Raw genomic sequence first — 275921 nt, 5'->3', positions numbered from 1 at the left:
TACCAAAATTAAAATCTTCAAATATATTTAATTCACAACCATATACAACTTCATCTCTAAATCTTTATGTACATGTCATATTTCTAAAATCAACTTTATATAAAATTTATAAAATATATCCTAAGATAATTAATGATATAACTCTGGTTGGGTTGATAAAGATCTTGATCTACTACTCTTTGGATCTACAACCTGCGCGAGGAAAAATAAATTCCTACACGCTAAATAAATTGCTTAGTGGTACTCAACTTTTTTTTTCTAAATAAAACATTTAAATCAAAATTCATTTATTAACAATAAATCAAACAAATCACAATTGTAAATAATTTAAAATAATTCTAAATCATATTATTATTTCATATATATAGAGAGAGAGTTGAATTTCATAGTCTTTTTTTTATGTAGAAAATTTTGTTTTCTCTTAGAACATTTATTTATTTATTATTTATTATTTTCCTTTTTGCCTCTATAAATTTAAATGGGACTATTAAGTCAGATAAGAAAGTTATATCTGTAGGGTACAAAATGTCAAATAACTGTATGACTCAAAATAGTCTATAACTGTAGCGGTAGAGTATATCAGCCGTACCTATAGGGTAGAATATATCAGCCGTACCTGTAGGGTACCAATTAGTGTAACTGTATTGCAGTACTGCAAGATCTGTATATGGCATGCCACACTCTTAAACTAACTCACAATTTCCACCAAACTTATTAGAGTCGAATTTTAAATAATTTCTACATTTAAACATGGGGACAAAAATTTCAATATAGTGTAACTTTCAATTATTCAAACGGTGATATTTTATCATATTATAATTCTGCTTTTAAATATTATCATATCACGTAAATCTATTAATTTAACTCAACTACATAAATTAAAATTTTATAATTTAATTTTTAATTAATTAACTATTATTATTATTATTATTATTATTATTATTATTATTATTATTATTATTATTATTATTATTATTATTATTATTATTATCCCTTTTTAATATCTTTTTCTATTCATCACGTTACACCATATCCCATTCCTTATTTAGACTAACAATTTTTTTTTCTTGTTACTATATCTGAGTCAAATTACATCCCTATCAAAGAAAATAGAGACATTTCACTTGGTGCATAACTTGAATTTTTGTCAAATTACATATTAATTCCAAAATTTTCTATTTATCAAGTTTATCTTTTCTTCAAACTTTAATCATGCAATATAACTCAAATATTATTCACTTAATCTAGTTCTATTAAGCTAGTAAAATTTTCAAATAAAATATAATTAACAAATTCTTGAATTTATTCAATAAAATTAAATACAAACTTTAAATCTTTCAAAATCTTCCGTAAACTTAAAATTTTCTAATATTCTTTTCATTTTTCTTTGGAGTTTCAACTCTTCTCTTCCACTTCTTCTTCATTAAAAATAAACAAATAAATCATATTAATACAATATTCCTCATAAATATTCACATAAAAATGATAATAAATATTCCTACATCAAAATTCCTAGCATACTTTTAAATTTTCCAACACTTGATTACTATTCACTCTCCCTCAACCTATCTTGATTTTTCTCTTTAATTTCTCTTATTTTCTTCAAATTCTACTCTGGAGAGGTGTTGGGAGAAAGTGGGTAATTGATTGGAGGTGGAAATTTAAAGAAAATTTGGTGTAAAAAAAAAACGATGAAAAAATTGGGTAGTCTTCTTAGCTCACGGCAATGAGAGAAAATGGGGAAGATGGTTTTCTCTTCTCTTATGGTCTTTTCTTCTTCTTCTTTTCTTTTTTTTTTTTTTTAAATTTATTTAGTTAAGTGGCTAGCAAAATGCCACTTGTCTTTAAATTAAAATTAAAATTTTTTTTATTTCTCTTTTTTTTTATTTTCTTTTATTATTATTATTTTATGATGTTACACATTCGATTTTTGCTATACTCAAAAAGTTATCAGTGTCGAATCAGAATGGAGTGAAAGTTTTATGAAATAGAAAATGGTCTAAATCACCTGATAGGATTATTAAAATCAGTACTGATACCACTATTTCTCAAATGAATAATATTATTTATAGAGAAGGCATTTTTCGAGATTCTACGACTATGAGTAAGTGGCTATACGACTTTAATATTAGATTTGATAGAGTGTTTATTTAAGTCCTGATATAAAAACTATCCTATACGGGATTAAGATTGCAAAATAGGGTGGATTTAGAAAGGTAATAGTTGAAGGTGACAATTTAGAAACTATTGATACGCTACATGTAATATAATTGTAATAGTATTATTTATATTATATGGAATTCGCTTGAGCCGATGATAATTTTTGATTTATTTATGATATTTAAAAATCTAACTACTGTATTGATAAACTAATTAAGATAGCCGTTGTCTTGAGAGGTCCATTTTAAATGTTAGAAAAACTATCAGGTCATAGATAAATACGGTTTCAGTCTTTCTAATGATTTTTGGGTGCTGTTTATAAAAAAAATATAATAAGTATTTATATAGAATTTGAAAGTAAAATAAAAAAATTGAAATACTCCAGCAAATCCTGTTGATGAGTGGAACGCAAATAAAAATATAGGAAGGCGTGACACGGGAGTCACGGGTTCAGAGCTAGACACGTCATCTCAGGTATGGTGGTAGGTTTTGAACACCTAATCTGGAAGGGGTGGGGTGGGGCCCCACAAGGATCACGTCTCACGTAATCACTACAAGTACTCAGTATCCGATCTGCCCCTTTTCCACCCGACACGCAATTTGCACCAAAATTAATAAATCAACCATTCACAATTTTAATGTGCTTTATTTTTTTATTATTCAATAAAATTAAATACCGATTTATAATTTACACAATGGAAAATTAGTAACCTTTAACAAGATAATTATAGTTTATATAAACGATATATTAATTGAACTATATAAAATTTATTTTTATTTAAGTAATATAAAAATTTATTTCACCATAGATTTTTGAATTAATTTACTGACAGTAAAACTTATTAAATTAAATTAGTATTGAGAATCGAAATTTAAGGCATAACAATAAACTTTGTATTTATCCAATCCATTGTTGAGAGAAATAAGAGAAAGCTACAGCGAGAGAATAAGTCTAACAGAGACGAAGAGGCTAAATCCAAGGGAATTGAGTGCTAATAAATAGATATAATAAAGTTTTTGATTTTTTAGTTGATTTTAAAACAATAGATTGAATTGAGATTTGACAAAAAAGATTATATAGTTAATGGATGTAAATGTTAGACATTTTTTATGTCTTATTTGATAGGAGTAATTTAATAATAAAAAAATTTAAATGAATTATTATAAATTTATTCATGATTTTATTTTTATATGAAAAAAAATTAAATTAAAAAAATTAAATTTTTTTATTTAAAATAAAAATTAAAAAAAGTAACTAAATTGATCTTACAAAATTCTTAATCTTAAAGAGAGGGTTAATGAATTTATCAAAATGCATTAGTAAATTATTGCAATACTTAATAATGAAATCATAAATCTCCTTTATAAATATATTTTAAATGAATTTTGTTGTTTTTAATAATTACAAATGGAGCTTATCATTAATTTGGATATTGGATATTGAGATTTTCGCTTAAATCTAATATATTATTTTTATATTTGATTATATATAAAATTAATATAATATAATAATAGTATAAAATAAATCATAAACATATAAAAATAAAGGCACATGCTAAAAATTTAATTAGATAAGAAATTTTTTGTAAGGAAAAACCCAACTCCTATTACAAATGAATTTAATAAAAAAAAAATAAAAATACATGGTAAGAATTGATTAGATGATTCTCAATTACATAAAAAAAAATTAAATACTTCAAATCTCAATTTTTTGTTAAAATTTATCCTCCCAACCAATAAGATGAGATTTCATAAAAATTTATTATTAAAAAAATATTATATATTAAATTTTTATTACGTATATTCTTTTATTTATTAATTTAAATGTCAGGTTACCGTAAATATAATTACTCGCGAATAATTTCATTTCAGTCATATTAATAATATAATATTTTATTAAAATTTGAAAATATAAAAAAGAGTTTGGAAAACCTTAGCTAAAAATTTAATTATTGGATATCAAGAAATGGGTAGATAATCATGCTTCATAAGGATAGTGATTGCTTTCAATACGGTGCGAGATTGATGCATTCAATTGCTCCGATTGAGTGTCACAAAAAATCAATAAGGAAATCATCCTTGGCTTTTTCTTTTTCACTTCCACGTGTAAATTTATATTTTCCATTTTTAATTTCATTTTTTTTTAAAAGAAAAGGGAAATGGAAATGGAAAGAGATTAATGTTGCAAAAAGATATTTATCCATTGAAAACAAGCCACAGTACCTGGCAGAGGTTTAAATTATTGTATCCGTTAAGAGGTGAATTAGGTATAAATTAATCGGAATTAAAATATACATCCACAATTACGTAAATTATAAGAAAACACTCTCATATATGTTATTTACTGAATTCAGAGAAGTGGAAAGAATTAGATGTTTGTCTTCATGTGGTAAATGGCAATGCTACCACACATTGCATGTTCTAATTCCTTTTTGAACATCCTGTCGTTTTCTCAATGTCTCTTCTTCACTTGCAATTTCTTTTTTTATTTTTATTTTTTAAATCGTGGAAAACGTGAAGCTGCTCGGAGAATGAAAGAATAAAAAAAGAAAAAAGAAAAAAATGGTTGCTTTAATTTACAACTGCAGAATTCCGTCTTCAGTCTGCAACACAATTGGAGTAGTCAAGATCAACCTTATTCATCTAAATTACACTCAAAAGATTTTCACAACCCCTTGAGTTTCTACAACTTCAACTACTCAATTATCATGGATGAAGGGCACTTTCATTTTACCTTACTATTAATTTTACTAGTTAACAGCAACCATTAATATCAGTTATCCGATTACAATCCGCTATTACTTATATCTACCAATTAAACTAAACAGATTTTTAACAGCTATCGGTGTTAATTGACTAAGTTAGCTGATGCAATAGCAAATTGCAAATGACTTTAATTTTGTAACATTTAAATTGTGGCAGATATTTGGTAATTTTTTTTATCGAATGGGTGTGAAAATGCTGTTAGGCATGAAAATTTCATCAGCTGCCTCAAATCACTAACCTGAACATCCCCGACCTATAAAGGGCTTAAGTGGATGTCCGAGTATAGTTGAGTTCATCCGATGGATTTTTCTTTATACTATAATATCTAAAGCTCAAATCAATTCCAGTAGAATAAGGGTGGGAATATTAAACAACTGCTAAGAGAACAAGGCAACATATCACATTACACAAGCTTACAGTGTGGAGATGGTTCATTTCGTTTTAAAAATTAATTATATATAAAAAAAAAGCAGCAGCCTTACAAATACTAATGCCATTTTCCATAACGTTGAGAGTTTTATACAACTGATAAAAGATTTAATTAAAGATGAGGAATTACTTGTTGCTAGTCTTGTTTCTTACAAGTTCTCTCAACTTATGTGTGATTAGTATCAATGGGCATTGATTTCCAGCAGCAACCACTCTGTTCTGCTGGTTGCTCTTCCACTTGTCAACCAAAACGACGAATGTTTCAATGTTTTTTGCCATCGTGTTTCTCCCCAATATTTAAGCAAAATCAAGACTGCGAACTCTCCCCCAATACGTTTTCTAAGTACAGCAGTGCAATCTGAATTACACAATTAACTTTTTTTTTTTTTTGAGAAACAAGAATTCATCAAAAGACAGAAAGGCGTCAGCATACAGAATGGAGTTGAATTATTCAGTGGCAGAGGGTATCCGAAAGGGAGATAGTTTTCCAGACAAAAAATTGTTTGCTAGGAAGTCGACAACTCTTTTGGCACTCTTATTGACTAAAGAAAACTGGATCCTCCGAAAGGAAAGTATTAAAAATCGAATAATTATACAATAGCTCTTAAAAAAATTTACCTTCGGAGTTCTGCCTCTAAACCCCTCCTTCCTATGGAGGGCTTCTGACTCTATATTTTTCAGCCAATTCAGTGTGTAATTAGATCTGCAACAGTGACAGAAGGGTTTAGAGGTGCAAAGTTGCACTGATTTCCCAAATTTGGAGCCTTGAAAGTTGGGAACTGCCGAGAAGAGATTTGCAGAGTCCATTCAAAAATGACAGAATAAGCAAAATAATACAATTTGCTTGGAGCTTCTTGCTTATAGCTCAACATATCTAAAAATGCAACACGGCAAACATATGCATTTTCTAAACATTTTTTCTAAAATACTTGATAAACTAATTCAATTTAAGGATCATTGTTAAAACAATATTCCAACTGACCCATAGCATTAGAAGATGCATTACTCGGTAAGTACATAGTTCAGGCGTTTTCAGTGGCTTCCCATGCATGATTTACTCTTCATTTAAAATAATTTTTTTTTATAAAATTTCAATTCAATTTAACTTTTTTATACAATTTTTATTTAAAATAAAAAAATTTAAAATTTTTTAACTTTAAGAGAACAAGGCACCAAAACCTCATAGCAGAGGCTTACAGAAAATGAAGAAAGAGTCCATTTCATTTGGGGAAAAAAAAGAACAAACCAGCCTTTACAATACTGTTGCTTATATAACTAGCTCTCATTCAAGAGAAAAAGAAAGGGAATATGATCAATCCAGTACAGAAAGCTTTTGATATTCTTCCCCGGAGATGGCAGCTTCCATAATGGAAACAGGGTCTACAATACCATCTCCATCCAAGAACAGCTTCATCAAATTCTTTGAATAGCCACTCACCAGCGCCACCCCTTTTTCTCTTGCAGGTACTGGTGTAGCCTTCGAGTATCTCAAATTCCAAAACACAACTTCTGGGATCACTTTTTCATACCCTTTCTCTTTGAATTTCCTCTCTATCGCTTTATAGTCTGTTTCCCAAGGATTTGTTGATGCTTGATCAAACTCCATATCACTGAACACAAATACCCTCTTTATCATCTCATCCTCCTTCAATTTCCCATCAACAGCCACTTGCAGGATGAGATCAAACACCTTTTGGAAATCAGTGTTCATGCCCCATTCCATCCTTCTCACAAACTCTGTCTTCTCCATAAGACTATCTCCTTGGATTATTTGAAGAGTAGGACTTTCACTGAAAGTAATAACCTTCCCCTTCCACGGCTCCTCACTCAGTTCAGAAACTAACAAACCCAATGCTACAGATACCTCCATTGGTGTCCCATCCATGCTACCAGACACATCACAAATAGCCATACAGTTTTTCAACTTCCCTTTCTGGAGAAGATCATCCACCATTCTTTTCCATTGCAACTCTGCTACTTGCCCACCATCACCATCATTCAAAGCCATAATTATCTCATGAGGGAGCAAAGCGCCCGCTGCGATCTTGGCCTTCCCTGATTTGACATCCTCCAAATACTGGGAGAAACGCTCAGCATCATGTTTCAAAAACTTGTCCTTGTAAAATTTCATAGCCACAGAAGCAACCCGATTGTATGGAATATCACCCCATCTATTATGCCCAATATACACCTCTGGTAACTCCAAGGCCTTTCGAAGTGGCACCAGAACCTCCTTCCTCAACCGATCACGAATCCTGTATGCGTAATGTGCCTCTTCCACTCCTTCATATTCAGGGTAGGATTCTCTAGGGAATACCTTCCTCGCAATACTCTCACATAGCAAAGTTGATCGATCAAAGGAAGAGTCGATGGATGGGCACCATTTAGCAGCAAGGCTCACCTTTCTCACCCGCCCAGAATTGAGGTGCTCCATGTCGGTTTTCAGGCGCTCGGCGAAGAAACCTGAGACGCGCTCATATAGAAATCGGAAATCAGGGTCTCGGCTATATCTCTCAAAAACCTTTTTCGCCATGGCTACTTTCTTCTCTTTCCTGGCCACGCTTGCTTTCTCTTTCTCAATCTTATTCCTCTGCATAGCATTCGCGATCCTCATCTCTCTGGTCACGCTGGGCTGGGGTTGCCTTGATTGCTTAGAACGTTGACTTTTGATACGGCGTTGAAACGGACCTCGAAAGGTCGAACGCCTAAGGTTAAAACTTGTTCTTTTCCTTTTGCCTCCCATTTTTCTCTTCTTCCACTCTGTTTTCTGGATCTTCCTCACATCATATCCCTCCAGAAGACGGTAAAGAATCTCAGGCAAGTCCTTGAAGTAGCCAAAATCCGATAAAGATGAAACGTTACAAGCCAGAGTTTTGGGGTGGAATTGATGGAGCCAAATTGCGGCCGCATAATAGCCTTCTTTGTCAGATTTTCCGGTGCCACGAACACCCCTAAGGTTGCATATAAGCTTGAGGGTGGTCAAAGGGTTGTACTGCCAGGCATCGTGGAGCCTCTGCCTAATGAAATCAGGATGAGTATCGGGTACGACATGGAAGAAGAAATCAAGGCAAGGATTGCCCGATGAGAGAAATGTGGCGGAAGCATTCTCGGTGTAGCCCATCGGTGGAGATTGCGTAGGATCAATGGTGGTTTTGTTGAAATCGGCCACCATGAGATCCATGAAGGGATCAGTGACGCCATCTGTGGGTTGGGACAGGGGCGTTTTTGGTAGGAGAGTTGGATTATGGAGCTCTGGAGGACCGAGCAGAGATGTGGGTGCCATTCTTTTGACTAGGGTTTTGGCGATGGGACTTGCTAGTTTCATTTTGGTCTTATTTCAGTTTACAGTTACGTGGAAGCTTCATGTGCTTGGTGGCCAAGTTTTGTGATATTGGTTGGTTGACTATATAAACCGTCGGATATGGGTGGCGTAGACCTCACTGCCCCAACAGATCGAATTGTCCACAAGATGTCGGTTTAAAATTTGTTTTGATTTTAATTTATTCCCAAAGTAATTTTAATCAATTTTTTTTATTAATTGTTTAAAACTATCTTTGAGTATCTTAAAGATTTTAATAATATTAAATATTGTAGTAATATATTACTGTATCTTATTGCATATTTTAATTTTTATATACTTGGTATTTGATGAAATGGGATCAACCTTTTAGAGATAATCAGCAAATTATTCACATATTAATTCTTTATTAACTGAATCCATCAATTGCATATGTTCCTTACTTTTTTTAATAATTGAATATACTGCTTATTTTGAGACCCAATTGTCGTTTTCCTCTTTACTGGTGAAGGCTTTGCCAAGAATTCCCATTTCCAGGATTCTTTTCTTTTGTGCCAACAGCTTGAAATTAATATTAGCTATGCTCTTACAAGTACATTAACTTAGAGCCAGAGCCAGAGCCAGAGCCAGAGCCAGAGACAAAAGTTTTTAAAGGAAATTGTTTCTCAGCAGAATCATGGGCTATGGTGCTAGAATTGAAATGCACTCTTTCAACCGTTTAATTCTTTTACCCTCATTTTTTATATTGAATAAGGAAAATGAGGAAGCAACCAACAAGATTATGATCTTAAAAGGTTGTGATCAGTCCAGCACAGCTAGCTTTTGATACTCCTTCCTTGAGATGGCAGCTTCCATGATTGACAGAGGGTCTATAGCACCTTCTCCATCCAAGAACAGCTTCAGCAAATTCTTAGAATAACCACTCACCATGGCTACCCCTTTTTGAGTTGCATCTACTGGTGTAGCCCTTGACTCTCTCAAGTTCCAAAACACAACCTCTGGGACTACGTTTCCATACCCCTTCTCTCTAAACTTCCTCTCTATAACTTTATAATCTGTTTCGTAAGGTGCCGATGATGCTTTATCAAATTCCATGTCGCTGAAAACAAACACCCTCTTTATCATCTCTTCCTCTTTCAATTTCCCACTGACAGCCACTTGCAGGATTAGATCAAACACCTTTTGGAAATCAGCATTCGAGCTCTGTTTCATTCTTCTCACAAACTCTATTTTCTCCATAAGACTATCTCCTCTGACCATTTGAAGGGTAGGATTTTCACTGAAAGTGATCAACTTTCCCTTCCAGGGCTTCTCGCTAAGTTTAGAAACTAACATGCCCAATGCTATGGATGCCTCCACTGGTGTCCCATTCATGCTATTAGACACATCACAAATAGCCATACAGTTTTTTAATTTCTTTTTCTGTAAGTGATGGTCGCCTTTTATATTCTTCCATTGCAGCTCTGCCACTTGCCCACCATCATCATCATTCAAAGAGATAATTATCTCATGAGGAAGCAAAGCACCCGCAGCAATCTTCGCCCTCCCGGATTTCACATCCTTTAAATAACTGGAGAAGCGCTCTGCGTCATGTTTCAAGAACTTCTCCTTGTAAGATTTCATAGCAACAGAAGCAACTCGATTGTATGGAATCTCACCCCATTTGTTATGTCCAATGTACACCTCCGGTAACTCCAAAACCTTTCGAAGCGGCACCAAAACCTCCTTCCTGAACCGATCACGAATCCTATAAGCGTAATACGCCTCTTCGAGGCCTTTATATTCTGGGTAGGATTCTCTAGGGAATATCTTCCTTGCAATACTCTCACAGAGCAAAGTTGAACGATCAAAGGACGAGTCAATAGATGGGCACCACTTAGCAGCAAGGCTGATCTTAGTTATCTTCCCGGACTTCAGGTGCTCCATATCGGCTTTCAGGCACTCAGCGAAGAATTCCGAGATGCGTTCATACAAGAACCGGAAATCAGGGTCTCGGTTATATCTCTCATAAACTTTCTTGGCCATGGCTACTCTCTTCTCTTTCCTGGCCATTCTCGCTTTCTCTTTCTCAATCTTGTTCCTCTGCATAGCGTTCATGACCCTGATCTCTCTAGTCGCACTAGGCTTGGCTCGCCTTGAAGTCTTTCGATGTTGAAATGGTCCTCGAAATGTTGAATTCCTATTTTTACCTTTGTTTTTGCCTCCTCTCTTTCTCTGCTCCCACTCTGCTTTTTGATTCTTCCTCACATTCAAACCCTCTAAAAGACGGTAAAGAATCTCGGGCAAGTCTTTGAAGTAACCAAAATTGGCAATGGATGAAACATTGCAGGCCAGCGTTTTGGGGTGGAGCTGATGGAGCCAAATCGCCGCCGCATAGAACCCTTCTTTATCAGATTTGCCGGTGCCACGAACACCCCTTAAATTACATATGAGCTTGAGGGTGATCAAGGGGTTTGCCTGCCAGGCATTTTGGAGCCTCCTCCTAATGGAATCAGGTGGGGTATTGGGTACGACACGAACACCCCTTAAATTACATGTGAGCTTGGTTGAAATGGGCCACCATGAGATCCATGAAGGGATCACTAACGCCGTGTGTGGCATCGGTTCGTGGTGGTTTTGCATGTAGAGTTGGGTTGTGGAGCTCTGGAGGTCCGAGGAGAGATGGCGGTGCCATGTTTTCACTAGTGTTTTTTGATTTTACGTAATTGGCTTTGGCGGGTTGGACGTGGCGTTTGTGGCATGAAAACTACTTGTATAGAAGGAAAATATGCTTGGTCCCCAACTCTTTTTAATTCTTTTTAATTTTCAATTGTATTTCGTTTCTTAATTTCGCTCACCACTTTGTTTGTTTTTTTTTTTTTTTTAACGTTCCCCATTAGCAAAATTATAATACATAAAGTAACAGTAAAAAAATTAGTCTCGAAAAAATTATAATTCTTACAAGATTTAAGGAGGATTAGTAAAATTATATAACATATAGGCTGATAATATATTCAGAATTTTACTAACAGTTATCGAGATTTCTTGATAATATCAAAATAACATCACCATGGAAATGTTGGACCCATGATTAAAAAAAAAAAAAGAAAAATTATACAAAAATATAGAAAATTATAAACGCTTTGAATAATCAACTCTAGATCTGAGTTGTGAAGTATTGAAATTTAAAACTGAACAGTGAATGGTTTGGCCTTTCTCTTCGACTGTTGCCTCATGACGAATTTTCAATCACAATTCAAAGATGATAGGCAGGTTCCGAGCAACAAAAGAATCAAAGCTAATTTTTCATATCAATGTAATAGGGGACAATTACAGTAATGTTGATGTGTTCTTATGAAATTGATTAATTCATTCCTATAATTTTTTATATTCAAATGAAGTGTATCTTATTAACTTAGAGATTTTTTAAGTAAAAAAAAAAAAACAAATGGTGGGACCAACAAGACCATACTTTGTGCATTAAAAAATTAACTTTTTTGTTTTTTAATTGAGTATAAAATTTATAAAAAATAAACTAATTAATCTTTTTAAAATTATATGAAATATGAATAAAAATATCACCTTAATTTATGTTTATAACTCTAAGGTCTTACCTTCTGTCATTTAGTTAGATTTAATAATGAGTTCTATTATTTTAGCTCTCGAGCTGAATTATCAATATTTATCGGATATAAAAATTTTATAAAGGATTGGACAGAATAGTTTGTTGTTATCGAATCAAAGAAAGCTCGAAAATCAATTGTAACATCGACCTCTCCTAGATTAATTCTAATAGACCAAATCTGCCTTATTCGACTAACTTTTGTAAGGAAAAAATATAACGTTGAAAGGTGCATATTCATATTTAACCTATAGGATTGTCAGGAAGTTAGTACCTTTTGATTTTTTTTTCCTTTATGTTCTTCTTTTGTTATTTTAAGCTCTAATTAAAGTGATTTTTTCTTTTTAGCTTCCGGCGTGCCAATGGGTATCATCAAGCTCCCCAAGAACTTTACTTTGTCCAGGGAGAGTATGAATAAGAGTTTGCTCGCTTTCAAACCCAACAAGTATGTCGCTGATGTGACTCAGGAGGTTTCTAGGCCGCAGCTCCTGCATCATTAGCTCGCCCCTCTACTCATAACTCCACACCTTCTCTAGCTTTTATTCTGGTGTCGAGGGGTTCTCGTTCTGCAGCCTTCAGGACGTCAGTCCCACCTAAGGCACCAGCCTCTTCTAAGGCTCCACCCTCTCCAAAGGAAGTTCTCAAGGAGCCCATCATGGTTAGCTAGTTGGCGAATAGCAGCTCAGAGGAGGGCACCAGGTCTACTCCTTTGGACGCCCCTCCCATCAGAGCTGTGGGTGCCATTACCGTTGAGGGCAAGGTTGCTAAACACACTAGGACTTTAGAACCCTAAGGAATTCAATGACCAGAGTATCGTCGTGGAGCATTTGTACCCTCTGTGCATCTTCTGGGGATAAAGAGATGGTCATTGGAGTATGCTCAGTAACTTGCATCACCTCTACGATAGTTTCATTTTCATTTCTACCTCTCTTCTTCCCCCTCTAGCTCATACGACCTTCAGTCCCTCCTACAAACATATTAATCATTCCATTAGAGTCGTCATTTATTGGTGCTCCAATCTGCCTCCTCGACCTTTCCCCGGCTGCTCCTTGTTGTTGCCTCTACCCCTTTGGCTTCTTCACAAAATTCCGGAGATGGTCTTCCTTAATCATCCTTTTTATCTCATTTATTAGTTGATAGCAGTCGTTTATGTCATGGCCATGTGTTTTGTGGTATTGATAATATTTATCTGGATCCCTTTCCTCCGCTCTCATGGGATTAGGCCATTGTACAAAATCTTTATCCTGAACTGCTACAAGCACCTCGACTTTGGACACGTTCAAGGGAGTGACTTCGGCAGGGAGCCGGGGTTGGTAAGGTCTTTGTTCCTTTCTTTCCCATCTGTGTTTATTCAATACCTCCAGCCCTGATCCTGTCTCCTTTATGGCCTCTCTTGCCTCTAGTCCTATCCAACCCTTTTTCTTTCTCTTTCATCCCTGGCAAACCGGCTAGTTGTCAGAGCATCATCCTGCCTTATTTATTTCTCGACTCTCTTCATTAGCTCTGATAGGGTGGTAGGGGGCTTCTTGCACAACGACCCAATGAATTTCGAGGAGGTCGTGCCCTTTTGTATGGCCTCTACTGCTCTTCCCTCATCTAACTCGGGTTTCTACAAAGTTTCAGAGTTGAACCTGATAACATACTCTCTCAAAGATTCATTCCTCCTTTATCGGACGGTCTCTAAGTAGCTCATTTTTCTCTTCACAGGAACTCCGATAATGAATCTACCGATAAATGCATTGGCTAGGTCTATGAAATTCCTGATGCTCCCCGATTCCAGACTGTTAAATCATGCCCGGGCTGGTCCTGTTAAGGTGGTTTAAAAGACCTTACACATCAAGGCATCCAAATGAGTCTGCAACTCTATGAACGTTTTATAGTTCAAAACATACTTTCAGGGGTTTCCTGTCTCATCATAGGTTGCCAAGGTTGGCATTATGAACTTCTTCGATATTATTTTCTGCTGAATCTATTTAACAAATGGTGATGAGGTTGGCAACAGGAGACTATTGTTGTCTCGTGCCCCCAGCTTTGTCAATAGTTGCTCTTTCAATCTCTCTAACTTCTAATCTACATCAGGGTCTTCCCTTTTGGGCCTCTTCTCCAAGCGTTAGTTTCTTTCTAACTCTTCATTGTCCGACCTTTCTGCGGGCTCGGAAGAGTAGCTCTTGACCCTATCATTTTCAATGAGTTCCCTCACTATCGTACCTCTTATTTGGGTTGCTGGCTCATTTCTTCGACTCACTTCCCCTTCTCCATCTTTTGTCCTCCTACTTCTTTTTTGGGGGACTTCATAGTTCAATGTAGGTTGGGGCTCATTGAGATTGAGCGCTTTGGCTACGGGTGGTCTACTCAATGGGGTATTGAGCTCTTTCTGTTGTAATATCTAGCCTAGCCAGTAGGCAATATTTTGTAATTGGATAGCCATGTTGTGCAGTTATTGGTTAGATAGAGAAATTCGGGGTATGATCCCAGTTGAACTTGGTGAAGGGTTAAGCAATATGGGTGGCTGATTTACTAGGGCTGTTGGACTAGAGAATGAGAACTGCAGACCTTCCTGAGTCGAGCTCGGGTCGTTTGGGGTGATTCCTATATGATTTTCGCTATTATTGATCATGTGGATCTTAATGGGTGAATGAAAATGAAAAGATCTTTTTTGCTCCCACAAACATCGTCAATTGATGTCTGAGATCTAAGAATGGGTCTACGCTCATAGTATATTTTGGTAAGTTTGGCCTCTATTTTCCTTTACCTATCCTTTTATTCCCTTTCTCTTTTGTTGTTTAGTGATGTGTAACCGCCTTCATGTACCCGTACCCTCTGCCACAGTACGTACAGACGTACAATGTCCTTTTCTCTTTCGTCAGATGACTATTTAATTTTCTTTACGCCACTGAACATGATCCTGGGTGTTATGGGTCTATTTAATCACGAGGAGTAATGGGTATTCGGGGCAAGGATCCTTAAAACGAATCTAAGTCCCACTCAGTTTATTCAGATTGGCCTTAATCCCATACAAGATTTAAGGCTGCGCATTGTGCCCTCTTAAAACTTAGGCCCAATTTTTCTAGTTTGGACTTCGTCAGGACCTGAGTGTTTGGGGCCCGGCCGTCATCAAGATCAATCTTTATTTCTTTTAATTAATTATTAAAGAAAATAGTTTTGATCCTTGTCTTCTCTAATACATATATCAGTCTTGTTGATAAACTGATTCCTAGAACCTCAAAAATTATGTTTAGGGGTGAGTATTCGGTCGGTTAAATTTAAAATCGAACCGAACTGAATAAATCAAAAATCAAAATTTTAGTATTTATAAAAATCAAATCGAACTGATTTTGGTCAGAAATCGAATCAAACCAATCTGATTCGGTTCGATTTGGTTTGATTTGATCGGTTTCGATTTTTAATAAATTTTTTATTTTTTATACTTTATTTTTAGTATTTTAAAATTTAATTAAAATATTTTAATTTTAATATAATTTAATTTCTCTATATTATTAAAAATAACATATTATTATCACTAGTTCGATTCGGTTCGGTTTTTTTTTTTCTGATCAAAATCGAATTAAACCAAAATTTCTGAAATTAAAAACTAAACAAAACTGAATTGAATTAAAAAACATCTTTGTAAACAGATTGCACCAAATTCGTATTTCTATTTATCAAGAAAGGGCCGGTAAAGATACAATTGGGCCAAGAAAATCAAGTATACAAGCTGGACCTTATATTACTGGGAAAATCCAGATGGCTATTGGGCTGGACATTATGACAAACACTTTGTACAAGTGAAAATAAAGCAAGGAAAAGATGACCCACCAACAGCAGGAAATGAGATGAAATGAAGAATCCAATTTCAATGGACCATAAAACACTGCACATCCACTTGTTTTACTTGGTTCAGAAATTTAGTACTGAACAAAAAGGAAGTGTTAAAACCATGTGAAATCACATTGCACTTCTTTTAAAGCAATAATTTAGGGAGATGGGGCCATAAATAATGGAATAGGATTCGGCGTTTGCTGTTTGAATGAAGAATCTGGAGGACATTTAAAAAATAGTTGTGTTTGCGTGATGGGCCGAAGCTGCAGAACACGGCAGGCTGCCGTGGCCCTCCAATTATAGTTGCTACCTTAAATCTCCCCACTTTAAAGCTATTCCTCCCCCAGAAGATATATGGGAGGATGCAGCCAGCTGGGGCAACATTTCTGCTACTGCTCTTCTTCATTCTTTGCTTTCTTTTTCTTTAAATTTCACTTAATAGAAAGGGTCATGATTTGTTACAATTACATGTCTAATCCTTGTGAGTAAGCTCTATTCATTACTAAATTATAAATTTATTATTTATAATGGAAATCATGTTTGAGATACATATATATAGTTGAATGCTCATTTGAATCTCCAACAAAATAAAAAGGAAAAGAGTTAATAGGAAAAAGAAAAATGCTTTTATAATCATAGTAATAGGTGAATGATATGGATTATTGAACAGTAAACTGAGCTTCCTCAGTTCTTATTAGCAGAAGCATTTCATTACTAAGTTGTATATTGTGGTTTACCACAAAAGGAAAATCCTTATTTTAGACTTCTAGTTCAGCAACTGTTGACCCCCACTTCCACTTTCTGTAATAAAATGGAAAAAACAATCCATGGATGAACAAACCCTATTTGAGGTAAAAATAAATATGCCATAGTTTAACAAGAACAAAGGATTAAATGTATTGATAAATTAACCACTTAAATTTTTGAAGTTCGGTAGTGAGAGTGCAGCTGAGAAATACTGTAGAAAAAGAAAAGATGCAAAGTGGAAGAAAGACACAACAACACAAGGATACTGAAACAGACAAACAAATTCAGATTCCCTACGCACAACCCTTTTGTATATATATATATATATATATATATATAACCCTTTGACCAATTGATTAAACAGAAAAGAAAAGTTTTCTTTATATCGGTGACTGACTTGTAGTAGAGGTAGAGCTCCAATCTCCATGTGTGTTGTATATAGTGCACTCTTTAAGCCTTCACTGCTTAGATTCCTTTCTGTGAATGCAAAAGCAAAGTAAAAAAGAAAGAAAGAAAGAAAGGTTTGTTTGTTTTGTCCACAGTCCCTAGCTATGAGCTATGTATCCATGGCGTGGACCATCTTCCTCTTTTGTACTAACCCAGACTCAGAGCATCTCTGAAACTCGAATCTTTTAGGACGAATGCTCTCACCTTTCTCACACCCAACAACTGTACCATTGTCTTGCCTTTTTGCATGCAACCACCTCCCTTTTTCTTACTTTGTATTTCGAGCTTCATATTCTCTCTTTTTTGGATTTATTTTTTTTACTCTTTCATTTCATTTGATTGACTTCATGAAATGATAGGAAATTAAATATAAATAAAAACCTGAATTTGATCACCAGAAACATCATTTTGTACGTTTCTCATGATTTTTTTTAAAAAACTTTTCATAAGATTAAAAAAAAAATGAATCTCATAAATATTTAAACTAATTAAGACTATAATTACATTAAACTACTTAGCTAAGAACGTGGCAATAATTGATTTACTTCTGACTTCTCATCAGCATGCCAAAGCCAAAATACTATTATTTTAACGAAATTGAAAATGCAATCATGATGTCTCTTTTATAAGTTAGAGTAATAATTATATAGTTGTTGACCAAAACAAAAGCATGTATATATAGGTGATCCTTCAAGATTTCACCCATTAATTCGGTCTAATCAAAACCCATTTTATACGGCGGAATGAATTTCAATCTATCAAAATAATAATTTCTTAATGTAAAGTAATTAAAATGCTATTAATTGTATGCTTTTATTCAATAAAAATTACCATATATATCCCTTTATTTGTATTTCTTAAATGATAGCACAAAATGATATTTGCATCTTCATAAAAATCATTTACCAATAAATTCTGGAGGCAGTCATAAAATACAGTCCTTTTTTTCATTTAAATGAAGTAGATACAGATAAAATAATAAATTTTATTTAGTTTTTTAAATATTTATCCATTATTAATTGTGGTTTAGTTTGGTTTTAATTATTTATGTTCATGAATTCATTCAGATTTACTTTTTTTAAATTCTTTAAAATAATATTTTAAAAATAAAAAGAATTAAATTTTCATTCTGATGAATTCATGAATTAATATGTCAATAAACATGAATTTAAAAAACTATTAATGAAAGAAGAAAAAGGCAACAAAACTCATTGCTGATTTGATTCCAGGAATTGAAGAACCTAGCTATAAACACCTGTGATACACAAAAATAAATAAAGAAAGCGCAATTTGCGAGCAAATAATGGAGTTTGTTTAATTAATCAATTCTTAGCAGCCACTCTAAGAGCATGAATTGTGTTATCTTAAAAAATGTAAGGGAAAAAAAAAAAAAAAAGAGAAGAAATGCTACACGTCCCAATCATTACCAAATATTATTCTCTCTTGTGCATTGACCTTACCATTGGCACTCTCGCCCCTTGGCTCGGCGGCTTCAATGGCGCCCTTAAGAAACCAGAAGACAAAGGTAACAGCTAGAAGAAGAAATAGAATAGGCTAAATGAAAAAAAAAAAAAAAAAGTGGTGGAGAACCAAAGATGAAGAAATAATACTAAACTAAAACTAGCTAGCTAATATACCCATTTGTCACGCATTTCATGATCATTCCACACGCTCGATCAGAAAATAAATAATTCAAAATTAAGCACAAAGTAGTTTGTTTGAATTGAAAACTAGAACCATAGAAATTAATTTAAGGGCAAACCGATTCATGGAGAGCCATTTTCAGATCTATCAAAATGGAGAAGTTGGCCATTACATTTGGGGCAATCTTCAACCTGTTTTGGGACCATGAAGTACATGAGACAGCTTTTGCAACCGGCGACAACCAGGACATGGTCTTCTTTCTGCACCCTATAATGCTCTCTTGAGGAAGATGGAGGAGATGATTCTGAAGATGACTCCTCACTGTCATATGAACTGTCATCTTCTGAGTAGAAATCACCACTGTATTCTTGTGTTAGCCTTGGATCTTCTTTGGCTTTCATTCCATTCCTCCAGTTTATGTAGTAAATCTCCCCTGTCTGCAAATGCAAGCAAACCCTTGATAAAACAATACATATCTTCCACATTGTCCATTGCTTTCAGTATGAAATAAACAACAGGAGAATGCTACAAAATAATGGCCATAATCAAGAAAACGAAGTTGTTTTTGGGTTGTGCATCAATTCAAAGGTTATAATATAATCAACAGCCCCAGAAAGAAAAATAAAGGGGGAATTGCTTTGATGATCCCCATCAAAGGGGAGTAAACCATAAATGATAAAACTAATCAAACACTGGAAATGGTTTCTTTCCCTTTTTTTCCTTTGGTATTTTAACACGAGCAATCAAAAAGAAACAAAATTTATAATTCAGTGGTCAAAGCTGGAAATTTCAACTTCATCCCTTTTTCTTCCTATAGAAATGCAGACCAAAAAGGATAAGTAAAAGAGGAGAAAAAATGTTATTCCATATTTAGGGTTTTTTTAACCCTATTTTAATCTGGTTAGTAATAGTTATTATTATTATGTGCGGGAGAAAGAGAAACCAGAAAGCAAAAGCATTAAAAACAAAGGGCATTGAAGAAGAAAAGACATAGATTTCCTCAGAAAGTAACAAAAGGAAACAAGAGATCTGCATTTATTGAAGCTATAAGAGAAGAAAGAGAGTTAAAAATCAGTTTGAAAAGAAAAGCTACCTTTAAATCGAGGCATTGTTCCCAATGGTAAGGGAGAGAGAGATGAGAGTTGAGCTCCAAGGTGGTGTCAGAGTTAGGAAGAAGATGATTTTGCTCAGGCAGTTGTGGTGCTTCTGCATCTGCTTCTGCTTCTACATCATCTGAGCTCGACGACCTCTCTCCTCTTTCCCCTAAAACTCCCCTACTCTGCCGCTGCCGCTGCCGCTGCTGTTGATGATGACGATGATGATGATGATTTAGAGAACAGTTTTGAAGAGACCTCTCTAAAGATGCAGTGATCGTAGCCATGTTTGGAGCTTTCATTACTTCACCTGCTAAAATCCTTCAATTTTCAACTACCATATATATACATGTAGTTTCACAAACACGAACAGAAAATATTGAGATGGAGATGGAGATGGAGAGACGGAGAGGGAGAGACTTAAGGGTTTGAGATTTTGAAGGAACAATTAAGAGAGAGAGACAGAGAGAGGCTGTAGATTACTAGTGGGTAGGAAAAGAAAATAAAAAAAGAATTATGCAAAGACAAAGTTGTGTGTGTCGCACTCACACCATGTAAATGCGGTGCGCGTGGAAATCTGATTCAACAGGACCCTGTGTGGGCCCAAACTCTGTAAGCGCCAGGGAGCCACTGGGGGTTGGCCGGTTGGGTGGGTGAAATACATTTTGTCTCGCACCGCAGTATTTAACACGCGCAGTCGAGGGAGCGTGATGAATTAGCAGAATAATATTAATTAGGTTTTAATTGTTACGTGGTAAACGGAGAGGGAGATCCGGTCGAAACGCGGTTGCCAAAGAGAATGCCGGAACTTTCTTTTGACAGATTATTATTATTATTTATTTTTAGGAATGAACATTTCTGTTGTACCGGTGTACTCTTCTACTACTCCCCTCTACTACTACTTTAGGACGGGTTTGGTTGAGATTTAAAAAAAAAAGTTTTGTATATATATTATATATAATTGTCTATCATTTCCATTATCAAAATTACGTTTTATATTAGTAACTCTCAAACGTTAGTTGAGAAGATCTGAATTAAAGAACTCACTTATTTTTTTATATCTTCGAGATACATAAAAATAAATTAAATCATTCTCTAATTAGTAATAACTTCATAATTAAAACATTATCATAAAATTTTTTTTATATCTATATGAGTATATATATATATACTCTAATGCAATAAAATATATTAATTATGTTTTTTATTAGTGTAATTGAAGGACTGATATTCCAATTTCTTAAAACTATTTAGAATTTCTAGAAAAAAACAAAGAGAAATCAGACGATCAAAAGATGACTTGCCAGAAGGAAGGGCCGACCTGTCTGATAGAAGCAGGGCTGAGTAAGGCAGACCTAATAAAAGAAGGGTTGGAGTGCCCAGAAGTTCAGAATGCACAGATTCTTTAAAGTGCTCGAAACATTTAAGAGTATTTAGAGAATATGAACGATGATGTTTTGTTTATCCGACTTCATTAAACAAATGGAAGGCATTTTGGTCCTTTGATTACCAAGGTCTATTATTTAAGGAATAGACATTCCTTTGTTTCAGGGGTGAAAACTGCGCAAAGTGAAAAAACACCAAGATTATTATTTTCTGCCACTTTTATTGATTTGTAATTGAGATCATGCTCGTGTGTTTATTTCTTTTCTCTATAACTCATCATGAATAAAGAGTTCCTTCTTCTGAGATGTAAGACGATCCTCAAAGATCAACCCCCTTCAAGATATAATGAGACTAAGACTGTGGCTTTTGCCTTCACATCTGCAGAAAAAGATCGAAATTGAAGAACCAAAGTCAAATGAGGAAGTCATAGCCAAATTTATAGGTGGGGCAAGGTTTTGGAATCTAGCGGACAAACTGGTCTGCTACTGGCTAGGACGACCTACCAATCCAAGAAGGATGAGTTGTGGAGTAGGCGAGAGCTGTTGGCGGAATAAGCAATTAGAGGGAGGACCTGCCGAGAGGTGGAGCATCGTGTGGATGCGAGGCTAAAGTAAGAGTACCCAGGAGCTTTGAGAGGCCAGGAAGTGCCCTGGAGCTCGGAGAGCCAGAGAAGTGCCAGAAGCTCGGAGGGGCCAGAGTTGCCTAAGAAGCTCAGAAAGGGGCTGGTGTGCTTGGGATGCTCGTAGGGCTGAAGTGCCAAGAATGCTCGCAGGGCTGGTGGAGCCCGGATCCTCGTCAAGGTAGACTAGTTGTCCAAAAGCTCATAATGCTGGATGCTAGCAAGGCAAGAAGGAAAGCCTGGATGTTTGAAGACTCGCTAAGGCTTGAGAGCTCGGAAGCTCGAAAGGCTGGAGGGAAAAAGTAGCCTAGAAGCCTAAAGACTCGCATAAGGCTGGTGAAGCTTGAAAGCCAGAAGACTCGTAGAGGGCTAGTGAAACCCAAAAGCCTGAAAAATCGCACAAGGCTAGTGAAGCCTGGAAGCTCTACCAAGCAGAAATAGAAAGGAGCACGGGGTGAAGCGCGCCCAGCCTAAGGATCGCTCTACAACACGGGGCAGATCCGTGTAGTCTGTTTCTCTGTAAAGATTTTAATTTTATTTTTTTCTGGAGTCTTCCTGAAGCATCACTCACAGAGGTGGTAATCCAAGATATTTTTAAGTGATTGGAACAAGGCCTGATTTGGCTTATCCAATTGGTGTTAGTGTATTTGCCCTAGGCCATTATCTTGGACATTTTTTGTATGTCGTTTTGATTATTAATAAAAGAGGTTTTTCCTATCATTATTATTTGTTTGCATATTACATAATAATGATTAACATCCATGGTTACTTATTATTATGTTGATAATAATAAAATATAACTAGTATGGTTATTGATTGATAATCATGAGATGATTATGTATATGTTGATATAATTCAATAATCATAGATACTTGTTAGAGAACAAAGTATTGGATGGACCCGCACTGAGATCACTACATGGGTTATTGTCATAAGTGAATCTCAAAGTAGTTAAGTCTTAATCCTTTGACTTGAGATTGTCATAGTTTCCAATATAAGGACTGTTATGTTTTGACATAACCAAACATTGTCTTTAATCGGACAATTGTAAAGGTTATGATTGAGCATAATAGAAATTATGTAGAGGATATTGAACAATTAAAATAGAATTTGTCATTCTCTTTTAGAGGGATATCTTCTGGACCCCTCGATAAGTGAGACTGAGAAATGCATGGCCGTGCTCAAAATGAATTAATAGTGAGATCAATATCATTTGAATTTATCAGTCTATGATAGAGCATATTTTAGTCCATTTTATCATTATGTTCTTGATGTTTATTTACATCTTTTCTACTTAATTTTGTGGTTTTAATTATGTTTTGCAGATATTAGGTATAAAGAGACAATCTGGAGAAAATGCTCTTAAAACTGCTAAAAAGTGCCAAATATGGAAAGTGCCAAAAAAGGAAAGTTTCCAAATAAGGAAAGTTTTCAGAAAAGGAAAGTTTTCAAATGAGAAAAGTGCAGAAGCAAAAGCAAACAAGGAAAGCTCAGTCAGAAGATTATTTGAAATTCAAATCGCAGATCTTTCTTTCCTTGTTCAAAGATGTGCACACACTGCAGCAGTCATATCTTCCTATTTAGGCAGCAAGATCTCAAAGAGATGCTCTTCCTCTTCTGTATTCAATATTCAAATTTCAAAAGAGGCTCCACCTAAAAAGGAATGTATGGAAAAGCATATCTTCCCCTTTGAAGATCAAAATTCGTGCATCCTTCCTATTCAGAAACAATCTGCACGCTTTCCTCTTCTGAGAGCCATCTGCGCGCCACCTTCCTTTTCTGCAACAACTTGGGCAGCAAGTTGCACATGGGCAGCATCTTGGGCAGCCTCTACACTAATTAGGAAGTAAGGTCAGCATCTAAACTTATTTAGGAAGCACAATCTGCGCCTCCTTCCCTTTCTGAGACCAAACCACGCGCACCAACTTCCTTCCGCAGTGCATTTTCGCGCAGCCTTCCTTCTGAAGCCGAAAAGCGCGATTCTTTCCTTTTCAGACACATCTTGGGCAGAAAATACCTCTTGGGCAGTAAGTATGACCTAGGGCAACACTTCTCAACTATAAAAAGCCACATAAGGAGCCTCTACATGACCCTTAAGCCCCCCTTGGGAGACACCTACGAAATTCACATCTCTTCTTCTACCTTTCTCCTTTTATTTTATTTTTAGTTTTGTTTCAGCCATGAGAGGCTGAAATCTTTTATTCTAGTTGAGGATTGGTTGAAACTAAGGTTGTTTAATGGGTTGTGAGATCTGAACATAAATTATTGTCTTTGGTTTTGTTCAATATTTATGCAATTGATGCTTTAATTATATGATTACTTTGTTGTTTTGATCAAATTGGCCACTTGATTTTAATTGCAAAGTTAATTGATTGTTAGTTGGGATTATTTTTAGTCCGTAATTGCTGAAAATATTCTGACCTTAGAACACTTGGCGTAAAAACCAAGAAATTGCATGATCTAGCGTTATCTCCATACGTTTGGGTAGCTAGGATTTGATCTCTCTATTTCTTTATGCAATTGACAATTGTTTTGATGCCTATGGCCCAAGACGCCTTGGCAATTTGTTAATTAGTAATTAATTAGATGACGTTCCCTAATTAATTTAATCATAAGGAGAGACATGGTGGTGAGAAGCGTCTTCCACCCCCATAACTAATCTATTGAACCAATCGAGATAATTTAAGTTTCAATGATCAACCCAAACAACCAAAGTGGATCCATATCTTCAACTAGGCTTTTCTCATATTGATTTACTCTTTTATTTTAATTATTTGCTTTCTATTATTACTCTCATTATTAGTTACTACAATCAATCTCAAACCCCCCCATTTTTACTTTTATTGCAATTTATTTTTATTCTGCTTCCAGTTTATCTCATTTGATCCCACTTTCAGTCTTTTACCTCATCTTTAATTTATTATTGTTTCAGTTCATTTTATTGGTCTTGTTGAGAAAAATAAATAGGTAATCAATTCTCTGTGGATTCGATCCTTTCACCACTATTTGCAGTTGTAAAATTGTTGATAATCAGGAAGGTTATTTTTGACCGGCTTCGACAACCGCGAGTCAGTCTACTTAGAGATCGAGAAATCATAAGTTTGAACATTATAAGTTTGATATTGACCATGACTTATGTTCAAACTAGATATCGTGTGATAAAAGGATTAATACATGTTCTATTTAATAGGCTTTATAGGACTATCGATCCTCATATTAATTGGGTAGTCATAATATCTTGCTAGAGGCCGCTTATGATTTATGGGCCTTATGAGACTGGGCCTATTGCCAATTAATATGAGCCTATTGGGTCACACACAAAAGAACGTTGTTGATGTGTTATATTAATGGGCTAAAAGCCCATTAGTATAATTAATAATAATAAAGATATTATTAATATTAAATATTATTATGAGATAATAATATTTAAAAGATCTGCAGTTTATTGTAACTGTTATAGATAAAAGATTCTTCGGTTTTTCTTATTAAAATAAACTATCACGTAAGATATTAGAGTATCTGTGAGATTGTGATAGTGGGTTATGCACACAACTCTTTTGCCAAAAGAAGTGTGGAAAAGAAGTGTGGGAAAAATGAAAGAGTTAAAACGTATATAACTCCTGCTGCGAATTGTGGGGGAGAGGTTTTTGAGAATTCGTTTTGAAGCTGCAAATTGAAACACATAGCATATCCATCAGAGAGAGCTAGCACTCTAGAAGGATAAGAGACGTTCGTGTGGATACCGTAGCGGGTGTTCGTTGAAAAAGCAGCACCTTGAGTCTGGGATTGTATCTTCTCGTCGTGTCTAACAGGTTAGTAGCTTATTCTTCCTTTCGAATTAAACGAAGCACACGGATCCCAGGAAGGAAATCAGAGATTTTAATTTTTTCGTTGTGTGTTTGAGTTGCAGTAAATCTCCGAAATTTCCTAATAGTTGGAGTCATCAGTAGATCCATGAGCAAACCAGAAAGAGATCACTGGAATACTGTGAAATGGGTACTCAGGTATATTAGAGAAATATAGAAGCTGAAACTCAAGTATATTAGAGAATCAAGTCTGAAAGTCAGAGGTTTTGATTATGATTATGTAGCTGATTTGGACAAAAGGAGGTTGGTGTCAAAGTATGTATTCACTGTTGGTAGAAATGTTGTAAGCTGGAAGTTCGGTCTGCAGCATGTCGTGGCTCTTTCGACCACAGAGGCCGAGTATATGGCATCGACAGAAGCCATTAAAGAGGGAATCTGGTTAAAGGGTTTGATGGAGGAGCTTGAATTCAAACATGAGACAGTGAAGGTGTTTTGTGACTCTCAAGTCATTGTCAAGATTTTGAAAATCCATACAAAAGATAACCCTGGCAAGACTTTACTTGTCAAGAAGTTCAAAAGGACATTGACCTTGTTGAGGCTGATCGAAAAATGATGAGGATCAGGTTAAAGAAGGAGCGAGGATTCACATGTGTTGAAAAAGTTCAAGTAAGGTGAAGAATTAAAGGATTGATGTTCCAATTCTTTAAAAGTACTTGAAACTTCTAGATAAAAACAGAGAGAGATCAGACGACCTGCCAAAAGGAAATGTCAACCTGCCTAAAGGAAGGGTCAACCTGCCTAATGGAAGTAAAGCTGAGTAAGGCAGGCCTGATAAAAGAAGGGCTGGAATGCCCGAAAGCTCAAAATGCACGAATTCTTTAAAATGCATGGAACGTTTGAGAGTATTTGGAGAAGAGGAACGACGACGTTTTGTTTACCCGATTTCATTAAATAAACGGAGTGCATTTTGGTTTTTTAATTACTAAGGTCTATTATTTAAGAAATATATGTTCCTTTATTTTAAGAGTGAAAAGTGCGCGAAGCGAAAAAACGCTAAAATTGTTGTTTCTTGACATTTTTGTTGATCTATAATTGAGCTCATACTCGTGTGGTTTTTTCTCTTTTCTGTAACTCATCATGAATAAAGGGTTATTTCTTTCAAAATATAGGATGATACTCAAAAGTCGATCCGAACTCATAAATCTCCCCGTGTCTTCTTTTTCTCAGTTTTTTCTTTCGATTTTTATTTTTTTTATTTTTTTTATTTCTGTTACTTCACTCACCAGAAAATAAAATTTAAATATAGAATAACTACAAGTGATATTAGAGTAACTATAAGTGGTATAAGAGAAACTATAGTAATATATTTATTGGTTAATGTATATAGTGGAATACATATAAAATCACGTATAATATAATTTATAAAATTATATTTTAGTTTATTATAATTTAAATTATATTATAAATGTTATTGTTCTTTTAACTAAAAAATAAATTTAGTTTTTGAGAAGTTAATATTTTTGTATATACTTGTTATAGCATATATATTTTAGAAAATACACTTTCTATTATTTTTAAATCAAATGAAGCCTTAACCATAAATTACCATTTTAATCCTAAACGTGAAGAGGGCTTACGGGTTTTAAGTATTAACTTCATTGTTGTATATATAGAAGACAAATAAGTTGCCATTTAGTAAAATTATAATATTTTTTTAAAATTTTTTTTGATATTTTGAATATGAATTTAAGTTTTTATAATTCCATTCTAATCTCATGAATCTTAAATTAAAAATGTCAATTTCGTTAAAGGACACCATTTACATTGTTGGATTGTGTAAAATACACACTTTTGAAGTAAGACATAAAAGAAGTTTTCCTTATTCAGAAGTTGGCTAGAATAATAATAATTTTTTCCAAAGTCAAAATACGTGTTTCATAATATACATACTTATTTTGTAAAACTTTTAAATTTAAATGCCTTTTTTTAAAACTCGTTATGATTAAGAATTAATTTCTAGCACAACACAAAATTTCTAAATGTGAAAAAATTTTAGTAACTCGTGGAACAATTAATTTCTCCCCTTTGTGTATATTCAATTTTTTTGGTAAGTATTCTCACAAAATATAATTCTCTCTATTTTCTCTTTACGTCGCAAAATAAAAACTGAATTTTGACATAAGAATAATGAATGTATTAATTTGCATAATGTAAGCAGGTGCAGTTGGAAGATTAATTAATGAAAGTAAAGAATAATTAAACATGGAAGAAGTTAATCTTCCAATTGACAATGACTTTGAAAATGATCTAAGCTTGTTTTGTTTTTGTATTGATGATCACCAAGACCAACAGCACTCAGCAGTTGATAAAGTAGACAATGAGAAGCAAACAAGCATGCAAATAACATTGGGAGAGCCGCCTCCACTGCTACGCAAAAACATTCTCCTAATATATTTTATTAAATAATATTTTAAATCAAAATACCATTGATTTTAAATATAATAATAATAATGTGAGGGATATGAATTGAAACCCTAGCAGAGCTAATTGATGGTGGTGGTTGTGGGAATCTATTCTGAAGAGTTGTCAGTGGCTGACAAAATTCCATCTGTGTTAGTGGGGGGGGAGAGTGTCACTCTGACTCTGCAGTAATATTCCTTTACCAGCTGTCACAATTCTTTCCACCGCCTTTTTTATTTTTACTTTACCTTTTTTATTTATTACAAATTCATTTAAAAAGTAAGTAATAATATTTTAGTTGCATAAAATTTTCATTTAAATATATTTATCTATCACTTTCAAATACATTGCATGCTTTGTGTATTAATGTACTGTTTCTCGGTAGAATTTCTTGTACGCCACCTAATGCTCTATGCTGAAATGGGGTTAGGTGGAATAACCTAACCTTTTATGCTAAACACTCTCAATTTCTTTTAATCTTTATTATTTTAACATAATCTCTATATTGTAATTATTTCTTCTTTCTAACAAAATGAATAGAACTTGAGAGTGTGAAAAAAATATATATAAAAATCAAATGGTTTTTATAATTATTTTTAATAGCTCACTGGCCCTATATGTCATGAAGAATTTTCGTCTACCCAATGGGCTAGACCCAATTTTATAAATCTGCCTATTGTGGAATGTTGAAACCAGTTACGAGCCCAATCTGATCCTGCATTTTTCAGGAATATGCTTCAGCCCAAGTTGGCAACCCCAATGGCTTAGCGCTCAGCGTATAGTATCTACAACTTCTTCAACTTTACCACGTCGGATGGGTTGAATTGAACGTTTCGGACTAATTTTCGTTATCCAAATTTCAATCATTCTCATCTTGCATTTTGACTTACCATTGATGAAGCTTTTGGTCTCGGAGGTGGGTCAGTAAAGCAGAACTCAACAGCTTCCTGGTTGGTGCCTACAAGTCGATTCTCTAGAAAGAAAATGACATCTCCTTCATTTCAAAAACAAATAGGATTAATTTTCAATGCACAGAAACCAATCATATTTACAGCTTGCTTCAACGTTAATGACTTGGCTTTATTATAAAACGCGTCCTTTTCTTTTCTATTCCCACAATTCGTCATCATCCTCTTTCATTAATTCATTTCAAGAGTCAATCTTTCCTCCTCCATCGATCTCCAATCCAAGAAAAGCTTCGCAAAAACTGACGCAATGGGCCAAAAAGACGAGCCTGCAATAGGGGTTCCTTACTACGTCGGCCAGAACCCGCACCAAGCAGGAGCAATCCCACCAAACGCCGTCTTCGGCGATCCCAAAGGAATTCCTATTCAGCAAACGATGTATCGGGACACTCCTGCTCCTTTTAACTGCACTTTCTGTGGCAATTCTGGACTTACTGTCGTCAGGTGAAACTTATGCTCCATTCTAATCCCTCTTGTCACTCTTCTTGTTCCATCATAATGTTTCATCAATTTTCAAGAATTTTCCCATTTTCTGTGGGATTAAATGTCATATTAATCTATTAGTCTTCTGTGGGCATTCATTTATACAGAGAAAGTAAGGTTTTACTTTAGAGGCAATCAAGGTTTTATTATAATTGTCATGTGGGTCTGATATTTCATCCTTTATTGTAAAATATAGATCAAAGCCAAGTCTGGCAGCTGTTGTTGGTTGTATGACTCCATTTATGCTTGGAGTGTGCTTTCTTTGCCCCTCAATGGACTGTCTCTGGCATAAATATCACTATTGCCCAAGCTGCAAAGAAAAAGTAAGAGCAAGATCACCTATCATTTTCTCCTCTCCCCTTCACTTGAATCCTTGATATATTTGATTGAAGCTTCAACATAATAACTTATGATTCTTGTTTTGTTGTAGGTTGCGGACTTCGAGAAATCAGATCCTTGTTTAGTGGTGGATCTTCCCCAGTGGACGCAGCAGAGCTTTGCATTGCCTGCATGACCTGATAAAAGCTCGTTGTTTTTATACTGCTCCTGGCTGAACATATATACGCTCTCATCCTTTTGTCTTGCCATTTGTTTACTGGACTTTCCGAGTATGAGCAAGGAATTGAAATGTAAAGAACGACTGTTGGTGGCGCTAATACATATATAATTTCTAGAATGGTGTGAAATTTAGTGTGTTTCATATATATAATCTGCAGTCTGTACTTTCTGAATAAAGAATTTTGTCAGGTGTTCATGTTTCTTTTTCTTGAAAGCTAAATGTTTGTTCTTGTTGCTGTAGTCTTTAGATTTCTGAATTATTTTACATCCTCATCGTCTATGTTAGTCAATGATATAATTAACAGCATTCAAAAAGCTGTGTTAGTAATAATATGCATTACAACATCAGCAGCTAAGAATCTGAGATCCAAAGAACAGTTAAAGGCCATGGTTTGAAGAAAGAAAGCCCCATCATCTAACCTTAATACACGCGTCAAGCTTATATCTCATTTTGCATCTAACTTAAAAGGGGATTATCTCACAAGTGTCGTGTCCTCTCCCCATCTCCATACATATTTAGAAAACGTTTTTAAAAAAGTTATAATTAAGGAACGGGATGTGCTGCTGCTGCTGCAAACTGCGAGGGTAGTAATGGATGATTAAGCAAAGTGGTTCGGACTTTTGGGGTACAGAAATATTTAATTTGTCTTGGAGGGACATAACTGCAAAAAGTGCATTTATATACTCTAAAATCTCTTATGAGATAGAGAGACGTCATGGATGACGACGTATGAGTCAGACCTCGTAAGCCGCAAAATATTTTCTCGGTTATACCATGATGTAATGTTAAACTTGCTTTTACATGTTTGCATTACACGTGTGCACTAACCATTATTTAAAATTAACAATTACCCACAAAGATTAAAAATAAGAGCGTGCACAGTCAAATGCATAAACACGAGTTTTAAAAAATTCTTAAATTATATATTTATATGTAATTTTTTTATTCATTTGAAATAATTAAAAAATAGTGCTAATGAGGATTTGCTAATTGTCCCACTAATCCTATTTCTAAAAATAAAATTAACAAGAAAAGCGTCATGTGCGTTTTCACGTTTTCTATTTCTGATCCAATTATTACCGATTCAATACCGCTGAAGTACCTGCATCTGCGATCTCGCTGACCATTTAATCTCCGTTGATTTCCATGACCATCCCACAGAGTCAAAGCATCTGACGGCCAACAGAAATCAACAACTGTAATCGATGCATTACAATGATAGTATAAATGCCAGCTCAGCAAAAGAGGGAGGGAATGGAAAAGAGATATTTTTAATCATTTGCAGAAAAGGGCTCCATTTATTGCAAATTTATCAGTAATAGTCCTTCCTTGATTCCATCCCAATTCCATTCCACGCTTCTCATGTGTCCTATTACAGTCGCTGTCTACTCCCCGAAGACAAATATCAAAAGGTGAAAAATGTTTCTCATAGCTTTTCTCTTCTAGGGTTTTTCAAGCTACACAGAACATGGGGAGCCCCAAATCGGATACTAAAAGGAGCGTTCCCTGCGATTTCTGCAGCGACCAGGTAGCGGTTCTCTACTGCCGAGCGGATTCCGCCAAGCTCTGCCTCTTTTGTGACCAGCATGTGCACTCCGCTAATCTTCTCTCTCGGAAGCATCTCCGTTCCCAGATCTGTGATAACTGCAGTTCCGAGCCCGTTTCTGTTCGTTGCGAGACTGATAATTTGGTGCTCTGCCGGGAGTGCGATTGGGATGCTCATGGTAGTTGCTCTGTTTCCGCTTCGCACTATCGAATTCCAATTGAAGGATTCTCTGGATGTCCATCTGCGCTTGAGCTCGCTTCAATCTGGGGATTCGATCTCGAGGAGAAGAACTTGGATAAGGAGCCTTCCGCGCCGTTGATTCAGAGCTGGAATGATGGTGGAGTCCAGGATATGGTGATGCAAATCGAGCCATGGTTGTCTAGATCTACTGGTGGTGTGAGTTATCTGGATTTGATGGTGCCTAATGGTAAAGCCATTGTTTATGGGAATGTGAGCGGTGAAGAGATGGTAACGACGTCGAAGAGGCAGCGGAGTCCGAGTTGTGGGAGGTACAAGCAAGTGGTACATAAGCAGTTGATGGGCTTGTTCAAAAGAAATCTGATGGCCGGTGACGGTGGTGGTGGAGAGAATTTGATGCCGGAAACGCCGAGTAGGAGCGGTTGGCAGGGGGATGTGGAGGCAGCTGATTTTGGGAATGGAAATGATGAAGTTACTGCCACAACCGTTGCGGGTTCAACAGTTCCTCAGCAACCGTTGCAGGAACAGGCGCCTTTCACATCCTTGCTCATGTTGGCATCACCGATGGATCTGAAACCGAGTGGTCGTATAGTTGGCGAGAATTTAATGTGGGGTGGCAGTGCCAGTGCTCAGGGTACCCAGGTAACTTGGGATCACCGAAATTGTCCGACTTATAAACCGTGCTTTGCATAAGCAGTGCATTTCTGTCTCGCTTCCTATAGAGGCATTGCTGAAAAAAAGTGTTTTCCCCCTTTTTAATGCCAGTAGTTTCTCTTGCTCTTTCCTTTTTTTGGTTGCTTTTGCTTTTGTAAAATTGAGAGTTCAGCTATTGCCCAATAAATTAAATGTTAGTGTTTTTTGAGGATCTGTCTCTCTGTGAAATTGTTGTGATTTGGTCTGGTGGGCAAAATATTTTTCTCAAGTTAATTAGAAAGTCGGTGATAAAGCTGTTATGTATCTGTTAACCCGGTGTTGCATGTCATTTGAGTGTGTTCATGTGTTTTGGATTTGAAATTTTATAAACTATTGGAGGATCTGAACTTTCCATTTTTGGAAATGTTTGTCCCAAACGCAAAAGTCATTTCTTTTTTTACCTTGCTGTTGTTACTGACTCCTGAGTGGTTTTGTTATGCTGAAATGAATAACGTTGGAAAAGCAAGGTGTTAGGCACCAGCAATAATACCGTTGGAGCTAATTATGCTTTTGGCTTGCAGATATGGGATTTTAATTTAGGACAATTGAGGACCCATGAAGAATCTGACCAACTGGAAGTTGAATACGGGTCAAGTGATGCAGTGTTCATGATCAAGAATATTGGTGAACTTATGAAAGAAACTTCATTAAGTAACACAAAAATGTTGGGAGGCCTGTACCAGCTGGATTGCCCTATGGCACATGATGACATATCATTGTTTAATGTAAGTTTTTTTTCCCCCCCTAATACAGAGTTATGTGGAATCTAATTTGGGACGTTATTGTCATTTTTACTTGGTATGTTTTAATATGTGGCATAAGTTAATAGGTCGTCACAACGTGATAGTGCACTGGTTTTCATTGTGGATCGCAAAAATCTAGGAAGTTAGAGAATGCTAAATCTGCAACAGTTTTCTTTTCTTTTTCTCCCATATATGTTAGTTGAGAACAATGTTACCGACTTTAATCTGACGAATAATTCTTTCTTTCTTTCTTTCTTTCTTTCTTTCTTTTAATGGATAATTTTGCTTTGTGCATGCTGATGTAATTTGTTAGTTTACACACACACACACATATATTTCTAAATGTAGTCATTCCTACTCAACCTTCTTGTTCCTGAATCTTGTACCGTGTGATTTATTGCCTATTTATGCCAATCTATCTCATGCAATATGGGTCTCATTTTGCTCAATTCTTGTGGTGCTTTGAAACTGTAGAACAAATCAAATAACCCAACAGCCAGCCAGGGTCCAGCAACATCTGAGAGCAACAACCTACCTACAGCAAGGACATCGTCAGGCTCAACTCATGGTAAGCTGAAAAACTCCAGTGGTGGCGAAGATATCCAGTTCATGGAACAGAAAATTCTTGTTAGAGGTGACAGTGTGAGAACAATGCCACCAACGAAAGTTGATATTGAGCTGCTGGCAAAGAACAGAGGCACTGCCATGCAGCGCTACAAAGAGAAGAAAAAAACCCGAAGGTCTGTCCTCATTTTTGTATCTCACTTCTAGTTTGTCACTTATATCTTTTAAGGAGAAAAGCACAAACCCCACTAAAAGTTTATTAATGCACTAGTTTATCAAATTTTATATTCTGAACTGCAAAAAGTTTGTTGTGTAGATATGATAAGCACATACGATATGAATCAAGAAAGGCCAGAGCTGATACTAGGAAGCGAGTGAAGGGTCGATTTGTGAAGGCTATTACTGCATCTCCTGATGGGCGAACTGTGCTTTAGATAGAGCTCCCTGCTCTGGTTGTAAATAGTATCAACAATCCTTCCCCAGCAAATGTATAATTCAGTAGTCCTTGTTTCTTATTGTTGTGATCTATATGTTGAAGCATGAATGTGTTCATGTTCATGCTCATCCTCTCCCTAAATGAAGTTCCACTTGATGTTTTGGCCTATTACTTTTACTAACAGAAATGGCAGTGCTGAGAAAAAGAGCTGGTGGCTTAGCAGGCTGGATATGATGATGGTAGTACTAAAGTGATAGTTTATCTTTTTCCACAGCCTGATTAACAGCTTAACATGGTTTGACATATAAAAGTCATTCTTTTATTGTCCAGGAGGAAACGGATGAGTAAGTTGTATTTCGTACAAGTAAATTAAGGATAACCAGACGGCTTTTGTTATAAATTCCACTGGGCTCCCTCCCTCCGTCCCAGAGCTTTTGAGTGGTAGGAACTTAATGTAGCGTAGACCCAGTTCAAAAATTGATTGCTGGATTTCGGAGAAAAAGAAGCAGCTTTGTAGTTTAAGCTGCACAAACCCAATGGTAATAGCAAGCGTGTGTGCGTGTACGAAGTGTCCATTACTCTATGCTATTAAATTTTTTTTTTGGCCTTCAGACTGGCCTATTAAAATGAATCGACACAATGCAATACCCTAGAGAGCTGGAATTCAAATCTTGGCTGCCCCGAGTATTGGGCTTCATGTAGCCATGCGTGTATTAGGGGACAGTGGTGTATGGCAAGTTATATCTGGTAATGAAACCATTCACCAGAAATTGGCAATTTAACAAATTTATTCACCTTGGGGGTTGGGCCTTAATCAGCTCACTGTCAACATTCCATCTTCTCATCTCTTGCCAACTTCAAATCTCCGAGGATTTTGTAAGTATTCGCCTTGGAATTGTCTACAAATATCTTTTCTTTTATTTACAAAATGGCAACAGTAATTTCAAGGAAGCAAAATTAAAATAAGAAAAACAAATATTATTTAGTTTTTTAATTTTAAAAAATATATTAAAATACTATTAAAATTTTATAAAATGTATTAATTAATTTTTATTTTTAAATATTATAAAAAATTTAAAACATTCTTAATATAAAAAAAATTAGTAAATATTTTAAAAAATTAACTAATAATTTTATTATATTATAAAAATTAAATAATAAAATATTTAATAAGTAAAGATTTTTTAATAAGAGAGTTTCTCTAATATAAAAATTAAATAGGAAATTTTTTTTTAAATTATAATTGTGTAGAAAATTGTAATTCAATTAAAGAATTTGAAGTTTTGAAAATTATTTTTATTTGGTTGGTATTTTTTTCTTAATTTAGTACTTCCTACTTTTTAAGAAATAATACATTTGAACTAAATAAATTCAAAGCATATTAAAGATAATTATGAAGCTCATTTATTTTATATGTAAATTTCACTTTATTGATGGTGGATTATCTCAGAAATACTTTAGAGTTTTGGAGAATTAGAAAGAGTGAATATGAAAAAGGAGGGAAAAAGTATGTTGGAGATTCAAACTAAAATGATGTTTGACCTCTAATCCTTCCTTTCCAAAAAGCTCATCATGGTTCCACCTCTATTCTTGGATCACTTCTATCAAATCTTTAATCTCCTTTTACTTTTACGTTAGAATCTTTTTTTATTATAAAAATAAGTAAATAAATCTATATTAAAGAAAAATAATAAAAAGAAGAAAAGAGAGAGTATGGTTGATATTATTATTGTTCCAATTATAATTAAAAACAATATTTTATTTAAAATTTGTAAGTTTTAATTAGATATAATTTGTAAAATAGAAAAAGAAGGGAAATCCGTGATTATATACTCGATGGTCCGTATAGAAACCTTTTTCTTGTTTTCTTTTGTGTTTGAAGAAGCACAAGAAAACAACTTTTCCCCAATTCTAATAAAAAATTAAAATAAAAAGAAGCAAATTTTCATTTTTGAAGATAGTGGTGGGCTAAGTGAAGTCACTTCTTTTAAGGAGACAAAAAAGCTTCTTCCATCTTTAAATCAATATCATACATTACTCCATGGTCTCCCTTTAGTTATTGTTTTTTTTTTAATATATATTATCTATTAATTTAAATTTACGATTTATTTAAAAATTTAAACATTTTATTTTAAATTTAAAAAATATTATATATCTAAATTTAAATTTAAGATCTCTAATTAAATAAAAAAAAATTACCATTTTCTTCTATAGATCTTTCAGTGATAATTAATTAATTCACTAATGCACATCTTAATTGCAAATTAAATGAGTCAAAAACAAGCAATGATGGACATTCTTCACTACTCAATTATTAATTAACACACATCTTTAAAAGAAGAGTCTCACATGGCATTGCCCCCAATCCAACCATCACCTTTCCTTTTGATACCATCACCACCTTACCAATCTTCTTCCACAAATGTTATAGTATTAATCTACAATTTAGAATTAAAATACAAAAAGGATCGATTAACGAAATTAACTAATTTAAATTTTATCTTATTATTTAAAAAAACCCACCAAAAATTTCAAACTTTAAATATGAAAAAAAGTTAAAGAAAAATATATATTAATAAAAGGACAATAAGCATCCAACAAAGAATAAAGAAGAATTAATTAAGTTGCATGGGAAGGAAGGAATAATTTCCTTTGGTTGACTTATGCTTTCCTCCAATAATACTTATTTTTTAATTTGGCATCTCATCTCAGTGCCGAATCTATAAATATTTATTAATGCATTAAAAAAAATAAATTAGTGGTGCTTGGAATGGATAATATGTAAACCGTTTCTATCTCAAATATTCTCCATTATCCGCCTCACCCTCACCCAAAGTTTTCATAAATATTTTATTTTTTAATGTCCTTTCATCCAAAATAGCTTCAAGGTCTATTTTAATAAGTTTGATTTGGTTGGCATATATTTTTCTTTTTTTTTTTTCTTTATAGATGTGTAACCATTGTCCTACGTCTGTACGTCTTGTTATTATCACGCTAGGTTATGTACGGATATACTGTGTCATTTTCCATCGTTAGGCAACCATTATTTACGGATATACTGTATCATTTTCCATCGTTAGGCAGCCATTATCAGCTTGGCTCCAAGGAGAATGTTTAGCTTGTGGGTCATTATCTCAGGATCAATGCTTAGTATATCTGAGGATTTCCAGGCAAAGCTCGAAGTGTGCCCTCTGATTAAAGCTATCGCAACTTCCTTCTGGCTATTCTCTAGGCTCGAGTTAATACTGAATACCTTGTTGCTTTCTTTCTCCGGTAATGGAAATGTCTCCAACTTGTCTACAGGTTCAATTCTGACCTCTTTCTTTTCATCCCGGACCTCCATAACTTTGGAGTTTATTTCTTACGGCTGGGTGCTTGGTTCCTCCACTATGGCTAGGTACACAGCTCTAGCCTCTTCCTGTCTTCCCGGAACTACACCTACCCCTGCCTTCATAGGAAATTTCATAGTTAGATACTGAATGCTAGTCGCTACTTCAAAGTCATATAGCATCGGTCTTCCTAATATGGTATTTTAGTTCAAGGGTAGCTTTACCACTATAAACACTGCATAGTGAGTTCGGGATAGGAGTGACTCCCCTAAGGTGAGGGCCACCTTTACTTTCCCTTCCATCGCTATTGGAGTTCCACCTATCTCCTTGACCGGAGCTTAGTCCCTAACCAACTGCTCTTCGAGTATTTTTATCTGCTGGAAGACCCGGTAAGGCGGTAAGTTCACCTTGCTGCCATCATCTATTAGAACTTTTCAGACCAGGAAGTTATGGATGACAACCCTTAGTGACCAAGGTATCATCATGAGGCATCTACACTCCTTGAGCATCCTCTAGGGAGAAAGAGATGGTCACTAGGGAGTGTTCCACGATCTGCATTACTTAAGCGTTGCTCCCCTCCCCATTTCAGCTTCTCTTTTTCCCTCTCCGACTCATACGGCCTCTAGTCTCTCCTACAATCATATTGATCGTCCCACTGGAGCTGTCATTCACCGGCGCTTTAATCTGTCTCCTGGGCTTTACCCAGCTGTGTTCTGTTGCGATCTTTGGCACTCTGGCTTTTTTATAAAGTTCTTAAGGCGTCCTCTCTTGATGAGCCTCTCTATTTTATTCATCAACTAGTAACAATCGTTCGTATCATGGCCATGAGTCCAGTGGTACTAGCGGTACTTATTCAGGTCCCTTTTGTTCGCTTTCGCCTTTATCGGCTTGGGCCACCGTATGAAGTCTTTGTCTTGGACCGCCACGAGCACTTCAGCTCTGGACACATTCAAAGGAGTGATCTCCGTGGGGATCTGGGGTTGTCCTTCATCTCCCATCGATGTCTGTTCAGTACTTCAAGCCCCCGGTCCTGTCTCCTCTCCGGCCTATCTTGCCTCTTGTCCTCCCCAGCCCTTCCTCTATCTCCTGCCTCCTTGGCGAACCTGCTTGTGGTTAAGACGTCGTCCTATCTTATATACTTTTCTGCCCTTTTCATAAGCTCTGCCAAGGTGGTAGGTGCTTTCTGCATAGTGATCCGAAGAAGTCTGGGGAGGTGGTGCCCTTCTACATAGTTTTTACAACTCTTGCTTCATCAAACTTGGGTATTTGTAAAGCCTCCGAGTTGAACCTGGCCACATACTCCCTTAAAGATTCATTCTTCCTTTGCCGAACCATTTTCAAATAGCTTGTCTTTCTTTCAGCTAGGGCCCCAACAATAAATCTGCTGATGAACACGTTGGCTAAATCTATGAAGTTCTTAATACTACTGGCCTCCAAGCTATTGAACCACGCTTGGGCTGGTCCGATTAAGGTATTTGGAAAAACCTTGCACATGAAGGCATCTGAGTGAATTTATAGCTCCATGAATATCTTATAGTTCAAGACGTGCTCCTGGGGGTTTCTTGTCCCATCATAGGTGGCCATCATCGATGTCATGAACTTTTTGGGGATGGTTTCCTGCTGTACCCATCTCACAAATGAGGATGAGGTGGGCAACAAGGGACTATTGTTGTTTCGTGCCCCCAACTCCATCAGCAGTTGCTCTCTCAGTCTTTCTAACTTTTTGATCTACATCTACCTTCCCTCTCCTAGACCTTTTTTCCAAGCTGTAGTTTCTTTCTAGCTCCTACTCTCCGACCTTCCTGCTAGCTCAGAGGAAAAGCTTTCAGCCCTCGCATTCTCAATGAGCTCCCTCACTACCCAACCTCTTGCCTTGGCTATGGGCTCATTCCTTCGTCTGGCTTCTCCCTCTCCGTCATCCGTTCTCTTGTTGTTATATTGAGGGGCTTGATAGTTTAGTGTGGATTAGGGCTCATTGGCGTTGAACCCTTCGGCTACAGGTGGTACACTCAATGGGGTGTTGAGCCCCTCTACTATCACTACAAAAAAACTGTGAAATTGCGACCAAAATTAGCGACCATATTTTTTGGTCGCTATTTAGCTACCAATCAGCGACCATTCTGCGACTAAATGAACAAAATAATACATTTATTTAACAAAAATCTTAGCGACCAATTTTTGGTCGTTAATTGGTCGCTATTTAGCGACCAAATATAAAATGGTCGCTAAATTTAGCGGGAATTAATGGCGCGAATGTTTAGCGACCATATTTAGCGACTAATTGATTTAGTCGCTAAATAGCGACCAATCAGCAACCATTTCAATTTTAAAATTTTAATTTAATTTTTAATTAAATTTTATTTAATTTAAAATTTTAAATTTTATATTAAGTGATTTTAATTCGGTATACAAAATGACGTCGTTTTGACAATTTAAGGACACTCTAACCTAATTCCTAATTTTAATCCCTAATTCCTAATTAATTCCTAATCCCTAATAAAATTAACCCTAATTTCTAATTTCTAATCCCTAATTAATTTTTAACCCTAATTCCTAATTAATCTCTAATTCCTAACAAAACTAACTCTAATCTCTAATCCCTAACCTTAATCCCTAATCCTAATCTCTAATCTCTAATTCCTAATCTTTAATCTCTAATTCCTAATAAAATTAACTCTAATCCCTAGAGGTGAGCAGAAATCGATTCAAACCGAAAAAATTGATCCTATCGAACCGTTTTGAAAATTTGGTTCAGTTTTTTATATATTTCGGTTCGGTTCAGTTTTTAATTTTAAAATTTTTAATTATTTCGATTCGGTTCGGTTTTGATCAGAAAAAATGAAAAAATCAAACCGAACCGATTAATGATAATAATATATTTTTTCAATAATATAGAGAAATTAAATTATATTAAGATTAAAATATTTTAATTAAATTTTAAAATACTAAAAATAAAGTTTAAAAAATTAAAAAATTATTTAAAATCGAAACCGATCGAACCGAATCAGACCGGTACGGTTCGATTCGATTTCTAACCCAAATCGGTTCGATTTGATTTTCATAAACACTAAAATTTTAATTTGCGATTTATTTGATTCGGTTTGATTTTAAACCGAACCGACCGAATGTTCACCCCTACTAGGGATGGCAACGGATCGGGTATTTTCGGGTATTCGATCCGACCGAACCCTAATAGGACGGATTTGGGTAGTTATAATCGAGTTTGGGATGGGTTCGGGTTTTAAAAATAATACCCGTTGCGGGTTCGGATCAGATTCAGGTTTTATGTACAGGGTATCCACTATCCGAACCCGTTTATATAAATAATTAATTTAATATAAAAAATATATTTTATAATAATATTTATAAATTTTTTTTTTATATATTTTTATTTAAAAATTTAAATTTAAATATTCTTTAGAAATATTAGATTTTTTTAAATGAAAATTATTAATGAAAAATATTTTTTATACAAATTATTAATTAAAATATATAAGATTAAACGGGTTCGGATTTTATTCGGATAATAATAATCAGATTTGGGACGGATTCGGATAGTTTAAATTAATTTTTAATCGGGTTCGGAACGTGTTCGAATATTACTAATATAAATTGAGTTCGGGTTCGGATTCGGGTAGTTTAATTTTCGCGGATACCCTACCCGTTTACATCCCTAACCCCTACTAATCCCTAATTCCTAATCTCTAATCCCTAATCCCTCTAATTAGCTATACTAACGAAACTAACCCTAAATCCCTAATTTATTTTTCCATTTTACTCAGTCACTGAGACTGAGAGTAGAGACGCTAATCTGTAATCTCAATTCAACGCCGCCTCACCCTCCCATCACACATCCCTGTGCCTCTTCTCCTCTGAGCACTGAGCTCCACCACTGTCCACCGTCCAACCTCCAACCTCCACTCTCCTCCCGACATCATCGACCGATTAACCATTGCGGCTAACTCGGGTCATCGATCTTCGCTTGCAACACTGAGTCGCCGACTGTACCTCTCTGTAGCTCTCTAGTCTCTCTCTCCAGTCTCCACACAATCGTCGGTCATCGCTCTTCACGTACTCTTGGGCCGTCGCTCTCCAGTCCATATGCTCTCAACGCTGTGAGTCTATGTCCCACTTCGCTTACTGGTTTTTCCAAGTTAATTATGAGTTGAGATTTTCTTTTATTGGTTAACGGAAACTTCTATTGAGCGTCTTCTTCACTTGAGCACTGTATTTGTACATGCTACAGATTGAAAGAAACTATTAATCATGGTGTCCTTTTCTTTATATGAATTCCGTCGATGGGGTTTGTTTTTCCTTCTCTTTTAGGCAAAAGATCCAAACTTTTTTAGGTCCTTTTCTTAAATTGCAATTTAGAGAAAACGTGAGATTAAGATGTTTGTGGCTGTACAAGGCTGGGGAAAGGGAAAGCTGAAGCCCCATTGCTTTTTTATTTTTTTTTTTATTTTTGTTTTTTACGATGTACTTTAGGACACCACCAAAATACCTAGATGTATCATTGAAAGTAGAAGACTTGGGAAAAGCTAGATGATGAGGTCTTCAATTTTCCCTCTATCTTTCCATATCTCTTCATGATCTCTAATTTGATTTTTCTTTGATCCCCCAGTATAGTGGATATCTTTATGATTTAATAACTTTAATTCCTTCATTATTATCATAGTGGATATCAGAAAGAAAAGGTACAAGAGTGTTGTTGTTGTCTGCTTAGATATGATACTTTTGTGTCCTTGCTTAGATTTGATTCCCCTTGAGAAAAATTCCACTTGGGAAAGATCCCATTTAAAAGAAGGAAATAGGGGATAATACTAGAATTGAAATTAATTGCTGAGAAGCTAAAAAACTTAAAACTTGACTCTTGGTGAAACCCTAGAATAAATAGTGAATGGCTAGGTTAATTAATCAAAGGAAAAGAAAGAAACATTTTTACTGCAAAGTGGGTTCTTTTTCATTTATATATTACCACAAAAATTGAGTTCTTCGCCTGCTGCTTGGCTACCTGAAGGCTGAATTCAGCTAAAGGCAATGAATGACAAGTTGCCACTCTGCTTTCTGTGGTTCTCCTTTCCCCGAGCGAGAATCTGTGCAAGAAGAAAACAGTTCCCACCACAAATTAATATATGCTTCCTTTTAAGCTCTTAGAAAATACTCTTTTCTTTAATAAAGCAACTGTGTGTCTATGTCCCACTTCCCTCATTTCCTTTATAATATTCTCTTCCAGTTAGAAAGAATCCAGGTAAGCACAAAGAAGTGACTGTAAAATGTGAGAGCCACCAGAAACTTCAAGATAAATATGTCTTCTACAAATATCTTATTTACATTTTTTTCTTTTAAATGGTTGCAAAGTGAATTGTAAATATGTCTTCTACAGATACTTGCAGGGTAACTACTTAAGTGGCCTAATTCCAGGGGAACTAGGAAACTTGTCAGAGCTTCAATATTTGTGAGTTCTTTCCTTATGACAAATTTTATTATTTAGCAATGCTGATAATTCAACTTAAATATGTTATGCTTTTTATTTTGCAAGTTTTCATGGAGTTCTTTTTTTTATTTCCAGAGATGATATTATCATGTTTATTTTTCAATTAATGATGCAATTTGTTGAGTTCTTTCTTTCATCTACAAGTACATTATAGCAACATAGAATATCCCGCAATTGCAAAATCTTGATTGATAAAAAACACTATACAAGACTGCATAATTTGTGAAATTAGCCTAATTTAATTTGATTTGATTAAAATATATAAATAATTAATTTAATAAATTTAAATTTAAATCATAAAAATCTCAAATTAAAAATAATATTAAAATAAATTGAACCAATCTAATTTACGGATAAAAGTTTAACAGGTAGTACAAAAATCCAAAAGCTAAGACAAGAAACAGTACTTTCAACTACGTACATTAGATTTCTTAAATCATAAAAAGTAGTAAAAGTCTCCAACCCTTATTTCTAAAGCAGCAACCTAATTAAGAGGATAGTACACCAACAACATTCAACCTAATTAACATTTGATTAATTAATCTTCATAATTATTATGATAAATATATATATATTTTTTATAAAGAATGCATAATTACATATAGTTTTAATGTAGATTCCGTCAAAAATAAAAATATAAATACAAAAATTTAGTTGGATATTACAGAAAAGTCAATGAGTATTTTACCTCCGCCTGAAGTTGTGTTTTTGTTGTTGTGAATTTGGAGTGCATGAGATTGGTATGGGCTGCTTTAGGGTCTCTAGTTTGTCTTCTTCTCTTTTTGAAGGCGTTCTGCCAAATTTTTAAGACAAACTCACTATCTCCAAACACTTGAATGTGAGGCAACGGATTGACTTCACCCGGTAAACGATTTTCTCGCTGGGAAAAGGTAATTCCCAGCAATGCACTTGCAGGCAGTGCACTATGCACAGCAGCACTTACTGCAAATGCAGTCTGAGCTACTGTTGTGCACAACAACACTTCACTGATTGACTGTAATTAAAATCATAATCAAAATTATCTCAATTTACTTTAATTCCTCCTCCCATTTTTATGAAATTAATTTATATATTTTTACTATACATATCTTATGTAGGAAAATGAATGCCAATCGACAGTGGATGTATAATAGGCTCAAGGACGGGTTGTTGAATACTGAATTTTTAAATGGTTTAGAGGAGTTCATACAATTTGCTTCAACCCATCCTGAATGTATGGATGGTATGAATATAAGATGTCCTTGTAGTATGAAAAGGTGTTCGAATCGGAGGTTCCTCTGTGTGGACGATGTACGATATCATCTGATGAAAAATGGTTTCGTCCCTAATTACTACAGGTGGACAGCACATGGTGAATGTTGGGATGATCAAGGAACCTCTAGTGTGCTAATGTCTGAAACTATCATGGAAAACGATTTTCAAACTGGGACTAGTGGCCGATACCATGAAATGGTACTTGAAGGGTTTGGTTTACCGCCTCAAATTGAATTCATGGAGGAGGCACCTAATGCCGAGGCACAAAGGTTGTATGAAATGTTACAAGCAGCAAGTGAAGAGTTATGGCCAGGATGCAATAAGCACACAAAACTATCTGCTGTGGCACGTTTGATGAACATGAAATCGGAGCATCATTTCTCTGTAAAATGTTTTGATCAGATTGTCGAGTTTTTGAAAGAAGTTCTACCTGAAGATAATGTGCTTCCTGATAATTTTTACAAAACGAAAAAGTTAATTGAGGGTTTGGGTCTACCAGTGGAAAAGATTGATTGTTGCAGAAATAATTGCATGATATATTGGTCTGGTGACGCTGAGTTACAAGAATGCAAGTTTTGCCAGCTTCCTAGATATAAACGCACGGTAAACAGCTTGACAAAGCAAGTTGTTCAGAAGCCATATAAGAAGATGTATTACTTTCCTCTCACTCCAAGGTTACAACGGCTTTATGCATCAGACGCAACATCACCTCATATGAGATGGCATGCTGAACATGAATATGAGGAAGGGGTCATGCATCATCCATCTGATTCTCCTGCATGGAAACACTTCAATGCATGTTATCCATCATTTGGATCAGAGATAAGGAATGTGATGCTTGGATTGTCTACTGACGGATTCCAACCATTTGGACAATCTGGCCAACAGTACTCATCTTGGCCCATCATTCTGACACCGTATAATCTTCCGCCATGGCTGTGTATGAAGTCAGAATATATGTTTCTCACTGTTATAGTTCCGGGCCCAAATAATCCTAAATTTAAAATTGATATATTCTTACAACCCTTAATCGAAGAACTAAAACAATTATGGAACATGGGGGTTGAGACATATGATGTGGATAAGAAGCAAAATTTTCTCATGCGGGTTGCTTTGCTATGGACCATTAGTGACTTTCCTGCATATGCCATGCTTTCTGGTTGGAGCACTGCAGGAAGGCTTGCATGCCCATATTGTATGGATAACACTGATGCATTTACTTTGCCAAGAGGTGGCAAACAATGTTGGTTTGACAATCATCGCAAATTTTTGAACCATAACCATCCATGGCGGAAGAATAAATCATGGTTTAGAAAAAACAAAGTTGTAACTGAACATGCACCTCTAGTAAGGACTGGAGAGGAAATTTTGCATGAGATAGAGAGTCTTGGATTAATGAGAGTGACAGATCCAGTTGTGTGATTGATTATGAGTTGTTGATTGATTTTCAGTTGCAAGTATGATTCTGATATCTAGGTGATTCTCACAAGGAAATTGTTTATGATTCTCAGTTGTGTGATTGATTTTTCTATTATGATATCTTGCAAGTATTGTAAATGTGATATCTTGCAGGTATTATAATTGTCATATCTTGTAGGTATTACCATTATTCCTTACTTTAGTATTCAAATTGAACTGTTATTCTGTGATTTTCTAGGAAAATTATTTGAAGCTAAAAGAACAACATTCAAGCCAGAATGTGGGATCAGATCATGTGGAAGGAGATGGAGGAAATATTAATGAGGATCAATTGTTCATTGCTGCAGCAGGAGGATGGCAAGGAAGTCGAGTTTATGGTTTAGGTAGTGCTGCATCTTCTGCCTTCTCTCAAACAGGAACTGTGGAAAAAACAACAGATGTTCCATCATCACAATCACCAGAATGGAAGAAGGAAATTGAAGCAAAGTTTGATGAGAAGTATAATAGTTTGCAGAAACTTGTAGAAGACCAAAATCAGATAATAGCTCAAATGCGTGATGAACTACAGGCAACGAGGATGGGACAGCAGTCTTCCTCATTGATGCCATCAACATCTGATATGCCTCCAGCTCAAAGATCCCCTGGTGATTCACATATAGATTAGCATGATATCATTTCTCACTGACTTTAATAATATATTTTATGATATGAATTTGATACTATTTGGATTAATTATGTATTTTGAGATATTTTAAGTTTTTTAGTCTTGAACTATAGTAATGTTTTGGATTTTTAGATTGCACAATTATGAAATGAAGTTGATGTTTATATATTATCTTTGATGTTTTATGTATTGGAATGTGTGTACATATTGATATTTCAGCAGGTTTATGAATTTATTGGAAAAATGATATGAATCAGATTTAAAAGTATTTATTAGTGATTAATCAGCCACATAAGCAAATTAAAATTTAAATATATATTTGATTTTACTATTAATTTGCGACGAAATAGCGATCAAAACAGCGACCATTTTGCGATTAAAGATTAATGACTAAATTCTCAAGAAATAGCGACCAAAATAGCGACCACTTCGCGACCAAAAATTAACGACCAATTTACTTCCACACAACGACTAAATGTTCTTCCTTGAGGTGATCAAATAACAACGAAATAGCGACCAAATTAGCGACCAAAATGGCGACCATTTCGCGACCAAAAATTAACGACCAATTTACTTCCATACAGCGACTAAATACTCTTCCTTGAGGCGATCAAATAACAACGAAATAGCGACCAAATTAGCGACCGAAACAGCGACCATTTAGCGACCACATTATAGCGACCACATCAGCGACCATTTAGCGACCAACGTATAGCGACCAAATCAGCGACTATTTAGCGACCAAATTATAGCGACCAAATCAGCGACCATGTAGCGACCAAATTTTGACGACTGATTTTCAACCATGGACACCAAATTAGCGACCAAAAAATGGTCGCTGAATGGTCGCTATTTTAGCGACCAATTTTCAAATGGTCGCAAATCAATTAGCGACTGGCCAAACACCGACCAATTTTTTTGGTCGCTAAATGGTCGCTATTTCGTAATAGCGACCAAATCTGTCTTTTTAGCGACCAAAATTTTGGTCGCTAAATCACTGTTTTTTTGTAGTGTATAATATTTGGCCTAGCCAGTAAGCAGTGTTTTGCAGTTGGAGAGCCATGCTCTGTAGCTCCTGGTCATATAAGGTGGTTCGGAGTATGGTCTTTGTTGAGCTTGGTGAAGGGTTAAACAACATAGGTGATTGATTTAATAGGGCAGTCAGGCTAGAAAATGAAAATTGTGCTCCTTCTTGAGTAGAACTCAGGTCGTTGGGGGTGTGTCCAGTATGATTTTCGCCATGGTTGACCATGTGGATTTCAGTGGGTAGAAATGAGGATGAGAACTCCGGTGATGAAAAGATCTCCTTCATTCTCACAGACAGTGCCAATTGATATCCTGAGATCCAGTAAAGTGTACGCTCAAGGTGTATTTTGATAAGTTTGGTCTGGTTAGTGTATGCCTTCTTTCTTTTATTCTTTTTCTTTTTATCTTCTAGTGACGTGTAACCGCCGTCCTGCGTTTGTATGTCCTGTCATTGTCACGTTGGGCCGTATGTACGGACGTACTGTGTCCTTTCCCATCGTCAGGCGGCCATTTAATTCCCTCGGCGTCATATGAACACGATTCCGAATGTCCAAGGATTTGTTGTCTCGTGAATTCATCAAGTCGATTAGGCTGGACTTCCTATACATGGACCTAAACCTACCTTGTCCGATCCGTCCGAACAAGTCCTGGACTGCATACTGGAGGACAAGCCTACCTCTTGGTTTTTGACCTGACATTTCCAACGTAGACTCAGTCACAATTTGAGTATCCAAAGTCCAGTAGTCATCATTTTTAAATATCTTTCATTGTAGTTTTTCGATTTTCTTTTGATATCTAAGTTGAAAAACGATTTTTTTTTTCATATGTTTAAGTTTTCCATATTTTCGGGTGATCTTACATACAACAAGATCTTTTTTTTTTTTTAAGAAATAATTTCATATCATTATTTTTAATAATTAAAATTAACGATTATATTGCCTATAAACTATATTCAAATTCAAATGAATGCAAGAAGGATTTCAAACTTAATTACAGAAAATGTATACATACACATATATATTGAAATTGCAGGTGTATATTGTTGAAAGGAAATAACATCCTCAATTGTAATAATCACAGGAGTGGACCATGGTGGTCCTATCCCAACACAACTCCTTTAATCTGTCCCATGCTGCTTGCTGCACTTGCTCACTTTCTGCTTTTGCCCAGCACCAACCACTGAACCCCCGAGGAATAATGTAGAATACAATATATATATATATATATAGCTATTAGGTAGGCAAAGAGGATAAAATCGTCCAACCAATCAATCAGTGAGGGGTAATCTTGGACGTGCGTTGGGCTTGCATGAAAACAACTAAACAATTTTTACTACAGACCCACTTTCATTCACATTTTGTAATTACTCTTTTGCTCTTTTCTTTTTGTTTTTCTTTTTGTCCCCCCCAAACAATTCTTACATAACCAGCAAACTAATCCTTTTTATGGGCTCTATAAATTCCCCCCTACAGATGTTTGTTTTATTGCTTCCCTTCTTTAAACCAACTCCAACATATAAAAAGCTCATAACCATCTTCACCTGTTCGATCTAGGCTTTCAAAGACATCTTTTCAAGTTTTCTAATGGCGACTTGTACTTCCTTTCAACTTCTTCTTCATCTTGTGCTCCTGTCAATCATTATAGCTCCTACAAATGCAAACCTTGAAGGTAACACAGATTTGCTTCTTTTCTTTTTTCTTCTTTTAATGTTGTTCCTGGGTTATGTTTGAACTTTATATTTTTTTTTTTATATATGTAGTATATTGAATATTAACTTCATCTGTTTTTTAAATGAACAGGGGATGCTCTGTACGCGTTGAGAAGAGCAGTGAAAGACCCAGGACTTGTTCTGCAAAGCTGGGATCCAACCCTGGTAGATCCATGTACTTGGTTTCATGTCACCTGTGACAACGATAATAGGGTTACCCGTCTGTAAGCATCATTTTCTTTCTTCCACTTCTTATTATCTCTTCACTTTTGCAGCTACTCTTTTCTCTATTTCGAGAGTTTGTATTCCAAACGAGTTAATGGAAGCAATAATAATAATAATAGTAATAATAATCTGAATAATAATCTGAAGTAATTAGTTAGTGTTATCATTTGATGCACGCAGAGACCTTGGGAACGCAAAGCTGTCGGGCAATCTAGTACCTGAGCTGGGGAAACTCGAGCGACTTCAGTATCTGTAAGCACATGACTCAGCTTGTAAATAATAAGTGAAGATTCATAAACAAAAGAGTCTGTTTAACCTGCTAGTTAGTAATTTCACATTACAGAACTTATTAAAGTTACAACTACCCACACTCACACCTGCCACATCCATACCACTGTCTCAGCTTGTGGTCCTCTGATAAATATGGGTGTTAAATTGCACATGAGTACAGTAAAGGTTTATAGGATTTGTATACTGAAGTTATTGTTCTTTGTTTCTCTTTTTTCTGGTCTAAAAAAGCAATGAGTAACATTTAATAACAACAAGAGTTGGTTGGTTTGTGAATACGTATTGTTAAGGGAACTGTACATGAATGAGCTGGTGGGTTCTGTACCAAAGGAGCTTGGAAACCTGAAAAGCCTGGTGAGCTTGGACCTCTACCACAATAATTTAACTGGGTCTATCCCTGCTACTCTCTCAAAACTTTCCAGTCTCAAATTCCTGTAAGTATTTAGTTGAATATACATATTTCATTTGGCTTGATTGGTTCATTTGTTGGCCACTAACGTCAGTTCAGTTCAGTTCCTTCACGTCTTTAAATGTAAACTTAGGTTCTGGTTTTGCTTGATGGGTCACGTAATGTCCATGCAGGAGACTGAACGGTAACAGACTGACTGGAAGGATACCAAGGGAACTAACCAAACTGGGAAACCTCAAGATTCTGTAAGTCATCTTTTAAATCCTCAAAATTAACTTGTTTCTACAGAACTCTTTAATCTTAATTAATTATTTGTGATTGATTTGCTTTTGCAGTAACGTGTCAGACAATGATTTGTGTGGCACAATCCCTACTTCTGGCTCCTTCTCTAAGTTCTCAGAGGAAAGGTTGGCATCTAAACATCGATCCCCTTGAACTAAAAAAAGCTTCAATATAATTTTTCTTTCTCGACACCATATTTTAACTGGCTTTTATTCTCTGTTTGGATGCAGTTTTGTAAATAACCCTAGACTGGAAGGCCCAGAACTGATGGGATTTGTGAGATACGATGTAGAAGGAGGAAGCTGTTAATAAAAGCATCAAGGGTTATGATACTAAGAAAGCCACTTTATGCCGAGAGAAGAATCTATGAAGCTTGGTTGTGACTTTCAGCCATCTGTATTTCACTTTGCCGTTTTAAGTTGTAGATCAGAACAGAAAGCTAATAGCTATGGCTGCTCCTATTGCATTAATTAAAGAAGATCAGTGGTAGCATGCAAAAGTATAAGCATAATTACTGTGTCTCCAATGTGTTAAATGTTAATGTGTCAGCTTCAATCCAACATCATCTTTGTAAATGATGACTTAACTATTACTTAAAATAACATATTCCCTCCATCACGTAAAAATAAAATTATAATTTTTTTTTTATATAAAACTTAATACAATTTAATAAAAGATGCACTGTGTGACATGGAGGAAAATGCATTTGTATAAATTTTAATAAATGCAAATAATTCATTAAATGAACCTTAGCAAGTAGCAATTATAAAAATTGTTTGTACTATATTACTACATAATTAAATTATTCTTAGAATTAATAAGTTAATACTAAATAAATTGTCATATAAAAAAATAGACTAGCTATAATTTAAAACTGATGAAAATGGATAGTAAATATGCTTCTGAGAATGGAGAGATTTCTGACAATAAGTTTTGGTTAATGCGATTAATCATAACACGTCCTTATCCAATTTCATAGAAAATGAATACCCTATAGGTAGACCGTAGGATCAAGAACCCAAACTAGTTTAAATCGGATAATTAAATTCTTTTTAAAAAATTAATTAAAACCAAAATCAGGGGAGGGGACACTGCCCAGAACCGCCGGATATAGGCTTACCTGGAATATGGTTGCAATGGAAACAAATCTGAACCATACATTTCAATTCTCAGTGAAGACACGCAATGATGCCAAATATTTCATATGGCTCCTTTGGAAAGAAAAATAATAATAATAATAATTATTGTTAAATTTATCTCCACCTTTTTAAAAATTAGTTAACATATCCTTTAATTTTAATTCCATTAAACACTTTACCCTTTTGTCCATTTAGGGTTTATACTCAAAGAAGAGACCAAAACAAATACAATCGGGGAGAAGTTGTTGCATTATTTCCTGCTCATTTGATGGAAGAATAACACACCAATCCAATAGCATCACAGGTTGTTTATTTTTATTCTAAAGCTTTCATTGTATATACTGTAATTCTTTGATTCAAATTCAAAAAGCTACAACATCATTCATCTGTCTGGCTATTAGAACTGGCAGAGGCAAAAATTTTCCAACCACTGAACATGCAGAGTGACTCTGTCCTTCCCCTAGTAATGTAGGTGCTCAAAACATTAAAAGCTGAGCTCATACATTGCTCTAATATGTAAGCTGAGAAGAAAGAAGATGATAAATAGGCAATAAAATACAAGGTGTACACAGTAACAACCACCTATCACCGTGCTTCTCGGTTGATCCGCATCATTTTCTCTCTCATGAATGAGATCTTATCAGATAGATGCTTTATGGTAGATCAAAACTCATATGGAGGAGTGATGTTTATTACAGAACAGGTCTACTTGTGAATCTTTGTTAATGTTATTGGGAGAGGATTGTGAGGATAGATCCCACAATCCTCAAAACAGAGTATCTTCACCTCAATTAAATTCCTAGGCTTTGACTTAGATCAAAGAATGATAACTTGATATCTGTCAATCCACGATCAGAAAAATGATTGAAGGCTAGATTAATCTTAGAGAGAAGAGGAAGGAGGGAGAGAAATGAATGGTGATGAGTCACTTAGGAGAATACAAAATTTTTCCACTGATGAAACATCAAGGCAATTATTCGATCATTAAAAATAAGAAATGGACTAAAAATTGATACACAAAATGATAGACGTGATTATATTTACAGATCCGCACCTGCATGAAATCAACAGAGAATCTTACATACTCGGCTTTCCGTTGATGAACTAGAAACAAAATTGCTGCAAAGAATAAAATCAATCTGCACAAGAAGTCAGGAATCCATCAAATACGTTATTAGTAACAGAAAAATGCTACATTAATCCAAGACACAAACAGAGCTAGAAAGTGGTGGATGGAATTGATGAAAAACTTCACAGATATTGAATTCTGACTTAAAACAAGAGGACTAAGTCTGAGTTTTCATTGGACTACTGGGCTATCTTGCGGAAGCATTGGAGATGAAAGCACTGAAACAAAAAAGTTACTATAGTTCATCCTATCAACATAAACAGGGGGGAGAAAAACTGTCTTGTCATGAACAACCATTTCAGCAGTTTTCACCATCAATCATAAAAGACCTTTGGTTGGAAATCTGTACAATTCATTTCATAACCATCTTCAAGTTCATATATGCATATTAGCATTGTGATTGGTACAAGAATGTTCACAACATCAACATAGAGAAGGTAATTTTTGTCTAGGATGACTGGCTGATTACAGTTTTCAGCTTAGGACAGAATTTTCAAAGCCCTACCTAGGGAATATGGTCCATTGATATTTAACAACATTATTGGCGTCAGTAATCAGTATGCCTGAAAGGTATAGGTTAGATTTTGGACATGTCAGCGCCCATATATTCACCACAATAGAAACCCTCTCTGCCAGTCATATCTTAGGAGAATTTATCTAAAACTAAATAAACATATAAAGCACCAGATTCTGAATTACCTCTGATTTGAATAGTCTGATTGACATTCTTGGAACCAGTTAACGATGGCCGGATGTTTGTGAAAGATATTGGTGTCAAAGGAGGTGAGACCATATCTTGAGGCATCTCTGAATTCTGAGTAGCTTCAATTGGCTTTGAAATATTGAATGCCATTGCTCTAAGGTTGCCAGAGGGTATGGAGAAACTGCGGGTGACAGCCTGAGAAGGTACTGGAAGTGGAGATGCTGAATTTGACGTCAATGATTTACCAGTAGGATGAATGTGACCTTTGGGCACCAAAGGAGCTGAATGACCAACAGAACTCAATGGCCCTGAAGACTTGAAAGCTGAACTGGCTGGAGGCCTAGGAAGCTCATGAAGCTCACTTATTTTAGGGGAGGACACAAAAGTAGGAGAAGCTGTTGGTGACACTTTTGGGGACACCTTCGGAGATACCTTTGGGGACACCTTCGGAGATACTTTTGGAGATACCTTCGGAGATGATGTTGATGGTAGTTGCACAGTTGGATTCTTCAATAGGGGCCCTGAGAACAATCCAGGAGGTCCTATTGAAACTGGTTTGGTAGGCCATGCCTGCCTTGTGATGGGACCTGAAAAGGCGTATCTTTTAATCTTCTTAGAATCCGAACGTGGAACAAAGAGCCTATCGGCCAGAGCAGGAGGTATCTGAGTGGAAACAGTACTTTTGTTGCTTTCCTTGAGCACTGACCATGATTTTTTTACAGTAGATCCACTATATTTATCATCTGTTAAGTTTTCATACTTCTTAGGCTCTAGAGGGGATGAATGCCACATATTGTGCCCATTCAAACTTGCACTTAATGTTTGATGAACTAGACTGCCTGTTCCTGAAGAATTTGAACTCTTAGTCTCAAGTGGGGTGGGCAATACATATGTGTTGAGCCTTCTTGAAGATGATGGTCGCATCTGTTTCACCCTTTCAGCTGGATCAGATTTCTTTTCAGCAAAAAGTGGGGCTGATTGGATTCCTTTCCTAAAATCTCCTCTAAAAGAACAAGGTTTCCAATAGCTGCTATCAATATTTTCCTGCGCACATGTCCAACAGACATATAAATCTCACAGTTACAGCAAACCTCAGTAATGCTGCTTTCATGAAAGATATAGGTGTTTTAAGAAAGTAAATATAATTCTGTGCGCTAATCCCACTCAGAAACTCGTAACTTATGGAGTTTCTGAGATCATATACACATGGATATCTGAAAGGAAGATAACAAAATTATCTGATAACAGAATTTTGAGGGAAGACATAATGATTATATGAGTTCAGATATGCCATACAGTGCATTTAGATTCTTGATCATTGGATTAACTATTAAATTTTCCAGGCAATTCATATAAAATGCATTAAGTGCGTGAGACAAACTTAGAATTCAGTGATACAGAAAAGATATCCATATTCTTAACTGGGTTACACCATGCACAAGTGCAATTGCGTTGTTCATACTGAACATATGAAATAATAAAGCTTTTTTTTTTTCACCTTTCTGACTTCTAATGTTGCAACTTGGGGAAATGTAACATCCACCATATCCAACTGCACAAATTGTTAAACAGTGAGATGAAGTTCAAAAATCATGAAGTGTGTGAAAAAGCTGTGTATCAAGAGATCACAAAGAAAAGCATGACAAAAAATATGGTAGTCATGTGCAAACAGCCATATAAAATGTGCGCCAGGAGCTAAAATTTTCTAAGTGATGAAGATTGACTAAACAACCAAAAAAAACTGTGTTCAGTACATTGCTCTAGCTCCACATATATTCAGCTAGACTTTGTTCGTTCCAAAACAACCATAAAATAGCCTCATGCCTTAGGCACGACATGTAATACAAGATATAGAATATGATTATATTTGCCATCATACTTGCTAGTTCAATCCCTGCAATTTCATAATCAACAGGTAACATAGACCAAATCTAGGATTCTGAATCATACACCACTAACTCCAAGTTTACAAATTCTAACATCAACTAAATTTCCTGTGAAGGCAATGATATTGATTATATATAATCACAGACTATAACACATTATGCATATCATTACTCACTTTGGAAGGGGACAAGTTGGTAGCTCCTGCTGAGCAAAGACAAAGTGAACTATTACCTCCATTGAATTTCTTGATGTAGAAACGACATCTTGCTCCTCGTCATTATGTCCGTAGTCAAAACTCAATTCCCCATCATCAGGTGCATCATAGGTATCATCGTCATCATCATCACTGCCATCATCATCAACATTGTCTGCATCATCATCTTCAAGTCCACTGAAGTGATAATCAATATGTTGCTTTTCAGTGACCAATTTCACATGTGGCTCAAGTGCTTCAAGAGATTTAAGAGCCTTCTTGAAGAAGCACAACTGCTTTCATGATTTAAGAGGGAAGAAGGAAAATAAATAATTGTCCAAATGGACCCCAAAAAAAAATATATAAGTTCAAAGAAGAGGAAGAAAAAACCTGAGCAGCATGGTGTCGCGCTGCCTGTGTAAGAAGACTCCGAGATTGTCCTTGCTTTAGGGATTTCAGACGGAAAACAAATAAGGTTGCTTCTTCATCATATTCATCATAAGCTGCTTGTAACTGCTGCATAGAAAAAGACTCTCCCTTTCCATTTCTTCCCCTTCTTTTTTCTCTTTGCCTCGTTATCATGTATTCATAGACATTTCTGTAGATCAAACAACAGAATGAGAAGGCATATATGTCAAAGTTATGCAAGCATGTTGTGTTTGGACCATGTGGGTATGTGTATATAAGCATGCTCAGGTGTTATAAAGATTAACCTTTTCTCATCACATTGCCGCTTCATCTCCTGCAAAAGTAGAAAAAAAAAACATAGGTGACCGTTTCTTTAGTAAAGATGTTTGAATGAACATAAAGAGGATGTTTAAGCAAGAGAACTTGAAATGAGGAAAAATCTAGAGTATTTTGCAAGGATAGAAATTCTAACAAAAGAAACTAAGCATTGGTAAGCTAAAGCTTTTGAAGCACAAAAGAGCAGTGATTCAAAGTTTTCAAACTCCAACAAGCCTTGACAAAATTTTCACCAATATGCTCCTATGATGTTGGGAACTACCAAAAATTTTCCAGAAGTTTTCCCAAGGATCTTGAAAGTCAAGGCTCTTTGGATGTTCACCAAGATTCAACAAAAAATATATTAGCAAACTTAGGCCAGAGAACAAGACAAAATCTTTTAGAATTTCCAAGAATATGTGACAAAAAAAGGGAATAAACAAATTTTTGAAGCACTGTGCGAATTATCTTCTCTCAAAAATTAACCAAAGTGAAGGTCAATGACTAGTTGAGCTACTCACAACCCACTCTGCCCCTCAATGTCTTTCCTCATACCAAAAGAAACAATCCAATCAGATATTGCAAGATCGTACCAGGCATTTGGAACCTTATACCAAAAGAAACAATTTAATCAGATATTGCAAACTTAACCAGGCATTTGGAACTCGCTCAGAAAAATATGTAGATCTCTCTGGAGTTCACAGTTTTTCATATTAAGATATTTCTAATAAAGCTTTCCATTTAGCTGCACTTCCCTATGATATAAAATCCAGACTAGTGATATTTTCCACCTTAAGCTCTCCCAGCTTTCTGACATTTAACCTCAAATTCTAATGTTTCAATCAACCCAGATATATGTCAAGAACCCTAATCCAAATTTGCAAAAAAGATCATCACAAAATACAGAATGGCTGTAGCTAAATCACCCCGTCTCCACTGGATCTGTTCCCGGGAGTACCTCAATTATTTAATGAAAAATGAAGAAATATCAAACTATAAAGACAATGAAACAGAAGAAAACTAAATAAAACAAAGCAACATTAAAAATATGAGGGCAACTGCTGCACAATTGAAAAATTATGCATAAGGCAAACACCACTTTTTCCTCTGTCACCAGCTGACTGGAATAATATCAAAGAATCCAGAAACAAACCTCAACAGTTCGAAGTTCATTGAGAAGAGACTCTGATGGGACTGTAATTGTCTGGGATATGTGAGAGCGCTGAAAGTAAAAAACCCGCATTTCATTACAAAGCCAGATGATTTTATGCAAAATAATGACAGCTTATTCATAACAAGGACTCACATAGCTATCAACAAGCTTCTGGAGTTCAAACTGCATTTTCCCCAGCATCAGTAATACTTTACCTGCATAGGAAGAGAAAGACTTCAACTCTCTCTTACAATTTCCCCGTCCTTTTGGAATACAACAACTCAACTCCTGAGCATCAGATACAATGAATTTAAGGACCAATAAATATCTAGCCATGACATAAAATTCATGGCAAAGGAATTAGCGACAGCATTTATAAAGAGCAAGTTAACTTGCTTATTATAATATCCAGCTAAATTCCAGTATCGGAATTCCAACTTTCTGACAGAATCTCCGTTGTAATCCGGAATCTTGGAACCAGAAACTTTGAAAGGGTAAAATAAATTTTTATAAAAATGAATTTAAAGTATTTTACAATGTGCTTAAAAAAAATAATTTTTAAATTATCAAGATTTGGCCGCCGAATACAAGCTGACAGACTTGGTTATAAAAGGCCTTCAACTCAACTTTGAGATAAATTCTTCTCTCTTTTTCCGGGCAGAGGTAAGCCTAAGATTTCTTGAGGATTTCTGCTCTGAGTTTTCTTTAAATTCTCTAGAAATTCATGAGTTTTACTTTTATTTTGAAGAATCGAGTTTGATTTTCAAGTTTTAGCTTTTGGAATATTCAGAGCTCATCTCTTTTTCCCCTTTGAACTTCTCCTGGTTGCTGTGATTGTGTTTTCTTCAAGAGGTAAGCCTGGTTTTTTCCAAACTCTTTGTCTTTGGGCTCAATATGGTTGTGTGTAGCTTGAATTTTGATTTTAGAAATGTATGCATGGTTAATGTCTCCTCTTAAGTTGAATTTTGAAGTAGCAAATGCACTGAGTTGATTGCATGTTGATTGTTTTGGTGTTTCTAGAGTTGTTTTGAACCTTTTTAGTCAATGCTGGATTTTTTATTTGCTTTTGAGCGGTTGTATGTGGGTTTGATCGCTTTTTGAGGGTTGTAGGCTGAGGCAGAATCAAGTTCTACATTGCAGAAGAACTTGGATTTGGCCACCGAAGCTAGGTTCAACTACTGAACCTGCCTGTGAAGGCTACTTTTTGGCCTTCTGATCTGTAAGGGGACTTTAGGCCACCGAACCTGTCGCCAGAGGTCCCTTGTCCAGCCATTTTCAACTCGTTTTCTATATGTTCTCTTATATGTTCTTAGGAATTTCTTGGGATAGTGTAAGTGTTGTAAAAGTTATGTTTGATCTTTCATTTAAGTCCATCTGTATAGGATCAAACTTGGAAAACCGTAGAATTTGCAGTGAGAAAACTGCTTCAGAGCTAGGCTTTCGTCAGCTAAAGGTGAGTAGAACTAAATCAAACTATTATTTTAAAGAAATCAAACGTTTTAAGTATACTCATGCATTACGAATGCCATGTGTATATGATTAGGTTGTTTTGCATTAGAATTTATGAATATAATGCATTGCATAATTAATTATTGTTGTGGCTCACTAGCCCTCGAGCATGTTATGATATATTATGACGGATACAGAAAAATCAGGGTTACCCATTCTACGCCATAATGTAAGAGAAAGATCTGCCCATTCTATGCCCCTGACTCTATGAATACGTTATATTATGTTTAAGAGAAAGTCCTGAGGAGCACTAGTTGTGAGTCGGGCACTATTAAAATTATGGAGAGTTACTGGTGATAAGTCCATCTTGATGTGAATTGTTTGTGTTGTGACCCATTCATACAATCATATATTTTATTAAACTGTTTTTATTTATATTTCTACTCACTAGGCTCTTATAACGTATCTCTTTCCTCCAATCTCAGGTTTGCAAGACCAGAGTTAGCTCATAAGGTCAACAGAGTTGTTTGGTATAGTTCTAATGAAATAATATTGTTGTGGACATATAATTCATATTGTGGATTAGAATTGTGCTTGTACGAGTTTTCTTTTATAATCCCTTATTCATGATCTTTTTATGTAAAAGTTTTAAAGTTTAACCTTTGTTGAATCAAACTGAGGCATGTAAATGATGAGTATGGATTTTGTGTTTTCAGTTATGTTGCATGCTCATGTCAGAGTTTTGATTCATGAGATGAAAATGTTTTTATATGTTTTTATGATCATGTTTAGGATTATATCAGGATGTATGGTAGGCTTGCTACGGGATCCGACAACCTTAAATCGATTTGAACCCTAACGCCGATAGAGGTTCGAACTCTAAATTTCCAGGTCATTTACACTGATTGTCGCACAAGATGCATAAATAGATTTTCTGGAACACGAAAAAGACAAATCCAAATTTTTGACCTGTATTCCAGAAAAATCTTAGTATTATTGCATTATGGTTTCTGAAGTACACTTTGAGAGAAAAAAGAGAAAATATCATAACGAGACACAATATGATCAATTTGGTTTTCATATTGCTTAATCGAATATGCAATTTGGAAAAATATCCAATAAAAAGATGGCTAATAATAACATCTTTTCCCAAATGCACCATGCTCTATGAATATGCAACACAAGTATTCTTGTAATGACCATGAACAAGAAGCCTCCAGTAACATTGTTGTTAAGCATATAAAACTGACATTATGGCAAAAAAATCTGTCCACAGTTGAGATGCAAAAAATCTTGAGAAAAAAAAATCCAGTGAAGAACTAGAGAATCATGATAATATATTTCACTTACCACTTTCTTCATCATCATTTAATGCAGTTTTCTCGAGAAGACAAGCACCCAATTCACGCAATGATTCAGAGAATTCTGAGAACACATAAAATTACATAAGAACATACTATAAATGGAGACCAATAAAGATGTGGAGCTTGACATTAGATCAGTATGCAACAGCTCCCAATCAGCACATAAAATACTGTAATAACAAGCATCTTATTTTGCAACAATCCAACTTATTAAATAACAATCTTCCCGAAACAAATTGTTGTAAAGGCAACAAGATGGAAAATGTTGGGCATGATTATATATTGGGGTAAATATCTCAAAATAAACAATGTAATAGATATAAAGAACAACCTTCCGCGACTATTTCAAAATGCAAGGAAAAATGTTACTAACATACAGAGACATACACATCTATCAGTATTGTATGTATCACCAATACTGTGCAGCTCTTTGGCTTTCTTTTTGATAGATCACTTATTCTTTGTTAATACCCGAAAAACTATTTTCATGAACTATAAAGTTCCATGTGCTACACCACATGATATTTAAAATATCAACTGGCCTCTACTTCGGATGAAGAGTACTTCCTCTGTCTCTCTCATCCTCTCTTTCATATTGGTGCTTTACAATGTAATAATTGACTTTGCTATATAGCCTTTAGTTATGGCTTGATGATTTAGAAACCAATATCTCATGTATTTTCCTTTTTTAGTACGGTTGGCTCCTATTGGTACTTGAACTTGAGCTACAACTCATAGGTAAATCATCTATTTCCTTTGTTTCTTGAGGATGCGCAAATAAATAGCGAGAGATTAGAAGAAGAAAAGAGAGGAAAAAGCATATGAAAATATACCGAAGGCGCTATTAGCAGTTGCTGCAGCTGCAGAAAGTAAGCTATCATAGCAATCTCTTATGTCCTCCATGTCCTGAGGAAAAAAAAAAAAAGCCTACATAATGCGATCGATCAAAAGCAGATATAAAGTTACTAACTTTGAATTATCATTGCGTACAGCAAATAGCTCGGAATAATGGCTACTGAAAGCAATCATGTCTAACCCAGTTAACTTTTCAGACCATGCTTTTTATCAATATAATAGTCTCTTCGAGAAACAAAACTCTACTTCAGTAACCATACAAAAAAGCTCAGTGTCTCAACAAATTGCAAAAACCAGATTCGGCCATTTTAAAAAAGAAAATCTTACCAAAAACTCCAAAAAAATTTTGGTCCCTTCCCTTGCTTGACAAAGAGTGAGAGCCGAAACTTTAAGTTTGGTTGCTAAGCAATTGGTGGAAAACAGTAAAGAATGGGTTGTTGGGAAAAGCTCAAACTCTGTTTTCATAAAATTGGTGAGGAAGCAAAGATAAGAGAGAGGGTGTACCTGAGAAGCCTGAGCAAGCTCATCGATGGGAGCCAAAGGGCGAAGATCTCTTCGGTCCTTGTGGTCAGCATGACGAAGTGCGAAACCTCGCAATTTCCTGAGAGAAGTCTTCATTTGGTATGCACCTGCTACGCCTACCTTTGCTTTGTTTCCTTTTCTCTCCGAAAGGAAGTAATGAACGGAAAGAAACCGATTGAATAGTTGAAAGAAACCACAATAAAGCACAAGAAGAAGAAGAAGAAGAAGAAGAAGAAATGATGGAGAAGCTGAAACTGTTAAAGGAATTATTATAAATCAAATGCCAAAATCTCTCTCTGTCTATGGCTACGTCACCTCCAAAATATATACTTGCATTCCAAATATTAAAATCTAACAATTTTATTTTCTAAATTAAAAAATAATAATAATAAAAGGAATTGTTCTTTCTTGACTCACTCTCCTCGCTTCTTCCTCTGCCTTCTGTTTCTCTCTCTCTTCTCCAATTTCTATTGTTTTATATTAAGATAAATAATATTATAAATTAAAGTTTTATTAAGACATTTAAATATTTTATAGGAAAAATATTTTTAATTCATAAATTTTTTAGAGTTTTAAAACCTTTATTTTAAGAAATTCTCATGCTTTTCGAAAATAAATTCAAATATAAAAATTTGAAATTTATGGATTTAGTTTTAGTTATAGTTTTAGCTTATAGTATCATATTAGTTGACAAGAATCTTATAAATCATTTCATATCCACAGTAAAATAAAATTATTCTCACTATTATGACCCTAAAATATATCCACAGATCAAAAGATTACTGTTAAAAATCTTAAATTGGATGGTAAATAATTATAATATAAATTAAAAAATACCAATTAAATTTAGTTTTAATGTTTAATAAATATAATCTCAAATTACGATTTCACCCATTCTCTATATTTTAAAAATATGAAAAAATCAATCAGAGTATTATTTAATCGGCATAATTATAATTAATATTTATTCAATAGACAAAAAGTCAAATAAAGGAAAATAAAATTTTAAGTTGAATGATTGTGGCAAGTGATATAATAATGAGTATTAGGAAAAGATTAGGTCTAACGGCTTATTAAATTTATTTAATGTATAATAAAAAGGAAACAAAAAAAATAATAATGTGGGTTTAAGAGAAGAATTGACTGCTCGTTTTCTCTTAATCTCTAATCTGTCCTTTAATCACAACCTTGACCATGGAATTTTCTTGCTTCTGCCCAAGCCCATATATTTGGTTTCTCTCTTTTGTTTTCTTCTTCCCCACTCCTCAAGTATTGGTTAGTTAATTGAGCTATTGTCATTTATCATTTAAAACTGGAGAATTGAAAAAGAGAGATTAAGAAAGAAAATGAACTAATAGTTATTGTGTTTAGTAGAGATAAAAAAAAATAAAATTAAAAACAAAAATTAACATTCTCAATCTCAAAATAATAAATAAATTTGTAGGAAACAACTGGTAAAATGTGACAGAGTGGGTAATTTATTAGTAATGATTATACTTGTTTTAATAATCACATTAATAGATTATTATTATTATTATTATTTGAGCTAATAAATTTATTACGCACGGATATAAATTAATTGCTTTTTTGATAGTAATAGTTGGTGTTGAAAATAAAGCCTCGGAAGGAGACCACATCGAAACAAAAGATTCTATGACGATGAATGAATGAGAAGGAAGATAGAATTTGTTTGGTCAAGAAAACGTGTTTTCTTGGCATATAATCAAGCCATATTATGCGAAATTATTGAGTCCACCATCCAAAACGTCCATCACTTTTCTCTGAATTTTCTTCTTCTTTTCCATCTACAATTTGGTTAACAACTCAAGAAGCCATTTATTTATCAATAGGATTTGGTTTCATTAATGATTATCTCATAATTATTATTTATCATAAATGGACCATATCGATGAAATTGATTGAGAATAAACTTAATTTCGGTGACCGATGACTACTGTAAACACACCATTCACAGTAGATTGAAAAGAAGAAGAAAATTGTAAAAGTGGTAGGGCAGGCATCGTTCAAGAAAAACATACAGAAAAAGAAGTTTGAAACTTTAGACGTATGGGTTGATCAACTGGGGCAACTTTCAATTTGGAAGTTTGATGCAGAAAGTCATTGCGGACAACTAATCAAGAATCAAAGAATGGACCATGACCCCTTCAACTAATCAAATACAAGTCTTTCAAAACCTAAATTTATCTCTTTACACACAAAACATGTCTTTTGTCAACGCGGCATTGTAAGTGGAGACAATCAAGGTTCGTTCTTCTACCATGCACACGATGGCAAGTGAACATTTCCTCCTACATGCCCTCCTTGCACTTGATGTCATTTTGAACTCAAAGAAGCATAGGTTTACAGGCAAGTTTCAGTTATATATGGGGATGGAATTTTTCCTTTAGGTTGTCTACAAGGACACCTAGAAATCAAGTTGGGTAATAAAAACATTTTCTGCAATCCTTAAGTAGAGCGTAGGCTGCTTCGTCATTCAACAGGAAAGGCTCTGCTTTAATATTTCAAACAAATGCTGAAAGATGATTTATCCTTTGTTTCAAGACATTAAAATGCTTTGACCATCCTCATATTCTGTTTAATGAATAATCAGGCAATCTTCTGAAAGCATCAATTTTGACCAAATATCAAGTGAATTGGACAATATTAGTTTGAAGATGATCTTCAAAACACCAATAGACCTCTCCAAAAAGGAATGCACATACAGAAATCACAAGTAAATTCACATTTTGGCTTTGGCATAAAATAGGTCCAAATCAGGTGGCTGAATTTGACAAAGAAAGAATGCCACGATTTCCGCCATCATCAATCTCCATGTTATTCAATGATCATCAATATCTCCAAGTTATTCAATGAGTTGATCCTCAGATGTGTAAAGGGGGGCAAAAAATTACAATCTCCAGAATTCCTAGGAAAGAAAAAGTTCGTTAGTACTATATATGAAAGAAAATCCAAACCACATATAAGGGTAGAAAGGTATTTTTGTGTGTGTGTCTGTGTGTGTATATATATATATATATGTATCAGTTGGCACTCGGCACAACAAACAACCCAATAAACTCACCTGGATTTAATAAGGTTTCTAGACTGAAATATTATTGAGCTGCAGCCATTGGTGCAGATCTGTAGCAAGCTCTCTTTGCAGCACGCACTATATCCTCAACCTGCACAGGTCATGAGCCAAAGATAAATAATTAGCCAAATCTATTACATTCAAAAATATCTAAAATTGAAATGATTCAGCTTCAGCATTTCAAGTCCTAGTTTCTTTTTAAAAATAATAATTATATATATATATAAAAAAAACAATCTAGTCAATAGATGAGCTTATGAAATGTATAAACACCACCCCCAAAATGGTTTCTGCACCAGTAGATTTGAAAAGCGACAAGCATGAATATGAACATCCACGGCAAGTAGCATGCCAGTGCAGTAGATGATCAAACCAAAACTGAGATAAAAATTGAACCTGAGGTACAGCCATTCTCTCAAGATTGGCTGCATAAGGCATGGGAACATCAGCTCCAGCAATTCTCTCAACTGGTGCATCAAGATAACTGAAGCTCTCCTCAATAATAGATGCACTATTTTGAAGGAAGAGAACACATATCATAACTATATATGGGACAGACTAGTTCAACATCAGAGGTTAAAGAGATTGGTGGAAAGATGCAAACCAGATTTCAGCCCCAATACCATGCTGAGGGAATCCTTCTTCAACTGTCACCAGTCTGTTGGTTTTCCGGACTGAAGCGTTGATTGTGTGTTTATCTAGTGGCCTAATGGAACGCAAATTTATAACCTGTATCAACAAGAGTAGCATTACTTTCCAGAACTTGAAATACAACTGTTAGCTAGGGCTCCATTCACTTTTAAGATTGGCTTACCTCAGCAATGATTCCTTCCTTTGCAAGTATCTCAGCTGCCTGTAACAAAGAAATGAATAATTTCCATATGGAAAAGGGAGGGAAAAAAAAACACCCAATAGCACAAACAGTTCCTCAAACAAATAGTTCTCTATGCTGTGCAAAATGCATCCAACGAGAGCTACAGAGTGAAGTACCAATAGGTCATTCGGCATAGATAGTCCCAGAATAGGAGGCTCAAGAACAATAATGCATAAATATTACAAAAGCCAGCAGGCCTATCAATACATGCAACTTAAGGAACAGCCATAAACCCATCACATATTCTTTCTTTTTTTTTAATTTCTGATGATAACATCTGGTTGAGCGCCTATCTGCTAAATCTTATTTTAATGAAATATAACACATCGTACCATATGCAGATCAGATATATTTTTATATGAAGAGTTTAAAGCACGGAAACAAACCTTGAGAGCATAGCCCACCATTTTCGAGAAGGCTGTGATAGTCACATCCTTCCCTTCTCTCTCGATCTGTTGAAAGAAAGTAGATGATCAGATACATGTTGAAAGAAAAATAAGCATAGTAAGAGAATAACCAACTGCATAAACATTGAGAGGTATACTTTTGTAGACTTCAGAGTGGATACCTTAGCTTTTCCTATTGGAAGGCAAAAACTGGAGTCAAGAACTTCAGCTGACACAGGAAATGACTCACCATATCTGAAGAAGAGTACATTCATCAATACTCCTGACAATAACATAATACATTCAAACAAACATTATGGTCACCATTTCATAAAAGCTGCTTACAATAACTCATTTTCAAGAAAAACAACAGGATCAGGGTCCCTTATGGCAGCTTTTAGCAGTCCACGAGCATCTTCAGATGAGTATGGGGCCAGCACTTTCAACCCAGGGCAGGAAGCATACCATGATGCGTAACACTGCGAAGTGCAAGGCAATCCAAACAACTCATCATCAAATGTCCCTCTATAAAATGAGTCCCAACTATGCCTCTAGAAGCAGGGCAGAATTGGAAATAAGTTAAGACATAGCACAAGCACCTCATCTGAGGAACATCTCAACCCCAAAACTAAGAAGAATGTGTACCATAAAAATCATATACATACGTAGAGAGTAAAAAAAACAACATTTAGAGAAGAAAACATGAGGAACCATACTTGAGAGTGTTGGGCACCAACTCCTGCAGCAGCACCATTTGGTCCCCTGAAAACTATGGGCACAGAAATCCGACCAGCAGACATGTAATTGGATTTTGCAGCAGAATTAATTATATGATCAATTGCCTGCATAAAACATGCACAATTGTGAAAGAATATTTAGCTAAAACATCAAAACCAGAATATCTCCTAGAGTATTAACAAACTATATACAGCATATTAAAACCACCGAGGCACTAACCTGCAAAGAGAAGTTAATTGTCATAAACTCCACAACTGGCTTCAGACCATAGTAAGCAGCACCAACTCCAATGCCAGTAAATCCAGCCTATTAAATACAAAATAATATAGATGATGGTAAGTCAACAACTATCACTGAGAAACAATAGCTCCTCAGAGAATACTAGTAAGGTACACTAAAAAAGGTAACCTCAGTAATTGGAGTATCAAGAACCCTTTCTGGACCATACTTCTCCAGGAGCCCTTTAGTTATCTATAAAATGCAGAAAGTTAAAAGCTGAGCATCAGACATTTCGAAAAATAATAACAATAATAATAATAAATGGCAGGGGTGAATTGGACAAAATAGAAATGAGAAAAACCATAAATATAACTATGTGGCTACTTGAGAGGAAGTATGACCTTATATGCACCCTGATATTCCCCAACCTGCACTTAACATTTCAATAAAAAAAATTTTAAGAAAAAAACGTAAGAACAAAAATTATGAAAATACATAACGAGTACTACGAAGCCATTACAATCGTTCTAATTATCACCTCTTCTCCCATCAAAAAAACTTTAGGATCCGCAGACATTTCCTCGTCGAGAGCAGAGTTCAGTGCATCTCGAACAGTCATCTGCATGTAATTGATTATTCATAAAATGCTAAGTTTCAGCGTTTGTGGGAAATTAATTCATGCCTCGAAAGGAAAAAGCCACATACCAATATCTAAGAAATTAAATGAAATAAATGTCTAAAAGCCAAAGGGCACCCCCCCACCTCTTTAGCGGCGGATGAGTAACCTCTCCATACTGAAGCTGCGGGCCGAATCGTCTGCAGGGACATCCCAAAAGCCTGCAAAAAATAAATTGAAAAATAAGTAGATACACCTCGAAATTTCATAAATAACACAAACCATAACACCAGAAGAGCAGAGCTTCGAACACTCACTTTTTGCCTTATAATTCCCAACATATTTTCTTCTTTTTCTTCTTCTTCTTTTCGCTCAAGTACTGCGTCAACCAACAAACAACAACCATCAAAACCAACAACTAATCCATAAATGAGGCCAAAAAAAAAAAATCAGAGTCTTACAAGTAGATATGAAATGCAACTAATCGAGCTAGAAACCTAGATTTCAATAAAATCTCATAACAGGTATAAGAAGTCAGATGGAAACACACCTTTGGCGGAGACGATCGAATGAATTCGACGAAAGAAGAAGGATCCGATCCAGAACCAGATGTCAAAATGGCGATCTAACAAACAAACCCTTCCCTTCCACTGATCTTTATTATTATTATTATTATTTAATTTATTGTGTTTTTTCTTTTCACTTAAGAGTATTTAAATTTTCCATAAATATCTTTAGGTTGTTTTATTTTCAAGCAATTATTCCTTGGTGTAGGTACAATGGGGAAAAGTTAATCTGAAAGCAACACCAGAGTTATACTCGCAGAATCAGCTTCCGTTTTGTTGTTAACTTGTATTCTGATATTGTGCGGCGGACATCGGATGGTGTATATTTGATATTCCATACTATAATTGAAAAATGTGAAGCACTGGATTATTGATTTTGTAATTATGGTCTTTTACTAAGGGCTATTTGGTATGGTTGCAGAGAAAAGTATAAATTAGGCGGCTTAATATGAAATTAAAACGGAATTGATTCTGATAAAAAAAAATTAGCTTAATTATTAATCGGACGTTCCATAATCATTCGGTTTAATAGCTTAACCTATTTTTCTTTAATTTTTTCAATCTAACTTTTTTCATTGAACTTTGTTTTATTTGAGTTAAATAAGATTTCAAACCGTAGATAAAATCATTTTTATCAAAGTAAAATCAATTGGTTGTATTATTCTAGTGCAGCCTAAAATAAATTATTTATTAATAATTTTTAAAATTAAAATTAAATTAAATCAAAATAAATAATATTGATAATTTTTATTTATAATATTTTAATTTTGATCGTATTTTTAATTTTAATTTTAATTTTAATTTTTTTAATTTTTTTTAAAATAGAAATGAAAGATAACATAATAAAATCTGAATTTTTTTATATTTACTTAAATATATGTATCATCATACTAAATTTATGAGTGCTTAAATTTTTTTATTTTTAACTTAAATTTTTTTAAATTCTTTTAATTATAACTTTATCATTATAAAACTTCCTCTTATTTATGTTGGTTTCCATATTAAAAATAATAAAGTATTTTTTCCCAATAATTTTAGTCTAAATTTTTTTTTCATTTTCCTCTTTTAATAAAACAATTATTAATAGCTTTAACACCAAAATTTTTTAAATTTTAAAATTTAAACAAAATATTATTTATTAAATATATTATTAATTTTAAGAAATTATTATTATTATTTTAAATATCAATATTAAATAAATATTTTAACTAGATGAAATGTTTAATTGTTAATAACGGTAACTTATAATAATTACAATAATAAAATAATAATAATAATAATTAACAAATTAAATTAATAATATTTATTGTAATTTTTTTAAATTATGAATTACTATAATTTAGTTAATACTTATTTATTATTTAGTTTCATAAATAAATAAATAGAGTAAAAAAAATTTTAATTTCATTTAAAATAATTAAAAATTTTAGATTTAATAATTTGAAATAATAAAAATTAATTTTATATATAATGTTATTAGTATAAATATATTATTGTTAGTTAAAATATCTAAAATTTATTAATTTTTTATTAAAAAAATGAATTTATGTAAGAAGTAATAAAAGAAAAATAATATTTTTATTGAATTGACTTGAAAATTTGCGATAAAAAGGTAGAAGAGAGTTTAATTATGTTTAAATTAAAGTTAAAAATATTTTAAAAAAAATTGAAATCGAGTGTTGAAATTAAGGATAAAATTAAAAATATTAAAAAATTATTATTTATTTTTATGATACAGAAAAATTTATTAGTTAATTTTTAATTTTAAAAAATATATTAAAATATTTTTAATATTTTAAAAAAAATATTAATTAATTTATATTAATTTTAACTATTAAATATTTTATTATTTAATTTTTATAATTGAAAAAAATTATTTATTAATTTCTTAAAATTTTAAAAAACCTACAAGCATTTTAGATTTTTTTATAATATTAATTATTAAAATTAATGGATAAATTAATTAATAAATTTTATTAAAAATATTTTTAATAAAAAAATTAATTAATAAATTTCTTTATAAAAATTAAGTAATAATTTTATCAAGGGATGCAAATGAAAATTATCCTACATAAAATACTGTACAATTTTATTTCTTTTTTGACCTACAGTATATTTCTACTTGTAAAATAAATTTAAAAGAAGGCCCATTTCACATTTTTAAATATTTTTTATTTTTAATTGACTAATGCGAATTAAACATGCGTTTGAATGGTAGCAGTGCGTGGCCAACAACCACCACTGGCACCGGGTCCACCACTAGTTTGGTGCTGCAGTGCTTCTCTAGTTCTTCAAACATAACAAAATTTTCAGAATTTGTTCTTTGGTTCCTCATGCAAACACAGATAGGAATGGTTCGAGCATCGCATCACGTGTATTTGTTAATTAACCACATTGTATTACACACTATACTTCTTTTTCTCTTGACTCTCTCTCTCTTCTTTGCGATTTATTTCTGTTGCTCCATCCTCCGAATACGATCATTTGTCTGTCCCTTTTAGATAAAAGGACTACCGGTCTTTTCCTCGCTTAAAGTGTGAATGTTTTTCTCTCCACCTCTGGCAATATTCGCGGATAAATAACTTTTTTCTTTTAGTATAAATTTATACTTATTTATGAGAGATCTGTTGTATTTATATCTTTTTTTTTCCATAGTCATTGGTTCTTCTTTATTTATATTTTGGTAGAGTTATATATAGTTTTTTTTTTAAAAAATAAATAAATAAATAGCTTATTGGCTGGTAAATTTATGTAAAATATGTATATCGAATTTTTATTTTATTATTAAATTACAACCTAACATATTTCATTACATCAAAAACAATCTACAAGGATATCAACTCACATGTTGAACTTTTTTTTATTTTTTGGTATTTATTACACATTAAACCAATAAAATCAATTAATTTTTTTTATTTTGGGTATCAATTCATATGTTGAACCAAAAACAATATACTATTTAAACATTCATATCTAAGAAGGAAGGGCCTAACTTAACTTGATTTATTGGTTATAAGCATAATAGTCACTTGATAAACTCAAATTGAGAAGGAAGAAAATCCATTCATATGCAAGGTACAGAAGGAATAAGATGATAATAAAGGTGGAAAGACAGAGTGCTCTCACCAATTTACATTGAAATCGGCCATTGATGAATTCCTTCTGGGTTTTTTTGGCATTAAAATGCAAAGAGCAAGCATTTTAGACGCACACAGAGTGGCACTATCACCTCATTATACAAGTTCTGAAGATTGTACCACTCAAGTGTGCGTCCAAAATCTTCCCCTTTATCTCTTCTCTGCCTCACACTTTCAAAAACCTCAGTTATTCCTGCACAATGGTATATAGGAACGGGACGCAGGAATTGCTCTATTTATAATAGCAAAGGCCTAGAAGAAAAGCAATATTTTTAAAAAAATATATGTGCCCATAATGATGACGATATTATTAATGCTGCGAACGTGCAGTGAAGTGTTACATGAGAACCGACATGACAAAGCTGATGGATGCTGCAAATGGACAACTAATATATAGCAGGTACGTGGTGGCTCTAAGGCGGTGAAAAGTGTGGAGCTCGCCGGTCAAGGAACACAAAAGCTATTCAATCAGGCGACAAGTGGCGGCTGGTGGGCGGTGCCTATTATTTTGACGACTTTTCTTTCATTTCCCCCCCCCCCCCCCCCTATACAGTTTCTTCTTTCTTGTGTTGGGAAGTAGAGCCAAGTGGCTACGAGTCTGATATTGGTAGGAGTAGTAGACCCCCACGTCAACAGTTCACTCTTTTCGTCTTTTCTACTATGAGGCCCTTGAAAATCATAGAGGCTAATGAGTGTAGAGAGGAACCAGCATTCTGCGTCATCTGCTGCATTATCCTTTCAAGCAAGAAGAAGACATGAAACCCATGTGATAGCTTCAGATGATGAAGCCTCTGGAAAATATTATTTATTCATTGCAGCAAAGCAATCATAAAAAAGATTGTGCTAAAAGCTTTTCAACCTCTCTTGGTAAGTAAGAATGCTACACAAGATTTAAAAGCAGAGCTTTCTTGATCCTTGTGCATATATTCATTGTCACCAAGAGGAATCCTTGCTAATTTAACAGGGCAGTGACAATGAATGTTTACTTTCATTGCACAATTGTTTGAATTGAAAATTCAATACCTATTGTCAAGTTCCCTCTTAAGTTGGAAAGCTTTTCTAGGGGAATCTTTTACTAATCTAATTAGAAAGGGGTTGAATAATCCTAAATCTTGTCTTGATACATCGTGGTCCATATGGGTAAGAGGAATTTTGGGTTTTTGATAAAAATGTGGACTCCAAAACCACATAGCAATAGTTGGAATCTCCCCCTCCCCCCAAGCAATAATAAAATTAATGGTTTTGATATTGGAAATATTGCAATAGCTTTATCAAGTCTCTCCTATATGCATGTCTCAGAAATTAAGGAGATCCTTTCCACCAGCCTGCCTAAAGTTGGCACTTCTACACGCAATTCTCACAAGTCTCATACGTCTTCTCTTTATCTCATCTACAATTCCTGATTGGAAAAAAGAATCTCCAATTCGGACATGATTATACAGTTCTACATGCTTATGTGCATTTACTATAGAATAATCTGCAGAACCACCGTATCATAAAGAAGGTTATAGCTTAAAGCTGGTCTCCAAATTATCTTCTTCTTTCCCTAGTCAGCTAGAGAGAGAATATTCTCTGTTTTGGCCGTAGTCAGTCCTGTAGAATCCATGCACAGATGGCTTGCAAGCTGTTCATGGTTGTAAGCTTGTTTAAAAGATCCTCGTCTGTTGTGTTTCTTTGAGCTTTGGCGCTAGCCGTTCCGACGCATTCTACCTAACAGTGTTCATGATGGCTAATGTCTCTATCTAGCCACGCTGCTAGTGACAATGGTGCGGGTAGGTTCGGTTTTGGGCTGTTTTATTTCCATTTATTTTGGAGCTCGAGGCCATCTAGGAGTCGTTTGCTGGGCCTGATTGTTTATCTTTTTAAAAGAAAGAAAAAAAAACAAAAAAAGAATAGTTGTTGCCTTCCCCTGCTCTTATCTGTGAATGAGCTCAGCAATTTAATGCATAGAGCAAACCCTTCCAATGAGGCCACAACAGCCTGAAATACCATTGTCTCAAACAACTATATATCTAGATAATTCATTCCCTCAGGAATAATTAAAATTGATATCTGCCAGCTTCCGTGTTGCAGTGCAACTCACCTACATGGAAAATTTTTAAAACAATTTCTCTCTTCAGGCAAACTTCACTAATGAATGTTCATTATCTTATTACCTGTTGATATTGTCAAGCTTTTGGGTCCCTAAATAAATACAAATATTAAAATGATAAGTATAATCTAAAGATGACATTAATAGCCACGTCTTGCAGAACAGAGGTCCTTCATATATAACAAGGGACCCATATCACATGTATAGCCAGATTATTGCATATATTCTACATATTACTTCTTCAATGTGTCTAAAATAAAATATATGCAAAGGTCATTGTTGCAGAGATACTAAGCAACCTCTTCAAACAAAACAGCTTTTTTAATGTGGTTTGGTTCTGGGGAAAGGTCAACTTACAGAATTCAGAACACTTCCCCTGTCTACAACGTATTTGGTTTCTTTATTAAATGTCCAAATTGCCTATATATGATTATATTTCGACTAATCAGCATTCGCACTAGGCAGACTCAATAAAAACTAAAGTATTCCCTCCTAAATTTACTTTATACCAAGATTCAAACTCGAGACTTTAGAAGAAAGAAGCAGTAGTCATCCCATCTTGATGTCTCGAACCCCTTTTATATATTTTTATATACAAGTAAAGTGACGTGAAGAACTAAAACAGACCAAGATGATTTTCATGGTAAACCATTGTCGCAAGAAACTCTGGTCGGCTTATTTAATGTTTTTCTTTTTGCTAATCTTCCTTTAATTAATAAGTTATTATTAATTCAAAACTTCTAATTTCCAGTTATGGCAAGCCATTTGCTCAATTATATACTAAGTACTACATAATCACAAGCTTTATTATATGCCGTCCTTTTTCTTTCTTGCATCCACTTGTTACTCTCTAATTGTCTCTTTGGCCCACCATTTAACCTCTCTCATTTTCATTTATGTTTGAATATAATGGCAAACTTACTACCTTACAAGTTTTGTTTTATTATAATATAATTCACAATTTGCTTCAAGGCAATCATCCTGTAATGGATGATTATTTATCATCATTTAATAATATTAGTATTTTACATTAATTTATGGAGTCAACTATGAACTGGTTTGTGGCCCTTGCATGTATGACATGTATAGCAGGCAACCTTATTTGATTAAGCATTACTAATATAATATTATTACAAGAACAATACACAAGATTAGCAAGTGTTCAACACTTAATTAAACTCAAATATGCATAGCAGTTGGAAAGTAGTGGGGAGAATCTACTTGTTAACAACTGCAATTATTTATCTTACAGACTTACTAAATGACTTGCAGGAACCTGCAAGAAATCACATTCTGCAGTATTCTTAAGCTTCATTAAAGAGCCTATAAGGTTGTAGGATTTAGTCCCTCTACTTTCACCAACCAGTCTTGTAATTTCAAGTTTTAGTTAACCATGTTTCCCCACCATGACATACCTACTCTCCTTGTTTCTTGTGTAGAGTTTGAACAAGTATGACAATTGCAGCAGATTTCTTAGAAAAAATTTCAAGAATGTCTGTTTCTTTTGTCAAGATTCCATCCCATTTTTTCAATGGCAATGTACTTGGAGGAGCTTAATTATAAAGACTGACTTTGAACAACAAAAAAAAAATCCTTCGCTTGGAGATTCTGTCCATTTTGTTATAGCAGCAAAGGAATTAGGTTCTTCTGCTAAGTAAATTGTTTTCCTTTCCAGAAAGGAACCTGATGCGAAGGTGTGTGATCTTGAAAAATCTTGCAAAAATCTTTTTCTTTTTCTTGTAGAGGTTCTCTTGTAAAATGATTTTTTCCTCTTTTTACTAATAATGCATTCATTAAGATGAATACGCTTTTGCTTTCTTTCTCTTCTCATCTTTCCATCACTTTCTCCTTTTTCACCTTTCAAGATTTCCTTCAAAATAATTTTGCCTTTTAGTTAAAGGAATCAGCTCTGCCTCGTTAATGGAATAACAACAGGGAGTGAAAATGTTCCAAAAAAGAAAGTTATTTACTAACTTTGAAATTCTTAGATTGATCACAAGATAACCATAACTGGACATCCTCTCCACATTACTGATAACAGTTATAAGCCGTTTCTTGGATAGCTTAGATGGGTCATTCTGATTTGGAAACCAGAAACCAGAAACCATATTTACTGATACAGTAGTAACTTCCTAACTTGAAGAGGGGGAATCACTAAACACTAAAGAAGATTTTAGAGTTGTATTTATGGTTTTCTTCTGAAATAAGGGAAACTGTTGCAACTACTACTTTCTTCGTGATCATCTGATTCATTTGATGAAACTTCTGTCACTCCACTTGACCCTGAAGATGCGCAGGAAGGACCCAGATTCAAATCAGTCCTGTCTTTTGTAAGGAAATCATAGAATACAGGCTTTGTGTTCCTCAGCTTGCACACTCTATTTTTATTGCCAATTTGAAAGTTTTCCTCCTCATTTTTTGTGCTTCTCCTCTTCAAAAATATACGGCAAAGAACCCAATTTTCTATAGGCACTAATGGGATCTGTAAAGAAAAAAAAAAATTCAACAACAAAAGTATATCAGAATCAACTCTTTTGCAATGTTGCTGAAATGAGCTCAGCTCCTTGAATTGAAATGGAACTGAATAAATAAATTGACCTGGATTGAGTTCTTCTTTTGAGGGGAATTGCAGACAGTGGCTTCAGTGGTTACTAGGCGATATTCATGCATAATCCAATCAGTCCTGGTTCCATGGGGGGGCTTTCCTCTGTAAAAAACTAGGGTTTTCTTCATCCCCACAAGCTGGTTTCCCTTAGAAGTTACAATTTCCTTGTCGATACCAGTTGCCTTCCAATACCCAGAAATTGTGGCTCTGTTGGATCGGTTACCATTGGGATATTTAGCTTCCCTGGTGCTGAAAAAGTACCTTTCTTGCTCCAACTCACCTAAAACCCAGAAATTTCCATGTAAGAAAACAAGCTAAACAGATAGGCAGATGACATTGCAGATTGGTTTTTATGTAATATGTATAATAATTAAACTAGTCATTTGAAATTATGTAGTTGTCTGTGTATGTCACTGACCTGGCAAATCCCAAGGATCAGACTTGCAGACATCGACTTCAGGAATTATAGAGGCAGGCAGGGGACAAGCAAACACCTTTCTTTTCAAGTACTGAACAACAAGTTCCTCATCTGTTGGGTGGAATCTGAATCCAGGAGGCAGTCTGAGCACACCATTCTTGACAAAATTGAGCTTCTCCATGTAATGAAAAGCACCTCAAAAGTGAAGAAGAAAACTTTGATGTATGCGCCTTGTAGCTCCAAAAAACTGGGCTTGAAAGTCTAAACCCAAAAATGAAGCCCCAGTTGTAGGTCTTGAAGTCCCAAACTCATGCAGAAGGTGAATTCTGATAAATAGCTCACAACAGTTGATGAAAGAAGCAAGAAAAGAAGAGAAAAAAAGGGTGTGGGTATTTGAGAGGGAAAGTGTGGTTTCTTTATAGTAATGGGTGTTGAAGGAAGAGAGGGGTCTTCTTCAGAATAAGGACGACCCATTTAGCGTAAACAAGACTCAAACTCTTCTCTCTTTTTCCTTGACGGCTATTTGTTTATCTTGTTTTTCTTTTTCTTGTTTTTTTTTTTTAAAGGAAATAAAAAGTTTAGGGCAGCTAACAAGAGTGTCTGACAGAAAAAGGTTAAAAGTTATAAAATTAAAACGAAAGCTAATGCATCTAAAACTTTAACTTGGTTCTGTTCTTGCGAGTTTAAAGCTTGTTCTTGACCTTTTCGCTTTTCCCTTCCTCAAATCTCAATCTCTTTTAGGAATTATTATCAAATTTTTTAAAAAATTCACTATTTCATCCTTAGTTAATTTTAAGGATTTAATTATTATTTAATTTAAAAAAAAAAAAAAAAGTGTTGAAGGTGAAGTCAGTTTGTGTCAGGCTTACAGCTGGAGCTCACCAAACCGATTAATGGGTACAAAAAAGTACCCCCCACGGAGTCTCTCTCAACTCTGCAAGTCTAATCCCTCAAAAATAATGAACATATAATAAGAAAAAGGAGAAATTTTGATTTTGAGCGAAGCTGTCGTGAGGGAACAATTTATGGTTGGTCCTTCCTTTCTCAAATTGTCTGCTCTTCTGTTCACCACTTTCCCATTTCTCTAATCACTCCTTTCTTTCTTTAATTCAATTCTGATTTATTTATTTATTTATTTTTTCATTGGTGATTCCAATTAAATTATTTTTATTTAAATGTAGGTAGATGTTGGATTTTTGGGTTATTAACTAAAAAAATGGATATAAGTAAAGTGTTAATAGAATAGGGTGCACGCATTGGATGCGTGTAAAACTAACATGAATATATTTGGTAGTAATGGATTTTGGTAATGAGAAAGGAGAGAAGGGCAAGGAAGGAAGGGAGGAGGGTCCATTTTTATACATGAAAATGGGAATTTTTTTATTTTATTTTATTTTATTGGGTGGAAAAGAAAAGAAAATATTTGGTTGAATTAAGGAAAGGGTAGATTTGTCATTTTGTAACGATTGTTGTGACCTTTAAGTTAATGAGATAGGGAAGGTGGGTGAAGGGGAATAAAGAGAAGGGACCTACTTGCCTCCAAAACGACGGGCACCAACGTCGGATTCAAGCCAACTGACAAAAATGCCACCTTCATGGTGATACCCCATTTCAAGATTTCCTCAATCTTCTTGTCTCACTATCTTCTATCAGATGCAAAATTTTTGACAAATCGTCTTTAAGAGTCTATCTTTTATCAAAAGACAAATATGCCCTTGCTTTGTTAATGTCTTTTTTGTTTTATATCTAAAGATTAAATCTCCTTTGGAATAAATTATATTTCTTTAAATAATTTACTAATTAAAAAATGAAACTGATTAAACTAGTATGAAGAAAACCTAATTACTGTTCCACTAGACTGGAAGCCTCAACATTGACAAAGTGGGGAAGTCTAATTCGATAGGTAGAAGGGGAAACTCAGTTTGCAAAATTGGATTACGAAAGAAGAAATGAAGAAAACAAAAAATAAAAAGAGAAAAGATTGAGAATTCCCACAAGCAAATGCTGAAAGCTCACTTGCATATTATAAGCCTAAGTGCGGCTGTGGAATTTCTTTCTTGGTTTCTTTATTTTATTAATTTGTTTGAGGAGTCAAAGGAGTTTGCGTGTGAGTGTTGAAGAGGGTTTCAAGGAGAAAAAAAGAAAAGAGAAACGTCAAACACTGCAATTATTGTCTTTTGAGTAAAATATATTGTTCACTGAAAAATGTCTTTGGTGCTTCTTCTTTAATCTATATAATAATAATAATCATCCATTGTTTTATTTTCTATTTGGATTACCATCCAATTTGTAGGATTTATCCAATCCAAAAGCATTTAAATTCTTGCAATTCACAAACAATACTCATAAGCAATTACGTATAAGAAAATTCTGGAATTCTTTTGCTGCCTAAACCTTACCCTTTGATTGGTTTGTGAAGGCTTCATGAAAATGTTTGAAAGGAGCATACGGAGAAATTAACAAACAACTTTTTCAGAGACTTTGTGTATTGGGCGGCTTCCTTTGCAATTGTTTGCTTGTTGGAGTAGCGATCTTCACGTTGTTGAAGAGAAAAATATGAGTTTCAAAAAACCATATATGACAATGTTGTACCCACTAAAACTTCAACTTTATTTTCCATCTATTGCTCCATTATTTAAGTGATTTTTTATTTGAAGAAAATGACTTACCTTAGTTTTTTTAAAGGAAAATTATTCATATACTTCAAAAATTTTATTAATACTACTAAACCTTTTATATAAATCTTATTAAACTACTCTTTCTAGGAAGTATGACCAAATAGCAATTGGATTTTTAAAAACAAACTTCTTGAATATTTTTTGCAAAGAAGATATTTTTTACAAAATATGACACATAAAAAAATTAAGATCAGAGCCTAAGATTTTACAATACTAAAATTACTCATGTATAAATAAAAAAATTATGTTAAAGGTAAATTATAAAAAATAACAATTGAAATTGAGAATACTCTACTATAAAAATAGAGTTATTATTTGTTTACTTTGACTATAACTATAAATAATAATAACAATTTACAAATTATTATATCTGACTCTGCTATTGAATATAAAATAATTATTTATCTATTTTTTGTAACGAATAAAAAGTGCATTTAAAATTAAAATTTTATTAAATATAAAATAATTTTTTTATAATAATTTTAAATTATTGTTATCGTAATCGTATTAAGAAAATAATTTTAAAAAATAGTTCTAAAACATTAAAGTGACATTAGCGACCTAATCTTACCATTTAATTAAACGCATAAATGGGATGTAGGGGGGTGTGGAAGAAGTAGTGGTAAAGTCGTTTATGCCAATCATTTCTATATCATGCCCTTGTATTAATCTTTCTCTTCAGGCATCATATTTAAAGTGGAGCATCAATTCATAGTCTAATAATTCTCAGAAATTATTATCATGAAATTGCATCCAATCCCATACAATTAAAATTTCAATAAATAATTAAAGGGTGTGGAAAATTTTAAAAGTGGAAATGGATTTCAAAGTTGGCCCCAGGCATGCATCCCTTCAATACTTCAATTATTATGTGCAGATGATGCCTTTAAAAGGCCATCACTTGTTTATTGGAGATTGGCTCATACGAATGAACTTTATTATAGAATTGAGAGATGATTAAGGTTTTAATTGGACAATAGTAATTGAAACAACATATGATGTATTTTGGTTGTAATTTTTTCAGACAAGTATATACGTAGTTTTCAAAACGAGACACGAAAGTAAACCATCACTTCAAAAAAAAAAACAACTCTTTTATTCATATTGTGCATTTGAATGTGTTTAATTGGGCTTTGAATCGGATGGGCCGAGTTGGTATCTCGTGAAGAACACTTGAGCCCATAAACAAGTGTACTCTGCAGTGGGCCTCAAATCCTAATTAATCAACACCAATTTTCTCTCTACAAGAGAAGCAGTGTGGCTGCTTTGGTCATCATTTGTAGTCAAATAAAGCTACGCATATGAGCGTGGAAAAGGGTAAAAAAAAGAAAAAAATGGAAGTGAAAGCAAAAGCCAATTATGAGACAAGTATAAAAGCAACAAGTACTAATATAGCACAAAGCAGAAGTGGAATCTCATCTCCTAAAACATTGTATGACAAACAAAAAGGAAAGAGACAAGAACAACAACATCAACATCATCATCATCATCATGTGATAAGCTAAGAATCAATCTTGGGAACATTGTGGTTGTAATTGATGAATTAAATAATATCGTAATCATATAAAATTGATTCTTTTTGGTTGAAATTAAATGTAATTTGACTAGTTACTTGTGTGATACAAAGTCTAAAGATGACTGAATTTTGAAATCCTTGGAAACTTTTGGTAGTTGCAAAATTGTTGGATTATGGTTAGCAATTTCAGTCGTATAGTTGAGTTATTTATTAGTTATGGTTCTATTCTATATACTTTTATTTACGCATTATTTTCTAGCTCTGAATTCAATTAAGGATATTTTTAATATGAAATTAAAAGATACTATATATTATTAATTAGCTTCATTATTTACTAATAAATTTTGAATTAAAATTTCTTATCATCACTAATGAGTAGACATTTGCAACATTCATAATAGTATTATATCAAATTAAATGAGTTAATGTTTAATATTTCAATTTATTTTTATTTCTCATTCAGTTGTACCAAACATGAGAAATTTTAATAGATTAATAATTAATTTTATTTTTAATATTATAAAAAAATTATTATTTTTTATATATATTTATTGTGAATTTAATTGTGACTGGGTTGATATGGAATACTTTGTGAGGTTGTAGGGCATCATAACGCAATTAAATATACTTTATAGACTAACATAAACATTGCATTTTTTTTCTTATTTGTGCAGTATTATAAGAAATTTGAGAAACACATGAAAGTTAAGATTTGAGAGTTTTAGTAAATGTACATCTTATGATCCAACTATATATATATATTTTCTTTTTATATCATATTTTAACATGTATATTCTTTAGATATATGTGATTCTTAATATATATAATATTTATTTTCTTATAAAATACTATTTTTCCACCATATATCTAATTAAATACATACATTTTCCATTCAATCCTTGAAGAATAGTTATTGTATATACATTTTCATTTTTTATAATCTAGAAAATAATAATAAACTATAACTCATTAGTAACAAATTTAGAACCTTTAATTCTTTAAACAAGTTACAATATTGATTTAGAGTCTAAATTAATTGTTAAATTCCTATAATTCTTTTGTATAATTCAAATGTGTTTAAACATTTTTTAATAAAAAAGAGTAGTCGCAGAGCAGAGTACGTGATGAAAAAACGTGGAAATAGGAAAAGCAGCTCTACAGTCCGAAGAGAACAGGTCCGATTTTACGGTATCAAGTGTGAAACCACCAACACTCTCATCCCAATAAAACTCGCACACTCGCTTTCACAGACGACCACGTGTTATATTATCATTATATCAGCATTGGCGTCAAGTGTAAAAGCTAAAGTATCAACAAAAGCAAGACGCAAAATAAAAGATACCGGTACGTGGAGAAATATGAAGGAAGAGAGTACCAGAAATTTAGTAGGCGAGGAGCGTGAGGGACCGTTTTAGTGTAAAAAACGCGGGTTGGAAAGCAATGAACAAGAGATGGCTGTCTGGTTTGGAATTTGGATGGTTGGTTTTTATTCTCTTCACTTCTTCTTCTTCTTCGTCTTCGCATTCCTCTTCTTCGTAGCTATCAAATTCCGTGGAGAGGAGTGGACAACGTCCGCTTGCCTTTTCTCTCTCAGCTATAAGGATTGGAAATTAAGCTCTCCCTCACCTTTTTTTCTCTCTTTAATACGCTTGCTATCTATCTTAAACTCAGCTCTGGGGAGGGTTTTCTCTGGGACTCGGGGGATTTTGGTTAGGGAATGAGGGTTCCCGCGGGGATCGCTAGAGTCACTGCTTGGTGATGGAGGGAAATCGTAACACGTCTTATAACTTTCAATGGATTTTGATGCTGGAATTCCGATCTCCCGCACTGGTCCTCCACCTGTGACTGAGGAACCCTCTCTGTCACCGTCGTTGAACCAAGGTCTCTCTCTCTTCTAAGTTTTTTTTTTTCCTGTTTTTGTGCTGGTCACTTCATATTCAAATAAAAACTTCTGCGAACGCAAATTTTACGTGATACGAATTGTCTGTTTTACCCTTATGCGAGGTTAATTTGGCTCGATCACAGGTGCAGTTGTGTTGGTTTTGTTAATTCACCATTTTTTTTCAAATTTCATTTTGAAGATGCACATGCAGTGCTTATGATTCATTAGAAAGTAGGAAATGCAACTAAGTTTTGTTTTGTGATGGTTGAATTGTCAGTTTCGCTCTTCTCTGTTTCTGAATTTTCGGATTGATCGGTTTTATTACAATCATGGGGTTGGTCTGTGTATGTGTTCTTGCTTTTCTTTTATCTCGTTGCGTTGATTCATTGAAAAGCTGTCTGAATTGATGTCCTTTTTTTGGCTGTCTGTAATGAAATAGCATTGATCATTGCAGAATCATGACTCTGTCAATCTTTAACTAGTCATATTGTGGAAGGTAGGTAATTGTGATTAGCTAAATTGATTGATTGATTATTTATTCATTTTAAAACATTATTTTCTTTCTTTCTCCACAACCTCCCCACCCTCTTTCAATTTTTTTTGTCAAAAATATTTGTGGAACTGGTGTTTAGGAGCTTGCAAAATTTATTTTTATGTTTGGTTTCTAGAAAACGATAAAGAGAATAAAGTACCTTCAGCGATAATTTTTTTTAGCAGCTTTCGGCCTTGATGTGATCAGAGAAATGAATTAATTATCAGTAAAGATGTCACACTATGCAGCTTTGCGGATGAAATGAAAGCTTTCTTTAATTTTGTTGGACAATGTTTTGCGATGAATTTTCAAACCTGGTTAACTATTGTCACCTCAGATGCAATGTGGCATATGGACCTGAGATCAAATGAAGTGACGGAATCTGGGCTCTATCCGGAGCGTTCCGGAGAGCCTGATTGTTCTTATTACATCAGGACAGGTCTTTGTAGATTTGGAGCTACATGTCGATTTAATCATCCTCCTAACAGAAAGCTGGTACGACCGGAAGCATGTTTTGACAAATTCTTGGAACTTCAAGTATATGGACTTTCGTTTGTTGCCACGTTTCATTTGCATGCTTTTCTTGATTGCACATTCACACACCCTATTTCATGTTTACTGTAGACTAGAGAAGCAATTGTGATTCATATTTTCTACTAAATTATGTCGAATTCTAGGCTATAGCTGCTGCAAGGATGAAAGGGGAATTTCCAGAAAGGATGGGACAACCTGAATGCCAGGTGCTGTATTGTGCTTCTATCTGATATGCTTACTGTATTGAACGTGAATTAACCCTCATTTGACCAATCTCCTACCTTCTTTCCCCACCCTGACAGAATTGGAAGAAAATGAAACTAAAAGGTAGGGGACATAGAGAAGCAATTATCTACTAGCATTACAACTTTCACTTTTTATCTCCTCTTTGACATTAGATTTTAGCTGCCATAATCAGAGTGGGAATAACTATGAGAAACTTAAGGCTTTCGCTTCTTCAAAAATCATATCTTCAAAAATCATATCTTCAGTGGAGCTCATGAAGTGCAGGGTATGACATACTGATGATTATTTTAATTGTGCTCCAGTACTATCTAAAGACAGGAACTTGCAAGTTTGGAGCCACATGCAAGTTTCATCATCCAAAAGACAAGGCTGGGATTGCTGGAAGAGTATCCTTAAATATTTTGGGGTATCCACTTCGATCGGTATGTATCTTTTCTTTCTTTTTTGTTTTCCTCATTCAATTAAGTGCGCACGTGTGTGTATTATTCATTTGATATTTTGCTCGCTCAAATATCTGGAATCTTCTATATTTTAGTCTGTTAAATTTTCCTTGGTGCTTGCTTTCTAGCTTGTGCATCATATAGACAGGAAAAGCTACTACTAACATTTTGACACATTATATCATGAAAAAGTTTGCATCAATGATATTAATAATTACCATATGATGTAACTGATGGGAAGCAAAAAAATTGTAACTGGCGATGCACATTTAAAGGAGCTAACTATCTATCTAAACAAAAAGCATAGTGGTTAAATCTAAAAGAGTGAAAAAGAAAACTTGAAAGACGAGTGAATATAAGTATAATGTGGATAATTATAGGATAAAGGAAAAATGTGTGGAACATTTTGATTTTGTTTTGAACTCTTTTGTGGATGTCAAAATCATTGACCTCATCACATGGTTTTATCCTTGGTTCACTCGGTATCTATGTTTATAGACTTGAATATATGTTTGAAAGAGGATAAAGTGGAAGAAAAGATTAGAGAGTAGAATATGAGAGAGGAGAGAAAATAGAGTTAATTTCTCCTTTTTATTTGGATGGAAAGAAAATATAAAGGGGAAACTAGGAACTAAATGATTAAAATTACAATAACTTTTCTAGGATTAGTTCTAAATGAATTACAATAATTTTTCCTACAATGAGTTTTAAATGAAGGATAAAATTAAAATTTTCAAATTTTCTTTACACTCTGTACAATTTGAGAAATTAGATTTTGCGGGCCCAAGGGTACTTTCTACTCACTTTTTTATCCTCCTTATTTTCCTAACAAGATAAATCAATTTCTCCCCATTTTCCACTCTTCTATTTTCTTTCTTCCCGAACAGTTGTATGGAATGAATGGGACAATTATTTCTATTGACAGGTGTTTGAGGGTTCCTTTTATTTTTAATAGAGATGTTTAGTTTCACATTTAAACCTGCTATGTTTATATTGAAATTTAATATGATCAGTCTTTATTCATATATCAGGCCTGGCTGTTCTCTGGAGTTTCTTGGCTATTGTTATTTGTACATGTGCTTCTATGGGAAACTTGATCACTATTATCCCTTTTCTTTTGTTTTCTGCAGAATGAGATTGACTGTGCTTACTACTTAAGAACTGGGCAATGCAAGTTTGGAAGCACTTGTAAATTCCACCATCCTCAACCAACTAATGTGATAGTACCATTACGCAGTTCCCCTATTTATCCTACTGTCCAGTCTCCAACAACTCCAGGTCAGCAATCCTACCCAGGAGGACTTACAAACTGGTCAAGAGCATCTTTCATTACCAGCCCACGTTGGCAGGCTCCTTCAAGTTATACACCTCTTATTTTATCTCAAGGAGTAGTATCTGTTTCAGGCTGGAACTCATACAGTGTAAACTTCTCTATAACTTTGGTTTGAGTATGCAATGACAATGGTGACAGCAGGCTAGTTTTTCACTAAACCATCTTAAAATGTGTTTGAAGTACTGCTGTAGGTGTAGTGCTTTCTAATTTCAATAATCTTGTCTGACCACATTTTTTTTTTCCTTATCATCGATCTAGCAATAAATTTTACATGTATCACATTGTTATGCTTATTAGTTGGAAAAGAAATCCTATGATGTCAATACCCCACTTCAACTAGTAGTTCCTTCCTCCAAGCCGGTCTTTTTAGAGGACCAACTGTGTGACTACCCTATGGTTTATAGCTAATACCTTGAGGGCAGATCAAGATCAGGTCATATATGGAAAATGGAATTACACATTAAGAAATGGCACCAAGCATGGCCCGATGAAACTTTTGTCCAGTCCCACACTGCATCAATAACAAACCTTGAGAGTGTTCCGAGGACATCATCAATATTCTTTAATCATGATAGTTGTTGAAGTTGCACTGAATCATACAATTTTCTTTCCCCATACTCTGTTAAACTTTTCATTTTATCCATGAATTTCATTCAACTGTTTGTGCAAGTGGATAGTTGCATAGCATTAATGCGTGAAAGTTACCTACACTACCTAATTGAATTGATCTTTTTTTTTCAGCCTTGGTATTGAAAATTTCATTGTTTTCCTGAAAATTTTGATAATCTCATATGCTTATGTTTTGGTCTAGTACTTAGAATTCAGCTCAACCTTTGATATGCAAGGCTTGGGTGGCCCTTTGTTGCTAAAGCTGTGAATCAGAGTTGAAGCTTAGTTAAAATTTGGAGTTGGGTGGTGATGGCAGCTGCAGCGCTAGTGTTGGTGGTGGATTGAGCTGCTTCCTTGGGTGAGATGCTGATGGTAGTTTTTGGTAACAGTGATTGTGGATGTGGTGGCATTAGTTGGTTGTTGTGGCAGTGTTCCTAGAGACTCTTGGAGAGCCATTGAGCTATTACAATTATTTATTCCCAGTTAAACTTTTAAGTATTTGTGTTGCTTTCTTAATTGAATGTAGGTACCAATTTTTGGTTCCAAGGGGATTAACAATGAAAGAAGGTTTCAGAATCCTTTACATCTGGACGGTGCCACAAAAGTGGTTACTTTATAAAACAGAGTCTTTGCAATTGCTTAAAGTTTCATATTCTCAAGAGCAAAGGGAAAACAATGAATTAGCATTTTCCACTTAAATATGATGAGTCCTTAAGCTACTTTTGGACTATACCCATTATCTGCTTATTTTATATTACGGAATTGTTAGCATATATTTATTATCATTTAAGAACATATGTAAATACACTAGCTCCATTTGGGATTTTGGTTGGAAAAGCACCCTTTTAGATGTTGGAAAAAGCTGTCTAGCTGTTTTTAGTTCTTATGACATATAAAAATTTTAAATACACCTAATTTATTTCAGGAGCTGCATTTTTCAAAAGTAGCTCCAATAAAATGCCAAACGTACACATTACTGTCTCAATCACAAAGTTTTTTTTTTACTGCATCTTCAGAGGATTTTAATTCTTCCTTAGGGTGTGATTTAATCTGTTGATAGTGATAGGTTCTATTACTTGTTTCCTTGGATCCCTCAAGAGACATAATATCCTTTTTTTGGGGGGTTAACTCCCCACTTATTTGAGGTTGATATATGGTTCCTAAGCTTTTTGCTTTCATTAGCTGCTTTGGCACTCGAGTTGATTCTGTTTGTGCTCTATGGATCTTGTGATAAAAGGGGTGATATGATTGTGGGATGTCAATATTTCAGGGTCAGCTGGGATCAGTTTCTTCTCCAGAGGGTCAGCAACAAACAGGAAACAGTCAGATGTATGGAACCTCCCGCCAGAATGAATGGATGAATACAGGATCTCAAGGGGCACTTTCTCCATTCCGCTCTGGCTCTGTCCCAGTAGGATTTTATGCATTGCAAAGAGAGAATGACTTTCCTGAGAGACCTGGGCAGCCTGAATGCCAGTTTTACATGAAGACTGGGGACTGTAAGTTTGGTGCAGTTTGTAGATTCCATCATCCAAGAGAAAGGTTAATTCCTGCTCCAGACTGTGTCTTGAGCCCCATAGGCCTTCCTTTACGCCCAGTAAGTTCCATTCTTATGGTTATGGTCTTTGTTTCCATCCATCTATCTTTATCAATTATGCTACTTGTAATGAAATTTCCTTGTTATTGGTGGTTAAATTGAAATTAGTAATGGATTGTTTTGACATGTTTCCCATAATTGTTATTATTATTATTATTATTTGTAGTTTGCTGAAAAATGTTGCAAGTTGTTAAGACTGTTGTTTTTTCCCCCTTCAAATTGCAACTCAAAAAACGTGTATTTGTTTTTAAATAATTGGACCCTATTTCAGTCATATTGACTAGATGATTGCAGTTCATTTCATGGGTTTGATTTAAAAAATTGATTCAGAACTTTCTTCTTATCCTAGTCTACCCAATGACCAAACTAATCGTCCTCTTTACTGCCAAGTCATAAAAATTTTTGAAGGTTGAAGTTAGCCACTTTTTTATTCAAGTTTTTGCTGGTTATTCTTTCAATATCTCATAGTCATTCACATGTTAATTCAACATCCTCTTGTCAATTGATAGAAATAAAAAAAAAAATTAAAAGAGATTTGGTAAATGTAAGTAATTCTAATAAACGTTGTGCAAATAGACATGAGATGTTCCATAAAAATGAAACTTCATGCAAATAAAAATGAGATGTTCCATAAAAAGAATCTTCTCTGTTTATGTGCACACACGCTTAAATTATATAATATTTTAGCTGTACTTGGTTGTTACTACCTAATTTGTTATATTCTTGAAAGGATTCATGGACTTGTTATCTAATTTATAACAGGGAGAACCTTTGTGCATCTTCTATTCTCGTTATGGTGTCTGCAAATTTGGTCCAAGTTGCAAGTTTGACCACCCTATGGGAATTTTCACATACAATCTATCATCATCATCTTCAGCTGATGCCCCAGTACAATATCTGGGGCCATCATCAGGATCTGCTGCATTAACTTTATCACCAGAAGGGCTTGTTGAAGCAGGCTCAACAAAGCCCAGGCGACTTTCCCTTTCAGAGCCTAGACGGATGCCTTCTGGTGATGATAATATTGACACAGAAGGATAGATGCTGTCTTAGTATTTATTAGTCACAATGTTTTGGTCAATAAACAAGTATTGCCTGTAAATTCATTTCCCATTGCTGGAGATGTACAGAGTCCATGCCAAGTTGAAAATGCAATTCATTTCAGACTTTGCCCTCTGAATTTCTTGCCGCATTGTATAATCTGCAAATATTGTCACATTTGGTAATCTTGTGCAAATATTTGACCCGTCTCAAGATCCTTTTTCTGATTTTGTGTTTAAATTTTCTTCCATTTGTTGTAATCTTGTGCAAATATTTGACCCGTCTCAAGATCCTTTTTCTGATTTTGTGTTTAAATTTTCTTCCATTTGTTGTATAAAGCTATTCTTTGCAAGTGTGAAGCCTCAGTATGGATTTCGGAATCTTCATGGAGGTTTCCTATTTTGAAGTGTCCAGTTTACGCCTTGCATCTCATAAGCATTGAAAAGATGATGTTTGCTTTGCAAATATGTGGAATTGAGCATCATCATAATTTACATCAGAGTCTTCATCATCTTCATTGTGGTCATTTTCTTCATCTTTTTCATTGTTCATTGGTACTAATTTTCTACTGCTTTGGAAGACTGAAAAACTCATTTCAAATCTTCTGAAATGTTTAGCAGTTCTGGTCCCTTAATATACTACAGACAATGATTATTGTCGAACAAAATAATTTTTGATTGCTAGTCACCATTAATTTTTTCGTGAGATAGGTTCATTTTGCAGAAATTTGTGGGTGAATTTGGTTTCAACATAAAAGAATTTGGTGGTAGCAGGATGAAGAGGAACATTATTGCTTATTGTCTCGTTGGATGGATTATTTGATGGTTACGACATCAAGGTGAACTTCTTTCTTGTGAGATAGGCACTCCTTGATTTATTTTACACAGCTGCAGCAACAGATCTGGAGGTAGTTCCTTTTTTTTTTTTTTATCAAAGAGGTAGTTTCTTTCTGCCGTGTAATTTGGATTTGTTTGCAATTTGTTGCAAGATTAACAAGTTTAAATCTCATTTCCCATTAGGCTTTTTGAAATGGCAGGCAATCAATAACAGCATTCATGGACTGCCGCTGCATACACCAGTTTTCTGCAATAAATCCCTGAAGTTTATCAGGTACCCAGGAGAACGTTCTTCATGATTCCATTGGTAATTCACTGATAATGATCTGAAACCATAGGGAACCTGGTGATATTCTTTTGAGGCTTTTGACGCTTGTCCAATATATTGCAAGTGGTTTGAAATATTTGTGCAATGTAATGGCATTTTACAATTCGTGTAAATACCAATTTGCACTACCTTCATGCACTAAAATATGTTAATTTCCTTCTATGCTTCGTGTATATAACGACGAAAGTTTGGATAGACTACATTAGTATCCTTTTGAATAGATAAGATATGAAATGAAAGGGTATTTGAGTTTCATTTTATGTTAAGACTGTTAGTACTATGATTTTTTCATTTGAAACGCATATTGACATCCAATTTCATTTAGATACATGCTATCCCATTGTTCTTTAAGATGACTTGCATATTCCTTTAAATCCTGAAGCACATGATCACTGGCCAGTAACATTACTAATTTTGAATTTAATACCTCATTCATGGAGAGGCTTCCGTTACCACTGAACTAAAGTAACCATTTATAGTATGTTGGGTACAAAGTGTTATATTACGATTTCATTTTAGAACGGTCCTAAATGTGTGTGTGGAGGTCTGAAATTGTCATTGGTCTAACGTAAGATTTTGGTTGCGTCAAGCCGCTGCTTTGCCCTTCGCTCTAGTTGCTTTCCGCCAAATGCTCAACCCTCTGTTCCCACATCTTCACTCTGGTACGATATCTTGGATGAAAACGGAAAATTGATTATGACATATATGCTGGGATTAAGAACTCGAATTCCTCGAGGAAATCTACTTGCTCTGTTTTTTACTATTGTTTTTGGTAAGAAACAGCAGATTGTAGCATGGGATATATGCTTCTACATTTTTTCATGGTATAACTACATTAGGATATATATATATTAATGAATGAATGAATGAGAAGCTCTAACATACAGCTTTAGCTATGGGCTCGTACATAAGATGTCGAGTTGTCGGATTGGAGTCAATAGGCTTAAATCTTCACATTCTGTCATTGTCATACTATTTATAACTAATAAAGTATAAACTAATTTGAACTTAGTGAATTTGATTGTTCTGTATCTAATGGATGATAGAGCTTCTCCTTGAAAATGACATTCAAGATGCTCAAGTTCGTTTGTCTCGTCGAAGGAGTAAAAAAGTATTTAGATGGAAAGGATTAAAAATTGAAGCTTTGACATATTTCTTCTTTCAGTCAAATACCAATCAAATGACACATGTAACCAAATAGACAAGCAGTAAAACTTCAAAGCAAAAGACTTGTAAAATTGAAATCCACATACAATTGTATCTTAACCAAAGAGAGAAAAGATTATTTGCTTGTTTCAGGTTGACTCTTGTTGGCTGTATCAACGCTATTCTCTGGAGGCAATCTCTGCAGAAAACCAGAAACCAACAATTAGACATTTTATCAAACAGGTTATGAGCATGCGAAGTAATGGTAACAATGAACACCGATAAATTTGTTACTAGATCAGGTTTATAGATGTTGTGAACAGCGGAGGCGCCTGTGAGAAGTGAAATGATGACAACAACGCATGACCAGCCCAGTGAAGGAGTGCCGGTGGGCTGCTTCGCTGCTCCAAATTTCTTATTCATACTTGGTACTTTAGCAAGAATCGACTGAGACTGCGAGGCCCCAATTGGAGTATACCGCCTGTACCTACAGTCAGCTTGGTATTGGTGTTGGTGGCGAGACGAAAAATGGACGCTTAAACGCAACGCTTTCGATGCCAATATTAAAAATACACATTTTTTAAATAATTTCTTTTAGTTTATTTTTATTTTTTTTCACTTTATTTATATTTATATAAATATAAATTACTACTAGGTTAAATATTAAAAATTTATATATATTGCCAAAATAATATCATTTTTGTAAAAAAAAAATAACTCACCGTGAAAATTTCCTATTTAAAATATATTAATTTAGTTATCTCGTTTCTCGTAGATGAATATAATCTAATAAAAATCTCTAAATGTCAAAATTAAGTTTAATTAATTAAATAACTATAAATAAGAAGGTCTCGTGTTGAATTTTTTTATTTATTTATTTCTTTTTGAAATTAATGATTTCTATTATTAAAAAGAAAATAACTAATTTTTTATATGATTCACCGACTATTAAATTTTTATTATTTTAAAAATTAAATAATTTTTTAATTTTAATAAATTAATATATAACTGAATAAAAAGAGTAATGGTTAATACTCGTTCCCGACTTTAATAATTGAAATTTAAATAATCCCACCAGTAAAAAATAAAATTAACTATTTTTATATTTGTAACTTTGTTTAACTTAGATTAATAGTATGTTTTAATTCTAATTCTTAAAAAAATTGTAATAAAAATCGATATCATATAAAAGGGAATTGAGTAACTTATATGCAGATAAATATAAAAAAAATATTTGTCTAAAGCAGCATTAGATGTGTTGGTTTAAGACATTAGTACTCATAGGATTGAGTCTTCCCCTACTTTATGTTTTATTTTATTTACATATATGTATATTTTTTTTTAAAAAAATATATACATATAAAAATAAAATAAAACATAAAGTATATTGTTATATAATAGTTTTATGTTAACATATTAAAATTCACATTAGTAATAAAAATATAAACAATATGTAAATAAACGGGGCAAAAGAAGAGTACAATTTACTCAAGATCTCACTCTCTTCTGTGCTTTGTGGACCAAAAACCAAAACCCTCTCCTCCTCCAAGAACCCATTTCTCCCAACCACAAGCCTCTCCAAAACCCACTTCCATGGTTCCATCCCCCAGAATACTCAAAAGAGAAAGGACCCTCCCTCTTTCCCCCTCTCTCCCTCTCTCTCTCTCTCTTTAATACCACCTAAACCTAAAGCATTTGAAAACCCATCAACCAAAACTAAAAATGCATTTATATTTATGATCCATCAAATCAATTACCCTTCGCAAAGGATCATAACCCAAAACCCAATTACCAGTTGCCACCAATTTAACTTGAACAAATCCAGAACCCATCTCAAAAGAAAGAAAATCTTACATCCATAATGTCTGCTGCTTATGGGGTCACCTTTCCCCTCATTCTCCTCTTCCTGCTTTTGGCTAATGTCATCAGCTACAGTGAAGCAAGTACAAGTGTAGCCCAAGTGAGTGTTCCTTTATATCTTTAACCATTCAGTTATCATGCAACTTTTTTTTTTTGAAAAATATTTTCTTAGATCTCTTTTCATTTCTTGTAAAATTGGTTAGTATTTCTTGTGGTTGTTTAGTGGATTGAATGTTTGTTTTGTTTTTCTCTTGATTTGGAGGCAAATGGGTCTGCAACAATCAATGAGATGGTGCCATTGATGGAGCCAGAGAAGGTGGTGGAGATGAGAATGATGATGAATGAGAGCAGGAGGAGGCTGGGCAGCTTCCAGATATGTGCGCTTTGCACTTGCTGTGGAGGCGCTAAGGGGGTTTGCTTGCCTTCTCCATGTTGCTATGCCATCAATTGCAACATCCCAAACAGGCCCTTCGGTTTCTGTTCTTTCACTCCCAAGACCTGTAATTGCTTTGGATGCCATATCTAAATCTTCATATTTTGCATTAATTAATTTCTAGGGGTCATCTCCCTGATTCTGCTGAGAGTGTGAATGGGAAGAGGAATATCTGTCCTTCATTTGTTTGTTTATAATTATATTATTATTTATAAGAATACTAGTAGTGTTGAGAGTTGCTATTTCCAAGCTACCTGTTGCTATTTCCAGAGGGAATTGTGTATAAATTTTTATGGAAATAGCAGTGCCTTAAGATAGTGGCAGACCTAGATTAGCTTTATATGGTATTTGGGGAAACATTGTTCTTTGTTTATTAAGCTACTGTTGCTTGTGATAATTTAATTAGTTGTTTGAAGAATATATTAATGCTAGTGCTCAATAGGGCTGGCTTGTCTACTCAAAGACTAAGATTCATCTTATTTTAATCTGGTCTTCTCACTTGCTTATTATTTTTTATTCTACCACTGTATGTAATGCAGAAATCAATTGGTATCTTTATTTCCAATTTTTTTTGTTGCAACATGTTGGTACTTCTTTTGTCGATATGGTTGTCTTTATTTCCGCTTCTGCCATTTCCTTGATCTTGATTCTTGCACATAGTGTTTAGCAGAAATCATTTTTTTGGTTTTTCTGTTTGGTTCAACCCTGGGTTACAACAGCTAGCTCTTCCCTTATCATAAACTGGCTAATCCCACAGATTCAAACCTTCATTGTTTCATTAGCATAATTGCCATGGCTAATAATATAAACCTTTTACTTTTGACTCACGTTCCTTGTGAACTAGCACAAAGTAAATTGGCACAGCTCCAAGACATTTTATTGAACCATAATAAAGAGCACAACTGTTCTGGCAATGGTGCTTCAGTTTTAGTGGGGCTGAGAAATCCAAAGACGACCCTGCATATTCTATGCATGCAATGTCCTGCCAAGTTCCAACAGATAGTGTTTTGATCTAGGTGGTCCCATTTTTTAGATCAATGACACCCTCCAGCACACACATACCAAAACCAAGAGAAAGAGAGAGAGGCAGGCTGGTTTTATATCTAGTTTAAGTTGGTGAGTGCTAATTGCTGGTGTAATAGCCATTTGATAGATGAGTTTTTATTGCTGGTGGATAAGATGGAGGTGATGCTATTAATGCATGCAGGTGTAGCCAACTCAAATGTTTAGGTGGGTGGAAGTTGGGTAGGGGCAATTAAGCCTAGCTACTACTTGCTAAAGTTGTAAGGTGAGGGCTTTACATATATTCAAACTCCATTATTGTATACTTCAATTGCTATATGTCTCTGTTCAATGCAAGTTGTGTTACTGCTGGTCATTATACCATGGACACATTCCACTGTAGATCCTATAGATTCAGTCTTACATATGATTCATCTCGTGTTATGCCTTTCTACTTGTCTTGTACAAGGACATCTTTTTGTGTCTAAGAATCTGTGAGCATTGTGGCCTTTTTGATGATTTTTCTTTTCTATATTATGTATACATATATTAATAGATACTCAAACAATGAACATGTGTTTTTTGGCAAGGAAATATACAGTGTGTTTTAACTTGTAGGGCTCATGAACATGACAATGGGGCTTAAAGCCACATCTGCATTTGTTGTTTTGATTTTTGGGAGTCTCATTGGCCTTATTTCTACAGAAAATGTGCAACAACCCATGTGCTATTTTAAGGGCAAGTAGCAATCAAATGGTGGGTATTTTCATTATCTTCAAATAAATTAAGGAGAAAAAAAATATTTTGATGTGCATTTTTCTCGCTGGGACGGATCGTGTGTTATCTATATCATGTATTTTATTCTAAGCTGCTACTGCCAAGAAAAACTTCCTTGCCTTCTCTCATTTTCTCTCGTTAGAAGGAGACGTGTGATCTGAATTCATTACCATTAAATCATGACCTCAATAATACAGAATTTTGACATGTTCTAAAGTGAAATGGACTAGTAGTGAAGATAATGAAATTCTTGAATTAAACAATAATATTACATCTTCCTCTTCTTTTTAAATTCTTGAATTACCTCCATTAACAAATATTAAATACATGTAGCAATTAGTAATTTTCAACAGCAAGAGCCAACAGCGATGAACCCCCACAATTTAATACAACATATAAATTGAATATTCACGTAATCATCTTGCTTTTTGTTCTTTCTCTCTCCCTCTGCCTCTGCCAAAGCATTTCCGATGAAAGCCAAAATGGTAATGATTAGTATAATCGCCAACCTTCTTGCCCCTAATCTTCCCATTTTTGCAACTTCTGAGGCCTACTCAAAACCAAAATATGAACAATTTGGACAAAGAATACAATGGGAGGAGATCTTTTTGTGTTTTCATTGAAATGGGTTTTATAGACCACATTACTTGTTGCCAATCTGGCAATTTCGTTTCATTTGTTCAGTTCTCTGTCTTGGTTCCACATTAGTTTAGTTGTTGCCCTGGTTTTAGGAGGGTAACAGCTAATTTCTTCCTTTTAGGAAAATTATTAACAGATCTGTATTTTTTTAAAAAAATAATTTTCAATAATAAATAAACAACCTGAGCTGGTGTCCATCTCTATAGGAATTAGGGAAGTTGCGTTGGTTTCCGTTGACGGTTTTTTTTCTCCTACCTCTCTGCGGCTCTGCTTATCTTTCTCTGCAATTACAAGGGTTCCTCACGTCATATATACTATTAATAATAAGAAGAAGAAACGACAATAATTTATTTATTTTTAATGGATATGGCATCTTCCAAATAAATTAAAACGGAAATTTCATTAAAAACTATTATATATATATATATATATATATATATATATATATATATATATATATCTATTTTTAAAGCCCATAAAATCAAAAGTACAAAGAGAGTCTACAGGAAAATTAGGTAAAGACTAAAAAAGAAAATTAAATTATCCAAACCACACAGAAGCAAATCAAAGAATAATGACTTTGAACAACATAGGACGTGGGAGAGTTTATGATAGAAATAATAATCACCAAACACAGCGGTATAATCTCGAAAATCATGCATACAATAACTCTCCTTCTTAGAAAACATATGCGGCCTTCATAATCCAGATTCCAAAGAAACCCTTTCAAATAATCACCCAAGACAAAAAAAAAAAATTGGAAACCAAATTAAAAACACAACAAAAAAAGTCGCTATTACACGCACCATCGAAGGCGACAAGAAAATAAAATAAAAAGGAACCTTCGGGCATCACTATATTTATTGGTACTTATGCTGACTACTAGACATGACATTTCTCACTGTAAAATTATGCTGAAGGTACACATAGATGCCTTGAAGTTGCTGCACAAATTACTATTTTAAACAGAATTTTGTTTATTAATCTTCCAAGTCAGAATTATGCTGTTGATGAAGGCATCTTCATCTAATTAATTCAATTTTTTTTTTGGGGGGGAAGATTTTGTCTATCCTCAAAGGAAACAAATTGTTAAACTTTGGTTGTAATAAATTGTGGGTTTTGAGTATGAACTTGTTGGAACCAGTTGTAAAGCAGTCTTTTTTTTTTTTAACCTGGACTGAATGCATACTGTGAAGTGACTGAGTTGTAAAGTTCTTTCCTATTGGAATCATGATGATTACTTCCAATTTGACATAATCTAATTCCCTAAAGATTTAGACAGCATCAAAGCATGATGAGTTTAATTCTCAATTTTCACACACATCTAGCATCAACCAAAGTATATGCTTTATTAATGCAAGATGAACAGAATCAATAATCTGAGCTTCCCCTTCTCTCCCTCCTCTTATTGTTCCTCCCCACATCTGTATCACTATATTTTCATTCTTGAAGAAAGAATGATGTAATTACATGTTCAATATGTACAAATAAAGTTGAATGTCTCATGGACTCGGATACAACACCAGGATGCTCCATTTGATGCTTTGAAATATTTGCACTTCAGAGCCCGAGATCTCTGCATAACCCCATCTCCGTTAATTCACTTGTTCTGTTATCTTACTGTTTGTTGATCATAAAATCGACTTAAACAGCTCTACCGGCTAAATGAAAGCTAGGAATGCTTTGTTTATCTGCTTCTTTATATGGATCTACCCAACACTTATCCTCTGCTGCTGCCTTTTCCCATCGTTTATGAAAAATTTTGAATTCAATGAACGATTGCCTTCTTACCTGCTTGATATTTATGCTCAGAAGATTTTTGAAGAAAAGCATGATTATATCCGTAACAAATAAAATATTCCACATAGTGTGACATGTCAATGATAACGCACTCCCTTATATAAATATCAGACCTTGGATAAAATTGCACTCATTTGTCAAAATTAAAAGCATTGGATTAAAACACAATTGTATGCAAACTTTTTTTTAGAAATGTTACACTGTGTGTGATAATTTCATAGGGCGGGCTAAACCAGCAACTCTAAACAAAATTAGTAATGTCAAAAGAAAGGAACAAAAAGAGAGCTAACTTTCAACTAGTCATGAAAAAGCTAAAGAATAAAAGGATCTTCAGTGAGTATAATCTGAATTTACTTACTTCTAGTCTAGGATCCTTTTTATTAGAATGAGATGGTTCCTGCTACACAGAGCCAAAACTAAGTTTCAATGAAACTCAAACTAGACAAGTTAAAGCATCCTTGGTAAATTTAGCATGATACATACTCCAAGTTTACGATCGCCTTTATTTGAATGAGATGATTCCTGCAATGGAATAGCCAAATACTAAGCTTCAGTAACAGATTAAATCAGGCGAGGCACTGCAGAATCGGTTCCAAATAATCTGGTATTATGGACTAGAAGCAGCCAAAATCATGAAGGAAACCTCAAGTTTAAGATTGGTTAAAAGAGCCGTCATAACTGAAGCTATTTGCAGTAATAACGTCTGTGTGATAATTCGGGAGATCTAACCTTATTTTCATCTGTGCCTCCAAGTGTAGGACGACCATAATGTACTATGTACTCAGCATCCACCACACCAATATTTTTTATTCGATCACCCTAACAAAAGAATCACTTAAAAATAAGATTCGGGAAACGAGAGTGTATGAGTAATTTTTTAAAAAGAAGTGATTAAACATTAAAAAAAGTTTGCCTGGGCACAATAACCAAGCTGATAATCAAGACCCCAAGCATGGATCAAGTCATTCTGGAAAAGAAAATGTCAATTAGGAAGATGGACAACAGGTTAACAAGATCAATGTTAGGCCCAGTGACTGACTGCCATGTAGTAAGTATACTTCATATGCAAATGAACACAAGACAAAGTGATACAGTTGCAACACCTCTCCAACCCCTGGTTTTAAATATCAACCACACCAAAAAAAATCCAGTTACATTGTTTTTATTCCACAACCATTTTCAGTTTCATTATTAAAAACCATTTCTGCTAAAAGTTTATAAGAATCACAAAATTGGTAGCCAATGTAGTCTGATTCTGTTACCTCTTCGCATTACTGTTCCAAACTAATTCAGTTACATTATTTAAAACCATGTCTGTTAAAAGCTTTCTAAAAAAAATAATGAAATTGATGGGCAATGTAGCCTAATTCCATTCTTATAAAACCAAGCTCCAATCCCATCCTCAAACCCAAAATAAAAGGTGGATAGGGAGGAGTTGAATGAACAAAATAATTAGTGCAGTATACATAATAACGTGCCTGGATCATATACCACACACAACGCCATGCCGCTTTTGAGAAAACAGGAGCCATCATTTCTACCCACCTACAGTCGGACATTTTCAGCTTAATAAGTTCCATCAAGAAAATAAATAAATAAACTTATTTTCTAAACAAATTAACAAAAAAAACCTTCAAAGCTAAAAATAAATTTTACTTGAACTATACAAAGCTATGCAATGTATGTGAATCACTACCCTGTGCAAGGTGGAGCTCTACTATTTCCATCACAAATGCCAGGCTTGAAAGTTCTTCTGCTAACAATGAAACAAAACCATATATGCAACAGTGTTGAGGCAGCAAGTGCTTATCAGTCAACTTTAAAAATCAAAGGTTTTCCCAAGAAGAGAATATTATTGAAGAACACAGGCAACAAGAAGAAAGTTGAATCAGAGAACATTAGAATTCTTGCTCCAAATCAAGAAATTAAAGATGCCATCAAACCAGCATCACGTTTAAATACTACTAAATTGCTTAACATATTATAAAACCTGTGTACTAAATTGGAACAGTCAAATTTTTCTCCTCATAAAAGACTCAGTATTAGAGGCAAAAGAGGCTGCTTAAGGACCTGTGAACTATTGATTTCCTCACGCGTGCAGTAATTTGCTGGTGTATTTCTGATTTAGCCATATCAAGTGCTGGCTGTGATATCTCAAGCCCTTTGCTTTCAGCAATTGACACATACCTAGCAATGTCACATAATTGAAAAATTCACATTTGAGAGCACTATTAGTGATACAATTTAAGCTATCATATCATGAAGTACTTAGTTATTTGCACCTATGCAGCCTGTTCACTTGTATGAGAGTTTCATATTCCCTAGAAAAATTAATGAAAGTTTCCATTCCATAAGATATACTTGAAATATAAAAAGCTATGGATTTTTCTTGCATATATAGGCTTTATTATAAATTCAAGATACTAATACATGAAACCTACATATAAAATAAGTGATTCTTATCATACATTTTGCTCCTTGGATTCAAGGTGGATCAGGTCTAAACAAGAATCTCCATTTGAAGATAGTGGTATGGTCTAATTCTCGAATTTCACATTCACCAAGGACTACTCAACCCTTACAAATTTTCTCTTTTTCTTTTTTCACTTTTTTTATACTTCTCATTTATCAGGGCTTTACTTTACTTGTGGTGAGCACATAATAAACAACAGATGCACACTAAGAGGAAAATTTGTTAAACATCTCATAATTACAAAGAGAAAATGAAGCAGAATAACTTACATAATCCTAGTTTAGCTCTAACGTGTGCATTTAGACCATAATCGGTGTGCAGCTTGAAAAGTAGAAACAACAACATAGGTTTGTTGACAAGACGTGGCAATTTCTTGCACTTGAAAATAGACCATATACTATGTAAAGTAGGAATGGAAATGGAATTCTCACATCAATCTTCTAATTTAAAAATTGCCTTCTTATAATCCAAAAAAAGTGGTGCAGTTAACATACCGTTTAGGGTTGAAATTTTTAACTCCAAGGTCCTCATCCCAGAGAAAAATATAATTGTACTCTGCAACAATATCAGGATGCAAGAAACGTTTTGCAAACCACCTATCAACAAAAACCAACAGTGAGTAGATTTTTTTTCTCGAACAGTGAGTAGATTTACCTATACAAAAATGCATATTACATTAGAAATGATGATAGGTTGAAGACTAAGGCAACTTACCATTAACCAATTAGGATAGCCTAGTCGTCCACTACCTTAACTTAAGACTAAATGGTTGGGGGGAAATTTTGGGTTTGAATCTCACTTTTCTCAAAAGAGTGGTAGTTAGGTGATTTATTCTCTAAATAGACCCACAAACCCTTCCCTTTACTAACATCAATCCACTAACAAAGCAGACCATACTTTAAGGCAACTTACCATTTAGTTTGATTACGGGCGGAAACATGTATGACATGATCATTCCACTTATAATCCTTCCACTCATCAACAACTCCATCATAGTGGAAAAGCATTACAGTAAAATTACTTGATAGAAACTGCAAATAAACATAGTAATGAGAAATGCTAAACCAAAAGCAGAGAAATTTGAGTAAATAATAAGGTGCAAATTTAAACTTAGATACCTTTTTCACCATCTCATCAACAATATCTCTTTGCTTTATTCCAACAGCCAGAGTAAACAAGTTACTCGAAGAATTTTCTTTGCTCTGTGGAAACCATATCCAAGTTGATAAAATATTGAAACAAATAAATAATAAAGCAAAAAGAAGAACATGGAAATTTGACATTCATCGGGCTATAGCTGCTGGCCTGTTGAGTAATGGCTGATATTTATTGAAGAAGAAATTGCTCATCAGTAACGGAGGCCCATAAAGAGGCATAGAATGCTATTTTTAGAAAAATTATACCTATGATTATTGTTATTATTACTATTATTACAGTAATATTTGTATGAGGATTATCCTAAGGTTTATATAACTATGACTATGATATTCTATTACCTAACCACTTAAACTCTGGTTGCTTGTGTCTATTTGTGATTTTTCTTTCCCACCATCCATATGATCAGTTGCAGCAAATCATACATCATTGCTTATACTCTCGTATGAACACAAAAATATTCAATTTTCCATAATTTAAATTATTGCATATTTGGAAAATAAGAGACTCAGTAATCACTGATTGGAACTTCCATCAAGCAACTGATAAACCTTTACCTTTGGAAAGCCCCATAAGGGTCTCATTTCCAAGTTGGAAGTCTTTGAAACAATACCCTCAGGTAATGCCTCACTTCCAGGAGGCCCGCATTGATTCTAAAACAGAAAAAACACATGTAAGCAATAAATCCCAGCAATTGGACTCTATAAGCATATAATTTCCATTTCAAATGAGAGAAGTACTTTCCAGCAAGCAAAAGCAAACCTTGCAAGTGACGAATTTCAAATTCTGGAAACTATCAACTATTCTCCATCTTGATAATTTCTGCACAACATGTTCAAAGTTATTCTAGACTTGCAAGATAATTCCATCTTCTGAAGAATCGGAAAAAGGAAATAATTACTTGAAAAATAAATTCAAAAAGATCAAATTTTTGGTCAAGTTTCCGAAGTGGGCATTTGTTCATATATATATATACACGCATCAATACCTCTTTGTAATCTGGAACTATGAATGCGCTTCCTGTGAAGAAAACTAGAAAAAGAAAAGAAGCTGCAGGAAGAAAGCTACAAAAACACGATTTCCTACTCTTCGGATCCACAGGCAAAGGTCCCTGAAAATCGGGGGAAAAAATTAAGCCACAATAATTTCACCATCTACACAAAGACCAACTTCCTTTCAACTCAAACAAGACCAAACACACTGGTTATTTCAATTGAAGCACATCGAGAAGAAACTCATTAGCAAACAAAAATCTCATATTAGTAAAACATTATCGATAATAATTTAACTTGGGAAGCTCTCAAAATCGAATTTTAAGAGAGAGAAAACAAAAAGAAAAAGAAGAAAACTTTACTCCCTCTCTTTTAGCTTTTTAATGCTTTTAGCTTAACAACTTTAAGCATCAGAGAAATGATATCAACATATTTAATCACGTAAAAAAACAGACCCCCTTTTTTCTGTAAATATAAACTCACAGTATTATTGATTGACTTCATATTCCACGAAACCCAATGCCGGCCCGACGTTTCATGCAACAACGACGCTCTGTTCAGCCTCCTTATGCGTCTCCAGAGAAAGCATGTTTCTTCAGTTGGGGTCGGAGGAAGGAGAAAACCACTACATAAAGATGAAAGTTTTCAACTTTAACTGAATATAAGGAACATAAACAGAACACAGAACTGGGGAGACGATGAGCACGAAGTTGTAACCCGAAGAAAACGGCGATTGGTGGGGGCGATTGGTGGCCGCACGACCATATCCTTAGTTTTTGTTCAAATAATTTTTTGAAGCATTTTGTTTAATTAATTAAGTAATTAAAACATTATCAAAAACAAAGATACTGCCACGCTGAAACCGACGCCTGTTCTGCGTGTCTCATGTTTTCTATTTTCTTTCTCACGATGTCGTTTTTGCAATTTTTTCTATGCATTTTCCTATTTTCTTTTACTTTTTATAATTTCTAGCCTATTGTAAACCTTACCAATTTTCTTTTTACTATGACAATAAAATAAATATATATATATATTTTTAATAATTTTTTAAAGATAAGAGTCAGCCAAAAAAGACCTTTGGCTGTGATGCTGTCTCCGCTGCATTATTATATCTACTTTACTTTTATTTGTTTTAAAATATAGGAAGTTTTTCAGTAATAATTTATTCTTCAGCTAAAAAAAATAAAATATGTTACTTAAATTGAACGAATTTGCTTTATTAACTCTTAAGTTAACAACATTTCTGGTCAAAATAGATAATATAGCAATTTACTTAAATAAATTGGATTGCTGTCAAATTTTCCCCAGCAAAGTTTAATTTAACATACTTTCTATTTTTTAAAATTAATATCTACATTCAATTTATTTAAAATTTTATAAATAAAAATTTGAAACTTTTTTTCTAAATAAAGAAATTTAGTCCAATAATTGATAAATTATGCTTCTTAAATAAACAAACTTAGTTAAAAAAAAATTATCTTAATTGGGTTTAACTTGAATATTTTGAGCTACTAAAAATTTAAAAATAGACTAAATTGAATATTCCGATGAGTAAAATTAAACATTTAAGTCAAATTCCTTTAAGAATTTTGCAATACATTAAATACAATTTTTGTTTGCTCAAATTTGAATATACAATTGAACTTTTAGATGAATAATAAATAATATCAAAGACCGTCTCTTTTCAAAAGTTTTTAGAGAGAGATTCTTTTTATGTCTGTTTTTCCATCGACTATCATGGTTCGATTGCATGTGCTTTTTTCGTATTGTTAGCTTCCACCTCTTTCGGTCTTAGTATTTTGGATGGCTAGTTGATCTTTTATGACTTATTCATTTATTTTTTAATATATTTTTATAGTTATGATTACTATTTTAAAATAATAAATCTTTGATCTTTTATCGACAATAATTTTTAAAATTACAAAGGAGGTGAGTAGTGGCATTTTCATTAGATGTTGTCCAATTTAATTTTGGGTTAAATTTTCTCATATTGTGATTCTTTTTGAATTTTAGGCTCCTTCTATAATGTTCTATTGTGGGTCTTGAGTCTCTTAATTGTATTCTTTAAGCAGCTTTATGAAATATTTCATCTTTAACAGAAAAAAATGATTATAGCTCATTCTTCCATGGGTATATATATGCGAGAGTCTGGGGCTTTCGCCATAGGATAATCCGTTGCTTATTTTTGGATTTTTTTTTAATGTATATTATTATGATTAGTTGTATCTTGTTAAGGGAAATTAATCTCACCGACACTTATTTAGTCAGATTTGTTTGTTTGATGTGTGACCACTCGCTTCACGTCCCACCTAATCACCAACATTAAGACTACATCAATCGCCCATTCCCATTTTTTTTATTCTTACTTAATTTTTCACTAGCTTTTCTTTTTCTATCCATTCATAAAATATTTCAAATTACAAACATATTCTTACAGCTAATTTTCTTAGCTCGGCAAATATATATATATATTTTTATTAATTAGCATATTAAATTTGTATATACGAGTTGTTGGAATAGTTTAATTAAAAATTTTATAATTTAATTAAATTAATTTCTAAAATGTGAATTTTTTTAAAAGTATTTGATCGAGAGCACATCCTGGCAGCCTTGATAGGGCCCCTTTAGCTATGGGCCTTATTTTTGTTCCCGCTGAATTCGTCGATACATCCATGAAAATAACATTTTTTTTTTCAGTTCGCTTAATTACTTATATATTTATAATTACGATAATAAAATTTTCTTTAAAAATTGAAAAAAAAAACATATGTAAAAATGATGATTTACAAGTAAAATATTGATTAGTTTGGGAGAATAGAAGTGGACATAATTAATTTCAGTAGCTAATCAATCTTTTCATTTAAAATATATTAACGTGTAAACTCTAACATGGCATAATAAGCAATTAACACCGGAAGCGATGCCGCGGTGCCAAATATCACACTGCAAACAAAAAAACTTGTTAATAATAAAGCATGATTTAATTAATGGATGGTAGATCACACTGAGATCGCTTACGCTGTGCTTAAAACCTCTGCATGCAATCCATATTCTTTAGCAAATATGAAGGATGTAATGGATTGTGGCAATGCTGCCTGTAAAACAATTTCAATAATTAAACAATTTATTAACAATCCATTCTAGTGGGATTACTGGATTTTAATTTTTATCTGCATGGTTGAACTAGCTAATTAATAATTTAAAGATTAAATACTTATTATATTCTTAGATAAATAAATAACTAAAAAGCAAAAGCTAAGAATTTGAAAAATTACCTGAATGATAGCAACTCGTAGAACATCACCATGCAAACCCACAGCAATACAACCAATAGCCATGGCTGCAGGTCCAACAATGAATCTCAGAACCATTCCCATCACAGTTAGCCCTGTTCCACAAGCGATAAACTTTTCTTGCAAAGCCATGAAGATCCCTGCGCATACAAATCATTCATTTTATTAATCAAAGCAAAGCAAAATCAAGCACATATTAAGAACTAATAGCTCACCCATGCTAAACATGGCAGTGCCAGTGCCAGCCTTTGACATAATCAATACAGATCCCTCCATGATGCTTGGCATTTCAAAATGCCACCTGCAAGTATATTCAGAAAATCCATCAAATGATAACTACAAATTAAAAATAAAATTCTGAAAAAAAGAGGAACACACCTGTTTGATATAAAAGCCCAAAAAAGGGCAATGATGCAGGCATATAAATTGGGATTCATAGCCAATTTGATCCACACCACCTTCATTAAAACCCAGAAAGAAGCAGGCCTATTACTGTTATTATGATCTACACTACAATTACTTCCCTCTAAATCCTTCTGTAAATTGTCAGTATCAGTATTATTACAAGAAGAAACGTCAAGTCTCGATCTTCTAAATTCTAATACAAACAACAAAACGGTAAGCCAAATTATGGATTGAATGACAGATGATTGAACCACAAGATCAACTGCCATTTGCCCGTACATGGCCTTCATCAGAGGCACACCCACGACAAGAGAATTAGTTAAGGAACACAGAGAGAAGCTTGTAATGGACCATGTGTAGCTGCCTTTGCTACTACAGTTAGCCCAAAAACCAAGCACCACCACAATTATCAACTTAGATATAGCATCTGCACCGATGAATAGATAATTCATTTTGAAAGGATCAACATGGGCTGTGAATTCAAAGGTGAAAAGAGGAAGAGTGAAGAAACAAACAAATTTATTCACAGCTCCACACTGTTCAGGTGTAAAAATTTTCCACCACCTTACAGATCCATATCCTAAAACTAGGGCTACATACAGTGGTACCATGGCTACCACCACCTTATAAACATCTTCCCATCCTATCATTTTTCTAGCAGCAAAAAAAAAAAAAAAAGAACTCTTTCTTCAAGATACGTCAACCCTGTTGAAAGAGCCAACCCTACCCTTCCCTTATTTAGGATTTTGACAAGTAGTATGAAGAAACTAGCGAGGTTTACGTATTTATATTCATGCAAGAGCAAAGAGGTCATCATCCATCGACCAAGCATATTATCTTATTTTTCTTTGAGTGGGTGTATACGATTCTATGGTTTGGGTTATTGTTAGTGTGACCTATTAATGAAAAGGGCTTTGTAGTGCTTGCGCAAATGGGTTTTTGGTTTTTTATGGTCAGCAATTAAACTTATGTTTCTATACAGAATAATTAAGAAATGAGGTCCAGCGATTATTCCACCCAACTTTGTAAATAAGGTTTCTGTTTTCGTGAGATTATTGTTTTTCTTTTATGTTTAGTTTCTCCATTATTCCATAGTGTAGTTTTTCAGACACTTAAGCTGCGAATATAATATTTTAGATTACGAAAGCCAAATTTGGCTTGATTGCTTACGTGGACTTGGTATATTATGACAATGAGCTTAATTAATATAGTGGTAACTAATTAACTATTTTCTTTAAGAATTTTTCAAGTTTTAAAAAAGTTTCAACTTTTGTTTTCTTTTTTTTCTTCTCATGAATATATATAAGAAAGTAAAATATGAATATAAACATACAGAATAAGTTCCAAGCTTGAATGGAATGCAATCCTATTAACGGAAGCATGCTCCACTCATTTTATTCTTTTAAATTTATGCCGTACGTGGAGATGGAATATTTAAGTGATTGATGATCTTAATTTTCTCTTGATGACCGCTGGATTTCTCCATCCTGGTCAGGGGCCAAGCCCTCAATCACGGCCCATCGCTCGGAGGCCTACACAACCCCAATACAAACAGGTCCAGCCCGTTCGAATCTTGATACAGGGTCCATATGGATTTCTCAACCAGGCCGACCCAGTCCTCATTGTCTCTCAGGCCGGCCCAGCCCTCACAGCTTCTCAGGCAGATCCTCCTTGGGTTCAGTCTTATTCCTGTCTCCCGGCCCAGCCCAGAATCGGGAAGAAGGCCCCACCTTCAGCCTTGTAGACCCATTCGCACACGCATGAAGGGAATCAGGGGCCGTTACGTATGAGACAGGTACTGGATATCCTCGTATACAATCGTATCAATATGGCAGAGACAGGTGGTCCAATGATAGCCGGGCCATTGCACGTCACTGGCAGAGGAGGAAAAGAGATAAAAGGAGAAGGATCCTCCCCTAAGCTCTAAGTTTTTCCATTATTCCAAAAACCTCTGTAAAACCCTGTTTATCTGGATCTCAGATCATCAATTGGCGCCGTCTGTGGGAAACGAAGGAGATCTTTTCATCACCGGAGTTCCGCTCTAAAACATACCCACTGAGATCTACGATGGCCAATCATAACGAAAACAACAACCTTAACACTCCCAATGACCTGAGCTCTGCCCAGAAGGGGCAACAGTTCTCTTTTTTGAGTCCTATAACTCCAAACAATCAACCATCCATTCCTTTCAATCCCTCACCAAGCCTGGCAGGAAATATATCCGCCGCTGCCTTGTCCAACCAGGACCTCCAAACCATCGCCCTCCAACTGCAAAACACTGCTCAGTGGCTGGGGCAGTTAATGCAGCAACGAGGCCTTAACACCCCGACAAATGTAGCACCAGTAATAGAAGAACCCCAAACTAACGAACCTCACCAACCTACCCTCAACTCTCCTCAAACCTTCAGCCGAGAAACAGGGGAGAAAAGCAGGAGACATGGTGGAGAAGTAGAGCCAGAAGCTAGAGTTCATGGTAGGAGGGTGAGAGAGTTGATCGAGAACGATGAGGCTGACAGTTACTTTGCTGGGACGGCCGGGAGAACAGGAAGTGAAACGTGGGAGGAAGAACATCGCTTGGAGAAAAAGCCTAGACAAGAAGAGGAAAATATAGATCAAAAGCTGCAGAAGCTGAGAGAGCAGCTCCTGGCCGAGCTGGGGACGAAGGATCAGAATCAGGTTTTCATGCCTACTTCACCCTTCTCGAAATGGGTGCAGCAGGAGACAACCCGAGGGAGCACGTCATGAACTATAAGACACCAACGAAGATAAACTAAGAAGCAATCTGGATGCTCTGGAAGAAGTCAGGGAGGAAGCTCAAGTCTGAACTGCCGCTTATCAACAAAGGGCGGTTCATTATTACAACCAAAGGGTCAGAGAAAGAAGCCTGAAGGTGGGAGACTTGACTCTAAGAAACCTGGAGGCTACGGGAAAAAGAACGGCAGTAGGAAAGCTGACGCCGACCTGGGAGGGCTCGTTCAGAATAACAAAAGTGGTCAGGCTAGGAGTATACCGAATTGAAGATATGCAGGGAAACCCTGAGCCCCAGGCCTGGAATATCCAGCACTTAAAGAGGTATTTCCCTTGAAATATTTGTAAAGAAAAATATTATACTCTGAAAAGCACAAATGAATAAAATAACGCCATTCTTTACACAATGATGTTATCTCTATTATGAATGTTACTTCTCTTTGAAAAAGAAAGAACAGAATTAGAAGACCTCCTTGAGACATAGAGACCTCCTGGAGGTAGAAGACCGAGATCCCCAAGATCTCCTGGAAATACAAGTCCAGGATCCCCAAGATCTCCTGGCATTAGAAGACCTCCTTGAGACATAGAGACCTCTTGGAGGTAGAAGATCGGGATCCCTAAGATCTCCCGGAAATACAAGTCCAGGATCCCCAAGATCTCCTGGCAATGAAGACCCTGAGACATAGAGACCTCAGAGGTAGAAGACTGGGATCCCCAAGATCTCCCGGAATTACAAGACCAGGATCCCCAAGATCTCCTGGCAAAAGAAAACCTCACTGAGATATAGAGACGTCAGTGAGGCAGAAGACCAGGATCCCCAAGATCTCCTGGCAATGAAGACCCTGAGACATAGAGACCTCAGAGGTGGAAGACCGGGATCCCCAAGATCTCCCGGAATTACAAGACCGGGATCCCCAAGATCTCCTGGCAAAAGAAAACCTCACTGAGACATAGAGACCTCAGTGAGGCAGAAGACCAGGATCCCCAAGATCTCCTGGCAAAAGAAAACCTCACTGAGACATAGAGACCTCAGTGAGGCAGAAGACCAGGATCCCCAAGATCTCCTGGCGAAAGAAGACCTCACTAAGACATAGAGACCTCAGTGAGGAAGAGGACCAGGATCCCCAAGTTCTCCTGGCACAACAAGCAAAAACAACTCATGCTAACGCAGCTCCGAGCTCACACGAAAGATGGAGTCCGAAATTACCAATGAAAAGCTAGACTCCGATCTCCCAAAAGAAGTAAAGCGCCATTCCGACCTCGAAAATTGACCGCTAGTCCTAAACCAGCTCAACTAGCCCAGAGAGAGGTCTAAACAGCAAAGAACCCACAAAACGCTCGAGGGTAGGCAGCCTGAAAAAAAAATAAAAAATTTTAAGTCCGACTTCACAAAAGAGCTCGGGGCACCAAAGCGAAAAAAGCGAAATTTTGAACTCCCGAGCTCGCGATACAAGAAGCATCACAGGCTATAGGCATAAAACCTAGGCAAAGAGCAAAGAACCGAGCTCCCAGCTCGGATAGATTCGCAACATGAAACACTCAGGTAGAATGAAGCTAAGTATAGAGGAAATAACAGAGAACTGAGCTCCCTCTATGAAAAGGCCCATAAACGCAGGAATACATAGGAGGATAAACGAAGGCAAATGACTATGCTCACAGCTCGAGTCAGTTTGCAATGAACAAACATTTAGCAAGAATAACCCAAGGAGAAGGAAAACGACAAAGGCCGAACTCCCCACCCCGGTGAAGCACGCAAATTAAGTTGCATCGACTGACAAAGGATCACCTCAAGGAGGACCAGACATCCGAGCTCACAGCCAGAAAAAGAAGTAAAATCGCCTAAAAAGAAGCCGTGCAAGTACAAATGAAGTATAGGGATTACCCCCTCACCATTCATGTAATAAATACTGAGGACATAAAGGGGCAATCCGAGGAAAATCTAATGGCACGAAGCAGATAAAACCTCAGCCCCAGTCCCTGACAAGATAGAACTAAAGGCAGAAAGATGAGCCTTGCTCATCATCACGACAGGTACATGATCTGACTTATTATTACTCAGCAAAGCGCAAATAAGTGAATTCCTGCTCACGAGTGCAGCTAGTCCAGCCCGGAAAGAGCTTACGGACAAAAATGCCTTATTGAAACAAATAAGTCTATAGGTCAAAAGTTCACAGCAGATTCCTTAGGAAATTTCCGAAGCACATAGTTTAAGTGATTCATTCTTAATAAGCAGAGATAAGTTCAAGTATGAATGAAAAACAAGAGGCAGTCCAAATAAGTGAAAGTAAAATTTCATTAAAAGAAAAAATATGTTACAGCCCATTCTAATCACCTACTCCGATGAAGGCAAAATTGTCCTTAAAGGACTTACATGTTTAGGCATAATATCATCCACATTTACATCATTATCATTCACACTATTTGCATTACTATCTACGGGAGGACTGTCATCCTCTTGCCCAGAGCCCCTCGTACCAACAAAAGGTACGACCTCCTGCCCTCGAGGCCCAGCGTCTTCATCCCCTTGCTTGGGTTCTGCCTCAGAGGACCCAGCTACAGTGCGAGAGGTTCCTTTGGGTAAGGGCATATCATCCTCACCATATAACACGTCCTCACCATCGGAGTCCACCTCAGCAGCCCGGAGCTTTGCTAGAGGGGTAGAAAGAGCAAGTCTGGAATCTCTCAAACCCCTATTGAAACCGGACACGTACATGCGAAAGCCTTTGTGCCAAATAGCGAGCTTCATCTCATCAGAGGCTTTATACTCCGCAAGTCGTGACTGGCAGGCCTCAGCTATATTTGCTTTCAGTTCGGGAGAATCCTTGTAAGTTTGAAGATGAGCTTCACATGCTTGTTCAATCTTCTCCTTTAGCTCAGCTGATTCTTTATACTCCATCAAACACCTCTCGCACTCTAGCTGGATCCTGTCCTCAACATGTTTGGCCTCCTCGAGCAGGGCTGAGCATTTATGCTCCAAAGTCCTGACTTCTTGACTAAGCTTTTGATTATGAAGTTTGGACTCCTCCGCCGATGAAGTCAGGTCTCTGATACGCTCAGAACTCCTGCTCAGCTCCTGCTCGAGAACCTCCACCCGAGCTAGGGCTACTTCCTTTTGAGCCTTCACCCTATCAAGGTGAGCTTGAGCTCCTTCAAAATCAGCCTTCAGGGCCTCATATTGACGCTGAACCTCATTCTTCTGACTCACAGCCTCGTCCTTTTCACGAAGGGTCTCCACCATGGAGGACAACTGCTTCAAAACTTCTTCACATCGAACCTCCACTGCAGCCGCCCTCTCATCAGACTCCTTGAGAACCATGCGGGTATGAGACAACTCTGCTTCCAGGGACTTGGTGTGCTCCTGTGCCTCAGCCGTCCTCCCGTCAGCTCTTTTGAGGGCCTCCAATGCAGAATGCAGAATGCAGCTCCACCTGGAGGGACTGGGTATGAACCCGAGCTGCTGCGAGGTTGCCCCTGGCATCACTAGTTGCGGATAAATTCTCCTCCAGACGCGCCTCCTCAATCCGGCGGTCCACAGATTCTCGGAGAGAGTGGTCGCGTGCATCCACCTCCATAAAGAGGCCCATCACCTAATACAAAGGAAAAACTGTTAAAACAAAGAAAACCAGAATGAAAACAAAGGAGGTAGCTTAGCTTATCATCAGAAGCATCTCCCTGATTGTATCTCCGAGCTCCCCACGAGGTCAAGAACGGAACGCTGCTTGCTCCCTAGTAGAGCTAGCTAAGAGACCAGTGAGAGCAAGCAAGCGTGGATCCGAAGCCTCCATGACGCCACTAAACTTCCGCTCCTTGACAATCTCAACAACCACGCTCGCCGGAGACTGATGAGTGATATCCTCCGCATTCAGAATGTCGTTGTCAGGAGCAGACAGCAGTGGTATCACAGGGACATCTTTCTTCTTTTCAGGAGGGGGGAGAGCCGGAGTTGATGCTTTGGAACCTTTTTTCTTCTTTCCAATAGGAGGGAGAGCTGGAGCTGATCCCTTGGAAGCCCTGGACTTCTTCCGAGCTGGAGCTGGGGCAGGCATTTCAAGGGAGGCAGGACGTTTGTCCCCTACCTTCTCTATGACACCTCCGTCCTTGGCAGGGTCAGATCCCACCTCTTCAGGGGCAAGAGCATCATTGGTGGGGGCCTCCGAGACATCCTCGTCCACGAGAATAACCTCCTCTCTTTTCCCTGGAGCTCCCTCTTCCGAAATGGGGACCTCGAGCCTCCTCCCGGCGACCTCCTCTTCAACAGCAGCGGAGACCCAGAAGCGCCTACAGTAGGAAGGACAAGGTCCGACCTCACCGATCCAACACCCTCAGCCACTTCAGAGATAATCATGGGACCCTCTTTCGTCCCCTCGTTAGAAGTACCTTGAGGCCGGGGGGCTTGAATAGACTGATGAGCCGAGCTCGACCTCCTATGGCTGGAAGGCTGGGACGACCTGCTGCGTCGAGAGCTGGGCTTAGAAGCCCGAGAAGAGACCGGAGGAGGAGGTGGAGGTCGAATAGCCGACCTGGAGGAAATAGTTTCTGCCACTTTTTGAGTAGCCTCTCCCACGGATCGCCCCGCCAGCAAGACGTCCAAAGCCGCGTCCATACTCTCTCGAGACAATATGAGGTTCTTGGGAGGCTTGATTTGGTCCATCCTGGAGTCAGAAGCTGCAAAAAATATAAAATCAAAATAGGTTAGCATAATCCCAGTAAAAATCACAAAGATAAGGCAAAGCGGCTGGACAAGGTACAATACCCGCATCCTGGATATCCCTAAGATTACAGGTAAACATACACTTCTTGACGTCGTACTTCTTATCAATAGAAGTCAATCTAAGGTACCCAACCTGTTCGGTAAGGCTCAGCTGGGGCAGGTCGTTGCAACCCAGAGAGACATTCTCCCAGTCGAGCTCCACCCCCCACGACGAACCGGAGTCTTTTTTCAGCTCCGCGACTACAAAACCCTCTACCCAACCCTTTATGGAATCCTTATAGCCCGTGAGGATGGATAAACCCCCACGGGGGGAAAAGTAATAAAAATTGTTACTTGCTCTGACTAGACGAAAAAAGGTCACGAATAGATGAGCCATGGGCGTAAATCCCCAACTCAAGCAAATGGATTCAAAGCAACACATGAACAAGATAGAATTTGGGGATAGCATTCGAGAAGTTATCTTGAAATATTGGAAAACCTCGGTAAAGAAGGAGGTAAACGGAAAAGTTAAACCAAAGTCCCATTGTTTAACAAAAAAGACTATGCTACGATCCTTTTGAGGATCTACCAAATCAGGAGGAGGAGGATCTGGAAGAACGATCCTCTCGTTCCGGAGAGGGGCTCGGATACAGTAGAGAGGAGTGTCCAAATACCTCCGAGAAAAGAAGTTAGTTATAGTAGAGGGAGTGATACTGGACTTGAGGTTAAAAACTTCAGGAAGCTTAGAAATTTCCAAGGAGGTAGAAGAGGCGTACCTGAAAAGCAGGTAGAGCAGAGGAGCAGAGGAAATCGAAGAAGAGCAGAGAACAGGAGAAGGCAAGCGTTCCGAGAAGACAGAGAAAATTCAAAATGCAAAACAGTGATGAGACGAAGAGTAGCTCTGAACAGTTTTGTCCTGGGGCGGCGCGGTCATTATTACGCTCGAAGTTTACCCCCTCATCAGTCAGGCAATAACTGACGAGAAGGTAAAGGGGCAATTGATGACCGCTGGATTTCTCCATCATGGTCAGGGGCCAAGCCCTCGATCACGGCCCATCGCTCGGAGGCCTACACAACCCCAATACAAACAGGTCCAGCCCGTTCGAACCTTGATACAGGGTCCATATGGATTTCTCAACCAGGCCGACCCAGTCCTCATTGCCTCTCAGGCAGGCCCAGCCCTCACAGCTTCTTAGGCTGATCCTCCTTGGACTCAGTCTTATTCCTGTCTCCCGGCCCAGCCCAGAATCGGAAAGAAGGCCCCACCTTCAGCCTTGTAGACCCATCCGCATATGCATGAAGGGAATCAGTGGCCGTTACGCATGAGATAGGTACTGGATATCCTCGTACAATCGGATCAATATGGCAGAGACAGGTAGTCCAATGATAGCCGGGCCATTACACGTCACTGACAGAGGAGGAAAAGAGATAAAAGGAGAAGGATCCTCCTCTAAGCTTTAAGTTTTTTCATTATTCCAAAAACCTCTGTAAAATCCTATTTATCTGGATCTCAGATCATCATCTCTTATTGTTGGCTTTGGCTCAAAATAATTAATTAGGTTAATGCGATGTATACTTAAATTGTTAAAAGTTAAATACCCAACAAAAATTAATTCATGGTCGTTGTTTTTCTTATTAATTAATATTCATACTTGGAAATCAATATTATAAAATTACCCTTTTCATGTAGAAGGAGAATAATAAATTTAAGATATGTTTTAAAAAAATTAATATTCATAACTATAAATTAAGAAAACTATAAAATGGATGCACATTAATAATGGGATTTTTGTTTGTAAGAATCAAAATATATATATAACTTGAATTTAAGAGACAAAAACAGTAGCTTATTCTTTCTTAGTTTGATGATAATAAATTCTTCCACTATAAATATATATTGTTTTATAATAAGATACAAGTCCACAAGTTTATCTTTGCCAATTAGGAGGTTTAGATTTACAAATTTTCAATGTTGTCTTGTTGCTTTCCACAATTTCCATATATAGCATCTCTATATTTGATGGTATTTTTTTTTTTTTTTAATCTATCTATCATAAAAGCTTCCTTTAGTTAATTAAATTGTAAAATAATAGATAGAGAGTCAAAATATTATTAATTAATCTTATTTTTTTTATCAAAAGATAAAGCATACTCAACTACAAAACTAAATTATTATAAAAAATTATGATAATTTTGATAAAATTTATTTATGCATACTTCATGATTGATATAGGATTCCAAAAAATCAGTCATGAAAAAATTTTAAACTCAAAATCTATGTCGGCTCACACCTCAGTTTTATATATTTTTATTAATTTAAAAGATAGATAAATAAATAAATATATTAAAAGAGTGATTGTTTTTATTAAAATATAAGTTGGACTACAATAAAATGCACAAGAATTGCATATATTCCACTTTTCCATTGTCAATGCTCATCAGATTGAACAAATACCTAAATTATTTATAGTGGACTCGTTCTTGTTTGTCTTTATTGTTTGGTGATGGCTGACTCATAATTAATTAATTAAGCTCGTAATTAACAATTAATTAATTCTATGTGCTGATTAAGGTCAACATATATAACAAAGACTGTGCAAGAGGTTTGATATTTCTATGGTAGCACCTCTGTGATACACACTCAAGATGGTAGGCCACTTTACTTTCTTTTCTTTTACTTAAAAATTTAATTTTTAACTAATTATTTTGTTATGTATTCAATACTTTTTAACTGAAATTAAAAATTCAAATCTTATAAATAAAATAAATACTCATTGAAAACACCGATACTAATATATTTTCTACAATTTTAAAAATCAAAACACATGTTCCATTATTTTTTTCCTTCGGAACTTTTGGAAAAATCAACTAGGCTACTTGTCCAAAGAACAAATTCCAACTTGCTTGGTTCCCAATATTCCAAAAATTCAAGAATGATGAGGTGAGTGAAAACTGAAAACCCATGTGCAAATTTCAAGAAGTGTAGTCCATCAAAGCTTGATGGACGCAGTAGTAGCATTAGTTTTAATTGTTACCTTTATGTCTTCAACTGGCATATTTGGATTTGTCAATGCTGTAAGAACCACAAGAGATGATATGGGATAGCTTCTTGATCCTAATTCCCACTTCCAAGAAGATCTCATACCACACAACCCAATGCTTGTGAAAACTATCCCTTATATAAGATTATTAATATTGTGCTTTACTTCTTTGAAATAAATAAATCGAGTTATGATTGATGACAAACGACATCTCTTTTCTTATCATAAATTATAGCGAAACTATTGATACAAAAAAAATCCCATAATTTTGATAAAAATCAATTTGTCAAATATATATTTATGAATTGACATTATTCTGAGAATTTTGCATCATTTTGAAAGTTGCAAACTTGTGGAGGAGAATACGTTATCTTTTCCTTGTGTTTCTCTGCAAGAAAATCAAGTGATTAGTCCAAATAGATATTTGGCATTCTACGCTTATTCTCTTCAAAATTCAAATCATGGTTATCCCTTTTTTGCTTTGGCTAGGTTGCTATACAATTAAACATGGTTAAGTCCTGAGATTCTTTAGAGGTCGTAAATTCAAGTTTCACTAATGTCTTCTCAAATTATTCTGATCTTATGTTTATGTTGAACCTGCACCCAAATCTCAATAATTAAAAGAAAATGGGAAATGGGAAGAAATTTGAAGGCAGACTAATATTGAGTTGGTTCCAACTCAGAGGTTCAACCTTAATAATCTTTTATAAATGGGCTTCTGTCTGAAAATTTAAGTCGTATTTCCAAATCCCAGCATTTGTTTTTATGTATCTTCAATGAATCGCAGTGGATACTGTCCAAAAGAATGGAGCTGGACATGTTTTTGAATAATATATGAACCTGTCCAATTCAAAAACCTATTCAGAGACATCACGTGAAACCATACATTCAATTGAAAATGAAAGCAGAAGAAGAAGAAGATGACGATTAGATTAGGTAACCTAATAAGTTTGACTTATAAAGAAAGGTATCACTGAGTGTCGATTGTCATATCCTGCTGCTTCAAGCACTCAAAAAAAGCAAAAAGAAAAAAAAATTATAATAAACAGATAAGACGTGACAAAGACTTGAAAGGCTTAGAAATTGTATCTCAACATTATTTTATTATACAAGTTTATACAAAATTTGACATTGAAATTTAGACTTCTTGTTGTAAAAGATAACAGAATATCCCTCACACCTCCAAAACTGATAAAGCAAAGCATCTTAACTTACAATTACAGGAATGTAGATATGGTCAACAAATAAAAAGTCAACTTTGAACTTCGGTTGTAACACCCTCAGAAGATCGATTAACAGGAATAAAAGATGAAGGTGGTTTGGTCACAGCAAACAGAATATCCGTATAACCAACCACACCGACTAAAACATCATCACCATCATCCTCAGTCACCCATACATGGGTTGCCCTGTGGGATAGCATCTGAGCCATGACTGCAGCCAATGAACTCGTAATTTTACACGTTAGGGGTGCACTTCTGCCCCTATACATGTTCCTGGAAATCCCAAAACTTGAGCTTCCTGGATTCAACCCAATGCTCCTGCTGCTGAATTTCCTATCTCTTGTTGATCCACCACCATTAACCATATCATTCTCACCTTCTCTCGAGTTACCTGAAATTTCAGGAAATGATCTTGTAGTGAAATTGTCCTCAACCCCCATCACAAACTGCCCTGCTGAAAGATTGGCTAAAGCCCATGCTGCAGCCAAATAATCACATTTCCATAATCTGGAGGCTGATATTTCCCCGATAATCTTACAACCACCATCTGGCATGGGCTCCACAATGGCAACAGCAAATGGGTCTTTAGGTAGCTTTTGTGTAGCCTTGATGACTGGAAGAGAGGCCTCAACTGAACAGTATTTCAAGTTAATGACTCCAAGAGAAGAGATGGAGAAAAGAGGGAGCGGAGCTAAAGCACCAAGGCAACCAATCAGAAAACGGATGACATCTTCTCTAGAGAGGCAGCAGAACTTGCCATGGCTGGAACTAGTGGAAGATGAGGAAGGGCGGCTGGCGTTGATGGTGAGGTTGCTGTTGCTGGAATTGACATTCTTGAGCCACCTACCATTGTAGAGGATTGAGAATCGTTTACTCATGCCTTTCCATACTGTGCCTTTGGCAACAACAATACGCTTGACGCCTTGCTTCATCATCTCCAATGCATCAATCAGTCTATCAGGAACACCATAAATTTATTTAACAACTATCCGACCAACATAATAATGAACGCATTAGATTTCCCATCAGATTACAAGGCATTTTAAAAATATAATAATTGGTGAAGAACTTTCTTATACATACATAAATATGATGAATTAAGACAACATTCAAATACAAAAGTAATCTTAAGGACACATGGCAGATGTAACAGCCATCAACTGGAAAAGGGACCATTATTTTCATTTGCACTAGTTGTTGAAGTTGATAAGTACATAAATGATAAATCATGGTCCCCTCCTTACTTTAATTTATTTAAAATATATTAACATGCGTACAAAATTTACAACTAAGGAGACAAAAGACACGAAAAGTCATATAACTGAAAGACACTGCAATAAGCAACGAAATTCCCCATCTTCTTCTGTGGGAGAAAGAAAAGATTGTGAAATATAGGTTCAAAAGGGGATTCAGAGGAATATGAGCCAATTGGCAGACAATGGCAATTCATGACAAAACAGTAATAATTGCAAGCCTATCCTTATTAATTCATTGTAATATTTCCATATAATTCATGACCAAATCCATAATCCATAGAACATGAATTTGGCAAATTTTCAGTTGCACATAAAAAAGGGAAGTACATTTTCACAAATTCTCAGAGCAGCATCATAAACTATAGAAATTCTGATAGAGCACATTTCAACAGATTTTACGAATGAATAACGACAAAGACCCATGAAACAATATAATCCAAGTAGTTGAATCCTAAAGGCAGCATATAACTACGATAGAAAGCAAGAACAGCAAATCCAAACAACGTAAATTTCAAAATTGAGAGCTAACCTTGTTGCAGGATCGACATGTTTCAATAGGGTGTTATCAGGAACAACCACCTCAGAAACTGGGGTCTTCATGGCCTTCTCTTGATCCTCCAAGCACTGAGCTCTAGCCAAAAACGCCACAATATCGAGAGAATTAAGAATTCCCACAAACCTCTGCTGCCTCATTTCTGATTTCTCAATCATACCCACATGCTGTCTCCTCTTCCACACGGGAACTCCACACTCCGTCGACTCTCCGATTGCCCGAATCGCCGACTCAACTGTCTCAGTCTCGCAGAATTCCACCATCTCCGGCTTTCCTACCGTTAGATCTCCCACGACATGATATAAAAACACAGAAGCCATCGATTAACTGTTAAATTGTAAGAAAAAGAGCAAACTATCAAACCATTATCCTCATTGGATGAAAAATAAGAATAGAACAAATGTCATCCTTAACTGAAATCTGTACCTCTGATGATTCTTAAATTATTGCTGAAAAGTCATTCTCACCTTTCCCAATAAAAAAAGAATCCTGGAAAACAATTATAGATAGAAAATTTTGGGTATTACACTTGGGGCAGTTCTATTTTTATCGGGTAATGAAGAAAGCAAAGCTCGTCTATAATAAAGGCATATCTTTTCTGCTCTTGTCCACCAGAAAAATGGAGAACAGATTGAAGAGAAAGAGGGTGTCCAAAGTTACTGGAAGAACAGGTGAAGAAAGTGAAAGCTATAAAAGAGAGTGAAGGAAGATGAGGAGAAGGTGAAGACCAGTAATGGGAAAACGAAAGAGAGTGATGAGAAGAAGAAGATTGGTGATACTGTTGACGGGTAGAGATAAGAAGAAGAAGAAGAGAGATTTAGCCATTGAAGAACAACACAAGGGATAGAAGCCCATGACAGTGGTGAATTATTGAAGTTATATTTATTAATTAAAACTCGACATCAAGCAGCTACTCTATTTATTAAAGAAAAGAATATGATAAATTAACCCCAATTTGGATGGAGGGAAATAGAATTAGTAGAAAAATATTTTTATTATTTTTTAAATAGACAAATCAATACAAACAAATTTCAAATACAATAAACATTATTTCCTTTCTTATCATGAAATTTTATATTTTTCTATTATTATTTCATTTTAGTTAAAAATTACTATTATTAATCAACAATACTTTTTAGTTATTTCTGTTAAATTTTAATAGCAGCAAAGTGAGAAAAATATAAATATAAAATTAATGAGTAGTTTAAGTTGAAAGATGTTCTAATTTTTTAAAATTAATTATATACTACTAGTCTATTAGAAGATGGCCACAATTCAACTTCCAGACAAAATAAAAATTAAATTAGTGATTTTGACTTTAGAGTTAGAAGATTACAAGTAAAAAAAAAAAAAAAAAATCCTTCGATTTTCATTTTTATTTTAGTTCTAATTTAAATTAATTTAAACTGATTAATCTAATTTGATTAAACTTAGTTTTTTTTTTTTTTAAATTTCAATTTCCACAAAAAGTTCTCAAATTTATTTGTTTAACGTAAACTGATCTTCTAGACTTGTATCAAACACTCGGCTTTCTCAAGCTTGATTCCAATTCGTTTTGGAGTACTCTGCCTTGTTTTTCTGCTTCTGCTCAGTGTCTGATCTTTGTGAACAATTCCACTCAGACCAATATTATAAACTAAATTAAAATGTTTTGTTACCCTTACGGACAATGGAACCCAACATAAGTGGCCTAAAATTATGAACTAAAGGAGAAATAATGGATATATTTCTTCTGTATAAGTGTAAAATTCACATCCTCTAACACCCTAAACAGCATATACTGTTGAAGCTGTAAATCAAGATGACTCCTCAGCGGAAACCAGTTTAATTTCTTCTGAGGCCAAGAGTTTTGGTCGGCTACAATATTATTCCAAAAGTCTAAATCAGGGGGACAGGACAGCAGCAAAATTTGCAATCTTCTAAAAATTCTGATCTCCAAATTCGTTTGTGGAAGAAGTCCATGGTTCATGTCCTAATATCTGATTGGCCCATCCAGGCTTCCTGATGCAAACTGAAAACACAAACCTCTTCAGAACCAATATTCAATCTCTCAATTTCAGAAACTAGTTTTAGTGATTACCTGTTGAACAATGGGATTAGTTGATCTGGTAAATTCATGAGTCATCCCTTGCCAAACAATCTTTCCTTTATAAAGAAACAACAACCTATATCATATATACACAGAATAATTAGCATATAAATATTGGAAAATATAAGCAGATCAGTGATCACAGGTCAGCTAACCTCTTACCTGTCAACAGCCCTCTCAATGGTACTATGTTGATGAGTAACAACCACATAAGATGCAATTTTCCCTGGCTTCCCATTCCCAAGTGCATCTTCTTCTTCTACCATATGGACAGAACGGATGAGATCTTCTACGACAGTAGATGCAATTGGATCAAGTCCAGCAGTTGGTTCATCATACAAAAGCACCTGTTCAGTAATAGGAAAACCGTCAAGAAGAACTCGGTAGAGTATATAAACCATAGAGATTGTTGTTTTTATTTTATCTTGTTACCCCTCAACACCAAGACAAGAAATAAAACTAACTGGTTTTACAACAATGGCAAAAGGGTAGATTAACATACCTCTGGCTCTATAGATTCCTTTGTGATATCACAAACTATAGATCGAGCTAAGGCAACTCTTTTCTTCATTCCACCTGACAACTCTGAAGGTAATCGATCCTCAACCCCCTGAACAAAATTATGTTGGAATTTTGATCAATAAAAGCTAAAGGGTTCTGAATCTGCAGCTGAAGCAATAGACAACAGAGTTGAGAAAGCCAAGATGATGACATATAGTTGGCAAGCAATACTTAGTATCAACTATCAAGAATGAAAGCCAGTTTCCAAGCTTTGGAAGGAATTCAACTTTATTGAAGAAGATAATCATCTGATTATTTACAAACTTTTTAAATTCACAGTCCAAACTTACCTTCAAACCTACAGCAGCCAATGTTTCCTTCACGAGCTCTGAGATTTGTTCCTCTCCCATGGTTGAGTTTTCATACCTAAGCAATTCAAAAACATTAAGCAACTAAGGTATTCGTTTCCCATATGGAGTTACATTGAGGCCATGCTATCCATCCCAAATCATAAAAAGAAGAGCAACATTGAAAGTCTCTTACAAAAGGAAACCAACATTTTCACGTACAGTCAAAGAATCAAAAAGTGCTGCACTTTGAAACACCTGTGATAAGTGTATAGGGAAATAAAATTACTAAGAAACACCACAAGAGAGGCCATACTGCTATTACAACTCAACTAAAATTTACCAATCCAATTCGAAGCCCTGATATATCCTGGCCACTGATTAATCCATCTCTCTTTCTACCTCGAATATAAACCTCCCCCTGCTCATTAGACATTAGGCATATGATAGTTTATAAGTTACCAAAGTATCTAAGGGACAAAACTAACTGCACGCCCTAACTCTATTATTTTACCAAGGTAATAATAAAATTAAGCATAGTGAGGAACATATGAAAATAGACTTGATTGTTCACCTTGTCCGGAGCAAGAAGTCCTGCGATAATCTTCAAAATTGTAGATTTCCCAGTCCCTGAAGGTCCAATAATACCAAGTGCTTCACCATGTCTAATCTATACAAGTTAGAGAGAGAAAAAAAATATATGTAAAGAAAGAAGGAAAATCTGAACATAAAGCAAAAGGTAGAGGGACCCTGACTCTGAGGCTTAACTGATCAAATAACCAACTCTAACAGCAGTTCAAATAAATTATTGCAAAAGAGTGCAAATTTTAATTTATGCCACACACTAAGTAAACTATGGACCAAACAGTCTAAGCAGGTCAGAATCTTCCTTTATCCTATTATAGAGCTCATCCAAGTCAAACATCAACAAAGAGTTAACAAGGGCTGGATGCAATTAGAAACTTGTTCATAAGAACAAACTGACAATCCAGCCAACCCAGTGCACAAATTGCTCATTTTCCACTCTACTGGGATAATCCAGGCACTGGTTTCATAAAGCTTGAAATCATTAAACAACAATACAACAGTCAATAGGTAACTCAAACAGCCAATATTTGGCTCCTAAATCCTGATTGTGCTCGGTCGGTTATTTATCAGGTAATTAAGAGCTGAAATTTAAAATCTTGCATGAAAGGTCTTGGCTCAACAAACACTAGTTGTTACCATAATTTCTTGACAATGTTTGGAGCATTAAGTAAACCACAAATAGGGGTTAAAAATAGCTTTGTTCCACTCAGAAGTGTTCCACAAGCAGCACAAAGAATGCTTTTACCACAAGAATGTTGACTGAGTTAATGTGCTGTGCATAAAATTCAAATAGATCATTGGCCATAGAAATAACCTAAGAGAGAGAGAGAGACAGAGAGAGAGACAGAGAGAGAGAGAGAGAGAGAGAGGGACAGAGCATGTGTGAAGTTAAAAAAAGAAATTCACCTTGAAGCTCACACCTCTCAGAATATCCTTCTCCCCAAATGACTTGTAGACATTTTTACATTCAATTAGGACATCAGAATCATCCTCCGGTTCCATTACCATCCAAAATTGCTCTGGTTTATACGAATCCTGGTCACATCCAAAAGAAAAAAAGATAAGAATAAATCATGAGAAACAAACACAATTAAAGTTAAAGAAATAGCAACACGATCCTTCGTTAGTGAAGTGGAGTATTCTAGAAGAGAACATAACAGAAGAGATGAGGTTGATTAGAGAGAATTGCGGGATCGAATCACATAGGAATTATGCCAGCTGGAATGGTTCAAATAGCTATATGTTGAGGAGAGATTCAACAGTGAAGGAAAGAAAAATTTATCACTTAACAGCAGCGGCTGGAGGCTAGCATTCTGCTAGTTCAGGAGTGTCATCTCTGGTTTATTGTTCATCTTTATCATTTCATTTGTTTTTATTTTTTATTTGTTTTTCAAATTTCAGCTAAGACTTGAGAGTACTACAAGACGAAGAGAGAATTTGTAACCAAAACTACTGTGTTAAGGCTGCTTGCCATTATTCAATCAATATAATAACAATTCTCCAATTCTATGTTTTTTCTCATTTTCATTGTGAGGTTGTTCCTAACTCTATCATCCATTCTGGTGTGGGCAAGCGCATGGTTCTATTAAGCGCAAAGGAAAGAAGAATTGAATATCAAAATGTGAAAAAGAAAATCAAATAAAAAATCACAAAAATTAAAAACAATTTAAACAAAGAAACAAAAGTTTATATTTAGTGCAAGGGATTACATTGAATTTTGTTGCAGAATATTCATAGCTGTCAATGTTCCGCAGAGGTACCATACAAGCTACCTTTCTCTGCTCTTTTCTCGGCTTATAACTTAAGGAAGTGATTGTGTCCGCACTCCAAATGGAGAATCCAGTTGACCGAGTAGTGCCATGCGGTAAAGTAGCAGGAAACAACATTGATCCAGACAAGGAAACCATACTTCTAAGATTCTGGATGGTGATTCTGCTGATTCTGAATTCACCCAGATTGCTCTTCAGCCCAAAACTTACAAAACATAAATAATATCAAGAATGAGGAGGGCAAAAAAGGTTATAGGTGATGGAAATTGCAATTTTGAAGCAAACCCAGAAGCAAGGCAATCGAATTACACCATTAAAGTGAAATTCAGCGTAAGTTATGAAGAACCTTTGCTTCCAGGTAAACAAAGATGTTTTCTTCAGAGGCCAAAATCCACAAAAGAATCAAATTTCGCAAACGAAACTGAATCCCACACTAGATATCGTGAAAACCAATGAACAAGAAAAGCCAGACGATAACCAAAAAGGCAAAATGAAGTGAACCCGGAAATAAGATCGGTAATGAAAGAGGAAAATGTAACAATTACAGATAAAGAACACGTTTTTGTCGTGATTTTGTAAGAAACGATACTGTGGGTGTTGCAATCCTGCTTTTGGTTAAGTGAGCCCCGCTGGTGACTCAGCTTGTCCTTCTGCTTCTTTCTGGGAAGTCTCTCTCGCCTCCCAGAAAGAGGACGCTGGGAGTTCGGGAAATGGATCATATGACCCGACCCGGTAAGGGTTTGAAAAGGGCTAGGAAGCCCATTTCCTATAGGGCCTCGTTTAATAGATAAATAAATTTGAAGTGGGTACTGTGTCGGTTCATTAATTTTTTTAATTGGATTGTTATATATTAAAAATTTTTATTGGTAATTTATTGTAAAAACTTAATAATTTTAATTTATATTATATTTATTTAATAATTTATGCATATTCAAATAACAAACTTTCTAACATATAAAAACTCCAAAATAATTTTTTCAAAAGAAAATAGCAGCTATTTCCTGTTACTAATTGAAAAAGAAAATTGAATAACCATGAGGTATAGTATTTAATCAAATTATCTATTTAATTTTTATTTTTAAATCACTCAATAAAAATATTTTTATATTTTATAGAATTAAATTTTTGAAATTAATCAAAATTAAAATATTTATTTATAAAAAAATAAAAACTTATTTATACAATATAATTTAATTGAATAATTTAAAAATAAAAATTAAGTTTTTTTTTTTTTTTTAAAATCAAATGTAAGGATTGGGACATGAGCATCATTGACTTTGACTTGTGTCCGTGAAGCAGCAACGACGCCGTATTGTCACCGTCGAACCAGACTCGAAGATATCCAGATTCTCGCGGATCTTCCTTTCAACTCTTCCTCTCTCTTCCTCTCTCTCTCTCTCTCTCTCGAAAATTTCTCGTCTCTTGCTTTGCTTTGCTTTGTTTTGCAGTGTGTTATTTATATTATTGGTTCAAATATGAGTGTCACCCAATTTGCCATGGTAAATTCTATCTGCTCTCTTCAAAATTTTTTTTAGCTGGACTTCTCTTGATTTATACGAGTAATTGTTCAATTGATTCTGCAGTTTCAGTATAAGTGTTGCTAATTTATGAAATTAATGCTAATTGCTCAAAAGTATCATCAATTTCATGCTAGGAACTAGAGTTTAGAACTAATGAATTTGTGTTAAATGAAGGTGGAGGAGTTGGCTTTTCTTGTGAGGGATAATCTTCCTTGCAAGCATCTCGTGCTTTCCATGGAAGAGGCTTTGGTTAACTTTCTTCAGGATGATACCTGGTAGCTTTTTATTAGTGTCATTTTTAAGTTTTGAATTTGTACTCGGTGAAATTGATTACTAAGAAGAATGGGGGACTTCAGCGCAGATGGAATCCTGGAGTTGGAGCCTATGGATCCATATAGTCGCCTTCTCCTGCATCGCCTGGCAGATATATTTGGGTATTTTCTTATCTTTGAAACCAAACTATTAGCTAGAGAAATTTGTATTTTTGTATATCTTGTGTTTACTGTAACCTTCTTTTTTTTTTTTTTTGGGGGGGGGGGGGGGGGGGGGGGGTTTGTAGTTATAACTTAGAAGCTTAATACTGTTCTCTTTGGTGCTAGATTTGCTCATGTGTCTGTTGGTGAAGGAGATGAACGACATCTAATTTTAGAGAGATGCCCAGAGACATCAATGTATGTGAAGACTCAGAAATCTATAATTTACTATTTTTTATGGGAAAAGATTCAATTTTTATGCATTTCTCTTGTGTGTAGTTGGGTGTATGAACCTTTAAGATATGACCAGGTGGACATAAGGATATACTCTTGTATAGTATATGAACTCACCGGACATAAGGATATACTCTTGTACAGTATATGAACTCACCGTGTAATATCTTAAGTTTTTGAATTGGATGCTTTCTCAGGTGTCATTTTAATCATAAACTGGTGGAGTATTTAGTCTGTTGCATTACTTTACTGATGAGACCATTGGAATTGTGGGTCTTTTAGACTCCTACTAGTTGATATTTAACCAAAAAAGTCTATTGATTAACACTATAGGCCATTCTTCTGTCCTTGTTCTTAGAAGAACTTTTGAAAGCAAAATAATCAATATGCATATCTTTAATTAAATTTTCCATCTTAGCTTCTGTGTTTTAATAGCACTTGCACATTCTCCTCTGGTTAACCTTCCTTTTGTTTTGCAGACCTTCTATCCTTGTAAGTGACATTTTGTTTCAGCATGAAGAATCTCAGCCTCTTACAACTTCACACCAATTATTGAGGAGAAACAATGCTCCTCCAGGTAAAAATATTCATGTCCTTATGGCATATTAATTACTACTGCCACATTTCCAAAGTTTTGAGCCATTACTGGGTAAATTTTAATCTACTGGGTTGAAAATATTGGCTTCTCTCTCTCTCTCTAAATTTTCTTTTTACGTAAGAAGAGATTTTCTTAGGAAGATATTTAGTATGAACAGGATGAAAAGGTTTCTTCCTAGCAAGTTTAAATGAATTAGTGTGTTGTACAGATAAAAATAGGAGGGCTGAAACACTAGTTGTGAAGTTCAGACAATCCTGTTGAAAAAAAAAATGCTTTGCAACATCTTAAATAACCCATAGCCTATTGGTGCTGCTTGTTAAAGGGAAGATAATTTTATAGGTCCAAGGTGAAGGTTTAAACATTTAAGATTGGATATATTTCTCTATAAATGGTGACTTTGTTGTGGCTGTGGGTAGTCAAACGGGAAGGTCGCTAAATATTGTGGCTTGTAACAGGCTTTTTCTATATGATTTCCAATTGAAAGTAGACATGTAAGGTATTGGAATAAGGAGCTTTGTCGTTGGTTGAAAGTTTTCAACTATGATGATTCTGATATTCTGTCGAACTGTTATTGTTGGAAAAAGTGGACCTGTTATAAACATAAAATATGTTGCTATTTTTGAAAGATTGTTCTCAAATATGAAAGGATTGTTTCTTCAAATTTGAGAGTCGAAATACGGGGTCCCAACTTGCATAAGGACTTTTGCATTCCCCCATCCCCCTCCCCCCCCCCCCCCCAAAAAAAAAAAAAAGAAAGAAAAAGGAACCAACACTTCTTATCTTTTGGGTTTTCACTTATTTCTCTTATTTATTATTGGTTAGTATATACATCCAGATACACTGAATGTAATAACTTGTGCTCGTTTCAGTGTTGAAGGCAAAGTCACCTTCTTCCCTGACACTGGAGCAGAGAGAAGCAGCTTATTTGGCAGCTCGTGAACGAATTTTTTCAATTGATGTGGAAGAGATGAAAGAGCCTCAGAAGCAGAAGCCACGAAGTGTGCCTGTGGTTGCCCGTCGAATGATTGCTCATGCATTAGGCCAAAAAATAAGTCCATGGAATCAAGATGTTTCTATTAAGAATTGCAAAGGATTTGAAGCGCAAACCACTGAATTGAATGTTCAAGACAAGGATAAAATTGATCTCAATTCTGGTTTGGAAGAATTTAACGAAGCCAGGGTCCAGCCTGGGCAAGATATCAATCCACTTGGTAAAGGTAGCAATAACCATGACTGCAATGCTTCATCACCTGCTCAGAGGAATTTGCCTCATGACGCAGCTGGAAAGAGTTCTACTAATATCAGCACAGCTTGTAATGGATCAAGCAGAAATCGGGTCAAGGAGTACTCAAAAGAGGAACACATGGGAGCTGCAAAGAGGATGTTTGCTAATGCATTGGGACTACAATCAGCCAAAGGTGGTCTTATGAGGTGCAGTGCTGCAAAGCAACCTGACTTGGAGTGAGGTTAAATAGTTTTTCCATGTTAAGGAATTGGTTTTCTTCTTTCTGTTGGATGCATGTCGGGAGCTCTCCAGTTTTCAACGTCAATAACCTGCTTGTTTGATGGCATGGAAGCCCAAGAGCTCTTGATGCAATGTTTTCAAAGAGCGGCAGAACAAAAGCATCAAGAGGTAACAGGTGGATTTTTGCCTCTGCATTCACTCGCAGGTAAAGAATGGCTATTCCAAGAGTATTGTTTGGAACCATGGTGAAGACAGTGCAGCACACAACATGATATGATGCTTTCTTATTGTGGAAGAGCCATGTGGTTGATGTAGGAGCTGCCTTCGATTGTTTTGGTCAGCTTCTTCCCAAATGTGCCATATTCAAACTTTAATACTCGGTTGTCATTGGCGTTGTATTTATGGTATATGGTGGTGTTATCATCAAACATATAAGCGGTATCTGCGCGAAGGTGCATATGAAATGGTAGAATTCCCTACGTGGTCTAGTCGATGTTAATGGAATGGCATCAGTTCTTGGCTGCCACTATTTGTAATTGATATTTATATAAAGCGTTTAAAGAAGCGAATGTTATTATAAATTTGGCCATTGTTTTCCTTTTTCTTTTTGCATAATTTTCTTTCAATCCGCTTTAGAGAAGATTTCAATATCTGCAAGTCTAAACTATAACTACAGTGAATGAGATCTCTACCTGCATTTGTTTTCTCCAAATCACATGAAAATTCAATAATTTTTTACTAAAATGAAATATTAATTAATTAAAGATTCAGAAAGGCCTAGCTTCCAACTACACGCCGGGAGGTTCACGATTGAGGGAATTATGAGCAGCTATTTTATGTTCTGTGTTACGTGAAGTGCGATGATGAAAATGCAGGGACACCTATGAAACTTGAAAAAATGAAATATTCAATCTCGTAAAGAATATGCAACCAGAAAAAACCTACTTAACTACAACATATTACAAATCAGCGCCCCCTTTCCCCTCCCCTCTCAAGTATGCAAGAGCAAATCGTTCATTGCATGTTTTTGCAATTCCACAACTGAAAATAAGGGCAAGGCCCTTGAATCATTCAACCAGAAATAAATGAAAGCTCTACTATCCCTCGCCCCAACAAATTGTCCTTTGTATAAAGACCATGTTCCTGGACAAACCCAATTGCAGTACCATGTGAAAGTTTCAATCTTTGTTCCTGGAGGAGTGGCCTCAAAAATAGTCAGGTTTTGCCTCAAGTGTTATCTATCAAGTAATATTAGGACGGATCTGATGCTCAAGCGATTAGTAGACAAATAATTCTCTGAGGACCAACTCTGTAGACATTTCCAGACACTATTGACAAAGCTCTGATGGTTGTCCGAGTAGTGTGGAATAACTTCTTTAACTTGCTTTTTAACTTTACCATGCTAAGTGTGGTTGCCTGACGAGGAAGAAGAAGATTTCGAAGTTAAAGTATGAAGCAATGATTGAGTAGCAAGAAGTTTTTCCCTCAGAATGACATTGTAGTTGTACAAGTTCTGTAGATTCTTCTGGATATCAGAAATCTCTACATCAGATCCACCCTTGAATTCTGCAATACAAAGCAACAGCATTACACATTACACAAGGGGAGTGATTAAAAAAGTAGCAATAACCAGCAAATGAAATGCTTAATCAAAGATTTTGTAAAACGCTTATATCCCATCATAACTAAAGATTATGTGCTAAGAAGAAAGCTTTGAGGTGGACCTATAAATTATTTACATGCAACTAAGGTGGAAATTTACACTACCAATATACAAGATAACCAGGTAAATTATATCCTTTACTTGGTGTCCTAACACCAGGTAACCACATAATATAAGATGACAATTAAAGCCAAATCCTTTTTTGATGATGGTTACCGTTTCATATTACATTATATAGTAATTTTTTTATTTCTCTATTTTTTTTTTCACTTTTCTTTTCATCTTCTATGGATAAAAAACTAATTTCATTAAGGTCCCCAAGAAGGTCTGTCAACAAAATGAAAAAAATGAAAAACAATGCCGTAGTATAAGGCCACTATTCCACCAAAAATATTGAACACAAAACAGATATCTCTGTGATCTCTTTTTGTAACAATGGTCTATGGACATTGCACTGGGTAAATGGTTCTAACATTTTGCTTCACCCTTCCTTTCTTTGGGCAGGGGAACAACCTATGTACCACTAGCCTACACGCTTGCATGACCTTCCATTCCCCAGAATCTCTCCCCAAAAGCAAACTTTTTTCCTGGTATAAATGTATGCAACCTTTGCAATTATTAGCTAGTTCGACAAGAATAGAACTGCCCTATGTGAACCTTTTAAGCTCTTTTGAAGTTTCTGTTGCTTTACATTTTAATTCTTTATATTCTTCAGAACGCAAAATAGCCTGCTTCTGTCCTTAACAGAAAATGTAACAAGAAGGAAATAAACCAAAATGTGAAAAGAAGAAATGTCTAGTAGTACCTAGTGGAGGTGGCAAAGGAATGACATTATCATGAGTAACTGAATGTGGATGAGACTGTGAAGCATCTCCCTCACATAAACCAACTGAATGCTGTGTTCCATCATTTGAAGAGACAAGAATTTCACCTATCAGAGACTGGAAAAGCCATAAATAGTGTGAAACTTCTAAGCTGATTAGGATCAGCAAAATTTCTGCTTAACAAAATACTAGAAAATAATTCATAATCAAATGTTTTAACTACATCAGCTGGATACTTTTCATAGAGCGGACCATACAGTTTATCAATTGTGTGTCTGTGTGTGTGTGAGAGAGAAAGAGAGAGAGAGAGAGAGATAGAGAGAGAGAGAGAGAGGAGGAAGAGGAGGAGGAGAGAAGTAGTAAATAAAATGATAGAATGGAAACATTCTGACTAACAAGTTCAAAGACACCTATTGATGCAGGATTGACACCTAGAAATTTAGGAAGAAATATATATTATTTATTTCATTTAGTAAGTCGAGTTGTTTGACATTTCTAATTAGTATTTGATTATTATTTTCTTGTTTGGAATCTTAAATCCTAGAATTAGTAGGCTATAATTAAAAAAGAATTGAGATCTTTTTCTCATCCCCCTGAGTGTTCTCTTTTGGTTCTGCATCAACAATGTAATTGGTTCAATTAATGGTGTACTAGAATGGATATATGTTGTGACAAGAGAAAAGAGGTGAGAACATATTTCTTCTAAGAGCTCCATTTGCATTTGCAACACATGTAAAAATTTGCTGATAGGGTGATAAGGGGAAAAAAGCCAACATACACGTTGTGCCCCTGAATTAGGGAACCTCCCTTCAGTGTTCACTGTGCATCCAGCTACAGATGATTTCACTCTCTGTGTATGGGTGTCTCCCTCAACAACATTCTGCACAATTAAACATGAGGTGATTTAGGAAGAGTAGGGGAGAAAAAGAAGCTCCAGATAGGGATTCAGTTGAAACAACCTTAGTGCAGATAGCACAAATGCAATTAACAAAAATTACCTTTTCACTAGGTATGCTAATTCGTCTATTCAAACGGATACCATCTGTTCTCCTTTGTGATGTCCTCTTTCGTGATGATAGGGATCCATTGCCACGAACAGATGGTGCCACAAAAAACCTGCAACTGGATCCCTGTTTGCTGCTCTCAAGGTCATCAGCCCATTTGCCACAGCCCCATGTGTACATTACATATTTCCTCAACTAGTTATTGGAAGAATATAAACATATATCAGTTAGGTGAATTACAGGACCCAAAAATAAAATTGAATATCAAATTAAGTTGCCAAAGTGGAAAACAAGCTGCTTCCGCAGGGTACTCACTTTATCCCAGCGTTTTTGAGCTTTTAGCCGATGTCTTATGTTTCGCATGGTGCTATCTTCATTGCGAAGTTTTTTTATTCTGTACTCACACTACAACCAAGCAACAATAATACAATATAACTTGTATTCCTCTGATAAGTTTACTTCTTATCATAGTTCGGTTACAATCACCCACAGACTAACATAAAAGAACTTATTCTTACATTTTCAAGCATCTTTCTATTCTACACGAAAATTATTTTAGTTTCTGATGGTTGATATTACATCTGCCTTGATGAGTGTTCTTAAAAATTACGCATAAACATTGCCACCACCATCATGAGACTCTGACCACAACGTGACAAGTTTACAACCCACCTCAATCCATCGTGACTGTAAAACTGCATAGCCACTTGCAGCACTATTTTTACCACTTCCAGCTTAGGCATTATGTTACACACATGCATTGCATTTTTGGACAATCACCAGTTGCAGAAATTGCGGTACATACAAATTTACAAAGGGATTCAAACAGTAGGGCTTGTGTTTCCAAGAGGATTCAACATAAACTAGAAAGCTATCTGTTGGAACCTTATCAGTTGGCCTCTGAAGATCTACTACTCGTAATCTTTTGACATAATAATTGTAACAAAACAAGGAACAATCGGATAATATTGTGTATTTTCTTTATTGAAATAAGTGTGTTTACATACAAATTACAAGATCTTATTAAAGTAACTCTTAAAAATCCTCTATCAATCAATTAGTATAAATTAGCCTATGATTATGTAATCTCTTTTAATTATGTACAGATTATATTCACACTCTAACATTCCCCATCGAGTTAGAGTATAGATATTTATCATGTCCAACTTGCTATTTAATGCTTTGGTGAGTAGATCACTCGGTTGTTCTATTGTATTCACATAACTGGTTGAAATTAAATTTTCTTGAATTTTTTTACGGATGAAATGACAATCAATTTCAATATGCTTAATCTGATTGTGGTATACTGAGTTGGAAACAATGTAAAGAACAACCTGATTATCACTCTAAAGTCTCGCGGGTGACACAATATCCAAACTAACTTCTTTCAACGCATGATTTATCCATAGAATCTCACAAGTGGATTAAGCTATAGTTTTGTATTCTGACTCGGCACTGGATCTAGATACCACATTTTGCTTCTTATTCTTCCAAGACACTAGATTTCTTCCAAGACACTAGATTTCCTCCAACAAACACACAGTAGCCTGTAGTCGACCTTTTATCACTTTTGGATCCAGCCCAATTAGCATTTGAAAAACACTCAACTGCAATATGTTCATTATTAGTGTAGAGTATACTGAATTTGGGATCCCTTTCAAATAACATAAAATTTGTTCTAGAGCAACCCCATGTTTCACCGTAAGAGCAATGAATTGCCTTACAACGGTTACTGCAAACGCAATATCTGAACGAGTCATCACCATAAGATAGTTCAGCTTTCCAACCAACCTCCTGTATCTCTCTGGATCATCATAAGAGTCTCCGTCATCCTTTATGAGACATATATTAGGAATCATTGGTGTGTTACAAGGTTTAGCTTCCAACTTCCAAGTTTCCTCAAGTAAGTCAAGGATATACTTCTTTCCTTTGAGACAGAAAAATTCCCTTTTTAATCTTTAAAATTTCAACTCCCAAGAAATACTTAAGCTAACCCAAGTCTTTGGTATAAAAACTCGCATGCATGAAGGATTTTAGAGAAGAGATCCCTACACTATCATTCCCTGTAACGACAATGTCATCAACATACACAACAAGGAGAATAATACCAGTATTTGAATTTCTATAGAAGATCACACTTGCTTTTTTCCAACTCAAATTCTTAAACAACTTCACTAAACTTGCCAAACCATGCATGGGGACTCTGCTTCAAACCATACAAAGATTTTTTCAAATGATAGACTTTCCCATACGCTCTCTAAATGGTTGCTCCATATACACCTCCTCTTGAAAGTCACCATGTAAAAAAGCATTTTTGATATCTAACTGATGTAAAGGCCAATGCTGAGAAGCAGCTAGGGAGATGAACAAGCGAACCGAGGTCATTTTGGCCACAGGGGAAAATGTGTCAAATAGTCAACGCCACAGGTTTGTGCGTAGTCTTTAGCGACAAGACGGGTCTTAAATCTCGCTATGGAATCATTTAGATTGACTTTGATGGCAAAAATCCATTTACAACCCACATCCTTCTTGCCAGAGGATAAATCAACTAGTTCCCAAATATGATTTTCATCTAGAGCCTTGATTTGCTCAAACATTGCATTACGCAATTCAGGATGGTTCAAGGCCTCTTTAACTGTCTTAGGTAAAGAAATGGAATATAGAGAGACAATTAAGAGGGTAGAAGAAGGAGACAGATGATCATAAGAAAAAAAATTAGCAACAAAATAGGTAAACTCATACTATCGTTTACCTTTACAAAGACTAATGGGGAGGTCAAAGCCACTCGGTGGTGGATCCAATGATGAAGAAGATTCTGGTAAAGAACATGCATCATGAGGTACTGGTCTCCGAGAGTAAACTTGAACAACGGATGGTTTAACAAGAGGCTGAGTACTAAGAAGAATGTTACCATCAGATTGTGCAGTAGAAGGCACACTTAAAGAGTTCCCATCATCAGATATGATTCTATAGATGAGCCACTCATCATCCTCCTCCTGACCGGTAGAGATTTGTGCAACATGATAAAAAGGAATTTACTCGGAAAAGGCTACATCTGTTGTGATCAAATATTTGTTGTGGTCTGAAGAATAACACCGATACCCCTTCTAAAGGCGAGAATATTCCAAAAAATACACTTTAAAAACTTTAGAATCAAGTTTAATCACTTAAGGTCTGACATCCCGAATATAGCAAGTGCTACAAAAAAGACGTGGTTCCAGAGGAAATATTAGCTTCTTAGAAAACATGACATTATAAGCAGTATTACCGTTGAGTACTGTGGAGGGCATACAGTTAATGAGGAAGCATGGATCAGCCCAGAATTGCTTAGAAACTTACATTTGAAACAACAGGGCACGAGCAGTCTCAAGAATATGTTGATTCTTCCTTTTAGCTACCCCATTTTGATCCGGTGTATCAACATATGATGATTGGTGAAGAATATCATGTTGAGTCATATAAGTCTAGAATGATTCTGACATATATTTTTTAGCATTGTCCCTTCGCAAAATTTACACAGAAACTTTAAATTGAGTCTTGATTTCAACACAAAAAGCAGAGAAATGAGAAAATACTTCTAAGCGATACTTCATAAAATAAATCCAAGTCATTATAGAGAAATCATCCACAAAAGTGACAAAATATCTTAATCCAGTCTTAGATCCAACTGGACATAGTTCCCAAATATCCAAATGAACTAATTCAAAAAGAGACTCGGCTTGTTTATCGATTCTAGGACTTAAAGAGTTTCGATAACGTTTAATAAAATGACATGACTCATACTCCAGTGAAGATACCTCATACAATTGAGGACATAGCTTCTTCAAAACCGGTAAAAAAAGGATGTCCTAATCGACAATGTGCTTCGAACAAAGACACGATACTAGAGCAAGCAACAAACTGAGGCACTCATGTCTCCTCCAGAGACATGTCGTTTACCAATAATTTGCTTCGTCACAAGATCTTGAATGACACAATGAGAATGAGACAATGATCAAGAAAAAAGAAGACACAACAATTTAGGTTTTTAGTAAGTTTACTCACAGAAATTAAAATAAAAGCAAGATTAGGTAAATTTAGCACAGATGCTAGGATAGTAGAAGTAGATTTAACCTTCCCAGATCCCTCAATATTATAAGTTGACCCATCAATTATGGTAATAGAAAATGGTGTTTTATGAGATCGAAAGCTGGCGAAAATATGAGAATTACCTGTCATGTGATCTGTGACACCAGAATCAATTATCCATTTGTGTGAAGAGAAGATAAGGCAAATTTTACCTGTCTCAGCAATAGTAGCTACAAGAGTGGACTTACTACTTGTATCCATGTTAAGATTCACAACAAGAAGAGTACCATACAAAGGATCAAAGGTTCAGATCCAAACAAGGCACAACACTTGCCTTCAAATAGGAACAAAAAAATACAAACCCAAACAAGGCCTCAAACAATACCAAAAACAGAATAGAAAGGTATTGTACTATCTAAAAGAAAGATCCTGTAATAAGCAAAGCCCGATGACAGAAAAGGTACCGAAGGATGGCCGAAAATGTCGAGGCGATGTTGGAGATAAAACGAGAGGTCCAACGGACGTCCCACGCGCCTCCACTCACCAGCACGTGAAATATGCAGCAGAAATAACGAACGGCGCATGAGACCCACTCACTTGCCGCCCGATCACCAGTCTTTTGAGGATTGGCCGAAAATCCTCTTGCGCTTCTTCCTAGGGTGGTGGTGAGACGAGATATTCACCGGAAGAGGTGATTCAAACACAACAGCCTCCTTCTCTAAGGAGGCCCAGAAAAAAAAAAAATCTTAGTACAAATCTAAGAACCCAAAGCTAGAACAGGCCAAGAGACTGTGATACCATGTAACAAAACAAGGAACAATTGGACAATATTGTGTATCTTCTCTATTGAAATAAGTGTGTTTATATACAGATTACAAGACCTTATTAAGTCATTATGTAATCTCCTTTAATTATGTACAGATTATGTTCACACTCTAATAATAATTAAACAATGCAAGCTTTAACTTTCTTAGGGTTTAGACACAGGCACTACATCTGTATGCATGTGTTGCTTTTCAATAACAATATTCTTCTCCCACTGGATTTCTTAAATTATTACCAAAATAGATGACATGAAGGATAAAAAGACAGCTCTAAAAGGAACAAGAATCATACTTGCACCAAGAAGTAGAAAAATATGCCAATACTAATGCAATATAGGCCACCCAGATCTGCAAGGAAGCTCACTGCATTGAACAGAGAGTTGGGTAAGATTACAGAATTTTCACATAACTGTTCTACAAATAAAACAAGATTTTTGTAAAATAGAACATTGCATTTTTTTTTTTAAAAAGTACTAGGACACTCAACCATGTAGCTTGACCAGCAAAATGTAAGGGCATATCTAATTTTTACGTGCACATAAAAGGGCATTGTTAGGAAAACAAAGGCCAAAAACTTTCTTTTCTGTACAGAAATTCCAAATGAGATTTGAGTCTTCAAAACCAAACCAACTCAGGAACTGCAAGTGATGTCAATATTTGTGGTCTCTCTAAGTCATACTTTTAAAGCCTCAGTGGATAATGTGCAATCATATTGTCAAAAAAAAAGAGTCAAATTCATCAAAGATGCAAGCATAAAAGTGTCATCACAAGGCAAGCAAAGTATAAAAGCACAAAGGCACAAAAAGGTGTTGCATCTCACTTACCTGGACCCATTATGTTTTGTTTTTCAATCTCAACAAGATAGGCAGAGAGGTAGTTGACGTACAGTGTGGTGTTTATTAGTCCATCACTGGAAGTTTGGAGGGAGGCTTGGAGATGAGTTGCATCACGAGAAAATGAACCCGGAACAAACTCATGAAATAAAGGTTGGATGAGCCTTAGATCACGTACATTGTGGTATATTTGAGGAAACAAATTAAATTTCAATACGTTGGGATCCCTCCCTCTGAATGTAACTGGACTATCATCTGATGCACTTCCACTTTTTAGTGTACCACTAACCACACTGATATGCCTTTTATCCACATGATTTCTAATGGTAAGATTGAACTGAAAACCAACAGCACTGGCAGGAGCATTTGGAAGATCAACGAATTCCCAGGAAATATACATAAAATCTTTATTGAATTGGCAGTTATTACACTTAAAAGTTAGAGTTGGCCCTGTACTTGTATTCTGGCAGGTGTAATTCACTAAATTTGTAAGACTGACAACTTTGTAGTCAATAAAGCCAGGATTCCCTGTAACCAAATTACCAAGACCATGCAAGTTTGAACAGCTCATACTAGAAACAGTGGTTACATTGAATTCCATGTCATTGACAAAAGAAGCCAAATCGGGTGCATTTGTTGCTCTCACATTATGCACCTCAATGGTTCTCTTTGATATGATTTGATAAAGCAACCTGAGGAAAACTGAAAAGCCAAGTCAATATATGTTGACATAATAACAGATTCTGAGCAATTTATAAACATAGCACATTAGCATCAAGAAATAGCAACTGTTTGCTTAAAAAAAGGAATTCTAACATATATACTCACGCAGCAAAAAGACCAATGAATAGTATCCAACTTGCCATAGAAAAAGTTCCACCAAGTTCTGTTTTTCGCTTCACGACCACCTGCTGATCATCCTGCTCAAAAATACATAAATAAATATATAAACCAGTCAAAGCAATTCATATTGCAATATCAAGAACAAAATAAGATTGACAAGAGATACGCAAAAAGAAAGTTTTCAGATGAAATCAAAAAAGTTCAAGAAAGAAGAATTTGCCATGACTAGAAGCAATGGGTCAAACTCATTTGAAAAGCTGGGAAATCCCCTTCCTGAACCAAAAAAAAAAAAATATTTGAAGCTTAATTGCTTAAACAGAATCAGTAACGGTATAATAGATCTTCCCAAAATACCTGGCAATCATATCTGATCACCAAATAAGAAGTCAATCAAGGATTTCAAGAGCTAGAAAGTTTAATTTTTCAGTTATTCCCAAAATAAGCATCAAGCAAACAGCTATGGCCGTACAATTAACTTTCACTAAAGTAGGTTGCAGCTAGAAAAATAACAAGCAAACATATATCCAATTTAAAACCAGAATAAAAACCAATATGCAACAGCACACTAACTCTAAAAGCTACTTTTTCCCCTTGTGTAAAACACTAAAAACGCTTAACAGCAGAAAAAAAGGCATGCCATATCACCTATAAATTATCAGCATGTACAATAAAAAAAACGTTATGCTCAAAACCCATAAACAAAAAGAGAAAAGAAATCAATATGCGTGTATTATTTAATAAACATGGCAGTGAATTACCAGCCAATGCCTAGTGGCAAAGCAAACATCCAAACGACTAATCCACCACCTAATCTTAAACCAAACATTTCTACCATCACCAAGCTTCATAAACCTCAAGAATAAGCAAAAAAGAAGCCAAGAGATCAGCATAACTGAAGTAGCTTCCAAGAAGACTGCCTGCGACTGAGTAAACTTCTTGATAGAATCAAAAGAGAAGATAGTCTCCGGGAAAGAAGCAGAATATGCGATTCCGGTTTCTGTATGAATGGCAGAGCTAGCAGTGAACAAAGAGCAGGTGTTGGAGGTGCGGTTGAGGAGGCGGCCAGGTGGGCACGCGCAGAGGGTGGCGTTGTAGGTGATGAACCCTCGAGGACAGGTCGCCATCTGAGTTGAGATGGATTCCAATGAGTCTTGTTCTCGCTCGGAGCAAAGGAGGGAAAGTTTTCCTTTCCTTTGTAGGTAATTGGTAAAAGAGTTGGACCAATAAAAGGCAAAATCTAATTTTCTAAGTGTTACTTGGAAAGATCGAGGGAAGAAATGTTTTCCTTTCCTTTCCTTTCCTTTCTTTTGTCTGTGTCTTCAAGAAAAGCAAGGAATGTTCACATAGCACTCAAATTTATTCCATTTTACATTAATAAACCAAACAAATCCTAATTCTCAGCTCATTTGTATATTATACAAACCTGCTGATAAATTTTTGGCTATTTAACTGAATATTTTAGTATAAAATCATGTAATTAAAATCCTAATTTTCATTAAATGATTATGTTTAAGCGGATTTTAATGCGAAGATACTTGAGAAGAAAAATATATTATCATATAATTTCAATTTATTAAAAAAAATATATATTATTTAAGAAGTGTTTTGCTTGGATCCGTAACTAATGAGGCTGGCTTATGGGGAATCATCAAGTGTATTCCTGTTTTACTTAGATTTCTCATATTTAGTATAAATAATTTTAAATTAATTTATAATAAAATTGACTCTGATTAAAAAGGATTCTGAAAAAGAAAACAATTCATATTTGTATTTTGGTTGAAATTGGTAAATAATAAGATTTATTCCAACTTTTCTCTCACTTTGTATATTTAGGGATAACAAGGAAACAACTTTTCTATTTTACCATGTTCAAATAAGTAAAATTAATTCTCTCTTTCACCCTAATCTATTTTATTTTATATATGACTTATTTAATCTTGCGACAATAAGATGAAGCTAACGTGAGGGCTCCTTCTGTCATATTGAAATACAAGTGCCAAGTGTCAATCCACCTCTTGTATGTAAGAACAACAAAACAAAATTATTATTATTATGTCAAATAACTTTAAAACAATTGGTTTTATTATAAGGTACAATGATAAATCAAAGGAATCAACTCAAGCAAAAGAATGAACATTATCTTGTAAAATTGCAAGAGGTTAATAATCTCTTCTCCTGCTGTTGACAAGATCACTGCCAAATTCTTCGTCTTCATTCTCACATTGTTCTAGCAATTCTTTGTAAGCAGGATTATAAGCAACAGCTAAGCGTAGGTACTTCAGAGCTTCAGCTTTACGACCTTCGTTGACTAAAGCACTGAAAAAAATCCAAGTTATGCACAAACTGGTTACAGGAAGATATACTGAAGAAACAGGGCAACAAGTCGTAATCATTGGCAAGGCGGCCATTAGTTTCATACCTTGCAAGGAATACCAAACTGTTATAATAATGTACTTTGCTATTTGGATCCTCTGGCTCTTCTAAACTTGCAACTCTTTCTAGGTGCACCATTCCTTCTGCATTCTTCCCCTGTAATGCAATAAAGCAGAACGGATATGAAAAACAAACCATTTTATGTCCAAATACTTGTAATATTAGAATGTTGTTTAACAAACTTCATAATGTTTATGCAATCCATTTGACTTGGGAGATAATCAAAGTATTCCAGAGTTTCACCTGCCGTATACAGGCAGCACCAGCCCACTGAGATGCAAGAATTACAAAATCAGCATATTTAACTTCCGTTGGATGGCCATCAACAAATATCTGATGAAATCAGAAATCACTTGTGATTAATAGTTGTACAGGTTAGAGATAAGCTAAAGAAGTAAGTATAATATGGCACGTAAACATTAAAATGTGCTTAAGAAATCTATATACAAGGTTCTGAGAGGGCAGGAATGTAAATGCCATCATTCAAAGTTCCACAACAATCACAATCATGCATGGAGAAGTTCTGAAACAAGACAAACCTTGAAAAGAATGGAAGAGGCGACACAAATGTACAGACCTTGGAAATAGCATGCTCCAAATATTCTTGAGCCTCTGCATACATTTCTTTTTGCAGCATAGTCTGCCCCAAAACAAGCAGGGGTTCAATGTAGTTAGGGTCCTTCTGAATTGCCAGCCTGCGTGCAAAGGATAATTATGCAATGAACCAACCATGAATAACGTTGGTTATCTAGACTCTAGAGAGAGGAGAAGGAACAAGAAGACTAAGGAAGGAGCAAGTAACTGTAACAAAGGAATTGCTCTTTCTCTATGACCATCAGATACAAGTTGGACTGAGAGCTGTCAAGAGCGTCAAGGACAAATAAGTGAGAAAACGTTAATACCTCTCCAAAATACAAATGATGCATCAGTCTTTATTCTAGCAACTTACAGCAAGCAGTTTCTTGGGGCTTAAATTTTCCACTGAAATTTTGCCCTGTTTGCTTGGTGAATTGGAAGAAGTCCTTTCTAACATACCCAATTCTGTAGACTCTTCTGCTTCTGCCTCTGCCTGAGATTCCTTGACTGGTAACCCCAACTTTGCACGTACGGTGGGATGTTTGAGGGATAATTGCTGCACACAAGAATGTGATGCATTTTAAAATCGTTTAGAAGCTTAAAATTGTCTTAAGTTCTCTGACGTGAAAAAAGTGTTCATATCTCTTCAAGTTACGTATCTGAAAAGCCCAACCAAATGAGCAATAACCTGACACAGCATGAATGATGATGATAATTTGGTATAAGGGCACCTGACTTAACTATTGAATCCAAAGACAAATAGATCTAGATGTCTCATGTAAAAACACACAGATTTGTGCAACATAAATGACAATCTGGAGCTAAAAACCCACCAAGTTACTTGCATTCTTGGAAAATGACTGCTCATGTGATAACTCAACTTTTTTCTTCTCATGGCCTACAAATGATAGCCAGCAGGGATAAAAACTAAATTTTCCAAACCCAGATCATGTACAGTCCTTTTGCAAATCAACCATAAATCACATAATAAAAGATACTCGCAATGTAAGATATGATGTATCCAATGGAATCTATACATCTCCTTTTGCACCTCAAAGCCATTACAAAGTGCAATCATACTTGAGCATTTTAAATGGTGAGTGGTTTCTTTTCTCGTGTTACACTAACTTCCATGGCCTCAAAATAATGAAATCAGAGAACTAGCAAGAAAGAACTGAACATTAGGAACTGGCACAACACATATTTTTTGGTCATCCATAGATAAATTCTATTGAAAACTTTATGTTAAAAATGCATTAAACAATATTATCTTTTTTTAACTGAAAAATAAAGCAATAAAAGACATGCATGCCTTGTATAATTGGTACTTGAAAATGTTTATAAAAATGTATCACTCATCTCTATACAGCACGGGGATACAGGGAAATGCGGAGGCAGAGTAATGACAAACCTGGATAACACTTAATGAACTATTGGTGACCCAATAGACCAGACTTCCCTGCAAAATGGAGAAAATATAGATTATTGTCAATCTCCACCAAGGAGATGAGAAGACAGTTGATACCAAAAGAAAGCATCATCTTTCCAACTTGAATTCAAAAATCAGAATGAAGGAAAAAGGGAAGGGGGGAGGGACTGACAAATGTAAGGTTACCTGAGGAATGCAGAAGCTGATGAAACCCAGAGGCAGTGATAGAAAATCCAAATACTTCTTGTAGTACTGTAATAAGAAGTAATAAAGCTTCAACTATTTGTGCAAAATAAAATATTACATAATAAGGAAACTTATTTTCAATTATCAACCAAAATATTCAACCACTACAAGATGCGATATCCATGACATTAATTAGAAAAAAATTACAATCTACCCACTTTTGCCAGTAAGCCCAATAATCCGCCTGTTTTCTGAACAGAAAATTTCTCAAAAGAAAGCTGAAAAGAATAAACAAACAGTCAGTAGAAGCTTGCAGTTTTTCTGTGAATAACATTTGATAGAGTTATTAAACTATATTTTGCCCTCATTTATAAGATTAAGCTTGTAGGTTGATTGGTTTGTTGATAACATTGGGGTGGGGGGGGAGGAGAACTATGTTATAAGAAATCTAGCAAACATAGAGAGGAGAGAGGCATAAAAAATGCTACTACCAAAAACTGATAAATCTAGCAAAAGGGAGATATGGACAGAAAGTTAAATATACATTTCAGACGCAGCAATTCTTGCAATCATAATAAGCCACATAATCAAGAATTCCTAATTTTACAATTATGCAATACAAGCTTATGTGAAGAACTAGTAGAGAATTATTAAAATTCTAGAACATTATTATTCATGCACACTTAAGTTAATCCAATTATATTATTCCTACACCACATGAAACTGGTTTCCATATATCAGTGATTAGGATAGAACTCAACACTCTGACACTCCAAGTGCACAGCAAAAAGCAGATTATCGTTGTTACTAGAAGACCCTCTGAGGGATCTAATTACAATTCAAAAAGAAAAGGACGTCACGACTGATAAGAGTATGATTACCTGAACATTAATGTAGTGCAAAGTAGCAATCAGCAGCGGAAAGATTGGACTTAAAACACCATGAGGTAATTCAGTCAAATTCCAAAACCATAGAGTACCACCCTGTAATTAATTACACACAATATTTCAAATTCTCAATAGCAACTATAATAAAGTGAGGAACTTATAAATGCGATCAACCGTTTGAAAGAGCAGAACTCGGTTAAACACTTCTCCATGAAATTACATATTTCGCATGTACCAAACAAAGATAAATATTAGATATGTTCACATTATGAAGTTTCAAACTTAACACAATACAGTTTCCCCACTCACTGAAAACAATAGTTAATTTAATAAGACAAATACTGAGACCAAACAGGAGATACTTCGGTACCAAAGCAGAGATGGTGATTCACTTCCTATTTGCACAAAGCACAAAATAACAAAATCCATTAACTATTGAAGGAACTAAAAAGAAAAAGGAAGGAAAGAAAAGGGAGACAGAAAAGAATAGGTGGTGAAAGAAAAATAGTTAAGGAAAGATTTTATGTACACTCCTTGTGGCAAAAATGAATGAGATCTTAAATTTTAGGGCAAACCCTTGTAAATAATTGATTGAATCAGGTGAAAACTCGGTCGATTCATATAAATTCACTTGATTTACTATTAATTCTTTCCATTTAATCACAATTCAGATGCATTTGCAATTTACCCTATATATTTAAATTGCTATGATATAGATTCGAATAGAGAATCGAAAGATACAAATCAAGAATCGTAAGTTTTAGGTACATTTAAGATTTGCCGCATAGATTCAAATTGATTTATTGTGAAATTGATTTTGAATAGAAAATCGTAATATTTTGACAACAGTGGGCATCGGGCAATATTGATGTCATAAAGAAAAGAAGACAAATTCCATGTTTTAAATGTGTATATGTTGCAAGTGCTTTGCATTAATAAAATAGGATAAAAGGTTCTTTATGTGCTATTCAATGTCCCTTACACAGGTCAACACCAAATGATAAATTTCTACCAACATCAAGGAAAATAAATATAAATTTTTATAACCTATTTATTGATGCCAGTTCCTTACGCAGTCAAAGCCAGGATGATGATCCAAAGACATTCGTCGAATACTGGTCATCCACAAAAGAAAGCATGGCACCTGAAATAATTGAAAGTAACACAAGATTTAATGATAAGAAAATTCATTTTCATTCAGCTATATATGTGGTCGACTGTAGTCCAAGGTTCAGACTTTGTTGTTTCTCATGTTTGTAATAACACTTCAGTAACCTCACAGAATTCCTCCGCTTTACTATCCATAAACTATCTTCAAACCTTCATTCTTGCTATAATCACACAAACTCACAGGTGTAACAGTATAACAACTGCTCTCACCTTGCTCGTTGCCTCATTAATTGTTATAAAAGGATTACACTTATGCAGCTATTCTAAGTTTCTAACTTGGGACTAATCCTCAAGTTCCATAGCAGCATCCCTTATATCATAAAGAAAGTAATTTTCTCATGTGGTAATGGAAACAGAACCTTAAAATAAGCATATCACAATCCAGTAAAGGCCAAAGTTGCCTGCACCTATTTGTAAGCTTTTATCAATATACATTGGGTGAACAGCATTCGCTTCTTACTGGCTGAAATCAGAAATAAATAAATGAAATGTGCAACACCTAGAAAAAGGTATACAAACTGTTCTGTGCTATTTTCTTCAAAGATAAATTTAGTTCTGTTTTTATATTAGTTATGAAAAAGTAGTTAATATAGTTAAATGTAGGATCATGCACACTGGCCAACATTAAAAATAATAAATTTTCCTTTATCTTTCGTAATATACCATGGAATGAAATTTTTCATCACTCATATTGCTTCATTAAAAACTAAATAACTTGTGTTACTAAAACATTCTTGGAACGAATGAATTTTTTTCAATGTAGATTAAATAGGGTGTATTAGTAAATTAACAAATAAACTGCATTCTCAAAAAAGAAAGTGAGATAATGCGGGACGGATGATCTTTGTGAGATAGGAGCACGTGACAAGTACCAACTTCTCTTATACATGCACCAAAAGTAATAAAGTTTACTGCTCAAATTTGACACTCTCACATCCAACTGAGATTTGTTTATAATCTAGCTTATATGTGCAGATTTCGAAATTTGCTCATCTTTCATTTCTAATCCAGTATGCATGTAGTTTAGTGTTGCTAAAACTGCATAACATTCAAAGAGAACTGCTTATTCCTTAAAGACCAAAAATTTCCATCAAATATCAAAATTAATTTCCATGTGGAAAAAAAGAGTCGTCTTTGTACCTGGACAGAGACATATGCAATAAACCATAAAAATGAGGGGCAGCCAAGTGCCCTTTTTTCCTTCCGAAATAGTGAAATTTGATCTATGTAGCTCTTTCCTGACAGGAGTGGTGGAAATGGAGGAGGCACTAAGAAAAATACATATGATTTGGAAAATTAATAGCAGGCTAAATTTAAACTTCTGAAACTAAATAGAAAGTAAAAAGTGTTTTTAGAAACCATGTCATGAAAATGTCAAGCAAATTTTTCTCCTCATATTAGAAAAGTTGAAATACACACTACCAACGTCATGAAACTATTATCAAGCAATATAGTAATGCATAAACAGTGTCTTGGCTGCAGAAGAAAAGAAACAGTGAAAACTCACATTTTGGAAGTAACTCCGATATCCGCTTCAACTTGTTAAGTTGCAGAACAAGTAAAGGGAACAACAAAACTCGCATAGATACTGTGGCTGTAATAATAACTATCCACCTGCAGAATCGTTGGCAGAAAAGTAAAAAAGACGAAATTGTATTCACCTTTTTTTCTTTCAAAAAAAAAAACTTTTCTTTTCATTTACGCTTCCTCAGCAACCAAACAGCGGGTACAAACAATACGAACTCACCAAGGCAAGCCAGTGAGATCATGAAACCCATCAAGCAACGAAATCAATGCTCGAACAGGAAGAATCGACTCCTCGCCGCCAGTGCTACCCTTAACTACAGCTTCGGCAACCTCATTAACTGCAAATTCTGGAGGCTTTGACTCGACGCCAGACATGGTAACTGAGTCGGCGAAAAACTCCAAGTCGTCATCTGATCGAGTCGAGAAGGATCGATTGTTAAACAAATGAAAAGAAGTGAATGCGTTCGCGTAGTGAGGCCCGCGGGGATTATGAGAGGGAATTGGAGCTTGCGAGAGGAGCGGGGTAGGGTTTATAAGGAAGTGAGAAACATAGGCACGAGAGAGAGAGTTTAGAGAGGAGACGGCACGAGAACGGCGGAGGTGAGAGAGCAAGAGCTTGGGAATACCCATCGCGGCGAAAGACAAGAGACCGCAGCACAAGGGCCTAAGGTTAATGATAAACGTTAAAACTACCGTTTAACGACATGTCGTTTGACTGTAAATAAATCAACAGCTGGTTGTGATGCTTCGCGCGAATCCGCCCACGGTATTTTAGATATATTTGATATTTTTTTAATTTCATACAAGTCAAATAATAGTTCTACCTTAATAAATTTTGTAATAAGATTAATTTTTATTAACCTGTTAATATTTTTATTAAATGAATTTTTTTTATAAATTCAAGTTTATATATAAATAAGTTTAGTAATTATTAACTGAATATTACATTTAAATTTAAACATGCATTATATATTTTAATTGTTTTTAAAAAATTTATTATTGTACTAATAAAAAATATATATAGTCTAATATATTTTTTAATAATGACAATATATAATGATTAAATAGTAAAAAAAAAATTAGAAAAAAAAAAAAAGGAAAAATCATCAAATCAATAGTATAGAAGGCCTAACAGCTTTCATATTTCATTGGTTAAACACACAAAAGCATGAGAAGATTACATATGGGAGCCCCAGGGTTACAATTTAAAACTCAAATCCTTCTCCTACACAAAACAACTACTATTATTTTCAAGTTACTAAACTCTAAACACACAAAAGAAGGATGAAGTCTAGCTCCACTCTAATCATTATAGGTAGCAATCTTGTCCATGATATTTCCCAAGACCTTCTTGGACTCTCCAAGCAACTTGATGCTCACGTTCAGCTTCTCACGTTTAGCAGCAACTGAGGGCGATTCCTCCAGCATTCTTTCTACTGCACCTCCGTGACTGCTCATCAACTCGCTAAAGATCTCCTTTTCCATCTCTTTGTTCACAAGATTTTGAACGCTGAACTGCAAATGCAGAGCCATATAATCAACCAGTCTCCTCAATACAATCTTCCAGTAAGCTGTCATTTTCATCTTCAGGTCAAAAGCTTGGTGCAGAACATTCTGATGTTCTCTGATATTCCCAGCTTCAACCTCTCCAATACCTGCAATCTCTGCCTTAGAATACCCATGTGTCAGGATTTTATTCTTAAATGTATCCAGTTGGCCCATGAGCTTGTTCCATTCGTTCATGTATTCAGGACTGCAAGTGTAATCTGTCATCTTCTCCATTTGAACTATTTCTGCAATCCAATTAATAGACTGCTCTTTCATTTTTGATATAAGGTTATGGCCTGCTCGTCTGGTAGAGAACTGAAGCTGGTGGTAATTCTCAGAGTGATGCATCAAAACAGACACTACCACGCTTTCAATGTAAGCCCACACTTTTTCAAAGAAATCGATAGGCATTCTTGATATCCCCTCAACTTTTCTCTGCAGAATACCGAGGAAGGCAGCGCGAGGAAGGAAATTTGGCAGTTCAATCCCTCTGGCTTCCTCCAGAACAAGAATCTCCTCCACCAGGAAGTTCCTCCTAGGGTCACTTTCAGAGCATTTATGAAGTTCATCTGAGTAAAGATTGAGCATTTCTACCAATCTAGCAGTGCAATGCATATGATAATCATCAACGTACTCGTCAAACTCTCCTCTGATAAGTATTTTCCTGAGAGACTCTTTGGCTGATCCAACAATACCCATGAAAGCTGCCATGGCTTCAGCTGGAGAAGCAAGGGTCTTAGGCATCCTATTCAGGTCTGAAATGCTTGCTTTTAGCTTGTCATCAATCTTTCTCACTATATCTGGCAAGCACCTGGCTATGATAGTTGCTTGAATTTGAGTCAGTTTTTGAGCCAGAACTGGAATACCCACCATATATTTATCAATCCTGGAGAGAAGATGATGATTTTTGAACAATTTAGCTTCTTCCTCTCGCGCCTCCTCGTAAGATTCATCACCAATTCGATTCCTTACACAGACATAACCCAGGCCTATATTCACATCATCTGCAGTAACTTTCTCAAGCAGCCCTTCAGGTGCCTTATCAGACTTGGTGACCACAGCAAGAGTTCTCTCACCAGTCTTGTCCACTTGCTGTGACATCCTAATGGATTCACAAGTGGGAAAATCCACAGTTGCAGACAACACATTCAGAATAATACTCTCTTCAGGCCTTATATACTCCATGATAATACCTGCAATCTGCTCGTAGATATCCTCCGGCTGACCATGAACAGGAACTCTAGTGATTCCTGGGAGATCAACCATAGTAAGATCAGGAACACCTTTCTTTTTCACTACCAGAGTTAATGGAGTGTTGGATATGCCCTTTCCATCTCCTGCAATCTCATCAGTGGCAAGATTAATAGCATCTGCGACGTGAGCTTCATCAGTGGCTACTATTTTGCCACTGAACTCCAGGAAAAGCTCCGGTGTGGGAGATGGGTGGTGTTGCAGCCTCATTACAAGGGGAACTCTGGTGCAAATGCCCTGGCCACGGGGAAGGTTGATACCAGCTAGCGATTCAAGAACGCTGGATTTTCCAGAAGATTGATCCCCAACAACAACGATGGTGGGGAGCTGTATACCTTCTTTCGTGACATTGAGGTGCCTAAGCTTATCAACTGCATCAAGAAGTGGACGAATATGATCGTTATAAGATGACACAAGGGGCACATGGCTTTCAATTTTTTCGTCTTCTTCTTCATGAACCAAAGCAAGTGAATCCTCTTCATATTCTATAATTTCTAGGGCAGTTGGGGAAGAACCCATTTTCTGGGAAAGAGAATTTTGGTTTTGGTTTTGGTGTTGAAGATAAGAACTCAAGGAAAAGCCAAGGAAGAGAAATTAGAGATGAATGTGCAGTTGGACGGCTTGGAACCAAGTGGGATGGAGTTCAAGTGAAGTAGGAAGAGAGAATTTATAGAAGAGTAGAAGTGGGAGTAGAGGAACAGAGATTTGCAGGATAAATTGATAAACTTTTGGAAAAACATTTGATGGGTAACGGGAAACCGAATATGCATTCCAAGAAAAAATGGGAAAGAACAAAAAGACAAGAAAAAAAAAAGCAAGAAAAGCAGAGTGGGGTCTCCTTTCGATGCGACTCCTGTCACTGTTGTACTTGTCTACTTAAGCGGGAAGGGATTGACCCCTTCGGAAGGAAGGAACCGAGAGTCCATTAGGTTAATTTACAAAATAATCACTCAAATGTTATCTGAATGTTGAATTAGATTATTAAATTTATTATTTAAATTCATTTTAGAGTTTAAAAAAAAATCCTCATATTTTTGGATATACACAAATATAACAAAATTTATAAATTTAATTTTGTCCCCTTTATTATTATTTTATTATCTAATTTTTACAAAAATTTAAAAATTAGTTTATAAAAATAAATTCAATTAAATTTTTATATTTTTAATTAAAAGCCAAATAAATTTAATTTAAAATTTCAGATCAAATAAATTTTATATTTTTATTAAGGATCAAATAAATTTTAATATAATATAATATTATTTTTAATAATAAAATGTTATTTTATATAATTTAAAATATCAAATGTTTAATATTTTAATTAATATAAAAATTTTTAAAAATATATAAATATAATAATATAAAATTTTATTTTTATTATGAAAAATAATATTTTATTATTAAAAAAAATAATATTATATTAAATAATAATATAGTTGGCTCTAATAACGATACATGAACCTAATTAATCTAAAAATTTAAATTAAATTTATTTAATCTTTTAAGTAAAATACAAAGATTATTTTATTAATTATTATATTATTATACTGTACATTTTTTATCGTAAAATAAATTTAAATTTTAAAAAATTTTATAATAATTAAAAATTATAAAATAATTAAAAATTTTATATGTGAAATTTTATAACTGTTTTAAATTTAATATTTAAATTTAATATTAAATCTAACCTTTATAATTTTATTATATTATCTCGAAATTTTTATAATAGTTTATTATGATTATTTTTTTAATATAAATAGTTTACATTTTTGAAAAAAAAATTACTCTATTTTTATTTTATTCATTATCTTCTCTATATTTTTTATTAGATTATAAATTAAAAATAAAATTTTATTGTTTTAATTTTAAAAATTAAAATTTTAAAAAAATTTATTTAATCTTAAAATATCGTAAAATAACAGTGTTGAATATGATTTAAATTTTATTAAAATCTTATTTTACATTGATAAAAGAAAATATTATCCTTTAAATATCATAAAATAAATCTTTAAAAATAGTATTGAATATGACTTAGATTTTATTAAAATTTTATTTTACAATGGTGAAAGAAAATATCATCCTTCAACTATGGAAGTAAATTTTATTAAAAGAAAATAATTAAAATTCTACTATAAAATCTGAATTATTACAAATTGTTACGGTTAAAAATTAATGGTGAACAATAAAATCATATTAATTTATTATTATCAATATTACTTTGTTTTTGTTTTTCTTCTTACTGTCTACTAAAAAAATAAATATAGATTAAATTTTAAATTTATGCATTCAATTTAAAAATAAATTTAAAAAAATGTGTTAAATTAATTTTTTTTCATTTTAGCCTTAAGAGTAATAAGTTATAAGATAATGTAATTGACAATATTCTTGTACATTTTTTAATCAATTGAAAATAAATGAAAATAACTATTTCTTAGGATTATTAATTATATTTCTTTGTCTATTGAAATTGGCTATTTCTTATTTCTTTCTGATTTACTTTTTTTTTTTTGTTATTTGTTATACATGCTTGACTATGTTTTCATAAATTTTGTAATTTAATTTTTTTTAACTTATTAGCTCTATAGTTGCTTTTATAGATGGTATTTATTTTAATTATAGACATAAATTTATTTATTTATTATTTTTGCTTTTATTTATAGTAAGAGTATTATAAAGAAAATGAAAGTAGAATTTTATATATATTGAAAAGTCTCTAAATTATGAAAATAATAATAATTTTGCTTAAATTATTTAAAAGTGTGAGGTATTTTTTTTAATTATGCTTCTTGATCAAATAAAAAAAATGAGATAATTTTTTTATACTGAATATTTGAATTAAGGTACATGAGTGTTTTAGTATCAATATTTTTTTTAAAATTTTATAGTTATTCTTATTAGTTCTAAAATACCAAACCATTTTCTTAGTTAATTGAGATACCTGCGTAGAAATCTATGAATCAAACAAATAAATTTTACAGTATTATCTTTTTATGACTTGTTATGCCCTATAATTATATTTTTTTATATTATTATTTTGAAAAATAGACTTATATTTATTTATTTTTATTTTTATTCATAGTAGCATTAAGAGTATTATGATATAATAAAATAAAATATATATTTTTTAATTAATAAAACTCCTATGAATTATGCAAAAAATTATAAGTTTTAGGTAAAATATTTAAAAGTCTGGGGTTTTTCGCTAAAATTAATTCTCCTATTCTTAAAAAAAAAATTCAAATTTAATTATTTTAGTTTCAATTGTATAAAACTTTATTCATCAATTGAATTTTTATTTTTTTAGGTTTAAAAAAAAAAGTTTATATTGTACTGTTCAAGGAAAAAATAAAATAAAGTTTACAAAATTTTTTATCTTTATATTTTAGTTTCAATATGTATAAAACTTTATTTATCAATTAAATTTTTATTTTTTTTAGATTTGAAAGAAAAAGTTTATATTGTACAATTCAAAAAAAGAATAAACTTAAGTTTATAAAATTATTGATCTTTATATGCTTTGAAACAAACACTTAAATAGCACAATGACAAATTTGACAATATTTTAATTAGGGTCATTATTTTTTCTATTGAAATTAATAATTACATGTTTACAGAGTTTATAAATGATGAATGGGTGGTTACTTGTTACATGTAAATGATATAATTGTAATTATATTTAACACAAGTTATAATATAGTGTGTGAAACTAAATATTTTTCTATTCATAAATTTGATATAAAATATATAAAGAAAGCCATTTCAAAAAATATATATATATAAAAAAAACAAATATGATTTGAGTATTAAAATTGAAATGATAATATAATTATATCATAATAGCAAAAAAAATTAGATACATAAATGTCAAACTAGTAAATACTCCATATAATGTTAATTCTCAAAGAAAAATAGATATGATATTATTGTAATTTAGATATACACATATTAGTAAAAAATTATTGCATTTAATGAATTTTTTAGACTTGATCTCATTAGACTATTTTTGAAAAGTATCATAAGTTATATTATTCTATATAGTGTATATCTCATTGCATTAGAAGAATATAGTGATATTAATTGAAATTTAGATTCAAATGATATAAAATCCACTAGTATACTTGAAAATCAATTATTATTATCAAAATCGCCATAGAATCATACTTTATTATTATGAACTTAGATGGTAATGAAGTTTGAGTGGCTAAGAAATTTTTTAGCAAATATTTTATTGAAAATAAAACCAATATCATTTGTGTATTGTGATTGCCAAACGATAATAGATATTGTAAAGAATAAAATTTTCAATAGCAAAAATAAATATATTCGTCTAAAACATAATATGGTAAGGCAATTGCTGATAAATGAAATTATATTAATTAATTATGTAGAGCCAGAAGTTGATTTGGTCAATCATCTGACTAAATATTTGAAGAAAGAAATTAATAAATGAAATGTCGAATGGAATGCGACTTAGCAAATCTAAAACAGAAATTTCACCATTGGAGATTTCATAAAAAAGATTCATATGGGTAATAACGAGTCACTTGTTAGTTCTACTAACACTATTTAACATTGTCATTTCCTATGTTTCCTCGTATGGTGTGAGAAGTGATAATAAGAAGATGAGTTAAAATCTCTTAATAATATTTCTATTTTTGTGGGTGATGTATAAATTGCAGTAGGAATATTACCTATATAAATGTGGAGTGAGGCTGCTTGTGGCATAATTTATAGAGTACTTATGAACTATCTGGTGTGCGTATGGCCTATTAACACACCAATTCCCAATTACGTTGTATGTATGTTAAGTCTTATTAATTTAGATTTGGTTTATAGTCCAAAATACACTATATTCGAAATATATATACTAAATTTTTATAAATTTTTTTTACTTTTGATTATATTATTTTAAGATTTTTATAATAGTTTATCACGAATATTTTTTTTACTATAAATAGTATGCACATTCACAAAAAAAGTCACTCATATTTTATACATTATTTATTTTTTTCTCAATACTTTCTATTGGATTATAAATTAAAAATAAATTTTATTATTATAATCTAAAAATTAAAATTTTAAGAAAACTTATTTAATTTTAAAAGATTATAAAATAATTATTAAGCACGGTATCCAATATAATTCAGATTTTAATATTCTATCATATTTTTCAACTTTAATTTATTTTGCTACACATGAATCTATATTAATAATAATGTTGACCGTAGATATTGATTATGTTTATTTAATTTATTAAATAAATACTACCCTTCGCCTCACAATAATTATTATTTAAAATTTATACATCCAAATCAATAAAATAAATTCATAACTTTAATTTTAAAAATAATTATAATAACTTATTTTAAAATACCCTTCGAATTATCATATTTTTTTACATATTAATATTAAATTAGTTAAAAACTAATAAGCGTATATATAAAAAATACTTTCTTTCATTCCATAATTTTTATCAGTTTTATATTTTTATATATATTGAAGAAATTTTTTTAATTAATTTTTTAATTATATTTATTTTAAAGATATTAAATTTTATTAAATGTTAAAAGATATTTTAAAAATTTTTTTAAAAATAAAATAAAATAAAATAGGATTATAATAATTAATTTATATCCTTATAGTATTAAAAAATGTGAATAATAATTTTAAAATAATTAAAAAAATGAATAAAAATTATAAAATAGAGTGTGTAATAATTAATATTATCTTGAAATTTTTAAAATGATGGATAATTTAAGAAAAAGATTTTTCTAAAACTACAGGGGGCGACTGAGATAATATTATGAAATTAATAATTAATGGCATACAATAAATAAGCTATTAATATTTTATACATTTATTTTTAATAGTTTAACAATATTTAATATTTTATTATTTAATATATATATTATATAAATACTATAATCGAGGATTCAATGAAATGCTCCTTGTGCAAAATCCTCCCTTTCTAGTCAGAGAGTGGGTTTTTCCTCCCCGGATGGGTGGTGTGAACAAACTTTCTTCTTCTGTATTTCCTTGAGCGAAATCCTCCCTTTTTAGTAAGAGAACGGGTTTTTCCTCTCCGGATGGGAGGTGTAAACAAACTTTCTTCTTTTGTATTTTCTTTATTAATTGTGTTGGTTGGGAGTTTTTCTATGATAGGCATCTCTTGGGATCGATATAAGGCATTACGTTAAAAATGGTGATCCTTAAATACCAATGTTATCATCTCTTCTCAGCAAGAGTACATTTAAATTTTTTTTTGGCTGTTGGTTTGTCTAACTTTCTTGTGTCATAAGCATAATGCTTTTCCTATACACAAAGCATCCGTGCAACGCTATTAAACTCATCCATGAGTATACCAGTCAATCTTTCCCTGAAAGAATGTCACCCAAGATAAAAGAGGTGTGTTGCAGAAACTAAATAAAAACATGTTAAAAAGTTTACAAACAATAGCCAAAACACTTTATTAATAATATGAAAATTTATAAAGAATAAAGCAAACTTTATGTACTCCTATTTACCTACGTTACACCTCCTAAACATGTGGTGAAGAGGGAGCCTCCAACATGTGGCTAAAAATAGGCTTCTAGAACTTTCAGAGACTAACTATAATTTTACTCTTTCAGGAGAATTATGAATATGCTGAAGAAAGTGCAGGTGGAATCCTCTTGACTGGAGTAAAACTGCTGTCAAGCAGATTTTCCAAAGGTTTTAGATTAGTCTGATATCCTCCAAACTGTTTTGGGTGGTTCTGACCAATTCAGAGCTAATCTAAAACTTTTTGCCGTCAACTGAATCTCACTAGTGAGTTTTCGCATATTTTAAATCCTTTTGAAAGTTTCACGCGCCTCCCAGCACGTCTCATCGCCTTACTGCCTTATTGTAGCTCGCAGGGATGAACCTCATCTTGCATGGCTCCGTAGGCCTACCAGCAGTCGCTCCACTGCCGCTCTCCTGTGCGTCCGCCTGTGCTCCCTGCACGCACCTGCTCTGCACGTGTGCCTCGCGCCTCGCACCAATCGAACCTTGTTTAGGTGCTTCGCAGGAATATGGCTGCAGCACCTTACACCCCTGCACGCCAAGCAGGCCCAGTTGGCAAATGAGGTTGGCGTGAGCCTTCCCTAGGCCTATCATGCCCAGCCAACTGTCTGGGCATCAGCCAGCTACCTCTGCTACCACCTGCGCCCATTTTTAGCAGAAATGCCAAGCCTTTCTATTTTTGGACTTTTATGCCCCTCTTGTCCATCGGCCGTCCTATAGGACTACGACCAACGAATCCTCCCCCACCAACGTCATTGAAACTATTATGAAGCAATATAGTAATGCATAAACAGTGTCTTGGCTGCAGAAGAAAAGAAACAGTGAAAACTCACATTTTGGAAGTAACTCCGATATACGCTTCAACTTGTTAAGTTGCAGAACAAGTAAAGGGAACAACAAAACTCGCATAGATACTGTGGCTGAAATAATAACTATCCACCTGCAGAATCGTTGTCAGAAAAGTAAAAAAGACGAAATTGTATTCACCTTTTTTTCTTGCAAAAAAAAACTTTTGTTTTCATTTACGCTTTCTCAGCAACCAAACAGCGGGTACAAACAATACGAACTCACCAAGGCAAGCCAGTGAGATCATGAAACCCATCAAGCAACGAAATCAATGCTCGAACAGGAAGAATCGACTCCTCGCCGCCAGTGCTACCCTTAACTACAGCTTCGGCAACCTCATTAACTGCAAATTCTGGAGGCTTTGACTCGACGCCAGACATGGTAACTGAGTCGGCGAAAAACTCCAAGTCGTCATCTGATCGAGTCGAGAAGGATCGATTGTTAAACAAATGAAAAGAAGTGAATGCGTTCGCGTAGTGAGGCCCGCGGGGATTATGAGAGGGAATTGGAGCTTGCGAGAGGAGCGGGGTAGGGTTTATAAGGAAGTGAGAAACATAGGCACGAGAGAGAGAGTTTAGAGAGGAGACGGCACGAGAACGGCGGAGGTGAGAGAGCAAGAGCTTGGGAATACCCATCGCGGCGAAAGACAAGAGACCGCAGCACAAGGGCCTAAGGTTAATGATAAACGTTAAAAGTACCGTTTAACGACATGTCGTTTGACTATAAATAAATCAACAGCTGGTTGTGATGCTTCGCGCGAATCCGCCCACGGTATTTTAGATATATTTGATATTTTTTTAATTTCATACAATATTGAATTATTTTAGTCAAATAATAGTTCTACCTTAATAAATTTTGTAATAAGATTAATTTTTATTAACCTGTTAATATTTTTATTAAATGAATTTTTTTTATAAATTCAAGTTTATATATAAATAAGTTTAGTAATTATTAACTGAATATTACATTTAAATTTAAACATGCATTATACATTTTAATTGTTTTTACATAATTATTTTTAACAAATTTATTATTTTACTAATAAAAAATATATATATTTCAATAAATTTTTTAATAATGACAGTATATAATGATTAAATCGTAAATTTAAAAAAAAAAAAAAAGGAAAAATCATCAAATCAATAGTATAGAAGGCCTAACAGCTTTCATATTTCATTGGTTAACACACAAGCATGAGAAGATTACATGTGGGAGTCCCAGGGTTAAAATTTAAAGCTCGAATCCTTCTCCTACACAAAACAACTACTACTATTTTCAAGTTACTAAACTCTAAACACACAAAAGAAGGATGAAGTCTAGCTCCACTCTAATCATTATAGGTAGCAATCTTGTCCATGATATTTCCCAAAACCTTCTTGGACTCTCCAAGCAACTTGATGCTCATGTTCAGCTTCTCACGTTTAGCAGCAACTGAGGGCGATTCCTCCAGCATTGTTTCTACTGCACCTCCGTGACTGCTCATCAACTCGCTAACGATCTCCTTTTCCATCTCTTTGTTCACAAGATTTTGAACGCTGAACTGCAATTGCAGAGCCATATAATCAACCAGTCTCCTCAATACAATCTTCCAGTAAGCTGTCATTTTCATCTTCAGGTCAAAAGCTTGGTGCAGAACATTCTGATGTTCTCTGATATTCCCAGCGTCAACCTCTCCAATACCTGCAATCTCTGCCTTAGAATACCCATATGTCAGGATTCTATTCTTAAATGTATCCAGTTGGCCCATGAGCTTGTTCCATTCATTCATGTATTCAGGACTGCAAGTGTAATCTGTCATCTTCTCCATTTGAACTATTTCTGCAATCCAATTAATAGACTGCTCTTTCATTTTTGATATAAGGTTATGGCCTGCTCGTCTGGTAGAGAACTGAAGCTGGTGGTAATTGTAATACCCGGCTAGACTCCGGTATCGGAATTCCTACCGTCCGGTGGGATTTCGGTTGTCGGGAACTTCTAGAAGGGTAAAGACATGTTTTATGAAATGTTTTTATGTTTTTAATGATCTTAAAGTATGAAACTAAATGAGTTTTTGCATGAAAATAGCATTGGAGGAAAACCCAGGTTCGGCCGCCGAAAGTCAAGTTCGGCCGCCGAACATGCATGTGTTTTGGAGGCACGTTAGGCCCCCGAAAGCATGAGTTAGGGAAGTTCAGGTTCGGCCGCCGAAAGTCAAGTTCGGCCGCCGAACATTTGCATGGATGCGGAGGCACATTCGGCCCCCGAACGTGGCCTGGCCAGCCACCTATAAAAGGGTCCCTTAGCCGAAAATGGGCGAGCTTTTTCTCCCCATTTCGGCCAAGGTGAGCATTCCGCCATCCTTCCCCAATCTTGAGTTTTTCCTTCCTTTTTCCATGATCTTTACAAGTTTATAACTTTGGTTTTGAAGATCTTTGAGCTTAGAACAAGTTTTGGAGCTTGGAGACCAAAAGTTGGAACTTCTCCCATCTCCAAGTTTAGATCTCCTCAACCCTCGATCTTCAAGAGGTAAGAGCCGATCTTAAGCTCTTCATGTGTTTTAAGTAAGTTTTAAGTGATTTTATGGGGTAGAATGACATGTATAGGGTTGTATGAGTTTTTAAGCAAATGTTAAGTTTTAAGTGATTTATGATCAATGTATGATGTTTGAGTATGCTTGAAGTGTTGTAGTTGGGGTATTTGATGTTTTGAGGCCCCTAGGAACTTGTATGCATGATTTGGGTGAAGTATATGCATGATGTGAGAGTTGGGAGGCATTTGTGCATAGGGGAGCCAAAGTTTCTGCCCTTTGGCAGAAACCAGGTTCGGCAGCCGAAGGCACTTTCGGCCGCCGAACATGGCTTGAGAGGCAGCTTTAGGCTGCCGAAGCTTGCCCCCGAAAATTGGAGTTTCGGCTCTGTCCGAGACTTTCGGCCGCCGAAGGTGCCGCCGAACATGCATGAGTTTCGTCTCTGTCTGGGAGTTTCGGCCGCCGAAGGTGCCGCCGAACCTGCCTGACTTTCGTCTCTGGAGGGACTTTCGGCCGCCGAAGGTGCCGCCGAAAGTGCCCTGTCCAGCCTTTTCTTGCATGATTCCTAGGAGTGTTTTGGTGATGTTTTAGGAGGTTTTTGGGGGTATGTCTAGAGTTATGTTCTTGTTGTTTGGTGCCTCATTTGAGTCCACCTGTGTAGGTTCGGACCCGAGGAACCGAGACCCCCGGTTGTGAGATAGTCGTTCCGAGTTCGTTGTTACAACTTCAGTCACCAGGTGAGTGGAACAACTTCTTAAATTTTTAAAGTAAATGAGTAAATGAATAAATGAATAAATGAATAAATGAATGAATCATAAAGCATTGCCCATGCATCATTATGCTATGCAATATTTCAGGATGTTTGCATTAGATCTCACGAATATGCTGCATTGCATAAATTGATGTTGTTGTGGATGAATGTTGAGTGATCCATTAGCCCTCGTATGTTATGTCATGATATGATGATGATACGGTATGGAAGTCCAGGAAGACCCATTCTACGTCCCTGGCACTATGTAAGAGAAAGACCAGGACCCATTCTACGTTCTGGCACTAATGGAAATGTAGAGGGCTATTGGTGACAAATTCATCCTTTATGTGATTAACTGTGATGTGTTGCATTCCATGAAAGCATGAATAAGAAAAAGTTATATAATAATATACCTAAAAATGGAGGAATCTTAATAATAAAATGAATAATAACATACCTAAAAAGGGTGGAATTAAAGCAAATATTTTTAGTTTCCGCTCATTGGGCTTTATAGCTCACCCCCTCTCCCCTAACCCCAGTCTTGCAGGTGCAGAGTAGATAGAGAAGTCAGCAGAGTAAGAGAAGATTATGTAATAGCTTAGCTGTGGACATGGTTTGTAGCAATGTAAAAGTATAAGATGTAATGTAATGTAAGATTGATAATGTGCTTGACTAGAGTCTGTTGTATTCCCAGTACACGTGGTCTTGTATGAGATATAATGTTTTTATGATGATTATGTAATCCAAGCCTATGTTATGTTATGTTACCCCATTGGAATATTTGATGAGGATTCCAATGAGGGGTTTATGTTATGTTGTGCATGCACAGGCTAGGCTTGGCAAAGAAATGTTTGAATGAATGAAAGAAAAGTTTTTTTTTTATTTTTATTTTTATGTATGTTGTTGACCATGTATGGGATTAAACAGGTTCACAGGATGTATGTTTGGCTTGCTACGGGTCCCGGCGGCCTTAAGCCGATCTGGATCCTAGCGCCGGTGGCGGCCTGATTTTCGGGTCGTAAAAAGAGTGGTATCAGAGCCCTAGGTTCATATGGTCGGACCTAGAGTGTCGGGCTCATAGATATGATAGAGAGTCAAGCACAATAGGAAATCATGTCCACTAGGATAGGATGTAGAGTCCTGTCTAGAATGAAAGTATGATATGCCATGAGATATGCTATGTATATGATGTGGGTTCATGTGTTTCCACATGAACCATTGGATGCTAATGTTTTGATTTCTGTGCTGTTTTTCAGTAATCAGAATGCGAGGAACTCGTCGATCAGCTAGATTGGCTAGAGTACCACCGGAGGATGAGGGCACGAGCGCCCGTCCTCCAGCATTGCCAAGGGCAATGTCGAGTAGGTCCCACAGGGACAGAGCAGTGGGAGATCCTAGAAGATCTCTGGATCTGGGTAGAAACAGATCAGTAAGAGGAACGGTTCAAGGAGACAGGTCAGTGGATGCGGGAGAAGAGATGGATGTGGACCAGAGAAGGGATGGTAGTCTTGGTGTGAGCATGTCAGAAGAGGGCATGGGTGAGTCTCAGGGAGGCACTCAGGCCTCGGGGTTTATTCCACCACCCCAGTACCCACCTTTTTCACCATACCCCGGGTATTCGATGGGAGGTACATCGGATTACCCCAGTGTTAATCCTTACCCTTCTCACATGCCATACCCACCTTTTTACCCACAGTATCCACAGTACCCTATGTACCCACCTCCATCCTTCCATCCAGGCACAGCAAACCCTATCCCAGGGGATGCCGCACCTCCACCACCAGCAGAAACCGCAGTGACAGAAAACCAAAGACCTCAACCTACCTCATCTGGAGGGAGCAAGGCTAAGATGACCGACTATATGAAGTTGGGTGCCCCTCAGTTTGATGATGGTGATGATCCGTTTGTGTACCTGGAGAAGGTCAAAACGATTACAGATGAGATAGGGGCTGATGATAGTAGAGCCATTCAGATGGCTGGTTTCACTCTGAAATGCAAGAAGGCACGAGAATGGTTCAAGAACTATGTGAAACCAAAGGTGGACAGTTTGTCATGGGAGGAGTTTGCGAATGAGTTCGCAGGATGGGCTTTCCCTGACAGTTCCAGGGAGCTGAAGGTGATTGAGTTCGAACAGCTGAAGCAGACTGATGAGATGGGTGTCGATGAGTACACCGACAGATTCTTAGAGTTGTTGCCATTTGCTGGGCAGCATCTGGATACAGATCCGAAGAAATCGAGGAGGTATGTCATGAGGCTCAATTCCAGGTATTCCTCTTTGATTCAGTCAGCTGATAGAGAAAGTTTCCATACCATTATAGACATGGCCAGGAGAATGGAGGCTAGTGCCGTAATAGAGGGAAAAGTCAAGCAGTCTGTGGCACAACCTTCTGGTTCTAAGACCCCAGGTGGGGGAAGGATAGACCCTTCATCCTTGAGTTCAGCTAGTAAGAAGTGGGGCAATACCACTAAGAAACCAAAGAAAAATAAGTTCTGGAGCAAGATCAAATCAGGTCTGGGATTAGGAAGTGGCTCAAGTTCTGGTGCTGATAATGCAGTGTGTGCAAGGTGTGGTAAGCTACACAGGGGAGTATGCCGGTTTGGGACGACAGCCTGCTATAGGTGTGGGCAAGAGGGACACATGTCTTGGGAGTGTCCGAGAGCAGTTCCTACGGCACAGCCCCAGCAGACAACTTCGGGTAGCGTAGCACAGCCAGCAGCTTCAGCCGCAACACAGGCTAGTGGCAGAGGCCGAGGGAGAGGGTCAGCCTCTTCTTCATCAGTTTACAGAGGGGAAGGTCCGTCAGCTCCAGCACGGATCTTCACAATGACGCAGCAAGAGGCAAACGCATCCAACACCGTGGTGTCAGGTAATATCATCATTGGTTGTTCAGATGTTTATGCCTTAATGGACCCGGGTGCATCCCATTCTTTTGTTTCTCCGAGAGCGGTCGAGAGGTTGGGTTTGATGGTCTCTGGGTTAGAGTGTCCCCTATGGGTCAGCGGACCCAAATGTGACCCGTCAGTGGCAGAGTCAGTCTGCCAGTACAGTCCAGTTTTCATAGAGGGAAGATGCCTATCCGCCGACCTAGTGGTTCTAGACTTGACAGATTTTGACGTCATTCTAGGGATGGATTGGCTATCTACCCATGGTGCTACCTTGGATTGCAGAGACAAGGTGGTTAAGTTCAGATGTCAGGATGGGTCAGAGGTCGTCTTTAGAGGAGACAGGGGGAGTACACCTAGAGGTTTGATATCAGCCCTACAGGCTCGTAGGTTGCTCAGGAGGGGTTGTCAGGGTTATCTAGCTCATGTGAGAGAGCTAGACAGAGATGTCAGAGAGCCCGCCTCGGTGCCTGTGGTTAGAGAGTTCTTAGATGTTTTCCCAGACGAGCTGCCAGGTTTACCGCCTCCTAGGGAGATAGAGTTCGAAATAGAATTGATGCCAGGAACCAGACCGATCTCTATCCCTCCCTACAGGATGGCGCCAGCAGAGCTGAAAGAGCTTAAAGAACAGTTGCAAGAGCTGGTAGACAAGGGTTTCATCCGACCGAGTGCCTCACCTTGGGGTGCTCCAGTGTTGTTCGTGAAGAAGAAGGATGGATCCCTTAGACTTTGTATCGACTATAGACAGTTGAACAAGGTTACTACCAAGAACAAGTACCCGTTGCCTAGGATCGATGATCTATTCGACCAGCTAGCAGGAGCAGGTTGTTTCTCCAAAATAGATCTGAGATCTGGGTATCATCAGCTGAGGATCAGAGATGAAGATGTGCCAAAGACGGCATTCAGGACCAGATATGGGCATTATGAGTTTCTTGTGATGCCGTTCGGGTTAACTAACGCCCCTGCAGCATTCATGGATCTCATGAACAGAGTATTTAGCCAATACCTGGATCACTTCGTTATTGTCTTCATAGATGATATCTTAGTGTATTCCAGGAATGCAGAAGAGCATGCCCATCATCTGCGGTTGGTCTTGCAGACTTTGAGGGAACATGGCTTGTATGCCAAGTTCTCTAAATGTGAGTTCTGGCTAAGGAGCATTTCGTTCTTGGGGCATGTAGTGTCAGAGAATGGGATAGAGGTAGACCCCAAGAAGACAGAGACTGTGGTTAACTGGCCTAGACCCACTTCAGTGACGGAGATCAGAAGTTTCTTGGGTTTGGCAGGTTACTACAGGAGGTTCGTTCAGGACTTCTCAAAGATAGCAGCTCCTCTGACCAGACTAACCAGGAAGAATCAGAAATTTCTGTGGACCGACCAGTGCGAAGAGAGTTTTGAAGAGCTTAAGAGGAGGTTGACTTCAGCACCCGTGTTAGCACTGCCATCTAGTGGAGAGGACTTTACAGTCTTTTGTGATGCGTCCCGTGTGGGACTGGGATGTGTGCTTATGCAGAATGAGAGGGTGATTGCTTATGCTTCTAGACAGCTAAAGAAGCATGAGTTGAATTACCCCACGCATGACCTTGAGATGGCAGCAGTAATCTTTGCACTCAAGATGTGGAGGCACTACCTCTATGGGGTAAAATGTGAGATCTTTACAGATCATAAGAGCCTGCAGTACATCCTGAGTCAAAGAGATTTGAATTTGAGACAGAGAAGATGGGTAGAACTGCTCAGTGACTATGATTGCAAAATCCAGTATCATCCGGGTAAGGCTAATGTTGTAGCTGATGCCTTAAGCCGGAAATCACTCGGCAGTCTATCCCACATCACAGCAGAACGAAGACCAGTAGTAAAGGAGTTCTACAAGCTCATCGAAGAAGGGCTACAGCTAGAGTTGTCAGGTACAGGTGCCTTAGTGGCTCAGATGAAAGTGACACCCGTGTTCCTTGAGCAAGTTGCTCAGAAACAGCATGAGGACCCCGAGTTAGTGAAGATTGCCAGGACTGTTCAGTCAGGCAAGAATGATGAGTTCAGATTTGACAACAAGGGGATCCTCCGCTATGGGAGTCGATTATGTGTACCAGATGACATAGGGCTAAAAGGAGACATTATGAGAGAGGCTCATAATGCAAGATACAGCATTCACCCCGGAGCCACCAAGATGTATCAAGATCTAAAGAAGGTTTATTGGTGGCCAACTATGAAGAAAGAAGTGGCGCAGTTCGTGTCAGCCTGCGAAGTGTGTCAGAGGGTGAAGCTAGAACATCAGAAGCCAGCTGGAATGCTTAACCCGCTACCGATTCCAGAATGGAAATGGGAAAACATAGCTATGGACTTCGTAGTAGGGTTACCGGCGACGTCCAACCGATTGGACTCCATATGGGTGATTGTGGACAGACTCACCAAATCTGCTCACTTCCTCCCTGTCAGGAGTGGCTACTCTGTGGACAAGTTGGCGCAGGTGTATGTAGATGAGATTGTCAGGCTGCATGGGGTTCCAGTGTCTATAGTGTCAGATAGAGGGCCTCAGTTCACTTCCAGATTTTGGCGGAGTCTGCAAAATGCCATGGGTACTAGGTTAGACTTCAGTACTGCCTTCCATCCCCAGACTGATGGACAGTCAGAGAGGACCATCCAAACAATAGAAGATATGCTCAGAATGTGTGTGCTAGATTTTGGCGGTTCTTGGAGGCAACATCTACCTTTAGTAGAGTTCGCCTACAATAACAGCTATCATGCTAGCATCGGGATGGCTCCATATGAAGCTTTGTATGGAAGGAAGTGCAGATCACCTGTTTGCTGGGAAGAAGTTGGAGAGAAGGCCTTGGCAGGGCCTGAGCTAGTAGAGATTACCAGCAGGGTGGTACCCATAATCAGAGAAAGAATCAAGACTGCTGCAAGCAGACAGAAGAGTTATGCAGACATCCGCAGAAGACTAGTTGAATTTCAGGAGGGGGACCTGGTATTGCTTAAGGTGTCTCCAATGAAAGGAGTGGTTAGGTTCGGGAAGAAAGGTAAGCTAGCCCCACGATACATCGGACCCTTTGAAATCTTGCAAAAGATTGGGAATGTGTCGTACAAGCTGGACTTACCTGCTTCAATGGCAAGAATCCATCCGGTTTTCCATGTTTCCATGTTGAGGAAGTTTGTGTCAGATCCGAGTAAGGTTCTTAGTGAGCCTGATGTGGAGATCCAAGAGGATCTCACCTATGTGGAGCAGCCAGTGCGGATCATAGACACCCAGATCAGAAAGCTAAGAAACAAGGAAATCCCGATGGTAAAAGTCCTTTGGAACCACCACAATATAGAAGAATGTACCTGGGAGACACGGGAGTCCATGCTCCAACAGTATCCCCACCTCTTTTAGAGGTTAGTATCTATGTGTTTAGTATATATGTTATGTTCTATGTTATGCATGTATTAGTTGAGGAACATTCGGGGACGAATGTTCTTAAGGGGGGGAGAATGTAATACCCGGCTAGACTCCGGTATCGGAATTCCTACCGTCCGGTGGGATTTCGGTTGTCGGGAACTTCTAGAAGGGTAAAGACATGTTTTATGAAATGTTTTTATGTTTTTAATGATCTTAAAGTATGAAACTAAATGAGTTTTTGCATGAAAATAGCATTGGAGGAAAACCCAGGTTCGGCCGCCGAAAGTCAAGTTCGGCCGCCGAACATGCATGTGTTTTGGAGGCACGTTAGGCCCCCGAAAGCATGAGTTAGGGAAGTTCAGGTTCGGCCGCCGAAAGTCAAGTTCGGCCGCCGAACATTTGCATGGATGCGGAGGCACATTCGGCCCCCGAACGTGGCCTGGCCAGCCACCTATAAAAGGGTCCCTTAGCCGAAAATGGGCGAGCTTTTTCTCCCCATTTCGGCCAAGGTGAGCATTCCGCCATCCTTCCCCAATCTTGAGTTTTTCCTTCCTTTTTCCATGATCTTTACAAGTTTATAACTTTGGTTTTGAAGATCTTTGAGCTTAGAACAAGTTTTGGAGCTTGGAGACCAAAAGTTGGAACTTCTCCCATCTCCAAGTTTAGATCTCCTCAACCCTCGATCTTCAAGAGGTAAGAGCCGATCTTAAGCTCTTCATGTGTTTTAAGTAAGTTTTAAGTGATTTTATGGGGTAGAATGACATGTATAGGGTTGTATGAGTTTTTAAGCAAATGTTAAGTTTTAAGTGATTTATGATCAATGTATGATGTTTGAGTATGCTTGAAGTGTTGTAGTTGGGGTATTTGATGTTTTGAGGCCCCTAGGAACTTGTATGCATGATTTGGGTGAAGTATATGCATGATGTGAGAGTTGGGAGGCATTTGTGCATAGGGGAGCCAAAGTTTCTGCCCTTTGGCAGAAACCAGGTTCGGCAGCCGAAGGCACTTTCGGCCGCCGAACATGGCTTGAGAGGCAGCTTTAGGCTGCCGAAGCTTGCCCCCGAAAATTGGAGTTTCGGCTCTGTCCGAGACTTTCGGCCGCCGAAGGTGCCGCCGAACATGCATGAGTTTCGTCTCTGTCTGGGAGTTTCGGCCGCCGAAGGTGCCGCCGAACCTGCCTGACTTTCGTCTCTGGAGGGACTTTCGGCCGCCGAAGGTGCCGCCGAAAGTGCCCTGTCCAGCCTTTTCTTGCATGATTCCTAGGAGTGTTTTGGTGATGTTTTAGGAGGTTTTTGGGGGTATGTCTAGAGTTATGTTCTTGTTGTTTGGTGCCTCATTTGAGTTCACCTGTGTAGGTTCGGACCCGAGGAACCGAGACCCCCGGTTGTGAGATAGTCGTTCCGAGTTCGTTGTTACAACTTCAGTCACCAGGTGAGTGGAACAACTTCTTAAATTTTTAAAGTAAATGAGTAAATGAATAAATGAATAAATGAATAAATGAATAAATGAATAAATGAATGAATCATAAAGCATTGCCCATGCATCATTATGCTATGCAATATTTCAGGATGTTTGCATTAGATCTCACGAATATGCTGCATTGCATAAATTGATGTTGTTGTGGATGAATGTTGAGTGATCCATTAGCCCTCGTATGTTATGTCATGATATGATGATGATACGGTATGGAAGTCCAGGAAGACCCATTCTACGTCCCTGGCACTATGTAAGAGAAAGACCAGGACCCATTCTACGTTCTGGCACTAATGGAAATGTAGAGGGCTATTGGTGACAAATTCATCCTTTATGTGATTAACTGTGATGTGTTGCATTCCATGAAAGCATGAATAAGAAAAAGTTATATAATAATATACCTAAAAATGGAGGAATCTTAATAATAAAATGAATAATAACATACCTAAAAAGGGTGGAATTAAAGCAAATATTTTTAGTTTCCGCTCATTGGGCTTTATAGCTCACCCCCTCTCCCCTAACCCCAGTCTTGCAGGTGCAGAGTAGATAGAGAAGTCAGCAGAGTAAGAGAAGATTATGTAATAGCTTAGCTGTGGACATGGTTTGTAGCAATGTAAAAGTATAAGATGTAATGTAATGTAAGATTGATAATGTGCTTGACTAGAGTCTGTTGTATTCCCAGTACACGTGGTCTTGTATGAGATATAATGTTTTTATGATGATTATGTAATCCAAGCCTATGTTATGTTATGTTACCCCATTGGAATATTTGATGAGGATTCCAATGAGGGGTTTATGTTATGTTGTGCATGCACAGGCTAGGCTTGGCAAAGAAATGTTTGAATGAATGAAAGAAAAGTTTTTTTTTTTTATTTTTATTTTTATGTATGTTGTTGACCATGTATGGGATTAAACAGGTTCACAGGATGTATGTTTGGCTTGCTACGGGTCCCGGCGGCCTTAAGCCGATCTGGATCCTAGCGCCGGTGGCGGCCTGATTTTCGGGTCGTTACAGTAATTCTCAGAGTGATGCATCAAAACAGACACTAACACACTTTCAATGTAAGCCCACACTTTTTCAAAGAAATGGATAGGCATTCTTGATATCCCCTCAACTTTTCTCTGCAGAATACTGAGGAAGGCAGTGTGAGGAAGGAAATTTGGCAGTTCAATCCCTTTGGCTTCCTCCAGAACACGAATCTCCTCCACCAGGAAGTTCGTCCTAGGGTCACTTTCAGAGCATTTATGAAGTTCATCTGAGTAAAGATTGAGCATTTCTACCAATCTAGCAGTGCAATGCATATGATAATCATCAACGTACTCGTCAAACTCTCCTCTGATAAGTATTTTCCTGAGAGACTCTTTGGCTGATCCAACAATACCCATGAAAGCTGCCATGGCTTCAGCTGGAGAAGCAAGGGTCTTAGGCATCCTATTCAGCTCTGAAATGCTTGCTTTTAGCTTGTCATCAATATTTCTCACTATATCTGGCAAGCACCTGGCTATGATAGTTGCTTGAATTTGAGACAGTTTTTGAGCCAGAACTGGAATACCCACCATAGATTTTTCAATCCTGGCCTATATTCACATCATCTGCAGTAACCTTCTCAAGCAGCCCTTCAGGTGCCTTATCAGACTTGGTGACCACAGCAAGAGTTCTCTCACCAGTCTTGTCCACTTGCCGTGACATCCTAATGGATTCACAAGTGGGAAAATCCACAGTTGCAGACAACACATTCAGAATAATACTCTCTTCAGGCCTTATATACTCCATGATAATACCTGCAATCTGCTCGTAGATATCCTCCGGCTGACCATGAACAGGAACTCTAGTGATTCCTGGGAGATCAACCATAGTAAGATCAGGAACACCTTTCTTTTTCACTACCAGAGTTAATGGAGTGTTGGATATGCCCTTTCCATCTCCTGCAATCTCATCAGTGGCAATATTAATAGCATCTGCGACGTGAGCTTCATCAGTGGCTACTATTTTGCCACTGAACTCCAGGAAAAGCTCCGGTGTGGGAGATGGGTGGTGTTGCAGCCTCATTACAAGGGGAACTCTGGTGCAAATGCCCTGGCCACGGGGAAGGTTGATACCAGCTAGCGATTCAAGAACGCTGGATTTTCCAGAAGATTGATCCCCAACAACAACGATGGTGGGGAGCTGTATACCTTCTTTCGTGACATTGAGGTGCCTAAGCTTATCAACTGCATCAAGAAGTGGACGAATATGATCGTTATAAGATGACACAAGGGGCACATGGCTTTCAATTTTTTCGTCATCTTCTTCATGAACCAAAGCAAGTGAATCCTCTTCATATCCTATAATTTCTAGGGCAGTTGGGGAAGAACCCATTTTCTGGGAAAGAGAATTTTGGTTTTGGTGTTGAAGATAAGAACTCAAGGAAAAGCCAAGGAAGAGAAATTAGAGATGAATGTGCAGTTGGACGACTTGGAACCAAGTGGGATGGAGTTCAAGTGAAGTAGGAAGAGGGAATTTATGGAAGAGTAGAAGTGGGAGTAGAGGAAGAGAGATTTGAAGTTTATGGCATTTAATGGGCGATAATGTACTGTTTAAATTTTGAAATTTTAATTAATATCATTTAAATAAAGATAAAATATAAAAAAATTATTAAAATTTTTTAAAAGTTTAAAAGTAAATTTTTAATAAATTAGAAATTTTATTTATAATAAAAATAAAATTTATAAAATTATAAAAATATTTAAAATATTAAAAAAAATAATTAAAAAGACAAGAAAAAAAGCAACAAAAGCAGATTGGCAGGATTCGAATCCTGTCACTGTTGTACTTGTCTACATAAGCGGGAAGGAAAGGATTGACCCCTTCGGAAGGAAGGAATAATCAATTACTCAAATGTTATCTGAATGTTGAATTAGATGATTAAATTTATTATTTAAATTAATTTAGAGTTAAATGAAAAATCCTCATAATTTTGGATATACACAAATATAACAAAATTTTGAAACTTGTGAATTTTTCTTTTGACAAGTTTCAGAAGTAGATGATATTAAAATATAAGGTAATTTTGATGCTATAAACTTTTAAAATTTTGGGATAAGTAATATTAGATAATTTTTATAAATTTTTATCAACAGCTAAATTTATAAATTTAATTTCGTCCCATTATTATTATTTTATTATCTAATTTTTACAAAAATTTAGAAATTAATTTATAAAAAATAAATTCAATTAAATTTTTATATTTTTAATTAAGAGCCAAATAAATTTAATTTAAAATTTTAGATCAATTAAATTTTTATATTTTTATTAAGGACCAAATAAATGTTAATATAATATAATATTATTTTTAATAATAAAATATTATTTTATATAATTTAAAATATTAAATATTAAATATTTTAATTAATATAAAAATTTTCAAAAATATATAAATATAATAAATAGTTTTTAAAATTATAAAAATAAAATTTTATCATATAAAAATATTTTTATTATTAAAAGATAGTATTATATTAAATGATAATTTATTTAGCTCCCGATAACCATACATGAATCTAATTAATCTAAAATTTTAAATTGTATTTATTTAATCTTTTAAGTAAAATACAAAGGTTATCCTATTAACTATTATATTATTATACTATATTTTTTTATTATAAAATAAATTTAAATTTTAAAAAATTTTATATTCATTAAAAATATCATATCAGATTTGATATTTAAATTTATGATTTTATTATATCATTTCAAAATTTTTATAACTATTTATAATAATTATATTTTTACTATAAATAGTATGTATTTTTATAAAAAAAATCACTCATATTTTTTATTTTATTCCTTCTTTTAATAGAGATAAATTCATATTGTTTTAATTTTAAAAATTAAAATTTTAAAATAACATATTTAATTCTAAAAGATTGCAATATAAACTTTTAAAAACAGTGTACAGTTAAAGTTCTATTTCAGAATTTTAATTATCAAAAATTGTTACGGTTAAAAACTGGTGATAAACGATGAAATTATATGAATTTATTATTATTAATATTATTATTATTATTAATTTTTTTTTATTTTTCTTCGGTTTACCTAAAAAATAGATATAGATCAAATATAAATTTATAGAATTAATTTGAAAATGAATTAAAAAAATGTATTAGATCAATTTTTTCTATTTTGGTTTTAAAGCAAGGGGTATAAGATAACGAAATTGGCAATATTCTTGTGCATTTTTTAATCAATCATTATTTTTGTGCATTTTTTAATCAATTAAGCATAAATGAAAATGGCTATTTCTTAAGGTTATTTACTATTTTTTTCAATTAAAATTTGCTACTTTTCTTTTTGATTTACTAATTTTTTTTCATTTGTTATACATGCTTTACTACGTTTCTATAAATTGAAAGAATAAATTTTGTAATTTATTTATTTATTTTTTGACTTAGTGGGCTCTATAGTTGCTATTTTAATTGTATGCTTGAATTTATTTATTTATTTATTTTGTTTTTATTCATAGTGAGAGTATTATAAAGAAAACAAAAGTTGAATTATATATATATATAATGAAAACTTCCTTAAATTATAAAAAAAAAATAAGTTTACCTAATAATAATTTAGTGTGGGACCTCTTTTTAAATCTATGCTTCCTTATCAAACAAACAAAAGAAGATAAATTTTTTTATACGGAATATTTGAATAAAAGCATATGAGTTATTAGTATCAATTTCTTTTTTTTTTTTAAATCTTATGGTTATTTTTATCAGTTCTAAAATATCAAACTATTTTCTTGGTTAATTGATATATCTGGTTAACTAGAAATTCACGAATCAAATAAATAAATTTTACAGTCTTATCTTTTTATGACTTGTTAAACTCTATAACTATCTTTTCTGATACTATTATTTTAAATGATAGACTTATATTTATTTATTTTTATTTTTATTTATATTTATATTAGCATTAAGAGTATTGTAATATAATAAAATAGAAAGTATATTTTTTAATTGATAAAACTCTTATAAATTATGAAAAAAATTATAAATTTGAGGCAAAATATTTAAAAGTGTTGGGTGTTATGCTAAAACTAATTCTCCTGATTCTGAAAAACAAAGTTCAAATTTAATTGTTTTAGTTTTTTTGTATAAAATTTTATTCATAAATTGGATTTTTATTTTTTTGAGGTTTGAAAAAAAAGTTTATGTTGTACAATTCAAGGAAATAATAAAATAAAGTTTACAAAATTCTTCATCTTTATATACTTTAAAACAAGCACTTAAATTGTATATGAGAAATTTAACAAAATTTTGATTAGGGTTATTATTTTTTCTATTGGAATTAATAATTACATATTTATAGAGTTTATAAATGGTGATTGAGTGGTTACTTGTTACATGTAAATGATATAATTATATTTAACACAAGTTAATATAGTATGTAAATATTTTTTTATTTATAAATTTGATATAAAATATATATATAAAAAAAAGCAAATATGATTTGGATATTAAAATTGAAAAGATAATATAATTATATTATAAGAGTAAAGAAGTTTAGATATTTAAATGTCAATATAGTAAATACTCCATATAATGCTAATTTTCAAAGAATAATAGAGATGATATTATTATTCAATTTAGATATGCACATATTAGTAGAAAATTATTGCATTTAAATAATTTTTTAGACTCGATATAGTTTATGCTGTGTAGACTAAGCAAATTTACACACAATCTAATCATGGTCATTAGACTACTTTTGAAATGTATCATTAATTATGTTATTCTATATAGTAGATGTCCCATTGCATTAGAATAATATAATGATATTAATTGAAATTTAAATTCAAATGATATAAAATCCACTGGTAATTATGTATTTAATCTAGATGGTAGTATAATTATTTGAAAATCAATTATTATTGTCAAAATCATCATGGAATCATAATTTATTATTCTGAAATTAGATAATAATAAAGTTTGAGTGGCTACAAAATTTCTCAGCAAATACTTATTGAGAATAAAATCAATATCATTCGTGTGTATTGTGATTCCAAACCACAATAACTATTGTAAAAAATAAAATTTTCAATAATAAAAATAGACATATTCATTTAAGATATAATATAGTAAGGCAACTGCTCATAAATGAAATTATATTCATTAATTATGTAGAGTCATAAGTGGATTTGGTCAATCATCTACTAAATCTTTGAAGAAAAAAGTTAATAAATGAAATATCGAATGGAATGGGACTTAGCCAATCTAAAACTGGAATTCAATCATCGAATATCTCATAAAAAAGGTTCATATGGATAATAACAAATAACTTGTTAGTTCTGCTAATATTATTTAACATTATCCCTTTTTATAGTGGTGAGAAATGACAATGAGTTAATGAGTTAAAAGCTCTTAATGATATTTATATCTCCGTGGTCTATAAATTGCAGTATAGATATCACTTATATAAGTGTGGAGTGAGGCCGCTTGCAACATAATTTATAGAGTGCTTATGAACTATCAGATGTGTGTATGGCCTATTAGCACACTAATTATCAATTACGTTGTGTGTTAAGTCTTATTAATTTAGATCTGATTCATAATTTAAAAGACATTAGATTTAAAATATATACACTAAATTTTTATGATTTTTTTTATTGTTGATTATATTATTTCAAGATTTTTATAACAGTTTATTACGGCTATTTTTTTCATTATAAATAGTCTATATCTTCACAAAAATAAGTCACTTATATTTTATACTTTATTCATTTTTTTCTTCATATTTTCGCTGAGTTATAAATTAGAAATAAATTCTTATTATTCTAATTTAAAAATTAAAATTTAAAAAAAATATGTTTAATCTTATAAGATTGTAAAATAATTTTTAAGTACAGTATTCAACATAATTTAGATTTTATTATTCTATCATATTTTTTTAACACGTTTAAGTTATATGCCACTTTAATTTATTCTGCGACACATTAATATATATTAATAACAATGTTGACTGTAGATATTGAATATGTTTATTTAATTTATTAAATAAATACTACCCTTCGCCTCACAATAATTGTTATTTAAAATTTATACATCCAAATCAATAAAATAAATTCATAACTTTAATTTTAAAAATAATTATAATAATTTATTTAAAAATACCCTTTGAATTATCATATTTTTTTACATATTAATATTAAATTACTTAAAAATTAGTAAGTGTATATATAAAAAATACTTCTTTCATTCTATAATTTTTATTAATTTTATTTTTTTATATATTAAAGTAAGATAATTTTTTTAATTAATTTTTTAATTGTATTTATTTTAAAGATATTAAATTTTATTAAATGTTAAAAGATGTTTTGAAAAGTTTTTTAAAAATAAAATAAAATAAAATAAAATTATAATAGTCAATTTATATTTTTTTATAATATAAAAAAAAGAAAGTGGATAATAATTTTAAAATAATTGAAAAATGAATAAAAATTATAAAAAAGAGTGAGTAATAATTAATATTATCTTGAAATTTTTAAAATGATGGATAATTTAAGAAAATTTTTTTCTAAAACTACAGGCCGCGACTGAGATAGTATTAGGAAATTAATAATTAATGGCCTACAATAAATAAGCTATTAATATTTTATATATTTATTTTTAATAGTTTAACAATATTTAATGATTTTATTATTTAATATATATATTATATAAATACTATAACCGAGGATCTAATGAAATGCTCCTTGAGCGAAATCCTTCCTTTCTAGTCAGAGAGCAGGTTTTTCCTATCCGGATGTGAGGTATAAACAAACTTTCTTCTTTTGTATTTTCTCTATTAATTGTGTTGGTTGGGATTTTTGCGTTGTAGGAAGAGATGCATGGATAAAATTTGAAGGTTTCTACTGTTTTCTGATGGAGGGATGATGTTGGTCGAGGGGGACTATGTTTTTCTATGATAGGCATCTCTTGGGATCGATACCAGGCACTAGGTTGAAAATGGTGATCCTTAAACACCAATGATATTATCTCTTCTCAATAATTGCACATTTAAATTTTTCTCTTAGCTGTTAGTTTGTCTAACTTTCTTGTGTCACGAGCAGAATGTTTTTCATACACAAAGCATTCGTGCAACACTAGTAAACTCACTCCTATTATACTAGTCAACTTCTCCCTCAAAGAATACCACCCAAGATAAAAGAGTTGTGTTGCTTAAGCTAAGTAAAAACAAGTCAAAGAGTTAGCAAATAATAGCTAAAATATTCTATTAATAATGTGGAAATTTACAAAGGAATAAAACAAACTTTATGTAGACTCTTATAAGGACTCATCACTCCTATTTACAGGCATGGAGCCTTCAACATGTGGCTAAAAATAGACTTCTAGAATTTGAAGGGGCTAACTATAATTTTACACTTTCAGGAGAATTATGAATATGCTGAAAAAAGTGCAGGTGGAACCCTCTTGACGGGAGTAAAACTGCTGTCAAGCAGGTTTTCAAAAAGTTTTAGACTACCCCCGACTGTTTTGGGTGATTCTGACCAATTCAGAGCTAATCTAGAATTTTTTGCCGCCAACTGAACCTCACTGGTGAGTTTTCACATATTTCAAGTCCTTTTGGAAGTTTCGCGCACCTCCCACCACTTCTCATCGCCATAGACCGCCTTATTGTAGCTCGCAGGAATGAACCTCATCTTGCATAGCTCCGTAGGCCTACCAGCATTCGCTCCACAGCCGCTCTCGTGTGCGTCCGCCTGTGCTCCCTGCACGCACCTGCTCTGCACGTGTGCCTCGCGCCTCGCACCTCGCACCAATCGAACCTTGTTTAGGTGCTTCGCAGGCATATGGCTGCAGCACCTTACACCACTGCACGCCAAGCAGTCCCAGTTGGCAAATGAGGTTGGCGTGAGCCTTCCCTAGGCCTATCATGCCCAGCCAACTGTCTGGGCATCAGCCAGCTACCTCTGCTACCACCTGCGCCCATTTTTAGCAGAAATGCCTGGCCTTTATATTTTTGGACTTTTATGCCCCTCTTGTCCATCGGCCGTCCTATAGGAGTACGACCAACGAATCCTCCCCCACCAATTTCGGCGAAGTCCTCGTAGCTCATGTACCTTGCTTTCTTGCTGCCCATTGGTCATCGTCGTTGACCCAATATTGGAAGTGAAATCCAGTCATGAGGTTTAGATCTGGGTCCTTGCTTTCTTGCTGCCCATTGTTTTTGTTTCTCCTTTAGCACGGTTGAACTGCGAATCTAGGTAAGAGATCCTTAATGGTAGGCTCTGGTTCTTCAGTTTGTTTTGTAGCCTTTAGGCTCTGTTGGTGAGATCTCCTTCTTGCTTAAGTTTATTCTCTACTGGATTTATTGTTCTGGTCGAGTATAGTTTTGAGCCTGCATATTTTGGATCTTTGTTGGGGTTTCTGAAAATGGGGTTTATGAAATCCACTCAATTCAAAGGTAGCATTCAGAAGGAAACAAAACAAAGAAGTAAAGAATAAAGAATCAAGGAAATGAGGCCATATCGGATCACCACAGCAGATGCAAATTCAGATATGCTTTTCCCAAGTTTGAGAAAATCGTTTTAGAACTTGATGTGCATCCGTGAGGATATATGAGACTTATCCTGTGAATCCGCCCTGTTCGGTAATATAGTATTTAACATTTTGATTTAATCCAAACAGTACTGTTTAGAGTAGAGAGATCTTTTTAACTGTTGGCTAACAGCTAAACCTATTAAACAACCAATCGCCTACTAAAATAGTACTTCTACTTTGTTGCTATATTAGCATTTCTAAAAAGCCAAACGATAAAAAGAAATTATGTATCTCTTTGCCATGTGCAAGATCCAAGCATGTACTGAAAAATAAAAAGTTGAAAAAAAGAGGCAAATTCTAAGCAAGGAACAAATGAATGAAGGAGTCATGATTAAGCTGACAGGGGAACGAATCTGTGCATGATGTGCTGGAATTGTTTCCATTAATATCTCACATATAATTATGTGTTGCATCAAGGAATTATTTAGATTTCCTATATAATGATGAAGATGAAGTGATGTAAGTTTCCTAAAGCAATTAAGCCGGCAAACAACATAGTAATTTTAAGCCAAGAGTAAGAACAAAAGGTTTTTTACCGACCAACCAACACCGGAAGAAACGAAGCTGCGGATGGAGGGGAGTATTTTACTCTTAATGAGCCAATCCGGAGTGAACAAAATATACTTTGATCCATAGTATATTGAGATGGATCCTAACAGAAAAAATCACATTCAGTCACATTCTTAGAATTTGGTTGGGACTGAACTCATAAATGTAACTCTTTAAAACCAAATTCTAAGCAATTACCATTACTGGTAATGATAAAGACTCACCAGATCCCAGTGGCTTTAGTGCTCAATGTCAAATTCTTATCATTAAGTTTTTTACAGGCACAAAAAGAAAAATCAATGTGAAAACAGAATATCATGCATCTCAAGAATAGAACCTTACATTTGAAAGCATACAAGGCTAACATCTTTCATTATTTCACATAGCAAATCAACTAAAAGCATCAAACCATCAGCACTTCCCAAACACAGGAAGATTTCATATGGAGCCTCGGGGTTAAAATTCAAAGCTTAAATCCTTCCCCTAAAAAACAGCTTCTATTTTCAAGTATTAAACCCAGGACACACGAAAGAAGGATGAAGTCTGGCTCTACTCTAATCATTATAAGTAGCAATTTTATCCATGATATTTCCCAAGATTTTCTTGGACTCTCCAAGCAACTTGATGCTCACGTTCAGCTTCTCACGTTTACCAGCAACCGACGGCGATTCCTCCAGCATTTTTTCTACTGCACCTTCATGACTACTCATCAACTCGCTAATGATCTCTTTTTCCATCTCTTTGTTGACAAGATTTTGAACACTGTACTGCAAATGCAGAGCCATATAATCAACCAATCTCCTCAATACAATCTTCCAGTAAGCGGTCATTCTCATCCTCAGGTCAAAAGCTTGGTGCAGAACATTCTGACTTGCTCTGATATTCCCAACTTCAACCTCTCCAATACCTGCAATCTCTGCCTTAGGATGCCCTTGTGACAGGATTCTATTCCTAAATGTATCCAGTTGGCCCATGAGCTTGTTCCATTCACTCATGTATTCAGGACTGCAAGTGTAATCTGTCATCTTCTCCATTTGAACGATTTCTGAAATCCAGTTAATAGACTGCTCTTTCATTTTTGATATAAGATTATGGCCTGCTCGTCTGGCAGATAACTGAAGATGGTGGTAATTCTCGGCGTGATGCATCAAAACAGACACTACCACACTTTCAATGTAAGCCCATACTTTTTCAATGAAATCGATAGGCATTCTTGCTATCCCCTCAACTTTTCTCTGCAGAATGCTCAGGAAGGCAGCGCGAGGAAGGAAATTTGGCAGTTCAATCCCTCTGGATTCCTCCAGAATACGTATCTCCTCCACCAGGAAGTTCCTTCTAGGGTCACTTTCAGAGCATTTATGAAGTTCATCTGAGTAAAGGTTGAGCATTTCACCCAATCTAGCAGTACAATGCATATTATAATCATCAAGGTACTCGTCAAACTCTCCTCTGATAAGGATTTTCCTGAGAGACTCTTTCGCTGATCCAACAATGCCCATGAAAGCTGTCATGGCTTCAGCAGTTGAAGAAAGGGTCTTAGGCATCCTATTCAGCTCTGAAATGCTTGCGTTCAGCCTGTCATTAATCTTTCTCACTATATCTGGCAAGCACCTGGCTATGATAGTTGCTTGAATTTGAGTCAGTTTTTGAGCCAGAACTGGAATACCCACCATAGATTTATCAATCCTGGAGAGAAGATGATGATTTTTGAACAATTTAGCTTCTTCCTCTCGCGCCTCCTCGTAAGATTCATCACCAATTCGATTCCTCACACAGACATAACCCAGGCCTATATTCACATCATCTGCAGTAACTTTCTCAAGCAGCCCTTCAGGTGCCTTATCAGACTTGGTGACCACAGCAAGAGTTCTCTCACCAGTCTTGTCCACTTGCTGTGACATCCTAATGGATTCACAAGTAGGAAAATCCACAGTTGCAGACAAAACATTCAGAATAATACTCTCTTCAGGCCTTATATACTCCATGATAATACCTGCAATCTGCTCGTAGATATTCTCCGGCTGACCATGAACAGGAACTCTAGTGATTCCTGGGAGATCAACCATAGTAAGATCAGGAACACCTTTCTTTTTCACTACCAGAGTTAATGGAGTGTTGGATATGCCCTTTCCATCTCCTGCAATCTCATCAGTGGCAATATTAATAGCATCTGCGACGTGAGCTTCATCAGTGGCTACTATTTTGCCACTGAACTCCAGGAAGAGCTCCGGTGTGGGAGATGGGTGGTGTTGCAGCCTCATTACAAGGGGAACTCTGGTGCAAATGCCCTGGCCACGGGGAAGGTCGATACCGGCTAGCGATTCAAGAACACTCGATTTTCCGGAAGATTGATCCCCAACAACAACGATGGTGGGGAGCTGTATACCTTCTTTCATGATCTTGAGGTTCCTAAGCTGATCAACTGCATCAAGAAGTGGACGAATATGATCATTGTAAGATGACACGATGGGTGCATGTATTTTAATACTTGCATCTTCTTTTTTATTAGCCGAAGCAAGTGAATCCTCTTCATATTCTACAGTTGCTTGGCCATTTGGCAAAGATTTCATTTTCTGGGGATGTGTAAGAAAAAGAGAAATTCTGGTTTTGGTGTTGAATATAAGAACTAAAAGAAAAGCCAAGGGAGAGAAATGAGAGAGAGAAATGCGTAGTTGAATGAGTGGGATGGAGTTCAAATGAAGTAGGAAGAAAAAATTTATAGGAGAGTGGAAGATTTACTGCAGAATAGGAGAAATTTTCAGGAAAAAAAAAAAAAAGTGGGAAGGAGGAAATTGTAATGTGGATTCCAGTAAAAAGGATGGATACTTTCGCTGTTGCAGTCGTCAACTTAAGCATGAAGGGGTCGTCTTCTTCCAGAGGAAGGAACCAAGCTGTCTAAGGAACCATGAGTTATTATTGAATAGTAGGGTATGATGTAATCTTTGATTTTTTTTGTTGGTGTAGATAATTACCGACTCGATTAATTTAAATTTATATAAATATGAGATATTAAATGGAACAAACAATTTTTTTTAAAATTTAAAAATAATCCATATTTGAAATTCAAAATTTTTAATTAAAATTATCATATAATTTTTAAATTTTAATTAAAAATATAAATTTTTCAAAATTTTATTTGGTTAATAAAATAGTATGTATTTGGATAAAGTTCTCCATTTATATTTGCACAAGAAACTGTTTCATTTATATTTAGACTTAAAAAATATAAATATCGTCTAAATTTTAATTTAATGATAAAAACATTAAAAGTATTAAATTTGAAATTTGAATGGAAATCCAATGAAAAAAATATAAAAATTATGTATATGATTTTATTGACCATAAATTCTATTTAAATGCATGAATACAACATGTTTCTTTCATTCACGAGCTTAATTCAAAGAGGAACAAGCATAAGCATTGATATAATTGATTACTTGGAGTTTGATCAGATTGGCTACTCATAAACAATATAAAATAATAAATAATGTATTAATTAAAATTTTATCTCTGTTAAATATTTTTAATTATTAAATTTTATATAGTATTTATATATAAAATGACAAACAATAATATATATTATATTATCTATTTATTATTAAAATCTACGTCAAAAAATAAATTATTACTTAATATATGTAAGATGTTTTTTTAAAAAATCTGATCATTAATAAAATAAAATAAAATAAAATATAATTTTTATGTATATATATTTTATATTTATTATATGAAAAATAGAAATTATAGCTAGCAATTATTATTATAATATTATTTATTTATATTTATAAATAATTTATTAACATGTTAAAATTTATTTAAATATAAAAAATTTACAATTAATAGATATTAAAAATATAATATTATCCAACTAAAAAATAAATTTACAAAATATATCCAGAAATTTTATTGAATAAGTATATTTAAATTACAAAATTACTGTTTTTGAACCAAGTAAAAAGAAAATTCTGAAGGAGAAGGAAGGACATAAATTATAGAGGTCAACACAAAATACGTGTAAAAATAAAGGCATTATCCTATTACTAATCAGCGCTGTGGACGGAGTTTACAGTTGCCTGCAGCGACCGCGAACCTCGGAACAAAGCTTGGACCAATTCCTTCTCTCTCTTCGCTAATCTCTCATTTTTTTCCAGAAGAGAGAGAAAGGCCACAGACGATGATCTAGCTCTTAAGCTCACACTGATTGTTATATATATATATGTGTGTGTGTGAGTGTGTTAGATTTGTGTGTGAATGAGAACCCCGCCGTCGTTGTTATCCCTAGCTATAGACACTGCTGTTCTTCATCTTCCTCACTTCTCTGATCTCTACCCCCTCCCTGAGCACATCCTCCTCGATCTCTTCCTGGTACCTTTAATTTTTCTGAACCCTTTTCTTTTTCTCTTTGTTTTATTGATCTGGGTTGCTTTGTGATTATGGTTATGGGGAAAATCTCTTCCCTTTTTTAATTTATTTAATGGGTTTCTTTTGAATGTTGGATTTGATGTTTGTTTTTCTGGATTATTGAAGCTGTGAACCTTTTTTTTTTGGGGGAAGGGAATGGCCGAATGGGTATGCTTCTACTTTTGATAATAATATATTGATTACTTTTTTTAGCTGTGATGCTTTTTTACTTGAAATAACAAATGACATCAGGAATTATAAACGACTAGATGTATAATCTGAGCTTTAGATCCATGGCCTAGATTCTCAAAATCTATATTTGTTTTATTAGATTCTCATAAAATTTTTGTCATCATGTGCAAAATTTCTACTTATTTGGCTAGCTAGTTGGATTATGTGATATGTTCTTAAACTGTTTGTCAAAGCATCATGTTTGGATGCAGAATCATCGAATTAGGTGACAGTTTATATTAGTAGTTCAATTAGAACTCTAATTTTTATTTTGGAAAAAAACTAATATTTAATTCCTTTGATTTTCTTCAAGCTAACACCAGTTGAAAATTTGTTTATGTTTCAATTCTGTTGAAGTAAGTGCATGCATATTTTCTCTGCTGCCAATATATGTTTGTTTGCTTTCCTGCTCATAACAGCCTATATGAATTCAACTGGTATTTAGAATCTTGTATAGACTCTTCTTTCTCCCTTCATTATCTAAAATTTCATTTCTTACCTTATCTTTATTTGGATAAATCATCTCTCAGCTAATGAGCACTTATATTTGTTTTTGGTTGCTGCAATTTCTCAAACACTAGTGCAATGTTATTCTGGAACTTTAGGGACTCAAAGTCCTGTTCATTTGGTAAGCTAGTATCACTGGGCCACACATACTGTTACATTTTATTTGGTTAATTAGAGGTTTGATGTCCTTCACTTGTTACTCATGTTGCCTTAGGTGCACTTGATAGGAGTATTTTGGAAGGGAGGGTGCTGGGGTAGGTGATGGTGCCAATGCCTTGGACATTGATAATCAAAAAGCAGTTTGCCTTGTATAGTTTGTTTTGGAGATGGTCCTTTTATAGTTTTTATATCTATTTGCCTGTTGACCACATAGTTGTACCATTTGTCATTGTCTTGACTGTCCTTTTCTTTTATTCTAACATAAGCTGAAGATTTTTGCCTCAACAGAAGGATTAAGACTCCTTGATTTAGCACTGAAATATATACAAATCTGATGCACTTTAATGTATACTCTTAGTCTCATTCTTACTTCTAATGACCATTACCTTTTTTTTTTCTTGGGTCTAGTAATGTGTCCTTGTAGTATCATTGATTTTTCATGTTGATTGTTGAGTAGAGAACTTTGAAAGCTGGAAAGCTGAATGAGAAAGTTTTGAATCTGTTCATGGCAACTGGCAAAGATGAAATCCTTTCAGTTATCCAGGCACTTAATATCCAGCATGTCCTCACCCCTGTCCTTCCTACCAGTAAGTGATATTTGAAAATTTTGTTCCTATTGTTGAGGAATTTTTGAACTAAGCTCCAGTTCGTTTTCTTTTGACATGTTGCTTTTCTCTTGATAGGATGCTCAGAGAAATTCTAAGAAAATAATTCTGCGAGCACAGTCAATTTTATTTTGAGCCGAGCAGCAATTGCTTTTAGGAGGCTAAACAAATTCTTGGATTGAATTATTTGTTCTTAAAGTTCAGAAATATGTCAGTAGTTAACATCAAGGACAGTGATGTAGATATTGTTATAGGGGCCCTCAACTCAGACCTGACACAATTCATGAATGAATGGAGATCGATATTCTCTCAGTTCCACTTGATAATTGTCAAAGACCCTGATCTGAATGAAGAACTCAAGATACCAGAAGGATTTAATATAGATGTCTATACTAAATCTCATATGGATCAGGTAGTGGGCTCTTCCACTTCTGTTCTCTTCTCTGGATATTCATGCAGGTATTTTGGGTTTCTCATATCTCATAAAAAATACATTGTTTCAATTGATGATGACTGCATCCCTGCCAAGGATGAAAAAGGTTTCTTAGTAGATGCTGTGGAGCAGCATATTGTGAACCTGACAACTCCAGCCACCCCTTTATTCTTTAATACACTATATGACCCTTATCGTGAGGGGGCAGATTTTGTTCGTGGATACCCATTTAGCCTTCGAAATGGGGTTACATGTGCTTTGTCATGCGGACTATGGCTTAATTTAGCTGACCTTGATGCACCTACCCAAGCCCTGAAGCCAGGACAGAGGAATTCTCGATATGTTGATGCAGTGATGACAGTTCCGGCAAGAGCCATGATGCCCATCAGTGGAATCAATATTGCTTTTAATCGTGAATTAGTAGGCCCTACTTTGTTGCCGGCTTTGAGGCTAGCTGGGGAAGGAAAGTTGAGATGGGAAACAATGGAAGATATATGGAGTGGAATGTGTGTTAAGGTCGTATGCGATCACCTTGGGCTGGGTGTGAAAAGTGGCTTGCCTTATGTGTGGAGAAAAGATAGAGGAAATGCCATAGAGAGCTTGAAAAAAGAGTGGGAAGGGATGAAACTGATGGAGGAAGTAGTCCCTTTCTTTCAGTCAGTGAGGCTGCCTCAAACAGCAGCCACAGCAGAAGACTGTGTGGTTGAGATCGCAAATGCAGTGAAGCAACAGTTGGGACCAATAGATCCTGTTTTTTCTCGTGCTGCTGAGGCCATGTCGGAGTGGGTCAAGCTCTGGAAATCCCTTGGCTCCGGTTCCTCTTCACTATAGGAGTTAGTGTTGGTTGTGTTGCTCTTTTAAGCCTTTTGGGTCAATTCCATTTGTTTGCATTTCGTTTTAAAGTTCTTATTAGTTACTAACTTATACCCTACAATATATCGTGAGGTGTTGGGACTGGAATAAAACATGTTTGTTGTTTATGGCCTCTTTATTTGCTTAGTTCAGTTTTGGACCTTAGCATTTGAAGGATCCTTTGGAAAGCCGCAATTTTCTTTTGTTTTTGGATGTGAATTGTGCATATAAAGTCCCTGCTGCTATTGCTCGTGATGTGGAAATTAGAATGGAAATAGCCATGAAAAGTTGGAAGACTTTAGATTGTGGGTAATCTCCTCCTATGTTTCTTTTTTTCCTTTTTCCCTTTTTGGAAGACTTTAGATTGTGGGTAATCTCCTATCTTAATTAAAGGATAAATTACTCAAATTTATGAATGCTCTAAAATATTGATAGACGGTGTTAATAAGAGAGATGAGTTTTATTACATATTATATTATTATTGAATGACAATGTATATTTTTTACAATTATAATTCACCAGTTATATATATACATTAATTTTATTTAAAATTTTATGTTAAGTATTAGGAAATTAAGAAAATTTAATGGTAATAATAATACTAATCAGTTTCATTTAATATAGAAAATATTAATTATCATCATTATATATACTGAAGATGAATAATGGAGAGAGGTGAAAATTTTATTTGGCAAAAAAATAGAATAAATATTTGATTATATTCTGAGCCTAGCTTTATAATATTTATGGAAAAATTAAAAAACAATGGTGGGTTATCTTTCTACCACAAAGCTAATTAGTACTTAGTAGTTAGCTACAGAACAAGCGCTTGGAAAGATTCCAAAATCTGTTTTTTAGCGGTTCGCGCAGGCTTTAATAGTCTAATAGTGACCGCCGAGCTGATTGGAGGCAGCATTATCATGTACGTCTGTAGCTAAAACAAACACATAAACCACTTTCCCTCTTTTCACTGTTGAGATAATCGCTTTAAGTCTTGGATTTTTCATTCAGTTCTCCAAAACCAAGTGGGCAGCGGCTAATGGCTGCCAATTTTTCTCTCCTACATGTCCCTCCATCCATCTCTTCTCGGCACCAGCTCTGCTCTTTCCAAAGCAAACTTCAACTCAAAAAATTTAAACCCATAAACCCATGTTTATCCCCTTCAATCCAAAATGGTATGTCGGGTATTTGTTGCTTTTAGTTAATCTGTGGAAAAGTTTGTTACTTTGATATAAAATAGTGATCGTCTTCCACTCTTGTTCAGGGAAGTGTAAATTTTCTGTTATTTCTTGTGCTTCTTCGAATGGAAGAGAGCCTGAGTCATCGGAAGGTGGAATTAAGGGTGTAGAGAAAATTCTTGAAGAGAAACGACGTGCCGAATTGTCTGCTAGGATTGCTTCTGGGGAGTTCACTGTAAAGAATTCTGGGTATGCTGCCTTTTTTCTTTTCTGGGGAGTTGTTTATCTTCTGTTTTTGGTATTAACTATTTGTTTTGGCTTTTGTGTCTTTTATAAACAAGTTTTCCATCTATATTGAAGAATGGATTGTCAAAAATTGGTGTTCCAAATGAGATTTTGGAATTTTTATTCAAATGGGTTGATGCTGGTGAAGATTATTCAAAGATTCCTGAAGCAAAAGGAGCAATTAGTGCCATTAGGAGTGAGGCATTCTTCATACCCTTGTATGAGCTTTACCTCACATATGGTGGAATTTTTAGATTGACTTTCGGACCTAAGGTCTGTTTACTGTTATCTTGTCTGCAATTAGATATGTTTGATTACTCTGAAGGTGTTCCAAGAATTGCAGGTTTTTGTTTAAACATTTCTTCTTCTTGTTTGCAGTCCTTTTTAATTGTTTCTGATCCTTCTATTGCCAAACATATATTGAAGGACAATTCAAAAGCTTACTCAAAGGTAAAAGTTTGCCTATTTAATTGATGTTCTTTTCCCTTGTCATTGTATTTGCAAAGCATTTGGCTTTAAGGACCGTTTTACTCAACCTGCAGGGTATCTTGGCAGAAATTCTGGATTTTGTCATGGGGAAAGGACTCATCCCAGCTGATGGAGAAGTATGGCGTGTTCGGCGACGTGCTATAGTCCCAGCATTGCATCAGAAGGTAATGTGTATTCACTGATTTACCCATTCATAGGATTGAAAATTTTGAGATGAGATGGTTTTGCATGTGCTAATTTATCTGTCTTTCAGCACTTCCTAGTGCAAAGCATGTGCCTTGGCATTATGTTATCTGTATTTGTTATAATAAGGCCTACTAGCATGTGTCAAATTCAAAAAAAATAAATCCTATTGTTTTCAACAATTATGAATTGCAGATATAATTATATAATAAGCAGGGTTGAATTCACGTAGAACGGATTAACTACTATTCTCACATTTTTTGTGAGAATGGTACGGAAGAATATGAATAATGACCGATGACTTGAAAACTTCGCTAATGAACTAATGATCGACCACACAACTTTATGACCGCCTGTCTTCAATCGATACGTTCTGATGACCTTACGATCTTACGGCCTATCAGAATAAATTGTCCTTCAAGTCAACAGCGGCTCTGAAATCAGAATAAATTATTTCATAATATTTATAAGAGATACAGACTTAATGAATCTGAATGACTATATATTATTTATGCAATTAAACAATTGGTCATATCAACTAAATAAATAATAATCTTAAGAATAAAAAAAATATAGAAATCAGAAATAAGAAGGAGAACTAAGATTGATCGATCTCATAATTTTTATGAATTTACACCTCGAAAGTTTCCTAACTATGAAAGAAGATTAACTACTGAAACTCATATTGCAACTCTAAAATTCTCACTCCAAAAACTCACTCTCTAATTCAAGAACCTTTTCCTAAAAAAGTTATCCTAAAATTAAAGAGGAATAAAAGAAAATCTCTTTAAAATAAAAAGTGACAATCCAAAATTTCCATTCTTTCTAAAATCGTTTCTTCCCGAATTGGTTTCTTCAATCAGATTTGGAAATCTCGTGATATTTCACAAGCCGTGCCCAAGTTTTGTCTTGTTCGAGGTCTGTCTTGCCCGAGGTCTGCCTTTGTGAGTGCTCCTCTGATTTCTGCCTAAAACTTTCAATTAAGAGCTTTTCTTCCTAAAAATTACGGAATCTATCAATATTGTAAAAAGGAAAGAAATATCTACAATTCAGCATAATTAACTCCAATTTCATCAGAAAGAATGTATAATAAATAGGCAAAATTTACACCCTACCAAGACTGAAGTTTTAAGAATGATAAATTGAGGAAATACATCATATCTTAAAAAATTTTGGAACTTTTAGCAAAAAGATAAGAAAGAGAATAAGAAAGGCTCGTACTGGATTATTGAGACATCATACAAATTTGAACACCTTAATGAGGCAAAATGTGGAAGGAAGAAAAAGCCTTTTGCAACACCTCAAGTCACTGGCATATATGAGTGGCTAGACATTTGGAAACCCCTAAACATAATGTTAAATCAAGATTGTGGTTACTCGACCAACATGTCGGGCAGTGAGAAAGAAAGGAAAGTGAGGGAAAGTGAGAGATAAAGCAGAGAAAATGAAAATCTTCATTAATTGATTCTGTGATGACTCCAGTAAAATATTTATGCTTTATGCAATCACTAGTAACTTCTAAACAGAATCAACTAACTAAGCAATTGGCATCTCCCAGTCCCTCATGCCTGGTGAGTATCTCCGTCCGGATAGGCTATCCTTAGTCATGCCATTGCCCCTCGCTTCAAAATCGTTCTTATCCTCAAGAATGGAAGTAAGAAACTGGCCGGGAATGAAGGAGACATCTTTTCATGTGAATCTTGAACACAACTGTTACTCCATTGAATCAAAACCTGCTTTGCTGACTTATTGTTTCCTACAATTGTTTTGAAATTGTGTGGCACAATAGGCTCAACTTGAAAATGACTATGCTTGCTTACTTTTGACAAGGAAATTTGAGATGAGGACTATGATATACGATTTGTGCAGCAACTTAGCAATGCTACGAACAGCATTGGTGCATATTTTCACTCCTGCAATAATTTAATCTTTATCCTTTGCCTTCTTGATGTCTTCCATTTTTCTTTCATGAGAATTATAGAATCACAAGAATAGAACTCTCTATCATGACTCCCAAAATACTGCAACTTTCTTACAGTACTCACAATTTCTATAACTCCCTTATTTTTAACATTATAAGAAATGTCCAAAAAAAAAAAACAACAACAACAAAAGAATGAAGTTTACAAATGTCTTGTGCAAACCCAGAATTTTTTAGTGGCACCACAAAGGTTTTCTTAGAAACTTAAACAATTTTTGGGACAAGAAGAATACCATTATTGTATTGATTTGCTGGTTTCAGTTTGAAACAGCCGTGTGGTGAATGAGACTGCCTTACCTTTTGCAAGCCTCAAAAGTGTCCTTTTGAAACATCTCTTAAATCAACTTACGTGCTTCATTGATGTCATTTCTGTAGTATGTAGCGGCCATGATTAGACTATTTGGACAAGCAACAGATAGGCTCTGCAAGAAGCTAGATGCAGCTGCATCTGATGGGGAGGATGTAGAAATGGAATCACTTTTCTCTCGTTTGACACTAGATATCATTGGCAAGGCAGTATTTAATTATGAGTTTGATTCACTTACAAATGATACTGGAATAGTTGAGGTACTTTATTTTCTTATTGACTAATTTTCTAATGTCCCTTTTTCTTACTGTCAGTGTTTTGCTATGCTTTTGTATGTTGCTTCATAGTTATTTGTCTATTTGTTGGCGAGAGCAGGCTGTTTACACAGTCCTCAGAGAAGCAGAAGACCGAAGTGTTGCACCAATTCCTTTCTGGGAGATCCCAGTTTGGAAAGACATTTCACCACGCCAAAGGAAAGTTTCAGCGGCCCTCAAGTTAATCAATGAGATACTTGATGAGCTGATTGCAATATGCAAGGTATGGTTATCAATGTTTTTTAGAGCAAATGCTTGTTCTGCCTTATGTATCAATTTGATCCATGGGCATATACTTTATGTCACTGTGTAGATCCATAACACATCAACAAACAAGAGAGCACTGAGTCTATATAAGTGTGCCTTACTTTGAAGCTGTGAGCTAGGGCAATTTGGAATGAGATCTGTAAGGCTTAATTTGAGTGTTCTGTCCTAGGAATGGTTTCAGACAACTGATTGATTACAAAAGTTTGTACTCTTGATTGTTAAGTTAAATTCTCCTAAACCAAGAACTTTCCCGCTCTGTAAAATATCGCTTACTCTAACTATAATGTTCTTTGCCACCTTGCACTGATATTGATAGAGAAAAGAATTAGGCAAAGAAGAGAGGAGAGGAATAGACTTGGATTAAAGAGAGGGATGGAGAAAAGTAACTTGTATTCCGAACCTCAGTATAAATACAAGCCAAACAGAACTAACAAGGAGGACAGGCTCTCTCCCAAGCAGAGATCTGCTCCTATCTATAAGAATCAAGAAAAAAACATTCGATACCCTCCCTTCCTTGTCTTATTCTATTTATAGCTATATACCCATGTAACAACCTCTGCACATGTAACAATCTCTGCACCTATGCACCTATGTCATCATTTCTTATAACTAACTCTGCCCCACTGTTTCTGGATTCTTCTTTGCCCTCCTTGAATATACGATCCACGTGCTTCTTGCTCTCCCTTTGCTCACTCTTGGCACCGTGTTTGTATCAGATATGGTGTCTTTCACATGAAGGTGATCAGTTTAAATTCAAATTTTCCATCAAAAGATGTATTGGAATTAGCAGAAAATATTGGAGGAGAGTTCATGATCATGAAAAGAAGTTGATTAAGTTCTTATAAATGTGTATTTTGCAAAGTATAAACATCTTATATAGTTTCAAGTTCGCATTTCATCTTCTTTTAACTATTCAATCTTGCAGAGAATGGTAGATGAAGAAGAGCTAAATTTTCATGAGGAATACATGAACGAACAAGATCCAAGTATTCTTCACTTCCTGTTGGCATCAGGAGATGATGTATGTATTTAGTGACCATTGTGTTTGCTAGTAGTTTGAATAAAAGCAAGTTTCTCACAACCATATGCAGGTTTCTAGCAAGCAACTTCGTGATGACTTGATGACAATGCTCATAGCTGGACATGAAACGTCAGCTGCAGTTTTAACATGGACATTTTATCTGTTGTCCAAGGTAATGCAGAGTCAAGGTTCAGCAATATAGCAATATTTTACTCAATTTTATGCAAATTTTTCAGAATGTTCATCTTCCCTCATCATCTTCTTCTTCTTCTCTCCACAGCTCTTCTCTCTTCCTTATTCTATCTCCTCTTGGTAGGAAATACAAATAATTAGGAAATACAAATAATTTTAGTGTGTGATTTCCACATTCATGCTAAATATCTTAAAAAAATTCACACCATTTTAACCTTGAAATGCGTACTAATGTTCATAGAAGATTAATCATATATTAGAATAGCAGCTGCTTAGTAATGTTTTTAAAACTATTTTCCTTCCTAATGGCAGGAGCCGAGTGTCTTGTCCAAGCTCCAAAGTGAGGTAACTTACAGGTTTTATGCATTCATACTGCATTGCAAAGAACATTGGTAATTAAGTTTTCTGTTTCTAATAACATTTCTCTTAGGTTGATTCTGTTCTAGGAGATCGATTTCCGACAATAGAAGACATGAAGAAGCTCAAGTACACAACTCGAGTAATTAATGAAGTAAGAATGCAATCATTGCTGTTTTCCATAGTATTTCAAGTACATCTTAACAGTTCAATGGTTGTAATATCTTCATTTCCAATCTCTTTGCAGTCTTTGAGGCTGTATCCTCAACCGCCTGTTTTAATTCGACGATCTCTAGAGAATGATGTTCTTGGAAAGTACCCCATAACAAGGTTATCCAAATATACTTCTTGTCAATATATTTACTTATTTGGTAGATGTCATGGTGAAGTAACGAATAGGAACTTTGATTGATGGAAATGATGAACCCTATCATGCTGGTATTTACAGGGGTGAAGATATATTTATTTCTGTGTGGAACCTGCATCGAAGTCCTCATCTATGGGAAGATGCAGAAAAGTTCAACCCTGAAAGATGGCCTTTAGATGGACCCAATCCAAATGAGACCAACCAAAATTTCTGGTAAGTTGCCTAATGTTTTGCTTATTATGTTTAGACGTTCTCTCTTAGTTGTAAGCAACTTTTTGGTTAATGGGTGATTACTAACCTGCTTATACTTCATGATTCTGCCATTAATTTTTTTATCAAGTTGCAGAAACGTAAGCACAAAGCTTCACTTTATTATATTGTTAGTCATGCTGTTAGATACTTAATACTTATGCCTCTTCCAAATAAGTAACGGCAATAAAACCTTATTTCAGTTACTTGCCATTCGGTGGAGGACCACGAAAATGCGTAGGGGACATGTTTGCATCATTTGAGGTAATTTTGTTGCTGTTAACAATTGAACTTGGCAAGCATGATGCTTCTTATCAAACCATTTGGATATGTGTTACCTAACCACTCATGCTGATCTACAGAGTGTTGTCGCTGTTGCTATGCTTGTTCGGAGATTCAACTTTCAAATGGCACTTGGGGCACCTCCAGTAAGTTGCTTAACCCTGTAAAATAAACTTGATAATGCAGTATGAAGACGCATCTAAACGTTTCAATATATATGCAGGTTAAGATGACAACAGGAGCAACGATCCACACAACAGAAGGGTTGAAGATGACTGTCACACCAAGAATAAAACCTCCCATAATACCAAAGTTGGATACGCCTGCTGTGACAGTAGATGCACCTGTAAATGTTTCCAGTGAGGAACCCCAGCTTGGTCAGAAAGGTGAAGTTTCTGCTGCCCATTCCTCCTGATTTCTACCATCAGATACATATCATGGACATGTGATACGAAAAGAGAAAAAGAAAACCCAAAAACCTATTTACCCACTCCTCTTGTTCTTATTATATATATGTATATATAATATATATTTTTATTTAAACTGTTCTAATCAGCTTTGAATTAATACTTCTCTTAATATTTTATTTAAATTTAAAATTTGTGCAATATGAGATAAAATTTTGAATTCAAGACTTTCACCGCTACAGTCCCAATTATTATTTTGACTTATTTGCTAAATTATAAAATTAACTCGAAACAAACAGATAAAATAATTATAAAGGAAAAATCACAAACAGCAGAAAATTAACATTGCAAAGCCGACATATGTATATTCTCGTTAAGTTATTAGTAAAACGGTGAGCATTGTATTAGAGTGAAACGCATTGTTTCATTATAGTTTTCCTGTTACAACTAGTTGCTAGGCAGGAAAACTGTCTTCTCTCTCTTCGTGTATATAAGGCAGAGCAGGCCTTCTGTATTTTTCAGATCAATGAACGAGTTTCTTTTCCCTCCCGTTCACTTTTTGCACAATTCTCTTGATATGGGAGGGGGAAAAGGCTCGATTGAAAATCAATGGCAAGCAAAACAACTTTTTATAGAAGGACACTTTGGATGTGCAGGCTTAGGTGAAGGTTCAGGTTCCAATTTTTGTCGAGGAAAATGTTTATAGAAGGCATTTACAGCACCTTGTACCCCATTCTCCTCCTCCATGGCCTTGGCCAACTCCATAGCATGCTCTTTCACCTGCATGAAATCACCCACATAACTCTTTTTTTTGTGTGCATTTTACTTGAACAATATAACACACAAGTATTGATCTATTTCAACTTATTCAGATTTCCTTCCATTATGCCCAAACCCTCTTGTATAAAAATTAATGCTGTTACTACTAAAGTTTAATCCATTATGCTTATGAAAAGATATGATCAGGCCAGAGTTTTTGCCATTATAAAGTCCCAACAAGATTTTTGTACATATTTTATTCATCAATTGATTATAATTTTTTCAATAAGGTCTAGCTTAAAAAGATTAACTTTAGTGACTTCAATAAAATAAATTGAATCGTTTATGAATAAATTAGAATTTAGTGATTAGTTTTGTAACCATTATTGCAATCTATCCTATAAGTTGTAGGACAAAAATACATGAACTTGCATTGTCGCTGAAAGGAAATTGGAAGAACTTGGATTCTCCTTGCAAAAGGTTATTCCAACCTTAAGCAATAAATCATAGAACCAAAACTTAACTTAGCATCCCCATGAACAAAAGAGACAAAGACAAAGCAATATATTAAACTTGTATATGCTGACTTGAGAAGAAATTCATGCCTACCTTGGGATCTAGCATGAAGTGTATTGCATCAACCAACTTTTCAAGTGAAAACTCATCAACTGGAATAGGTGCAGGGCCTAATCCTCTGGCATGAACCTGCTCTCCCCAGAAAGGCTGGTCCCCGAAGAAAGGTACAATGGTTGTCGGACACTGTCGAAGAAAATCAATCACCAACCATAAACTAGCAGTAGAAATTTTTAAGAACATGTTCTCAAGTACATCAATTTACCCCAACTTTGAGACCAGCAGCAGTTGTTCCAGCACCGCCATGATGCACCTGAAAATTTTAAGGTTTCAATAAGCATATCAATCATTCAATATAAAAGTCGAAAAAAGAAAAACTTCACTCATACAATATCAATGCTTTTCATCCTATCCTTTGAAAAATAATAGCATTTTTTTATCGTTTGGTTTTGACTGGAGGTTGAACTCAATACTTCACAATTTTGCAGACAAATACAATATCATTAAACATAATAGCATTTTGCACCTCAGTCTATCAACATAATAAACCATGCAAATAGGAAAGCAAAAGAAGAAACTTCCAAATTGTCACTCAAGGAGGTTTATGTCATTTGGAAGTCTAAACTCAGCATAATAATCCTCAAATTACATTTTTATTTTTTATTTCTTAAATTATCAATTGTATGACAATGATATGGAAACAATTAGAATTGAAATTTAGTGGGAAAATTATATTGTGAAATATTATAGCTAAAAATTTCGAGCAAAATTTGCCATTTCAAGCCGTAAACGGAATTAGATTTTGGCGTTTTGAAAGTACCTCCTCTTGTTTTTTTGCTTTTCATATTGGTATTAGGTGATTTAGTTATTCATTAGAAAATCAATTCAACAGAGACATAAAAGAATCAGAAAGGGACCACTTTGATTAATATTTAATGACAAGGGAAGAAGTGCAGAACTAAGTAATTGGACAACCATCAATTTTAATTCTAATATAGAATACTTTCAGCCATGATAAAATAAATGAACAGTGAAGTTCTACCACAGCCTTGCATCTTGAGAACAGCCAGTCATGAGGGCAATTGTCTAGTAAGTAGACAAACTCCTTTGGTTCTGCCACTGGAAAGAACACAAATAAGTACACATACTATCCAAGAGCATCTAATAGACATAAAACCTTTCGAATGTTATGTATTTTTTGAGGTTTAAGATAAAAAATCAACACTTACAATTCCCAAGACCACCCCAGCCCTTGTTAATGATGCCTCTTTGACCAGTCTCTTCCAATGCTGTAACTATAATCTGGGTCATCTTCTCTGGTTCTTGAAGAGGCTGTTGCAAATGTGACCATGTTCATGAAACTTACATATAAATATTCCATTTTAAGGAATCCAATATGATCATTCAGTTATCCTTATTTTCCCTTAACTACTTTCCAACTAATGAACATATTTTTCAAAGCAAGAGATTATAATATGCATCCTAATAGTACTCTCTGTCCTGTTATTTTTATTGTGCTAATCTAGAAGTAGATATAAAGTCTTGTTGACATAACTCGGAAAGAAACTCACAAGGCTACCAAAACCAACATAGATAGGTGGATCTCCACCTTCTAGCCATTCCACAAGTGAATTAGGAGGTTCATAGTTTGATGCAAGGTCAAGGAAGCAAAATCCAACAACATCAATTTTTGGTCCCCAGTCTGCACAATTGTAGAAAAATCAACCATCCAAGAAGTAGAAACAAAAGCAAATGAATAACTAAAAAATAGAAACCATGTTTAATCCTTCAAAGGATAACTCTTGATGATTAAAAAAACACATAATATAAAATCCAGGTTAGAAACCATGTTTAATCATTCAAAGGATAACTCTCTGATAATTAAAAAAAAAATGCATAAAACAAAATCTAGGAAGTTGTCTTATCAGCACAAAAAACCAACCTTTTGGTTTGGGAACAAGGTGAGGACTCCATATATACCCGTAAGGCAGATCAGGAGAAGAGCTATAGTATCCACTTAAATATGTGACAGGTCTTAGCTTCAACTTTTTCTTCCTAAATTCGTTAATGATGTTTCGTATTCCAAGCCAAATCATTGAATCTACAATTTGATATGACAACTGCAGCAAGAGTTCAAGGTTAATTAACATAGAAATTAAAATTCAAACAAAAATCACTTCAAGATGAATGAGATCATGAGATTAAACAGAAAAAATATATATATACTCACTTTATACGCAACTGGTTGCTTAACACGAGATAGAGGATGGGGAAATTCACTAGTAGGCCTGACAAGGATGATAAAGATCAATATGCAGTTCAACTTAAATCAGAAATATGTAGCCCGCCTTCAGAACTAAAGCAAACTTGGCAAGAGTTAACTACCTCAATTAATTTCATTTAGCAAAACATATCCTCATACATGTGTGCATTTCTGTGCAGATGCACACAACACGATAATAATAAAAAAGAAATGTCATTGATGTACTTGTAAAGGAGAACTTTTAAAAGCATTCATAAGATTTGATATCATCCCCATCAAAGAATACTCACGTCCAAGGCATTGTGAAGAATATGTGAATTGGTACTTTTAGAGCCTCTGCAACATGTGTATGTCCTGTAAAAATATCTTCTGTGTTAGAATTGTAAAAACAATGACAAAACAGAAAGAGGTTTCAGTGATCAGAACCATGATGGGTTAAATTGAGTGTAAATGCAGAATCACATATTAAAACCAAATAAAGTAAGCCCAAGAAAACACTAATCTCAAACTAGTTGGAGTTGGCTACATGGACTCACTTCCTCCACTCCACTTGATTTAGGGCTACATATCCAGAATCCAACACCGGCAATAAGACTGCTTTTCTATTACTAGTATGTTTCAAAAGAGACATCCCCCCATGACACTTCTTACTGCTCCATGGCTTTCTTCCATTGGTCTCCAACAAGCAGCCAACAAAAATTGCTTCGTAGATGCTTCTAAGTGCATATATGAATGTAAAAAATCTTTGAGAAGAAGCTTAACAAAAATTAAATGATAGATACCACGTTCAGCCAACAAAAAACACTTTCAAGATGAATTACAGAGTAAAGATCATCAACAACTTCAGTCTTCCTTTTATTTAGTTCTCTCATCTTCTCTTGCTTCTTAAATGTCTTCTATTATTTCACACATCAATATTGTTATTCTAATTCATGAAAATCATTCAGTCAACAGTACACAAAATATACCAAATCAAAAAGTAACTATGATGGAGTCAACAAATATCCATGGGGAAAAAAAATGGAAAAAGTAATGAGATCTAACCATATGCTGGGGGATTGGCTATTATTGCATTCGCTTTAAATGGAATTTTTGTATCAGGATCAGGGTTCTGGCATGCAGGAAGTAAAGAGAATATGATATCCCTCAGTTGATGCCTCTGAATAGATATTTCTGAAGGTGAAGATGGCAAGAAACCTTTATTTTTTACCATGTCTGGAGAAAGGAAAAAAAAAAAAAAAAGTAAAGTGCATTAAAGTTAATCAGCATGCTCAGAAAATTCAACAGAAGAAAGGGGAAGAGATGGAGAAGGATGGAGTGCTCAAACTGAAAAGCAAAATTTATCTGAATAATTACAACTGAAAATGACATCTCAGAAATCAATTTACAGTCTGATTCAGTTAATTCAATTTCTTAAAGAAAATTCCTTATCTAGAGAACTGAATACTTACAGCCAGCAAGAACTTTTGGATCTCCACCTAGAGGGAAAAATTCCAATCCAGCAGTCAAAACAAAGTCCTTAAAATTTGCATGAGTTGCTAATCTAACCCTGTGACCATCTTCCTGCAAGCACATGCCCATATAAAAGGTCCTAGGAACAGCTTCTCAAATAAGAGAGACTTAAAATTTTCATGCTGGCATAATTGGTAGAAGAAGAAACTTCTCAAATAAGAGAGACTTCAAAGTTTCAGGCTTAAAAAATATGTAGAAAAAGAAGAACTTCCCAAACAAGAGAGACCACAAAGTTTCAGACTGAAGTACTGAAAAAAAATTGGTAGAAGAGGAACTTCTCAAACAAGAGACTTAAAAGTTTCAGAATGACATAAAGACTTGAAAGTTTCAGACTGGCATAAAGTGGTAACAGAACATGCAAGTTAGATGTTGATCAGGTTGAGCCTAAATGCTCTGCTACATCATCTGTATGAAAATTGATGTCGGAAGCAATTCAAGCATCTTTGTAGCACTAATCCATCTATCTGCAGGGGTTTTCACATCTCTAACATCTAGTTGAAAGCATATCTGAGTCTATCAAGAGAACGATTGAAACTCTAACGTTGCAGAAGAATACAGGCAATAAAAACTCATAGATAGTAGAATCAGATGTATTTTGATATCATGTGATTCAGGGGCCAAAGCAAAAAAGAATAATCTGTCTCTTAGGGCTAGCTCTAATCTTCAATCTCTAGTACCATAAAATTGTTGCAGCCTCATATATCCTAGATGTGTATATGGCCCTCAGATGGTGAATAAACTAGGTCATCAAAGTACAAGCAACAAGTCGACATGCAATGGAAATGGTATTTGGTTTGAGAAATATGATAGTCACCAAACTTTTTATTTAGAAAACTTGTAAAACCAGAGAACAAATGTAACCTGTAGACGTTTTCCGATGGCAATAAATGGTTGAACATCTCCCCGTGTTCCAACAATAAGCATTACTATTTGCAAGGGAGGTATATCTTGAGGCTCAGCTGTGTCAAAAGGTTCCTCATCAGTACTTTCATCTTGAACAACTTTGACAAGATCCAAACTCGGCGGTTTGATATCTCCGGGCACTTCTAATTGTACAGTTCCATCGTCTTTAATATTTGCAAATTGAGGAAGTAATTTGATCTGCAGTCGTGCATTAAAAGAACTACTAAAAACCCAAACAATTAAGGTGGGACAAGCAAAAAGAAAAAAAAAAAGTAATAACTCATAATTAAGTAAAATGTTATAAGATAGTATGACCATGTCATAAATGAGAGTTTACCCTAAAGAAAATCAATATTCCAATAATTGAACTCCAATAAACAAACTAATATCATAATATTGATAGTCGCTTCCATCCCATGGGACCAAATATATAAAAGAGAATAACATACACTGAGAAAAGATTGACAAAGCAGATAACCCTACAAGTATAAAATGAACTCCCATATCATGTCACCAGACTAGAAAGTTCAAACAACATATAGATTCTTAGATTATCCCAGAACCATGCAACTTACTATCCACTAATGCCATTCAAATTGTGCTCTACCTTTAGAAGTCTAACAAAGAAGTTTCTAAGGCATAAACAAAGACAATAATACAGACCTGACCCATATCAGTGGCAGAGCCACTATATTGGGAATGTATTAAGTATTTAATAGCACAAATGCTTCCAGCTCAAGCAAACTATTGACTTTCAACTGTGTTGTCACTTATCACAAAACTTAGTCTTGCTATACAAAGACAATACATTTATACCCCCTTTTGTTCCATTTAATTAATAATATAGGCAAAAGAAAGAAAAATGATTGCCGTGGCAAAAATAATAATGATTCGACAAACCTTCTTTTTGAAAGGAATTCTATCATCGAACAATTTTGCTGCCAATATGCTTAAATGATAGCTCTCTCCATGTCTACCAGATTTTTCCTGATGGCTGGAACCTGAGTCAGATTTCCCAGTTGCTGACGTTTCTCCAGACACGCTATGTTTGACCAAACTACTATCAATAACCCCTGAGTGGAGAAGTTTCAGAAATAAAACACCACATGACTACTTTAGGAACAAACTAACAGGCCAAAGAGTTACTGCACCAACAGGGAAAAAAAAAGTGGCTAGGACTTCAAAACAATCAAGAGAGATAGGAATCCCAGATACAAGGGCGAACTCTACAGACTTTGAAAATAATCAATATTAACAATTATAGGCACTCCTTAACAATCATCCACCTCTCAGCATTTGTAGCTGCACCACAAATAGCGGGCAGCCCATCCTAACCCCATTAACTTTCATGTACTGTATGCTAAATTGCTAATCCTATAGATAAATGAATATGAACACCAATTGCGAAATTTTTTTGCCGTATTATGGGGACATTGCGCTAAATTATGCAACTGTAACAAGTTGATGTACGAAGATCATTAGATGACTCGAAAGCCGAGCTCACACGAAGTAGGAGCAATGTAAAATATACGAATTGGAAAAAGAAGACAAACCAGAAGAGTTGGAGGCAATGCCATTTTCGCAAACAACCGAATCGCCGGAACAACTCCGTCGGTGAGGATTATCCGGCGACTCCGCCATGTTCTCTGAATCTTATCCTCCTCTCGTGGATAAAAGGCAGGCGAGGAGGAAGAAGATTAGATGGAAAGAAGTAAAGGGAAAGGTATCTGTGTCCCTGTGTTGGATTCCAATTTTGGAGATTTTGATTTTCGCGGATAAAAATATATATATAATCTATGCTAAAGACAGAGAGCGAAGCGAGCGATCAGCGAGGAAAACGGGAACCGAAAATGGACACGGCCGCAGAAGACAAAAAAAAAGACCTGCCACGTGGAACCTGAGAAGCCGTCCCGACACACGTCGTCATCGTTAAGATATCGAAAAGCGTTGCGTAAAGCTCATCATTCCACGCTCACCTAAAAAATTTAAGTAAATTTACTCTTTCATCCCTAAATTTTCTAAGTAATAATAAGTTTATCCATATGATTTAAAAATTTAGTTATTTGTCCCTCAATTTTACTTTATCATACGTTCGGACTCTTTACCATTATTAATTTAAATTAAATTATTACTAATATTTTTTTAGCATTTATTTTTTTATTATTTATAATTTCATTTATTAATTTTATCTTCTAATATTTCAAATCTTTAAAAAAATAAGAAAAAATGAATATGAGAATGAAAATATTATTAATTATTGAATTAATAATAGAAAAAGCTGTAATTAATTGAACCATTTAAGAATTAAATTATTATTTATTCTTGAATTAACAACAAAATGGACAGAAAAAAATAAATGTATGATGTAAATAAAATTCATGCATTAAATAAAGAGTTAATGGCCAAAATATTATATACATTTGATATTATTATAATTGTATCCTATATTTTTTTATAAATTAAAATTTAATTTTTAAAAATTTGATTAAATATTAAAAGAATAAAATTTAATAAATAAAAAATAAAAATATAGAGTGAATTATAAAATAATTTTTTACAATTAATTTTAAATTTTTTTGATATGGATATGATATTGATATAATGAGTGATATAATAATTTTATTAAATTTTTAATAAAATGAGTAACATTCGAATATAATTAAAATAATTTTAAAAAATTAAATTTTAATTAAAAAAATTTATTAAATATGGATTCGTCGTACCATTCTAACCGTTAATATTTTAGCAAGAGAATTTATTAAATATGATGATCTCTTGAGTTGCTATTCCTTTTTATTTAATGAAAGTTTATTAATAGATTAAGTAATTTTATTTTTAAAAAAATTTAATTAAAAAAATAAAATATAATTGTAATAAAATAAAAAATACAGAATTTTTTTATTTAAGAGAATTTTTTATTAACTCTTAAATAAATTAATTTTTGAAATATAGAAATTAAATTTGATGATTAGTAGAAACTATGAATTTTTTCAAAAAAAAAAGACATAAATTGTTTTTATTTTTAACTTAAATATGTATAGGAATTGAATATAGTAACACAGCTCATTATTTTTTAATATGAATCTTCAATGCAATTTATTTTGCATGGTAAAAAAGAAAAAGAAAAAGAAAAAATCTAAAATTAAATCCGAAGGCCCAAAGCCATGAGAACTATAGGCGAAAAAAGGCATGGGCTGAACTCTAGCCCAAAAGCAGTATCCAATATCAACTGATATCATTGATAGAGTCACGGACCTGACCCCAACTGAGCAGTGAGCAGAGCGCAGAGCAGCCACTCTCCCATGCTCCGTTTTGTTTCTGCGGCACTGCATTGCAGGTTCATCGATCCAGCTATTTGAGTAGGACCCACTCTAATATTTCTCGTCCATCAACCCTCAATACATTTAGCCAAGTCCGCTATCTCACGTGTTGAAGTTTAACACGTGAGAGATAGAGAGAGAGAAGGTGGGCCAGAGTAGAATGTTTAATATTAGCTAGTGACGTGTAGGAAAATGGAATGAACGTTTCGTTTTGAGTCGCTGACAATTTTGAAACTCTCCGTTCTCTTCTCTTCTTTTAAGTTGAGGTCAGCGTGAGTTAGAACATGAGCGCTGTACTTTGCTGTTTCTGTCTTGCGCACGGCGACCGCCGTTTTCTGGTTTGATCACGCTCCATTTCTTAGCTCAATATTCGCTTTGTAGTTTCAGTAGTCCTGTTGATTGGCTGTACACTTCTTTGAATGCGTAACGGTTTAGTCCTTATTTCTCTCTCTGTTTTTATTCGTTATTTGTCTTATTCTTTGGTTTTTGAGGATTTTTTTTCTATTATTAAACTTTTTGCTTAAAAATTCTGATTGATTATTAGTTTGAGTCTAAATTTCTTGCTCATTAAACGCGGAAAATATGAAGAAGAGGGAAGTGACAAATCTGTAGAAAGATTAAAATTTTCAACGGAAGAGGACTTGGTAAGTAGTTGATGATGATTACGTTGCAGCCTTCATGGAAGCATTTCTCACTTTTTCTTTGGAGGGGGGGGGGGGTGTGGGCGTTTGGAATTTCGTTCAAACTGGAATTTTCTTGACGCAAACTCTGGAATGGTCACTGGTTTCCCTAAGCTAAAGTTCGTTAGTTAAAACTTGCAGATTAATGTGTATGTGAAATGATGGAATAACTACATAGTGCAATGGGTTGAAAATGCCTAGCAGCAAGGTTTATCTGACATACAAGCGAAAGCTGCCATTGTATAGAACGGGCACTGCCCATCAAAATGGGTGTCATGATTCACTTTCTGAAGGGCCAAGTGACACTTCTGTGACTGTGCCAGATAAGCATGATGCACCAAGTGATGAGCATATATCAGAAAATCAGCAAAGAAAATCATTGGTGAGTTTGTCTAAACTTGACAATTGCTCATAAATTCATAATCAATGGATATGTCTTTGTATGGTTTTTAGGATTGCTGTTGTATGAGATTTTATTTGTCTGTAGCAATTTCTTCAAATGAAGATTTGGTATTTGATGTTAAAATATTACTAGCTCCTTTTTTTATTTACAAATGCTCAAGGCTGCCTTGATATAGGATATTTTATTAATTTATGCACTGCTTCAAATGGCATGCTTCCTGTTTATTAGCAGTTTGTCTAGGGGCTTGATAATTTAATATTAAAGTTTCAATGGAATATTTTACTGTTATCTTGCTGAAGATGGAAGAAAAGGGCACACTTATTTGTTTCTTGTATGTAAAAATGGAATATATATTGTAGTCTAGCATTTTGGCACTATCTTCTTGACTACATGTTGGATCCAGGTATAGCTTATGTCAAGGGCAACCAAAGGGAATATGCCGAGAGAGAGAGAGAGAGAGAGAGAGAGAGATATCTAAGAGCCCTCTAAAAATTGTTTGTGGCACTAGAATAACAAAAGTCTTGTTTATTATTGTTTTTCCACTGATATAATAAGTCCATGTGTTGTCCCATTTTCATAAGTACTAGGGAGTCTGAAGTGAGTTTTTTGAAACCTTAGAAGATACCAGCATCCAGAAGTGCGTAGAAGAGACTTTTTCATGCTAATGCAGGGTTAGGATTGAAAATGTTGTTTGTAATGTCTTTAATGAATCCAAGTTACCATGTTAGCCAAACATGAAGAGGCAAGAGACTGCAGTCTCCTCAAAGAACTTTATGCTTACACATAGAGACATGAATTAGGGTTCACTGTGCCCCTGGCACTTTGGCTTCATTGCTTCCATAGTATCTTGTTTCAAAAAATCTTCTCAAATTGCTTATCAAAATTAACTTGAAAATATTGATCAATTTATTTGTACTTACTTTATTTTCTCTGACAAATATAAAGACTTTTATCTTTTCAAGTCTGATTTTTTTTCTCTATGCACTTCACAACTTTTGTGGAGATATTTCCTGGATGTGTTGTATGTGGTGTCACAGGCAACCTGCTGCAATGCAATGACTGCCATCAACCTTATCATCAGGAGTGCAGTGACAGATTGCTTATGGTATTCCAAACTTTTACGGAGGAGAAAAGGGAAAAAAATGGCCATCAAATTTCAGTTACACAGCATGAATTTTATTATCATCTAATGAACCACTATTTGCCCCCTTTTCCCACCCCACTTTTCTTTTCCTCTACCTCCCTCCCTCTCTGTGTCTCTTTCTAATGCATGCTCACATGCATAGACAAAGCATACTATGAACAGGGAAAAGGTGAGCTGTGGTTGTAAAATACAAGATTCTTCTTTGCTTCAGCCAATACGAAAATCAAGCAGACTGGAAGCAGTGAAACACACTGGAGGATCTGATAAGAAACTGATGAGTGTCAGTTCTTGTAAATAACATGTTTTGGGGATTCCTCGCGAGGACACCTCTGGGAAGGATGCACAGGCACCTTCTTATCTGGATATATCCTTGACAAGTAATTTGAATCATGTTCAATTTAATTCATATTCAATTATGAACATAGATTCTGAAGAGAAATTAATTTCTCAGTCAACAGGGATCAATACCAGAAAGAGTTTGGATTTTATCAGCTCAAATTCATCCTTAGAAAGTATTTGCATTGCTGTATGTGATACCCGTTCATGTTTTCTGAAAGGATCAAACTTGTAAGGCACTGGCACAAACTCTATAGATAAGTCCAGTGATGGTCGTGGCCATTTGCATGGACCAACCAAGTTAAGTAATCCTTTAATTACTTTTAGTTGAAGATGAAAAAGGAAGAAAGACAAAATTGAGGCTGATATAAAAAGTTCATTTCTTGACGAGAAAATTTGTTCATTTCATACCACACAGAGTAAAACCACTGATGGTGCAGTTTCTGTTAAGGTCTCCTTGGAAGATAATTCAAGATATTTGGAGATACATGGGATGGATGTAGATTCAAGGAATATGTTTCATCAAAATCAAGATAATGTATGTCCTTTTTCTCTCTGATTAATTCTTCTTATGTTTTTTGAATTGGTCTGGTTCTTAACAACACAAATAGAAAGTTATGTTAAGTTATAACACTAACTTGCCAAACTATAAAGGTAATTAATCATCCGTTCTTATTACTTTAACTGTTATTGTTATTGTTATTTTAACATTTAGAACCCAGAAAATATTGTCATCCACTTCATATTTTTTCACTTTAGAAGGCAAGGGATGTATGCTGCTTTTGGTTTATTAAATATCTTCTTTGTTGTTTTTGCATTTTATGTTCAAATCTTAAGAATAAATTGCTGAAGTGTAATAGAACTGATTTGCAAATGACAAGCTGTAATATTTGTTTCTTATTAATGCTCGTGCATTTGTCTTTTCTGGATAGTCTGGATGGTAATGCGGTTTTGTTTTGTCCACTGAAATGAATAAGTAGAAGATTGGGTTAGTGATTATAGAAAACTATCTGTATAGTGTCTGTATGTGTGGCAGAGAGAGAGAGAGAGAGAGATGATAAGAATAGGATGTGATATGGCACAAGTGCATTTGTTTGTCTTCGTGCACATGTTCTTTTTCATTTTCTAACTTGTGGATAGCAGTAGGAATTGATCTTGACTGATTTAGCAATCCGGAGCCTTGTTTTTCTTTTCCTTAAGAAATAGTATTCTTCTTGAAAAATTAATGCACTTTAGCAACTGGTACTGGGCCAAAGTTACAAATATATGGTACAGGTTTAAAATGACTTGACTGATATACAGCATCTCACTCTTTTTTGTTAACTCTGGTCCTCTCATTTCTATTCCTGCAGATTGACTTATTACTGTTCCCATAGGTTAGTTGTTAATGTATATCAGAAACTTGATTCTAGACACTTATGCTTTTACATCTTTTGTGACAGATAAAAGCTGTTGATTCTGCTCAGGCTCATGCAAATTTTGCTTTGAAAGTTAAGACATAAATTTAGATTAACTTTGTAAATTGTCGTTGAAATTGAAATTTAGTGATAATTATGTAAAGAATATGTTCTTATTTTTCAAGCAGTTTGACTTGTGAGGAAAAAATATCCCATGGCTCCGAAAGCAAATCCAAGGATATCTCACCTATCAGCAGACAATGGCAGATCTTCAAAGCTAACATGCACACTGCAGAAGCATTTCTGGGCAATTTACAGATCTCATTAAATGATGCTGCAAATGATCCTTGGGAAGCTAGAGGCATAGATATGGAGTTGGTAAACACTAAATGTCAAGCTGAATCTGAAATTCTGTCAAGTGATGGTGCAAAAGCAACGGTGGTTGCTGATTACACAAAAGAAGGAAAGCGACCTTATTTGGATCTGTCTGTTACTCCTGGTACATTTTGTTTTTACAAAGGGTGTAAGTTGGTGGTTTCATCTTTTGGTGTTGAAGTTATCAGTGCAGTTTATTCACTTAGCTCTTTTTGCAGATTCATGTGGTACATTGGACCATGATGTCATTGTCAATTTGGATTTGGGCTGTCAAAAGGAGCCTCTTCATGGTGCTTCAGAATCTCTTCGAGGCTCAATGGACTCAACATGCACAAGCAGAAGTCATGCTACTGTTTGTGATCGGGTGTCACCTGCTGAATTATTGCAAGGTAAGAATAAGAGAGAGGGGGAAGTTTCACCGGTTCATTCAACAAGGGCAGTTAGTGATGCATCTACTTCAGTAGAAGAAGCTGGAGACAACTCAAAAGATAATGATTTAGATTGTCATCAGTTTTCTATGGACAATACATCAAAAGATGAATGTCTGCAGGCAAGTTGTATCTCATTGTAAATATGTCAGTTCTCTCTTTTCTACAATTCTTGTACTATTATGCTATTTGTTATTTCATACTAATTTCCTTAATCTCTTCAATTGAGAATTGTTGTATCTAAAATGTTTCATCATTTTTTTTTCTTTAAATTAATTCCAACTATTTTCTGAAGAAAAAGGCAACAGTTTCCACCTCGTAATTACAAAGCCAGAAGTGGTTCTCTATTAGATTTGGGTTTATCCCTATCCCAGCCAACAGGGTCTGACATGGCCAATTCTTATTCGGAAAAGTGCCCCACCACATCATCAATGTGGAACTCACACAGAAAAATCATAGATTTTGTTCAAGATGTACTGCCTCAATCTTCTTCTAACCATGCAGCTTCATTGCTGAGACATAAGCTGATGCTTGATAGTATTGTAATTCGAGCAAGTAGTTTGAATGCCAAGGATGCTTTGCAAGACAAGTTTAAGTCATATACAATATGGTCAGAAGAAAGAACTCGACTCTCTTTGGATTGGTGTTAGGAGACATGGAAGAGGCAACTGGCATGCCATGTTAAGGGACCCAAGACTCCACTTTTGTTCTTGGAGAACAGACTACAGAGAGGGACCTTTCTGAGCAGTGGGAAGAGGAGGAAGCTAAACTACTGAGTGGTAGTCGTATTGTACAATTCAATTCTCCAATAACACATGGTATTTCTTTGGACAATAATGATCACTACGTGTGCAAAAAATATGGAATCTGGAGAGAAAATGCAACTGAGGAAACTACACTCTCACTAGGGGATATATATGCTCGTAGAACTAGCAACAGTTCAAAGAGGCAGCGTGTCAATTTCACTAGTGTTGAAAGAAATGACATCCATAGACCTGCTACTTACCCAAGGAGTGCATCTTATTCAAATTTTCACGGTGAGATCTATAGCAGGGGATCATGTGATAATTTTGGGTGTATGACTCTGCCAAGTTGTGATCACATTGCTAAGTAATACCCATTTCACTGCTTTGGCATCCGAAGGTAATTTGCCTCACTGTCCACTTTCTCCAAGGCCAATGGAGGCAACTCTACTCCCCGATTTTTCATCTACTGCTCTTTCAGGGGGAACCCAGTTTTTCAAGCCATGTCCAGGCGCTACCATTTAGTGGCATGAGGAATTTGATGGATGGCGGTTTTGGTGGTATAAGGGCAAATGAGCTGCAGACATCTGGTAGTGCTCATCACTCCAATGTCGCTTTGGGAATGAGACATGGCAAGTCTGACATGTGCAGTTCTTTAGGTCTTGTCAGTAAACCAGATAACTTGATCATTATTGATAGTGATGCATCTTCTGAGGAGACCATATCAGATGATCGTAGTGCTAGGCCCTAGTTTTGAAGAGATTATGTAAGCGAGACTCTTTTCTCTGGTTGTCTCAAATGTGTTCATTATCTGCTGTACAGTTTTTGTAATTTAGAATTTAGTAAACAAGTTCTAACTTATTTTTGTATCGGCATTAGCTAGACACCGCTAGTCCATGTAGTAGTCTGCTTGATACTCTCTGAAGGCTAGCAGCATCTGGAAAATCTAGGAAGGGTCATTTTACTAGACATGTCTGATACTGTGTATTTTTCATGGCACTGGGAAAAGATCACTAGTCTGGAATCCTTTTCTGAGGAGGATAACTTGATCATTAGCATACTGCTTGGTTTGTTCTAAAAGTATTAAAAACATTACGTATAGGTATATGAATTCTGTAATGGGATTCTGGATTCAATATGTTTTTTGCTGCAAATAATCTAATTTCTTATCATGCTTTTGTATCTAGTTTAATTAACGTGGAAAATGAAGGTTGACAACAAGTGTAATGTTAAAATCTGGGAATAGTCAGGGCTGTAGGATTCCCTGAATTGGTCCAAGGATTGAAATATGTGCTTCATGATGACAGAGTTTAAATTCTAATAAAAGGCATTATCTTTTAGATTTTTGAATGGTAATTAATGAAGTAATTAAATTATTAAATTGTAACAAAATATTCTTTAATTTTACTAATCTATCTTTTACCTGGCTTACTACTGCAATCTCAGTAATTCTCCTTTCATTAATCTACAATTAGAAACGTGAGACAAACAAAGAGAGAGAAATTATAAGATAGGTTTTAGAAAATGATAGAATTAATTATTGTATTTAGTAAAATTAGGAAAAAAAAATAATAATGCTCTTTAATTTTCTTAAAATGATCAATAATTTTGGAGAAAACAACTTTTCAAAGTAAAATATACAAGTAAACGAAGGGAGTTTTATTTTAGGTAATATTGAAAAAATTATTCAAAAAATGTTATGTCGTTATTTTGGAATTTTGGAATTTGTATACCAGAAAGTGTTTTTCTCACAGTAATGCCAAATTAGTTCTTCTTGATTCTTCTTTTCCTTGAATAAAATAAGTGCCATAATTTCAGTCCTTGTGTCCTCTGCTTTGCCTGAATAATAAAAATAGAAGAATTTGGCTACAAAGTACTTCTGATAAATGTAGGCATATAAAAACAAAATATCTTGCAAAGAAAGCAAAAATGGCCAAAGAAAATTCCCATTTCCTAGATAATTTTCCACAGTTTCTTGTCAAAAATTCCTAGATGTTATCCAATTTATCCAAGACAACATTATAGGATGAGAACTCCTATGTTTCTTCAAGATCCTTTACATAAGAATCCTCACCAGCTAAGTTTGTCCATTACCTATAAACCTGTGGCTAAAAGTTTGTATTTAAGCAATTTTTCTTTCTCCCACTCCTTCCCCTTCTCCGTTTCTTCTGTTCCTGAAGCATTTGCAGTGCCAATGAGAATGGGCAAAGATATCAAGCATGGTAGGGTCCTCAAACTGGTGCACCCAGGAGGCTTCGTAGAGATACATCAGAGTCCAATAAGAGCTGATGAGGTCATGAAAAAGAACCCCAGACATTGTGTTACTCGGCCGGACGTGTTCAAGTTTCCCTGGATAGTTGTCCGGCCTGAGTCTGTTTTGAAGCCTGGAGGAGTATTTTACATTGTTCCATTTCACACTATTCATCGTTTGCTGCAGAGAAACAGATACCAGAATCAGCAGGACCCTCCACTCCTGCAACTATTTTCCTTGGACTCTTCTGTTCAGGAAACATACTTCCATCATCTTGTGAAGCAGCAGGATTCTAATATATCGCCAAAACGAACTAAAGTAGATTGCAAGATCGAAGACTGGCCCAAAGATACCATCTTCCCTGAGTATGTAGTTAGAAGTAATCAGTTTCATGATCCATACTGCAGTGAAGAATCATTAATCAAGTCTCGCTTTGAGCTTGAACATTTTGATGATTCTCCTAAGAAACCATTCCCAGTTGATCACTGGCGTGCAAATTTTGATGTCAAAGTTCAACAAGAACCTATGCAGCAAGCCCCAATTCATTCTTTTGTCGAGCCAAGACCTTCATTTTCATCAGATATTGCTGCTACCTACTCATGCATAAAAGATGAGTTGGGGCCTAGCAACTCTCAGGAGTACAAGCCGTTGAAATCTTGTTTGAAGAAGGACAACAATGGTAAATCACGCGGTTTCAGGGTAAAATTTGCTATTCCAGATGAGTATGATAAGGATGATTAAAAGATAAAAGCAGAAATCATCAAGTTTCAAGTTTCAACAGACAAAATCTTCATAGCAGATTTCAGTTCTCTCTCTCTCTGTTCTTCTTTTTTTTTTTTTTAACACTTTTCTTCACAGCATCCACTGAGCTGGATTATGATGGTTGGATAGCTTAATACCTTAAAGAGTACTTATAATATGCCATACTTATGTCCATTTTACTACTGTTTGGTCTGCAAAACAAAATCATCAAAGGGTCTTTATAAATATTATGTTCTTTTCCTTTTCTCTTTCCATGTGAAATCATTTGAAATTAGCAGTAACCTTTGCTTTACCATAAACAAGGTAGCAGAAATTTGAAACTTTTTATTTTCAGGCACCCAATCTGTTGATGTTTGTGACTTTTTCCCCCATCCATCATTAATAAATTTACATATGCTAAGGCCAAAGTCCTATGTTCTCGAAGCACAGTCGCAGCCTGGGAGTGTATATATGCTAGACATGAAGGTTTCTTCTCAGCTGTTATTTTATTTCCAAGAACCTTTGTTTCTGAAGAGGAAATTTTTAACAGTGTTCTTGAATTTAGCCATGCACATCGTGTCTAGTTACCTGCCATGGTGAAAATGCTGAGAAAATACAAAGTGAAGACTTTTACTTGCAAAACCTCATAGTTTTTCAGTGTCCATTAAGGTTCTGAATAAATGTGGCCAGTGACCCTTGTAAATATGCTTGATATTCCCCACTGATGTTTGATTCAGGTTGTTTCAATTCCTGAACACCTCTTACAGTTTCGTCTTCTTTAAAAGGTACTAATGTCTTGAATGTGCCATTGTTTCTGTCCATGCTTTTTCCGGATGGGCTTAGGTTCATATAATGCATTGTTTGCATCAGAATTAAAGAAGGGCTATGATCAAGCGATGGAATCACTGGACTCTCTGTAACAAAGAGGTTGTTCGCATATTGCTTCAAGTAACTGGTGGAGTGTCGTCCATAATTACAAGCCAAGTCAGTGGAATATCTCCTTCTAATATTTTCAATACCTGCAGCATTCAATATAGAATATAGAACGTTATAACACGCATGTTTAACATGATTTACCGATTTGATTACGTCCGGTTAGGATTTTCTTATTTGTCTATGAATTTTCAAACAGAAAACACTACAAGAATATTATATATTTATATGTCTAGAGAAAATACAGAGAGACAAAATAGTTCTAAACAAAAATTCGCCTCTCGAGAGCTCCGCCCAACACCCGGGCAACTCAACGTGGAGTTAGATCCGCTACTGTGGATACGGTGTATAATTCATAATATATCATTAGTTCCCCTGACTTAATAATTCTCACATTTGGAACTAATACGGTCGACCCAACTATTTTCATTTTTCATGCCCAATGTATCCAATAAAAAATGCCTGGCTGCAAAGCTCTTCCATACTTCTGTAGAAGACCAACTGATACAAAAGGAAACAGAAAATATCCAGTAATGGAAAGAGACAAGGTTGTGGGTATTTAGTGACCTTGGACATTCTTGATCTTTTTTCTGGGTTTGGTGAGATGCATAGGCTGGCAGCATACATCATACATTCTACTTCTTTCTCCTCGTAATTTTGCTTTAGTTGAGGGTCTATAATCGCATCGATCACCTTCCTCTCAAGCAATGGACAACCCTGCAGTATAAAGATTCAACTACACACTTAGAAATGCATGCTAAGATTCTGGATACTAGGCAAATGATTCTAAACCGAAAAACCACCCATATCTGTTAAATGCAAAGTATGCAAGAAATATGTCCAGGGCCATTAAATTTAAGAAAACTATTAGACAACTGCAAAGGCTAATATTCTAAAAATTCTTGCAAGTTAACTTATGTGATATTCAGCTCCTTTGATGTCGAGAAATATCAAATATGCTCTTAGTTGGTTAACATGTTCCAAAGATCCAGGACCACTTTGAACCGGTTGAATATCCAGCTGAATCATGATTCAGTTAGGAAACAAAATGCTAGCTGACCTATCTAAGATTACCCAGTTTGCCTCCAGCTCTCTGGCTTCTGTGGCCCCTGCTCCTAGTTTTGCATCAGCTACAATCTTCACTTGAGTATGAACCTGTATATTGCTCATAAGAAATCGTAAAAAGGTGATCACATTCCTAACTATGCAATGAGGCCAAAAAAAAAAGACAACACAAGAATTTCTTACTTGCTTATCATGGGATAAGCACAGTTGCTGCATCATCTGCATACAGACGTTGTTTATTCGTCGGAATGAATCCTGTTGAACTGTTTTATTGAAGCCATTATCATCTGATGCATTCTTCACCTTGTCCCTATCCCCAAATCCCCATTTCCTTAGCAGGCCTAGAAATGAGCAAGCAAAAATTTTTGTGTCCACCACCACCATTTTCTTCAAAGAAAAAAGGAAACCTACAAGAAAGCAAGTGATTTGCAGAAGATGGAGGACGTGAACGTCTATGACATGGAAGCAATGCAAGTATGGTTAAAGAATCCATAGCCTTTGTTACATTTCGAAATGCCCATTCTAGTGCATAATCTGTGATTTCTTTACTAGCATCAACTGCTACAATTATCACCTCACTATCCATTATTACTTTCCTTTCTGTTTCTTTCCCAGGAATCTAAAGCCAAGAAATAGAAGAACAAGACACATAAGAAGCCATATAAGAGCTTGCAATAACATTTTTCAAATAGTAATAATTACTAACATTGATGTTTCGGATTCCACTTTTTATTTTCTTGGCTTCATATGCCAACAGAAAAAACAGGAAGGCGACATTGGGCTGCATAGGGTGAGATTTTGAAATGTTCTTATTGTGTCTTTTAGCTCTCGGAGGGAACTGCAATTTCTCCATCGTTACCTCTTTGAAACCTTTTAATTATATCTTCAGATATCTATTTATAACAAGGTACTAGGCTAGCTCTCCTTGACCATTTCTTTAATCAATTTTTTATATACTGTATATGCATATAATATATTTCATTTTGATTTCAGTCCTTTTCCACGGTTGGCTGTGTCTAACTCACTATAAAAATATTATAGTAGTTAATTAATTAATTTTTAAAAAAAATCCAAGAGCTTGGTCAAAATTGAAAATTTCAAAAAAAAAAAAAAATTTGCAGAAAGATTTAGAATTTTTGAGGCATTATGCATTTTGGTCCCAAAATAAAATAAAACTAAATAGAACTAATAATTCTTGACAATATTTAAGTTTTTGGTCATATCAAGTAGAAGGAATTTTTTTGTGGATGCTTGTTCCTAAGTACTTTTGATTAAAACCCTTGTTCTTTATGGTCAGATAAGTTCCAAAAACATGGGTTTTTATGGAATTTGGACCACATTTTTGGTTTTAATATGTAAGGTACTGTCAGAATGTTAGGTCCGTTCTGAACTATATTAAGGCTGCAGTTGTCATGCATCAGGTGGCACTCGTTTCTAGATATAGAAAGCTGAATTTACAAAAACCTCCAAACCAACCATTGAGCTTTAAGATTAGTAGCAGCAGAGTCCACTCAAGGATTGTTAGGTCTCAAGAACCAAAAGCAGCCACCAAACCTGAGAAAATTCTCATTACAAAGAAATAATGGAGTTGCAAAAGCTACAAGTTCAGAGGGCTAACCATCCCACCAGAAACAAAGAACTGAAAAGAAATTGACAATGCTCTATATTTTAATACTATGGATTGGTTTTTCAGGTTAAGATTTAGTGGCTACAGTTTATATCTCCAAAAAGATTTCACAGTTGTCCTTCAGGACACCATTAGAGACGCGTCTTTTAACTGGACAATTTGGATACTCTAAACTAATGGAGCATATCTCTGTTGGAATTATTGTTACAGTGTATATGTTCAGGATTAACTAGAATGTCTTGCCATTTTTTAGCAGTGCTTGTGTCTGATAATAACCCAGTAGAGAGTAGACAAAGCAGAGCTGCTTAATTCTACTGGAGTAGTGAGTTGTCTTGCCTGCTGTCATCTTCCTTCCCAGAAAAATTGAGGTTTATGTTGTAGAAAATATAGGTAAATGTAATATATACAAATGTAAAATGTCTTATATTTGAACAAATAAATCCTAATACGAACTATGGATACACGTATTCAGGGTTTTTCATGTGATCTTTTCAATGATGAATTTTTATAAATATATAAAGCAGCACCTATAGCTAGATGGAAAGGGATACCATCAGCAGTTTAATATGAACAAAATGTGTCTGGAGACACAAAAAGCTAAGAGAAAAGGATCTTAGTGGAAAACTTTGTCTGCCTGTGGCCTTTCCCACAACAAATAAAGAACAAATAAAAAAAGAATATTTTCTTTCACCTCCCCAACTATGAAATATGCTAGCTGCCAAACTAGGTGTGCAGAATGATGCTGGTGATCAGATTAAGGTCTTCTTGATGAACACAAACTTCTTCTGATTTCCTCCTGTTGGTGTGATCTAAAAAGAAAAGTTCCATTTAGTAAGGCTAACAATCATCACCAGAAACACTGCTCCTGTGACTTAATGATTCAGTTCTATCAGGTGAATCAATGTCTCTGCTGCTTTTCTCGTCTTCAGAAACACTTCCCTCCTCAGATCCCCTGCTGCTATTGCGGCTTAAAGAGATATTAAGATGTTGCGACTCCTCGCTGCTGCTGCGACTCGAAGAAATACTTCCACAACGTGAAGAACCACTCCTGCTGTTCTTGCTCCATTTTTTGCTACCTTCATTGCTATCATCACTATCTGAATCTTCTTCACTTGATTCCGAACTACCATCGACTTCCGCTGAAGGTGGGGTTGAGGGGGGCGGAGGAGAAGGGAAGCTTTCATCTTTAGCTACTGAAAGAAAACTTAAAGCTGTTACGACATCACTCATCAATGGTCGGGCTGCTGATTCCTCTTGCAGACACATTGCTGCTATTGCAACTGCTTGATTCAAATCTTTTTCTGGAAAGTGCTTTTTAAGAACTGGATCTGCCATATCAGGAAACCTTTTTGGGTCCCGGAATATCGGTTGTGCCTGTTTTATGACAAGCATAAAGCAAAACAATGGACACTATTATGGATAGTTCGAAGGGTGCAATCAAGTTATAACATTTTGTCTATGAAAATGTTTCCCGGCATTCATTTCAAACACAATCAAAACAACTACAACCACAATCACAACAACTACAACCATGTTACTTACCCAAGCAACTAGATTTTGCTCGTCGTTTGGTTTTGTGGTGTCTATGGCTTTTCTTCCAGTGATAAGCTCTAGTAAAATAACTCCAAAACTGTATACATCTGATTTCATTGTCAATTCACCTCCTCTTGCATATTCTGGAGCACTGTAACCATAGGTTCCCATTAACCTTGATGGAACACTGTCCCCAGAAGGGCCAAACTTAACAAGTCCAAAATCTGATAGTTTTGAGGTATAATCTTCATCCAACAAGATGTTTGTGGGTTTCAAATCACCAAATATAACTGGAGGATTGGCCTTATCATGCAAGTATTCTAGACCTTCAGCAGTACCAAATGCTATTTTCATTCTGGTAAACCAATCCAGTGTCCCTTTTTCTGGTGCTACATCTGCAAATAAATTAAGTAATTCATAATATACTATTTACTCCGCAGTAACACCACAAGAAAGACTTCTGCTATGTATACTGACTCACTATGATATACAGTGCAGTGAAACACTTCTTTATATTACAAAATTTCCATATGATCCATTCCCTTTCTGTTTTTCATTATTCACCATCTGTACTTCGTTCCTTGAATTTTTATATTTATATTTTGTTCATTCAGTTTATGTAATCACATTTTCTTTAACTTATTTAATTTATTTCAACAAAAAAAACTTAATTTCTGAAGTTGTGCATTCATTTCCTATAATCACTACAATACTCACTGCACCAAGGATTTTCCACGTTTTCAAACCCGACAAAACAAGATAAATAATACTGCTTAAAGTATAAAAGATTACCATGTAGATGTTCTTGTAAAGAACCTCCCTTAATGAAGTCATATACCAAAAGCCTCTGATCCCCATCAGCACAATATCCGACAAGTTCGACAAGACTTGGATGGTGTAGAGCACTTAACTTCGTAACCTCAGCGAGGAAATCCTTGTTCTCTTGCAGTCCGCTCCTGTCAAGTTGCTTTACAGCCACTACCTAAAAAAAGGAGACAAAAACTCTTTCAAATAGAAGTTTCTGATAATCAATTTACTATGAAGAATAAGGCACACTAAAGAATAAAATAAGCTTGGAGGAAGTTGAAAATATTGTATAACCTGGCCATTTGAAGCTAGTGTCCCTTTGAAAACTCTTCCAAATCCACCCTCACCCAACAGACATTCTTGGCGGAAGTTCTTTGTTGCAGTGGCTATCTCACGAAAGTTGAATGCTTTTGCTGCAACATTTGCCTCGCCAACTTGGTTAGCTTCCTCATTTGCGTCTTCATCTCCTGGTTTTTGCTTCTTAGTCTCTGCACAAAGAAAAACACACGGATGATTCAGGTTCCAGTTGAAAATTTTTCAATATCAAAAAATGATCGTTATGGTTTCACATCAATCCAAGGAAATTAAGTCAGGGAGAAACAAGAGAAAGAAATTGACTAGAAGATTTTTGCCACCCCAAGAATTCACTGTGCACATTTTCCAGGAAGAAAGGTTAAAAACATGGGATCAAATCATTTTTCATTTAAAATGGACCAATTAACTTTGTTTCTCAATAAAAGTTGGGCAAAAGGAAAGTTCAAATAAATGGTGCATACGCCATTAGCCCACTAATAGTCTGCTACAAAGTGGATTGCCTTCCTTCCATTGTGCATTTGATATGTTAAAAGAAGCAGGAACCAAGACAGGGTTGGAAATTAAGCAAATATGTCAGATAAACACCTACCAGGGGAGTTGGTCTCAGCGACTTCTCTGGGACTGGGAGGAGACTCATGCTCTCTCTTGCTAAGCGATTTACTGCTTTTCTGTGACTGGAAGCACGAAAAGCAATTCATTGCTTGATCCTTGAAGAAAACAAATAAATATTATGCAGCAACAAGGGCTTACAGAGGTGAAAACTTTTGAATTTGCCAAATAAAAAAAAATACAAAAAAAGGAAGAACAAAGGCAAAAACTTGAGAAAAAGGGAACGATAGAAATGGGTTAGAGAAAAGGGAATGATGGAGATGGGTTAGAGAAAAGGGTCCTCCAATATGATTGAAGGACCCTAAGCGAGAAAAGATTTCAGGGAAAGAAGGAAAATTTGTTTGAAAGAAGCCATATTTTTCTGTTTTTTTTTTTTTTTTTCTTGGAGGGAGGGGGAAAGAAAATGAGAGACTCTCCCTTAGACTTCTCGGAGAAAAAGAAGGAGAAATGGCTGAAGGTTTAGAGATGCAGCCTCCCCAAAGGAGACCTAAATTTGTGGAGGTTTCAGGGCAGTGTATGAAAATCATTGCCTTTCTTGGGTGTGGAGATGGAGAGATGAGACACCCACGTCTTCAACCGTTACAATGCAAGGTTGGAATTTCAGCCATCCTTATTTGGTAAGTTGGCGCAATTGTATCTATGGTTTTAAAACTTTGTTCGTTTCTTTTTGGATGCCAATTTAGAGGTTTTTTTTTTTTTTAAACAAGGGAGTGGATATTTTGAATTCGAGCCTGTCTATTTATTATTAACGGCATGATATTTTTTGTTATAAAGCAAATCTGAGTTTGGTTTTTGAATAATTAATTTTGTTATTTTTAATGTGAAAATTATCATTTTAAAAGAAATTAAATTTTTTTGGTAGAATTTATTTAATTTTTTTTATAAAATAAATTATGTGAAATGAAGGATATATAGTGATTTTATAAATAAGCATTAAGTGGCCAAATTTTTCCACCGAAAAAAACTTGCAACCATTAAAACTGCACTATTTATTGGTGATCTTAATTTAAAAGAGAATTTAAAATTTTATACATATAAAAGAAAACAAAAATAATAAACAATGGAGTAATTGTCCATATAATAATCTTGTATAAATTTCAATAGGAATTAAATTTAATTTATAGATTATTATCTCCCTCTCTTTTCAACTTCAAATACGTATTAAAAAAAATTATTATTAAAAATATATAAAAGGATATAATAAAAATAACTGTAATGCATTAATTATTTAAAATGATATTGAAATTATATATAACATTAATTACTCAAAACGGCATTGAAATTATATCAAAAAATGTAATCGTATTACATAGTTATTAAAAAATATTTTTTAATTAATTTTTCATGTTATATTACGCATTATTATTATACATTGAATTGAATGTCCATACTATTGCATATATTCACAGTGCTCCAACTAAATTACGTAGGATATTGAATTTAATATTCAGTCTCCATTTATTTTATTTAAAATATTTTTTAATCAAGAAATAAATTAAATTATTTTTAAAAAAATATAAAAGTAATTTTTCACTAAATTTTATTAAGACCTTTATAAATTTATTTATTAATATATTTTATTTTTTAATTAAAATTTAAATAATCAAAATAAATTATTTTTTAAATATAAATTAATTTTTTCACAAATAAACAGTTAAATTACTTCTTAAAAAAATATTATTTATTAGTCTCCATATTATGAGTTAATTTTTTAATTTTAAAAAATATATTAAAACTTCTTAACATTTTAAAAGCTTAATAATTAGTGCTTTTACTAATTTTAATTATTTAATATTTTATTATTTAATTTTTATAATTTTAAAAAAATATTAATTAATTTTTTAAATTTATAAAAAATCTACTGATTAATTTTTTTATATTAATAAAATTTTAAAATTTTCTTTTTATATTAATAAAATTTTAAATTCTTTTATAATAATTAACAGATAAAATTAATAAAATAATTAATTAATAAAATTTTAAAATATTAAAAATATTTTAACCTCCATTTATTTTTAATAAAAAATATTTTTTAAAAAATATTTTCTATATTTTTTAATTTTTACAATAATTAGTAGATAAAATTAAGGATAAACTGCAATTTAGTTCATCTGGTTTAGTAAAATACAACATTTTGTCCCTCTGTTTTAAAAAACCTTCAATTTAATCCTTCACATTTAAAAAAACTGCAAAATAGTCCCTACCGTCAAATTTTCAGTTAACCTTTCGTTTATTTTAATGGAAATGACTAAACTACCCTTTAAGTAAAAAAAACTCAACCAAATAGTATTCACTTCATCCTAACATAGGAGGAGGAGGAGGAGGAGGAGGAGGAGGAGGAGAAGGAGAAGGAGAAGGAGGAGAAAGGATCGGGAAAAGAAGGAGAAGGAGAAGGAGGAGAAAGGATCGGGAAAAGAAGGAGAAGGAGAAGAAGAAGAAGAAAAAGAAGGAGGAGGAGGAAGATGAGGAGAAAAGGAAGAAGAGGATCGAGAAAAGAAGGAGAAAGATGAGGAGAAAAGGGTAATTTAATCATTTTTATTAAAATAAATGAAAGGTTAACTGAAAATTTAACGGTAGGGACTATTTTGTAGTTTTTTTAAATGTGAAGGATTAAATTGAAGGTTTTTTAAAATAGAGGGACGAAAGGTTGTATTTCACTAAATCAGATAGACTAAATTGCAGTTTACCCTAAAATTAATAAAATAATTAATTAATAAATTTTTAAAATATTAAAAATATTTTAATTTCTAATTATTTAACAAAAAATATTTTTTAAGAAAACATATTTTATATTTTCTGACATTTAAAAATTAGTTAATAAAAAATATTTTTTTAATAAAAAAATTAAATCATTTTATCAAAAATATTTATTTTTTACATTTAAAAAATATTATTAATACTTTTATATATAAATTTATCAATATATTTTATTTTTAAAATTAAAATTAAATAATAAAATAAATAAAATTTTATTTTTTTAAAATATATTAATTAATTAATATATTTTTATAATAATTAACAAATAAAAGTTAAGTTATCCACGATTATAAGTCATGATCTCGTTGTATTCGGCTGTCCAACAGTAAACTTTCAATAGCAAAATTTCTCACAACAATCGATTTTAAAATTATATTAAATAATTTATAATATAATTAAAAATATTTCAATTATTTTAAAATGTATAATTAAAATATATTAATTTTATTAATGATCTTTCTTAAGTTATATATTTTCAATAATAATACTGAATATAATTTGATATCGATACATTCTCAATTTTATACGAAAATAATTAATAAATATATGATCAACGTGCTTCAAAAATCGACTTAAAATATATAAAGAAAATTCCTTTTTTTTTTTTTTTGAAAAGGAAGAAAATCCTTAACCGCTAAGTGTTTTTGTTTTTTTATTGATCAACAACCGCTAAGCATTGCTCCGTGACCTCCTCTTTCCTTCCTATATAAGGAAGAGAGAACGCCAGTGATAAATTCATTGGCATCCGCATTCCTTAGCAAACGAACATGGCTGATGATAGCGGTGGAGATTTACCCGCCTTACCTGAAGGCTGCGTTGCAACCGTGCTCTCGTTTACGGGTCCTCGAGATGCGGCCAGATTGTCCACGGTTTCTTCCACATTCAAGTCGGCTGCCGAATCCGACTCCGTTTGGGAGCGTTTCCTTCCTCCAGATTACCTCTCTATTATCTCCGGTTCATCTGATTCGTCTTTCCTGGCCTCTTCTTCCTCCAAGAAACACCTCTTTCTCCGTCTTTGCGATAATCCTATCCTCATTGACGACGGCAGGAAGGTAATCCTTTTATTCTTCTGTTTTCCTAAAAATTTATATTTGTTTTTGGAATGTCAATATCTGTTTCCTTTTTTTTTTTTTAACATCAACGAGTGTAATTCCACTTTTGGCTCCAACAATGGTCTTAAAGATTGAATTCATTTTGTGCCTGCAATTCACCCACCCCCCCCCCCCCCAAAAAAAAAAAAAAAAAAAAAAAAGCGGTTTGTGAGAAATTTGTGGTAGATCACATCTTATGCCGTTGCAATAAGTTAGAATTTTACAGGAATCACTTGCATGTTTTGATTGCAAATTTGTGCTGGTTGCCCTTGCTTTTGAAAGGCAATACGCATGGATATTTGAATTGTATGCCTATCCTTTTGAACTAACCGGAGCTTTTCACTCAAATTGAGGCCTTGTTCGACTTTACTATTGATGTTGCCTTGCTAATTTCCACAAGTATGAAATTATTGGAACAAAATTTTCAAATGTATTTTGCTTTGCTTTTGGTCAAGTTTCGTCAAATTTACATTACCTGATTGACGGTTGTACCTTTATTAAGTATATTCATTTTTTTTTCTTCTTACAAAAAAAAAAAAATCTCAGAGCTTTTCACTGGACAAATGGAGTGGGAAGAAATGTTACATGCTTTCTGCGAGGGACCTCATGATCGTGTGGGGGGATACTCCTAGATATTGGAGATGGACTTCTGAACTCAAATCCCGGTTCGCCAATTTCTCTTTTCTTGCATACATTCTCGTACCCCCTTTGATGTTAGGATTACAACATTCATACGATTTTCATTTGTTTGGATGACCATAAACTGTGAACAGATTTGCAGACGTGGCTGAGCTTATTGGTGTTTGCTGGCTTGAAATCCGTGGTAAAATTAACACTCTTATGCTATCCCCAGACACCCTCTATGTAGCTTATCTGGTGTACAGGACAACAGCAGGAGCCTATGGTTTTGACCACCAGCCTGTAGAAGTCACAGTGGGACTCGCTGGAACTGAAGGTTGCAAGAAAAGTGTTTATTTAGATGCAGAAAGGGAGCGACAGCAGCGATACCAAATCGTGGTCCGGCGAGTGGGGTTATTCCGCCACAGCCATGCAATGGGATTGCAAGCACCTGTATCGACAAGGGAGAACAAGAAGAGTGGTCATCATAATCCACAGGAAAGGGAAGATGGGTGGTTGAAGTTGGAACTTGGCGAGTTCTTTAACAAGGGAGGTGAAGATGGGGAATTGGAAATGAGCATTGCAGAAGTAAATGGAGGTGATTGGAAAGGTGGGCTTATTGTTCTGGGTATAGAGATTAGGCCGAAAGAGGATAAATATCGTACCAAATAAGCAAGGGTCCTCAGCTCTTCATTTTCCTAAAAAATTGTCTATTTCATATAAATATAATAGCTATATGAAGCAAAAGTGACCTGCATCTGGGCCAAGTGCTTCTGCCTTCTGCTGGTGAATAGTGATGTTCAACTTAGGCCTGCTCTTCTCATTTTTGGAGTTGCCTTTTTGTTATTTAATTCCACATTTGTAGTGATAGTATTGCATCCTTGTTGTCTAGCTAGTAAGCCTCATCATCCGAATGTTTAGCTTATAATTTTATACAGCTAAAAGCTGCTATGATATTTTCCAAGATTAATTATGTAATCTTGATGCTCCACTTTGGACAACCAGTGAATAAGAGAAAATGAACATATTCGGCTTGCTTTATTTGGATCAGATATTTAAATTTGGATGGAAACTTCACATATTTGAATCGATATCATTTTTCATTATTTTCTTGAATTGAGTTAAAAATCTAATAAAACCTTGTTGATTTAAGTCCAAATTAATAGTTGGATTTTTTTTTTTTTTTTTTTTTTTTGAGTAGTGAATGGAGAGTGGAACTAGAATCTGAATTTTCGATCTTAAATTTATAAATCAAGTCATGCTAGACTTTGTCATAATTTGATATTAAACTCTAAATTAACCTTATTTACCTATGATTGACTTAATCTCAAAAGTTTTTAAGTTATTGAAAAACGTTGAAATACAAATTTCATCAATGATCAGTAGATTGCAATTTGGCAAGATCCATATAGTAAAATCATTATTGATTTGTTAACAATATAAAAAAGAAAAAACAATAATAAATTCTACTACATTGTAATATAAAACATAAGATCGTAATATTAAATATACTTTTATTATTATTAAAGAAAAATATGGGCTGTATAATGTTTTTTGTATTTAACATAAAACAATAAAATATCACAAATAATATATGCATTGCAATTATAATCTTAAGAATATTGCAATACTTTAACATTTTTTTAAAAAACAACTATTATTTAGTTCATATAAATTAATGCAATTAATTATTTTTTTATAATTTTAAAAATATATTAGGTAGTTCAATTTTTTTCCCTTCATGTATTTAAGTTGTTAACTACGCATAAGATATTCTTATCACTAATTAGTCCTTACACTACAATTATTCGGTTATTGTAATTGAAAAAAAAACATTATATAATCTTATAATTCATAATATGAATTAAGAAGTTAGCCATTTCAATAACTTACTGAATAACTATTATTCAATTAATACACCTCCTCCATCTATTAAATTATTGCCCTTGTTTTTATATTATTTAATTTTGTTTGCTTTTCAATGACAAAATAAACTATGATATAATAATATATTTATTTTAATAATAAAATAAATGATATAATATATACTTTACCAATTACATTTAGATAAATTTTATCAAACATTAATATAAATAAATTGCGTTAGTTATTAAATTAATAACAACAACTATCGATTATTAATTAAATATAACAATTAAATTAATTTTTTTTTAAAAAAAACTTATTGGACTCTAAATTATTAGTTTTTTTATTAATGGATTATAGAAGATGAAATTGCAATGTGTAATTCTAAGGGGTTTAGTTGCAATTAATAAATAGGAGAGAAGTACCCATTTGGATAAAGAAGAAAATGAGGGTACATAATGCAAATACTAAAACATAAAATGAAAAGAAAAATTCACTTAAGATTATCGGAGAAAACAATCTCTGGGAAGGTTTCTGTTGTGTTTCGTTCCACCACCTCCACCTCCTTCAATTGCCCACGATCCTAAAGGCCTCAGCTTCTCCTATATACGACACCACTACAAAAAGAAGAAACCCATCTCACAAGGAAGGAAGCAATAACATAAAAGGACCAAAGCCCCTTTCTTTACTGCCACCGCAGGCCATAACAGGTGCTTCTCTTCCTCCTCTTTTTCAACACAGTTTAAGTGTGCAACTGCTCCTTTTGTGATATTTTGGGGTTACCGTTTGTGGGTTTTTCAAATTAGATTCTTCCAATTCTTTTGGAGGGTCGGATCCGTTATGCGAATGCCGATTCCCATTCCATTCGTGGGTTTTCTTATGCTCCTCGCCTCTTTCTGTTTTTGGGAATTGTTTTTTTCCCTTTCTTCATTCAAATTTTGGTTTTGGTCTCCAGTAGTTTTTTCCCCTTTTCTAGAGCTGCATTTACCTGGAAGAGAATTGTAGTGTGCACGAAGGTGGAGAATTTAGACCTTTCATTTAGTGATGATTTAGTTTAGCAGTAGTGGTGAAAGTTATTGCGAAGTGGCAGGGACTTTGGTAGCTCTATTGACATTAATCTCGGGAGGCTCTTAGTGTCAAAGGGGATCATTTTTACTTCATGAGGGAGCACTTGAGTTTCAAACGCATTCCACCACTTTGAAGATGTCCACTGGGAATGTGTAATTAGTCACTTATTTGGATGACTGCTGAATGGTTAATGATGATAAGATGATCCATAAGTAATTGTGATGGTGTTAGGTTTGATGACTTTAGCATAGAGATATAAACTTTTAGACTTATCAAATTCAAAGGATACTCTAGTTAAGTAATTGGAAGAAGATTGTACAATATATTAGGTTTCTTCACCAACCTATCTGTTATGTCTGTTGGACATTTCTTGTTTAGGTTTCATATCAAGGGTTTGATTGGCATGTTGAGGGTCACGCCCTTCAGATTATGAGATTTAGTAGGACATTTTTTTTATGTGAATGCTGAATCAATCTATTCAAGGAACCATAAAGGTGGCAATTTTGGCCATGACTTTGTGTTTCTTTATGCATGCTACATTATTTAATTTTGAACAATATTATTGAATTAGGAATTGTGTTCAGTTTTAAGAAATTATGTTAATTTTTGGAAAACCTAGGGGAACCTATAAACATCAGTGTTCAATCGAAAAAAGATATATAAATTTTCGAATAACAAATATGTTCTCAAGCGTGCCAATACTCAGGAGCAACCTTTTGGTTGACCTGGTGAACAGTAGGTAGAGAACATCTTTGGAGTCCAGTAGGCTACAAGATAGAATGTTAAAATTTGCGATAAGTGTGTCTTAAATGGAGGACAGTAATGCAAAAGCAAATTAAGAATGCTTGCATGGGATTAGCAAACAAAGTTTCCTGGCTAACATAGTTTTGGTTTCTAAGATATTTAATCTAACTTGGTTAGATGTTGATGATTATGCGGAGTTGAGGTTAAATCAATTGGCTATAGTGTGTGTGTGTATATATATATATCTGTGTTTTGTGAAAGACGCACCTGAGGCACAAGGCGCACCAGCTGCCAGGGCTAGCGCCTTGCGCCACCCCAGGTGGGCAATGTAGCCCAGGTGCAAGGCGCTGGAGTGTGTGCCATACAGGCGCCCTTTCTAAAGGGTTCCAAATTTTTTGCCCTAGTTTTCCATTTTCAAGAAAGCAGCCGCAATGAGGAGGGAAAAAAAGAAGAAAAAAGAAGAAGAGGAAGAAGAGGAATACTGAATAATCATTAACACTTTACATACTTGTTTAATCCCATCTCAGTAACTATTTCTTTTTTTTTTTTTTGTTTATCATCCTCCTTCCTTTTTTTCTTCTTTCTCTTTTTCTTCCTTCTCATCTATTTTCCTCTTCTTCTTCTCGTTTATTCTCCCTATGGCTGTAATGCTGTCAGCATGCTGTCTAATTTCTTCCTTTTTAATGCTGCTGTCGATCAGATTTGTTGCTGCATCTGTTCTGTTCTTTTTTTTCAGCTTTATATTACTTATACATTTGTGTTATCATGCTAATTAATTAAGTGAGAATTGTTCTTTAGGTACTTGGTGTATTGTGAATTGTGTTAGTATGATTGTGCCATTGTGATTGTAGAGAGTGACCAATTAATGTGTTTTGTGAATAGTGAAATTGTGATTGTGGTTATAGAATTGTGAATGTGAATTGTGATTATAGAATTATGAGTGTTAGCATTTGATGTTTAGTACTTAACTTTATTACATTTAGCTTTATGTTACTTAAATGTTAATGAATTTTTGGATTTTTATTTATTTTTTCTTTTTTTGCGCCTCGCGTTGCTCAAGCGCCTTGCATCTAGGTTTGAAACCCCCTTTGCGCCTTGAGCCTTTCATGACTATGATAGACATATACACATACACACACACTTTTAGGTAGTTTATATGTATTATTGAAAAGAAAAAGATTCGTCTCGTATAAACAAGGTCATTGCTTTACATTAGTTTAATGTAAACATGGCTTCATTTCTTTTGTACTTATGATTTACATGCTTATCTTTTATTGGGATATAGCTGAGGAATCCTTACCCCTGCATCATCTCCACCAAGAAATGAACTCCTTTTTTCCTCAATTTTTTAGTCGTTTCTGTTAAATTTTGGGCAAGCCTAACTCACTCCAAAAGCTAGCTCAAGGGGGAGGAGTGCCTATGACCCATATAAGGGGCACATTACCCCTTTCCACAATCGATGTCGGATTCAACAGTTTCCATCCTTGTAGATGCTGCCTATAATTGTTTCAAAGTTGTCTATGTTCTTCCTTGGGTGAGCAGTATATGGTGAAAACTGAATAACCAAACAAAACCAATGTTGTTTTGTCTATTTGGTTTTGGTTTGGTTTAGTTTTTATTTACGAAAACTGAACTGTCTCAAGATCGTCAACTTCCCATTCATCAATCCCTGTTTCACTCTCTCTCACAAACACACATTATGTTAAAATTCATTATGTTAAAATATTTGAGCTGTATTAATTCTGCTCATGGTTTTTCTTGGTCCACAGGTGATTTGTTCTTAGTGAGTAAACCAATTACTGTTGGATTCTGACTGCAATGATCTTATTCTGTCAGGATGCTCCTTTCCATTTCGCTGCTTGTTAATTGAACCTGGTAAAATTCTTTTTATTGGGTGTTTTGACCTGGAGTTCTGTTTATTTTAGTTTCCTTACTCATGCTCTTCCATTTCAGTACCAATATCTGACTGGACTTTGCAGTAGCTGTGTCTGGAAAAATATCATTTTAGAACTGGGTCCATTCTGTATGCAGCAGAAGGGGAGGAGGGGAAATCACATAAGGCTGGTGCTCCTCTTTTTGGTGGATTCATGGCTGAACATGCTTTAATTGTGCCTGATGTTTCTCTGCCTTTGATAGAACATAGTTTAGTTATTGGACAAGAATTTCCTGATGTTGAAACTTGCAGAAGAACATTAAAAGATATTGCTATAGCCCTGCATTTTGATCTTCGGATAGTGAAATCAGATCGAAGCCGGTTTATAGCCAAGTGCTCCAAAGAAGGTTGTCCATGGCGTGTCCATGTTGCAAAATGCCCTGGAGTTCCAACCTTTACGATTAGAACATTACATGGGGAGCATACTTGTGAAGGAGTTCGCAACCTGCACCATCAGCAAGCATCAGTAGGCTGGGTAGCCAGATCTGTTGAAGCCCGTATTCGGGATAATCCACAATACAAACCAAAGGAAATCTTGCAAGATATCCGTGACCAACATGGGGTTGCTGTGTCTTATATGCAGGCTTGGCGAGGAAAGGAACGTAGCATGGCTGCACTTCATGGGACTTTTGAAGAAGGGTACCGCCTCCTCCCTGCATATTGCGAGCAGATAAGGAAGACAAACCCAGGGAGCATTGCTTCAGTTTTTGCTACTGGACAGGAAAATTGTTTCCAGCGCCTATTTATTTCTTATCGTGCATGCATTTATGGGTTTATAAATGCTTGTAGGCCACTTTTAGAACTTGACAGAGCACATCTTAAAGGAAAGTATTTGGGTACAGTACTTTGTGCAGCAGCAGTTGATGCTGATGATGCATTATTTCCTCTTGCCATTGCTATTGTTGATACAGAAAGTGATGAAAATTGGATGTGGTTCATGTCAGAATTACGAAAGCTCCTTGGGGTAAATACCGATAACATGCCTAGACTTACAGTACTTTCTGAAAGGCAAAGAGGCATTGTAGAGGCAGTTGAAACACACTTTCCTAGTGCTTTTCATGGATTTTGTTTGCGTCATGTTAGTGAAAACTTCCGTGATACATTTAAGAACACCAAGTTGGTGAATATCTTTTGGAATGCTGTTTATGCCCTTACAACAGCTGAATTTGAAAGCAAAATATCTGAGATGGTAGAGATTTCACAGGACACTATAACATGGTTTCAACGATTTCCTCCTCAACTGTGGGCAGTAGCATATTTTGAGGGTATGCGGTATGGCCATTTTACATTGGGGATTACAGAGTTGTTGTATAATTGGGCTCTTGAGTGTCATGAGCTCCCAATTGTGCAAATGATGGAGCATATACGCAATCAATTGGCATGTTGGTTTACTGATCGCCGTGATACTGGTTTGAGGTGGACTTCAATTCTTGTTCCATCTGCTGAGAAGCGGATTCTGGAGGCAATTGCAGATGCTCGCTGCTATCAAGTCCTACGTGCAAATGAAATTGAGTTTGAGATTGTGTCAACTGAGCGGACAAATATTGTAGATATAAGAAGTCGCGTGTGCTCATGTCGCCGTTGGCAGCTCTATGGTTTACCTTGTGCACATGCTGCTGCTGCACTTATTTCTTGTGGGCAAAATGCCCAACTATTTGCAGAACCTTGTTTCACAGTTGCTAGTTATCGGGAGGCTTACTCACAGATGATAAATCCTATTCCAGATAAAAGCTTATGGAGGGAACCCGGTGAGGGAACTGAAGGTGGAGGTGCCAAGGTTGACATTACAATACGCCCACCCAAAACTCGCCGGCCTCCTGGAAGACCGAAAAAGAAGGTTCTTCGTGTAGAAAACTTTAAGCGCCCAAAGAGAGTTGTTCAATGCGGACGCTGTCATTTATTAGGACATTCTCAAAAGAAATGCACAATGCCAATATGAAATAGGAGTTAGCTTCTTCATATTTCTTTCATTTCTTATTCTGAAATCGCAATAGAATCCCTGTTGTGTTTGTAATCTGGTGTATGTTTTAACTACTACCTAGAATAACAAGGATATAATCCTTTCGGTATAGTCCTCCATTTGCATATAGTAGCAGTATGTTATTGTGTTTTTCACATTTAGTTTGATAGGAACAGTTCAATCATTAAAAACTAGCACTTGATAGAAATACTTCCAATGCATATTTTTCTACATTACGGCGCAGTTGTTATGCAGGAAAAATATGCAGAACTAGCTGTGCTGACTTTTCTGGTTGTCAATTACACTAGTGATCTTGTAAAGCAATATCTCCTCTCTCCAGTAGCTTCTGAATTCATAGTTCTTGTTTGGTTTGTGAGATAATATGGAAATGGGATGTTGGAAGACAACTAAGAGTGGTTTGTAGGGTTGAAAGAGCAAATGCAAGTTCAATGACCAATGTCTTGGAAGGTGGAGAATTGAATATGGCTGATGGTGCGTAATTCAAATTCTCATTCTAGATTTTATAATGCTAGTCTGCATGGTACAATCTCTGACAGGTTCATTGGTTACATGTGTAGAAGGAGAATCACAGGTTGGCCAACTGATTAAGAAGCAGTAGCTTAACGTTGCAACAACCCAACAAAGGTACTTGGAGATTGGATAATAAACTTATCAGACTTGTAATATTTGCCTTACTGTTGATTTGTCAACTTTTCTGGCCCCAATGAGAACCGAAATTGTACTCCTCCTAGTTCTACTTTTGATCTGATTTCAGTTCCATATGGTTTTTTGATCAAATATAACTGTTAAAATTTTTATTTTTTAAAAAATAAAGAAGAAAAGATGGTTCTAGTCTGAAATTGGACTCATGGATTTTGGTCCGGTTCAAATCCAGTTGTAATCCATTTAGATTTTGATCAATTTCAATTTTAATTTCAAATTATGTTAAGGATATTGTATTTCTCTGTTGTTAATTAAAATTTAGAGATAAATGTCTAAGTTATTAATTCAAAGTTCACTGATTATTATATATCCATAAGGAGAAATTATAAGCTAATGAGACGTCCTTAAAATATTCTGACAAAATGCCTTCCATATTCATAAATTATCTGCACTCTGAAATATCAGGTGAACCTTATAGCATATCAACCTCCATGAACAGGTTTTTAGATCAATGAATTGATCAGCTGTCAGCATTTTCTCGTTTCCCATATCCTACGACCATTATTATTTTTTTAAAGATAACGAAGCCTAAAATTTGAGTTTAAATCAAAATAAAAGAGTTTTTGGGAGATCCAATGATCCCAACAGTACACTTGAAAGCAAATCGCGAATCAGTTTTTCTTTTATTGTTATTCTTAAAAGGCACAGTTCATTGCAAGTTCAAGTGAGCCTAGTTTGTTATTTGCAATATGATTTCTTGTCCATCTCTAAGCCACATCACAAAGTTCCTCTTTCCTAAGCTAATGGGATACTCATTTTTACTACTCGACTTTCAGTTAATTCTCACCAAATGATTACACAAATTAGTAGTAGTAGCTGAAGCCTGAAGGCCAATGAATACATAACAACTGGGATGTAGTTTGAATCCCCCTTGCAATACACGATTGGGAGGGAGCAAAAGAAAATTTAGAACTCAACAGCATCAAAGATCAACTCACTACCCAAATAAAATTCCATTTACAATGGACTACCTCTTCAGTCAGCTGTGGTTGATAATTTCTGGGATGGAGGGGGAGGGGGAGGGGGAAGGGGGAGACATTAATCTTTGGTTCTTCCAAACTCCTTCCTTGGGAAGATTACAGGGCCTACGGTTGCAAACAAAAAGACCAGAACAGGAACTCCCACCAGCAACCTGTAACTTGTTCTGTTTGCTGATAAACCTGATTCATATTACGGCGTCCGAACTAGAAGGCTCCCTTGGTAGGACAATCTGATGCTCTGTGCCCAGAACGCCCACAGTTGAAACAAGCACCTCCAAAGCTGCTTCTGTAATGAACATCAAAGTATAGTTAGTGTCAGCTTTTCCAAAAAATCTATGTATATTTTTCAAAATTAACTCGTGTGGTAACATTTTATAAGAAATATTCCCAAAACCCTTGACCATACAAAAACATTAAAGTGAAAATTTTTATTAGAAACATCTGGAAGGCAGGAGGGGTAAGACAAAAAAATGGCAGCATCAGGCATATAGTTGATCCTATATCTGTAATGGCTTAATACAAGATATCTTGATTCCCATTTTACAACCTTGACCACTTTTCACTGGTCCTCATGCTTCCATTAATGCATCAGATTTCAGGAAAGAGGAAAAAAAAAGGAGGGCTTCCCTGTGCTTTAAATGTTAATCAGCTTAGCTATATCAGAAAGGCAACATAAAAAGCACCATAAAACAACCCTATATAAACAACACCCCCCCCCCACCAAAAAAAAAAATCCCAAAAAGAAAAAGTTAAAAAAAGGAAGCAAAAATATAACAAGCACCAAGTTTCTTATGCAAAAAATATACCTGTCCCGTGGTGACCTGCTTGATCTTCTACCACTGATCAGCCAATCATCACTGCTGCTTTTCGAATAGCTACTGCTGCTTTTCGAATAGCTTCGGCCACCACGTGATCCACGCATATATGTATCTGCTTCATCATCGGAAAAGCCTCGACTGCCACCCCAACCCTTCGAAGCTCTAAAACCTCTCTGGCCACCTCTACTGCCTCCCCTGCTGCCGCCTCTTGCAGGTCGATCTCTGCCAGAAAACCTGCCATAGTAATCACTGGGAGGCCCATCATCTTGTAATGAAGGCAACTGCATACAATTCAATAAAAAATGTTATTAACTCAAGTCAGTAAGTAGTAGTATGCGGTCATATAGAGATGATAATGAGATGGAGACCAAAATAAAAACAACCTTTGTGATTTTGGAAATATTGTTTCCAGGAGGTAATTGCTTATTCAATAACTCTTTAGCAATCTCCTCTGGAAGATCAAAAACTGCCCCTTGAACCTGACCAAGGAAAAAAAAAACACACGCTCATTTTGAATAAGTCAATGCATCAATCAATGAACACTCAACTCAACATGTTTGCAACAGATCGCTAGACCATACCTTTTCATCTGCAATCAAATATATTTTTCCCACTTCATCAGCTGCAGCAGTATAAACATCAGAAAGAAAACCAGTGACAGATCTAGCAGACAAGTACCCTCTAGAATAACTTGGATCCCGTGTCAACTGCAATGTTATCCATCCCTGAAATGCAAGGGTCCAGTTCAATAATATGAGCAGCAGACTACAAACAATGACTAGACAAAAGTGATCCAACTAAAGAAAAGGAACAACACAACCCTGTGGAACTGCTATGATAATCACTGGCATTGTAGAAAATACTTCCCAAGTTGTTGAGAAAATAATCGCATACCAATTATAGATTCCTATGGATGGATATGCATTTGAAATGAAAGGATATCTCGGGAATATATTTTACTTTGAATTGCTTAAATGGTGCTGATAATACACATGATTTCTTTGGCTGGATAAATTCATAATGGAGACAGTTATATTAAAATGGATGAAAAATTGGCGATTAACAAGTTGTAATTTCAACGACAACCCTTTTACAAGCCAAAATCTTTATTTAATATTTGCATTTGAACTAAAAACTCAATTTGGAACTCATGATTTCCCGAGATTTTTCATCCAAACATAAATATGTAACCTTAGGAAAGCTATGTTATATTGTTAATGTAATGTCAGAATCTAAAATCAGATTCACAATGAGAATGCCCACCAGAAAAAAATTAACTTACCTAATATGATCTAAAAATTTTGGTAGCTGGAGGTTACCTGCTCATGGGTAATAAGAGACCGAGATGATGGAGGCCGGGAAAATCCACTCAAATGTGCAAGTGCAGCAGCAAGAGCACTTGTGCCTTGTTCTTCAATCAACTTCTGGGCAGTTGGAGTGAAAAATTCAATGGACTCAGGGTGAACTCCATTTAGAGTTGCGACCACTTGCTCAGCTGATGACTCCAAAACCAGCTCAGTTGCTGGTGGACTAACAAACTCAAACTTGCACCCAACATCACGCTCAAGGGATCTAACTGTCCTCCTTTGACTGCTAGTGAACATTAGAATAGCAGTACCTTCCTTGCCTGCACGTCCAGTGCGACCAGATCGATGCACAAAAGTTTCAGGATCATTGGGAAGTTCATAATGGATAACCTGAAAAAAGGTGTGAATGAGACTAAAGGTTATTAACATTTTGCAAATACAATTGGAACTTAACAGTTGGAGCTAGAAGTAGAGAAAATGGAAAACTTTCCAAAGAAAGGTCTTGCATGTGAAAAACAAAATACAGAACTAGATATGGAAGTCCCAGATATCGTAGCTCAGGGCATTCCAAACATGCACCTCATAAATGCAAATTCCTTCAAAAGTTCACACTCTGCAAAATAATAAATTCAACATATTCTTTGAACCAATGCAATAAAATGTCATATTATTTAAGTTCTGCTGCATACACAAGTTAATATTTAATAACAGCTGTGATAGAAGTTTCCTAGTTTTAGATTTTCAATTGATAAGATGTGGACTAGTTTTGTGTTCCATCCTCAATAATTTATAAAAATCAATAAAAAAGATTGTGGAATTATAAAAAAAAAAAATCTTGTTCCTAGTTCCGCAATGTGCAATACTGCACTGCCATCTAAAAAAGTTTTATTACTTCAGGGAAATGGAAAGGTTTTAATACAAGGACTATGAATGCAATTTCATGACCTTACCAAATCAACATTAGGAATATCAAGTCCACGAGAAGCAACATCTGTGGCAACAAGCACAGTAAATTTTCCTTGCCGAAAACCATTTAAAGTTCTCTCTCTCTGATGTTGAGATATATCTCCATGCAATGCCTCAGAAGCTATACTATTTGTTAATGCCATTGAGACTTCATCAGCATCTCGTTTAGTCTGAGTAAAGATGATAGTCTTCCCACCCTTTGCGTATACCTGAGCACAATGCCAATATGCAGTTCTTTAACACATAGATTTTTCCCAAACAATAATCAATACCAAAGATAAAATGAATAACATAAAGTGCATTAATGGACACAATGGGTTTATAGTACGCAAGGAAAGATCAAAGGCCACAAGTTTGAGCGGGAGCTTTTGACTTGAATTATAACAATAAAAAATTAAATTAAAGTTTTCACCGGAACAAGCAATACTTATATTGTGAACATGCAAGATCCTTCAGAAATTATATGAAAATACAAATATAAGAAACTCTTCACAATAGTAGAAACTCAAGCGGGCTCTAACTTTTAGGGGACATCCAATAAGTAATAAATAAATAGATTAGAATAGCAGGGACTGCAGATTCATACTGTCACAAGATCACTAAGAATGCTCCGCTTTGATGTTGCAGTAGTTGATATGGCATAAAGTTTGATTCCTTCTGCCAACTTTTCCTCTTGGTCACCAACCTGCAAAGGATATCAACCACAAAATCCAATGCTTAATTTCCAAATCATTATATCTTAAATCTGCACATTATCATGCTTAGTTTGCTATCTCTCTTCACAGGACAAGAACTAGCATCCATATGGTTGACAGAAGAGATGCAACCATTGAACACCGAATGCTATATAGTGATATCACATCTCACTGCTTACTACATATTAACGTGACACAGACATTATCTCTAAAATGTCTGTTTTGCACATTTTCTCTCCTTTTTACATTGCACATCTAAAACTTCAAAGCATATTTCTAGGCCAGGTTCCAAACTATGATTTGCAAAAGGAATGAGTTATAATCTCAAATTAGTGAGGTATAACAATCAAAGAAAAAAAATTAAGTCAAGGAAAATAAGAAGAAAATGGATTGTACCAAATCAATTTGAAGTGGGTTGTCCAAATATTTCCTTGCCAATTTTTTCACCCAAGTAGGCATGGTTGCAGAGAAAAGCATGCTCTGTCGCTTCGATGGAAGATTTTCTAAAATTACTTCCACATCCTCCTCAAAACCAAATGAAAGCATCTGATCAGCTTCATCAAGGACCAAATACTCAACTTCTCCCAATTTAAGGCTATTGCTATTGATTAAATCAATGATTCGACCTGGAGTTCCAACCACAACATCAACCCCACGAGAAAGAGCATTTCGCTGCGTGATATATGAAACCCCTCCATAAACACAAACGGTGTTCAAGTTAGGTGCAGACTCATTAATTTCCTTCTCCACTTGCTTTGCCAATTCACGAGTTGGTGCTAGGACCAAAACTCTAGGAAGCCGACCAGTTCTTCTGTGAAGGACCAAAAATGAATAAATTGAACACAATTTAATAGCAATTGGTGTCATTATTTATTTTTTTGCTGAGCATCTTCAACAAAGCATTTATATTATTAGGATTTGGGATCTGTTTATACCTGAGTGAACTTGTTTGTGCAGCATCTTCAGTAAGGCGTTTAATGATTGGGATCCCAAAGGCTAATGTCTTCCCAGTCCCAGTCTTTGCCCGAGCAATGAGATCTCTACCTTCCAGTGCCGGAATTAAAACAGCCCTCTATAACATTGAATAGAAACAAATAAGAAACGAAAGGCTTGCCTTTAAACGATACTAAATACAAATTGAGAGAGCAATAATAATCGCTAATTGTCACCCTTTTCATCCATGATTCAATGCAAATTTTTGCCACACTCATCAAACTTATGGAAAACCCTTGCAATAAGATTCGATGATATAGAAAACCATGCATAGACATTAGTGAATAAAAACTGAAACGAGAAAAATGAGCATAACCCACAAAATCTCAACTTCTTTTAGATGTCTCACAGAGAAACGAGATAACAGTCTCACCTTTCATCTGTTTGTACTCTTTCAAAACACTTCCACTAATAAATAAATGAAATAAGCCAAGAGATAGAAGAAGATACCTGAATGGGGAAAAGATGAGTAATTCCACGTTTCTCAAGGGTGTCAACAAGTTTCTGGGGCAAACCCAACTTAGAAATGGCAAGTTCATCTTCATCAGACAGACTCTCACCACCAGCGGTCTCATTTTCAGACTCATAGTCTCTGCTTTCGACATCATCATCATCATCAAAATCAGAGAGGCCGCCGCTGAGACCTTTGAAAGCCTCTTCACTGAGAATGGAATTGGGAGTAGCAATAGCAGAAGGAACAAAAGAAAGCCCATGTTTATAATGGGCACTACTTTGAAGAACCAAGGGCGGTCTACCCCCTCCACCTCCGCCGCCACCTCCACCACTGGCCACCAAAGAATTAAAGTGAGTCTTCTCGGACGAGGGCAAGGAAAAGGAAGAAGAGGATAAGGTAGGAGTTGCGGAGTTGGGCCTTCTAGTTGAAAGTTCAATAGAAGGAGTATGGAAGATAGAGGAAACTCCGATCACTGAAGAAGCCATTAGCATAGGTAAAGCGAGCTTGGGAAGGGAGAGTGAAGTGGGTATGGAGAGTAAATGAGAAAGAGCGAGCGAGAGAGAGAAGGATAAGGGAAGAGTGTGAGAGAAAGGTGCTGCCTTGTAAATGTAGGACTCACACAGCTCCACCTCGATTACTATCCTGTTCTCTCTTCGCACATTAGATATTTTGCCGTTAGGGATAATATAAAACCCTAAGCAAAATGTATATATTAAAAAAAGAAAAAAAAAAAAACTTTTTAGGGGGTCGGTATAAAACCCGACTCTAATAAACGGGAAGATCCGCTTCCTTGGTCCAGGGGATAAACTAATTTATTTATTTTTTTTTTTAGTGATTTTAGTATTATAATCTTCATAATAACCTAATGTATTTAGAGTGAATAATTTGACATTACTCAAGGTTGAATCTCTATTAATCCTATAAATAAAGGTTTTCATTTTTCTTATAATGAAATGAAACACAGACTATAAACCAGATTTTAATTTTTTGAAATTTATCTCAAACGTACTACTATATCTCTTCCTATAAATTAACTTAAATTGATCATGAGTATTAGATTTCGGAGATAATAAATGTTTCATCTAGAAAATTTTTTATTTTTGCAATTCAAAAAATAAAAAATTAATTTTTATTTTGATCATTAATAAATATAAATAATTATATAAATATTTTATTTTAAAATTAATGATAAAAAAATTATATTTTTTATTTTATTGTAATTATATTCTATATTTTTCTTTTACCTTTTAAAATTACTCCAATTATATTATACTCTTATTTGTATAATTAAAAATTAATGGAATTATCACATTAACATACCATATCAATAAATTTCAAAATAAAATTATAATAATTTAAAAGTTTAGGATAAAATTATAATAAAACTAAAAGTCTAGAATTTTGTTAGATAATTATTTATTTTATTAATATTTTTTAAGAGGTGGTAAAATGAAAATTAAATTTATAATTTTAAATGAATTACTTATTTTTTTAATAAAATTAAGTCAAATTATGCGATCAAATACTTAATTCATATATTATTATTTTTTTTAAATTTACTCTAAATATTAGTATACTTTTAAAAAAAATGATAAATTAATATTATATTTTAGAGTTGAATAATTTAAAAAAAGTATTCTAAAAAATTATTTTATTATTTTTAATAATTTACTAATATTTTTAAAAAATGATAAATTAATATTATATTTTAGAGTTGAATAATTTAAAAAAATTATTCTAAAAAATTATTTTATTATTTTTAATAATTTTAAACTGAATCATGTTAAATATTATTTTAAATTATTTTTTAATACTTCATATCTAATGTATTTAATAAGAAGATATGAGTTTAATAAGATTAATTTTTAATAATAATTTAAAAAATAATATTAAATAATAAGTATATTTAGATGGATTAAAAAAATTAATTGATAATAATTTTAATTAAAATAAAATCAAAATAAATTATTATTATAAAATTATTAAAAAAATTAAATAATAATATAAGCAATAATTTTTAAATATATTTAATAGTGAAAAGAATAATTTAATGGTAGGATATATTTTATTAAATATTAAAAAAATAAAATATAATTTAATTGATAAAAAATAAAAATATAGAATAGAATTATAACAAAATAAATTATAGATATTTTTAGCGACTAATTCTACTAATATAATATGATGATATTGTGCTACCGTCGTTGTAATTAATATGATAATTACATTAATTTTCTAACCGTATAAATAATAATCATATATTAATTTTAAAAATTTAAATTTAAATTAATAAATAAAAAATCTAATATATAATTAAAATAAAATAAAAATATAAAATTTTTTTGCCATAACAAAATTAGAAACTCTATAATATATAAAATTATTCTCTCACAACATTATTTACTTTGTTATATAAATGTTCTACGGTATGAGACGTGAACTCGTTTTTATATTTATGGATATATTATAAATTTATCATATGTAAAATTGTTTGATAGAGTAAAAAAAATTATAATTTTTATTTTATTTTGAAATAATTTAGAAAATAAAAGGAAATGAATTTTAATTATGAAATAATAATATATGAATTTTAATTAAATCATATAAAACAAATAAAATTAAATTCTATAATATTTAGTGGGATGGAAACATAAGTTGCATTATTATAAACAAAAATTTAAATATTTTTAATACAACTCCAATTCCATAGAAATTTATTAAACTAAATCTTCAAGGTCTTAATTTTTGGTTCTACACGTTGACATAAAGATGTATTCTGGTATTAAAATCCAGCCAGACATATGACCATTTTGCATGGCTAAAACTTGCAAGGCAGGAAATTGCATTGATAAACTCTCAGCTCTATTTTTTATTATCAGAACAGAGCAATCTGGCAAAGCCAGCCATAACTTTCAAGAATGTACAATGTAGTCTATGTTCTTATACTTCACCCTTGTTTATCCTCTAAGCATGCATCACCTTTGGTTGCTTAGTTTCCATTTTCAACAGATTGTTTATCTTATAGCAACTTTGGTATTATCAATTAAATATAAGCACAATAGTCACGTGACCTCCCTTCCTACCTCAATCTCCTCCAGAAAGTGACTGCCTACTTGTGTAAGAAGGAAAAGCTTTGGCTCTTTTCGGCTTCGCTCCTGCCTGCGGCGGCGGCGGCCCGCTGGCAATTGCGTTTAACTATACCAAGGAAACCAAACCTCTTTCGCTTCTAACCCAAGCCACCCTCTCGGCTTCTCCCTCTTCCCCACCACTACCACCTACTTATATGCATGTCTGCTCTTGTTTCTTTTCACAGTCAAACACTTCTGTTTTCTTTTACCCTTTTGCTTCTTTTAAGGCCTGGAAGAGGAAAGATTTGATCTTTCTTATTCTGGAGTTGTTTAATTTCCGTTTTCTTCCATTTCATATAATCAAGGGACTGTGTCTAGCAAGCAGGTGTAAATGTCTCTGGTGAACCGAAACTATGCTCATATGGGTCCAACTCTAATCCTGAGGAGTGATTCGTTACTTGGATACACAGAGCAGAGCTCGTTGATGATGGAGAAGAGACAATTGTTCCTGAGAAGCTACCAGTTCTGCAGAAAGAAGAGCCTTACAGAAAAAATCAAGAGATATTTGGTGAGAGTGAAGAAAGTTATGTGGCTGAAACTACGATCTGCTTGTAAACTTCGAAGGTTGGTGTGGTCTAGACTTCGTTATTCGTTCTACTGCCGCCGCAGGAGAAATTTTATCCGTTTCCGCAGTCCTAATCACCATTACTGCTCTTACCCTTCTTCTTCTTCTTCTTCTTCTTCTTGCTTCCGTTAGTTTTTCTACAGTTCCTTCACTTTCTTTCTTCTTCTCTCTGCTCCTGGATACCCTGTTTCACTTTATGATTGTATCTGGAATTTGTATAACTCATAAAAGCTTAATTAAAAATCTTTATTTAAATGCAACAGCAGACTTTTTACCAACTTGTTTGCTATATGTGAGATGTTCTAAACTGGTAATCACTCTCTAACTCTGTGCTCTATCAAGAAAAATCTGAATTGTTTCGAGAAAAAATTTATTATTAGTTTCATGCAATTAAAGTTCTTCAAACAAGTCCAGAATCTGCTCTTCAAAACTAGTCCCAGTTGTTGGAATTCCATTATGGTCTGTTTGGTATTGCACAAATTCAAAGTCTTGTTTTTTTCCTTTCTTCTTCTTCAACTTAGGAAAATCAAAAGCAGCATCTGGCCAAGGGGGAAGGATTGAAGAGTGAGAAAGTTAATGGGGAATTGAGAGTTTGTCTTTGCATTTACACATTCAAAGCAAAGGCCTCTTTTGCATTCCAAATTTCTGGATTTCATGTGATCTTTAATCTACCATTTCAGGCATTTCCAGCTTGTTAGTTGTATTTGTAAATGTTATCTTTTGAATTAGCAGCTTAATAGAGTAACTCAGCATAATACACCAAGCTTACCTTCAATCTAGTTAAGGTTTCATCCAGAGCCAGAAGGCATCTTCCACTGTCAGATGCTGACAGATACTGGACTATAATAAAAAAAACCCATGATTTTGTCTTCTTTGTAGTACACGACACATGAATCATCCCTCACTCTGCCCTGTTGAGTTGACCATTAATGCCTGCAGGAAACTAGGAAATTAATAATTTACCTACTCCTGTTTGTATAAATTATACATTTTAACGAATAAAATATTAATAAATTATGATTTTAACCTAGAGATTTAACTAATAATACTTATAATTTGCAAAATAGAACAGCACAAATCACTTTTATCTTATCAAGTGATTTCGAGTTCAAGTTTAAATTCAAAACTATCTCCCTGTATATACTAAAAATAATATTTTTAGGTTTGGAATAGATAAGGAGACCCATATACTAAAGTCTAAATCAGAAAGTCAAAGTTCTAGACTTTAGCTGCTTTACTCTTTATAGGGAAAACTTGCAACAGGAACCCTCCCTAATTAATATCTTCACACATTATTGCAGAGTCAATTTCCTTTTATATTAAAGCATGCTTGACAAGTCAGGAAACTCTTTATAAAAATGAATAGTTGATGTGCTTCCCCTGCTTTGGTTTGTTGTTATTCTTGATTATAAAGCAAGCCATTCTCAATCTCAGTATTATATATGAATCTTTCTGTATCCTAAAAAATACAAGTAATTTGATCATTTGTTAAATCTTGCAAGAAATCCTATGAACTCTAAGGTCTAACTTGATTTAAATATCGAAGTATGACCTGATTGCCAAGTGAATTTACTCTTGTTATTTACTGAAAAATTACTTCCCCAGTCCTAGAGGAGCCTTGAAGTCTACAATGGGTGTCCAAGATATTGTTGGAAAGCACTTGAGGTATAGGTATAAAAAGTTGATTTCTTCTGAGGAGGAATTAGCAAGGCCTAGAAGTAGTTCTTGTGTGAAGAAAATGAATGGAGGATTGAAGGGTCTTCGCTTATGGCGATCCAGAAAACTTATACTTAAGGCATTGTCCGTGATGGTATTGCCAAGCAGAATTGCCAGAGTCTATGCTGATATTATTAGCAGAATCAAGATGGATGATCTTTATCCCAATATCATCTTCTACACTCAATGGGGACTTCCAGTTTTATCTCACCCATCTGTTAAATGCAGAAGAAGTATGAGAAATATGGCATGATGTTGAACCTTATTTTAAACCCACTTATATTAGGTTAGGATTTTTATTCATTTAATAGTGTATTAAATTTAGACGGTTAAAATCAATAGTTAATAAACGTGTAAAATCTAAATTTTAAAGGGTATATAAATTAGTCCACTCTCAATCTTAAGAGAACACAAATATTTCATCAAATAACTGTTATATAAAATAGGGTTAAAGGGAGAGAAACTAATTTACAGGTTATTAAGATTTTTCCGCAATAATAATGAATTTCTCATAAAATTAGTAATTTATTATGTTTTTTTTCTATGTGGTTGTTGTCATATTCGAAATTCAATTAAAGGCATAATTACTTATAGTTAATTTAAGGTTTATGTTATTTTGATTACACTCGAATAATTTTGATCACAACTAATTATTAATATTTTTATATGTGATATCAGAATAAAATTTTAAATTGATAATAATCCATAGATTTATGTTTGATAATAATCCATGATGATGTAATGATGATCACATTTCTCATATGTAATATTTTCTTTTTTACAATTATGAATCGATTAATATAATATGTTAATGTTTTCCTTAATGATGATATGAGCGTGATATATTAATCATTGAATTTTATTGTGGTTGTTGCCGCAGTATATTAAATTCAATTTAAATAATAGTTATAATTAGGATTATATTTAATTACCATATTAATTTTTAATTTTGATTAAATAATATATTATCATCTTGAATTTAAATTTATATAAATATAAATTATTAACACTATTAATGACCTTTTGAATAAAATTAATTTGTTAGTCACCTGAATTTAAATTTATATAAATATAAATTATTAACCCTATTAATGACCTTTTGAATAAAATTTATATAAATATAAATTATTAACACTATTAATGCCATGTTCGGCGGCCGAACATAAGATTCGGCGGCCGAACCTGATTTCTCTCACTTATGCCTTCGGGGGTCTAAGGCATACCCGAAACACATGCATGTTCGGCGGCCGAACTTGAGGTTCGGCGGCCGAACCTGGGTCTTCCTCCAAGATTATTTTCATGCAAAAACTCATTTTCTTTTTACTTAAAACCATGAAATACATTGAAACATTTTATGAAAACATGTTTCTATTCTACTAGAGGCTTCCGACATCCGAGATTCCACCGGACGATAGGAATTCCGATACCGGAGTCTAGCCGGGTATTACACAAACAGTCTATCATTACTTCTTCCACTATGGAAGCAGAATTTGTGGCTTGTTATGAGGCTACAATTCATGCATTATGGCTGCGAAATTTTATTTCAGGGCTTGAAATTGTCGACACAGTAAGTAGACCGATGAAAATTTATTATGATAATTCTGCAACAGTTTTCTTCTCTAAAAACGACAGATACTCCAGAAGAGCAAAATACATAGAGTTAAAGTATTTTATTGTGAAATAGGAGATTCAGAAATAAAAGTGTATATAGAACATATCAAGATGGATCTTATGGTTGCAGATCCATTGACTAAAGATTTACAATCTAAGACCTTCAAAGAACATGTGCTTAGGACGGGTATTGATTATATTAATGATTGCTGATGATGTTTTGCTTTAACACTTTTGAGCTCAATTATGGCATATTTCTGGATTTTATATTTCTTATTCATAATATTTGTGTATACATGACTTTATGTTATTTATATACAACTCATGAACCTGACGTAATAAGTTCTTAATGTAGTGGTGTATGGAAGGGAGTATGTGATTATACTGTGTATGACTCCCATAACCCACATTATATAAATTATTGTGATGACTAACGGTTTATAAGATTTAATTTGTTAGCTTTATGATTATACTATTAAATTTAACATTGAAAACATCCGGTCAAGTGGGAGAATATAAGAAATATGGCTTGATGTTGAGTCATATTTTAAGCCCACTTATATTATGTTAGAGTTTTTATTTATTTAATAGTGCATTAAATCTAGACTGTTAAAATCAGTACTTGATGGATATATAAAATCTAAAGTTTACATGATATATAAACTAGTTCTCTCTCAACCCTAAGGTAACACAGACATTCATTCCATCAAATAATTTTTCATAAAAGATGGTTAAGGGAGAGAAATTGGTTTACAGATTATCAAAATCTCTCTACAACAATGATGAATTATGCATAAGGTTAGTAATTTATTATGTTTTTTTTCTATGTAGTTATTGTCATATTCAAGATCTAATTAAAGATATAATTGCTTATAGTTAATTTAAGATTCATTTGTTTTGATTGCACTTGAATGATTTTGATCACAATCAATTATTAATGTTTTTACAAGAAGTCCCTGTTATCTCCATAGGAGTTTTTTCTAGAGGCAAAAAGAGAAATCTAATAAACTTCTTTATTTCAATTCTCCTTTTTTTTTGTCCTTATTTTTTTTTCCTCTACAACTTCTGTTTATTTTTGACATGGAGATTATGGGATATGGCTTGGATTTAGAACTAGTAATCGTGTTTTATAGACATGACAACTGTTCATATCGTTTAACAATACTGGATAGTCAATATGTCTTATAATTACAGAAAATTCTAAAATAGATCAAGAAATATTGAAGTGAGTACGTCTATTGTTTAAGTGGAAGTGAGTGTTAAAGAGTCTAAAATCTTAAGGTATTAAAATGTAATTTTTTGAATATAAATTTTTTTTAAAAATAAGACGATGAGAAATTAGAATTAAATAGTAGTATCAAAAAATAGTGTGAGGATTATTTTGAGAGTTGTTATCTCAAAGATATTGATCTACAAGTCATTTTACTTCTAAAGTTTTTTAGCCGAGTGACTAGCTTGCTGCCATAAACTTATTGAGTCTTTGTATTGTGTATTGTTCCTTACATCAACAATGTGAGGATTATTGCAATGAAATGTGTAATAAGTTCATCAATTGGGTCCGTGGACGACAACCATAAACCACCAAATAGGAGCCAGAAGGAACAGGCTTTTCCCAGCCCAAAAGACAAAGGAAGCCTACTACAAGAAGGGATCCACTAGATGAGAGTCGCTATTAGCCAATGGGATTAAGTCCAACCCATTTTCAGAGCCATGGGCTTAGCCCATTTCTAGTGAAGAAGGGATCCCAAGCTGGTTATTTACGCAACCATAACCAAGAACAGACTGAGACGGTTACTAAACCCATTTTCCCTGAACAAAAAAGGACACATGGGCAGAGGGGCTCCTTAACTGTTGTTTTCAATTTCGCGTTTGTATTGTATGATTAACGTTCTAAACAAAATAAATAAAATAATAGAAAAAAGGGGAGGTTGTTGTTGTTGTCGATGATAGTGGTGAGAGTTGGGCAAACTTAGCTTTGTGAATGAAGAAGAAGAAGCAAGATATCTCCGATGATTCAGGCGAATAAATCGACATCTACCCATTTTATTTTATTTCAATTCAATTTCTCTACTGGGTTTCTCTCCTTTTCTCTGATTCTACTCTTATCCCATCTTACCATTAATGCCTGTGGTCCTCTCCTCTGTTTCGGTTTTCATTATTCTTTAATTTCTTTTAGCCGCGATTTCTGATCCTAATCTCTATGCGTTGATGTCTGCATATCAATCTTGTAGAGAGATATCCGAAGTTGGTGTCACAGAAGATCACGATGATGATGAAAATAAGGTGGGTTGTGGGTCCCCTGGCGGAGGCAGTGTTGATATCGACAAAAAGAATAATAGGAAGAAGAAGAAGAAGAAGGAGAGAAGTGGATATGGGTGGCGTGATGGGGATTTCGCTAAAGCAAAGAAGGTGGTCCTCCTCCAATTTACAAAGACCAAGAAATATCTGAAGCACAGCAGGACAAACTCCAATAAAGGGCCTTCTTCGGAGAATGCAAGTACTACAGCTACTACAGGTAAGAGGGGTGTTATTGGTAATTGCCTTTGTTTGAAGAAACCTTCTACTGTGGAATCTCCTGCTGAGTCTCAAACAAGTGATCCTAATGATCCTAACTTCACCTTTGATATGTTGAGGATTTTGATTGAGAAGAATGATTTTTACTCCAAAGAATGCAACCCCCATATAGCTGCTACTCCACTCTCCTTTTCTAATAGACTTTCTGGATGAAAGTTAAGAGCTTTTTGCTAAATTGCTTTGAGATTAAGCTTCATAGAGGTTGCAGCCTTTGCAGGAATTGAGACAAAATCATATTTGGTTGATGAATTTTATGATATTAAAGAGGTTTTATCGGCTTTGGGCATTCATTCATTCATTTTATTGGTGCTCTATGTGATGAGGACCAAGTGTGATCAGATGTATATATTTACTGGTTTCTTGAGTTTACTCTGAGGCTTACCCATGATGAAATTGTGGAACCTTAGCCTTGTCTTCTCAGCAATTATCCACCTTGGATCATAAATTAGAATCTGCTGACTTCTAGAAGTTCCTGATCCTACAAGGTGCATGAACATAATACTTGTGGCTGATAGATGAAATGCAAGTGCAATGTATATGGCCTGTTTGGCTTCCTGACTACTTCCTCTTAGATAATGAGATTCAATACCAGAATACTGTCAGTATGATGCACAGAATGGAAGCAATGCGCCTGTATTTGAGCTTGAATGTTACAGGAAGAGGCCATGAAGGCCTTAGAGCAATGTAGCAAATCATCTTGGATAATTGGCATGCACCTTTGGAAATTTTACAGGAATAAGTAATGGGTATTGAGATTTGTGCAAATTGACTAAAGTGTGTATATGAACACAGATATAAATATAAATATTCAATCTAAAGATTATTAAGCTCAATTCATATAAGATCAAGCTTACAATAACTATACCATAAATAATTTACAATGAGTGCATTTCCTTCATCTATATAGATGGATGATTTGTTTGTTGGGCGTCCACTTACCTAATCTGTTTGTCAATCGTGGATTCTGGAATGTTTGTGCAGATCAAAGATTAGCCCTTGTATGGAAAATTTTCAGTTAGTGGGAGCTTATCCAGGCTTGAACTGGGAGGCAGTGAATGTATACTTTACCAGGAAGTTTGGTGATGCTTGATTTAACCTCGTATGAGTAATTAAGCCACATGATTAGGTTGGGATAGGAATGTATGACAGGTTGGCTGGGATTTGCCCAAGACTGGCTGGGAAACAATTTTTAGTTTTGACAGATAATTCTGCAATCCTTGAACAAACCTTATCATGTGATTTGGCATATGAGATTTCTTGATTCCAGGCAGTAATGATTAGCAGCAACCAGGCTTTGTGACATTGAATATTACTTGCCTTCAACCTTAAATGAAGATGGGAGCACTTGTGTCACTAATGTTAATATGCTAATCACACTAAGCACTTTTTTTCACCGGTACTATTTCGATACAAAAATTGAGGGTTGGAGGCCTTTGCACACCAATTTCTTGTTGTCTTAACATTCATTAATATCAAGGAAGAAAATTCTGGACAACACTTGGTGGGTTATCACAAACTTATGAATAAGTGCAGCGGCTAGATGAATGAATACCATTTCAGATATCGGCTAAATACATATACATACTTATATCAAGCTTTTTTTTATGACTAGATTCAATTTCCTGGTTCTTAAAAAAAGAAAAAAATTCATCTTGATGGCCACTTTTCCGTAACCTTTGGAAAAAGCATGAAAAGAAAACTCAGAATGGTACAATTCCTTTGTCACTCTAGAATGAAAGGATGATTTTCTAATTATTTATTTGTGGAGATTTATTATTAGGTGCTCTGTTTTATTTTCTCATTGAATCTAAACCTAAACATGTTGTTCATAAATTAATAAGGGAGGTAAAGATTCTTGAGAAGAGATGAATCGAGATAGTTCTTTTGGACCTTTTTTATAAGAACCTAATTAATTATTTTTTATTTATAAAATTAAAAATAATTTTATCTATTCCTCATTATATTTTAAGTTTTTCTTACAATGACTTAAATTCTACAAAATAACAAAGTTAGTTTTTTATGAAAATAATATTTTTTTTAAAAAAATTAATCAAAATTAATAATTTATAGTATAATTAAAAAATTTAAAGTACAGGGACAATTTACAACTTTTTCATAAAATATGAACAAGTTGTATTCAATTTTTTTATGATTCTTATAAATTTAAGTTATTAACTGATTTAATTTTAAATTAAATGTTTAATGGATTAATTTCAAATAATATATTAATAATTTTTGGGATATGATGTAGCCTAGTCTTTTTTATAGAAAGAAAAAAAATTTCACCTTTGGGTAAAGTATGAAAAAAGAAAAAGGTTGGAATGGTATGATTTCTTCATTGCTCCAAATGAAAGGGCAATCTCATAGTTTTTGGTATGTGAAAAATACATCGTTGGGTGCTCTATTATTTTTCTGTTAAGGCCAAACTTAAATTTGTACTTTACATTGATAAGAGACATACAGAAACAGATAGATTCTTGAGAAAAGAGGAGTTGTGGTGGTCCCCTGAACCATCTTTTTGGTATGACAATCAGTTATGGCTTCTTTCTCTAAATTTTTATAAAATAACAAAGTTAGTAATTATTGTAGCCAAGTGTTTCCCATTAGGAATTTACATGATGCACGTGAATAAAACTTAACTAAAGCATTTCAACAAATTCAAGATTGGGATGGCAAATGGGGAAGCAACTTCCCGAACTCTCCATCTCCAAGATTAAAACAAAACAATACTCTATAACAAGTTGAAGTTTTGCATCAGAAACAGTAGCCTACTCTCTACTTAAATACAAAAGAACTCAAATTCAAAAGCAGCTTTCTAAGCAGTCAAAACAACAACAGTAGTTTCTTTCTCGAAACAGCAAGTTCTAGAAAACAGAAATTAAGGGTCCCCCATCATGATCATGATGGCTCTGAGATGGCACCATAGAAGCTTGTTACTGGGTACCCAAGTCCCAACATCAAGACCACCATGTGGCCTTACATCGTCTTCTTCTCAACAATGGCTCCAAGACCCACTCTGGGCATTAATCCCAAGGGATAAAGGGGACAAAACCCATTAGCAAGAACACATACATCTGCTGCTTTCGTCTTCATTGTCATGCATGACTACATACATTAATATTTGATCTTATATGAAGAGAAAAAGAAGAGAAGAAAAGTGGGAAGATGACCCTACTACTCTGTCACTGAGGATCCACCATCATCATGATCATCAGCTACAAATGATTCTGCAAGAACAACCAAGTGGGTATGGCGTATGGGGTTGAAGCCAATCTTCAAACAAGTGGTGGGCAAGAAAGTTGTTCACGTGACTGCCACTAACCCATCATCCTTTCTTGTTTGTTGCGATATTGGAGATGACATTTAACTCGTCACAGAGAGGCATGGGTTGCTGCTCAAGCTTTTTTTAATCTATTTATTTCTTTATTACAAGATAATTCTGAGGGGAGTCGACACCGAGTTGCCAGAAAATTCAACTTATATAATTACAACTATCTCATCTATAGAAAATATGATTCGGTGATTCATTATGTCTATACAGGAATGGACATATTAGTTCCTTGTATGGCTATATAAAAAGCCATGTGAACCAACATGTGCTTTTAGGAAGTACTTTATTTAAGAAAAAAAATATAAATTTATTGTTCATCAGCTGAAGGTTATATATTTAGATTGTGAATTTATATTTTAATTTGTGTATTATATACACATGATTAATTCATTAACTAGTAAAATAAATATAGTAAGATAAATACGGTGGAAATTTATGGGTTGTTTCCTTAATTTCTAGATTAAAATTTATGAATTTTTTAATTTTTTTATTGATATCATAGCTATATATATATATATTTGTTTTCTAATATTTTATATATTTTTAACATGTTAGATGTTTTAAAGTTAATTAAAATAAAATTTGAACTTTCAAGTATAATTTTTGAAAATTTGGAACATGGTCACGAGTGCTACTTTGTACACAAATATCACTCTGCATGGCTCATATATTCATACATAATGCATACTGTTTTTTTTTGTTGAATAAAACATAAATTTCATTGATCGACCAACTCAAAAATACAATCAGAAAGTAATGAAAAGAACTCAATTAGATCCGAAATATCATGACTAGTTCGAACAAGCGTATGAGCTACATTATTAACAGACCTATAAACAAAATTAATAGAAATAAAAATCATTTTCAAGATAAGAGACTTACAATAAAAAATAAAGCTATCAAATGATGATAAATCCTGATAATTGGGATCAGTTATAGCTCTAACTAAAAGTTGAGTATCTGACTCCACAATAACCGATGACCAACCACCATCTTTGAGCCAGTTTAAAACTTTCCTAAAAGCCATGATCTCAGCTGTAAAAGTATCAAAATTACCAAGAATTCGTTGTTGACGTGCTGCAATAAACTCGCCATTCCATCCCCTTAAGACACAACCCACTCCCATAAGAAATAATGCAGTATCAACATTTAACTTAAAACTTCCAATAGGTGGCTTTTTCCATTGAATGCAAACCGGAACATTAACAGCCAACTCCTTGCAACTTCTAGTTGCCTCCCAATCTTGAAAAAAAGACTTTACACGCCTAATCACAACATGAGGTGGACACCTTTTCTGTTTCTATACTACAGCGTTTCTATTCTCCCATAAAGCCCAAACTACTATAACCACCATGGGTAAAGTAGAAACAGAAACTAAATTGCATACCCGAACAAATCAATAACTAAAAGACTGCATAACGGGGAAGAGCCAACCAGATTCAGTCATTATCCAACAATCACGGGCAAAAGGGCAAGTAACCAGAGCATGTATTATCGTTTCACTTTGACTAGAGCAAACAGAACAAGTCTCACTGACTTTGACATTCCTACGAATTAAATTAACCAAGCATGAAATAACATTAAGGCAAGTCCGCCATACCAGGTTCAAATCTATAAATAAGGCTATATTATGGAGGTCGAAGAAAAACTCATTTCAGCATTCCCTATCACGACATCGGTGTGTGACATCCAAATACATGCATATATATCTGCAAAATTTTCAAAAAACTCCATAACAAAAAAAGTCAGACCTTTATTATCCTGCACCGAAAAAAGTTTTGAAAAGAGTCGAAATGAAGGAAAGCGGTGCATGGATACCATGCACCACAAACAATACGTTTAATATGTCGTCTCTCGAGCAACAAACGATGTACCATTCACTCTAAACAACACATTATTTGGGAGTGAATGATATGTCGTTTATTTTATACATAATTTGTTTTATGTCTTCCTAGCAACTACTTCATTTCTTTGAAATAAAACTTTTAAAGTGGATTTTTTTTTATCGAAAAAAAATTTGTAAAATATCTAAAAGATTAGTTTAAAAATATTTGATTATTTGCTAGCGGCTAATAGGATTCCTAGTATAATTGTGTATATACGATATAGCTATTGAATTATTGATAATCTATTATGATGGCCAACCTACAATAATTTATATTAAAGATCTCAAGTATTATGGATAGACAATATATTTTTATAAGAGGTATAATTACAAAGGCAAAAGTAGACATGAAGTAAATATCAATGTAAATATCTATGCATAATACCGTCCCTTTACAATCCTATCACAAAGATTTTGATATGAAATTTTCTCAAGAATATTCATTACATTATTAATGATAACGTTATTTGTGCCTAAATTATTTTGTATGTATATTAGTGTATATGTTCTTGAAATTTGAGAAATATATCAAATAGATAAAAATTTGGCATTTTCATATCGGGGATAATTTTTATTATTTAAGTGATTAATGAAGATGATATATTTATAAACTCATTACTATCAAGAGTTATAATATAGAAATTTCAAAGTTTATAATATTAAAATCGCTTTTATAAATAAATTAAATAAGTTATCTTTATGCCAAATATGAGTTGTATTAAATATAACTTGGAATAAATATATGACCTCAATGATAAGTATCTAATAAGGATAATACAAGTTCAATCTTTGTCATATCATGTATGCGATAAGTATCTAATAAGAGTAATATAAATTCAATCTTTACTTGATATTGTGTGAAGTCCTGAAAGTTATAAACTATTTTTATCTTGTACTATCATGACTCTGATCAATTACTCGAAACTTAATTTAGTGTTTGCTATCATAGACCATTACCAAAGAATTATATATGATTCGATCCAACTTAAAATTTGTAGAAAAGTAATTTAAGTTAAAGGATAAGAGAATCATGAAGAGAGAAAGATAATTATAGTATTGTCATATTGGTTATGTTAATTACTTAATTAATTATATATATTTTTAAGATAAAAACATAATTATGAATACAATAATTATTAAAAAGAGATCGTGGGAGATATGAATATAACAAAATGTAAATATAATCACATGACGTAGTTATTATGGCCATATGCGAGTGGATTGCATGGCTATATAAAAGTCATGTGAATTAATATGCAAGATGTCACAAAAAGTACCATATAACATGTGTTTTGGTCATACTTCATCTAAGAAAATTGCAGACTATTGAGTGAATTTTGTAATTTATATATAACTCTCAGTGTTAAATTATAAATTTGATTATAGATTTTATTAAATTATTTCTTATTAATAATAAAAACTAAATTAAAAATTTTATTAGACGCTATACACTACACTGTAAATTCTCCTCAAAATTAATAACTTTTTAAAAGCTAAAGTTATTTTTTTTTTTAATCAAAAGTTAAAGTTTCCAAGATTGCTAGCAATTTTGAAAAACATTTTAAATGCTCTTGTAAATTTTACATTTGAATTTATTATTTAAAATTGAAAAAAATTGACAGTTGTGCAAATCAATAGAAGGGTAGGATAATAGAGGTGGATAGCTGTCTGCCATGAGTTTTTGGAAAGGAAATAATAAAATAAAATAAAATTGTAGAAATCAATGTCTTGGAGAAGAGCAATAGGAAACCTTCCCACAAGGGAAACCTTTTTATATATATATTATTTTATTTTCTTGATTTTGATGGATATTTTCAATTGCCCCACTTACATTTTTTAATAATTTTTTTTATGCCCCCACTCTCTACACTAATTAAAGTACTAATTATTGAGTGCATCTAGTAATTGCAGTTTATCTTCAAAAATTACACTTCATAAAAATTATCTCTTCAAAATTCTATAAATTAATAAAAATATTTTATAAATTACATAAATTAAAAAAAAAGTATTTTAAGTAATTAAAAGCTTTTTTGAGAATGAGTATTTAAGATAAGTTTTTTATAATTTCAATCCACTGTTTATAAACCGATAAGATTTTGTCATAAAATTCTAAAAAATATTTTATTATTCTTAAATAATAAAAATTATTAAAATTAAAAATTATGAAAATTTTACTCTGTAAAATTATATCTTTAAAAAAATTATTTTACTCTATTTCTTCACAATGTAAAAATTTACTTTTCTTATGAAATAAAAAAATATATCAGAAAAATGGCATTGGATAATGGAAATTAGATTCCCCATTTATTTTATTTTATTTTATGTGAAATTGTTGTCGTATCTGCAGTCCCCAGATTCATCTCGGCCCAATGCATGTGTCATTGCTCTTTAATCTTTTTATATTTCGATTGATTAATAAGAGATATGGGATTGCTTTGGATTCTCGTTTCCCAGCTTCACTTCTTCTTGTTCTTGGACTTCTCTTCCTCCTCCTCCTCCTCCTCCTCCACCTCCCTCTTCAAGGAGTTAACCTCCTCAGGTGGACGAGGCTAGATCTAAGATTACTGGGTTTGGCTCCTTTTAGCTCGGTAAGGTTTCAGACTTATATTTCTGTAGTGGGTTTTAGTTATTTTCCTTTTTTCAGGTTAAGCATGAGAGGGTTATTTAGCTTTATGTTTATATTATTGTTCTTCCATATTCTCATTTTCCACTAGCAAAAATATTCAATTTTTCTGGGGAATACGGACTGGAGCTAGTGTTATCCTGTGTTGATCATACCAAACCAAATTATTGATGTAACTTGGTTAAGAACACAGTAGGGTCAACTTCTGAGCTTTGAAAAAAATTGTCTTTGCCTGTTCTGTTAACTGAAAGCCTGTTGTTGTTGAATCGTGCTTGGTAAAGCTGAGGATCAATTATATAAATATCTTTGTTTCGTATTGTTAAGGAAGATGACAAGTACCTATCAATAGACTATTGGATATTCTGCCACTGATTTTCCTATATTGTATAAATTTGATGGACTCTTTATGAATAATGATGCTATAGACTCTTTATGAATTATGATCCTATGGTATAAGAGATCACAGAAATGTGTAAACTTCAGCTTAACCTGCGTAAATGAACAAGTAATAACCATCATATCAATAATACATGCTTATGCAGTTTGAGTTGATGCTGGGAAGAGAGAGAGGGGTGATCAGTATTATTTTATAGATCTGAATATAGCAACCTTGTGGGGTATTTATTGTTTAAATTTCTGTATTGCCCCCAGATTGGGTGAAGATGTCTTCCTCTAGGCCAAGCCACTCCTCGTCCAGTTCTGTGAGATCAAGACACAGTGCTAGGATTATTGCTCAGACCACTGTAGATGCAAAGCTACATGCAGAGTTTGAGGAGTCAGGCAGTTCATTTGACTACTCGAACTCAGTGCGTGTTACCAATTCAGTTGGAGATCAACTGCCAAGGTCAGACAAAGTAACCTCAGCTTATCTTCATCAAATCCAAAAAGGAAAACTCATCCAGCCTTTTGGCTGCTTACTAGCCTTGGATGAGAAAACTTTCAAGGTTATTGCATATAGTGAGAATGCCCCTGAAATGTTGACAACAGTTAGCCATGCAGTCCCAAGTGTCGGGGATCAGCTAGTTCTTGGAATTGGAACTGACATAAGGACTATCTTTACTGCACCCAGTGCATCTGCATTGCAGAAAGCTCTGGGGTTTGGAGATGTCTCTCTTTTGAATCCAATATTAGTTCACTGCAAGACTTCTGGGAAGCCTTTTTATGCTATTGTCCATCGGGTAACTGGTAGCTTCATAGTTGACTTTGAACCAGTGAAGCCTTATGAGGTCCCTATGACAGCTGCTGGGGCCCTGCAGTCATACAAGCTTGCTGCTAAAGCAATTACCCGGTTGCAGTCGCTGCCGAGTGGGAGCATGGAAAGGCTTTGTGATACAATGGTTCAGGAGGTGTTTGAGCTCACTGGTTATGATAGGGTGATGACCTATAAATTTCATGATGATGACCATGGGGAAGTTATCTCTGAGATTACAAAGCCTGGTTTGGAGCCATATTTGGGTCTGCATTATCCAGCCACTGATATCCCTCAGTCTGCACGCTTTCTATTTATGAAGAATAAGGTTCGCATGATTGTTGATTGTCGTGCAAAACAGGTCAAGGTGCTTCAAGATGAGAAGCTTCCATTTGATCTGACTTTGTGTGGCTCAACCCTAAGGGCCCCACACAGTTGCCATTTACAATATATGGAGAACATGGATTCCATTGCTTCACTGGTTATGGCAGTTGTAATCAATGAGGGGGATGAAGATGATGACAGTCCTACTTCTGTGCAAACACAAAAAAGAAAGAGACTTTGGGGTTTAGTGGTGTGCCATAATACAACTCCAAGGTTTGTTCCATTCCCTCTAAGGTATGCTTGTGAGTTTCTAGTTCAAGTATTTGCTATCCATGTTAACAAGGAATTGGAATTAGAAAATCAGATTGTTGAAAAGAATATCCTGCGCACCCAGACACTCTTATGTGATATGTTGATGCGAGATGCACCCTTGGGTATTATTGTACAGAGTCCTAACATAATGGACCTTGTGAAGTGTGATGGGGCTGCACTATTGTACAAGAACAAGATATGGAGATTGGGAGCAACTCCTAGTGATCTCCAAATTGAAGATATAGCTGTATGGCTATCAGAGTACCATATGGATTCTACAGGTTTGAGTACAGATAGCTTGTATGATGCAGGTTACCCAGCCGCTCTGGCTCTTGGTGATGTAGTTTGTGGAATGGCAGCTGTGAGAATAACTTCCAAGGACATGCTCTTTTGGTTTCGTTGCCAAACTGCAGCAGAAATTCGATGGGGTGGAGCAAAACATGAACCTGGTGAGAAGGATGATGGTAGGAGGATGCACCCAAGATCGTCTTTCAAAGCCTTTCTTGAAGTTTCCAAGACAAGGAGTTTGCCTTGGAAGGACTATGAAATGGACGCAATCCATTCTTTACAGCTTATACTGAGGAATGCTTTCAAAGACATAGAATCAGTGGATATGCATACCAAAACAATTCATTCAAGACTCAGTGACCTCAAAATTGAAGGGATGCAAGAACTGGAAGCAGTGACTAGTGAGATGGTTCGTTTAATTGAAACAGCGACAGTGCCAATTTTGGCTGTGGATGTTGATGGGCTTGTTAACGGGTGGAACACGAAAATTGCTGACTTGACAGGTCTTCCTGTTGATAAAGCAATTGGGAAGCATTTACTAACACTTGTGGAAGAAAGTTCATTTGACATAGTGAAAAATATGCTGTTCTTGGCGTTGCAAGGTATGGCTTATTTAGCATTTTTTAATTCCTGTTTTGCTGCTAAATAGAAATGTGTGTTAGCTTAAGTAGAATTGAGCAAGTGGGAGGTCACCTATGACTGCACATTTTATGTTTGTCTTTTATACAAGGAAAATGATTCTCATGCCACCACTACCTCACTAAATGTTTTTAATTTTATTTATCGTACTCCTTATCCACCTGTAAATTTTTCACAGAAAGTGTGAACAATGACCATGCTATTCAGCATGTTAAGTGGGAGGGTTTTATTTTTAGCTCTAGAATCAATTTTATATCCAATACTGCTGTGCATATGCATTGTTGCTGTTAAGTATATGTGCTTGTTTTTCATCTCTTTAGAATTTATATTCAGCATGCTTGTGCGTGCTTGTTTTTCATCTCTTAGGATCTATATTCAGCATGCTTGAAAACAAAAGAAAGGATACTTCTTGTTGTTCTTTTTTTAGTTTAGAACATTCATGGAGTTCCTTTTTTTTTCTCTTACTAATCAGGCAAGGAGGAGCGAAATGTTCAATTTGATATTAAAACACATGGCTCCAAGGCTGAAGATGGCCCCATCAGCCTAATTGCTAATGCTTGCTCAAGCAGGGACATTAATGAAAATGTTGTTGGGGTGTGTTTTGTGGCTCAAGATATCACAAGCCAGAAGACAGTTATGGACAAGTTCACCCGGATTGAAGGTGATTACAAAGCAATTGTACAGAACCCAAACCCGTTGATCCCACCAATATTTGGTACAGATGAATTTGGCTGGTGCTCTGAGTGGAATCCAGCTATGACAAAACTGACTGGATGGAAGCGAGAAGAAGTAATAGACAAGATGCTTTTGGGGGAGGTTTTTGGTATCAACATGGCTTGTTGTCGTCTCAAGAATCAAGAAGCCTTTCTAAATCTTGGTATTGTACTTAATAATGCCATGACTGGTGCGGAACCTGAGAAGGTTTCTTTCAGTTTCTCTGCTCGGAATGGGAACTATGTGGAATGCCTGCTATGTGTGAGTAAGAAATTGGACAGAGAGGGTGCTGCTACTGGGGTCTTTTGCTTCCTGCAACTTGCAAGCCTAGAGCTGCAACAGGCCCTTCATATCCAGCGATTGTCAGAGCAAACTGCTTTGAAAAGATTGAAAACATTAGCTTATATAAAAAGGCAGATCAGGAATCCTCTCTCTGGGATTATATTTTCTCGAAAAATGATGGAGGCCACTGAGTTGGATGCAGAACAAAACCAGCTTCTGCAGACCAGTGCCCAGTGTCAGCGTCAACTTGGCAAAATTCTTGATGACTCTGATCTTGATAGCATTATTGAAGGGTATGACAAATTATGACTTTCCTATTCTTAGTTATACATCTATCGTGCATTTTCTGAAAATTATGTTATAGAGGAAACTGTGTTCATCATGTGTCCAAGCTTCCCAGGGAGTCTGGTGCATCATGTTTTTTGCCCTTTCGTTGTTTCATTAGGAGCCTCACTAGGTTTAATGGGGATAACATCCCCCCCCCCCCCCCCCCCCCCCCCAAAAAAAAAAAAAAAAAAACCACAAATTGCATGAATCACACCCTTAAGTTGTGCAGGTTTGGTTCAAACTTGTAATTGATTAAACTCTGGGGTCTGGTTTCAGTGGAGCAGGTTAGGGTAAAAGATATAATTATATGATTCTAACAGATTAAACTGAAATTTGATATTAAAAGGGAAAAAAAAAAACTCAGCATTGGGAACATAGAATGCCCAATTTCACATTCAAATTTAAGTACAACATCCCACCATAAGAGTAAACCCCTGGTTCCTATGTATAAACCTAGCTCCTTATGGATTAGCTAAAAACAAGAGTGAAGAACACGAGTAGTTGAGGACTATGAAACTGTATTTCTTTCTACTGTTGTTCTGTCGTTCCATAAGTTTGCTTGATCATTAATTAACAAAATGTTGTGTGCATATAGACTTGGATATGATATTTTTTGTTCCATGTCATATTTATTATTATCTTTTTTCCCCTGAATCAATAACAGCTACTTGGATCTGGAAATGGTCGAGTTTACGCTCCGCGAAATACTAGTTGCCTCCATCAGTCAAGTCAAAATGAAGAGCGAAGGGAAAGGTATTCAGGTAAGCCATGATGCATCAGAAGAAATCATGACTGAGATCTTGTACGGCGATAGCCTTAGGCTTCAACAGGTGCTGTCTGACTTCTTACTGGTGTCGGTTAACTATACACCAACTGGAGGCCAGCTAATTATTGCAACTAACTTGACCAAGGACCAGTTAGGACAATCTGTTCAGCTTGTGCATCTGGAACTCAGGTACTACTACAATCAAATATCAAAACATTATTAATTTTGGTATGTTCGACAAATGTTTAGAATGCTTTGCACGTACCAGTTCTAGCATCAACAGTATGTAAACAGCTAGATTTGAAAGAGTGAAAAAAGCATGGTGCAGTAATTGTGCATGAATAGATTCTGCTACCGAAATAGCTGATTTATGGTTGCATTTACATTTTGTCAGGATTACACATACTGGTGGTGGGATACCTGAAACATTACTAAACCAAATGTTCGGTAGTGATGTTGATGCGTCTGATGAGGGCATCAGCCTGCTTATCAGCCGAAAACTGGTGAAGCACATGAGTGGAGATGTACTGTACTTGAGGGAAGCAGGACAGTCGAGTTTTATTATATCAGCTGAACTTGCAGCTGGCTGTAAACCAAAATCTTAACCAACTTTGAAAGAATGGGCAATCTGTTGTGTATAGAGACTGAAGAATTAGGAGTTGGATTTTGTCGATTTGCGATGACACGTAGTTCTTCATTTGTTCTCATCTACACCTAATTTGCCTTTGCTCTCAAGTTGTAAATATTAATGGCAATGTCATTACTGTTTTATGAATGTTTAGTTAAACTTTGCTAAAACAAACTCTTACATCTAGTTTTGCAACAGAGCTGATCAATATTGCTAAGTATGAAAGTGCAAAGAATTTGTTGAAAACCTTGTTGATTGTTAATTTTGATCTTGATAAGTCTCATTAAACACATATATATCTATATTTTGGAATATGTCTTGTCAGATTATTCAGAAGGTGATAGGCATATAGGCATATGGACTCTTTCTCTATATATAAAAATGAAAAAGTGAAAAAATACCAAACAAAAAAAATATTTAGTGTAATGTTTAGTTAGTCTAATTTAGCTCTAGTTCATCTCTAAATAGGATTTAAGTATTGAATGTAAGGAGCAAGTTTGAGGTATGCAAAAAGATTTTGAATAAGAAATCTCTATCAAAAAGTCTCAAACTTTGATTTAGCTTCTTTGGTCAAGAACAAGCTCTCAATCCAATTGGATCCCTTGGTTTGACGAACATTAAACTGCGGGCCTCAAGACCCAATCACGGGCTGAAACCGTCCTCGACTTTGAGGCCTTCCCCTTTTCCTTGCTTTTAACGCAGACCCCTTTCTCTATCTCTCTCTCTCTGTCTTGTCTTGCTTCACTCTACGAAGGTCTCGTCTGGCTGCTCTTCTTCTTCTTGCATTTTTCCTATTGCTTTTACCTTCTCTTTTGTACCCAATCTCACTTCTTTTTCTTCAGTTTTTGTTTTTCAGGCTATTTAACGGTGCAGGTGCTCCCGGAAAATGGAGATAAAACAGCTGTCCTTTGCAGCTGATAGTCCTCCGCTTTCAGTTCTTGCCTCCTCCAAGGTTGCTGCCGTTGTTCTTCCTACGCCTACTATCACCTCCGACTCTTCTTCCCCTCCCACTTTTATCTTCTCTGATGGGTAGCTTCTCTTCCATTTTTCCTTACAAATTTTCTATCGCTTTTGCTTGTTTCCCAGCTGATCTTGTATTGTAGGACGAAACTGCAAGGTACCTACGTGCTTCTTCGCTACATTGGTCGGGTTGCTAGCCTTCCCAACTTCTATGGACAAGACGCTTTCCAATCTAGCCAGGTGATTTTCCTTCTCTCTTTTTTTTTTTGTGTGTGTGCGTGGGCCTTTCGATTTTCTATGCTGCTTTGGAAATTTTCTTTATAGTTCAATTATGCTAATGCCTGATTAGTGTTTGTTCGCTTCCAGATTGATGAGTGGCTGGAATATTCTTCTATTCTTTCATCAGGGTCTGAATTCGAGAATGCATGTACTTGTATTGATAGTTATTTGGAGAAGCGTACTTTTCTGGTTGGATATTGTTTATCAATTGCAGACATGGCGATTTGGTCAGGTCTAGCAGGTATTTGCTTCAGTTATCACCTGTCACTTATTTTACTTTGTCATTCATTGCTGAGCATCTACGCCACTTGCACTGTGAAGCATTAGCAATTTCCAACTTTTTCCACGGTACACGTTAATTGTTTTGACAACAATCCTAAAATACCAAGGAAAAGAAGAAAAAAGAAAAAAACCTTGTTTGTTGTAGAGGCCTATGTAATGCTATTTTCTTTAGGCCATTGGTGTTCTGTCCAATTGCATTTTTTTATTTGGGCTGCTGGGGACTGACACCTTTGAATTATGTATAGATGGTTGATTTCATTTTTCATTTTTCATTTTTACCTAGAGGGGCATAGAAAATTGTAATAAACATTTAAATTTTATTATCATGTGATATGGTAATATGATGTGCTATAATGAGCCATTTTCATTTTATCAATTTATGTTTTGAAATGTCCAAATTTTTGTTGCTTGACAAATTTTCTCCAGAGATCTGTAACACTCTATTCCTTGCAGCAACTGGGCAGAGATGGGATAGTTTGAGGAAGTCAAAGAAATACCCAAACCTAGTACGTTGGTTCAACTCTATATTTACAGAATATAGCGATGGCTTGAATGAAGTCACAACAACATATGTTGGCAAAAGAGGCGTGGGAAAACCTACAACAGTTAAACCGAAAGAGCAACAGGTTGTTAATGGAGATATATCTGAAAAGGGAAAGGTAGGTAGCAGAACATCTGAAGTTGATCTTCCAGATGCTGAAATCGGGAAGGTGCGCCTACGATTTGCTCCAGAGCCCAGTGGTTTTCTTCACATTGGGCATGCAAAAGCAGCATTATTGAACCAATATTTTGCTCATCGTTACCAAGGTGAGCTGATTGTTCGCTTTGATGATACAAATCCAGCAAAAGAAAGCAGTGAATTTGTGGAGAATCTTCTGAAAGATATTGAGACATTGGGCATCAAATTTAAAAAAGTTACTCATACATCAGATTACTTTGATAAGTTGATGGAAAAGGCTGAAGAGTTAATCAGGCAGGGTAAAGCTTATATTGATGACACACCACGTGAGCAAATGCAGAAAGAAAGAATGGATGGAATTGAATCAAAATGTAGGAACAATAGTGTGGAGGAGAATCTAAAATTGTGGAAGGAAATGATGAAAGGATCAGAGAGGGGTTTGCAGTGCTGTCTTCGGGGGAAGTTAGACATGCAAGACCCAAACAAATCCCTTCGAGATCCTGTTTATTATCGTTGCAATCCTGTCCCTCACCATAGAATTGGGTCCAAGTACAATATATATCCAACATATGATTTTGCCTGTCCCTATGTTGATGCTATAGAAGGTATATCTCATGCTCTTCGATCAAGTGAGTACCATGATCGAAATGCTCAATATCACAGGATCCAAGAGGATTTGGGAGTTAGAAAGGTTCATATTTATGAATTTAGCCGGTTGAACATGGTTTATACACTTCTTAGTAAGCGTAATCTTCGCTGGTTTGTGGAAAATGGAAAGGTTGATGGATGGGATGATCCTCGGTTTCCAACTGTCCAAGGAATTGTGCGCAGAGGTTTGAAAGTTGAGGCATTAGTACAATTTATTCTTGAACAGGTATGATCCATGGCTTCATTTCTTTCTATTATGATGCTTGTTTATGACCCCTGCGAAATTACTGCACCCATTGTTGTAAGAAGACAGTTTTAATTAAATAATATTGTAGCCAAAGGCCCAAAAACCTGCCTTGTGAATCTGAGTATATCAGTTTAACTGGGATTGCTCTATTTTTTATCTATATTAAAACTCTTCGTTGCATGCCACATTGTTTTTTAGATTGATGATTTTGTTGGCTATAAATTTGCTTAGGAAGCCAAATTGAGAGTCATATTTTGCATTTTCCTTCCAAATCTGCAAGTTCATGCTCTTAGATTCATTATCTTAATTTATGGGAAAGGCCTCTACATTCGTGAACTTTATTTTCTCTGTCCATGCTGTTTCAGGGGGCATCAAAAAATCTCAACCTCATGGAATGGGACAAACTTTGGACAATCAATAAGAAAATCATAGATCCTGTTTGTCCCAGACATACAGCAGTTATTGAAGAAAGGCGTGTCTTGTTGACCTTGACTAATGGTCCTGAGAATCCATTTGTTCGCATCATACCAAGACACAAGAAGCATGAGGGTGCTGGAGAGAAGGCCACAACCTACACAAAGAGGATATGGATCGAATATGATGATGCAAAATGCATCGCAGAAAATGAGGAAGTAACCTTAATGGATTGGGGGAATGCCAGAGTGAAGGAAATTGTGAAGGATGAGAGTGGAAATGTTACACAGTTGATTGGAGTTTTGCATCTTGAAGGATCTGTCAAGACAACAAAATTGAAGCTCACTTGGCTGCCTGAGACAACTGAATTAGTTAACATCTTGCTGATGGAGTTTGACTATCTGATAACAAAGAAGAAGGTAATTCTTTGCCTAAGGGCACTTTTAAGTTTGTGTCCTGGAAAATGAGTTCATTTATGTGTTGATTTGAAGATCATTTTTTTTTTAGAAAAAAAAACTTTTGAAAAACTTACGTGGACCTTCAGTCTGCTATTCCTTGCCTTCGGTTTTCAGATTCTGTGTCCATGTTATATCCTTCAATCTTAACATGTTAAGTGCACCAAGTTCTGTGATTTCTGTAAAGAATTTATGTTTCTATTCATTATTATTCTCATCAACCATCTATTTAGATGGTCTTCTCTAAACTTATTCTTCGCAGTAGGATTGGTTTGTAGTGATACAAATTAATAAGTCTTAATAGATGTAGGTAGTGATGCAAGGAACCCCCCACCAACCTTCTTTTTTTCCTGCCTCTCCTTTTTTATACACCTGCAGATTTTGGGGAAGGGGGAAAAATCTGATTCTATTGTGGTATACTGTGCATCTTCTCTGTAGGTGGTTGTGGTGTTTTTCTTGACAAGTGCTTTTATGTCCTTTTATATCCTTTTAATTATGTTATGTTAGGTAAAATTTTATTTTTATTTTATAGTTGTATAAGGGTTTCGATTGAAGATTCTGATAATATTGTCTTAGAAAGTTTTTTCTTCCCTTTTCCTATTTGAACCAGAAGATCTCATTCATCTCTCTCCCACAAATATTATTGGAGTCTGTTTTGAGTTGAGCTTCGCAACATTGTGTAGTGGTTATGTTCAAGCTGATACTGTGTATGGGAATTAACTAGAGGCATTTTGTTGTTGATAATTTGTTGACGCTACTGGGTACTGGCATCTTACTTCATGAAGTCATTTGGCTTTTTCCTGAGCATTTGGGTGGTTTTTGGTAGATGAAAATGACTTAAGGGTTGATGCTTCTAACTGTTGTGGATGCAGCTGGAAGAAGGAGAGAATTTCCTTGATGTGCTTAACCCATGTACGAAGAGGGAGACTGCAGCACTAGGGGATTCTAACATGCGAAATTTGAAGCGTGGAGAGATATTGCAGTTGGAGAGGAAGGGTTACTTTAGATGTGATGTTCCTTTTATTAGACCTTCAAAGCCTGTAGTTCTGTTTGCAATTCCAGATGGCAGGCAGGCTACTTCATCAAAGTAGACTTTCACATTTGGCTAGACTATTTTCAGGTTCTGAGAAGGTGAAGGTGAAGTTGAAGTACATGTTTTTCTTGATTATACGGGGAAGAGTTGCAGTTTTCTACTCACTTCCTCTAGTGTGTGGACATGCAAATTTTTATGAAAAATTTTGATAAATTTCATACCTTACTCATATTTTTGTACATGTCATTTTTGTTATTGAACCAAGATATCACTGCATGAGAGTAGAGTATTTTGTCGTCCATATTGAAACCAGAAAGAATATATTAATATAGAAGAAGCTCAGAGATATACTGAAACTGGAGGGAAACAAGACAAGAATTAGTGTTCTTGTTGAATGTAGGAACATTTGGATCCCTGATTGACGTTGCCATACTTGATCTACATTTTCACGGGGCCATATCAATCTCATGTTCTTAGGAGAAGAAAATGATTGAAGCTGTCTGTTTGTAGAATGGAGGAATATGGTGATGATTGTCGTCGATGTTGACCTGTTCGACCATAGGTAAGATGTCCCCTCGGACAGTTTTGCCATTTCTCTTCCATGTATGTTTCTTAAAGTGCGTGACCCCATCTCTTTTCTAATCATGGTGATCTACAGGAAGAACCAAGTCATGGGTAAATAGTTAGCAGACATGTCCATGTTCATCTTAGATTACAATGACTGAATTCTACTGAAGTAATGATGTTCCTGCTTAGATTTTAATGAAGAGCTAACAAATCCTTTAGTTGGTCTGAGAATATTCCAAAGGCAAATGATATTGCATCTTGCCAAAATTATCCAGTTTGGCCTCCCTTTGACAAGTCACATTTCTTTTGTTTCTTTATGATTCACTCATGTATTGTCACTTTAACTTTGGTAAAGCATGAAAGAAAAATGCCCTCTTTTTTCCAATTGAATGAGAGCCTTTCACTTTCGGAAAAAGACAGTGAAGGCAAGTAAAATATGGCAGGACAAAACCTGTGAAGGGCCCCATTTAAAGGGTACAGAATGAATCCAATCCAATCCATGAGCCCAACGGTCATATAGCATGATGATCTGAAATTATTGTTGATGACCGTTGGTCCCCATTTATCGTAACTTGATGAAAGATTTTATCCGTAGTGTAAAATGACAAATTTTATCTATTTACTGATAGACAAGAACCATTCAGCCATCCACCAAGTCTACCCCTAATTTTAATTCTTCTTGGTTTCTTAGGCACAATTTTTGGATTTTCTTCTTTTACAAAAAGTAGTAATTTTTAGTTAAAAAACATTCGATTCCCTTTAACTTTGTGAAATCATATTATATTTATATAAAATTCAGAGTCTTATTAAATTTACTCTTCTAGAATAAAATCAAATATTTAGGAAGGACAAATCCCATAAATGAACTGAAAAACAGATTCAAGTGAATGAATGGCCCAATACACTCTTTAATTACTTATTTGAACCCAACCGGCACTTGATTTTCCGAATCTCCTTTTTTCCCACTTGAAAGGCCTTGGTTAACACGTGGTCTGGAACCGGGGGTGTGGCAGCGAATAATGTGGCTGCTATAGCTTGAGTTCCTGGAAGCTGGCTGTTGAAGGCGGCGATTACGGCGGCGGATACCTTGCCATTATTCTTCTGAAAATGCACCAACCCTTTTGGGAAAACAAATATCTCACCCTTCTTGATGGTCTTTGAGATCAGAACGTTAGCGGTGGTGATGAAGCCCACCTCCAGGTGGCCTTTGATGACAAAGACTATCTCGGAGGCTCGTGGGTGGGTGTGGGGAGGATTAAGACCACCTGGGGCGTAGTCAATGCGAGACATGGAGATTCCAAGGGTGTTAAGGCCTGGAATTTTCTGAACACTGGCTGCAGTGACCAGAGAGCCCATGGTGTTGTTGGTTAGCCCAGGTTTGGCTAGCCCGGTGAAGAAGAAGTCATCTGCTGTGATATTTTCTCTGCAGACGAAGCCATTAACTTTCACTGCTGTTTAATGATTTAGAATAAACATAAACACATGAATCAGCCATTAAAGATTATAAATTTCTAAACCCATTATCAGAAAAAGAATAATCTTAAAGAATGTAAGAATTTAGAAGAAGTACCAGAGGAAAGATCAGCAACACAGACATCTTGAAGCAACTCAGGATCAGCCATCACAGAGGCCAAGAAAATACCAAATAGTACCACCACGGCGGCCTTCATGGTGGAAATGATCGTGGGATTCTTTTGTCCTTTCACTCCCTCCTCCCTCTTTGGAGTTTACAATTAAAGAAGAGTACAGAGAAAAAGAAAAGAAAGTTGGGAAAAGAATGAAAGAGAAGAGAAGGGTTTGTTTAGAATGGATGAACAGGAGTGAAGTTGGGAACTATATTTATAGTACATCTACATATAGTAAAACACGTTTCTTCATATTTTTTTCCTTTTGAATATAAAATGAATATAATTTGAAATACATGAATCAGTCCAATAATTTTTTGTTTTGAAACGGAAAGTTTTTTTTTTTTTTTTATTACCATAAATATGAATATTTCAGAATATATAGATGTGCATATTTAAATTTGAGAGTCATCCACTTTTTATAATTTAAAACTACCTCGATTGGCACATGAATCAGTCCATTACAAGCATATATGTGAATTATTGTTGTTGTCTCTTTTGCCCTTGTATTCATTTGAGCTGGTAACCCCAAGTTACTTTTTTGTGGTGGCCAGTTCAGCGATATGGTAGAATGTTTGAAAAGTGAAGAAAGAAACAGAAGGCTTCCTCCAAGGACAGCCAAACCCACTCTTTGTGGGGCTCTCTCTCTTTTTCTCTGTGATAATCATTTGTGTTTTAATTTCAGACTCAGCTCAGTTGATCAATGAATGATTAAGTTTGTTTGTTGTAAACCATGTTATTATATGCAATCAATCATTACAGTTTGAGCAGGCACAATAGTTAATATAAGGATAGTTGCAGTGGAAGGGACAATTAATCAAGCAGGTGGAGACTCATGTTGGTTTGGTACTTGGTAGAAATCAATGGCTTTGTCACTTATTCTCTAGTTGATTTTTTTCCTTTTCCTTAAGAGTTTCTGCATGCAATTTCTCGAAGAATAAGCAAGGGATACTATGGATATTATTTGTTAAAAAAATAAATTACATTTTTCAAAATTATAAATTAAACTTGATCATTTAATTTGTTTTGAATTGAATTTTTTTTTAATTTTAAAAATAAATGATATTTAAGCCTATAAAAAATATAAAGAAAACAGTTTAAGGAATAAAATATCAATTAATTTTAATTACTAAATTAAAATAAAAAATATTATTAGATAAATAATATAAAACATTAAGGGTATATTGGGCAATTCAACTCTCATCTTCTTCAGAAATTCCTTAAACAAAATAAAAATTAAAAAAAATGATAAAACTAGATTTATGCATCATTATAATTACAATTACAAATTAATTATGATTTGTCTCTATTGTGCTTTAGGAGTTGCAGACATCCATGTCTGCTGTTAAAAATGACGAGGAAAACGTGCCTGCAAAAAGTAACCACGATCCACATATCTAACTCAGGCCTACAGGACAACATTAAAATATTATACACCTTGCTATTTTCCAGATCGATAGTTACAAAATGCATCAGCAAACTTAGATCACTATTGCATCCTTTGAGCAAGAAACTTCTAACCTGATAACACCAATAAGAAACAACATTGTCAGGAAAATTGCAACTAGAAACAATTTTCAAAAACATGCATAACCATTATATGCTTACAGTACACATCCTTCTCACGCATGAAACAGTAACTGCTCCACAAATGAATTGGAAATCAAGGCTCAGAAGAAAAGACAAAATTGATGCAGGCAAATAACTTATCAGTGTCATAATCAAACTTTTTACCTGATTACCTAACATTCATTTGTTTGATAAGGTTTCATCAAATTAGCTACTTCTTCTTCTTACCACTTCCAGCCTTGGACTTCTTACCACTAGATTCTTTACCCCTGTTATCCGGTGTTTCCTGTCACAGAATGTTTAAAGAATGAAAACTAAAAATGAATACCAGCAATCGACCAATTCCTTCCATGAGAGACATCTGTACGCATGATTCAAATATAGTGTCTATCAGTTACAACACTGGATAGAATTAGGAGTCATTGATAAAAATTTGCTTTCCTCATGAAAGTAGTCTCTATTTGCAAGAATGCAACAATTTTATGCTGGTAGCCTGAAATAGTGAGCCACGTGGAATAGCAATGAATACAAATTGGTTCTGAAGGTTCACTAGAGTTTTCAGGTTCATTTTCATCCACCGAAACAGAAACCTCTGGATGGTGTGGAGAGCTTGGATTCCAGGTAGACAATTGGCTGGCTTAAGCTGCCAATGACCTTGGGAACAGAACAATTACAAACTTGAAGAGGGAGAATTTTAGACTTGATTGCTGGCTTAGGAGATTGAAGCACACATTTAGTTTCCTGTCATCCAGTATCCAAGAAATTATAGTGCTAATCAGTTTAGGTTTCTCAAGACCATAAGAAGCAAAGGATAAGGATCATATACTACAACAAATTTATTTTGGAAATGAAAAAGGAGGCCCAAAAACTATTTAAGGTTAGCAACTACTCTTGCTTGCAGCACCTTGAAACATAGATAACCAAATTAGATAATGCAAGTTTAGATGTGCAAATTTTCCAAGCTGAACAATAACAGAATAAGCTGGAAGGGCACAACACCATGGTTTCCTTGGATTTGCCAAAGTTACCACCATCAAGGAATGCGTAGACCTATTATATTAACTGAGATTAGAAAAGCTCTTCATTAGCAAGCCCCAACGTACCATATCCTTAAAATCCCACCCTCACCCTACCCTCTTCCCAGCTGGGGGCAAAAAGCAACTTCACCTACATAAGCACCTTCTTCAATCAATGAAATCATTAGAAAAGAAGAAACTACACGTGCAATCAGCATAGGAAAGACTGAACCAAAGCTCAATGAGATGAAAGTGGTGAAAGAAGAATAAACAACCCAGCAGGCCTAGACAATAAGCAAAAACCACCACTCTGCTAGGAATGGTATCTAGGGTGAGCGAGAAAAAAACCCTGCCTTGCCACCAGAACTCTATAATTTTTATTAGCAATTAACCCAATGTCCAAGGTCCTTTGGACAGACCAAGTTCCCTAGAAAAATGCTAAATTTCAGGCTGTCAATCTTGCTGAATTTTTTTGCTTTTAAAATATCATTGTTTACTGGAATATGCGGATATAATAAGAATGGCAAACCAAGTAGAAGTGATAGGACCTAGGAGTAAAAAACAGAAGACACAAACCAAAAATGATGTGGGCAGAAGTGGTACAAAATCATGTCGCACTATAATTCACCAGAAGGTCACAGAAAGTCCCTAAACAGAAAAGCAAGAAAACTAGGTCCAGACAGCTAATTTGGGATTGAGACTATTTAATTGAGCATGAACCCCAAAAGCACATACATAAATAATGCCAATCAATGATATTTGGAAGTACTCAATAGGATGATACCTTCCGCTTAATAGGTATGGATGCGTTGGCAACTGGCTTGAAAAATGATTCCAAACTGTAGAAGAAAGAACAAGGCATGATCAGACAGTGAAATAAAAAATAACGCAAGTACAATCAAACTATAGTTTCAAGGAGTTGCAGGTTCATCCTAGCTTCTAAAACTGCAATTTAGACACTATAAATTGAGAAGTGTTTGAATATGGTACATGTGCAAGCTAAGCAATCAGTTTCACACCTATAAATCAGAAAAATGAAAAATATTAACATTCTTGAAAACCAATTTAAACCAGACAGCTGACTTGCAGGCAGAAAATATAAAATGAAAGGTGGAATGGCGCACAAAATTATCATCATAAAGATATGGTGAATGTTGTGGGATGATTAGCCCTCTATCACCAGGAAAGAAGGGAAGGAAGCAGGCATGTCATATGTGTGTGATCGGGAGAGGGGGGGTGCTCTGTGAAGCTAAATCTCCAATGGAATCACAGATGATATTCCAAATTCCGATAATGCTGATTTTCTTTTCTCACATGTATCCCTTTACATTCCTCCAAGGAAGGATCATAAATTTACACATTAGGTGCAACTAAAAGTCTAAAACCTTGAAGACAATTGAATTAAACTGACATACTAGTCACTATTTGTACTAATTTCTGAAAATACAATACCCCATTTGTAATCAGCTAAGCATTACTTACCGGCCTTGAGATGACTTGTTCTTAGCTGCTTTAATTTTTTCTATTGCCTGTCACAATTAAAAAAATGAAAACCAATAAACAGTGTGCATATTTCCTAAAACAGAGGACCCATCAGAGAAATCCTGCACAGAGACTTGTGCAATTGTGATATGTGCCCACCTTTGTTACCCGATCAATATTGAACCCATTTTCATTCACCAAGAAAGTAATCAGACCCTGCAAAAAAATGATAAAATAACCCATTTTAATTCAACATGCCAGAAAAAATTTCCAACCCTTCCACCTGATTACTATTGAACCCATTTTCATTAAACAGTAAATGACCTCTTCATCTGGGGCAGTCCACTTAAGCTCAGGCACCTCTTCATCAGCAAGGACAATTGGTTTATTGAAAAGCTGTCGAGCCTCCTGATAAGGCCAATTCTCTGGTATTTGGTACCTGAGCATGCAAGAAATATGATCAATGCAGAACCAAGAACAGTATTAAGTCCTTGAAGATCATCAGACAAATATTAGGGTCATTCTACAAAACCTACATACTCTTAACTTCTGATAATATACAGCTGAGAAGTATTGATAAGACAAAAATATCATGGATGTTAAATTTCATAACCTGAAGAACATCTAAGTTCCCACAAACCATCACCCACACATCCACTTGCAGTTGTCAACACAAAACACTTAATAAGATGAGCCAGTTTTTGAAATCCTTGAAAATCAAAACCAACTATAGAAGGATTCCAAGGAAACTGATATTTAGCCAAGCCAATAGTTTTAGCAACATGAATAACAGCCTCATCAAAAAACATGACGATTCAACTACCAAAACAGAAAATAAAATAGGAAAAAGTACAAAAAAAAAACCTGTGATTTCATTCATTTTCACTTCAGCATTTATAATTCAATTTGTGTCAAAGTAGTACCTGTAGTATCATAACGTTAAAAAAATCCCTAGTAGCAAGTAAATTATAATTATAATTAAAAAGGAAAAGTATAAAAAAGTATCATGTGCTTTCATTTTTATTTCAGGGTTTATATTTCTTTTTTATACTTCCCCAATAAAATATTATTACATGCTTTATCCTAAACTGAATAATTTGACAAAGGAAAAATGACAATAACTTCTAAATTTTATATATTTTTTTATCACTTTTAACAAGGGAAAAAATCATATTAAGTCAAACTGCATTATTGGTCCTCCATTTCAAATGGATGATACATGTCCATCCACTGAAAATGGCAGCACTAAGGTTAAAGATAAAATCACCTCTCTTTGTTTATGTTGTCCAATATGTTCTCTATAGATCCATGCTGACGGATGAGCTTCAAGGCAGTCTGCCCTCCAATTCCTGAAGAATGGATTTCCATGCAGTAATTAATGAATGCTTTATCAAAATTTCAAGCTGATTACAGCTAATAAGTTCAACTCATATATGTTTGATTAAGATCACTCATCACTGAGAACAGCTGTCATTAAAAATCCTTAATACCTCGAATGCTGTCACAATAATCACATCCAGAAAGGATGCACAAGTCAATGAATTGATCCATGCTAAGGTTCAATTCCTCCAAAATCTGAAACAAGATTTGTGAGAACAGTGGATTAAATATCAAAAAAGAATTCCCAGCGCACACAGTTCTGAGCACCTTTGAAACTTCAAATTCCATAACAGGGATCTTTCTTGAGCTGGGATCCATCAAATGGCGAAGAAACCTAGGAGCTCCAAAAGTTAAGGAATCCATGTCCTCAGAAGCTACAGCATAAACCTGGAAGACTTGAAAATTTCGAAATAAATCAAATGAAAGCAAATCCCAGTTTCAGGGAACCTTAGGAAAAGGAGTAATTCTACGTCTTCCCAACAAAATTGAACCCACAAGTCCAGAACAAAAGGATAAATCCATTCTCTTCAGCCATTAGAAACAAGATGGATCCTTACCAAATGCCATGCAAACATATAGTGAACCCAAAAACTGCCAAATTTAGAGGCAGAAAAATACATGCCTTTCCTGATTTACAAAGTGCAGCACACTCTGCCTCTGCTTCTGATGGAGCCTATACAAACAGAAAAAGAAAGCCCCAAGCATCAATATGTTGTTATATAATACAGCTGCATACAATATATAAATTTTTAAAATATAATATATCTTATTATTTCCATATTCACATGCTAAAGCTCAAATCAGTAAAACTAAGTCAAAGAGCAAAATACCTCAATTACAGGTACTCCCATGAGCTTTAAAAGTCTTTTGCAGTCCTCATTGTGCTTGTTTGTCACCTATGAAATTAGAGGTGCAAATGATCTTGCTGTCCAAACCTTTGTCTAAAAGAGGATCCCTATGCAACTTCCCAAGAAGACCATAGTGACCTCCATGGAGATTACACAAATACTACTGCTGGGGACTGAGATTAGAGCAAAAAACCAACCTTCACTGTCCGCTTACTGAATTTCTCAATGTCTTCCTTGTTGCCAGCCTACAATGTACAACAGCATTTTGTAAAATGAAACCTCCAAAAGAAAAGTGAGAAACTATTGAAGATAGAAATAATCAAATACCTCCACAGCTTGAGCCAAATCATCAGTAGCATCTGCCCTCCTTGAGTAACTATCCGCAAGTTTTGTATGGAAACCATCATTATTGGTAACCACAATACAACACTTCCAAATTATAGTAAGTGCTGGAAAATTAAAATGAAATACAAGCATAGGCCGTAATAGTACCGCTTTGCCAGCTCTACTTTTTTCAAGTCTGGAGGCTGCCCATCAAACACATAACTGAAAGCACATACGCTAAGTTATTTAGAAGAAGATAAACTCACCAAGTGACATTCAAGTAACAAAAACAATTAAAAAAACTCATTACTTATACTGAAAATGCAAAGGAAAAGAAGAAGAAGAGAATCATACACAGGCTTTATTCCAGCCTCAAGAAGCCTGATGGTCCGAGTAAACATGCCTTGCAAATGACTACAACATCGAGCCAACAGAGAGGCGGTAAAAAAAGCACGTTAACAATTATAGAACAGATATTATTAAAAAAAAAATGCATGCTTTAAAGAATAAAATCTATTTCAATAAAAGAATTGGGAAATGAGAGAGGAAAATCGGTTAATAAATACCTAGTGACTTCGCCAGCCTCATTAGTAAGCATTTCAGTGCCAATTCTTCCCACCACAATCTGCAACCATTCGATAAGAAGCCAACTCATTCCAAATAAAACTCCTACATATATATACACGTGTATATATACTTAAAAATTGAAATTGAAAAAGGAATGGAAATAATACAGACAAGGAACTGGTAGATGCTCATGCTGGCATCTATGGCGATCTTGCGGCCAAAGTAGCTCTCAAATTTCTGCTCTTTCATAGCCTTCGGGGCATTATCCACCAAAAGCTTCGTTAAACCCTACACCAATCAACCAGTTAAAGAGTATTGCAAGCAACTAACAATGGTGGCAACTTGGAGGAACAAACACTAATTGAAGATTCAAACTGACCTTAATACCCATTTATAATTATGATACGATACACTGGAAATTGCTGTAAAGATTATGAATTCGACAAGAAGATGAGAATTTTGGGGTTGGGGTTTTAGGCTATGAAAGGAAGAGGATGACTCCTTTTTCCCGCGTATTAAGAAATGAGAATACAGACGCGCGGACCAACAAGATTGGGCCGCGTGGATTATCATCTAATACTAAAATGGGCCTCCCTGATCTTATCGAGCCCAAATTCATTTTAAGCTCGGCCCAATCTAATGAGATTAACTTATTAACAGCCGCAGGACAAAAGAAATCAGTCAAACTTGTGATGATTTTTATGGAAATGCTAAATATGGGAAAATGTAATTAAAAAAAAAAAAAAGTAGAAAATTTTTGAATTTTGTTAAAAGATAAATAAATTCATGGAAAAGGCCACCGACACACGTGATTGGCTTTACCCCACAAACACGGTAAGGAGAAAAAGGCAAAAGGCAGCATGCTTAAAGGTCAAAGCACATGCACGCTCTAATTAGAGCAAAAACCCCGTAATTAATGCATTAATTGCTAATCTTAAATTCAACCAATTAATTAAGTAGAAAACCAGACCCAGATATTGTGCTAAAAACACCACTACCTCAAAACCAAATGGGTCGCTACGAGTCTGTCTGTCTATAATCCTCTTTTCGTCTTGGGTTCACCGTTGCGATTATGGTTTAAATTTTTTATTTTCTGAGAAATTTAATTTTTAATTGGTCTATTTCATTGACATTGATAAGGTGGTCGCAAATTGAAAAAGACGGCGTTAAGCAGATTGGAGGGAATATATGCAGACGTGGGAGAAGGGAGGCGTTGCGTAAACGTGAATATATGCAGACGTGGGAGAAGGGAGGCG

The 275921-nt window shown here is 34.8% G+C and overlaps 39 protein-coding genes, 2 long non-coding RNA genes and 1 pseudogene across 74 annotated transcripts; 18 read left to right on the top strand and 24 right to left on the bottom strand.

Annotated features, from left to right (window-relative positions):
• Positions 1-6558: 6558 nt before the first annotated feature.
• Positions 6559-8731, bottom strand: LOC110623102. Its single transcript, XM_021767986.2, has one exon. The coding sequence runs from the start codon at positions 8678-8680 to the stop codon at positions 6668-6670; it is 2013 nt and encodes a 670-aa protein (XP_021623678.1). The 5' UTR covers positions 8681-8731; the 3' UTR covers positions 6559-6667.
• A 249-nt stretch (positions 8732-8980) lies between these two features.
• Positions 8981-11488, bottom strand: LOC110623634 (annotated as a pseudogene).
• Positions 11489-18945: 7457 nt separating this feature from the next.
• LOC110622254 lies at positions 18946-20497 on the bottom strand. The gene is made up of 2 exons (XM_021766711.2): positions 20005-20497; positions 18946-19348 (listed from the first exon to the last, which is right to left on the bottom strand). The coding sequence occupies exons 1-2, from the start codon at positions 20305-20307 to the stop codon at positions 19034-19036; spliced, it is 618 nt and encodes a 205-aa protein (XP_021622403.1). The 5' UTR covers positions 20308-20497; the 3' UTR covers positions 18946-19033.
• An 8812-nt stretch (positions 20498-29309) lies between these two features.
• On the top strand, positions 29310-30519 carry LOC110622396 (GSH-induced LITAF domain protein). Its single transcript, XM_021766884.2, has 3 exons — positions 29310-29685; positions 29921-30047; positions 30155-30519. Exons 1-3 carry the CDS (start codon positions 29492-29494, stop codon positions 30236-30238), a joined length of 405 nt encoding a protein of 134 aa, XP_021622576.1. The 5' UTR covers positions 29310-29491; the 3' UTR covers positions 30239-30519.
• A 1094-nt stretch (positions 30520-31613) lies between these two features.
• LOC110623161 (zinc finger protein CONSTANS-LIKE 15) lies at positions 31614-34692 on the top strand. The gene is made up of 4 exons (XM_021768084.2): positions 31614-32669; positions 33242-33445; positions 33938-34203; positions 34344-34692. The coding sequence occupies exons 1-4, from the start codon at positions 31752-31754 to the stop codon at positions 34459-34461; spliced, it is 1506 nt and encodes a 501-aa protein (XP_021623776.1). The 5' UTR covers positions 31614-31751; the 3' UTR covers positions 34462-34692.
• Positions 34693-44388: 9696 nt separating this feature from the next.
• On the top strand, positions 44389-46721 carry LOC122724542. Its single transcript, XM_043959790.1, has 2 exons — positions 44389-45146; positions 46201-46721. The coding sequence occupies exons 1-2, from the start codon at positions 44391-44393 to the stop codon at positions 46624-46626; spliced, it is 1182 nt and encodes a 393-aa protein (XP_043815725.1). The 5' UTR covers positions 44389-44390; the 3' UTR covers positions 46627-46721.
• Positions 46722-49010: 2289 nt separating this feature from the next.
• LOC110622512 (leucine-rich repeat protein 1) lies at positions 49011-51124 on the top strand. The gene is made up of 7 exons (XM_021767038.2): positions 49011-49320; positions 49452-49584; positions 49766-49837; positions 50164-50307; positions 50456-50527; positions 50618-50689; positions 50795-51124. The coding sequence occupies exons 1-7, from the start codon at positions 49236-49238 to the stop codon at positions 50871-50873; spliced, it is 657 nt and encodes a 218-aa protein (XP_021622730.1). The 5' UTR covers positions 49011-49235; the 3' UTR covers positions 50874-51124.
• An 813-nt stretch (positions 51125-51937) lies between these two features.
• LOC110623148 (uncharacterized protein At2g33490) lies at positions 51938-62001 on the bottom strand. 5 transcript variants are annotated; one of them, XR_002489241.2, is made up of 12 exons: positions 61664-61995; positions 61138-61210; positions 60291-60365; positions 57645-57706; positions 57492-57560; positions 56329-56357; positions 56006-56213; positions 55654-55908; positions 55034-55087; positions 53532-54579; positions 52758-52842; positions 51938-52541 (listed from the first exon to the last, which is right to left on the bottom strand). XR_002489241.2 is itself a non-coding variant. In XM_021768063.2 (11 exons), the coding sequence occupies exons 1-11, from the start codon at positions 61775-61777 to the stop codon at positions 52838-52840; spliced, it is 1992 nt and encodes a 663-aa protein (XP_021623755.1). In that variant the 5' UTR covers positions 61778-61993; the 3' UTR covers positions 51997-52837. The 5 variants fall into 5 exon arrangements, 3 of the variants coding, with proteins under 3 accessions (XP_021623755.1, XP_043815865.1, XP_021623756.2); XR_002489242.2 differs by having other exon boundaries at positions 51938-52163; XM_021768063.2 differs by having other exon boundaries at positions 51997-52842; positions 61664-61993.
• Positions 62002-64285: 2284 nt separating this feature from the next.
• Positions 64286-68451, bottom strand: LOC110623688 (pyruvate dehydrogenase E1 component subunit beta-1, mitochondrial). Of its 2 annotated transcripts, XM_021768702.2 has the most exons (16): positions 68156-68451; positions 67923-67984; positions 67752-67826; positions 67528-67608; positions 67391-67417; positions 67179-67241; positions 66990-67076; positions 66749-66874; positions 66378-66511; positions 66215-66287; positions 66033-66098; positions 65587-65625; positions 65377-65501; positions 65169-65283; positions 64764-64863; positions 64286-64607 (listed from the first exon to the last, which is right to left on the bottom strand). In XM_021768702.2, exons 2-15 carry the CDS (start codon positions 67944-67946, stop codon positions 64795-64797), a joined length of 1104 nt encoding a protein of 367 aa, XP_021624394.1. In that variant the 5' UTR covers positions 67947-67984; positions 68156-68451; the 3' UTR covers positions 64286-64607; positions 64764-64794. The 2 variants fall into 2 exon arrangements, 1 of the variants encoding a protein (XP_021624394.1); XR_006352149.1 differs by lacking the exon at positions 65169-65283.
• Positions 68452-75345: 6894 nt separating this feature from the next.
• Positions 75346-76912, bottom strand: LOC110623744 (NAC domain-containing protein 83). Its single transcript, XM_021768763.2, has 3 exons — positions 76424-76912; positions 75999-76285; positions 75346-75882 (listed from the first exon to the last, which is right to left on the bottom strand). Exons 1-3 carry the CDS (start codon positions 76602-76604, stop codon positions 75586-75588), a joined length of 765 nt encoding a protein of 254 aa, XP_021624455.1. The 5' UTR covers positions 76605-76912; the 3' UTR covers positions 75346-75585.
• A 5148-nt stretch (positions 76913-82060) lies between these two features.
• Positions 82061-89055, top strand: LOC110622317 (zinc finger CCCH domain-containing protein ZFN-like). Its single transcript, XM_021766783.2, has 7 exons — positions 82061-82498; positions 83369-83526; positions 83709-83771; positions 84114-84233; positions 85382-85672; positions 87464-87790; positions 88553-89055. The coding sequence occupies exons 1-7, from the start codon at positions 82411-82413 to the stop codon at positions 88829-88831; spliced, it is 1326 nt and encodes a 441-aa protein (XP_021622475.1). The 5' UTR covers positions 82061-82410; the 3' UTR covers positions 88832-89055.
• A 25-nt stretch (positions 89056-89080) lies between these two features.
• On the top strand, positions 89081-90261 carry LOC122724541. The gene is made up of 2 exons (XR_006351998.1): positions 89081-89738; positions 89851-90261. It is a non-coding gene; the product is annotated as an uncharacterized LOC122724541 (long non-coding RNA).
• An 861-nt stretch (positions 90262-91122) lies between these two features.
• Positions 91123-91712, bottom strand: LOC110622318. Its single transcript, XR_002489083.2, has 2 exons — positions 91436-91712; positions 91123-91340 (listed from the first exon to the last, which is right to left on the bottom strand). It is a non-coding gene; the product is annotated as an uncharacterized LOC110622318 (long non-coding RNA).
• A 1290-nt stretch (positions 91713-93002) lies between these two features.
• LOC110622301 lies at positions 93003-93890 on the top strand. Its single transcript, XM_043960192.1, has 2 exons — positions 93003-93101; positions 93225-93890. Exons 1-2 carry the CDS (start codon positions 93003-93005, stop codon positions 93525-93527), a joined length of 402 nt encoding a protein of 133 aa, XP_043816127.1. The 3' UTR covers positions 93528-93890.
• A 3279-nt stretch (positions 93891-97169) lies between these two features.
• On the bottom strand, positions 97170-103150 carry LOC110622981. Of its 6 annotated transcripts, XM_021767767.2 has the most exons (16): positions 102990-103150; positions 102756-102897; positions 102269-102391; positions 102043-102102; positions 101838-101933; positions 101244-101327; positions 101038-101156; positions 100620-100721; positions 99723-99839; positions 99349-99405; positions 99131-99197; positions 98566-98619; positions 98382-98471; positions 98136-98174; positions 98011-98049; positions 97170-97643 (listed from the first exon to the last, which is right to left on the bottom strand). In XM_021767767.2, the coding sequence occupies exons 2-16, from the start codon at positions 102774-102776 to the stop codon at positions 97497-97499; spliced, it is 1215 nt and encodes a 404-aa protein (XP_021623459.1). In that variant the 5' UTR covers positions 102777-102897; positions 102990-103150; the 3' UTR covers positions 97170-97496. The 6 variants fall into 6 exon arrangements, 5 of the variants coding, with proteins under 5 accessions (XP_021623459.1, XP_021623460.1, XP_021623461.1 ...); XM_021767768.2 differs by having other exon boundaries at positions 97170-97428; positions 102756-103132; XM_021767769.2 differs by lacking the exon at positions 98566-98619 and having other exon boundaries at positions 102756-103121.
• A 1978-nt stretch (positions 103151-105128) lies between these two features.
• LOC110622560 (auxin efflux carrier component 5) lies at positions 105129-106786 on the bottom strand. Its single transcript, XM_021767111.2, has 5 exons — positions 105944-106786; positions 105781-105866; positions 105548-105705; positions 105291-105367; positions 105129-105215 (listed from the first exon to the last, which is right to left on the bottom strand). Exons 1-5 carry the CDS (start codon positions 106618-106620, stop codon positions 105143-105145), a joined length of 1071 nt encoding a protein of 356 aa, XP_021622803.1. The 5' UTR covers positions 106621-106786; the 3' UTR covers positions 105129-105142.
• A 10736-nt stretch (positions 106787-117522) lies between these two features.
• On the bottom strand, positions 117523-120374 carry LOC110623494 (CBS domain-containing protein CBSX6). 2 transcript variants are annotated; one of them, XM_021768459.2, is made up of 3 exons: positions 119895-120374; positions 119458-119808; positions 117523-118626 (listed from the first exon to the last, which is right to left on the bottom strand). In XM_021768459.2, the coding sequence occupies exons 2-3, from the start codon at positions 119799-119801 to the stop codon at positions 117702-117704; spliced, it is 1269 nt and encodes a 422-aa protein (XP_021624151.1). In that variant the 5' UTR covers positions 119802-119808; positions 119895-120374; the 3' UTR covers positions 117523-117701. The 2 variants fall into 2 exon arrangements, with proteins under 2 accessions (XP_021624151.1, XP_021624153.1); XM_021768461.2 differs by having other exon boundaries at positions 119949-120374.
• Positions 120375-121179: 805 nt separating this feature from the next.
• On the bottom strand, positions 121180-125408 carry LOC110623036 (protein TRIGALACTOSYLDIACYLGLYCEROL 3, chloroplastic). Its single transcript, XM_021767862.2, has 10 exons — positions 124716-125408; positions 123913-124041; positions 122993-123088; positions 122762-122839; positions 122615-122676; positions 122422-122497; positions 122073-122180; positions 121733-121917; positions 121562-121646; positions 121180-121492 (listed from the first exon to the last, which is right to left on the bottom strand). The coding sequence occupies exons 1-10, from the start codon at positions 124911-124913 to the stop codon at positions 121454-121456; spliced, it is 1056 nt and encodes a 351-aa protein (XP_021623554.1). The 5' UTR covers positions 124914-125408; the 3' UTR covers positions 121180-121453.
• A 699-nt stretch (positions 125409-126107) lies between these two features.
• On the top strand, positions 126108-129654 carry LOC110623037. 4 transcript variants are annotated; one of them, XM_021767863.2, is made up of 6 exons: positions 126108-126274; positions 126470-126570; positions 126652-126729; positions 126895-126966; positions 127482-127579; positions 128470-129654. In XM_021767863.2, exons 1-6 carry the CDS (start codon positions 126251-126253, stop codon positions 129063-129065), a joined length of 969 nt encoding a protein of 322 aa, XP_021623555.1. In that variant the 5' UTR covers positions 126108-126250; the 3' UTR covers positions 129066-129654. The 4 variants fall into 4 exon arrangements, with proteins under 4 accessions (XP_021623555.1, XP_043815871.1, XP_043815872.1 ...); XM_021767864.2 differs by having other exon boundaries at positions 126250-126274; positions 126657-126729; XM_043959936.1 differs by lacking the exon at positions 126895-126966.
• Positions 129655-129955: 301 nt separating this feature from the next.
• On the bottom strand, positions 129956-140461 carry LOC110623035. Of its 2 annotated transcripts, XM_021767860.2 has the most exons (9): positions 139883-140455; positions 139110-139201; positions 138273-138973; positions 137741-137811; positions 132872-132961; positions 132551-132751; positions 132331-132432; positions 131534-131669; positions 129956-130631 (listed from the first exon to the last, which is right to left on the bottom strand). In XM_021767860.2, exons 1-9 carry the CDS (start codon positions 140246-140248, stop codon positions 130468-130470), a joined length of 1923 nt encoding a protein of 640 aa, XP_021623552.1. In that variant the 5' UTR covers positions 140249-140455; the 3' UTR covers positions 129956-130467. The 2 variants fall into 2 exon arrangements, with proteins under 2 accessions (XP_021623552.1, XP_021623553.1); XM_021767861.2 differs by lacking the exon at positions 131534-131669 and having other exon boundaries at positions 139883-140461.
• Positions 140462-141146: 685 nt separating this feature from the next.
• LOC110623766 (ALBINO3-like protein 2, chloroplastic) lies at positions 141147-147996 on the bottom strand. Of its 2 annotated transcripts, none has more exons than XR_002489328.2 (14): positions 147553-147996; positions 147313-147419; positions 146946-147073; positions 145708-145779; positions 144630-144731; positions 143967-144026; positions 143749-143814; positions 143545-143592; positions 142507-142689; positions 142360-142415; positions 142097-142252; positions 141801-141890; positions 141544-141653; positions 141147-141440 (listed from the first exon to the last, which is right to left on the bottom strand). XR_002489328.2 is itself a non-coding variant. In XM_021768786.2 (14 exons), the coding sequence occupies exons 1-14, from the start codon at positions 147960-147962 to the stop codon at positions 141284-141286; spliced, it is 1707 nt and encodes a 568-aa protein (XP_021624478.1). In that variant the 5' UTR covers positions 147963-147996; the 3' UTR covers positions 141147-141283. The 2 variants fall into 2 exon arrangements, 1 of the variants encoding a protein (XP_021624478.1); XM_021768786.2 differs by having other exon boundaries at positions 142135-142252.
• A 456-nt stretch (positions 147997-148452) lies between these two features.
• On the bottom strand, positions 148453-150859 carry LOC110623388 (dynamin-related protein 4C). The gene has a single exon (XM_021768313.2). It carries the CDS (start codon positions 150648-150650, stop codon positions 148635-148637), a length of 2016 nt encoding a protein of 671 aa, XP_021624005.2. The 5' UTR covers positions 150651-150859; the 3' UTR covers positions 148453-148634.
• A 5714-nt stretch (positions 150860-156573) lies between these two features.
• LOC110622379 (ALBINO3-like protein 2, chloroplastic) lies at positions 156574-158200 on the bottom strand. Of its 2 annotated transcripts, none has more exons than XM_043959620.1 (2): positions 157746-158200; positions 156574-157476 (listed from the first exon to the last, which is right to left on the bottom strand). In XM_043959620.1, exons 1-2 carry the CDS (start codon positions 158153-158155, stop codon positions 157389-157391), a joined length of 498 nt encoding a protein of 165 aa, XP_043815555.1. In that variant the 5' UTR covers positions 158156-158200; the 3' UTR covers positions 156574-157388. The 2 variants fall into 2 exon arrangements, with proteins under 2 accessions (XP_043815555.1, XP_021622557.1); XM_021766865.2 differs by having other exon boundaries at positions 156574-157614; positions 157746-158199.
• A 647-nt stretch (positions 158201-158847) lies between these two features.
• On the bottom strand, positions 158848-170069 carry LOC122724651 (dynamin-related protein 4C-like). Its single transcript, XM_043960191.1, has 2 exons — positions 169565-170069; positions 158848-159338 (listed from the first exon to the last, which is right to left on the bottom strand). Exons 1-2 carry the CDS (start codon positions 170067-170069, stop codon positions 158848-158850), a joined length of 996 nt encoding a protein of 331 aa, XP_043816126.1.
• A 7-nt stretch (positions 170070-170076) lies between these two features.
• Positions 170077-171029, bottom strand: LOC122724650 (putative dynamin-related protein 4A). The gene has a single exon (XM_043960190.1). The coding sequence runs from the start codon at positions 170866-170868 to the stop codon at positions 170077-170079; it is 792 nt and encodes a 263-aa protein (XP_043816125.1). The 5' UTR covers positions 170869-171029.
• A 7904-nt stretch (positions 171030-178933) lies between these two features.
• LOC110622181 (dynamin-related protein 4C) lies at positions 178934-181405 on the bottom strand. Its single transcript, XM_021766603.2, has one exon. The coding sequence runs from the start codon at positions 181199-181201 to the stop codon at positions 179186-179188; it is 2016 nt and encodes a 671-aa protein (XP_021622295.1). The 5' UTR covers positions 181202-181405; the 3' UTR covers positions 178934-179185.
• Positions 181406-182644: 1239 nt separating this feature from the next.
• LOC110622750 (probable UDP-arabinopyranose mutase 5) lies at positions 182645-185952 on the top strand. 3 transcript variants are annotated; one of them, XM_021767368.2, is made up of 3 exons: positions 182645-182996; positions 184387-184516; positions 184753-185952. In XM_021767368.2, exons 1-3 carry the CDS (start codon positions 182883-182885, stop codon positions 185796-185798), a joined length of 1290 nt encoding a protein of 429 aa, XP_021623060.1. In that variant the 5' UTR covers positions 182645-182882; the 3' UTR covers positions 185799-185952. The 3 variants fall into 3 exon arrangements, with proteins under 3 accessions (XP_021623060.1, XP_021623057.1, XP_021623058.1); XM_021767365.2 differs by having other exon boundaries at positions 182647-182996; positions 184613-185952; XM_021767366.2 differs by lacking the exon at positions 182645-182996 and adding an exon at positions 183839-184275 and having other exon boundaries at positions 184613-185952.
• A 777-nt stretch (positions 185953-186729) lies between these two features.
• LOC110623358 (protein LUTEIN DEFICIENT 5, chloroplastic) lies at positions 186730-193923 on the top strand. The gene is made up of 16 exons (XM_021768268.2): positions 186730-186994; positions 187084-187246; positions 187339-187555; positions 187661-187732; positions 187825-187935; positions 190311-190502; positions 190618-190779; positions 191749-191844; positions 191915-192016; positions 192349-192381; positions 192467-192547; positions 192641-192723; positions 192842-192973; positions 193213-193273; positions 193372-193437; positions 193515-193923. The coding sequence occupies exons 1-16, from the start codon at positions 186859-186861 to the stop codon at positions 193704-193706; spliced, it is 1899 nt and encodes a 632-aa protein (XP_021623960.1). The 5' UTR covers positions 186730-186858; the 3' UTR covers positions 193707-193923.
• A 156-nt stretch (positions 193924-194079) lies between these two features.
• On the bottom strand, positions 194080-201578 carry LOC110623359 (sterol 3-beta-glucosyltransferase UGT80A2). Of its 2 annotated transcripts, XM_021768269.2 has the most exons (14): positions 201262-201578; positions 200609-200781; positions 199667-199906; positions 198745-198856; positions 198338-198508; positions 197584-197647; positions 197261-197318; positions 196973-197150; positions 196602-196732; positions 196260-196362; positions 196073-196149; positions 195296-195343; positions 195067-195216; positions 194080-194478 (listed from the first exon to the last, which is right to left on the bottom strand). In XM_021768269.2, the coding sequence occupies exons 1-14, from the start codon at positions 201347-201349 to the stop codon at positions 194305-194307; spliced, it is 1767 nt and encodes a 588-aa protein (XP_021623961.1). In that variant the 5' UTR covers positions 201350-201578; the 3' UTR covers positions 194080-194304. The 2 variants fall into 2 exon arrangements, with proteins under 2 accessions (XP_021623961.1, XP_043816191.1); XM_043960256.1 differs by lacking the exons at positions 200609-200781; positions 201262-201578 and having other exon boundaries at positions 198745-198927; positions 199667-199802.
• A 1638-nt stretch (positions 201579-203216) lies between these two features.
• LOC110623360 lies at positions 203217-209586 on the top strand. Of its 9 annotated transcripts, none has more exons than XM_043960258.1 (8): positions 203220-203451; positions 203573-203672; positions 203850-204090; positions 205149-206129; positions 207034-207081; positions 207177-207487; positions 207582-207913; positions 208087-209586. In XM_043960258.1, exons 6-8 carry the CDS (start codon positions 207271-207273, stop codon positions 208111-208113), a joined length of 576 nt encoding a protein of 191 aa, XP_043816193.1. In that variant the 5' UTR covers positions 203220-203451; positions 203573-203672; positions 203850-204090; positions 205149-206129; positions 207034-207081; positions 207177-207270; the 3' UTR covers positions 208114-209586. The 9 variants fall into 9 exon arrangements, with proteins under 9 accessions (XP_021623965.1, XP_021623966.1, XP_021623968.1 ...); XM_043960261.1 differs by having other exon boundaries at positions 203220-203672; positions 205149-205632; positions 205714-206129; XM_043960259.1 differs by having other exon boundaries at positions 203220-203672; positions 205149-205632; positions 205707-206129.
• Positions 209587-212112: 2526 nt separating this feature from the next.
• On the bottom strand, positions 212113-214235 carry LOC110621964. 2 transcript variants are annotated; one of them, XM_021766275.2, is made up of 3 exons: positions 213708-214235; positions 213520-213614; positions 212113-213176 (listed from the first exon to the last, which is right to left on the bottom strand). In XM_021766275.2, the coding sequence occupies exons 1-3, from the start codon at positions 213906-213908 to the stop codon at positions 213149-213151; spliced, it is 324 nt and encodes a 107-aa protein (XP_021621967.1). In that variant the 5' UTR covers positions 213909-214235; the 3' UTR covers positions 212113-213148. The 2 variants fall into 2 exon arrangements, with proteins under 2 accessions (XP_021621967.1, XP_043815606.1); XM_043959671.1 differs by having other exon boundaries at positions 213534-213614.
• A 1452-nt stretch (positions 214236-215687) lies between these two features.
• LOC110622134 (probable serine/threonine-protein kinase PBL25) lies at positions 215688-219054 on the bottom strand. Its single transcript, XM_021766540.2, has 5 exons — positions 218396-219054; positions 217786-217979; positions 217477-217666; positions 216694-217079; positions 215688-216525 (listed from the first exon to the last, which is right to left on the bottom strand). The coding sequence occupies exons 1-5, from the start codon at positions 218502-218504 to the stop codon at positions 215989-215991; spliced, it is 1416 nt and encodes a 471-aa protein (XP_021622232.1). The 5' UTR covers positions 218505-219054; the 3' UTR covers positions 215688-215988.
• A 2806-nt stretch (positions 219055-221860) lies between these two features.
• LOC110623356 (putative F-box protein PP2-B12) lies at positions 221861-223931 on the top strand. Its single transcript, XM_043959573.1, has 3 exons — positions 221861-222224; positions 222810-222928; positions 223037-223931. Exons 1-3 carry the CDS (start codon positions 221940-221942, stop codon positions 223551-223553), a joined length of 921 nt encoding a protein of 306 aa, XP_043815508.1. The 5' UTR covers positions 221861-221939; the 3' UTR covers positions 223554-223931.
• Positions 223932-225232: 1301 nt separating this feature from the next.
• LOC110623387 lies at positions 225233-231209 on the top strand. Its single transcript, XM_043959497.1, has 3 exons — positions 225233-225457; positions 228329-228434; positions 228513-231209. The coding sequence occupies exon 3, from the start codon at positions 228647-228649 to the stop codon at positions 230429-230431; it is 1785 nt and encodes a 594-aa protein (XP_043815432.1). The 5' UTR covers positions 225233-225457; positions 228329-228434; positions 228513-228646; the 3' UTR covers positions 230432-231209.
• Positions 231210-231982: 773 nt separating this feature from the next.
• Positions 231983-238044, bottom strand: LOC110622432 (DEAD-box ATP-dependent RNA helicase 3, chloroplastic). Of its 2 annotated transcripts, none has more exons than XM_021766926.2 (10): positions 237385-238044; positions 236877-237013; positions 236338-236752; positions 235833-235931; positions 235231-235455; positions 234293-234670; positions 233555-233698; positions 233357-233452; positions 232962-233254; positions 231983-232438 (listed from the first exon to the last, which is right to left on the bottom strand). In XM_021766926.2, the coding sequence occupies exons 1-10, from the start codon at positions 237877-237879 to the stop codon at positions 232360-232362; spliced, it is 2361 nt and encodes a 786-aa protein (XP_021622618.1). In that variant the 5' UTR covers positions 237880-238044; the 3' UTR covers positions 231983-232359. The 2 variants fall into 2 exon arrangements, with proteins under 2 accessions (XP_021622618.1, XP_021622617.1); XM_021766925.2 differs by having other exon boundaries at positions 231983-232441; positions 237385-238042.
• Positions 238045-240488: 2444 nt separating this feature from the next.
• Positions 240489-241969, top strand: LOC122724690. The gene has a single exon (XM_043960418.1). The coding sequence runs from the start codon at positions 240848-240850 to the stop codon at positions 241211-241213; it is 366 nt and encodes a 121-aa protein (XP_043816353.1). The 5' UTR covers positions 240489-240847; the 3' UTR covers positions 241214-241969.
• A 742-nt stretch (positions 241970-242711) lies between these two features.
• LOC110623355 lies at positions 242712-243050 on the top strand. Its single transcript, XM_021768265.1, has one exon. The coding sequence runs from the start codon at positions 242712-242714 to the stop codon at positions 243048-243050; it is 339 nt and encodes a 112-aa protein (XP_021623957.1).
• Positions 243051-246231: 3181 nt separating this feature from the next.
• Positions 246232-247809, top strand: LOC110622447. The gene has a single exon (XM_021766942.2). The coding sequence runs from the start codon at positions 246617-246619 to the stop codon at positions 247133-247135; it is 519 nt and encodes a 172-aa protein (XP_021622634.1). The 5' UTR covers positions 246232-246616; the 3' UTR covers positions 247136-247809.
• Positions 247810-254608: 6799 nt separating this feature from the next.
• Positions 254609-260443, top strand: LOC110622992 (phytochrome A). Its single transcript, XM_021767784.2, has 5 exons — positions 254609-254786; positions 255473-257536; positions 258046-258862; positions 259561-259851; positions 260057-260443. Exons 2-5 carry the CDS (start codon positions 255484-255486, stop codon positions 260265-260267), a joined length of 3372 nt encoding a protein of 1123 aa, XP_021623476.1. The 5' UTR covers positions 254609-254786; positions 255473-255483; the 3' UTR covers positions 260268-260443.
• A 456-nt stretch (positions 260444-260899) lies between these two features.
• Positions 260900-265512, top strand: LOC110622993 (glutamate--tRNA ligase, cytoplasmic). 2 transcript variants are annotated; one of them, XM_021767785.2, is made up of 7 exons: positions 260900-261044; positions 261133-261319; positions 261394-261490; positions 261617-261770; positions 262265-263364; positions 263751-264218; positions 265127-265512. In XM_021767785.2, exons 2-7 carry the CDS (start codon positions 261177-261179, stop codon positions 265343-265345), a joined length of 2181 nt encoding a protein of 726 aa, XP_021623477.1. In that variant the 5' UTR covers positions 260900-261044; positions 261133-261176; the 3' UTR covers positions 265346-265512. The 2 variants fall into 2 exon arrangements, with proteins under 2 accessions (XP_021623477.1, XP_021623479.1); XM_021767787.2 differs by having other exon boundaries at positions 260910-261044; positions 261147-261319.
• Positions 265513-266640: 1128 nt separating this feature from the next.
• Positions 266641-267827, bottom strand: LOC110622997 (germin-like protein 5-1). Of its 2 annotated transcripts, none has more exons than XM_021767795.2 (2): positions 267425-267827; positions 266641-267305 (listed from the first exon to the last, which is right to left on the bottom strand). In XM_021767795.2, exons 1-2 carry the CDS (start codon positions 267522-267524, stop codon positions 266767-266769), a joined length of 639 nt encoding a protein of 212 aa, XP_021623487.1. In that variant the 5' UTR covers positions 267525-267827; the 3' UTR covers positions 266641-266766. The 2 variants fall into 2 exon arrangements, with proteins under 2 accessions (XP_021623487.1, XP_021623488.1); XM_021767796.2 differs by having other exon boundaries at positions 266641-267302; positions 267425-267706.
• Positions 267828-268715: 888 nt separating this feature from the next.
• Positions 268716-275205, bottom strand: LOC110622995 (flap endonuclease 1). 2 transcript variants are annotated; one of them, XM_021767789.2, is made up of 17 exons: positions 275045-275205; positions 274837-274953; positions 274665-274723; positions 274453-274512; positions 274267-274320; positions 274102-274150; positions 273972-274019; positions 273757-273822; positions 273549-273599; positions 273194-273313; positions 273037-273121; positions 272814-272895; positions 271871-271985; positions 271706-271762; positions 271547-271593; positions 270849-270903; positions 268716-269789 (listed from the first exon to the last, which is right to left on the bottom strand). In XM_021767789.2, the coding sequence occupies exons 1-17, from the start codon at positions 275054-275056 to the stop codon at positions 269619-269621; spliced, it is 1248 nt and encodes a 415-aa protein (XP_021623481.1). In that variant the 5' UTR covers positions 275057-275205; the 3' UTR covers positions 268716-269618. The 2 variants fall into 2 exon arrangements, with proteins under 2 accessions (XP_021623481.1, XP_021623482.1); XM_021767790.2 differs by having other exon boundaries at positions 268716-269334.
• Positions 275206-275921: the final 716 nt, after the last annotated feature.

This window comes from Manihot esculenta, chromosome 9, assembly GCF_001659605.2.
Source record: "Manihot esculenta cultivar AM560-2 chromosome 9, M.esculenta_v8, whole genome shotgun sequence".
NCBI lineage: Eukaryota > Viridiplantae > Streptophyta > Magnoliopsida > Malpighiales > Euphorbiaceae > Manihot > Manihot esculenta.
The sequence above is the reverse complement of the archived record's forward strand: the minus strand, read 5'-3'. Positions and strand labels throughout refer to the sequence as shown.

Excerpts from the sequence above, each read along its gene's own strand:
- LOC110622560 (XM_021767111.2), bottom strand. The coding sequence starts at position 106,620 with ATGATAGGATGGGAAGATGTTTATAAGGTGGTGGTAGCCATGGTACCA. Across the intron at positions 105,867-105,943 it reads TGGGCTTTTATATCAAACAG|GTGGCATTTTGAAATGCCAA; the intron begins GTGTGTTCCTCT and ends ATATACTTGCAG. Across the intron at positions 105,368-105,547 it reads TACGAGTTGCTATCATTCAG|GCAGCATTGCCACAATCCAT; the intron begins GTAATTTTTCAA and ends ATTGTTTTACAG.
- LOC122724690 (XM_043960418.1), top strand. The coding sequence starts at position 240,848 with ATGTCTCTGGTGAACCGAAACTATGCTCATATGGGTCCAACTCTAATC.
- LOC110622993 (XM_021767785.2), top strand. The coding sequence starts at position 261,177 with ATGGAGATAAAACAGCTGTCCTTTGCAGCTGATAGTCCTCCGCTTTCA. Across the intron at positions 261,491-261,616 it reads ACGCTTTCCAATCTAGCCAG|ATTGATGAGTGGCTGGAATA; the intron begins GTGATTTTCCTT and ends GTTCGCTTCCAG. Across the intron at positions 261,771-262,264 it reads GATTTGGTCAGGTCTAGCAG|CAACTGGGCAGAGATGGGAT; the intron begins GTATTTGCTTCA and ends TATTCCTTGCAG.
- LOC110622396 (XM_021766884.2), top strand. The coding sequence starts at position 29,492 with ATGGGCCAAAAAGACGAGCCTGCAATAGGGGTTCCTTACTACGTCGGC. Across the intron at positions 29,686-29,920 it reads TCTGGACTTACTGTCGTCAG|ATCAAAGCCAAGTCTGGCAG; the intron begins GTGAAACTTATG and ends TGTAAAATATAG. Across the intron at positions 30,048-30,154 it reads GCCCAAGCTGCAAAGAAAAA|GTTGCGGACTTCGAGAAATC; the intron begins GTAAGAGCAAGA and ends GTTTTGTTGTAG.
- LOC122724542 (XM_043959790.1), top strand. The coding sequence starts at position 44,391 with ATGAATGCCAATCGACAGTGGATGTATAATAGGCTCAAGGACGGGTTG. Across the intron at positions 45,147-46,200 it reads TTCCTAGATATAAACGCACG|GAAAATTATTTGAAGCTAAA; the intron begins GTAAACAGCTTG and ends GTGATTTTCTAG.
- LOC110622995 (XM_021767789.2), bottom strand. Across the intron at positions 274,724-274,836 it reads TGAGCATCTACCAGTTCCTT|ATTGTGGTGGGAAGAATTGG; the intron begins GTCTGTATTATT and ends GAATGGTTGCAG. Across the intron at positions 273,122-273,193 it reads TGGAATTTGAAGTTTCAAAG|ATTTTGGAGGAATTGAACCT; the intron begins GTGCTCAGAACT and ends ATCTTGTTTCAG.
- LOC122724651 (XM_043960191.1), bottom strand. The coding sequence starts at position 170,069 with ATGGTGGGTATTCCAGTTCTGGCTCAAAAACTGTCTCAAATTCAAGCA. Across the intron at positions 159,339-169,564 it reads AGTGTGGGCTTACATTGAAA|AAATAGTTCAAATGGAGAAG; the intron begins GTGTGTTAGTGT and ends ATTGGATTGCAG.
- LOC110623148 (XM_043959930.1), bottom strand. The coding sequence starts at position 61,777 with ATGAAGACTTCTCTCAGGAAATTGCGAGGTTTCGCACTTCGTCATGCT. Across the intron at positions 57,707-60,290 it reads AAATGATGATGAAGAAAGTG|GTAAAGTATTACTGATGCTG; the intron begins GTAAGTGAAATA and ends CTTCCTATGCAG. Across the intron at positions 54,580-55,033 it reads CAACATTAGAAGTCAGAAAG|GAAAATATTGATAGCAGCTA; the intron begins GTGAAAAAAAAA and ends ACATGTGCGCAG.
- LOC110623355 (XM_021768265.1), top strand. The coding sequence starts at position 242,712 with ATGGGTGTCCAAGATATTGTTGGAAAGCACTTGAGGTATAGGTATAAA.
- LOC110623766 (XM_021768786.2), bottom strand. The coding sequence starts at position 147,962 with ATGGGTATTCCCAAGCTCTTGCTCTCTCACCTCCGCCGTTCTCGTGCC. Across the intron at positions 144,027-144,629 it reads TGCACTACATTAATGTTCAG|CTTTCTTTTGAGAAATTTTC; the intron begins GTAATCATACTC and ends TATTCTTTTCAG. Across the intron at positions 143,815-143,966 it reads TATTGGGCTTACTGGCAAAA|TACTACAAGAAGTATTTGGA; the intron begins GTGGGTAGATTG and ends TTCTTATTACAG.
- LOC110622447 (XM_021766942.2), top strand. The coding sequence starts at position 246,617 with ATGTCTGCATATCAATCTTGTAGAGAGATATCCGAAGTTGGTGTCACA.
- LOC110622317 (XM_021766783.2), top strand. The coding sequence starts at position 82,411 with ATGGATTTTGATGCTGGAATTCCGATCTCCCGCACTGGTCCTCCACCT. Across the intron at positions 84,234-85,381 it reads TGGGGTATCCACTTCGATCG|AATGAGATTGACTGTGCTTA; the intron begins GTATGTATCTTT and ends TGTTTTCTGCAG. Across the intron at positions 85,673-87,463 it reads CAGGCTGGAACTCATACAGT|GGTCAGCTGGGATCAGTTTC; the intron begins GTAAACTTCTCT and ends TCAATATTTCAG.
- LOC110623388 (XM_021768313.2), bottom strand. The coding sequence starts at position 150,650 with ATGGGTTCTTCCCCAACTGCCCTAGAAATTATAGAATATGAAGAGGAT.
- LOC110623036 (XM_021767862.2), bottom strand. The coding sequence starts at position 124,913 with ATGGTTTCCTTGTCTGGATCAATGTTGTTTCCTGCTACTTTACCGCAT. Across the intron at positions 122,840-122,992 it reads GACTTCTTGCTCCGGACAAG|GGGGAGGTTTATATTCGAGG; the intron begins GTGAACAATCAA and ends TCTAATGAGCAG. Across the intron at positions 121,493-121,561 it reads CTAATCCCATTGTTCAACAG|TTTGCATCAGGAAGCCTGGA; the intron begins GTAATCACTAAA and ends TTGTGTTTTCAG.
- LOC110623102 (XM_021767986.2), bottom strand. The coding sequence starts at position 8,680 with ATGAAACTAGCAAGTCCCATCGCCAAAACCCTAGTCAAAAGAATGGCA.
- LOC110622254 (XM_021766711.2), bottom strand. The coding sequence starts at position 20,307 with ATGAAAGCTCCAAACATGGCTACGATCACTGCATCTTTAGAGAGGTCT. Across the intron at positions 19,349-20,004 it reads AACAATGCCTCGATTTAAAG|ACAGGGGAGATTTACTACAT; the intron begins GTAGCTTTTCTT and ends TTGCATTTGCAG.
- LOC110622181 (XM_021766603.2), bottom strand. The coding sequence starts at position 181,201 with ATGAAATCTTTGCCAAATGGCCAAGCAACTGTAGAATATGAAGAGGAT.
- LOC110623387 (XM_043959497.1), top strand. The coding sequence starts at position 228,647 with ATGGCTGAACATGCTTTAATTGTGCCTGATGTTTCTCTGCCTTTGATA.
- LOC110623358 (XM_021768268.2), top strand. The coding sequence starts at position 186,859 with ATGGCTGCCAATTTTTCTCTCCTACATGTCCCTCCATCCATCTCTTCT. Across the intron at positions 187,936-190,310 it reads TCCCAGCATTGCATCAGAAG|TATGTAGCGGCCATGATTAG; the intron begins GTAATGTGTATT and ends TCATTTCTGTAG. Across the intron at positions 192,382-192,466 it reads TGTCCAAGCTCCAAAGTGAG|GTTGATTCTGTTCTAGGAGA; the intron begins GTAACTTACAGG and ends CATTTCTCTTAG.
- LOC110623035 (XM_021767860.2), bottom strand. The coding sequence starts at position 140,248 with ATGGCGACCTGTCCTCGAGGGTTCATCACCTACAACGCCACCCTCTGC. Across the intron at positions 137,812-138,272 it reads ACAAAACATAATGGGTCCAG|TGAGCTTCCTTGCAGATCTG; the intron begins GTAAGTGAGATG and ends TGTTCAATGCAG. Across the intron at positions 131,670-132,330 it reads CTAATTCAGGGGCACAACGT|TCTCTGATAGGTGAAATTCT; the intron begins GTATGTTGGCTT and ends TGGCTTTTCCAG.
- LOC110623359 (XM_021768269.2), bottom strand. The coding sequence starts at position 201,349 with ATGGCGGAGTCGCCGGATAATCCTCACCGACGGAGTTGTTCCGGCGAT. Across the intron at positions 195,217-195,295 it reads CTGCTGGTCTCAAAGTTGGG|TGTCCGACAACCATTGTACC; the intron begins GTAAATTGATGT and ends TTTCTTCGACAG. Across the intron at positions 194,479-195,066 it reads ACTTCATGCTAGATCCCAAG|GTGAAAGAGCATGCTATGGA; the intron begins GTAGGCATGAAT and ends GATTTCATGCAG.
- LOC110621964 (XM_043959671.1), bottom strand. The coding sequence starts at position 213,908 with ATGGTGGTGGTGGACACAAAAATTTTTGCTTGCTCATTTCTAGGCCTG. Across the intron at positions 213,615-213,707 it reads GCTTATCCCATGATAAGCAA|GTTCATACTCAAGTGAAGAT; the intron begins GTAAGAAATTCT and ends AGCAATATACAG. Across the intron at positions 213,177-213,533 it reads GAGAGCTGGAGGCAAACTGG|GGTTGTCCATTGCTTGAGAG; the intron begins GTAATCTTAGAT and ends TTTATACTGCAG.
- LOC110623161 (XM_021768084.2), top strand. The coding sequence starts at position 31,752 with ATGGGGAGCCCCAAATCGGATACTAAAAGGAGCGTTCCCTGCGATTTC. Across the intron at positions 32,670-33,241 it reads CCAGTGCTCAGGGTACCCAG|ATATGGGATTTTAATTTAGG; the intron begins GTAACTTGGGAT and ends TTTGGCTTGCAG. Across the intron at positions 33,446-33,937 it reads ATGACATATCATTGTTTAAT|AACAAATCAAATAACCCAAC; the intron begins GTAAGTTTTTTT and ends TTGAAACTGTAG.
- LOC110622997 (XM_021767795.2), bottom strand. The coding sequence starts at position 267,524 with ATGAAGGCCGCCGTGGTGGTACTATTTGGTATTTTCTTGGCCTCTGTG. Across the intron at positions 267,306-267,424 it reads TGTTGCTGATCTTTCCTCTG|CAGTGAAAGTTAATGGCTTC; the intron begins GTACTTCTTCTA and ends ATCATTAAACAG.
- LOC110622134 (XM_021766540.2), bottom strand. The coding sequence starts at position 218,504 with ATGAATTGCTTTTCGTGCTTCCAGTCACAGAAAAGCAGTAAATCGCTT. Across the intron at positions 217,667-217,785 it reads CACTAGCTTCAAATGGCCAG|GTAGTGGCTGTAAAGCAACT; the intron begins GTTATACAATAT and ends TCCTTTTTTTAG. Across the intron at positions 216,526-216,693 it reads AGCAAAATCTAGTTGCTTGG|GCACAACCGATATTCCGGGA; the intron begins GTAAGTAACATG and ends GTCATAAAACAG.
- LOC110622379 (XM_021766865.2), bottom strand. The coding sequence starts at position 158,155 with ATGGGTATTCCCAAGCTCTTGCTCTCTCACCTCCGCCGTTCTCGTGCC. Across the intron at positions 157,615-157,745 it reads GATCTCACTGGCTTGCCTTG|GTGGATAGTTATTATTTCAG; the intron begins GTGAGTTCGTAT and ends ACGATTCTGCAG.
- LOC122724650 (XM_043960190.1), bottom strand. The coding sequence starts at position 170,868 with ATGGGTTCTTCCCCAACTGCCCTAGAAATTATAGGATATGAAGAGGAT.
- LOC110623688 (XM_021768702.2), bottom strand. The coding sequence starts at position 67,946 with ATGTTGGGAATTATAAGGCAAAAA. Across the intron at positions 67,418-67,527 it reads TTTTTTTGATGGGAGAAGAG|GTTGGGGAATATCAGGGTGC; the intron begins GTGATAATTAGA and ends TGTTAAGTGCAG. Across the intron at positions 66,512-66,748 it reads TTGGTGCCCAACACTCTCAA|TGTTACGCATCATGGTATGC; the intron begins GTATGGTTCCTC and ends TGCACTTCGCAG.
- LOC110622992 (XM_021767784.2), top strand. The coding sequence starts at position 255,484 with ATGTCTTCCTCTAGGCCAAGCCACTCCTCGTCCAGTTCTGTGAGATCA. Across the intron at positions 257,537-258,045 it reads GCTGTTCTTGGCGTTGCAAG|GCAAGGAGGAGCGAAATGTT; the intron begins GTATGGCTTATT and ends CTTACTAATCAG. Across the intron at positions 258,863-259,560 it reads CTTGATAGCATTATTGAAGG|CTACTTGGATCTGGAAATGG; the intron begins GTATGACAAATT and ends AATCAATAACAG.
- LOC110622301 (XM_043960192.1), top strand. The coding sequence starts at position 93,003 with ATGTCTGCTGCTTATGGGGTCACCTTTCCCCTCATTCTCCTCTTCCTG. Across the intron at positions 93,102-93,224 it reads CAAGTACAAGTGTAGCCCAA|TGGATTGAATGTTTGTTTTG; the intron begins GTGAGTGTTCCT and ends GTGGTTGTTTAG.
- LOC110622981 (XM_021767767.2), bottom strand. The coding sequence starts at position 102,776 with ATGAAGTCAATCAATAATACT. Across the intron at positions 101,328-101,837 it reads CCTTATGGGGCTTTCCAAAG|AGCAAAGAAAATTCTTCGAG; the intron begins GTAAAGGTTTAT and ends TGGTTTCCACAG. Across the intron at positions 97,644-98,010 it reads AAAAGGATCCTAGACTAGAA|GTAAGAAGGCAATCGTTCAT; the intron begins GTAAGTAAATTC and ends AATATCAAGCAG.
- LOC110623360 (XM_021768273.2), top strand. The coding sequence starts at position 207,271 with ATGCACACTGCAGAAGCATTTCTGGGCAATTTACAGATCTCATTAAAT. Across the intron at positions 207,488-207,581 it reads GGATCTGTCTGTTACTCCTG|ATTCATGTGGTACATTGGAC; the intron begins GTACATTTTGTT and ends CTCTTTTTGCAG. Across the intron at positions 207,914-208,086 it reads CAAAAGATGAATGTCTGCAG|AAAAAGGCAACAGTTTCCAC; the intron begins GCAAGTTGTATC and ends TATTTTCTGAAG.
- LOC110622750 (XM_021767368.2), top strand. The coding sequence starts at position 182,883 with ATGAGAACCCCGCCGTCGTTGTTATCCCTAGCTATAGACACTGCTGTT. Across the intron at positions 182,997-184,386 it reads TCCTCCTCGATCTCTTCCTG|AGAACTTTGAAAGCTGGAAA; the intron begins GTACCTTTAATT and ends ATTGTTGAGTAG. Across the intron at positions 184,517-184,752 it reads CACCCCTGTCCTTCCTACCA|TTAACATCAAGGACAGTGAT; the intron begins GTAAGTGATATT and ends ATATGTCAGTAG.
- LOC110623356 (XM_043959573.1), top strand. The coding sequence starts at position 221,940 with ATGGCTGATGATAGCGGTGGAGATTTACCCGCCTTACCTGAAGGCTGC. Across the intron at positions 222,225-222,809 it reads TCATTGACGACGGCAGGAAG|AGCTTTTCACTGGACAAATG; the intron begins GTAATCCTTTTA and ends AAAAAATCTCAG. Across the intron at positions 222,929-223,036 it reads ACTTCTGAACTCAAATCCCG|ATTTGCAGACGTGGCTGAGC; the intron begins GTTCGCCAATTT and ends AACTGTGAACAG.
- LOC110623494 (XM_021768459.2), bottom strand. The coding sequence starts at position 119,801 with ATGGCTTCTGTGTTTTTATATCATGTCGTGGGAGATCTAACGGTAGGA. Across the intron at positions 118,627-119,457 it reads CATGTCGATCCTGCAACAAG|ACTGATTGATGCATTGGAGA; the intron begins GTTAGCTCTCAA and ends TGTTCCTGATAG.
- LOC110622432 (XM_021766925.2), bottom strand. The coding sequence starts at position 237,879 with ATGCTAATGGCTTCTTCAGTGATCGGAGTTTCCTCTATCTTCCATACT. Across the intron at positions 236,753-236,876 it reads GCACAAACAAGTTCACTCAG|AAGAACTGGTCGGCTTCCTA; the intron begins GTATAAACAGAT and ends GGTCCTTCACAG. Across the intron at positions 233,255-233,356 it reads ATATTTCCAAAATCACAAAG|TTGCCTTCATTACAAGATGA; the intron begins GTTGTTTTTATT and ends AATTGTATGCAG.
- LOC110623744 (XM_021768763.2), bottom strand. The coding sequence starts at position 76,604 with ATGGAGAAGCTCAATTTTGTCAAGAATGGTGTGCTCAGACTGCCTCCT. Across the intron at positions 76,286-76,423 it reads TGATCCTTGGGATTTGCCAG|GTGAGTTGGAGCAAGAAAGG; the intron begins GTCAGTGACATA and ends TCTGGGTTTTAG. Across the intron at positions 75,883-75,998 it reads AAAAGAAGAACTCAATCCAG|ATCCCATTAGTGCCTATAGA; the intron begins GTCAATTTATTT and ends TTTTCTTTACAG.
- LOC110622512 (XM_021767038.2), top strand. The coding sequence starts at position 49,236 with ATGGCGACTTGTACTTCCTTTCAACTTCTTCTTCATCTTGTGCTCCTG. Across the intron at positions 50,308-50,455 it reads CTTTCCAGTCTCAAATTCCT|GAGACTGAACGGTAACAGAC; the intron begins GTAAGTATTTAG and ends ATGTCCATGCAG. Across the intron at positions 50,528-50,617 it reads CTGGGAAACCTCAAGATTCT|TAACGTGTCAGACAATGATT; the intron begins GTAAGTCATCTT and ends TTGCTTTTGCAG.
- LOC110623037 (XM_021767863.2), top strand. The coding sequence starts at position 126,251 with ATGAGTGTCACCCAATTTGCCATG. Across the intron at positions 126,571-126,651 it reads TTTCTTCAGGATGATACCTG|CGCAGATGGAATCCTGGAGT; the intron begins GTAGCTTTTTAT and ends GGGGGACTTCAG. Across the intron at positions 127,580-128,469 it reads GAGAAACAATGCTCCTCCAG|TGTTGAAGGCAAAGTCACCT; the intron begins GTAAAAATATTC and ends TGCTCGTTTCAG.